Here is a 243,793-nt window from a genome sequence, read left to right as displayed (position 1 = left end):
GTAATGTGACTGCTGTGTATTGAGGTATTAAGAATTATATTCTTCTTTAAAACTGTGATTGCTTTTGGTCATGAGTTTGTGCACTATTGTTACCTCTTAATGTTTTAATCTAAAAAAAAAAAAAACACTAATAATCAATGCTGATGCACTGCAGCCAAACAAAGCAGTATTAAAAACTGTATTAACAGTATGTCACACAGTGTAAGACAATTAAGTCGAGCAGTTTTAAAGATAAAGAAACATGCTTCCTACCTCGACATGGTTGAATTTCCATTCCTAACATCTGTGAAACAGGGAAAGTGGATCAGACATCACATGACCATCAACTCCGTTTCCTCCTCCATTCATCTGTGTCAACAAATGCCTTGGTCTGACATGAAAACATGCATTACCAGCTTCATGTGCATCCGGCTTACCGTCCATGGCCACATCTCCGAAGTGATTTCCCTGTTTACCCGGTGCAGAGCTTTAATTATTAACAGTAGAGACATCTGAGCATGTTGTTGCTCTGCAGAGCGGAAGCAGCTTCACTGACCGACTGTCCGTGTGGTGCGTTCAAGGTCCACGGACCACCGGGAGTGAAACCCGCTGCAGGTCCGGCTGGAGCCCCGTCATCTCCCCGGGACTCATACGGGAGGAGTTTCACCCCACAGGAAATTCCTCAGCTGCTCCACATTTTCTCTTTTTGTCTAATAGGCGGAAAAAAAAGAGGCTTTGTGAGGCCACTGGTCATTATCCAGAGCAGAGGGCCTCCGGGCTGTGTGTGCGTGTGTGTGTGTGTGTGTGCGTGTGTGTGTTCAGACCAATTATCCTGCAAATGCTCAATCACATGGCAGTGGACCTCCATCCACTGCACCAGGCCAGCAGAGAGGCAGTGCACTGCTCCAAATGCACGGAGGAGCAGGGCACGGCCTCCACAGGCCTGATGCACAGCATCTGATGGGCACGTGTGGGCGGAGCCAGTCCAGCTCACAGAGACACAGCAGATTCTAAAAGCAGCTCCTATGAGCCAATATTCAAATGGCTGAAAATCAAAGAAAAGCTGGATTTGGGGCAATAAACTTTGAATACAATGATTTTGAGCTGACGTGGGAGTGTTGGAAAGCTTTATAATAATACCTGAGTCAGACGCACAGTCATTCACATTTGGTACAAAAAGCACCATTAATTCTGTCACGGCTGTAAAAGTCAGAGGCTTGAAATGCAGGTTAATTTACAAACGGGCACATGAGAAGTTTGCAGCCATAAGAAATGTGATGAGGCCACAAGGACAATACAGAAAAGCTTCATCATTTTGTAAATATCCTTCGTGTAAATCTATTTTTATTTCCTTTTTTACACAAGAAGCTTTTGTTCAGAGTGCATGCTACTGTTGTGGGGCATTTGGTTTTACTGGGTATCAGCTGGGGATTCTGTGGTGTGACATTATGACCATACAAGGTTCATCTAATGACGGCAAACCTTTCAGATTTGTGCTCCACTGATCTGAGACTCCTGCCGGTCATAAAGATAGCCCAGCTCCTCCACTGAAATGAGAGAGGAGAGAATCCACCACTGACGGAAATATTGAAGCTATCTGGAGCCAAACCAGTAAGAGAGAGAGAATAACGAGGCCCAGCATTCATGTTACAACTAATTATTAATGTTCATGTGAGAATACAAAGACCTGCGATAACAACGTTCAATACAGTGAGACGATGTGTCAAACACAAAGTCCAATATTCACACCACTGCAGTATCAATGCAATAATAATAATAACAATAAAACACTTACAAAACGAGTCAGATCAGATCAGTGAGTTTATATTTTATTCACATATGTTACATTTTGCATTAAATGTCAAAGCCATACGTTCTGGTCAAACTGAGAAAGTTTGAGTCAGCACCTACAGTAATGTACTGTATTCTCTCTTCATTCATACAGGAGAACACACAAAAAGCTTTCACTTACAATTTTACACCCAGTACTCATTGGCTATTTGGTTGCGGTCATTTACAAAGTGGGTACTGCAAAATAATAAACAGGGTGGGGGGAGGGGGGGGGGGGGGAGGGGGGATCTCAGTGAAAGAGAAAAAAGCAGCATGCATGAATTCAAGAAGAGATGTTTTCAAGCGTTGACATGTTTGTTGACATTTTCTCGGTGCAGCATTACGTGGCCCAGCATTTAAAAGAATCTCAGGGATATCAGCTCAGAGCAGTTTATCGCTGCAAAAAAAAAAAAAACTTGCAGGCACGACTGGATAAGATTTTCTGTTCCCCCCCCCCAAAAAAAAAAAATGATGATATTGTGAAAATTAAGACGCTAAGACACTAATAAATAATGATGGCCAAAAGGATGTCATGCACAGTGTGTCAGAGATACTCAAGTCGGATAATCTTGCAATGCTGGAATGCAACTATAAAACACAACTAGATGATGCATGAGTGAGAGTTCGTCATCATGACAAATGTTCTCAACTGCAGTTATGACTTGACGATCAAAAGCATAAAGTGGGGGGGTGGGGTGTGGGGTGGGGTGGGGAGAGAGAAAGATCAATGTTTATTGCTGCCATTTCTTCTCACAAGCAACTTTCAATTCACTGAGTTTCACACGGTGAGAGAATAACTCTGACAGGCGTGATGTAGCATTTCTGCTCTGGCGTGGCACTCCGTTTCTGCCAATGCTGCAGGATTCCTCGCAGCCACGCTTCCTTAAAAACAGGCTGGATTTCAGGATTTTTTTGGTGCAGCGGCGGAACAATGAATCTTACGATAATTAACTGGCAGAATGTAGCTTCAGCTGACGAGCAGTTAGCGTTTGAGTTTCTCCCGCAAGCCAGAAGTGAAATAGTTGAGGGAAGGGGCGGGCGCAGCGTGATGGCCGCATACCTTCTTAAACATCAGTCTCATATTGAGTCAACATTCGCAGTCATCTGCAGGGAAATTCAAAGCACAACCTTAGAAAAAGAAAAAGATCTTCACAAAAGTTAAAATTATTTACTTGAAACAATGAGCAGCAGCATTTTATTTAAATATCTATAACATATCTCAAAACAGCAAAAAAAAAAAAAAAAGAATTCCTGAGGATGGATTGCAACTAGACCCATTAAAAAAAAGAGAGCTTTTGCTCGTTTGCAAAATAACTCTAGTTGTATTGATGGGTGGACTTGTCCTGCCTGTCGCCACGCGTCCGCAGATCATGAGTGCACGTTGCAATAACATCGCCACACTCATCAGGAGCTTTAGAAACTCATGCCAGCACAGCAGAGCACATTTTGATAAATCAAAAGGGATATGCAATAACATCATCATAAATGGTGCAAAACGTAAAAAAACCTTGAAGGGAAATCCAGCACTTTATATATATATGTATATCTATATCTATATAGATATAGATATATATATATATGTTTCAACCCAAATAAATAAGGAAGGCTTTAAAAGCCGGTTGAAATCGAATTTCTCTGTGAAGTTGTGCTTTTTTTCCACTTTGATCCGACCAAATTCTGTTTTGTATTCGTTTGAAAACCACACAACAAATCACTTGAACACACACACACGTGTTAATCTTTAGGCATGACTGTACAACAAACCTCACGTGAACCAAAGCTGTGACAGCAAAACCCCCTCAATGGATGTTTGTGTTTATCACATTTAAGATTTCCCAAATATGTTGACCAAGGCAGACACATAAGCCAGGAAAAAAAAAAAAAAAAAAAGCTTCTTTCTCCTTCTTGATTGGTGGTTTTTCTCAGTAGACTTGGAAAAGCTTAGAGTCCATTATAGTGCGGCCCCCAACGCTTATTGATGTGATCAAAGGTGTGAGAGACCCACTGCTGCTCCAACACTCGATACCTCTCTTCACATAAGAAAAGAGGTTTTCCACGACTGAAGAGAAGCCAGAGGGGAAGCAAAAGTCAGAAAACTTTCTCTACCGCAGGCACAAGTTTTAAAACGTTTGCTACTGCCATATCAAAGTCAAATAATAGCATCGTCTTTCTACATATATTATTCAGAGTTCTAACATTCAGTTCGAAGGAAACAGCGGGAGTTTTCTCCGAATGTACAAATTTAGCAGTAAGAAATGCTGCACGGGAAACGTTACGGCGGTGACAACGCGTTACAAAGTGAATATGCTCTAAAAACAGAAGTGTTTAAAGTTGCGTCACTGGAAGACCATCTGAGCCACGTCCCAGAACCAAGCTCTGATCTTCTGTGGCTCGACGCCGAACTCAAACTCTCATGTCTCTTCATATAATCCCAAACAGGCTCCGTGATGGCGACATCATGACTCGGAGGATTAAAGTAGCACGAAATAAACACTGGCTATATGACTGAAATAATTGTAATCTGATACAGAAAAACTGGAGGTAATAAGGCGAGGTTTTTTTTTAATGTCACATAAAAGAGTAGCAGTTATTTTAGACGTGGCGAAAACCTGAGCGCAGTGAGGTCGGTGTGTGTTTGTTGTACCGTAAATCTCGGTCCTCCTCCCCGTGAGCGTCCAGGTAAACGGAGCCCCAGAGACAGAACCGATGTCCACGGATGATGATGATGACGGAGGCGTTTATCAGTAGAAAGATGCCTGTAGCTGCACCACAGTGTTGGGAGTGCTGCGGAGTGACAGGAAAATAAAAAAAAAATAAAAAGGTTTAACACAGACTCACTTCAGCACCGATGTAGCAGTATTGTGAGTTAGACTGAAGAGTAATAACAATAATAATAAAAGTGAAAATTGATAGGAAGCCCTTACCAAAACACATTCACAGATACCCTGCTGCTTGCAGCAGACGCCTTTGAGGCAGACGAAAGCGCCGCACACCAGACAGAGCGCGGGGTCTTTTGGCACCTTTTTGCAGCCAGTGCAGGCCTTCCTGTGGTAGTACTGGAAGATGATGTTGTAGTTGTCGGGCAGCTGGAGAAGGTGGGGGGCCGCCCACTGAGGATCTTGGACCAGCAAGGTCTGCGCAGAAGAACCAAGACAGAGGCCATGAGAAAAGTGCAAAAAAAAAACAACAACAACAAAAATCACACATACTTTGCAAATACAAAACGAGACAACTGTCCTGCATACCATCGATGAGGCACATCATCATCTATTTTCATATCTATGTGCAATACCCGACTTTCCCCATGCGGGATGAATAAAGACTTATGTTATGATAGATTATTCAGAGCGTTTCCCTGCATTGTTCCTAAACTCAAAACCTCTTCATTGCAAGATAATCAGTCCTCTGTGAATTTGTCGGCGTAAATATTTGACTTGCAGTCACCCAAAGCTGAGTAAATCTTGCAGGTCACTTGACTTTCTAGTTTTTATGGTGTCCTTCGCTGGGATGATAATAAATACTGTCCTGTGTTAAAGATCGCGTCTCCAGAAACCTCAACGGATATCCATATTTTCCACCAAGAGGATCTACAACATCTGAGATTACTGCAGCGATAAATAAGGAAGGCGTAACAACCATGGTCAGTGGTGGGGAGAGAGAGAGAGAGCGAGAGAGAGAGAGAGAGAGAGAGAGACGTTGCAGCTTTGGGCCTCGTCAACCAACCAAGGCTAAAAGTAAAAGGAGAATATCAATCCCACTTTCAATATAAAAAATATCTATAACCACTTCAGTTTGAAATACGTGTTTGCAGTGTTTTGTTGCTGGGAGTCAACTTTTCAATCAAAATTGTGATTTAACTCATACAACTTTTTTATACAACGTCGACATTGACCACGGAGAGCGTACCAGCGACTGCTCGGCGTGCATCTGAGAAAGCCCTGTGACCTCGGCACACCACTGCGTCACCAAGTCGAAGGCGTCAACAGTCCACTCCAGACATGAGGCACTGTGCACGGCGTTGGCGGGCTGAGGGGCGGAGGACAGGAGCCCCAAACACACGGCCAAGGACGAGAACTCCTCTTCCTCCTGGTTGAAAGACAAAAGGGGAAAAACAAAAACGTTGGCGCTGCCACATCTTCCCAGGAGGCGTCGATCTTTGCTCGACCAGATCCCAACGACATTGTGAGCGGCCTTAAATAGCGAGGCGCGGACATTTCTGCTTGCAAGGGCACTTCCAGCTGGGCCGGGATGACATTTATGACAAAACGTACCGGGGAGCCAGTTAGGCTGTCGCCATAAAGGTGGTGCTGCAGAAGGCAGGAGAGGCGAAGGAAGGGCAGGCAGAACTGCTGGAGGCTGAACTCGATGGACTGCGGGGACCACACACTGGAGCTCAGCTGGAAGGGAAAGCGCAGTAACACCTGATCAATAACCAGGCCGGCAGCTCGCGGATAACACAGTGATGTATATCTCCCCTGGAGATTAGGAGAGATATTAGTCCATTGTCTCGCAGGGTAATGGCCAATTTATTGTTCAAGGGAAAATGACACGGAGCAGAGTAAAGAAATAAAGAGGAGCAAGGGGAGTGAGGTCCTGAAGGTTGTTATGCTCCCGAGTGCCGGAGAGTCATTTTAACTTCTCACCATTGTTGTTTCTTCCGCGTTTACGCTGTAGATGCTCTTGTCCTTGGCGAGCTCGCTGATGACGTGATGGAGCAGCGCTTCAAAAGACTTCTCTGGATTGGCGGCGCTCTGTGGGAGAAAATCAAAATGAAAAGCTTTGTGGCAAGAAAACATTTTAAAAGGCCATGGTTTTTATGAAAAACTGGAATGTTACGCAAGTAGTGTTGAACAGTGGTCCGGACCAAAGTTGGGAAATGTTACCACACCTTTACCAGCTACGTCACATCCACTAAAACGTCCTAAAAACAAAAACATGAAGACTCTTTCATGCTGTGGTTGGTAGAAAGCGCTGACCTCCTCAAAGATGCTCACGGAGCTTGGGACAGATTTGAAAACCACGGCACCATATGATTCATGTCATTTTCACACTCAAACCAGTTTGTAACCTCTCATATGTAGAAGTATTCTTTTTTTTCTCCCTCCACAACAGTTTGTCTTTTAATTTGCCGCCTATTTGAACAATTTCACAGAAGGACACTTGTTGTTTCAACATGTGCGACCACCTGGATGAGTTTCAACATTCTGAAGAATTAATGGAATGACCCTTAACTGAGGACAAAACCACGTGAAAAATAAGACTGTCTCGACATGTTGTCATTTCCTCTGTGGTGTGACTTTGTATGTATGTACAAGCATATAATAGAAATCGGAGTGCTTTACCTGAGCGTGCATAGGACCACATGACTACGCAAAATGAGTTAACGGTTATTCTTATATTATGACATCTGACATACAGCAGAAATGGTGTTCAAATATAAAAATCAATTGGATTAGTGAGGTTTTTTGCGGGTTTTTTTTTTTTTAAATCGAGAAAAGGCTGCAAAAATACATCCAGCTGATGGTGGAATAAAACACAGCAGCTTTATCAGGTCAGCTCTCCTTTGTCAGACTTACAAGAGGAAAGTAGAGTACGTTCATTTTATTATTGATTTGAAATGTTTGTGGATGCGAGCGGGGATGATACAAAACCACTCTTCCGTCACTGATGAAAACAGAAGAGTTTTGGCTATTTGTCGTTTGACATTCAGGCCATCCGCTCACTAATACAATCTTAATAGACTGAAGACAGGAAGCCAATTAATCCACCACCATGCTGCTACTTTTCTCAGATAATAAAGATTGATATCGTGGACTTCCCATAAATAAGGCTGGAGGGGCTGAACACAACTCAATAACAAGTCTCGCGCACAATATTTCACTGTGCCGTCAGCTGGTTCCTGGGGACAATCAGACAATCAATCCACTAGATTTCTTTTAAACACCATTTGAACAAGTGACAGGGGGACAGACGATGACGGAAAGTCTGCTTGCCAAACAGTCGCGTCAGTATTTTAAGGTTTGTTAAAGTGGCTTATATCTTCACGCATGTGGATGTATTGTGATGAATCGATTACAGACGAAAGAGATTTACAGTAAATAAAAGCAAACTGCTCACTGAACAGTTAAGGAACAAAAATTATTATTTCAACAAAGGATGAAAGGAAAGAAAGAAAAAAAAAAAAAAAAAAAACATTCAGAGATCTGTTTGACACTTGAAAATATCCGAAAGGTCAAACGATCAAAAGCTCGTCGCCGTGTCAGATTTCAAGCTGCGACACCGTCATTTACCTTCTTGAGTGCTCCTGAAGTGCTCCAGGCCTGCCGCTCCTCGGGGCCGAACCTGGTCGACAGCGCAGCCACAGCTTGAATGAACTGCAGGTTGAACAGCATCTTCACCACGCAGGTAAAGTGCTCTGCGGAGGGACAGAAGGAGACGCCATTATGAATTCAAAAAGATGGGAGCCGAGGGAGGATGGCAGCTATTCTCAGCAGCATTGTATTCGGTTCCGAGGGTCAGCGAGGAGAGCCCGGCTGAGCACTGTGCACAATAATTAGCAGAGCGCTTCAGCTGGGGGGGGAAAAAAAAAAAAAAAAAAACGCAGCCTGAGAGACGTTTAAGTGAGGCTCTGAAAAGAACAACCACAAGTGCAATTTGTTTTCTTTCAGTGCCGAGCAGCTGCTGACAGTCCTGTGTCCTGGTCACTGTGACAAGTGTCACTGCACACAATTACTTGTGAAGGTAAGATTTGAAAAAATGTAATAAATACATAAAAGCAGGCCTTTACATGTAAAAGACATCCTGGGGACAGACAGTACCTCACTCTTTATCTACCACGTTTGAAAACCGACTACTTTTCGTCGATTTGTGTGCAAACGGCTCCTTTTCCAACTCAAAAATAAACATAGGGGGAAAAAATTCATAAACTTAATAATAATTAAACTCTTTTTCTCAATTTGTTTTTCAAATACTTAAAACACTTCTTGTAGAAGGCCTATATATTACCATCAAGTAAAATTACTAAATCATTTTGATTGTGCATTTTGCCTTTTAATCAAGTTGTGTTTTTCACGACCGAGCCACCAGTCCACTTCGTCCCACTTTCATTAAAATGATCTTTCAGCGGTGTCTTTCCGTGTCCCCAACGTTTCTGTAGTGAACCGCTAAGATGGAGGACATGCAGTGACGAGCGGCTCTCCCAGTGTCGCGGCGTCGTGATCCTTCGAGCAGCGGCAGCGGCAGCCGGAGCGCAGATAAGACGCGTGAAAAGCCTCTTCCGAGCACTCAGCATGGACGACAACTGATAATGGGGATGTTATCGTGGAGGGGCTGCTAAAGTGTCACAGCACAGAGCGAGAGCGAGAGCGAGAGAGACTACCTTTACGCAAAGGCTGTGGCATTGTCAGCACGAAGATGATCAGGAGGGATGGGACATCGCGATACAACATAGGGACTTCAGGTCTTTCTTCATCAAAGCCCCTGCGAAAAAGAAGTAAAGCTTTATTATTATTATTATTATGATGGCATGCTAGGGTGCAAGGAAAATACTTGAAACAGAGGGGGGAAAAAATCAATTGAGTCATTGAACCAACTACCGTGAGATGATAATGAACGCCCAATTAACGAGCAACAGTTTTAAGAAATGAAACATCCATTTAACATATCAACAATACAGGTTGCACTGCGTTAATGTACCATGCTGGGTTCATATGATCATCCTCAGCAGGGATTTTTTTACCTAAAGCTCAGTGTTAACCTAGACCAGTGTCTTCTTTTCTTTCTAGCATTTATATATATACATTATGTTTAACCAGTTCATCAAAATAGTAAGTCCCAGTCAAACTGTGTTAATGATTAATGTGAAAACTGTAAGAAACAAATGTGAGGATCCTTCACAATGCTCACAAAGGCTTTTGAGGTTTCATGAGTAAAATCCATTTTAAAATGCTACAGCGATAAATAAAATTGTCTTTAAAAAAATACAAAAATAAAGTGCAAAGATTGTGGTTTTCTGTGTGTATTCTGTTACATTCAAATGAAGCCTTAAGATGTAAAAGCCACTGTGTGACTGAATAACTAAAAGCCATCAGAAGCCAGAGTGACATCACAGATATCTGAAAAGGCTTTCAGAGAAATGAGAGCAAAGGTCCGACTGTCAATATTATCTTAAAATTGCTCAACAAACACAAGGCTTGAAAAGGCCCCTTCTCTGTATAATACTGACTAATGTCCTTAATGCAGTGCTGGTTACACATATTCACATTGTGCACCGTCTCCATTTAAATGTCTTTTGTTCTGTTGACAATTTAGCTCGCGAGGTCCCAATCTCCACTCTCCGACTGAAAGGCCTCGGAGGGTTTGAACAGGAGGAATTGCACTTAAAGAATAATACCTTCCATTACCACACCACTCACCAGTTAATTTCTCCCTGCATTAAGTCTCTCCGCGAATGCACATCGAGACTTTTCCCTGGATTCCTTCTTTTTTTTTTCCCTTTCGAGACATTAAAACGAGGACTGATTTGCAGAAACGCAGAAACATTGGTCTCCGTCCTATTTAACCGGACCAGATCAGGTTGACTGCCTGAGGGTGTTAATGACAGTGCCGCCCTCCTGAAACCCTGACAAAGTATTTTTAAACCGCAAATAGGCCCTCTGAGAATACCGCCTGGCCGTGAGCACTTTAACAGTAACAAGTGCAAAAAGCTGTCCGAGAACGCTAATAGAGAGGAAAGGCTGTTAAATGTAGTAAATACTTGGAACACGGATTTATACCTCAAACCCAATATTCACACACTGTTGATGTACAAAAACAGCATTTCCTTTTGTAATGCAGTTAAAGGTGACAGAAGCAAAAGACAGGAGGTGAAGGTGGAAAACACTTTGTTGCGTTTCTGTTAAGTGGCGGCTTGTGTCACGGAGCTGCGTTGGACAGCTGGGAGCCGAGACGCCGTGCTGCTGCGGTGCGGCTCTTCTCAGCACAGCGAGTCTGACAGGGCTGTTTTGCTCTCTGCGGAGTGCCCAGTAATTTGCCAGATGCAGCAATTATTGGTATCTATGGAAACCACGAATGTTCCCTTTTCTGTTTTTAGCTCCTCTTTGTGTGGACGGGGAGCTGTGGGGGGGGAGGGGGGTGGCGTTAAGAGAGAGGACAAAGTGGCACTTTGATTGTATGTTTGTGTGTGTGTGGGGGGGGGGGGGGGGTCAGACATGGTATAGAGCGCAATGTATGAGAGATGCATGCAGAGATTTCTGGATGTACTGCTGATGGAGGTGCTATAAGAAGGAACGTCACTCACTCTGCCTCTTTGTTTTGTGTAACCTGAGTCAACTTGGTCCAGGGGTTGTAGGCTGAATCGATGCTGTAGAGACGCATGTGCATGGCCAACACGTGGAACAGCTGATCTGTACGGGGTACAAAAGGGGGGGGGGTAAAAAAATGTCATCGTTATGCTACAACAAGCTCCGACAGGAACAAAACAGGCAAGTGTTTATCTCGGTTTCTATTGTAGATCAAACGATGAAAGCACTTGACTGCAGGCTAACGCTCGGCTCAGATAAAACCGGGCCGGGCCAGATGGATTCATGGTCGTGCTTCATAGCCCTGAGCAACTCTTTGGTTGGGCCACACCTGTTCACTGTGAAACTAATGGAACATGAAAAGAGACTCCCTCTGCGACACACAGATTTACACGCACACGCACGCACGCACGCACGCACGCACGCACGCACGCACGCGCACACACACACACACACACACACACACACACACACACACACACACACACACACACACACACACACACACACACACACACACACACACACACACACTCTCACTCTCACACACACACACACACACACCTTATATTGTAGTACACACTCCAGCCTCAATTGTCTTTGTCTTTGTCACACCCCTTTTCAAATACTGTGATTTATGGCATTACAGGATCGCACAAAAGAGAAGAACAAATTCTTCTCATTTTGAGATTTTTTTAAGATAAGAGACCAAACTGGAGAAGCATCCGTATCAAAAGACACAAATTTACTCACTTTATTCATTATTTCATTATTCATTATAAGGGTAAAAAAAAAAAAAAAATTGGACACAAATATCAGAAGCATATGAACCATGTTTGAAAACTGAACCATCATCAAGTTTCTCACAACTTTCCCATTGGAAAATATTAATCCTATTAAAATATTATCACTGCAATTTGAACGGCAAGTCAACGCCATACTTGGAGCAACACTGCCCTCCGCAGGTAAAATCGAACACAGCATAAGGAGAAGCTGGGTGTCTTTCAGTCTTCAGTTGCATCCCATTTGTCTTGAGTAACGCCTGCTTCCTTCCTTCTCTCACTACCACTCACCTCACATCAGGAATTAACGTGGGAGTAGAAGACAAAAAAAAAAAAAGGGGGAGGGAGCTCAATTCAAGTCCAGAGTTTATTTAGCATACGTCATGATCTTTTTGTATGTGATGAACAAAACAACCAAGCAGTTCTTCCTCCGAGACACTGATGTTGTGTCCGGTGGCATGTTCCTAAACGATCGCTATTGATCTGCTTGAATTCGGCAACAGTGATGTCTGTTCCTCTGTGCTCTACGCTGCGGAAACCACATTAGAAAAGACTAGAGGGCAGAGATGTAGAGGAAGCAGTTCCAGAGTAATGGGCAGTGGTCCTGTGCCAGGGAGGAACAAAAGTCCTCAGTGATGAGATGAGTAAACACTGTGGCGCTCAACCAGCTAATGGATCCACTCAGGATTTCTTGTCGGAACTGTGAAATCCTGCACAACAAATCTTTATCCAGGGTTTTTTTTTTCGGGGGGGGGGGGGGGGGGGGGGGGTTGTGATTAAAGACCGATAACAGTGAAGTCGTATGTCTCTGTGCGTCATGGCAACAAGCACATTCTCAAGATACTGAAATCAAAGTATTGGACTCTAAAAAAACAATAACAACAACACATTTAAGACCGTTAAACGGGTTACTGTAAGCTTAAGATGACAGATCTGATGAATAAAGTCAATTTCTGAACATTTATACCAACGCCATAAAGTTAGAGTGCCTTGAGGGCTGTATACCAAACATCAAGCACCGGGCCGGTCACCATTGAGTGAGAGTGTGTGACTTTGTGAGTGAATGAGTGAAACTGCTGGCTCAAGTAAAGTGCGATGAGAATAATGAATAATAATAAAGTGATTTAAAAAAAGTGCTAATCGTCACATAAAAAAAAAATACAGTAACATCTGTCAACACTTGCTCCAAACAAGAGTTTCCCTTTAAAGTGCATGCACAGCAGCCGCCAGAGTTTATTTAAGTGTAAATATTTGAATTAATCTCGGGGACTAAGGACCAGTGCCATTTGACGGCAGGACTCTCTGGAATTGATTTAGGTCATTGTAAGAGAATTGAGTGGAGCGTGCCTCTGAGGTCAATCGTATCCTCATCAGCTGAACAGACGAAGAGCCCACTGGGAAACAGGCTCAGAAAACCCCACGGGCTCTCGCAGTAAGCGGACGTCGGCCGTTCTCCTTTAAATCCATTTCCCTAAGAAGAATGAGCACTAATGTAGTGCAACTGAGTAAATTTGGCTGTCAGCATGGCTACGCGGTTAATGTAGCTCAAAAATGGCAAAGCTCCAGTGTGAAATGTCTTTTCAGGCACTCAAGGATGACAGCCCATTTCACCGCCGCTGCCGCACCTTTGACAGAACAATTAGACACGAAATGGTAAGTACCCCGTACAACAAATACAACTCCTTCCCATTTTCTATCGCTTCATCCGCATGTTTTTATACCAATTAAACATTTCCACAAACCATGTGTTCAGTGGGTGACAATTGATGTTGGATTCCAGCTTTTCCTGTGAGATTCAGTCAAGATCACAGCGTTCGTCCTGCCCTACATGCATGCCCTTGTCTGCTTTGACACAATCAACTAAAACAGCATTTGACCCAGTTGTCTGCTTCATTTACCCTGACGGCTCCCAAAGGGCTCACCTGGGACTGCAACTACCCTTCCCTGCCACTGCTAATCGACCCTCAGTGTGTGTGTGTGTGTGTGTGTGTCTGTGTTGTGTTGCAACATGAATAGGTCTGATCATATGTCAGAACATTTAATGTCAAATGGATGATGGGAAATGATAAATGGCCACTTTCACCAAGTTACAAGCTAAACAACAAAATGGTAAATGTGTTTTTATTGGGTTTTTTTGTTAACATCCATTCATATTTCTGGAATTGCCTAAGTTCGGTCTGGGTCATTGCAGCAGGGCCATCTTGGCCAACACTTGGCAACAGAAAGAGTAACTGTTAACATCACTGTCCAACACAGACAGACCCACAGTCACTCACTGCTGTTATATTGAGGAAATGTTTGTTACAATGACCATAAAATATCCCTCTAAAAATAAGCTGCCTTCGTGAGTTAACAGAAAATGTTTAAAAACGAGGTAAAGGAGTCACTACTCACTCAGACATGAGCGTTTGGCAGCTGCGCTGGCTCCTCCGGAGCACAGGTTTCCTCCCCGATGCACAAGTTCCAACTCCAGGTTGGTTCTGTGGCGGCAAAAACACGAGGATGAGGGAACTGATGGAACACTCGCATTATCAGTGCACAGAAATCACAAACCCAATATAACCTTTTAAAACATCAGCAAACTTGAAATGCTGCCATTGAAATCTTTGTCCTTTCAAACTTAAAGGAAGATATTTTCTTGTGTTATAGAGCAGGTTTGTTTTGCATATATGCCAAGATCAGTATTGTGACGTGAAAGAAGGTGCCGAATGTGAATAAACATGGAGGAAACTGGTGGAGTGTTTTTGGTTTTGATCACTTGTTGACAAGAGCATTTCATTCCGTTGTCGCCGATTTGGTGGAAATTTTGAATTTCTACTCCAAGTGGTCAACACTGGGGAGGTGACTAAGCATACAATGTTGATTTAACCAGGAAGTTAAAAAAATTAAACCATCAATGCATGGATGCATGGTAAATGCATTGATGTGCACCAAATCAAAAGATGTTTGCTCTCCCTGCTAGGAACCAAAGAACAAATCACATGTTATTAGTAGACAGGACGCATGTTACACCTGTACATTAATACACAACAGAAACAGATGATCAGCTGCCATGTGGAACAGGTGGTCAAACACTTAGTAGCATGTCATCATTCAACAAAATTAATGTGCTGTTGAATACAATAAACGTTTTAACTTGTGATTATTTTTTGCATTTATCTGAAAATATAGTCTCACAGCCACATGCATATGATGGCTCATCGTCATTGTTCAACCGCTGCTACTTTTGCAAATGTGAAAAAAAACAACTATCGACTGATTGTGATGTTCTGTAAAACAAGAGTGTAGCTCTGTGAGAAAATGTACAAGTAGCGGTATAAATGGCTGAGTCTCCTCATATTCGGCCACTGGTGCTGTAGTCGGCTCCTTTCACCAATTTGATTGGGAAAATGAAAGTAACTGCCTCGTCAAGCCTTCTGCCATTTGATGTGCCTGTTTTGTGGCAGCAATTCCATATCAAATAAATGACAGAGCTTTCCAGGACTGATTTTTCACAAGCTGGACCATTAGCATAAAAGCTGCTCCGACCACAGTTTATGCATAATCCCTCATGTGTATTTCTCATGCATCTCCCGACACATTGCACTCCTGAATTTTAATTTCACAATTCCCAAACAAAAGATAAATAAAATAAACCACAACCTTTAACAAAGCAGATAGATGGTGACAACAGATAGGAATTACTAAAAGAAGACTGATCTGGGCCTGTTTTCACTCTACCACCGACCATTTCTTCCTACGGGCGAGGAAGGAGGGGGTAAATCCTTGGGTTTCCTGGGAGAAAAAGCAATTTCACATAGATAATGCAGCCACGGTGAAGCTCCATCTGGCTTCGCTGATAAGAGCACCCCTGTGACAGAGGAATTTTCCACTCCTCAGGCAATTTGCGCTGTTCATTGAACTTCAGGGAGCCCACAGGCACCCAGACGTACTCAAGGGATTGTTCTGTTCAGGGCGGAGAGAGCTGAGGGAACCACGGCATTGGGTGGGCAAAAGGTCTGGATGGTTACGCTTCAAGAAGGGCAGAGCTTCCGCAATGGGAGTGGTGTGGCGTGTGAGACCTCAAGGTGAACTGGGTGTTCAAAATCAAACTAAAGCACTAAAGTTGTATTGTATTTCACCCAGATATAATCCACAACTATGTAATACATAAAGAAATGCATTAAATGTGCAAATGGGCAATCAGCAGAAAGGTAACTGTGCCCACTCCAAACCCCTCAGATTAATTCACAGACAGTGTTGAGCCACGATCGGAACAACAGTTTGACTGCAGTTTAAATTGACAAAGCTGCTACACCCATTGTAAAAATGCAGCATTCTGCACCACGTGCAGGACTGATACAGCAGTTTAATGAAAAGGTATGAAGACAATAAATCAAACACACCTTCACAGGCCTCTGAGCACCTGGAGGAAAATGCAAAGTAATCCATATGTTTGATAAAGGGGTTGTAAGAACTCTGGTATTGTATTTCAGTTCCACTTCGAGGACGCGTTTGGGAATGAACGGCTAACAAAATAAGACTTCTACTGAAGAGTGGAACTGGCCGTCTCTTCACATGGACAATTATTGTTTTTCAAGTTGAGCGGCTGGCATTAGAAGACAAATGGAACATGAACACATCACAGGCATTAGTTCCACTCGTCTCCACAAGTCAGTAAGTGATGTGTTCTGGAGTGTAGAAATACGTGGTATGCTTAAAAACAAAAAGAGGCACACAACAGAGACGTCTATAAATCAGCATTCTCGAACATGTATGGAGATGCATAACAGCTTATAATGAAGTATTGTAAAGAGAACCGGCAACAAAGAAGCAAAGGAATCTATTAGTTTATGAAACTTGGTGTTTAGTGTAATTATTTCGTGCTGATTTTGTTATAAAGTGCATTCAAAGAAAAATATTCAGTTTTTTCTTGCCGCACAGTTGCAAGAAATACACTAGGTGAGCATGATATAATATATAGGAATGGTTTCCCATGTACTTTATTTTATCATTCATTCATTCATTTCAAGCTTGAATGTTAAAACTCAAAACTTCTTTCTCTGTCAATAAGCTGTTCAAAAGAGTGCTGGTGCAACCGGTTTCCAAAGAGAAATCCAACAAATGTGGGAGTGGAGATGGACTTTGTACAGGTGGTCTCAGGGAGGAGGATACGGTCCATCAGGAATAATGTTTCTCACCACTCCATGATGTCCTGGTCAACCGCAGCTTCAGCAACAGACTCAGCCCTGGTCATCAGACTCTACACGTCTTCTTTGCAAACCGCTTTTCTTTTTTTTTTATTTCTTTTTTTTATTTTATAGAAAAAACAGAAAAACCCAACATATCCACATGAGCAAGCAGGTGTATTTGCGACTGTGGAAAGGAAACCGATTTTCTAACCATAAAGCCCTTCTAAATCTATACATTGTATTAATTCAATATTTATTCTTTATTTTGTCATTCTCATTAGTGTGCTCATATGACTGGAATGGTGGCCCATTGTTGGACTGATTGTTATACAGGACGAGAAGTACAATTGTTTTCCACATTCAACCAGCAACCTGCAGATCTTGGCCTCATTTGAGGAGTGCAGGGGAAGCGTGAACATGTTTACTCGGTACGAGGAGCAGGATCAGCTGGCTGGTCTACCTTCCAGGGTTGGTAGAGTGCCAGACCGTCATCAGCCACTGGGTGAAGGATGACCCGGATCCGCCGTCAAAATATTATATCGACGTCACAGCTTGTGTACCAGAGGGAACGAATGGAGCCCGTCACATGTAATCTGAACCCAAGTTGGCTGCCAGTTTTGAAATGTGTCAAAGGCAGAAGTCGTTTGAAACACGGGGTCAGTTTCAGTGTGGAAATGTCATGAGTTGACCAATGAGTTGACAAGCGCGCTAACATTTGGAGACAGTAAACAAAGCTTCCTCAGTCACCCTGCTTCCAGAGTTCAGATATTTTCAATATATTCGATGAATTACATTTGTGTTCTGCTCATTTCCCTCTCAAAAAGAAGCTGTGCTGAATTGAACAGTAGTGTGTTGTCGGGATGCACGATATGGGAAATGTGCCGATGTCTCACATGTTGATATTTTCAAAACAAAACACGGCAGGTACCAATATAATCCACATATGCTTCTGATGCAGTACTTCATACTGACATTACTAAATCTCAATTCAATTATTATGCTTTTGTCAACCCGGCAATAGGGCCGCTGGTTTGTAGCAGCTGCTCGACCAAATTAAGAAAATTAATGAAACTTACTTGTAAACCACACTTTTTTGAAGAAAAAACTGTAAATTCTTACTTTAATATGGTCAGAACATTTTTACAACCCATAACATGATTTTGTTCTTACCTTGCTACTGAATACATGAAGAGGAAATCATTGTCAGGAGAACCGGGGTTCTTGCCATAGTCCATGTATTTCTTCTGAGTGGTGTTCTTGATGTCTTTGATCACCAACTCCATCTCTTTACTCAGGTTGGACTCCGTCTTTGAGCATAAGAAAGCAGAACTAGTCAAAGCTGTCACGACAATAAGCAGTGCAAAACATAGGATCAATCATACGCAACTTCATTACATCAAACAATACGGTAAATCCAATAACAGCCACCAGCAGTAATGACTTGACAGCGGCTCTGAAGTATCGTTGTTAAAACGTACAAGACCCTTTTATGACAAATGATTGTTTTTCCAATGAAAACTTACGGGGAAAAGTCCAAGCTTCTCCTGAAGATCTTCCACCTCCTTCACGAGGACACACGTCTTCTTATTGGTGGGGCTGAACCAGGCACCGGCCTCTGTGCCGCGCCCCGGGCGACAGGGGAGGACACTATTGGCAAACTGTCGACACAGCGGGCAGGTAAATTCTCCCTTGTCAACGGAGAAACCCTGGAGCACCTGGTCATTCTGGAAAAAACAAAAAGTGAAACTTGACCTTCCCGAATGAGTATATTTAGAGTTAATACACATGATTAAAATATTTCCCAAAGCCTTTAACCTTTAGCTTGTTTTGGCTCAGAAACCTCTAAAGATTAAAGAGCTGGTGCAACCATTAATATGCACTTATAGTTTTGTGCAGATACAGTCTCGTCAGACAGAGATGTTACCAAAGTCTTACTGAAGCGGTCTTTAAATATAAAACCATTGTTTTAACCATTATAAAAAAATATATACATAGAGTAAAGAAGCAAGATACATTTCATATTTGAGTATGTTTAAATAGAATTGATGTTTTTTTGTGCACTTGAACTGTAAATGATTGATCAAATCATTTACAGTTCAAGTAAATTATTGTCAAAACCGTCATTACGTGTCACCAATCAACCCATTCATCGTTTCATAGGATCAGGCTTTCAAGCTCACCCTCAGAGACTCCATGTATGACTTGTGGCAATCGATATGCAAAGTGTGTCCACAGGTCTGGACGTAGACGCCCCCGTCCCAACCTATTGACACAGACTGCAGACAGGAACTCTGCAGGTTTCACAAGAGAAAAATCACACCCATTAGAATATGCAAATGCGTGTTGAGGCAGTCAACCTCCACAGGGGTTTTGTAATTCACATCGAAAAAGTCCATTTATTTTCGAGCACCGTGGAAAAACAACAAAACCACATCAAACAAATGAGCTCATATCCATGTCAGGTTGTCTAATCACTGGAGATGTGTGTGAGGTTAGGCAATTTGCAAAGGTGGTACTAACAAGGAATAAAGAACCGAGGATTAAAGAAACGGCATACTCTATGCAAGGTTTACGTTGCTGTACAGCTCTCAGAGATGTAGACACCTTGCAGACTCGCACGCTTTTAGCCTTTTTCTACTAATGTGTGAAGTTGGCAGTGTTTTCTGTGGGTCACGTACATCTTTGAAGAACCGCTGCATGAGCGTGAGCCTGACATCGTGGGCCACGCCACATGTGTCTGCGGAGTAAATGTGCTCCTCGTCAGTCGTTGGCAGATTCTTAGGATCTTTGCCTTTGCAGCGGTGCCCGAGCACTGAAAGACAAACACATTGGTGGAGGAAAATGACTTGATGCAAGTATAAGTAAAATTACCATTACAGTAAGAAGTTACTTAAAAAATAAGTCAAATACTGTGGCGGCAGCCAAAATTCAAAATCAAGGTTTCAATTAGTTATAATTATTATTCTCGTAATTGTTCAGACTTAGAAAACTAAAGCAAACATAATTCTATACGTCATCCATGTCAAAACATTGTGTATCAACGCTGCTGTGTCAAGATCTGGATTTCTTTCATCATTACTTAACAAGACTTCAGCCCTTTAAAGTTTTGCAAAAGCATTCAATAAAACAGAATGGTTAAACTGGAGGTTGTGCTTCGTCACTTGGGATGCTGCTGTTGGACCAACTTTTGTTCAGTGGTGGTGACATTTTACAACACTTCTTCTCTTACAGCCCATTTTATAATCACCATCATCACTTACTTGTAATCAAACATGGCGTTCATTCGAGCTATTGATTTATTTGATTCTCACTTCTAATCTGGAGTGGAAATGGAATTTATCTTTCCCAACATTGCAAGTGAGCAGAGATCACCATGAATGATAAATGAGCCAATTAAACAACGGCAGCTGCGCTTACTAAAAAAGAAAAGACATCCATTGTGTTTAAAAAGATGAGATTGTCGAGTCGGGAAAGACGCAACACACCTGAGGACGCCTGGAGGAGGACCACCAGGCCCGTGGGTCGGTCTTCGGTGGAGGGTCCGCTCTGGCCGCAGATCACGCAGTCATACAGAACCTCGGACTCCATCACTTCAGATGCTCCCAGATCCATGGCCGCCTCCGTCTCAGGGGATTCTGACAGAAACAAAATCGAAAAATAGATTACAGCATATTCTAGAATATTATTCGATGGTGCCAATAGAAAAAAGCTATTAAGATAAAGACTCAATTTTGAAACTAAAGCTGGGCATGTACTGCACAAGACCTCGTATCAGCAGTAAGTTTTTACTTTTGGACAACTTGGCTTAACCTGACTTAACTATAGGTCTGCCTGAAATGGCATGGCACTAGAAATTAATTACCTATGCGGAATTAGTTTTAAATGTTAAGAACTGTGTTCAATTTGAGCCGTACAACACTGAGTGGAAATGTCAAGCTGTGTTAGAAATTGATTTATTACTTTCCAGAACATGTTCTCAAGAGAGTTCACCGTGTTCCTGGGGAAATGAAAGCTGTGTGCATTAGATCTCAACACTCCAGCTTTAGCCTCAGGCCATCCGAGTGCACAGTGACCAGTGTATGCACACGCACGCACGCACGCACGCACGCACGCACGCACGCACGCACGCACGCACGCACGCACGCACGCACGCACACACACACACACACACACACACACACACACACACACACACACACACACACACACACACACACACACACACACACACACACACACACACACACACACACACACACACACACACACACACACACACACACACACACAAAGAAAGGACAACAAACACAGCAACAAGCAGGACAATAATGTGACCCCCGCTGAAAATATCCCATGAACACAAATATGGAGAATGGTAACTCAGCAGCTTACACTACTGCACTTCAGTTATAAAGAACATTTCCGCTGCTTCACATTCGCCAATGAGACCAAACGACAATGGCAACGGTTGCCATGCAGGGCACTCGACCTCCATTTGGAGCAATTTGGGGTTCAGTGTCTTGCACAAAGAGCCTGTGACACATTTGGAATGGCAAGATGGGACATGAAAACCCACCTCCCAACCTCTCACTGAAAGATCAACCTGCTCTAACTGAATAAGCATGTAGGAAAACACACGTCAGGCTTAAAGTAAAATCTTAAGCACTAATGTCCTGTTGTAGTACTTCCAATTCCATTCACAGTGGTGAGGTGAAAGCTATGAATACCTCAATAACCCACAATGTAGTTGATGAATATACACCAAGCTTCAAGTCAGGCAATCTAATTGACTGCTCAAACGGAAGTGTACAGAACAGTCGGAACGCTGCGGCCAGAATGGTTCTCCTGAACACAGCGGCCATTATTCATTCACTAACCATGCTGTGTCAGGGTGGGCCATGGGAGTCCGACCTACTATTAGTGCTCTGATCCTACGTGCCCTCGCAGCCAGCAGCTGCCACACTCCCACAGGATCAGCCCGCTTTCAATTCCACTTAAAAGGCATACAGAGACCTTGTGCGTGGACTCGGCCCACAGTCACCTTGCCCCGGTTCAGGGAAAATAAACCAACGGTGATAGGTTTAGTCAGAAGTATTTTCAAGGGCAAGTGAGGCAACATGTCCTTCAGACAAAATGTGTGAATGTTTTTGTTTTTTTTTGCCATTTAAAGGTCTGGGACACCTACAAGATTGTGAAAAACATCTTTTTTTGTGGAGTAAGCCATTTTAGAGCCATTAGATTACAGTTCATGTAACAGCAGTTAGTGTGGTTCTGTTGACAGACCATCGATTGCATTGTCTTCCGAATGAAAACCAATCAACTCTTACAGAAGTCAATATCCAACACGTTCCTTTGCTCAGTATTGTTGCACCATAGCACAAAGTAGTACTAATAACTGCCTTCTTGTGTCCAACACAAGAAGGCAAAGCACCAATTGTTGGTGACTGCAATAATGTGTTCAAGCTCAATGAAGTCAATGAAAATGTGGCAGCAGGGTTACGATGACAGTGTGTTGTGGCTTCCTTACCAACATCCATGGCCGTTTCCATGAAGCTCTTCTGCCTGGAGGCAAATTCAGCGAGCAGTTTCTGTTGTCTCTCTCTCGCCCTCTGACGCCTGAAAGAAAGTGAAATTGAATCCGTATGAAACCACCGGCTCAACAAGCCCCATTTGTTCTCGACTCAGAATTAAATCATAACCAGTGTGGAGATGACAAAACATATAAAAACAAAAAACTAAGCATAGATTTGTCTCTTTGAAGGTGAACTACTCTACATCAAGATCAGTACCTGAAACTAATTTCGCTATGTATCAGGATATACAGTCACTGAAGCGTGTCTGATTTCAACAAGGCTATATGGCAAGGAGTTGAAAAAGAAAAAAGTCTTAAGCTAATGTGGGGTTTCGCCCAACTGCAGACACAAAGTATGAGACCTGACTGTAAATTAAGTGTCTAATAAGAGAACATAAACAAATGCCGACAGGACCGTCACAGCTCAATGATTTCCACTGATGGGTTCTCAGGCGCCAACAACCAGCCTGAAGATCAGGCTTCTCGCTGCAACTGACCGCTTTGCTATCTGCTGGTTGCCCTGGAAACGGCTCCAGTTCATGTGGATGGGTACAGTTCTACTTTTAATTGTGTCTGTGGGGTGAAGCCAAGCCCCAAAGCAAACCATTATCAAATAGTTATGGCCCGTTCCATCATCATTACAGGGAGGAAATTGGAGACATGGACTGCTGGGTGAATGCGAGGTAAAAAGCCAAAGATTACAAAGTGCGATTTTTTTTTTTTTATTTAATAATCAGAAGACATGTGTAGTGTTATTTAAAAATTTATGAAATTCTTGTCTATTAAATAATTAAAGTTGACTAAAAAAAACATCTGATATCTTCAAAAGCTGAATGAAAGAACTAAAGTCAGTTCACATAAAGGTTGCAAAGACCTCCCGGCTCACTATATTGCAGAGATGCTGGTCGTACACTGTTCATTGTCCAATTATATAATGCCAAACAGTTGTTTGAAGTGATTATGGTAACAGTGAAAAGAATTGATGAGCCCCTCATTTGGAGAAAAACCTGATTATATACACACACATAGGACATCGCTCTGATGTCATAGTCGTCTGATTTCTCATTTCTTGCACTTATACACACATTCTTCTATATCCCAATATCATTTGAATCCAACGACATGAATGCACAACTCCTGTATAGACATGCAGTATATAATTACCTCTCTTCTTTATCCATGGTTTTCTTGTCAGTGGGACTATTCTTCTTTGGCGGCACTGGAGGACACACCTTCCCACAAATGTCCTGGATGCTACGCTTGATCTGGCAGCTGCGCGTCGCCGCCTTGGTTAGGATGCGCTCTATGGCCGTGATGCCATCTCCATGCGCGTGGCGGCTCGTGTCCATGTCCTCAAGCCAGGAGGCGGACAAAGAGTTCTGCTTGGACGACAACTTCTGGTGCAGCTTGATGAGAAGGGACAGCATGCTCTCCCGGACTTCCAGGATCTCGGTCACCAGCTGCGGAGGCGTCCCCGGCGGAACCCAGCGGGTTGAGGAGCTCTTAGGCCTGACAACCTGGGCGGCCTCGCTGCTGCTGCGGTTGATTATCTCCTGAAACTTCCTCCTGCGCTCTGCAACCAGGCTGAAGACTTGAGCTTCACGTAGGTTCTGGAAAGGCATTAAACATAAACGATTATTATAATATTAAATATGTGCTTATACATTTTATGAGAAACACAAAAAATAATACACACAGTTGTCATATATGGGTGATGAAGTGCCACAGTTTGGACATTTTCTTTATATTCATGTATTCATTTACGCAACCGAAACACATAGATGACATAAATAGTATTGCACCCATAAAAATGTTTTATAGTACTTGGTACATATCATGCTTACACTAAATCTATAGAAATAAAAGAGAAACACAGTAGTGACAAGCTCTTCTTCAAATTTACACCGATGTACTTTGGCAGATAAGCATTTAAATATGAGCCGTGCTTCATGAAATGGCATCACAAATAGCCTGGTGGACTTTGACAGACTGTCGAAATCTGTTATTACCATATTCAGACAGGAACAATACTCATTAAAGTCAAATCAAATGTCCATTATAAAATTTCAGCTGACACTTCACCACAGCCTGCATGTAGAGCTTCCAGAACAACCACATTACTGGGAGAATTTCAAATTATCACAATGTAAAGCACGCGAGCCATCTGAAGGATTGCTATGACCCGACCTGACAAAAAAGGACATGAGCTGCACTGTTAAATAAACATACATCATATAGCCCAGTCAAGGCGACATCAATCATACTGACGTGCGGTTAAAAAGCGTTTACCCCAAACCTGCATTACACACGTAATTAGTTTCAGCAGTCGAGAGAGAAAAACTGCTGAGGCATAGCAGTACACACACACACACACACACACACACACACACACACACACACACACACACACACACACACACACACACACACACACACACACACACACACACACACACACACACACACACACACACACACACACACACACACACACACACACACACAGCATCCCACACCAAGGCAGACCTCCTCTGAGAAGCATAAAACAAATGCGTGCAAAGAAATACTCTCATAAGGGAGATAAAACGGAGACAAATGCAGCTTCTACTCTCATCAAAACCATTAGCTTTCTTCACAGAAACAGGTGCAGACAGCTACCTCTCTCCAATTCCCTGAAAGACGCCTGGAGTTCTGTGGAACGAGTACAGCAAAATGAACAAAAGCAACGATAACAGATAAGATGAGAATAAAAGTACCACACCAAGAATGCACGCTCTTAAAAACGTGAGGGGGAGAAAAAAAACAAAACTGTGTGTCTGAAGAGTTCACCTTGAGTTTGAGATCAATATCAGTCCCTGACAGCAGACTCGCATACAGTCCCGTTTAAGAAGGTAATTATAAATAGAATCCTCCTTTTAAAAAGAAAACTATTTGATTGAGCTTGTATATAAATAGACATCGTGAAAGTGATGGTTTGGGGAACTCGCTTCCAGCTTTGAGTATGAAATCATTGGACAAGGTGCTGGTGATTTGGTAATCATATGGGTGTGATCTCAATATCAGACGCCTGTTGGAAATAACGCCAATTATTTTGGCTCTACTTGTATAAGTGCAAATCGAATGAACATGGATCCACTACAGTCCACCAGTCCTGATATTCACCCTAATTTGGAGGAATTCTCCTTCAGCTCCTGCACTGAATTCAGAGTTTCACTATGGGTGAAAACTCAACTCAACTCAACTTTATTTATAAAGCGCTTTAAGCAGCCGTAGCTGAGACAAAGTGCTGTACATTGAAACAAAAATATAAGAGGCAAAATAAAAACATTAAAACAATAAAAACAATAAGAAAGCTAAGCAATAAAAACAATCAGATGGTAAAACAATAAACAAAACATAAAAAGTTAAAACAATAAAAAACGAAGGCACTAAAACCAGAGCAGAGTCTCACGCTGAGGTAAAAGCCAAAGAATAAAAATGGGTTTTAAGACGAGTTTTAAAAAATGTAAAAACAAATTCACTATCCCTGGCCATCACTATAAGAGTGAGGCAATTCATTCATTACAATGTCAGAAAAGCTGCCATCTCTTTCATCTCAGTCCTCTTGTTCACTGAAAGTGTTTCGGAAAAGCTTTGTGATTTTATCTTCAGGGGAACATCTCAGGAACGTTTCCTACAATCTACCAAGTCAGTGAGAAAAGTTTATTTATGAATACAGATGGAGATACACCGCTTGGTTTATTATTTCAATTCCAATTTTAAAGTAAAAGCATATTTGATTCTTTTGCACGGTCAAATACAAGTCAGCAGCCAGTTAGTGAAGCTAAGCAATCTGGAATCATGTTTGTGGCAAACAGAAATGGGCTTAATATGCCAGGGATGCTCTGTAGTTAATGTGTAGTGTTTTGTTTGATGTTTAAGCAGATACCTAACCCAGTCTAGCTGTTTAATTTAAGCCATTTGAAAGGAGGTGCCTGTGACATCTAAGTCTCAAAGCTCTACAATTTACCCACACCAACTCAAGACTTCACCCGCACTGCACAGAATCTGAACCCCCCCCACCAAAAATCCGTTGAAACTGGCTGTTTCTAACAGTATTGCAATCGAAGCCCAGTCTTTGGCAGAGCTGCCTTTTTTACCTGGCCATAAGAAGAAGCTTCGGTGCTGGTGCTGGGAGGGGCCTCTCTCTTCACCTCAGGAGCAGTCTCGGGAACACGCACCCTCACGAAATTGATGACATGGTGCAGATTGGAGAGGAGATTGGTGCCTGGAAACCAGCTGTCGTGACAGTGCTCTTCGATACAAGGCTCCTGGAAGCACAGCAATCAGTGAGACACAACTCGACACCCAAGAGTCTGCAGCGAGAGCAAACGGCTTGCAGCAGACGGCCCACCTCATCCTCTTTGGTGTCTTGCACCTGATTGTCCAGTCCCAGCTCAATGAGGTAGAGCACCATGCAGAGCACATGTTCAGACATGTTCTGGTGATCCATCCAAATCTAGGAAAAAAAAAAAGAATCAGATCACCAGCTTCAAATGAGAAACAGACTCGATAAACATAACAGTCTATACAACGTGTAGCACAATTACTTTAAAGTCACAACACTTGGGTGTAACATAATTATACTTGGTCTTATTGAAAATACTATTGCAGGGTTACCCATGAGTTAGTGAATCCATTTTTTTTTAAACCATATCTTACTACATCTCCACAATAAGGTGATTTTTACTTTTGTTCAGCCTTGTATTTGATCGACATTTTAATGCATCAATACCAGATAAAACTTGAGTTAAAACTCCATGCACACTTATTTAAAATGCTGAACACTGAGCCCCAGGTGTGAACTAGAATGTAAGGACAATGTTATACTGCGTCGCCTGAGGGAAAGTTGAAAAGCTCACCTTATATAGTAGCGTGAATATCACAATGTGCAGTGTCTTGCAGTGCAACAGCCTGATTAGACCTTTGTAACAAGGGTGCAGTTGAGTCCTCTCCTTGTAAGGCGGCCATGGGTTGCCAGTGTGAATGCCAAACTGTTTCAGACTGGGGAAAAAAAAAAAACACCAATCACAAAGTGAGGGGAAAAGAAAGACTGCAAATCCATTCCCAGTAACATAACTTTCACACCTCTTCTGCAGGGGCTAATTTATACAAAACAAACAGGTTGATCTTCAACAAAAAGAGAGAAGCCGAGGAAAGTAACAGTTTGTTAAAGTGACACCTAAAATCGCTCGGTGTAAATCAATGTAGAAAAGATGCGAGTCTATGGAACAGAACAGCCGATGGGCAGCACTCCATTAGTGATGATGGAATCATTATTATATGAAGCAGACGGAACATGACAGGCAATCCATCATATTCAATCTGTAGGAATGAGCAACATGGGGCTGTATCACACAGTGAAGATGGCAGCTTCAATATGTCTGAAGGTGAAAAAAACGCCTCCGTTTCAAATCCTCGCTGAGAAAAAAAGGGGCACGTTGTACGTGAAAGAAGCACAAATAACTACAGCAGTGAACATAAATTACAGAGACATCGGAGAGGACGTAAAATCCCATTACAAAAAACGCTATCTGCCCAACTGCCATTTCGAGCACAAAAGCACTTGGTGAGGATCCATTTTGGTATAATTAGCATCTTCACGCGTTCCAAAGAACCTGAGAGAAAATTAACCTGAAGGTATGTCCTTCACCCCCACTGACATGTTTGTCCTGCGACGTGTCTGTAGCACAATCAAACAAGAAAGATTTCCTCAATTCTATTACAATTTAGCCTGAAATATTGATTTTTCTGGACAGCTATCTAATTGGAACTAACTCTAGTACCGGTAGCAGTCGGCACACCTAACCTTTCTTATCATGTTTCTTGATGAGCTGGTGAAAAGAGGTCACACCATGAAAAAGGAGGCGGCGAGGTTTTTTTCCTTGGTTAGATACTCAGTTAACATGAAAACAACCAACATACAGCGAAGCTGAGAACAACAACAACAGACTATGGCAGCAATGTATGCTGAATTAAGCCAATTTTTGTGTGAAGAAAAATAAATAAATAATTGAGGCAACAGTGTTAACTTACAATGCCGAGTATCTGTCCATTGCCGACTGGACATCACGTCGATAGACTGTTCTAAGAACAACCATGATCGGGTCAAACTCCTTTTCCCACACTTCAGCTGAACGAAGAAAAAAAAAGAAAAAAAAAAAGAAAGAAAGATGCATTACAACTTCTGGTACAAAGTGACATTGATTCATTTACTCCCGTTTTTTGCATCCTCCACAAAAGTGTGGTAAGTCTGCCCCCAAGTGGATTGTTTGAGATGTTAAAGTCCAACAGTCCAGACGGAGAATCACACTCATCATTTTAAGAGGAATCTCATCAGGAGCCGCTTTTGGTGGGAAAATACAATTGAAAGTGCCTGGCCTGAAACAATGTGTGAGATTTTATGCACAATTAACCATTTTCAAGATACTTCTAAAAATGTCATAGAGCAGCTATTTAATTTGTTCTGAGCTATATTGATGGTGTCGCCACCGTTTGTTCAAGTTGGTCTGAGTTTTATGTCAGACACCGTAAAAGACCCAACCTGACAAGTTGGAGGGTTCAGAGCTTTGCCTGTAGTCTTACATTTGTGGTTTGTCATATACTACATAAAAAGCAAAAAAAAAAAACATCCCAGAAATGACACAAGCAAAGATTTGAAGGGGTCATAAGTCTATGCAAAGATCAGGAAGTAAAAATACAACTCTTCTCAAAACCTGTCTGATACTGTCTGGTGTGAAGAGATGGGAGGCAATCAATTGTCACCTCTGATTTTTTTAATTTGAGGAATACAAATTTGAACTACTTGAGAATCAAAACTACGAGTTGGAAACCCATGAAAATCCACATTGATGAAGCCTTAGGCAGCATTCGTAGTGATCCACTGGTGGATTCCTCGAAAAATGATAAAAAAAGGCAACATTCATAAGAGTCACCAATCTCGCTTCAGAGTTTCAACCGCTTGGTTCTGTAGGTTTTATAGGAAAAGCTACAACTAACTATTGGATGATGGAGGCCAGAAGAGGTTCAATAAATTCGAATTGATTAGAATTATAAATTGCAGGTCCAAATACTGAACCACTATCTTGTTAAAATCCTCTAAGTGAATGACTCTTTTCCCCTTCTGGCACAGTCAACCTACCTTTAGGTGTGTACATGCCCTGCTGCATGGAGCCTCCGGGCTCAAACACTGGTGCCTTAAAGTCAGCCACGGCCGAGAGCATATCCTCAAAACTACAGCTTCCTGGAACTATGCCACTCTTTGGGTTGGGATTCTCGGGAATCTAAAGAAAATATACTGTTAAGGGAAGAAAACAGGTCATGGATAACTGAATGCCACCCCCCCTGTAATGCGTTTCTTTTATTTAGCGAAGGATACCAGGTCAAGCAGGGAACTGTGTGTACGGTCATTCATACACAGCTGAGAGACCATCTCGGCCCGGAGGATCTCGTCGTCTGTCATCCCTGCCAGCGAGAGAGAGATGGGAGCAATGAGAAGTTGTTACTATAATGGTGGAACAGAAAAGAAGATCTACATTTAAAGCAGTTCGATGTCACTGTATGTGTCACAGTAACAAGCAGTAGGAAGACCCTCGGTCGTACATCTTCTTTGTTTTTAATGTACACAACATGTACAACATCAGGTCCTCATTCATTCTGATTTATTTCAAGCATTGTTCAAATGCTATTTTCAGTTAATGTTAGTTTCTGTTGATCGCAGCACATCAAAGGAAGACCTGGAAATCTAAAAAGCTGCTCTTTGCTGCAATGCAAAAAGAGGACATGTAATATATTTTAATCAGGGAAAAACCCCACCAAGAAACTTTCAGTATCAGAAAGAAACTTTAGCTACAATTGAACCCATTTTTCCCAGGTATTACAACCTTTAAATTTTAGCCATAGGTGGCAAACTGTGATTCAGGAGACAGTTCAGCTTGTAACTAAAATGGAGGTTCCCAGCTTAGATGCTGACTGTAATGAGCAGCTCGCTATGAGGCTTTCCTGCTAATTTTGGCAGGTACAAAAACAAAATGCTCAATGACAGGAGGAGGTGAAAAGAGTAAAGCAAAGCTGTCATTAATACTGAATTTTTCTCTTCTTGCAGAGTATGTATAGGCCCTTAAATATGAATGTATTTGAGCAGGAACATGTTGAAAACATGCAGGACTAAACCAATACAGTACCAGGATTTAACAACTCTGTCCTTGACTGTCTCAACAAATAACATCTCGAGAATATTTGCTAATCAGACGATACCTTTCCTAGTTCCAGCTATGTTGGAGCAGGACGACAATCAAAACATGAGGACGAGGACGTGATGTCGGACCGCTTACCCAAATGAATGCGAAGGCTTGTCAGTATGACCAGAAAGGTCAGCGCTCCCTCCAGCATTGGTCTCTCCTGCTCAGAATCTAACACGGCATTCTGATGCTGAGACGCCATGGTCAACAGGTCCACCACTTTGAACCTGTGTTGGAAAGGGTCGTGGATCAAACGTTTCCCCACGGAAAAATGTCTCTGCAATAGAAATCCACTTTATATTGCACCTTTATTATAACGGAGCATACCTCTCAAAAACACTTGAGATAAAGTAGTCTGGATCCAGCCTCGATGCACAAACCTGTAATAATAAATAGAATTAAAATTTTAATTTGAATAAAACAAAAAATTTTAACTATAATATTTTGAAAGACATGTCTGATTTCCCTACCTGCAGCAGGTAGATGTCTGGATCAATCATGGAGTTGCAGAAGTGCGACTGCACATAGGTCATGGCCTGTCCTTTAATTTGGAGACCATTTCTGACCCACATGTTGCTGTGGATCTCTGACAGGCATGCCTGCATGTATCAACAACAACAAAAACATCCACTGCTTAATGTCCAGATCATTTAAGAAGATAGGATAAAAAAAAATATATATACAACTAAGTCCGCGTTACCTGGATTTGGAGTGGGTGCACCATGATCTTCATCAGCATCTCTTGGTCGGGGAGAAGGCTGTCCAGATCTAGACCTTGACATTTCACAGCCTAGTAATTTAAAAAAAACACATAATCATCATGTAAAAAAACTCCACATACAAACCAGATGTATAGATTACAGTCAGATGGGAGCCACTGACATACCTTACTCAGGAACATGGCATAGTATCGGTGGAGTGGCAGATGAAACGTCACTTGATTTGGAGCAGGCTATGAGAGAAGTAGAGCAAGCGGGTAAAACCATGTAAAGAAGGATTTACTGTAAATAGAAGAGTGTGCCTTTGTATTCTACCATACCTCGTCAATGAAGCAGATAGTATCAAACCACATCTGCAACGTCTTCAAACAGTAGCGAACCACAGTTTTGGTGTATTCCTGGGTTTCCTGTTCAGACAGTCGCCGTATGAAAACATGCATTGAGTCAAAAAGGGTTTGCAGGAGCTTTGAATAAGAGCAGTTCAAGTGTGGAGACGAGACTCACTTTGACTTTGCAGTGTGTCAACAGACCCCACATTGGTTGAGCACAGGCTTCAAGTTCAGCTGCGAAGGCTGCATAGTATGTCTGAGACTCAAATTCCACGTGTTCGTTCAGCTCTCGCTTATTCAGGTTCATACCTAAGACGGCGGGAAAGTCAAACAGTCAGCACACGCGACCAATTCCTAATGCTCCCTGAGAGGCATTTTAAAAATTACAATTAAACTTGGAATAAAGATGTGAAATGTTCAGCCCATTCACTCTTTGCATGCACATGTGGAAATAGATACATATGCAAACATCGGCACAAGTTCCTGTGCTGCAAACATTCATTAAACCTGTGGGGTTTACAGCAAGAGCAGTGTGATACACGTGTATACAATGTTTTAGTGACACTCTGCTCAAAGCGTCAGCCAGACGACACTCAAGCCCACTAAACAAGGGTGAGTGTTTATTTTTAGGGTTGTGGTGGAGTTGAGCACGGCGAATGAGCAGCACCAACCACAAACCTTATTCAGCGACAAAGAGTTAAACGGCAATGGTGTTATTTACAGTAAAGGGCAGGTAAAGTTTACCGCTGACTGAGAATAACAGTATGCATATATTGGTTTTAAAAATCTGCTCTAACCGAAATGCACTTGACTGCCTGCGTTTTTATCTGACCTTTTAAATGAGAAGTAAAGGAGCAATTATAACTGCAGTTGTATGGAGTCATAAGGCAGCGTGGAAGTGAGCTTTTAACAAGGACATAATTAATATGGGAAGTTATTGCTTGAACCCACAGTGCAGCTGAGCAACCTTTTTGAACAAAAGAAGCATTTTCCCTCCATAGTGCCTATCAAAACCATACTTAACCATATTTAACCATTATATAAATTTATGTTGCGTTAACTTCATTTTAAGGTCTTGCTATATATACCAAAAATGCGAGTTCTGCCTGAATTTAGAAACTCCCCAAACTTTAATAAAAATTAAAAAAAAAATGCTAAAAATAATTATTTGTATTAATTTTTCTCCTTCAACATTATTTCTTCATCTCCAAAAAAAACTCTTTCATATCAAACCCCTTTTTTGGGGGATTTATCCATAAGGATCACTGACCTCTTGCAGTGGCAGCTGAAATATTTGAGTTATCCATATAGCTAATGATTGTCTCGATATTTAGATATTTAAGTCTCACAATTTTCAGCATTAAAGTCAATTTAAAGAATGTTCTTGTTTGCGACAGAATCACAAATTAATAATTCTCTAAAAAGAAATGTTTTGCCACCAGGTCGTCAAAGAGTTGCTGGTTGCTTCGATGATGCCAAACAATAACAGCACATCTTTGTTGTGAGAATTTGTCTCAATTCGATCAAACGATTACATAAACTAAGAACGAGAACAGTGAAAATACAGTAGATCAATGTGCCTGCTCAGCTATTTGCAAATCCACAATAAATGCATTTAAAACGTTGTAAAACTGAAGCTTGGGCTTTAAATCTTCTAAATGTGGCGTTTAAAAATAGCAACAAAAAAAAAAATGTCATTACCTTGGAAAAATGACACAAAGCTCATCCACAGCATCAACAATGATTTGTCTTCCAGGAATCTTTTGGCGACACTTTGGTGTGAGAGGATGTTGATAAAATCACTAACTAGGGGCCAGTACGTGTTGTTCTTCAATAGTGCTTCACTGCAGTTCACCACCACATGGCGACTGTTCTCTTCATCTAAAAGAAGGAAACAATGAAGGGAAGAAATTCAGAAAATAAACAATAGCAGGGCTGTTTTCTTTTAAAGAGAAAAAAAAAAGACTTCAAGAGAAAACATGTTCATAAGCAGTGCGAGTACAAGTTGCACAATTAACCACATGTGTGGTAGTACAGAAGTGAAAAATGATGTTTGCAGTAAGGACTTTACTCAAAAATAAAAATGTTTATATGAATTTGTTTTTTTGTTTTTTTGTCTCAATACAAATTGTAGATTTCAGTGCTTGATGCGTCACCGTCCTCTCGCCAGAATATGACGACATCCCGGAGTGACGGGCTCTTTGAGTAATTGCATGTTTTTGGGCATTTGGTCCCGAAGGCAGAGACGCTCAGTTTTTTTTTTCTTCTTCCTGAACTTTGCTTTATTCTTCTCTAACGAGATCAGTGTCAAGCGAGGTGAAGCGTGTCGTCCAGGCAACTCACCCTGAAGTTCACTTTTAATAAGGCAACTCTCCATCATGTAGAGGAGGACGGTGACCATGACTTCCAGCAGGCCGCACTCCTCGGTGACGTGTCGGGCCAGCTCCTCGTTGCTGAACAGCTGTACGCTGATGTGTACAATGCGGTTGGACATGGTGTCCGACTCGTGGCTTTTCATCAGTGTTTTCATGATGAAGGCATAATGCTGGACAAATGTTTTTGTGAATGTGATCTGTCAGAGACAAAGAGAAAGGAGCATAGTTTTTTTTTTTATATGGACTCTAAAGGGGTGTCAAGAGGATAGACGAACAAAAAAGTTTTACAACAGCAGAAAAAAAAAAAACATGCATTTAAGCGAAGAGAAAATACCTTGTAATCTTGATCTGGCAGCATGTTTAAAAGGAAGGTGACCATCTTCTGAGGAAACTCGTATTTTATTGTCCAAAACAGCAACTCTTCAAGGAAGTATTTGTGTTTCAGTGATTCAATAATGCGCGGGTCTGAGGACAGAATAACAAGCGGTAAGCAGGAAGTCAAGACTTTGTTCATTTTGCTTTTCTTTATACATTCACCTCTGGTACTGCTGCTCAGCTTGACCCTCTTCCTCTGACCAACAGACTGGCCTCCATCTTGATCCTCCTGCAAAACACAAAATATCAAAAATTCTTACAAGTGCAAAAGACATTTTATGGTACCCGCAGATTAATTAGACTATATACATTTGATTAGAGCAACCAAATCGTGATCATAAACTGAGCTTGAAGATATCGGGGAAGGGCATTTAGCATCATTACATATCAATGAGTCAACAGACAAATGTAATCAGTTTTTGATAAAAAAAAAAATTTCATTTAAAAACTGATTAGTCGTTTTTACATAAAAACTGAAATCTAATGTAATCAGATTATCCAAGTGTTAAAATGGGAAATACCTCCTTATTAGACTCATCTGGGCTCCCTGGTCCAGTAGTTCCTAAAAGAATACAAATGTTAAACCACAATAATCCATCAGTTAAATCAACCAAACGTACAGTAAGAGGCTGGAATAGAAGGGAAAATTGTTGCCGCAGTGATTGACTTAAATAGGCTGCAAGTGTCCGTTAGTTTAGCAATACTTTTTTTTTTGTTAATCTTAATCACATAATAATTTATGAATAACATGGGGCATAAAATAAGCATTTTATGTAGAGGTTTAGAGGTTAAAAAAAAAATTTTTTATTTCTTTTTAAATCAGAAAACTTTAATGCTTTAAAACATTAAGTATGGCTGCTTCAAAATGTTGCACTTTCAGGCATTAAACACTTATAAAAAAGGAGAAACTAACAATAGCTTATTTCTGGCACATGCAGACACAAGAAGAAAATCTGCACATATTTCTTAAAAGATATATTTCAAAATGATCCAAGAATTAAAAAAGAAAAACGATTTTTTTTTAAGTTAAGCGAACTGAGGTAGTAATATTCTTACCCAACAGGGCCATTGCTCCTGCACCTCCTTCAGCCCCGACAGGGACGTCCGCTGTGGCACCTTGAGCTTTCTCCTCCACAGAGACCAAAAACGAGTTCTTGAGCGCCGACAAATACTTGTCATAGTTCTTTTTTGCATACAAATTATCTTCTTGGCCTGGAATAGTGAAGCGAAACAGAAGCCTCATCAACAAAATGGAACATTTCTTTTTTTTTTTTTTTTTTAACAAAGTGCTAAAACATGTGAACGTTTAGGTCTTGTGAGTTGTAACTGTGCTGCTGACACAGACCTAAAAATCACCATTATATAATTTTCTTAAAGAATGGGGATTGGCAGCACCAAAGAAATACAAAAGTAAAGGCCACATCTTGATAGTTACCCATGCTCAAGTCAGTGAATGTTTGCTGGTTGGTCAAGATCTTCGTCAGTACGGTCCTCATCGCTCCGCCCATTTTCGTAAGTTCCTCCAGGAAGGAGATGTGAGGCTCCAGCTGTTGGAGAACTTTCTGCAGGTCTCTCTCAGTTGAGGTGTCTGGGAAAGTGAGATAAGAGATAAAAACCATGAGGGGGCCCCATACATTATTTACATAATTTCAGATGTAAACATTTTATATAACGTCTATCTGGCTTGCAAAACATGAGTGGATGCTGGAAAATTCCAGTGGCTCCAGTGGTATAGAAGATGAATGGATGGATTTGAATGGTGGGGCACAAGTACATTATGTTCTATACATTCCCCCCCTTTACCTGGTTCAACATATCCATCTCGAAGATATTGTATGATGAACAGGATGAAGCGAGGAAGAACCATCTCGGACATCAAGAGAAGGTCTCGAGGTATTGACGGGACATTTTCTCCCGTTCTCAACCGATGCCGTCGGCAAAATCTGTTGAGGAGGAGAAAAAAGGGTGTTAGCTCATAAAGATGTCAAAAAGAGAATGGCTGCTACTTCAATAAACTAAACATGTGATACTAATGGGTTTTATAGGGGGGCGTTTTTATAGTTTCAGTCTTTAATTGCCATTTTTTTCCTTGGTTCTTTAAATAGCACATTACTAAATAGGCCTAATATTTGGTAAGGCTGAGGTTAATGATGGTTGGATCCAGAAAAAAATATTCTGTGATTTGTCTCCCTTTCTTTGAATACATGTTATGAAGTCATAAAGCACTCAAACTATTATGCAACTTGCTTATTGCTTAAGACTTTGCTTGACTATGGTGTCATCAAAACAAATCAGTTTTAGGCAACGATACATCTTGATATTGTAATAATTAGTAATCGAATACGAGAAGTTTAACAGCATATTTGACACTATCATGTTTACACCGTTTTACTCTTCGAAATGCAAGTTTGTTACAATAAATTGATACACAATACAACTAAATGAAGGGTGTTTATTATCATGTCCACGTGTATATGACACGGATCCAATGTAAACAAGGACAGAGACGTGACGTTGAGACAAATACAACGCACAGGCTGTCAGTTAATTTAATTTAATTACTATAATGTCAACCTTTAATCAATCCGCATATTTTATATCTACGGATGTTTGCTCGCCGATGTGAGCCTCGACAGAGTTTCAAAGTCAACGTGTTTCCTATTAACGCACGACGGGAGCGAAGTGACACTCCAAAGTGTTGCCCTGCCCGGTGCTAACGCTGCCCGTGACGGGCCCGGTACCCCGGGTCTGCCGGTGTCTTCGATCCAGGCCTCTGGTTTCACCAGCGACGCTTGTCAGCGCGATCACCCCCCCAGCCCCCTCCCTCTCCGTCAGTTAGCTTTAGCTTTAGCCAGCTTAGCTCGGACTCACCCGCTCTCTCGCATGACATTACTGTCTCCACAGTCGCAGGCCCCGCCGGCCTGGCTCCGGAACATGTTGAAGTCATGGCCCGTGTGGTCCCCGTTGTTGAAGCACTCCGCGCACAGCGACATGCACGGGGAGATGCCACAGGTCCGGCATCGGTACGCCACGAAATTGGCCGTCCAGACCAAGCCGCACAGGGTGGCGTTGTCATAGGACCGGACCGTCTTGCAGAACTCCTCGAAACCCTCGCCTCCTGCAATCAGACATTTGCACCAGTCGAGAGCCTCGGTGTCCCCCGCCGGTTTCTCGGGATCGAGCACCGCGTCGAGCAGCTCCTGGAGCTGCCGCAGTCCGGAGCTATTGTCAGTCCGGTTCAAGTCCGCCTTCAAGTGAGCGGCAGTGGCTTTCTTGTCCCGGCGCAGCAGCGACGCCGCCATCATGCTCTCTGGCTTGTCGTCCACAAATTTATTTTTGTTGTCTTGTTTCCATGTTCTCGGATTTTCTCGCGATACGGATCGTTACGTCGGCGTCGCTGGCCCCGCACGCTCAATTAACTTTCGCTCCCTGCGCAGTGACTATTGACCAACCAAGAGAAAATCCACTTGTCAGTGTTGCGTGCGATAAATAAAGAGGCTGGTTGTTCGAAGCCGCTTCCGCTCAGCACAGTCATCCGAGTCCTGTGTTGTTTTACGTTTCTACGGCAACTGACGGCCTGTGTGGGGACTGTCCCGGTCCAGTATGATCCAGTCCGGTCTTTCCTCCAGACTCCAGAGATCTGCCAAAACACTCGCTATCAGCTCAAAACATAGACGGGAGATAACGTCTGGTATAAATTATGCAGAAACCTCATATGTAACACGCTCAAAATGATTCAGACACACCACGTCACCATCACGTGGCAAATTCATAGTTTCACTTTAAGTTTGTTTACCCAATTGTCACATGGTTTTGGTGTCTACAACTTTTAAAACCAAAAAAAGGGGTCGTTTTCGTAATATTCCACTACGGGGGGCTGGAGAGCAACATGTGGCTCCAGAGCTGCAGGTTGCAGACCCCTGGCAGAGCTAATTCACTTAATTGTATTACATACTTTATCTTGTGTTGCACATAACCTCTGTGTCATGCATTTATTGAAATGATTGAGGGACTGTGAGAAATTGCACGCCCAACCCAATAGTCGTGCAATGTTTTGATATTGTTCAGTATTTCAAGCATTGTTCACTTTGCAACTCAGTGGTTCTGTTTGTATGTCTGGTTAATTTGTAATTCATAATATATAACCATATATTTTACCTCTCTTCTTTTTATTCTGTATTCTTCTATTAGTGCTTATATTATCTCAATTATCTGACTATTTCATTGCATTTAAAGTGCTTCAGATGAGGATTGATATCATCATATACATGGCACAAGAAACAGCAAACAGAAAAATAACATTTGCTTTTAACATTGTTTTCTTTAAGATAAGGCTCTGCTCTGTCAATCTGATTATTAGCTTAAATTGTTTGTTTGTTTGTTTGTTTTTTCATTTTACTTATTGTAGTCTGATTGTTGTTTTTTCGATATGTTTATAATATCGATTGAATGGATGGATGGATGATGATGACGATGATGATGATGATGATGATGATGATGATGATGATGATGATGATGATGATGATGATGATGATGATAAACTGCACAGTTGTTTTCCCTTTTATCATCTCACCTTTTTTCTGACGTGTTTCACCAAATCACATTGTTCTTTATTTAGAGCTAGTTATTTTTTCTTTATTTTGTTTATTCTATACTGCGACACAAATAAATATGTTATGACGTTATCATTAATTTTTAAAAAGCGAATTTGGTTGGTGGTTGGGGGGGGGGGGGTAAGAAAAACAAAGGTTCCGGTTGGCCCGCGTCGGAGTGTTTTGGTTGAAGCACACTGCCGTGCGGAAGTCGCCTACACACACGTTTGGATGTGGATCACCACTTCAAAACACAACTCAAACTGTTAATTACAACTTATTGGGGTTGTAGCAGAGGTTGGAAACATCCGAGCCGCAAGGAATGAAACTGAAAGAGCTGGAAAGCTGCCTTCAGCAGGTGGACACTTTCGAGGAGCCTAAAGTGCTGCTGGAGCAGTATCCGACCAGTCCTCACATCGCCGCCTGCATGCTGTACACCATCCACAGCTCGTTTGGTGACATTGAGGGGAAACTGGTGGCAGACCTGGGATGTGGCTGCGGAGTCCTCAGCATCGGTGCTGCGATGCTTGATGCGGGGTGAGAGCTCCGAACTCCTCCGCCACCCTGTTTCCACATTAGGATCGTGGATCTTCTCTCGGCGTCACCGTCTCTCTTCCTCTCCCCGCAGCTTGTGTGTCGGCTTTGACGTCGACGAAGACGCGCTGGACATATTTCGACGAAATGCAGAGGAGTTTGAGCTCACGAACGTGGATCTGCTCCAGTGTGACCTGTGTTGTCTGGAGGCTGATGCCTTTGCTCAAAAGTTTGACACCGTTATAATGAATCCGCCGTTTGGGACCAAACACAAAGGTGAGAGTTGATTCATCTTGCTCTTCCGATATGCCCGATCTGACAATATATTCGGTCATGGATCAATCTCAGGGAACCTATCAATCGATTCCCCCACAGACAATTTAATAAACTTGTTAAAAAAAAAAAAACCCAACCCAGACATGCTTAGAGATTGGGATGTCTATTTACTCCACAGTATGGAGGAAGGATTTGATGGAAGAAGCCATAATCCAGCTGCACCTCGAGTAAACCCTAAAACCAATCCAGATGAACTTCAGTTTCATTTCATGCATCTTTTTTTTTGCCTCCACAACAATGAGATGGAATTCTTAATAGTGCTTTAAAATGTTAAAACATCAAACATGGAGTCTGGGACATTTGACTCTGCATGACCTGTGTGGTATAAGCATGTGAACTGCAGTTATCTTCAAAACAGTCCTTTTTTTACCAGGAGCAGATTTTAAAAGAAAACATCCAGCGTGGTTGCTTTTGATCTAACCGTCAATACTTAATGATGGCTGTATTGGACATTTCAGACAAATTAGTTATTACAGTTGCTTGTGAGTAAACTGCACAACTAGATCAGTAGACTACAAGTGTCTTTGTGGCCTCATTCGTCCAACATTTATTGTATTCTCACTCTTTTCTATTTAAGGTATCGACATGAAATTCCTTCGAGCTGCTTTAACCATGGCCAGGACGGCTGTATACTCACTTCATAAAACGTCAACACGGGAGGTAAATAGTGAGAAACTGGCCGTCTGTCTGCAGGAGAATAACGTTATGAAAATTGTTATTGTCCAAGTCCTAATTATTAATCAATTTGCATTTTTTTCAATAACACTTGACTGACGTTTTACATTGTGAAGTATTTTGAGGTGTATCCTTAAATTAAAAAGTGCCATTCGTGGGTCACTGAGTTTCCCTGACCAAGGCCCTTAAATCCCAGATTGCTCAGTTTGTGTGAAGAAGCATAAAGACTTGCACCAAGTTAAACATGTAGATCACATGATCCACTGTGGTAATACCAGAGGGGAGCAACCAGTAAGCTTTATTAATACTTAAATGTAGGAATCAGCTCAATTGAGATTTACCAAAATGTCAGCCTCGTGACTGCCAATGAATTTTTTATTTAACTATAATGGCAGTATTTCAAATTCATGTCTGGCTGAAATGTGATTTTAATTACTGCATTCCATAACGTGTGGTGTGATTTATGGAACCCAGCCAGATCAAATCTCATAATTTGGCATCAGCCATTTTAGGTTCCTGGAAACCTTTATTTATTGACGTATTTGGACACCTGACATGTCTTTGCTCATCCGATTACAGCACATTCAAAAGAAAGCCAACGAGTGGGGAGTAAAGATGGAAGTTATTGCAGGTATGAAAGCTACAGTTCATCTTTTTTGTAGTGAAAAATGTTTCAATGCTGACAACACACTTTCTTCACAGAGCTACGGTATGACTTGCCAGCATCTTACAAGTTCCACAAAAAGAAATCGGTAAGTTCGCAGAACATGTTATTGAGCTGTAAATAACTGAACATTCATTTCTATAAAGGTTTTATTTGCGATTCATAAATGCAAACTTAACAATACGACCACGTAAAATTTGTCCAATGCAGGAACTCCGCAAAACAATGGCACACAAAAACTGAATCCAATTATTCAGATGAAATAAAATCAGTCTGGAAGCACGCATTTGTTGAACATGATTAAAATGAAAATACCATCTTGAGCGAAATATGCAACACATAATGAGGCACAACATAAGGGACTTCAAAGGCTGAAAACTGACACCCTGCTTTGCTAATATTTTTATAGGTCGACATCGAGGTGGACTTCCTGCGATTCTCCAAAGCCTGAAGTTGAATTGTTCACTGGAATGGATTAATAAATGTAAATAATGTTATAAATGTTTTCACCAAAAGAAACATCCTGGCTGCAATCTCATGACTAAGAACCGTTTTCAGTTTTGGGAACTTTTGCTGCAGGTCCATCAGCATCTTCTCGTTCCCTCTTTGGAGCTGCAGGTGCTGGGGTTAAAAAAATAAATTTAAAAAAAATCAATTCAGTGTCAATGACATGCTGGTTTAACACATCACGGATGGATTAAAAAGAAAAACATTTATACAAGTGGTCTGAACTCACCATCTTCGTCGTCACTGTCAAACTTAGTCTTCTTTCCATGATACGGATTTCTGCCTTGATCTCTGCCTCCTCTTCCTCTTCGGCCTCCCCGTCCTCGGCCAAATCCTCGTCCTCGTCCACCTTGATGTCAGAAAATACACATCAGTACGAGATCACAAACTGATCATATGAAAACTTAATTCTGAAATCAAATCCTGTATGCTGGTTGCTGCTAAATGAGGTTTGTTCAGAAAATGAGGTGACTTCACAGGAACCTGAGAAAGTTCATACTTCCAGGCAACACGTCACAAAACTTGACTAGGACCTTAATTTTTCACACATTTTATAAAACCGATGCCCGATAACACTTGATATTTTCCCATCTTAAATGTGACTGAGCTATGAAGGCTTTCCAACCCAAAAGTCACTCGCAGAGAAGATGACGTAAATTCCCTCGGGGAATAATAAAGGTTTTCTATTGTAACTCAAATGCTGCATTTGAAATGACAAAACTTAAAATAATTAAAAACTGATGAGACTGAAAAGACATAATATATAAAACCAAAAGAAGTTTTGAGGAAAAAACACTGAAGTAAATGTTGTTACCTCTGCCTTTGGACCTGCTGCAGGACTCCTGCTGGGCTTCGATGATCTTCTTCATCATTTCTTTCTCCTCCTCTCCTTCAAGCAGCTCCCATGTCACACTGTTGTCCTTCACTTTCAGGTCTTCTTTGTCCTTTTTGGCCTTCTCAAAGGCTTCCTTTGCATTTCCATCAAATAGAAGCGTGCCCTTGAAGGTAAGAAAACAACCACAAGTTCAGTAAAATGCCACCATTTTAGCCTCTCATTCCCATATTTATTTATTTACCTCTTTGGCTCCTCTTGTGAAGTCGACCCACTTGATCTTTCCGTGTCCAGAGAACAACGCGTGAAAATCTTCTCTGGAAACATCGCGGAGATCTCCAGAAAACTTCAACAGACAACCGGTCTTCTCGTTGAGCAGCAGGCCCTGCAACGCAAGTCAACGATCATGAACGAAGTCTTTTTCATCGAGCACTTTTTTTGAAAAGGTGTTGTAATCTTCAGTGATCTTACCATTTCTTTGTCCTCTGCATCTTTCTGTTGTTGTTCCTTGTTGCTAAATAACAGGGTATTTTTGATAAGGGGAAAATGTCAATGTGGAAATAATTTCATGACGACAATTCTGCTGATTTTTGTACTCACTGTTTGGCTTTGGCTTTTGTTTCCGCTTTCATGTTTTTTCTCTCCTCTGCTTTCTTGGCATGATAGTCCTCCCTAGGAAAATGAAAAACAAAAAGTACAGTGACATTCATCATGATGAGACCGCCTGAAAAATATTCAAATGTTGATTTTCTGGCTGAAAAGTTCAATGCTCTTTGAACACCTCAAGTGCGGGTTGCCATGGCAACCAACTATATTTGCATTTTGCAAACCATGAATTACCATTTGTGGCACATCTCAAAATCCTTGTCACAGACTTGATTCGTCACAGAAAATGGCACAACAGACGTTCCAGCATGAAACACCTGTGCCCCTTTGCACTTCAAGAGAAACGCTAATTTTAAATAGTTGGCCTTGTCATTAATTTGCCCAGGCATCGACGGACTGACCTGGACATCACGAGCATCTCGTTGTCTTTGAACGATTTAATATCAGAGCATTGAAGGAATTCCTTGGCAGACTCTTCCGTCTCAAAACAGATGAACACCGATCCCTGTAAAGACAAAAACATTTCAATCACGACCTCTCAAACATATGAAGTAATGATTTGAGGTTTATTTACCTTGAATTGCCTTTCCAGATTTCTCCTCATCTGTATGTTTTCAATGGATCCTTTTCCACTCAGCCACTCCTGAATCTCATCGAGGGTTGTGTTTAGAGGAAAACCTTTCTGAAAGCCACAAAACATGCAATCAGATTTATAATAGAACTTGGGTGTTTTAGAAAATAGAAAAGCCTGATTGTGTAGTCTCAAAATGACAAAACATTGTAAGAAAACAAGATCCATATTTTTCTGAATGCTGCAATGCAGTCAAAGAACTCCATCATACTCTTGTTTTAGGTGAAATTAATAACCTACAATTATCAGCAGAACGAGACAAAAAACTATTGGCATTTAAGAAAATTGTAATGTGTAGGGTTAGAAAAAAGTTTAGAGTAACAGCAACAGCTTTAAACAGCTGAATTACCTTCAAGAACTGCATTTCAAGTACATTAATTTCTACTTTGCTGCATTTATCACTTGAGCATTCAGTATTGTAAACTCACCATGTAGACAGACTTATGTTTCAGGCCATCTTTGTATTCCTCATTGAATTCAGGAAGGGGTTTGCTTGGAGACCTCCTGATTTTAGTCTTGTCTTCATTCAATTCCAACAGGCCCGTCTTTGATTTCTGTAGAGCTTCGACGACGACGCTGACGTCTGTGGTCAAAGACTTCAATCTGAGAAGAGAAAAAAGTGCTTTAATGAATATTCAGAGAACACCTGGTGGGGGATGGGCTGTGCCCCTTAATTAGGAGACTGGATGATTCTGATTAGCAAGCAAAAATGCAGACTCACTTAACCTCACATCTATAGTTCCTAAATTACTCACAATAACACTGTCGGGTAGTTAATACCAAAGTAAAAAAGGAAATAAGTGGAGGGGCGGATGTAAATTTTTGATAATATGAATCATATTTGGCAATGAAGTTGTATTCTTGAATTTGAATTATGGAGAAAATAACCCCCTGGTCACTTTCTGAATAAACATTCTCATAGAAATGATCATTTACAGGTGTGTAATTTGGTTCTGATGCTGAAACTGACATCTTGGAAGTTACTGTATCCCGTGTGAGGCCGCGCCGACTGGTCGTGATCACAAGTTACAACCCTCAATTATAAAGAAGCATACACAAGTATACAAAGCAAATTGAAGAGAGACTGTGGACAGGAATCGAGCCAATTGAGTTCCAGAAATTTAGGGAGCCGAGGCAGTACAATGTTAATGTTGAAGCTCCTTTTAATCCTCCTCAATGTCATGCACATTTTGGACGTCTCCTGGCTTCAGCGTTGATGTCATCATAAAGCTTGAAAAAAAAAAAAAAAAAAGCTCACTAACGAGCCCCTGATAGCATTCAGGTGTGTTGCAACTGGGAGAGACTTAAAACATGCTGGATCGAGGCCCTCGAGGACCGCAATTGTGGACCCCTGATATAGGCCCACTCAGTATCTGGTGCATAGAACAAATGTGTCTCACAACTTTAGCAGTTAACGTACTTTGAGTTAAACAACTGAAGAACATTTTGAATCCAATAATGCAAATCACTCAGTTCAACATGTTGATCTTATACAAAGGACACATTAGGTCTTAAGCAGAAAAAAACCAAAAAACAAACCTGTTGAACTTCAGCATGGTCTCCAAAGGTACCCAGCCATCTTCCAGTTGCAGCTGTTCTTTGAGAAACTTATCCCTTGGAAGATTGTGATCCCCAAAGTAGTACTAGGTGGGAATAAAACAAAATGCTTTATTTTGTTGGATTATTTAAACTGGATTTAACTTATCAACGCCGGAAAGTGCTTTAATCTGCAGTACCTCAATTTGTCGGGCCACTTTCTGCTCAACTGGAGACATTTCTCCTTTATTTTCTGCCATGATTGTTCCGTCTGGCAAACTGTAACACACATATAGATAGATGATACACTGATGTAAATGACGAGAACTATATTTAATTCATGGAATAAAGTCAGAACTACCATTTAAAAACTGAAGTTGAATTTATTTAAACCAGCTCGACAAAAGGCAATTTAAACAATTCCATGTTGCATTTTCAACAGAACCATGAACCCGTAACATTTGTCCATTCATTATCTGATAATACAACAAAATGAAGACCTAATTCTTATTCATTTTTACGTCTGAGCTCCATAACAGCATCTCTCGTTTCAGATTCAACACGCAGCTTTGTACTGCGCGTCATGTTTTAGCAGCCAGAAAGCATATGTACGAATCCACCAATGTCATACTTCACCAGAAAGTAGTTGCGCTGGATATATTCGCTCGGGGGAAATCATACAAGAGGAAAAACAAAACTGACAGGAAAAGTATTGCAGCCGACATTTCTGCCATTGCAGCAGTTAGCTTCTTGGCTAATCCCGCTAGCTTAGCTTAATTGCAGGCACGTTGCTTGACCATACTTCTTGAACCCAAACGACTTACAATACCAGGTCGTGTTGATTAATGCACACCGCAGTCAATGTAGTTACTAGTTAGCTCCGAGTAATTTCGGGAGAAAGTTTAATTTGTCATTTATACTCGGGGTAACTCAACAATCGGCTGCACGCCGTTCAAGCCGGCAGGCGTCTCCTCAGTTCGTCTGAAAACGGCATAAAAGAAGTTGCAGGTAACGCGGCCACTAATAGGAAACAAAATACATTTTCAGTGACATTCGAACTCATACTTACGGTATTTAGAGACACAGTCTGAAACACTTTGAACCGCCGGGAGAGCTGAACTCTTCACTTGTCCGTTCACACGTTGTAGAGCTGCGTGCTACGGAGCGCAGCGAGGACCAAAAGACACAGCCAGCGGCCGCACACACCGTGTGTGATGACGCATAATTAGGCGACAAGGGGGCGCTGTGGCGCGTGTTGTGTTTTGGTTAATTACAATTGAATCGATTTTTTTTCAAATATTGTGGTTCAAGAATTCATGCGTGATTATAAGTTTGTCAGTTTACATTAGTTAGCAAATGAATTAAAGAAAAGTCAAACAAAGACAATTGTTCAATCTTTAGTCAGGTGAACTTGTCTATACCTATATAGCAATGAACTCTTCCTCATCTTTACATCTACAAGACTCAATCTATATGAAGATATGACAGCCCCAATCTATATGGTATACTTTAAATATCGTCTCATTTTTATATGCTTTCTCACTTTTACTGAGTTTACATTATGCAATATGCTGTTTATTTTGCTGTTTGTAATTGCTGCTTTTGCAGTTTTATAAGGACAACACTACCTTTACAACCAGAAGGCCTGCCACTGTTCATAGTCTGCTGCTATTGCCTACCCAACTGTTTATTTCTTGTGGGGGTTTTTTCCTCTTACTCTTTTTTAATGTGTGGCTCTTTGCCCACCCATTTGCCCTTTGTGGAATAAATAATTGTTTTTTTCTGATTCTGATTTATACCCAATCAGGGAGTTTAGTGTAGTCACATTAATTATATTCTTATCAGCAGTTTTGTTATTTAGTCAGGTTAAAATTAAAATCAGACAAAAATAAATTCACTATTGTTATTTTTGAATTTGGTTTGTCGATTATTTTTTTGTATTATTTTATGCAAAGTTCAACTCCATTTTTTCCTATGCTCTCCAAGTAAAATTTGGAATAAAAATGTTTTATGTTGGTTTCATGTTCAAGCATATGCATGGTACTTTATGGACCCAAAATGTATTTTGGGGGATCGATATATTTTCCAATTATCTTTCACTGAATTTTCATCTTTCATGTAAAACACCTCCAGATATTTGTAAGTTTTACAAAAAGAGCTGTTTTATTTTCATGACAATTACCAAGAATCCAATTACCATCAATACCATATACCTACTATAGATATAACATCTCCAAAAATCATCAGTTTAAGATCAATGAATGTCATCATGTGAGTAAGACTTAATGTTTAGAAGTGATAAATAAATTCAGCCATCACACCAAAAGTATAGTAATTAATTTTTATTAAGTTTCATCATAGCTCTTCTGATAAAAGTGTTATATTAGTTATATGGATTCAAATTATATTAAATTACATTCATTCCATTTCTTTCAAATATTCACTTTCAATCTAACGCAAAAAGTTAACAAACCTTCTACTCAAAAGCCCCCTGAGTTCTAAATGAAATACTGAGTTGTCACCATGTTTACAGTTTGGAAAATAGCTGCATGAAGGAATGGCTCCAGCTTGACATCTTGGTTGACAGCACACAAAACATGGCACAAAATAACTGTAAAGAAGTGTTCAAGACTACAAGTCATCAAACACCGCGAACGCAAACGCATCCATGTGACCTGGTCGGGCTGGGAAGAGTGCCGACAATCTGCCACGAGTCCAACTCGGGGTCATATTTCTCAATGCTATCCAGATACGTCCCTTTTGAGTAGGAGTATCCCCCGGTCACATAAATGCAACCGTTTATTACCACGGCTCCACACTCCATCCTCCTCTCCTTCATCACTGATATTGGTCTCCATTCGTCTCTCTCGGTGTCGTAGCAGTCTGTGATGGTCGTCTGGCCACCCACCAAGTACAGCTTGTTGTTCAGAGAAACTGAGGCCAGGCCGTACTCTAAAAACACATAGATGAGAAACAAGATTGAAGAATACTCATACTTCTGATTCAGTAGTTTATTTTATATATTTTTTAATTGATCTCACCTGGATGGGGACTTGTTGCAATGATACTCCACTCGTTGACATCTGCTCGGTACACCTGGATTTTTTCATAAGTGCATGTTCCTCTGTACCCGTAGTGTCCGCCAGTCACAAAGATCTCGTCTCTCAATACACAAGCAGTGGCATTTCCCACACCTTTGATGGAAACAGGGGTTAAAATTACCACCACAACAGTCATGTCTTTACATCTAAAAGTTGAAGAGGAAAGCAGGCGATTACATATTTTTATCAATGTTGTGAAAAGAAAATGAAAATGTCCCTTAATAAAGCTGATGTGTCCAATTTATTGGGGAGGTTGTACCTCCAGGAAGTGGAGTGCAGCAAAAAAAGTTAACTTTTAGGGCAATTAATGTCATGCACTCATTCTCAATTAGATATTACACTGCTTTGCTTTTCCAGGGAATGTTTGTTAAAAAGCAGTCTATATACAGTGCTATTATGTGTTGTAAAGTTCAAGAGATTTTGTTTATAAAACAGTTGAATAATGCAGCTTTAAATCATGAAACGTGATGCTGGATTTAAGGATCTAAGGAGGAAAAAAAACACTTTTATTTTAGGTCTCTTGCACAATAGTCCAGTCATGTCCAAGTGATTCTGTGTTTTAAGATGTACAAACTGAGATTTCAAGTTATTAATTGTTTGCAAGGAGTTCCAGGACTTCTTGTGTTGAATGTGACCAAGGAACTGTATGTCTGATGACTGCAAGCTCAGAGATTTAACAACAATTAATTAATTAATTAATTAATCAATCATTAAATACAATAATGAGTGTAATGTTTGCTTGTTTTCAGTTCAAAGCACCCATCTACATTAGTTGTATCATTACATTACAAGTGTCAATAATTCCTTGCCAGAAAATGAAATGTGATTAAATGAGTGTACATTATATTAGTGTTTGTTCTCAATGATACAAATGAATGTAGATTAAATAAAACTGTTACAGTCTGAACAACCATTCAAAGTCTGAACCAAATGGGAGGCATGAAATGCAGCGTGAAAGCCCAAAAAGTCAGTTCATTCTTACAGTTTCCCCCTTTCATTTATCTTTGAGATCAAATATTTCAGCATACCTTGGATCATTTTGGCAACTGGGAACCATTTCTTTTTCAGTGGATCATAATATTCAGTTTCTTGCTCCGGGGCTCCTCCTCTGTAGCCTCCGATGGCATAAATACAGCCATGCAAAGCCACTGAACAATGGTAGTACCTGGCTGTAATCATGGGGCAGCCCTCCATCCAGTCATCGTAGTCACAGTTATAAATCCAAACCGTGTCCAGGGCTTCAACAGTGTTTGTCTTGTAACCTCCTGTCACATAGATATTTGCTCCAAGTAAACTGACGCTGTAGCTCTCTCTGGCATTGTCCGGCATATCTTTTCCTTGTAACCACGTACTGCTGAGTGGATCCCAGATGTGAACTTCACAAAGAGGGTGCCAGTAGTATCCTCCGATGATATACATGTTGGAAGACATTTTCCCACTTGCAGGGCTCATTTTGCCACTCGACCCTAAAGACTGAATGATAATAGACTTCAGCTTCTCGTGATTGTTCAGCAAGTATTTTCTCTGTCCCTCGAATGAAGCCTTGAAGTAAATCACATCCAGTTCCAGGTGGATGGAGTGCATCATGTCTGAAACAAGGTGAACACGGTCGGTCAAATCATGGCTCACCCATCTGGCCACAGCATCGATCAGCTCGTCGTCTTTCTGCTCAGTGAGGCTCTGAGCAGCCAGGACCGATCTCATCTTTTCCTGCTCCAACTCTAAGAACTCTTCCTGCCGGACGAGCTCCGTGAACCTGCTCAGCATCACTCTGCGGGCCTCTTTCTCCAGCTCAGGGCACAGGTGCAGCTGGGCAAAAGCATGCATCCCCAGACAGTTGTCCACATCCAGGAAGCGAATCAGGAACTCTTCGCAGGCCCGCTTCACGGCGAGGAACTGCAGGAGACTCGCAGCCTCCAGCAGACTCTGCACGTTGCTCTTGGTCATGCACACCTGGCCAGCGTACACATATTCCACCAGGGTACCGAGGATGTCGCAGTCTATCCCAGTCAGCTTGATGATGCTGTCTGACCTCTCCCTCATGTCCGTGGTGAACATGACTTTGAAATAGGAGCTGCAGGCTGACAGCAGCGCCTTGTGACAGTGAAACTCCTGCCCGGAATCACCACACTGCAGAGTAACGTCTGTAAACAGACCGCTGATGTAGAAATGCCTGAGAGCATCCAGGAGCCTTTCTGGATGGTCCCCATCACAGAAGTCATATGTGTAGATTCCTGCTTGCTTATGTGACATCCTATCTGGGGGAATAAAAGAGAAGGAGAGAAGAAGAAAAGCACATGTCACAGTGAGAAATAGGTCTAACACCACACTGACAGATAACAGCAAACCCATTGCTTCAAATTCTCATTTATAATTAAATGCAGCATTTTGGGGTCAATGCATCTGCAGCCATGTTTAACCCTATAAACAACCAAAACCAAAGATGTCAAAGCCTCACCTCTTAGTGTGTTTCCATGAATGAATCCCACACTGGCACGGTGCTTGTCTTCAGGCGCTCCTGTCCTTCTCAACAAAACGAGCCTCAATATAGCTCGGTGAGGACGGTCGCAGCCAGCTCGAGCCTATTTTGGTATTTATGTGCAGCAGCCATCCCCCCTCCTCTCCAGCACTGCGTTCTCCTGCAGCAGGTCCTTGACAAAACCAAGCAACCATAGAGAGGAATCACCCAACACCGCTATTTTCTCCCGGAGCCTAAATATAACCTCCATCCGACAGTCCCGTGACGCGCACATGGACTGCGCATTAGCGCACTTAACCGGCAAAGAGACACCGACAGAATACAAACCTGACACAAATGGGCTTTCAGTATAGACGAGGCGGTGGTCCATTCATGCTTTCCCCCCTCTCCATTCTCGTTGTTGCCATGGTGTCTTGAACCCTGTGTGGCCAAGGCTTTACCTAATCCTCACAAAGATTAACAACACAGTGCGCCGTACTCCTGCACATGATCATCTCAGATATGTGGGACTGCAGGCAGGAGACTTTTACTTTCAGCTGTTTCCTGCTCACACTTGTCTAGGATTTATTTTAAACTCAGTAGTTTTACTTAAAAAAACCAAAAAAAAAACAATCTAGGTGAAGAATAAACTAAATAAAATACCCGCATTCCTGTAAATTAGCTGCACTTGTAGATTAACATTTTTAATAAATCGTTTTACATTTTGATTTATTTTGATCATTAATCAGGTTGTGAAATATGCATATTTGGACTGGAAGAATTTAACATAATTCTTACTACATAACCACATTTGTTTACCGAACAAATCCCTGTATTGTAATTTTGATATACTAATTTACTTTTTGGATGGATGAATCCAAAACAAATACACAACCGCTATGGATAGCGGCGTAACATATTTATATACGTGAAGAAATGAACATGGATGCTAAAATGTTTTGACTGTGGTAAAAAGTAACAAGTGGAGGTAAAGTTATTCATCTTATAGTGCGTATCTGATTTTGATGTTAATAAAGAAAAATTAAGTACAAAACCATACTTGAAACATGTGTGATACAATGGCATCCTTTTTAGAAATACTCAAGCCCATATGGTCAGAATAAAACCATCTACCTAGCACATATTTAATCCATTAGCTTTGGATCTAAACTTCATATTAGAACTAGATCTTGACATTTATCAAACCTGCTACACAGCGAGACACAAACCGTGGTGTCAGTTTGAAGTTGATTGCATTAGTTATAATAATTAATTAGTTTTACTCCATAAAAAATAAAGCAAGCAGCAATTGGATATCAAAGTAATCCATCAAAGTTCATCAAAATAAATAGCTATTCCAGGGTGGGTATAGTCTCAACATAAAGGAGGTGAAGCAAAGATTAAACAAGAAACTGGACACCACATTGCACGTACATTTTATTAATGTTTAGTAGTTCATGAAGCTGAAAAAAAAGCCTAAACAGTGGAATGTTATCAAAATGTCTATTTTAAATGGTCCAGAGAGGTTAATCTTCTGCACGAGTTGTTAGTTGTAAACACAAAAAGCAACAACAGAGCAATTTGCTTTAGACATTCTAGAAAATTGTGGGGGGAATTTCAGATACTGAATGTTGCTCCTTCAAATGCTGAGCTGGGCTGCATCGTTAACCAGAGGCTTCAGAGTGCTGAGATCCTTCAGGAGAGAGGACAGCCCCACACAGTACCACAGGTCCCCAGTGCGGTTTTCAGGGCCACTGAATGACTCTATCTGCACCCCCTGTGCGCCCAGCAGTCCTACACAAGAGACAGAAGATAGGCGAGGAATAAAGAAAGACAATTACCACAATTAAATACCCAATACAATTCAGCTTCTATATACATCATCATGTTCTGTGCTGCTCACCTCCACTGGGAGGCAGTAGAGACGTTTCTGAGATTTGCAACCAAATGAAAAATGCACTACAATGAATGACTATGGCGTTAGTTTGAATATTGGTGCTGCCTGCTGCTAAATATATGCACGTGTGGAATTCATACGAACAAATACTCAAGGCTTTGAATTATTCCACTTGATAAGATCATATTATTTGGTGTAATGGGTGGGCAGGGACCCACACCTCAAAGTTCGATATTTTATGTTGCAGGCGTTCATACCGTTCGTTGGTTTCTTCAACCACCGACAAACAAACATTTTGAGCTTTCTGTAAATGATGAAATAAAAGTGTGATTGAAACTAAGCCTTGCTCATTCCCTTACCGGCCAGCGAGGTCAGGAGCTGAGGGTCGGCTGAAGCCTTGAAGAACAGCAGATTTCCAGAAAGTGAGATGGGCTGCCTGAACCTGCCGTCATTCAGCTGCAGCAGGACGGGCATGCCGCCCCGAACGGAACCGACGGCGCTATAGCTCCCGCTACTGGCCGTGATCTCCACTTTACACAAGCCTTCAGCGGCACCATCAGATGCACAGTGGGAGTTGTTTACCTGAAGAGGCAGTCCACATGAATGAAAAGGTTTGATTTCCAAGACACGCAGTCTTTGATTGCGTCTTTACGGCGTGGCCGTCGTACCGTGATTCCACTCTCCTTGGCGAGACTCAGGACATTGATGAGGTTCGGGCAACATCCAGATTGTTGATTGACGAGGCCGATAAGTACAGCGGACATCATGTAGCCAGTAGAGGACTTCATTGAATCTCCTGGTTTGAAGTGGATGGTAACATAATGTTAAGTGACACTATTCTTATGTCCCACTTACCTGCTGGAAGTGGGAGATAAGACTATGTGGGTAAATCAGTCACTGTACCTTTAGTATTTAGTTCAACGTGGCTTGGCGGTGTGTTAGAGGGAAGGCATGACTTCAGCACAGCTCCAACTGCTTCTCCAAGTTTAATCAGTTGCTGGGATTCCTGCGAGAAGGTGTTGGCCAAAACCTGCGCGTTTACCTACATGAGCAATAGACAAAAACATCAGAGAGCAAAGATGAGCAGTCACACCTCCAATCATTTTAATAGTACTCAAGCTCAGTTTCTATTCAGTAGATCCTCGGAGGGTTGCAATTCTGCAGATGTGAAAAAATTAGAAGTCATGACGACTCAGCAACATCTCCAAAGTCCACTGCTTTTTCAAGCTTGGTACTTTTGCCTAAATGGACAAGCCGTGAGACGTCCCATCAAACACGACTGAAAACTTAGTGCTGAATTTCTACTGTCAAGGGGTTCAGGCAAGGAGACACACATTTTTTTTCCTAAGATAAATACAATCACTGTTTAGGTTGGAGCCATCAGACTTAAAATATCTCTGGGATGTTGTGTGTGACTTTTGTTTAAGTGTAAAATCAATTCGTCCTACAAAAATATTTGGTGACATTATGACAAACTGTACATGGATCCAGGATCTGCCTGTTTATGTGGCCTCAATAATCTGACTACATTAACTCAAGTAGAGAGAAAATCAACTTGTGAATATTTTGTTTTATCAACTGTAGACTCTTTTAAACTTACGCCACTTCATTCATAACTCTCAGAATCATTTTTTCCATGGCCACAGGCGAAGTCTCCTGATTCGCTATTTTGTTTTCGTTACATTATCCCATTGAGGATAGAAAATATTTTGACCAAAATACATTTTCCAAAATGCCATCCTTCAGTATAATTTCTTTTTTTTCTCCCCTCGACAAAAAGCCATTGAACGAGACTTACTGCTCCAACCAGGTTCCTGCCTTTCACCAGTTCCACGATCTGCTGGGCGATGTCCATCCCACAGCGAGCCTGAGCCTCCTTTGTACTGGCTCCCAGGTGAGGGCAGCTGATGACGCTGGGATGGTCTATCAGCGAGCGTTCCTTAGGAGGCTCCTGTGTCCAAGAACACGAAGGAAGAAGTGATCAACAGCGTTTCTTCCATTTAATACTGAAGAACAATTAAAGGCAAAAATCGAGAATGTAAAACAAAACTGATGCAGACAGCGAAGCAGTGTGGAGTTTTTAAATTGGTGATTTGTACCTCAACAAAGACATCAAGTCCGGCTCCTCCACACTGTCCAGACTGCAGCGCTCGGAGGAGAGCAGCCTCATCAATGATGCCTCCTCTGGCACAGTTCACCACCTTCACCCCTTTCTTGCATTTCCCAAAGGTTTCGTCATTCAGCAGACCTTTGCACACAAAACAGACGCGTGTGGATTCGACACGGGCATTTTTGAAAAAAAAAATAGCAAACTCTCGGAACGTGTCCTCATTTTCAGTACAAAAGAAAAGTGGAATTCTTCTGAACACACTTGAATACTAGAGATACTATCGGAAGGTAAGCGGCTCGGCGGGGTGAACCAGAGTGATTCTCACCAACAGTCGAGGGCATCAGGGGAGTGTGGACGGTGATATAGTCACACTGAGGCCAAAGCTCCTCCAGAGACATCTGCAGGACACCCCAGCCAGCAGTCACCTCAGGTGGAGTGATTGGATCATAGCCAATAGTCTGGAAAGATTATTTAAAAAAAAGAAAGAAAAAGAAAAGAAGAAGTATATCTGGTCCTTTCTTTTATGTAACTATTACAATACTCTTCTCGCCTGACAACTGTGAGCACAGGCAGATCACGTAATCTCACCTTCATACCAAATGACTGCATTCTCGAGGCGACCTCCTTCCCAATCCTTCCAAGTCCAACTATTCCGAGCACCTTGCCATACAGCTCTGCACCCATGAACTGTAAAATAAAAAAAAAAAAAAAAAAATCACAGTAGTGACCCCGAAAGCTCCATCAGCAACAGCACAGATTCAAGTGTCACATCTGATTACCGGCAACGGAGACAACAATGGAATCAACCACGCAACAATAATTGCTCTATCGCACAGCGGAGCACATACACGCTGGATCCCTGCCTACCTTCTTACGATCCCATTTCCCCTGTTTCATCGACATGGCAGCTTGGGGTACATGCCTAAAAAAAAATAAAAAATTAAATAAATCACTATGTAAATGGGTTTTACTGAAACTGAACACACTTTAAAATCTCCGAAAATATATATATTTTTTAACAGATAAGAAAACATGACTCCTCTTGCCTTGAGAGGCTCATCAGCATGGCACAGGTCAACTCAGCAGCACTGATGGTGTTTCCACTCGGAGTGCTTAAAAAGTAAGATTTAATGGTCAGTATGTTACGTCAGACCTGAGCAGCGATATAAACCTGTGTGCAAACTGGAGACTTGCTTCATGACAATAATGCTCTTCCTGGTCGCAGCCTCAACGTCCACATTGTCCACGCCGGTCCCAGCTCTCCCGATGAGCTTAAGATTATCAGCAGCATTGATGACAGCAGCCGTTACCTTGGTTGCAGATCTCACCACGAGGCCATCGTAGTTCTAAGATGAGAAAAGTGAAGGAAAAACAAAACAAAAAAAACACAAAGGATTATTATCGAGTAGTCATGGAAACATGGATTAACTTTGATCCCTATCTAATAGAATATATGAGCAACATACTACTTTTAGATCCTTTATATCCAAGGCAGGTTTGCATGTTTCCTTTTAATTGTTGTCAAGATTTATACAGTTGAGTAACTTAAATCTTACTCACTGCTTCTTTGACAAGTCTTAGATTAAATTATCTCATCTGTTGCAAACATTTTTTTTTAATGAGTTGCTCCTACCAAACTCAGAATGAGTTAATTTTATTCATAAAATGCCAAAACATCTGACTTTAAACCTCTGGTATATTAGTTTAGTTCCAGTGTGAAAACAATGGGGGGTTTTGCGTTTTGCTCATAGTATCTTGTTTTATTCATATTACCCAAACCTTTTTAGATTCATGACTATACTGTTCCAATTTAGATAATCCAGTACAGATGTTTGCAAATTAAAAGATCAATAGATCACAAGCTGCCTTAGTCTTTAAATCAACTTTTAGAATATCCCTTCACCATAAAAACCGAGAATCAATGCTGCCCTGTGATAATTGACTGGGGTTCTTGTTTTGCGTCACCAAAGCTTAAACTCACAAATTAAACTGAATAAACAGAATTAAAAGAAATACATTTATCTGAATGGTATACAGTGTATAAGCATGTTTCTGCCTTTAAAAAAAAAGTCTTGAATTTTGAGCCAAGAAAAGCAAAAAATGGTCAAATGGAGTTTCCTTCCGTTTTGTAGCAAGAGGTTTCAGGCTCACTCTTCTCTGTGTTTTGTGACTCCTCCCCAAGTTTAAGTCTTGGTGCCGATCCTGTTCTTACCCCCAAAATATATTTGGCTAAACATGTACATTTGGAGTGAACGTGTTCAAGTATTGAATACAAAATGTGCACGCGGGTGCTGCTCGCGCTCGCAGCCTGCAGCATGTGGCAGTGATGGAAACCGGGGTAAAGTCTGGGATGAGTTGCATCAGCTTTCTAATGGGCGGTGCGAAGCACACACCGAGCTGCCTGCCTGGCTGACTGACTGCACACCTGAACGTGAGAACACCGAAAGATAACCGTGCAAACAGCTCGGATTTAGACCGCCTGGGAGAAAAGCGGATGGGCTCTGCCTGGCATATCCGAGTGCAAGCTGCACTGCTTTATGCGATGCGGCGCGTGAACTTTGTGTGCAATCGTCGCGTGCTGCGCAGAACAATCAACTGGGTAGTTATGCAACACAAATTAAGGACTTCAAGTCTTTACCTTAATGTCGGCGATCAATTCAGCCTCGGTCATATTTTGCTTTTCCGTGACTCGGATGCCATTTTCCTCCAGAATGGCTCTGCAGCGAGGGTCGACACTTTCACTGATGAGCACAGTTCGGATGGAGATCGAGGCCATTTTGGTGCTTCTTTTTTTTTTTTATTCTGTCCGCGTTGCTCTCGGTGCTTTGCCGCCGGGCCACCGGGTAGTTGTGTGGGTGGTGTGATGGCCGGGTGAAGTGATGGTTGCTTTTTTTTATTACCTCTGCTGGGTTTGAATGGTTGTCTGTGACATAAGACTACGCCCCCCCCCTCCCCAACCCGACATGAGCCCGCCTCTCCCGCATCTCCTACCCTGACGTGTCCGATCAAACCTCGGATCGTTACATACCAGGAAAAAAAAAAGACAAACTGGCAAAAACGAGCACCGGTTGCAGGGATCGCTCGTGCGTTCCGTTCCATCCAGCTCGTGCAAATCGGTGTTCACGAGTGCACAACTTTCTATTCATCTGTGTGATTGAATGCATGAAGGTTGTCAAAGTTCAAGTTCTGAAAACAAACGTCTTAACTTATTTTGAGGAAAATATCTATTAGAAATAAACAATTATACTCAAACTTGTGTTTTTTTTTCCATCGCTGCCATAAATTGCCTTTTATGATAACAAGCGGAAGCTACATGCACTGCTTTAGTTCTCCAATGTGGAATAACTAAAGTTTTTTTTATCAAGTTGTTAAATAAATGTTTGATTAAATCAGGTCACACACACACTCTACAAATAAGCTCCACCTGGCGTCATCTGGCTCTGCTTCAGTACCTCATGAAGTTGTATTAAGCATTATAGAAGATGCATAATGGATGATGGAAGGACTCCTGATTGCTCTTTTTGTATTGAAGAAACTCCTTTAAAATCAAGATTTCTTTTATTATATGAAGGGATTTGCTGTGTTGATCATGGAAATGTCATCTGATGTTATCTGTGTATAAAATGTCCTTTATCTGCATTTATCTCTGCAGTTAATGTTGGACATCAATATTATCAGTTAAATACACAGTGTGTCTATATATATATATATATATATATATATATATATATACATAGTCACACGTTATGAACTGTTTTACCAGGTCATGTCAGGCAAGTCTTAATCTAACAGACATGGTTCACCATCACATGAGGCAGCACGAGGGTTCCATCATATGTGCTGACTCTAATTTAAACCCATTTGCCAAAGCTGTGGTAAATGTGTTTATATATATATATATATATATATATATATATATAAATAAATGTCTCCAGTTATGTACCAGAAGCACAAATGTACTAAAGAAATTTGAGAAAAAATGGAAAAAAGGGCTCTTGATTGTCCACAATTCTCTTTAGTCAGTCATGGTGTCTTGTCACACTCGCAATCATTCAGTAATTCTGCTCTAACAATTTCCAAATGGGATAAACTAATATGTGTGCAATTGTTATTTTCTGTAGGATTTTAAAGCATTATTCTACAAAGCTTACAGCTCGTCATCGAGGGTTGTTCCCAATAAATGTCACTTTCACTTTGCAATTTCCCCACACAGTGTTTGTGTTTTCATGACTATTGCAGTACTTACATAATATAAAATGAAGAAACTGATGAAAATCAAAATGCATCTTTTATTTCAATCAACACCCCAGCAGAGGTCGGACGACTCAAAACAGGATTCACACAGTTTTTGTTGTATTAAACATGACAGAGTTCGCATTTAAAAAAAAAAAGAAAAGTTAAACAAGATTACAGTAAAGGATTGCAGATATGAAAAAAAAAAAAAACTAAAAACATTGACAATCAAGAATAAATGGTAAAATGAAAAATGGACTTTACTTATCGCTTTGACTGTTTGAGCAGTCTCAGAGCGCTTTACATCGTGAGTTACATTCACAAACACTTTCACACACCAACCGGTTGAGCGACGGACCGCTCCACTAACCAAGCCTCCCCAGGAAATATGCAATAAGCAACGTTGCATGCATGTTGACCGTTTCTCTCTGGATTGGCCAAATAACTCAGGAGTAAAATCTTTACAAACAAACACAACAGAGGCATCAGTTAAACCAAAATAACACTAAAGGGGAACAAAAAAATTAAAAATCCAGAACAAAAATCACAAATTGACAGAAAATAGTTGTTGAGGGAATCATACTGGACAAAAATGTCATATTCTACTTTCAGCTTCAGTTCAGCTGCTTGAAAAGTCAGAGCAGTTGAATTGATGACTGATATTTCTCGCCTCATTCTAACCCAACACTCCCGTGAGGCTCCCAGGAACGGTTCAGAATTTACCTTTTAAAGTTAATCATGTTTACTTTGTGTGTTTCTGCAGCGGGTGAGGACTGACCACATCACTTCACAGCAGGTTCAGTCACTGTCGGAGCTGGAGCTGGAGCTGGATCGATTCCTCCTGCTGTCGTTTTTATCTTTGCCTTTCACGTTGTTTGATCGGGACCGGGCCCGGTTCCGTCTGTCTTTGGATCTTGAAGTGCTCCTGCCTCTCCGTTTGGAGTTCGGGCTCCTCTGACTCTTCCTCTTGTCTCGATCGCTGTCAGAGCTGCTGCTGCTGCTGCTGCTGCGTCTCCGGTCTCTGTCTCTCCGGTGAGACGACCGGTCCCTGCTGCTCTTGCTCCTGGAGCGCCTGCCTCGGTGAGAGTCCCTCGTCTTACTCCTGTCTGGACTTCTGGATCGACGGTCTTTGTCCCTGGACGTCCCTCTCCTCTTGGTCTCTCTGCTTCGGTCCCGACTCCTGCGATCCCGGCCTCGCTCTCTGTCCTTGTCTCGTTTCTCGTCTTTATCCTTTGATGCGCCAGATCCACCTTTGTCCTTGCTTCTGCTGCTCGATCTGCGAGCGTCCGTCGTCGTTCTTTCCTTGCTTTTTGATTTCCTCCTCGTACTTTCACCATTCCGTCCTTTCGAGTCGTCTTTATGTTTTTTATCAGACTCGGCCTTACTTTTGGGCTTTTGATCAGTTTCTGGCTCTTTTTCCTTCTTATCCTTCTGTAAATGTTTGTCTTTGCTCTTTGAGCGCCCTCTTTTCTCATCACCTTTATGCTTATGGGCCTTTTCCCTGCTTTTCGACCTCCTGCTCTTCTCCCGACTTTTGCTGCGGCTACGAGACTTCTCCCCCCGTTTCTTTGCCTTCTGTTTGCTCTGCTTCTCGTCCTTTTCGTCGCCGTCTTCTTTGCTTTTAGATCTATGAGAACGTCTCTTGTCCTTTTTGCCCTCAGCCGAGTGCCCGCGGCTTGAATTGGAAATCTTTCTCTCTCTTTTAGCTTTAGTTGCTTCATCTTTATTATCGACCATATCACCCCTGCGAATAAAAAACAAAAAAGGCCAGTTGAACTAAACTTGTAACTATTCGTTATTCTGATTGTAAACTTCAAATGAAACCTGCCTGAATTTGGAAGGGGGGGGGGGGGGGGAGCACTCATATTTGACATTTTACATACGATTTTGACTGCAAAGCACACTGAAAATATCCACACACCAGTTTATTTCAGGGGCTTCTATTAACATCGGTCATTTTACTAAATATTTACAGCGTTGAGGCAGTTTTCTTTACCTGTCGCCCTTAATCCAGCGCTCTCCTGTGACTGCCCGCATCCTCTGACGCTGCATCTCCAGACGCCAGTGAGGAGGAGTTTCACTGCGACGAAATCGATCCCTGGACCTCGAACGAGACGGAGTACGATACCTCTGCATGAAAAAACAAAAACACAACGACTCTCATTCACCAACACAAACACAGTGAAGTCAAAGCTAGTTAATAATGACAAGAGGAGCACACGCACCCGAGGACCTCTGCCCTTTATCTTCCTGCCTGATCGAGTCATCACCAGTCTCCTGTTATTCGAAGAATTAAAAGATTGGCCAGAACTGCAAAGACAAAAAAAAAAAAAAAAAAAAAAAAAACAGAAATCCATTAAGTTTACCAGGTGGAAGCACTACGAGATCATGTTTGTCAAATATTTAGTGTCAAACCTGTCCCTGTCATTTCTCGGAACCCGGTCGAGCTCCTCATTGGACCTCTGGACGGCCTGAGGACTTCTCCTCATGAGGAAGCGATTCTCGGGAATGGGTGGGATTTCTTCGGGGCGTACGGTGGATGTAACCACTTCTTCTTGTTCTTTCTCTCCAGCGCTTTCGGGTTCTGACCTGTGAAAACACACAGTTTAGTCGCAAGGTACGAGTGTCCCTTTTCAAATCCTTTAGTAAAGATAAGCTGCTCACTTTTTCTTTTCTTTCTTCTTCTGTTTCTTTTTTAGCTTCTTGGCCTTCTTTTTCTTCTTCTTTGACTCTTTTTCAGACTCGGACGATGATTCTGAGGAGCTGTCGGAGTCACTGGAGCTGCTACTCGAACTGGACGAGACTCCCTCTTTCTTCTTTTCTTTCTTTGCTGTAAAAACGTAATGACCGTTTTTCAGAATTAAGCTGAATTTTGAAACTTGTTCTGAAAACGACGAGTTTGATCCGACAAAATCTGACCTTTTGATTTTGGGACAAGCTCTCCGCAGTTCAGAACTTTCACCTCGGCGTACGGCTTGCTGTTAGGATCGGTCTTCTGGTTCTCCATGGTTTGAACGACCTCCTGGCCGGCGATCACGTGGCCAAACACCACGTGGACACTGTCAGAGTAGAGTTAGGATTTAGCTGTTGATATAAAGTAAATGTTGTGCAATAAATATGAACCGTTATCTGAAATGCAGCAGCTCTTACCCATCCAGATGTGGAGACGGTTTCGTTGTTCTGAAGCACATCACAAGCCATACAAAGAGAAAATACATCATCAACTGTGAGGCTTAAAAAAAAAAATAAGGCCACTTCAAAAAACTGAAATGCGGGACAACAAACTGCGCTTACATGAAGAACTGTGACCCGTTGGTGTCTTTGCCCCTGTTGGCCATAGACAGCAGATAGTCCTTGTTGTGTTTGACCGCGAAGCTTTCATCTGAAGGAAATAAACAAGATTGTACCGCCATCCTGAAGCTGCGTCACTTTGGATGAGGACAGACGGCGACTTCTTTACCTTCAAAAAAGCCTCCATAGATGGATTCGCCTCCTCTTCCGTTACCTGTGACGTCGAAGCAAATGTTGGAAGCCGTTTCCCACAGCAGACTGACGGGTCACACTTTGCCGACTCACCTTCACTGAAGTCTCCTCCCTGAATCATGAAATCTTTCACAATCCGATGAAACAGGCATCCTTTATAGTGTAGAGGTTTCATGGTGCCTTTACCGACGCCTTTCTCGCCTGCATGGGAAAAACCAAACAAAACAGGACTTTTTACTATAAAGCCATGTCGCAGACTGTGACGTCTGTCAGCTGGAGAAGCGTCACTCACCTGTGCAGAGGCATCGGAAGTTTTCACAAGTCTTGGGACAAATGTCCGCAAACAACTCCACCACGACTCTGCCGACTGTGAGGAAACACCAGCGTCACACCGATTCACTTCTGTTTGTATTAAGCTCAAAATAACTGCACATTCAAGGGTTGTTCTGTTTAGTTGCGCTGGTTTACAGAATCTATAACATTTTATTGCACATCTCTGACTAACATATTATGAACGTAATATTTATGAGGGAAAGCAAAGCCAAAACTTCAACTGATCAATTGATGCAGACATGCGAATATAACCTTTTTTTAATTTTTTTGTAATTTGTGGGCGAGGATAAAACTAGACGTCTAAGGCTTTGGAATTTCTGACATTTCTCAGAAAAACTGCTGATCGATTCACGTAGAAAATCGGAAAAAGATAATTTCAGAATAACAGTTACAGTTCAATCGAGAACAGAATAAAAACACTCTTAATTTGGTAGTAATGACACATTCCCATACTAAAAAGGCTTATCATGAAGGAACAGGATGTTAAATTTACCAAGAACATTACTGATGCCAATATCCAGGAAGCAGCGTGGGCGTGGAGCCTTGATCCCCATAATGTACTAAAACACCTGTGGATGGCAAAAAATTAAAAAAATAAAATACAAGACATGGGTGAGCAATAACAACTACAAAAGGTTAGTTCATATTAACCAAACAATAATAATAATGGCTGAAACAAGTAGCAAGGGGGTTAATAAAGTTTGGTCAGTAAATTTAAAAGCATTTTGGATCACAGTAGTGAAACAGTAGTTTTTTTTAATGTCGACTAAAGTCAGGGTTTGAGGCCTATAACAGCCAATATAAACAAAAGGTAGAATACACCTTGAATAGGCAACCAATCGAAAGCATCATTAGTCATAAACTACGGGCTTTATAGCTCATATTAAGGTGTTGGGCATTTTTAGAATATTGGACTCGTATCAATTGAAAATAGTGAAAAGTACTCGCTTGCAAGGTAAAAAAAAAAAGATAATCAAAGGTATATTCATTAAAATTAGACATCACGACCCACGATTTCTATGAGTCCATGTTGTCGATGTGCTCCTCATAAAATATAAATAAAATGGAGGGCGTCTAAATCCAAGCGACATGAATACATTACAATTGGCGTTAGATTACCTTTGCGTTACTCTCCTCTTATCGTGGCTGTCTATGAACTGAGTGGCATGGTGAAAAATATAATGGAGTCATCTGACGGCGAGTGTTTATATTTAGGTAATGCGGTATTGAAAAAAAGATGCAAATGTACATTTCGAGTTAGAAGTTTGCCGGTGCAAGTGCCCATGTAAAGTCGCTCTTATATGATCACATAAATCGGGAAAATGTGTTTAATATCAACACAATGAACGCAGTTTTAATTCCATTCGCGGCTGTGCAGCGTGCGAGCTAACCTTAGCCCGCTAGCATCGCGTTTAAAGGTTCCTCCGACCTGTTGAGCCGAGAGTTGATATAAGTCGCGTGCTTGATCACACCGGGTGCTCCGATTCACACTCTCAATCGTCGTGGTTTTTCCACGATTATATCACGCAGACACAAGCGTTTCGCGAGTGCCTCTTCGGGCCCACCGTTAGCATTAGCACATTGCGCTAGCTAACGGAGAGCCTTTACCTCCAAAAACACAGCCCGCTTTCAACACGGGCACAAGCGCGGGTGTCGCTGAGATGGCTATAAAGTGAAAACACGTCACCTGCCGAAGCAAAGTTATCAGTCCATGCAGCGGGCAGCTCTCCCAAACCAGAAAAATTAAGTTTCATTCAGCGAAGCGCTGAGTGTTTTCTGAAGATGGCGCGGCGGGGACGTCAATGAAAAGAGGGCTGCTTGCGCCCTCAGACTTACCTGCAAGGCTCAACGCTGATAACAGGAGGCCCAGGATTCCATGTGGCTGATGCTTAAACCTCGATAGGAAAACTGCCTGTACATGGCAACTTTATCAAAATCAAGTGCACATGATTGTGGACATTTTCTCAATAATATATTCAGTCCAATAATTCGCGAACATTCTTGCATGTTTGGGAAGTCAACATACAATGAGAAATTGATCCCATTAGGCAGCTTTTTTGGAGCTAGAAATGTATAGTGGAATTTATAATTGTCTGTTCAGCATTTATCAACAAGTTGACAGACAGTCATGCCAAGTTTGGCTATCCTGTCACTGGGCATCCTCAGTCTAAGGTCATGACTCAGCCACAGTGCCAGCCTGCAAATCTTCATTTCAATAAGACGAATTCACATTGTACTTCTTCTTATACAGTTCCTCATTTGCGTTCTTGTTGGGCCAGAAAATACTGCTGATCTCTGGAGTAGCTGTGACGAAATTTGGCCCATCTCTCGCTCGCTCTCTCGAGCTATCTATGTAAACTGGTGCCTGAAAGACAAGACTCGGGGCGACTTTTAACCTTCAACACATTACGTCAGTGGCTACGGAAGTAAACCTTCATAGTAGCATGCCTGCTAGGTAATGTTGACTTTGAGTCACTTTTCTTTGCCTGTTTTCAATTTGTGTTGATTCCATAGCGAACGAATCTGTATATTGTACAAATATCTATCATGTGGTGCCGGGGCCAGCGGGGGCACGAGGCTGTGTGTCGGTGTGTGTGTATCCACGTGAACAACGTGTTATCTGGAGGAAGTCACCTCTCAGTCTGCATGGAGGGATAGAGGGGGGTGTTTCTCTGTCTCCCTTTAGTGACAACATGTCAAACTTAGCAGGGCTGATTTCTGTACAGATGCTTCAGTTGAAGCACATTATAACTTGGTGTGACATGAGTCATTGTCAAACTGTTGTTGTGGTTCTATAAAGTGTTTTTTTTTTTTAATCTTCTGCCCACACAGCTCTATGGAGGAAGTTTGAACATCGCTCCAGTGGTTGGCTCTCCTTGAGGTGACATTGAGGTTGAAGGGAGGATGCTGTCACCATGAAGCCCTCAGTGCTCTTCTGACCAGGTGGAGATGTTTCGACTCAGAGGCGTGACTCAGTGCCTCCGCAGGCTCCTCCACGGAGGACCGGTGAACAGAGACCAGGTCCTGGAGCAGCTGCGGGTCTGCTCCGCTGAGGACCAAGTGTTCGACGTGGTGGGGAAGAACAAGGCCAAGCTCACAGTGGACCATGTGAGCTGTGCCGTGGGGCTGCTGTGGCAGTTTCAGAAGGAGAAACCTCAGTTGCTGAGGACGGTGGAGCTCACCAATTGCCACCCCGAGTTCCTGACCCTCCGGGTCCTGGCCGAGAACAAAATTGGTCTCATGGACGATCTTGTGTTGGTCGACATGCTGTACGCTTTCCTCAGGTTGGTAAATAAACACAATTAGTTCTCTGACAATACATTTAAAGAAAGGTAAACATCTTGCAATCGTCCCTCTTGTAGGCTGAAAGTGGAGGATCACGACTCTCTTGTTCAGCAGTTGGTTTCAGAAGCGTGGTTACGCTTAGAACGGTAAGGTTCCACTCTCAAATCAATCATTGTGTGGTATGATATGCTCGGTCAATGCATGCTGTTAACTCAGTATAACCAACAGTCCTGAAGGATCAAGGAGATCTCCAGGGACATCAAGCTCCTCTGAGTCTTACTAAACTCTTGAAGCTCTCGCTACCACTTCACTAGACGAGTTGCTACGTAATTCTGAAAGTCTTTTAAAATATGCATTGATGCATCTACAGTGCTATTTATGGATTTTTGATACATTTCAAAAGCCTGCCTCAGAAAAACTTTGAAAAAAAAGTATTATTTGATTGATAAATCTGAGTGTGAAAGAGGAGAAAAGTAAAAATGTCATTGCTCATTGTAAGAACCAAGTTTTGAAAGGCGTGTTATTTATTGCAGATTGCCAATGACGTCTCTCTCCAAGTTTGCTGTTTGTTTAAGTGATCAACACCTGCAACAGAGTCCGCTAATGGGCAAGATCACCAGCATCTTGGATCAGAGGTTATCGTCCATTGATGACGCCAGGTTTGTCACAGGATGAATCTATTCGGCCTCTCTGTGAAAGCATGCACTCCACACCGTGCGTTTACTTCCTCTGGGATTGTTTTCGCAGGGTCTTAACTGCTCTGATGACCAGCGTGTCGTCCTTGGTGTCTCCCCGGCTGCGAGACGCTCTCATCGGCAGAGCCGATCACATCCTGCTCACCATGGGTTCCTCGAACTACAACAGCCCGCGCAGAATGTTGCAGTTTCTGCGCAGCATCAAGCACATCCACAGACCTCTGCTGGAGAAGTGCAACGCCGTCTTCCTGTGCAACATCTACAGGATGGATGCCGAGAATATCGGCATCATCCTGGGGCTGTATCAGGCCCTGCAGTTTAATAACTGTGACTTCAGACTGGCCGCCAAGCACAGGTTGACTGACCTCATCCACTCGTGCACGGAGCCTTATTCTTTCACTAAACTGTTTGTGTCTCTGGCCCCCATGGCCAGTCCGGAGGTCAGACAAAGGTTTGTGTGATCAGTGGCGAAGTGAGGCAGAACTGTAAGTCCCATCAGTATTCCTAAAGTCCCAATGGTCAACTGTGGTTTTGATCATTTCAGTTTGGAGAACACTGCCCTGCTCCTGGTGGATGAACTCAACGCACAGCAGGCTTTGGCCATAGCAGAGACTCTGGAGGAGATTCAGAGCAGGAACCTTAGCTTACTGAATAAGTAAGTTCAATTCGTTCCCCACATAGCGTATAAGGCAGTGTGACACATTGAGATGGATGGACAAGCAGAAATAAAGACGCGCAGGAAAAGAAAAAGAAGGATTTTTGTGTAAAAAAGATATCACTGAAATCAGTTTTCAACATTTCTCATTTGTTGGAGATCAAGAAACCATTTACATTATTTATTTCTTCATATAAAATAGATTTAAAAAATAGAAACGTTATTGTCTGTTCTTTAGTAAAAACAGAAATTGTAAAAACTATTATGATGAATTCTTCATTCAATTAAAAAAAATCAATATATATAAAAAATTCTCCATGAAAAACAAATCTCAACATTGATTTTTGACTTTTTTCTCAAAGTGTAGGGGGATTTTTTATTTATTAGTTTTATTAGCTTTTTTTAAAATTAGTTTTTTGTTTTATTTAACTTTTTTTTTTTTTTTTTTAATATTATTTAGTTTTGACCAGTGTATGAAGGTGAAGCTCTGTTTAATTGTTTTGGGAAGTTGTTGAATTTTCTAGCAATCATAAACACGTTCGTCATGAGGAGTGTAGAATATAGGTGTTACACAATCCACTGATTTAATCGTCTGTCAACTATCTGATAATAAGTAATTGCACTCTTTTCAGAATTGCTTCTGTGATCCAAAGAAACCTTCATGTCTACAAGTCAATGGACGTGTCCCGAATCACTCAAGCCCTTTTGATGTCGCAGTATCAAAACCCCGAACTCTTCAAGAAGCTCAGAGAAATTTTGATCAAGTAAGTTTTCATGAAAATAGTTCAGTTTAGCCAAGAAACGCGTGACTGGCGGTGCTTTGTCCTGTCAGGTTTCTGCAGAACAGCTTCCTCCCCTATGAGGTGACCATGCTGACCCGCGTGCTGTCCTTGCTGCCGAACCCGCGGCTCGACGACGCCGTGGTCTCGCGGATCGACGCGGTGGTGTCCCAGTGCAACCTGAGCGAGCTCAGCACCATCGCCTTCGCCGTTGCCAAATGGGTGCGGAACGACACGTCGTACCGCCACAGCACTCCCAGCAAGTACGTCCGCTTGCTGCAGACGCTGACCCGCTGCGGCCAAGAGAGGCTGCGGACGGCCGACCAGCTGGACGTGGTGATAGAAGAGCTCAAATACATCTCAGGCGAGTGGTTCGAGGAAATGCTGCTGGAGGAGACGATGGCGACGCTGCAGAGGATGGCAGAGCAGCTGAACTGGACCAATGTCTCCGAGCTGGCCTTCTTCCTAACCAGGATAAATTACCTGTGTCCTCCCCTGATGGACCATATCGCCATTCTGGCCATCGAGCAAACGGACAAGGTGCTTGGAGAGACATCATAGAAGGTTGTCATATCTGAAACGCCTCAATCTTTATCGACTGTTCCTCATGTTTCACGTTTTAGATTCACTACTCGGGAACATATGCCACCTTGTTGCCCTTCTCTGTCCTGAACTATGATCCTGTGCGGGCAGACGAGCTGTACGACGCCTGTATAAAACACTTCACACCTCATATCAGTGAGTAAATAGTCATATAACAACTACCTACTTTTTAATATAAATCTAAATTCACGTTTTGTCTATGTTTAGGCTCCTTTGATCCACATCTGCTTGTCCTGCTGGCATACTCCTTGGCTGTAGCCGACCGTTTTCCTGAAGAACTTTCCAGAGAAATATTCAGCATCGACTTCCTAGGAAAGCTGGATTCCCAACTAGAAAGTAAAACTTTGTTTTTAGTTTTAGACGGATACTAAAAATAATTGCACTTTATGAATACTTAAGCAGTACAAGCACTAACAATGAAAGGATACCTGTCTTTTTTTTTTTTTTTTTTTGATGTAACTGTCCAGTATATATTTTTTTGCAGCTCTCCCTGAGGCCCTCAACATGCGAACACGACTGCGCCTCATGCAGCTCAACCGAGCCGTGTGTCTGGAGTGTCCCGAGTTCCAGGTCCCGTGGTTTCATGAGCGCTACTGCCAACAATTACAGATGAGAGGTGACACGATCTGATTTCTCAGCTTTGGCGCTTTAATATAGTTTGGATGGAAAATAATGAATTGTGATTAAATTTGTAGTTTTCTGATTGTTTTTTTGTTGTTGTTCTGTTTTTTTTTTTTTTGTAGGGAATGGCCAGGTCAGTCCTATGCAACAGCAAATCCACAAAATGCTCGGTGAAGTGCTTGGTGGCATCAATTGTGTTCAAGCAGCAGTTGTGACGCCGTATTTTTACACCATAGGTAAGTCATATGGGACCATTTTGATTATATTCTGGAAAAAAAAACATTTGATCAAAAGTAGCTTTTAAAGTTACAATCCAATATATTTTCCTTTGTAACTCCTGGACTTAATTAGGGTGTCACATGTTGGCTGTTTTTTTTTTTCATCTTTAAGGCTTTTACTGTCTTTTCAGACTTTGAGTGCAAACTGGACAGACACTTGCAGCCGCTTTCCTACAGCGAGCCCAAAACGCTGCAGATGTTGGCCAGAGGTAAAGTTGGCTGGGACGTGAGCTCTCCTGAAAGCGTCCGGGACGAGCTGCCGCCCGGCGCTCAGCGGTAATGTGCCCAAACGTGGTTCAGTGATCAAGTCTGGGAAGGTTATCCAAGTGTAAATATTTTGTCAAAGTAGTTTCAGGAGCGTCAGATCTGTGGACATTGGTTTTCATGTCATCTGAAATGACGTTCATGCAGGTTTATATGAGTTATTTGCAACTGAAAAAAAAAAAAGAAATCCAATCATGTGTCTACAAAACATGAGAATTTTAAAAGTCTGCTTCAACACAAACATGAGATGTTAACCAACCGGTTGTACTTTCACAATGGTTCGTAGGAGACATTGTGATAATAATACAGACGCATTGTGAAGGTGATTCGTTTTCCCACCATGTAGTGACACTTTGCTTTGTTTTTCCCCCACAGTGTTGCTGTAGATTTTCTTGATTCAAAGTCCTTCTGCAAAAATTCTCATCACATGAAAGGTGAAGTGCTGATGAGGAAGAGACACCTGGAAATCTTAGGATACCGTGTAGTTCAGGTGAGACAATATTATCCTGCATGACGGAGAATGTGTGTTTTTTATTTTTGTGATTGATCGCATATTGACCAGTTACAGCCTGTTTTCTTTCTAGATCCCTCACTTTGAATGGAACTCCATGGAGCTTTCAACACACGATGCCTGGAAGGATTATCTGAAGAAGAAAATATTAGGATAGAAGACTATATAATATATCTGCTCCATTCAACACTCAACAACGTTACTTGGGTTTTAAGTGCTTCAGCAATGCGACTGAACAGAACTGGATAAAATGTGAAGTGCTTCTTATTTCAACAGATCCTCGGTTGTCGGCATGAATCTACCTCGGCCATATGAAGTGCGATTGTGTATTTGTGCTTTTTAATAAATGACATTTATAAGTAAAATATTCATCTGCTCCATAAATACGATCATCAATACCATATTGTCAGTTCTGATGGTTTTCCAGGTAATGTTGCAGTGAAGTTTGTATATTTGATTCACCAAAAGTGGATTTTCTTTTTCAGATTTTAAGTTTGCTGATGTGTTTTGTAATTATTTCTCATGTGGGATAGATTGACAGCACACTCTGCAACCATGAACTGGATAAAAAGTTATAGAAGATAGAAGAATGGATGGTCTTCACACGAAAGCTTTGCTCCCCACGAGCATGTTGGAATATATTTGTCAATTGTCTGCTGTCCCACAGAGATGTTCCTCTCCTCTTCACAAATTTTCTGAACTCTTTCAAATACAACCAGCACAGACACAACAAATAGACGCAAGTCGTATTTTATTATTACAAATCTCAGTAAGCATAGCAGGCTTTTTCCAACTGTGATGCTATTAAAAATCCGAAGCAGCCTTGTAACTTAAAGCAAGGAGGACGAAATAATTATTAAAAGTGTGAAACAATTTACTGAAACTAAAACATTTACACAGAATCTAGAGAGGATCTTTAAAATGATAAATGCATGTACAAATGATCTCCCCTTCAGCTCGTCGCAGTTACAATCTGGGCATTTTGGCTGCATTCAGACGCATGGAGACACAGGATGCTCCGGCTGCATAACGCATCTCTCTGATCATGCCAGTCCACTGTTTCTTGTCCTCTTCATACCTGGTGGGAACAAAACCAAGTAAAATATATATTGCGCAATGACAGGCACCTCAGTATATACGCTATGCACACTAAAATGAACAATGGAAACGTACTGCCAGATGTCGATGACTTCGTTAGGTGCACACTCCTTGTTTTCATTTTCCACCATGGTGAAGCCCCCGACAGCGTACAGCTGCCCTCCACAGCTCACCAGGTTGACTGAACTCCTCTCCTGAGGGAACTCTGTAAATGGCGACCACCTGGAACGAAAGGTGCCCTGCTATATCAGTCATCCTGTTGTGCTCTTATAGAAAATAATAGAATTTTGTATTTATAAGATGCATTTTAAAAGCACTGAGCTGATAAAGGCTAAGTAGGCCAACAAGGTGACAATCGCATTGAAAATATGGAGGAAAAAGCTTAATCTGCATATTTGTCACAAACTGATTTCAACAATGACTGCCTGGAATTTGTCATTTAGTGTGAAGCTGCATGAAATTGAGACATGCTGTCAGTTTACAAGCTAACTTCCAAAAATCTGGAAAAAAAAAAAATTGTTTGGTACTATAGGTGATGGTAGGGGAAAGGTCATTTTCACCACGTTTGGATCACATATAAAGTGCAATTATTGTATACAACATGTATGCGGATTTAATAAAAGTATTTAGAGTTAGTTCTTCAAATTATTTGCTGTAATTGTCATATATCCGAAAGACATGCTGAGTCATGATTTGTCCCCCTTGTAGTGCAGATAAAATCGTTATGGCCCACACATTGACACAGGTTGTTCATTCCTGTCTTCTAATATTAAATGTTGTAGTTGAAAACTAACATACTTGTTGGTTCCAAAGTCATAGGCTTCAGATGCAGCTGTCAGGCCGTCCTCGTTGACTCCCCCTGCAACAATGATCTTCCCTTTGTGAACCACTGCCCCAAACATCGACCTGGGGGTCTTCATGGGCGGCAACTCCTTCCACTCTGACCGCTTGTGGTTGTAGGCAAACATCTTACTGGTTGATTTGCTGAAATGATTCACAGGGAGGGTTAATGCGATGTGAAATTCTCATTTTCACTGACTATTAAAATCTTATTACATTGCAGTCTTACTTCTCATCTGTTTTCCCCCCAATGCAGTAGATGAGCCCATTCTCGGAGACCACGCAATGGCCGTGGAGTTTCAGGGGCAGCTTTTTGGCGTCCGTCCACTTCATTTTCCTGCATGGCCACATAGCATAGATTAGTTTACAGCAGCCCTCCTCTCAGTGACGAACGCTCTTTGAATGAAATGGGAATTAAACTTACTCTGTGTCATAGCACATGACCGTGTCATGAGACTCGTTGGACTGTAAATCTTTTCCTGCTACAGCAAACAGAAGATTTTCAAATTCTCCCATTGCAAAGAGACACCTGGGGGAGGGCATCGGTGGCAGAGCCATCCACTCGGCAGCCAGACTGTCCAACTGAAACCACATTTTGGTAAACATTTTGAGAAAAAAAAGCGGCGGGGGTTAAACTTCATGGCTGTAACACAAGAGATACTTTTCTACCTGGTAGAAGTAACACTGCAGTGGGGCCTCCTTGTCCTCTTCATCCACGAACAGTCCTCCCAACACATACAGGTTGTTTTTCCTGGATGTCATGCTCACGTGGTTTTTGGGGATTTGCTCGCACATGGCAGCAAGAAAGCATTCGTTCTCCTGGCCATCGTAGGCCACGGCGGCGTTGTCAGTAATCATCAGAATCATGTCTTTGGTGAACATGCCGAACCTGCGGGTGTCGTTCAGGTACCCCGGCAGCGTGGCTTCTTCTCCCTCACCATCTCCTCCCTTTTTCTTCTCGGGAAGCTTCCCTGCAAAGGCTTCTTTGATGACTTTGATTTTTTTGAGAACCTCAGGATCAGCTTTAACGAGGTCATCTTTCTCCACTTTATCCTTGAAGTACTTCTCCGAAAGCAGGCGGAAGCGGACGCAGTCAAAGGCCTCTGGCAGGGATTTCACACGCTTGTCTTTGTCTTTTTTGATCCATTTCATTAGGGTCTCAAACACAACCTGTTCTTTTTCTACATTCAAAGCATCGGCTCCAATGATGGCGAAGAGTTCATGCGGAGCAAGATCCAGGAACTCCGCATCATCGGCCACGGTCTCAAAGCGATCTGCGATGTAATCTCGTGCCGTCACTGCCAACCTGGCACAGTTCAACATCAGCCCCAGCTTGTAGATGGCCACGCAGTTCTTCCTGGAGACCATCTTCTGGAGATAATTCACACAAACTGTGAACACGGAGGGAATCTGGAAACGATTGGCAATGGTCAAAATATTCTGCACATTGTTCTCGTTGATGTCAATCTCTGCCGAGTACATGTAGTTCACTATCACATCCATGACGTCGGGATCGAGGTCCTCCAGAACGACCTCCTTTCTGTCTGCTTCTTTGCCCTCTTCTGAGAAGAAGAGCTCCCGGAAATAAGGACTACACGCCGCCATGATGAGCCGGTGGCAGGGGATGCTTCTGTCCCCCACCTTTAGGATGCAGTCTATTAACTTGTTCTCATTCAGGAGCTCCTTGAGTCCATCCTGCAGCAATGTGCTCTGGAACAGACGGAGATCTTCCCTCAAGCCTTGAGGATCCATTGTTCGAAGGCAGGAAGTGAAGCGAGGCAGTGAATGAGAGGCTGTCCGAGCCGCTGAAGACAGGACTATAGGGAGCCAGGTCTGAGGCCACTTCAATATAACTGTGCCCCTCTAAATATAGCCAGCGACCCCAGCCGTGAAGAATTCAGGTTGGCCAAACTGAGGCCTCACACAGCTGTCATAGACTAACTGTGGAGCCTTGTCACCCTAGTGATTAGTACCAACATTGTTATACAGCCACACAGTAATAACACCCCCAGCTTAACATTTGCACTCGTCTCCTCTTCGAGCAACAAGTATTACACACTATCTGAAAGAAAAACAGCAATTACAAACTTTAAACTACAAAACAATGAAAACAATGGCGAGACTTATTGTTCCAGGAAATACTGGATGTATTTATACATTTGATAGACTGGCATTTACTACAGTTGTGGGTATTTTAAGAACATTTACACTCAATGACTGAGTCACAGTTCAATCTAACAGTGATGACCACCGCTGCTCAGTTTGTGATCCAGAGAGAGAGAGAGAGAGAGCGAGAGATAGAGAGAGAGAGACAGACACATGGGGGAGTTTCCTAACATGCAGACAGGGTCATTGAACAGCTGCTGCCGCAGGAGGTGACAGTTTGTCCTCTTTAAGGTTTTGTAAAATACCTGTGGGCCTTATACTGTCACTGTGTTCTTTCCACGTACAGCACAGATGAGTTTGGACTGAGGCGCCAGTCAAACCCACATGATGATCCATCAAGACAAGTATAAAAACTCATGTTTAAATATGTTTATTTTAATTTGAACAAAAACAGTTTCATTCATTTTCTATTCACTATATAAAAGTTTCCATACACAATAGATGCTATGCATCTTATTCAGTGTTTTCTTCTATAAAGAAACCTGTTATACATGAATAACTATACAACTTTTGACCTGACTTACCAATAAATAAATAAATATTCTAGTTTGTTTATAAAAACAACATGTACGTGTATATTTTAGACCTGGAGTACGGATCTCATTGTGCTTCAACCCATCACTTCCCACAGCCCTTGAAGTGTGAAGCCGTCCTTCAGTTTTTCTACAGCCAGGCCGAGCTCTTCAGAGAAAACTGGCTCGCGGTCTTGTTGCTTTGGAATAACAAGAAATCAAATAGATTTCCATATATCTTCAAGCACAGTACATCATGCATAACAGTTTACTTTAAAATCTATATCTTTTATGTGAAACTTTACCTTATTTCCATCAGCAAAGTAGGCCTGTATGCAAAGACAAAGAATCATGTTGACTTTACCAGAACATTCTCACGGTGGTAACTCCATATTCTTGTTTGATGAGTGCCACTTTATCTGAACATGAGTACTAAGCAACAGACGTGCGTTTGTGTCATTATCATTAGCGAAAGGCTATTCTGAGAGTCCGAAAAAGAAACCTTCAGCTCTGTAAAGGTGGCCAGTGGGAGCACTCACGGTGAAGGCGTCGGTCTGCTCATCGGGCTCAATTTCCACATCATCGGGGAGCTGCTCCACCGTGAGCTCCTCCAACGGCTGGGGCTGAAAACATTGTTGCAACAAACAGCGCTATGACAACACCCTCGGCGACAAGTGGTGGGAAAATCCAGTTACATTAAAGTAATCTAAGATATTCATGGGCATTCCAAACAGTTCATGTTTCAAAACTAAACATGTGTTGTATTTATTTTCATAGCTGGCTTGCGTCAATGTCCAGGATGCTCTTGGACTCTCATACTATAACCTACCTTCTCTTCCATCTCATAATCCACTCCGAAGATTGGGTTGGCCGAGTACACCTTATGCAAGGAGTTGATTTCTTTGAGTGCATCCTGAAGTTTATCTACCGGGTCTATTTTAAACCCAAGCACATATCCGCCGCTCTGAAACAACAAAGACAGTGTTTGGATGTGAATCGTTAGCACCGCAGCCAGAAGCAGGGATCTGTGATCACGTATTGAAGATGGAAGAAAGTGCTGCAGAGTTACCTGGCGGGAACTTTCAATCACCAAGGCCAAGCCAAACTTTGAGTCTCGTATTCTAATAGACCACTATGGAAGAGAAACAACAGAATTATATGCACATTGTGCAACGTTCAAATCTAGATTTGACATAATCTTACAAAAAAAAGAAAAGAAAAAAAGCTTTTTAATGCCTAATCTATATGGAGACCTTGTAAGAAAAATACCATACACGTACCATATTCATACACAACTGTATAAAATTAGGTTGTACTACCAAATAATAAACATAAACAAGAAAATGAAAATGAAAAAACTCCTAATTCAATGGATATTAAGTATAACAAAGCACCTAAAAAAATTATCTGTGGGTTTTGTAAATGTCAAACTGAGGCAAGCAGTTTCAGCAATTAAAAACCATAAGTCAAATATCTGTTCTGGTTGAGTGAATGATGTAGATCATTAGTGCTACAGTCAGTATTTAGATTATACTTACAATCTGGAGGTAAGGAATGCTGACGTTGAAACTCTCATTCATATTAGCATGCCACACAATTCGCACATTGGTGATAAAGAAGGTTCCGAGGTTACCCTTAAAGAAAGAGTCAAGAAAAATAAATTCAGTCAAACATACCGCAAATAATCTCCATTGATTGAGATGATAACATTTAGCACAGGAAATAAAACATGCAAACTCTACACAAAGACACATTTCAACAGTGATATGATTACCTGATCACTGGATAAATTCCAGACTCCATTAATTTTATCATAGACTTGCTCCTGAGGCAAGAGTCTGAGCTGCTTATTTTGAATCAGAGCAGCACGCAATTTCAGGTCCCGGTACATTTTTGAAGTCTCATAAGCTCTGTAACAAGACATATCAATTCAGGAGCACGTATACGTATGTATTTCAAGTACAACATAGTGAAAGAATAGCTGATTTACCTGTGCACAGCAATGACAGATGTGAAGAGCCTTGGACTTCCAGGAACAACGTTTGTAAAAATGAACTCAAATCGTGTGTTGTTAGACTTTGTCAAGATGTACAGGGCCTCAGTTTGACCTCTTAGTTTCTAACAAAGAGAAATGCTCTTTAAAATGAGTACATTAAATAGTTTATCACATCAGTTGCACATTTATAGACATAGCCATATACCTAGAATTAAAATTACACATGCAACAGGTGTCAGGAGAAATAAAAACACTACGAAAGAAATGCTTTGGAAAAGGAAAATGATAGAAACAAAACGTCTGAGAAGTATAACAAATATTCACTGACTGAGTTGGCCGCCCTTGTGGTGATGTTGATGATGGTGTTGTACCCCACAGCTGAAAAAAAGAATAGAAAGCCTTGACATACAATAACACTTGGAGAGCAATCTACCTCTGGTGCTCCAAAGACCCTCAGTCATGCAGCACAATTTATCACTCGACACCATCAATGTGAATAGCAACAACTTAAAAGCATCCTTCTGGTAAATTGCAGCAGAGTTGGTGACAGCTGAGGGGTTGTGATAGTTGTGTTTGTCATGCACATGCAAGAAATCTGTGACCGGATTGTAATGTTTTCTGCTCTCCAGAGCTCACATGAGGCATCATTGTTCTATACTGAGGCTAAAAAGAAGCCAATGATGATCTCAGTGGAATAACTTTGCTGTGTACATGCTTGATGTTTTCATCTGGTTCATTATCAAATAAAGTCACACCTTCACGGGAGAAGGTAAGATTATAGCTGCTGCTGGAGAAAAGTTTACTCACACAAATTGACTCTTGGCAGAGCCAAAGAATGCCAGATGATCCTCAGATTGGTTACCAGGAGTCGTCCTGCGAGGAAAGTGAACAATAATATGGGTAATAAACCAGACACCGATAATCTCGACAGGGCAAACAAGTCTTGTAATAAAAGCACCTCGATCTCCATTGTTTCCTTTCGTGTCCTCGATTGAGTCCAGACAATCAATCATCACCTCTCCTGGACGAACCTTCATCTGCCTATAGGGAATTCAGGCATTTACTAAGTTTACACAACGATACACGTTTTATAAAACTACCGAACACAAGTTAAGAATATCGATGCTTAAATGTAGCCACAGGTGAGCCAGCCATCTATTAGATGAGCTAATTAGCTGAGCTCGGCTACACCAGCTCGGTATCGTACACCGTGGTGAAATATCTTCAATTTAATCGCTAACTTACTGTGCAGTTATGTCGAATCTAACGTCTCTGTCTTCCCAGAGCGCATCTAAAACAGACGCCATGCTCACAGACCGCAGACTATACCGGTTCCGTTCGTTGACTGTATTTGTTCATAAGCGTACGAGCTACATGCTACATTAGCTAATCTGAGAGAGAGACGTTCAGCGTCATAATCACCAAGGCAACACACGGCAAGCCGGAGGGACAAAACTCTTACGGGGACGTCCTTGATAACCAATTGTTCAATAAATTAAATAACATTTTCAATTGATTTTCTTAAATGCAGTTTTAGCATTCATTCATTCATTTTCATAAAAACATGTACATAAACTAATAATGTTTTTCAGTCAGTGGCTGCTTATGTTATAAGTTTTAAAGTTGTGTGACTTCTTAAGGACCGCTTTAAAACTACACCAAATAGCTTGAGCTTTTATCTGACCTTTTAGATATTTTTTGATATTCAACTAGTTGTACACAGGTGCATGCTGGATAATTACATTTTCTTTAATATCCAGCATTTAGCCCGGACATAAAAATGATGAGGAAGGCTTTCATGTAAAAGTGTTATACTGGTTATTTAGCAATACATAGAAAAGAGACAACATTTAAAATACACATTTTTATTTAACAAGAATTGTGCAGATATACACATGCTGCTGACGATCAGTAGATTCAAATTTCGCAGTAGCACCATGAGATAAATGACCTTTTATCACAGCTGCCAGTTATAATATGAAACAATACATTATAATAACAGAAATAAAACACACAATATCCTTGAGGCACGCTTGTCGTCTTAACATGTGGCAATCGACATCTCAGTTCTGTGGTTGTGCAAGAAGAACTACATATAAAGCACCTAGTTTAAGAGCTATACATTCAGATCTACTGCTATTCAAATGTTCATGAATTGTGACTTAAAATCAGCATAGCCAAACATTGAATGGAGCTTCAAACACAACATAATGTCTCTGAGATAATAAAGTCAGTTATTGCAGGAGTGAAGGGGTCAGTCAAATGAGTTGATTAGCAACAAGTGAACAGTCTATGACATAAAAATGTTTATGTGCAGACAGATATGTGAGAGAAGAACCTGGTTTCTTGCACACAAATGACATGATGCATCACATTAAACTAACAACCCAGGAGATTGTAGAACATCCAACTACAGCTTCCAATGGATTCTTCTGTTTTCATCCAGCTGTGAGGGGGGGAAATGTATAACATTTAGAAAAGACAAGTAAAAAGAAAATTAATTATTTGTTGCTGAAAATAATATATATATATATATAAAAAAAACCTGTTTTGAAGAGAACACAAGTCTTCTTGCAGTCATCTTCAGCTTCGAAGCGGTTCTCATTTCCACCACAGCCTCCGTACCAAAACTGTGCACAGGCGTTGGCCTGCTTGTCGTAGTACCAGCGGATGCTATAGTCTCTGCAGGTACCTTGGTTTAAGTTGAGATTACAGCGGGGATCAAGTGCAGGGGTCTCTGAAAAGGAAACAGTGTGAGAAATGATGTTTTTCAAAGAATATCAACATTTTCTTCTGCACTAACCAATTAATTCCATACATTTTTGAACATGGAAGGCAGAAAAATAAATCAAAGAATAACAACTTCGCTATTTTGTCTGACTTCCTCTCTTGTTCTGTGAACATTATTTAAAACAATATGTTGCAGGTTAGATTAAATACATAGATTTCATAATGATTTTATTTGAAAATTCATATTGAAATGTACAGTATTTTGTCATCAAAGGTAAATCAATTGATTACATTTATTCTTTGACTGCTTTTCCATCATTGTGACGTATAACATGGGAGACAGGTGTACTTAGCAGGAGTGTAGTACTCACCTTTTGGCAGGACTTGACTCACCGCGGACTGTAACTGATTAGAGGGTGAGGATGAGGATGAGTCCCGAGTTGACAACAATGTGATAGACGTTGAAGATGATGAAGATGAAGAGGCTGCCTTGTTGGAGATCGAGCTTTCTCTCGCAGGTGATAACAGTGTTGTCTTATTGACAGACACAGTGCTACTAGTCCGCACACGGGCCCTTATATCTAAATCTTCACCATCGTCATCTTCCACCACCTGCAGTGACACAAACAAGACAAAACATTTCAGTGTCGTGATGAATTCCAGCTCAGGACTAAAGGCACTTCAACCAGTGCATAGAGGATTCCTCTGCGCAGACCTGAACAGGGAGGGGGTCGGCACTGATAGGCAGAGTGAAAGTGTCTCCACGCCCTCGGCTACTGGTGCGTCTCTGGTTTTGGGTGTCCTCTTCATCACTGTAACCGTTCCCGTTATTTCCATGTGGAAAACCATTATATCCAAAGCCGTTATATCCATTAGCATGCTCTCCAAATCGGTTGTTTCCATTCAGACTGAGTCCATTGTTACCATTCCAGTTGCCATTGGTAATGCGATTGTAAATAAGGGCACCATTTTCATCTTCACAGAACTGGTTGACCAATTGCGATTCCAATGCTGAGGAGGGAAATGTAGGAGTCTGTTAAATTTAAACACACAATTGAAAGGCTGGGATAAAAAAAAAAAAAACACAGGGCTGTAATTATTACCTGGTAGCGTGTTGAAGTCATCGATAAGGTACATGTGTTCGCTGTCTGGGTCAGAGGCAATCAGATTGAGCTCCTGCAAGAACTCGGCCTGAGTCGGATCCGAGGAATTGACGATCCCCAGAGCGTACATCTCAATGTTCGCAGCATGAGCCTCTCGCACAGCAATGTCAAGTTTGACCGGCTCTCGTTTGTCTGTTTGTCCATCGGTGATGACGATGGCTACTTTTCTGACTCCTGGACGTGCGCTGAAGAAAGCGTCCTGGGTCGCCTTTCTAATGGCAGTGCCAGTGTATGTGCCTTCACCCATATACAGCATTTTCCTGATTGCTTGCTTGACGTCCTGTTTGTTCACATAACGAGCCAAGTTGAACTCGAGATGGACGTCCAGACTATAGAGGACCAGACCAATTCTGGTGGCATTGCGTCCGACAGTGGTTCCGTCCACCAGCCTTGTGACAAAGTCTTTGACTATTTCAAAGTTCTCAGGGCCGACGCTCTCTGAACTGTCGATGACAAACACTAGTTCCATTGGGCTTTCCTTGCACTTGACGCCACATCCTGAAAATGACAAAGTGCAGTTGAGACTTGACTGCTGTTCAGTTCTCTCATTTATTCAGTGACATTTTAATGCGACATGCTAATTTTCATTCGGCAACACTCGTTCTCCTAATCACATTCCAAACATAAAGGCCTTTGTACACTATTGGGAGCAACTTGATATTGAGTAGTCAATATTCTTCAATATTTACTTTGACACATGGAAAAGGTGAGATGAGCATTGATTGGGATTGGAAGTCCTGCTCTACCAATTGAGTACAAGCTGCATCTTTAGCTTCTTTTATCTCACTGTTTTAGTGTTGTTTTGGTTCAGAGTGTATGTTTGCAATTTTACAGCTTCCTCTCACACTTACTTCTATTATTGCACTTTATTTTAAAGCTATGTGCCATGAAAAAGCTTCCATCTTTAGACACCAGGGGCCCAATTTACTAAGGTTCTATATAAAGTGTGCTAGGTTGCATGGTCATGCAATTATATTGTGGTTTGTGTGCATTTTGGGGGCGGTCAAGAGGCTGCTGGAAACAACATTGTTACTGAGTACAAATGCTTGTGTTTAAATACAGTGAGTGATTGTATGGAGACCTCATCCGGACCAAAAGGGGATGGAAAGGAAGGCCAGCTGAGGAAAGGCGTCTCACCACACTAACAGCAGCATCTCTGTTGGAGGCTGACCTGAATTGGGCCTCTTTTCAAATGCATTAAAAGCAGATGCAGACAGTTTTTCAGTTGTGAATCACATTGCACATTGTAAAGAAATATATTGGCATAAACTCGTCCCAGGAGTTTCTGTGATCCGGAAGAGATGGCAGAATTTCCATATTCATAAATGAATAATAATAATAATAATTGAGCTTGTTGAACTTACCACAGATTTCTTTGATCAGCCTTATCACGTCTTCTCTCTGAAAAATGTAGATAATAGCAAATCAAATGAAACTTCATGTATTTTGAATGTTTAAACGTATGTTGATGAATTTAACTCACTGTGAGGCCCGGATCTCCTTTTGCTCCCAGCCTGCCCTGGGATTACAGATATGAGGAAAACAATATCACTGTTTCAGTCTTGTGAATTTAAATACAATAGGTCATAGAGTTACGATGCCTCTCCAATACGGTTCTTGTGTTGTACACAAATTTCTTCAGCACTTATTGTTTGTTTTACCGATTCACCAGGGACTCCGTGATCTCCCATGTCTCCCTTTATGCCTTTCATTCCCCTCTCACCCTGTAATCCACGATCACCCTGTAGTGATGAAGGAATAATGACCCATTCAGAGCATAAATTAGATATTCAATAAATGTTCGAAAGCTACATTTAAATCAATCACCTTAACACCAGGAAATCCATCACCTTGAGGGCCCCTCGGACCAGTAATGCCTTGCGGTCCTGGCTCACCCTGAAATAAAATGTTATTTTTAATGAATCACACAGAAGAGTTCCAAACAGACTATCAAAGAGCCATAAATGCCCCCCCCCCCCCCCCCCCCACACACACACACACACACACACACTCATTAAGACTGTTGTGCAACATATCAAGTGCCAGTTGAGTATAGAACATCTGCTTTCCTTTTACTGCATTTAGAGTATGCTGGAATGAATTTACCTTTGGACCTTGAATGCCTTCTCCTTGAGGTCCAGTGGGGCCAGGGGGTCCTGGTCGTCCAACGTTACCCTTAACACGTGAAGGAAGTAGCAGTCATGGTTGGGTAACATGTAGTACACAAGAGACAATGGTACAAGCGGTGCAGCCGTTAACCTCTTACTTTACATTTGTTATATTACTCGCTGTGACACAGGACACTATTTGGAATATAATTTCTAAACAGATCAAACAGTAATATACAGTGGGGAGTCTTTCTTACTGTAAGACCCTGTACTCCCTCTCCTGGTGGCCCTGGCAAACCTGGCAATCCCCTAAAGCCAACGTCTCCCTTGAACAAACATGACATTGTTAAATGAGCATTCACACTTCATGACAGGTCACATATGACAATAAGTTGACACTGACCTTAGGACCAGGAATTCCTACTCCTTCAGGACCCGATTCGCCTGGCAACCCTGGCAAGCCAGGGGGACCCTGGGAAAAACACAAAGATATTTTATATCACAGGAAACTTGCACAGAACTTTCAGTTGGAATGTTTTATTTGAATATTCAGGGAGTGATACAAACCACAGGGCCAGGGCTGCCTTCGCCTTTCGGTCCAACGGGACCCGATAATCCCTGATGGCCACGTTCGCCCTGGTAGAATATAATTCAATGGTGATGAGCAGCTAAACAGAGCTGTCATGATGACAGGTATTAATCATGGAATCTCATGAACAGGTTTGGAAAATAAAAAGTGACATTTACCTTTGGACCAGGTAGTCCATGCCCGGTTTCTCCAATATGTCCCGGAGGACCAGCGGAACCAACATCACCCTGAACACAGGACAGTCGAGGTCAAGTGATGACAAGTGGAAACGGATACTTGACAAATCACATCAAACTCTAATTGATAGTTTTCTTTCAAGCTGCCTGCCACAATGTTGACTTGCCTTGGGACCTGATATTGACCTTCCCGGCAGCCCTGGCATGCCCAGTTGGCCCGGTATCCCACGTTCTCCCTGGAAGGTAAAAGTTGTCAAGAATATCAAGATGAAATTATTTAGGATTTAATTTGGCTCAGTTCAAATGTTGCATAAATGAGGCTCATAAGGAGCTTATAAAGCTTCATTAAAATCCCACTGTGATAGAAAACATATGGCTTTCTCTGCTGTGGGAGTACTTACTTTTGGCCCAGAGGGTCCTGGAATCCCAGGAGGCCCATGTAAACCCCGAATGCCCCTCGGACCTTGATCACCCTAGGAGCAAGAACCCAGAGAGGTCATTTGAATAGTGGAGATTTGCTGTGATTTTATTGTATTGTGACGATACTGTCCTCTACACAAGTAATTGAACTGTACCTTCTCGCCTTGAGAACCAATCCCTTGCGCTCCCTCAAGACCTCTTAAACCGGGTAAACCTGGTTCCCCCTGAGAGTGAAAACAGTATATGAAAACCTTGCCTTTAAGATTACTGTTCAAGGGGCCACACGGCGGTGGAGTGGCGACTATTCTTGCATCGAAAAGTTGTACAGAGTGTACATGAGTAGGTTTTCTCAGTGTATTTCAGTGGAAGGATTGAGAGTTGGCCATTCCTGGCTTTTTTATTTATGTTACCTTTTGTCCTGGTGCTCCATCTTCACCTGGAAGACCAGGCAGGCCACCCAGTCCTGCTGCTCCAGGTTCACCCTGAAGCAACAGGGTGATGTCAAGTACACTGGCACTTCCCATATACCGAAGTAAGTGGGGAAGTTGGCACATTGTGAACGAGACATAAAATGTGTTACCTTTGAGCCAGGTTCCCCTTCTCCTCTCTCTCCTGGACCACCCTGCTCTCCTGGTAAACCTTGGTCTCCCTGAGGTAAACAAGCAGCATGAATATAAGAAACGACACAACATTTCACTCTGGAAAACGACTTTATTCTAGTCTGGCTTATAATAAACATTTTTATCTAGTCTGAGTGAACCATTTTGTCACCCAACTATGAATTTAAACAAACCTTTGGTCCAGGTAATCCCTCTCCTGGAATTCCTCTCGCTCCCGGTGGACCTCTTGGGCCTTCCACTCCCTGCACAACAATAATAATGCAGCACTATTGATGCACTCTGTGCTAATGTTGTATGTGGTGTTGGGATGCATCTCAGGGAAATGTGTTCTTTTATGGATCATTTAAAGGGAGATAATGAACTGACCTTCTCCCCCTGTAAGCCCACTCCTGCTAAGCCAGTTGGCCCGGTGGGCCCTGGAGGTCCAAATCCACCCTGGAGGCCAAGCACAGTGATCATTTCAATGGATGACCATCACCATTGTGAGGTATCCAATGTAAAAATAACAAACATTTTAATTATCAACCAAAATGTTATTTTTTATTGTCCTGAAGTGAAAACATGCAGTTAAAACCACGATAGATCTGAATATACACTGCTTTTTATGGACATTTTTAGAAACACCAACAATATATGTCTTTATTGAACTATAGAGTCATCTGCTGGATCTTAATATGAAGGAATTTTGTAGGCTGAATGTTTTGATTATACCAACAGTAGTGAAAGACCATTAAAAGACTATATAGTGATTGCTTCTTTCTGGCTTACGTTGCTACCTTTTCACCAACAGTCTACAATACATAGTAGTGCACATTAGCTTTTCAAGTAATCATGGTATAAGCACAGAATATACAAGACAACCCTGTGAAGAAAACTATGTTTTGATTTAATTAGTACAGACTTATTGTAACATATGCTCTTTTATAGACCTGTGTCTGGCCCAGTCAGTATAGTAGTAGTATATTTCACACTTACACACTTGAAGTACATTAGTCAAAAGGTTACATTTGTGTACAACTACAGACATGCAGTACTGAAATGAAGAGCTTCTCATGTTGTAATAAAATGCACAAGATTTGCTGCATTGCAATTAGTAAAAAATTAGATGCTTAAAGTGGGACACTGGATTATGGGATAGGCATAAATAGTATAGTGTTGTGAGTCACGAGGTGCAAATTGACGGGTTTTTTTTATGGTATAAAGGCTGTATTGTGTCGTTGATGACAGATCTGTCCACAGCTATATTTTATGTGTAGGCTATAGGTACCAACAATTATAGTGCAACCTCATTACCGCCTTCAGCTTCCCCATCGTAACCAGGTGTTTCATTTATTACAGTCCCATCTCCTCCTTCCTCACTCAGTTATTAAAACATTGTTGCATACTCTATGTATCGCCTCAAGGAGTTTTGGCTTTCCTTATGGATGTCATTATTGGGTTTAATCTTTACCTGCTGTAGCAACTTCTCTCTGTTAAAATAGCCTCCAACCTACCTTTTCTCCTTTGAGGCCTACACCCTGCTGTCCCCGTGGCCCCCTCGGTCCTGGGAGCCCCCGATCCCCCTGTGAAAAATAACCCGGTCATATTTGTCAGTTACGTCACAGCCACTCGAGAATTGGTCCGCAGCCAAGTCTGCATTGTTCTCCGTAAAGAAAATACCGAATTAGATCATGTTGGCTCCTGTTGCTGTTAATGCAAAAATGATCCAACGCAGAAGGAATGGGACTTTTTTTTTGTCTTCATGACATTTCTTGAATGCATGTTTTTTTTTTTTTACCGTTTCTACAAGAAGGGAGGTGATCTGATCACTACAGACATGTTTATAGCTCTTGAGATTTGATTTAGCAGGACAAATCAGTGTAATTGCCAGGAAGTTATGCACTTCTGCGAGAAATGCTTAACTGCTTGAGGAGATGTCTTGGATTTATTTTCCAAGAGCGACATTCGATGAACAGAAGTGCACTTAGACAGCTCAACATCATAAAGAGACTCCTCTTATTGCCAAATCCAGCCACATATTTGATCTTGAACTGCCATAGTGAGCCTATGATTCTTTTAACACGTTCCCTCTACTTGTGTATTATATGATAATCTTCACTTCTTGTGGTCATAATGATGATGTCTCTGTAGCTACATACAGTAAAAGAGATTATCATAGAGCTTCATGATCATAAAGCCGAGATTAATGTTCTAAAAGATGTGGTAAACAGATTCACTCCCAGTTCTCCTGATCGAAAGGCTGTGTATGGAGCAGCAAGTTCCAGCATGGTGGGAAGTACATTTTCTAGCATTAACAACCGACAAAGCTGTGACACTTCATTGAACATTTGAGATGTAACTCAGTGAGGTGGAACGGATGCCAATCCTGGCAGATGTACGTTGGATATGAACTTGAGAATGAACCAGGTCCTTACTGAAACAGGTACAGCCAATATCAGTCAGCTGCACACTTTAATGTACACCTTAATGTATTCCTCATACCTTTGGAATACAATCACCAAATTATGTGTGAGCAGCTTTTCCACTTTTTTGTTTCTTTATAGTAAAAGATGTATAAAGAATGAAGTTGGTGTGCTGTTAGTATTTTGTTTTCTGTGCTGCTATAAAAATAAGGTCTGGCATCAACACCAATGCCCAAACTATGAGCCACTGAGAGCCATGTGCAATCAGCATGAAAATAACACAAATGAAAACACACGGAAGACTATCTGATCAATAAGAAATGTCACATACCCTCAAGGCAAAAACGCTTCAATAGAGATTTAAAAAACTTATTTATAGTTATTTAGTTGTTGATTAATATTTGAGGCATTGGTGTTATGGTTATCTGTTTGTTTATGGTATAATGGCACATTTGAATATAGTTCCAAGCTGTAAACATATGGGCTTCGGGCGGCTGATTGTTTACCTTATGGGCACGTGAGCAAAGGTCTTACAAGAAGATCTGCTTTGCTTGCCTATTTAATTTTGCAAGTGATCAGCTATATCAGGCAACTTTTATCAATCTACTTGAAAAATTCTGTAAATTCAGGAAAACCTGCAAAATGAATCTAATCAGTAAATAATCTTTTATCAAGGATGATAAAGAGAAACTTTGTTTTTCTTCTGCAGTCAATAAACTAATCTTGTTTCAACACATATTTAAATAAATAAATACCTTTGGCCCAGGAAATCCTTCGCCATGGGGTCCTTTTTCTCCCTGAACACCTAGCGGTCCTTGAGCTCCCTGTAACCAAACGAAGGAACATACGACACATCAGTCAAATGGTGTCAAATCAAAAGACAAAGTGCTTGGACTTCCTCAAGATATCATATCTTCCACTGGCACAGAGATGGGCGTCACAGTCAAAGACATTTCACAGACTTTTTTTTTTTTTTTTGCTCATTAACTTACAGGCGGTCCAGTTTCACCCAGTCCTGGAGGACCAGGAGGACCTGGCCGGCCCTGGAATCCAATATCACCCTGCAAAGTAGACAATAGTTTGGTATCGAAACAGAACCCTACGGTAAACATGAATCTAATACCTTATTCAAGGTCACTCACTTTGGGCCCTGGAAGTCCAGTACCAGTTTCTCCTTGAATTCCCGGAGGACCAGACAGGCCTCGTTCCCCCTATGATCACAAATACACCAACAATTAAAACCTGGACCATGGGCATGATGATGTCACTGGTGTCTCTTTGCTCAGGATGTAGTACCTTGTTCTTCTCCCATTGTGAACTGGGATACACAACAACGTCTCTTAGTTCGTTAAAAGCATTACATTATAGATAGACAAACTATATTTTATGTTTGTTTATTTTTTAGTCTTCTAGAACTTTTAGAGTGACATGCAGTCACAGCAGCTCATATGCGAGATCTACAAAATATTAATAGTTGATGCTCACAACAGAAATCTTTTGGAAACAATGCATGACCATTATTTGGGAATTCTTTGGGACGAATTAAACACCGTTTTAAAACATTAGTGTCCACAGTGGACCTAAAAGCTTGAGAACAGGATATTAGAGGTATGGCTGCCAGATATCAGATAACAAGTTACAGAGCAGGACCACCTAATGCAATATGGGTATAGTTCATAAATTTACATTTTACCTTACATATTTCTGTTTTAGTGTAAAAAAAATTAAACCATCTAACATTTGTTAGTTATCGTACTATATCATGATGTGAGTATTATTTTGCCTATTGCAGTGAGGTGGTGCACCTTATAGGAATGATTTAAAAGTACAAGTTTAGGGGTTGAGACGGACAAGAACAGCTAAGAGTTTAGCAAAACAGAAACATCTGTGTTGACTACAGTTAAAAGTGCTGGAGGGAAGCTCAATGACTAAAAATATCAGGGCTGGCACTTTGTGGGGTTTATAGCGACAGACGAAGGAGGAGCTGCTGCTGAAGAAATTATTATCTTGGTTGCTTGGAAGGTGGAGAAGATGTGACTGACACTGCAGAACAAATTGACAGTAATTATGGAGAAAGTACAAGGAAATGGAAATAATAACAACATCTGCAAGATATTTGGTAATGTCTCTCCTTAGTGGTTATAAGTAGAAAGACTTGTTGCGTAGAAGCTTGTTTTTTTTGGTTTTTTTTAAGCTAACAAACTGTAATCCATAGGGACCACCATGACTCTTGTTTATTTGCAGCCTACAGGTTCAAACATGGCAAAACATTGCTCATAATTAGTTTCACGTATTCCTTGCTGTAGAAGCTGACAATGCTGTAGGCAATTCCTAATCTGTATTTCGAAACAGGATACGCACCATCAGGAGACCCTCTAGTTAGTATGTTTTTGCTGATGGTTCACCCTCTAAGCGAATGAAAAACAGTAATAATGGTAACGACATGGGGCTCATTGCCAAATTGCTACACAGGAGACTACTGCCACACAATCATGCCTCTGTGCTCTGTGCTGTCGGGTTAATACTCTGGTGCGAAAGCTCCAACCTCTTGCTTCTACTGATCATAAAAGGAAATGTAAAGGTCACAGCAACTGTGCATAAAGATGTTGTCAAAGGGGGCCTGACCTGCTTTCCCTGAGGGCCCTCTGGTCCAACATCTCCATGCGGTCCCGGTAAACCCTGAGCCAGAACAACATACATCTGTTATTATATTCAATCACATTATCAAATGAATTATCCATTAAGCATTCGGTATACTTCATTGATTCCCTTGGAAGTAGGAAAAGAAATTAGACGTTTATTCATGTCTATTCTAAAAAGGGGAGTCCTCACTGATTTAAAGCTTTCAGTGAGCAAAGTTATCAATGCACAACATCATTCCAACTCTGTCGCTCCAACTATCAGTCTTCCTGATTATTGTTTAACTCCACAAACCTGCAGACCTCTTGTTCCTCTTGCTCCCAGTGTCCCCTCGGGGCCCTGAAGTACATCGCCCAGAGAGGAGGAAAACCCCAAAATGAGATTCAGTGGACATGCTAAAAATCATCAGACTGAAAATGTAGTATTCTGAATTTGTCTCATGAGCAGTGGATGTACCCTGTCTCCTTTGATTCCGGGAGTGCCACACTCACCCCTCTCACCCTGTGCAGATAGTACAATGCTTGAAATGTGTTAAACAAACTCAAATGTTACATTTGTCATCGTAAATTTTGCATACCTTCTCTCCTTTGTAACCTGGTTTTCCCTGTGAGTAAAGGTAATTGAGAAGTTATCCAATTCCCAATTTGGACAAAAAGTTTTTTCAAGTCAATGAGTTTTAGTGACGTTTACCTCAGCACCCTCCCGTCCGGGTACTCCACTTAATCCTCCTTCCCCCTGATATGAAAAGAATACGCAGATGAATCAATCAAATATTGCTGTTCACCTGAAGAGTACATTTCTTATAAAATACTTTTGACCATAAAGATAAAAAAAAAAAACGGTTAAGAAAAACTAAAGGTATTCATGAAAGGGGTTAAGTGAATTAAATGAATGAGGATCTGTAAGATGTAAGAACTGTAGAATATAAATATCTCACAGAAGCAACCAAACTCAATCATCATAAAATAATAACATTTTCCTCAGCAAATAATTCTGAATTCTGGAAAACAAATATACTGTGACAGCAGTGTATGAGATTTAGTGGCATCTACTGGTCGTGTTGCAGACTGCAAATAAATCAATTGCCACTTAATTGGTGGCAAGAACCTTTAACGAATCACTGATGAGTATGAGCCATCAGTTGGTATGACATGTTTTTATACTGTCACATCTATAGGCTTATATTGTGTTTATTTTAATAAGAAGCAAGAAAGAAAAAGGTTCAAATGGAACCATTCAGTATTTCAGAGGAAATTAGTGAAGAGCAAGAAGATTGATTATTTGGAAAAAGCACAAAAAAAAGCACAAAAAACAAAGTAATCGCACATGATGAAAGCCTGAAGTTTGCGTTGCAGATATCGGAATACAAACTTTTTAATCTAAATAAGTTACTATGACTTCAAATGTCAGGTTATTCTTATACAGTTTTATACAAATAACTCTCTTGAATATAATGTTGGCTTATAGAACCCAAAGGATGCAGATGGTGGCTCTTCCTCTTCTAGAACCCAATAATTTTTGTCCTGATAGTATTTTCTTTCATATTCAAATGATGATCTACTTGAAAACCATAATGTACATTTTCAATGATGACATAAATCACACATTTATTATATCTTTATAATAATAAATTCCAAAGAAGTTGTTGAGTTCCTCATTAGCTTGTGTACTATGAGTTTTCAGACCTGTTTTTTTTCTTTTTTCTTTTTTTTAAATACTTACCAATTTACAGACCCTAAATCAGTATGTTCAGGAAAAGCCTGACAATGTTTACCTAAAAGAATTCAGGTGGTAAATGGCAGATGAAGAAGCCCGCCAGCCAAGAAAGTCAAATAGCCCATATGTCCACGCACCTTTTGCCCTTTAAGGCCTGGAGCGCCATCATCACCGGGGCGACCTTTTTTACCCTGAAGAATGAAACCAAATGCGTGTTAAGGTTCGGTTAGTTTAGACATTTGAAATTTTACACTCGTGTTGTTATGCACTCAAGTAATTTAAACAAAAAAGACGATTATCCAAAATTAGGGTCTTTGCATGGTGAAATATGCTTGCCCTGGACAGAGATAGTAGGTAAAAGACAGCAAGTGAAGAGGTCAGTGGCCTGATGTTTAACAGGGGCTATATGACAGTTGAAACTATGAGACATGAGGTATCTTGTCCTCATGGCCAGGAGTCATTGTTGTGCGCTGCACCTGGACAGCATGTGTCAATTGCCATTCACTAGAAATCACTAGTTGGCGGCCATTAAACTAATGAGAGCAATTATGCGAGGCTCTTAGGCCGAGTGTAAGAATTCGAAGAATCTCTCTGAGGAGAAAGCACCTGGTCCCACAGCTGTGTGTCTGCAACAAGACTGTCTGCCACCAAAACCTCACCTGAGCCATCTGTCATCTGAGGAGGAGTGGGGAGCAAACAGACGTTTATATCTGAGTCTGAATTTGTCTGAACGTGTCCAGTTGTGACTTAATCCCGGCATCATGCAGGAAATATCAGGTGTTGCGGTTGGTCTATCTCCGGAGGTGTCGCTGACCGCACCAGTTGGGGTTGTGGGTGAGATTTATGACGGCTAAAGGTCCAGTTTTATAGGGAGTGAAGCTTGAAATGTGGTGCCTCTGGTTTCCAGGGGGGACATCTTATGTTGCATGAGAAATGCACAATAACTGGTCGAGACAAGACACACAGTCTCACCAAATATATTTCTCTGGGAATGGCAGACGACAGTCTTTCCTCTCCTCCTGTTGCCATAGATTTGGTTTGAGAATTTGTGTCAAGACCACCTATCCACCTAAGCTGCTGGTGCAAATGCCCGTAGGCTGTACTGAGAAAGCAAGCAATTATCCTGTCTGAACGAAAGCTTCACAATTACCATTCCTAAACTATCGGCACCCCGTTAAATTTCCCCGCAGTTGATGTTAGGAACCCTTCCTTCTGACGGACAACAGTGACAGTTCAAAGGAAACTGATATTTTTTTTAAAAGTTTGAGGCTGAAGACTCACCGCAGGGCCGCTGGATCCCCTCTCGCCCTTCTCACAAGCACATCTCTGAGCCAGCGGGCACTTCAAAAAAGAGACACGTTTGCTTAATTGCCGAAAAAGTAGCTGCAGACGGTCCAAGTTGGTAACATCACTAAACAATGCATTATTACGATTGAATTGTCTGCATCAGAATGGGTATACTTACTCCTTCATCGGCTAAGCCAGTCTACAAAAAAAGGAAAAGATGACAAATATTGAAGGACCCTTAAATCAAAGAACCACACTGCAGACATAGACCAAGCTTTTCTCTACCGAGCAACAGATACGTGTAATAGATTGCACTTGCGCTTAAAATGTTGAAAGGTGACATGAATATATGGATGAGCACTGATCCCCACGAAGAAAACCCAACAGTACCTTCTCAAAGGAATGCATTGAGAGATTGGTGGACAAGAAACACAAAGAAATAACGAAAACCCTCAGATTTGCTTTGACGACCTGAATATGTCAAACCGCTTTTAAAAAGCAGAGAAAAGCTCCAGATCAGATCTGTCATTGACATTCCTTTATTTGTTTCCCCAGAGCACTGTCATCATTCCACCTCTCTTACCAAACCTGAACAAGCCTGTTCATGCATCCCAAGTGATGACGACTGAAGGCAAATGTATCCCTTCTCTTCTCAGTGTTGTCTGCTGAAAGACGAAGCGTTATACTCACTATTTCAGTGACGATTTTTTCAACGAGGTCTTCGTCCTGTAAATTATGGAGGAAACGGGAGGCCGGGGAGCTGGCGAGTAAACGGAGCTGTGCTACGTTGGCCGGCTCATTGGCTGTCCGGGTGATTCCCAGAGTGAAGAATTTGATCCCCTGGTGCTTGGCGTCGGCGACGGCAGTGAAAATGTCAGGGTTCCTCGGGTGGGAAATACCATCTGTAAGGAGCACCGCCACTCGGATGCTGCCAGGGCTGGATTCCTCCAGGTAGATCCTGGTCATGTTGGTGATGGCGTAGGTGGTGTAAGTGCCGTGGCCAATGTAGACGATGGGGGCGATCCGGGTCCTGAAGTCCTCTGAGCCGCTCCAGTCCCTGAAGGTCTGCTCTGTGATGACATGACTGCTGTACTGCAGCAGAGCCACCCTCAGACTCAAGCTGCGGCCGGTCTGCAGCCGTAAGCCTTGGAGTCTGTCCACCATATTCATAGCAAATTGCTTCTCCTGCTCATGATTGTCTTTTGCACTCTCAGAACTGTCCAAAAGGAAGGAAAGCTCCAGGCCGCAGTTCTCCTCCACTATAGCTGTGAGGATGGAAAACAAGACGCTCTAAACATTTTAGTCTTTGCAAGAGTCAATTAATTAAAGGGTCAGATTTTTGTACAAATGTATGACAAAACAAGTTGACAAATAGACAAACTGCTAATGAAGAATACAATCAACAAACTAAACAATGAACAAATACAAATAGTATTTATATAGTTGTCTGGCATAATTTAATAGACATGAAATCCATCATATAATTGCTCTTATTCTATTTCATTTTGCTCTTACTTACCTTGTCTTTCTTGAATATTTGCAGCCAGAGGTTTGGCCCTGGATTTCTTGCTATATCTTCTTTCATTATACAAATCTTGAGTCCAGACACTGGGCAATGCCGTGGCCAGCAGCACAGTCAAGAAGATGGACATCCTTCTTCTTGCCTGCTGAAAAAAAAAAGAAAAAGAAAAAGAAGAAAGCACAAAAGCTATTTCCATTTTATAAAATATAGTGAAAAATCCAAACTGTTAAACAACAAGCATTTTGCTTTCCAGTCACTCACTTCTGTAAATCCTTCAAAGTATTTGTGTCTTTTCCTCCCTGCAGTCTGAATGGTAAGTTGAAAGAAGATGATAGGACCAGCAGATACCCAGCATCCAAGGTGGGCTGAAGTCAGCTCATTGATTGATGGTCAGTCATTGCGGGAGAAGAGTGAGAGACCCTGAGAAGAAGCACACGCCTCCTTTATAAAGGAGGCACCAACAGACCTAATCCAATGGAGCCATGCCAACACTCCTGCTCTTCCCTCGGGGCAGGGGACGGCTGCTGGGATATGTTTGCTGGAGTAAAACATTCTTGTATGGCTTTGCTGTGAGGGATAATCACATTACTACAAGAAGAATTCATGGCAGATGAACACATTTACAAGGGGGAAATTCATTTCTAAATACCGCAGGAATATTGATATCATGTTAAGTCAATGATTGATGAGTGGATCATGCATTTCCCACACTTTGTCACACAAAAACACGAAAATCTTGTTCGATGTATTTATGCTTATAATTATTAATGAGTGTCTAACTATTAATTAGTTTATGATGCTTTTTGTTAACTTGGGGTTTTGACTAATATGTAATAATACAGTTTGTTTGACTTCAATGAATTGATATGAGGGGAATTGTTCACACATGCAAAGATCTCACAGTTCGCAGGTTCGAAAGTTTAATGACAATGGCCTTGTCACCTTTGCCTCTCCTCTGGACTCTTGAATGACCATAACGGCCCTGCCTGAGGAAAGAAAAATGATAAAAGATCTTGCAAGACGCTGCTGCCCGACTTTTAACAGGGACTAAGAAACGAGAGCACATCACCCCAGTTTTAGCCTCACTCCACTGGCTTCTTCTTTTTGTTTTAATTGTTTTATTATTACTTTTAACTGTGAACACATAGGTCAACCCTGGCTGTTGTGTTAAATGTGCTATGACAAATAAAGTTGGATTGGATTGTAATTTAATTCTTGAATACCAAAAAATGTCAACTCAAGTAGAGAAGCTAAAAATGCAATATCACATTCATTGGTGATGATTCCATTTTTTCCAACCAGAATCCTCAAAAAAAATTAAATCACACACCACAATATATTCAACAAAGGAAGATTGCAGTGCAGCATGTAGATAAAGACTATTGAGAGTAGTATAAAGATCATTAAATGCTTTTTAGTTCACACGATATTTGCATGTTTCTTTGACACTCTAAATCCAGATGTTAATTGCTGACTTGTTGATTTATTTCTTTTTAATTATCATGGAATTAGGTTTGAAACCACTGCACTGGAGACATGCAATGTATTCTTTGGAAAATAAATTGCTGGGAGCTGCAGGTGGTACTCCCCCCCCCAGACCCTGAAAAGTAACCATTTCACCACTTTCTAGCAGAGGTGAACTTTCAGCACTCTTCTCCTGTTGTGGATTAAAGGTGACTTGGCTGAGGGTGACGCCTCCTGCGTTTGACATGAAGAGGCTTTGTATTGCAAAGCTCCAGGCAAGAAGTAAATGGACGGAGACTTCGGTGACACGAAAGAATGCTGCCCTTGAATGATGGTGTGGAAAAAGAAACACCCTGCATCTTTGCTCTGTGATGAATGACAATCATTCGTCAAGCTGTGAAAATGACTGTACAGTTGTATTTACAGCTTTAATTTATGTTTCCCGTTGTCGCTGTGCCAACTAGTGATTATTATAGCAGACGGTTTACAAGGAAACTACATTTTAAACTAAATCACACAACAATGAAGACACCAACACCAAACAATTTAGATTCACAGAATATATAAAGTATTAGGAGAAAGTACAAGAAAAGTGTGGTTTTGATATTAAAAAAATGCTTCACTGTACACTTTCTGAAGATAAGTAAATCTGATGGTTTAAAAACAGTTTGAAAATCGAAATTGCGACCCTGGAATGAAAACAAGTGGCACAGAAGACAAATGGAAGATGGAAAAGTGGAAGAGGTTTAATAATAAGGCACGGACATATTATACTATACATTTAATTCTCTTTGCACTTGGGGGACTTTCTGGATTATGGAGCTGATCAACAACGTGACGAAGGCTCATGGCGGTCACTCGTGGAGGAAACGACTTGTACCACGAAATGATCGAGCCATTGACCTGAAGGATACCACTTCTAAGGTGACAGACTTAAAAAAAAAAACCAAGTGCAACATAAGGTTTATTTGAGCAAAATTGACCAGTAGTAACCGATGATGAACCAATTTGTGACTCCTATCGTCAGATGAACGAGCCTCCAGGTGCGCCCAGGTTGCTCTTACTGGTCTGACTGGTACAATGCAGGAGAGAATTACAACCACTAAAAAGGGCTCAATCACCTCTGTGCAGGTGAGAAGATAAGAAATCCACTTCCCCGCCCCCACTTTAGGACTATAAATCATTGCAGGATGTCCTTGAGACGGACAAATTGTCTGAAGAAGACAAGTTGACTGTAGCCCGAGCTCGCAAGATCCAACATTTCCTGTCCCATCGAGGAGGTCGTCCAGAAGGCTGAGAAACTCGTAGAGGAACATTCTTGAAAGATTCTTGAAAACCTCCACTTGTACAGTAAAATTTCTATTTGTCATGCTAAGTACGTGTGCTGTCATTCCAATTGGACATTATATTGTGATATATATATAGTGATATATATATATATTTTTTTTTTTTTATTTTTTTTTTTATTTTTTTTTTTTACAGAGTTTGTCATAACTTGTTTTTGTTGCAGTGTTGGCCTCATCACTGGTTGGGAAACATCTGCACTTGCAACGTTAATAAGTGGAGGTTAGAGCCTCAGATGGCGGAGTTTCTTATTCAGCTCCTTTTCCTGTGTGAGAAGAAGGCTGCTGTGCTCCTTGAAGGCATCAAAATCCTGTCGAAATATTACAGAAGGGAACATTTTAAACTTGTTTACACCACAATAGCTGAATTATCTATTTTTTGATGACGGCATTTAACAGACCTTGTTGAGATCTTCAATCTTTTTCATCGACTCATCGAGTGCAGATTGCAGAGAATTAAGTTTGGCATCTTTGTTGACTGCAAGTGCTTCTTTTTGAAACCTGAACAAAGTCAGAGATGAGCATTCACTTTACCCTGTACCTCTAACGGTGCATTATAAACCGTCCATACAGAATATACCTATCCTCTGCCTCCGCCCGAGCCTTCTTCTCTTCTTTCCATTTCATCACCAGCCGCTGGATTTCCTCTTGTTTCTCCTGCGTTCAAGACACTTTTGTGTGTAAATGAAGTGATTGTTGCATTCTCTGCTAATAGAACAAATGGGCTTTCGGTCACCTGTATGACTTTGCCTCTTTCCAGAGAAAGATGCAGCAGTTTGTCCTTCTCTTTGGTGAGGCTTGTTAAGCTTTCCCTCATGCTGATTTCCGCCGCTTCATGCTGTTCTTTAATCTCTTGCAGCTTCGTCCTCAAGTCTGACCGTGGAAGGAAAGACTGCAATTTACAGCTGCGTTTTGTCGCCACGTGGAGAAGGATGACACTTTATCTACTCACCTCTGCAGATCTCCACGGCCTTTGTGTGCTGCTGATGAGCATCACGCAGCTGATCAAGTAAAGAAGCTACTTCTGTTTCATGTTGAGCTGCTTGTTCCAGGCGTTGTGACTCACATTCAGCCATTTTGTTGCTGAAACAACATATTTACAGTAATTGCAATTGGTTAACAACAACACAAAATTCTCATCAGTTACTATTCATTAGCAAATAATATACACTTGTAGTTTTTATATAGCATTTGTTTACCAATGTTTGTAAAAAAACCCAAAACAAAACAGCGTAAGAAATATTTATATATTTATGCCGAACACAGGTACCAATTCTATACTTCAGAAAGCGAGCAAAGAAAATGCCTCCCAGTCTATTTTGTTACATAACCATGACTAGCAGGGTTAGAAAATGTACCAGTGTTTGATTTCTTTGTCGGAGTACTCCTCTGTCAGCAGTTTGATGTCCTGCGAGAGTTTCTGAATAAACACTTCTTTATCTTGGAGGGTTTGAGGGAAAACTGACTCATTTTCTAACTTCAGCTGCTTATTTTCCAGCTTTAACTGTTGATTCTCTTTTTTGTGTTCCTTCATGAAAGCGATGATTTCTTGATTATGGGCAGCTAAATCTGTGAATCTTCTCTCGAACGTCTCCGCTTTCTTCCTCTGGATGTCCAGTTCTCCTTGGCACTGCGTCGTTCGGGCCTCGAGTTCGGTGTTGATCGTCTGCAGGGCTTGACATCGCTGGAGCGACTCGTCTGATCTCTGTTTCAGTATGCGGACCAAACCCGACTGTTCGTCTATTCTGGAGCGCAGCATCCTTCTCTCTGTCATGTCATCGGCAGCCACGAGCTCATCTGGTGGCTTCTGAATACTGTCCATATGCTAGGAACAGAATAAGAATAATAAAAAAAACTCATAGCATTAATTCAAGCACATGGCTTTAGAACTCCCCACACTAAATGGCCATTCATCTATAAATCTTTTTGTAAAACTGTAAAGTCTTAAATTAAGGTGCCGGAGATATTGTACGGCTCCAGCCACATATTTAACGTCTGTCATTGATTTTTATATATCGATTTTTATATATCGATTTAAATAAATCAATGACAGAATTACTGATATCATGTCATTCATCAACTGTTAAAGTGATAAACAAAACGAGCAAACTCACACATCATCTAAGTAGTTCGATATTGGAAATTACTTTTAATGAAGCAATCTGACATGTAATTTACTGTTGCTATGGAGTTTTGGATATCTTATCAGAGTGGCTATTATCAGTGGATTAGACTTTACATAATAGATATTGAGGAGGCAGTGTACAGGCTTAGGTCTGCTCTTTAAAGTCAGGAGATTTTAAAATGAGGACAGAAAACAACCTGAAAAGACACAAAACTACTAGAATACTTACTGTACATAACAAATTGGCACAGACTTTTAATCTAACTTCAAACCTTTTCTAATAATCCTTTTTAAATTTGTAAATATGCGTATGTTGTAAGGTATATTTGAAGCGCTTGAGGCAGTTAAATAGTAAAAGTGAGAGTCGTTAGAGCAGAGATTGTTTTTGTTGTGCACATACCTCCACACTTCTGTCTCCCATCTTCATAAATGTCTCTGTATTCGTCTGAGGAGTCGCCATTTCCCCAAGAAGACTATAGTTGTTTCTTCCTTTAACGATCGTTTCCGCTTGTCATTGTATTTATCTTGAGGTTTTTAGTTGCGACGTTGCTATTGGCAACCCAGTTTTTCCCCCCCCAGCGCGTGCTCAGGTCAAATCCCTGCAGACGAAGAGGTACCGATTATGGAGGTATTATTGGTGAAAAAGGTTTCAGCACGTGTAAAAGTCGAATTTGTAGTCGTATGCCATGCATTTGTAGTTGTGTTCTGGCCAGTGGGAGGCTTAAGATTTCCTGGACAACGACACACTTTGTTAAATGTAAATAACAAAGCCGTGATTTGTAAATTATTTTCAATGTAAATAAAGTACAAATACACGCTATTTTATGTTTTATAATTCACTTGAATGAGTTTTGTAAATATACACTTGCTCAGAATTTATTTAGTTTTGCCCGGAACACATTCCAAAACTTTTGGGACACGGACATGTATAACATTGTTATGGATCATATTTTCTCAGGAGGTGTTTGTGAACCGAGAACACTAATTTATTTAAAGAAATTGGCAACTTTCAAAAGACAATGATTTAACTTTGTAAATATTTTTTGTCTGCCAAATGCTAACTTCTCACTTTTTTCATACGGTATAAAGCCGTTAACGGTATTCATTTTCCTACAATGTGATCATTTAAAATTGTTCTCCAATCCGCCGGGTGCTTCACGTTTATGTTTTAATCTTCAAGCTAAATAAAAACATAAACGCACGTAAAAACAACAAAAAAAGATCGCATGACTTCCGGTATCGAGAGAGAAATGGCGGCGCTCCTTGTAAGGCACTCAACCACTGTAGTTGAAGTACGCGTCCGCAAGATGGCGGTGCTGAGCTTCATAACAGCCCAAACGGAAGCGGAGGAAACGAACAATATAAAACGTTGTTGCGAGACGAAAAGAAGTTAAATTTGTGTTTAAAAAAGAAAAGAAAAAAAAAAAAAAAGAATATTCAACATAATATCCTTTAGAGTGTAACACACCATGGAAACAATACCCTCTATTTGAAACTTGTATTTTTGTTGCAGACACAAATACAAAATGCAGCATGTCTGACAGGTCTGCAACTTTCAACCAAACTCACTTTAAAATTGCCTTTGATGCCAATGCTACGCTGGAGGCAGTAATCTTTCAAACTTTTATCACCCTGTCACAAATATCGAGACTCAGTCTGGTGCTTCTGTGTTGTATTATGCTTATTGTATTTTATATATTTATTTGCACTGAATACATATATAATACAGAATCACACGAAATAAAATCTAGCTGTGCAGGAGAGGAAAGAAGAATACATAAAGTATATATGAAATCCCACCTGTTGATAAACATTACCCGGATGAAGTTAATGATCAAATAGGATCAAGGAACAAGGAGAGAAAACAAACAAAGTTGTTGATAATGAGTCACCTTAACGGTATTGGTGACTGTTTTTTTTTGTAAACGTCTTTGTTTACTTTCTGAGGCTAAACCACACAACACAGGGCAGGGAGATTATTAACGAACGAAATTTGCTGAAACGTTGACGCGGGTACAACAATCAGGGTTAAAATGAAAGTGGTTTTTTTTGGTCCCTCATTGGGTGTGTGAATGAATGAATCTCCGACGCTCCAATACTCTGCGTTGCTGAGGCCTTAACATACGTTTCCTCGTATTGTAAACTCTTCATTTACCTTATCTAACCCCCCCCCCCCCCCCCCCCCCCCCCCAACATCAAGCCCCTTCTAAATCCCGGGAGTGGAGCAAAGCGGCCCGCTGAGAGCGAGAAACCACTGGCACCCGGGACAAGTCGGACCTGCATGGCATTATGCAGATTCCAGGGCCAGGGAGGGATTTATCCGGAGGGCCGAGGCTGGGTTGGGGGAGCGGCTGTCCCGGCCCTTTTGTGCACGCCCCTTTTCATCAACTAGCGGGCCAAGAAAGACAGAGGAAAGCAACAGCATCCCAGCCCCAGTCCTTACAGCTCCTCCATCTGCACAGCGGAGCTGGACGGACCAGCCAGAATGTGGAGAGCACTGCTACTTAAACTCCTCCTCGTCTTCATATGCTGTGTTAGATGGTGCCACTCTGAAGGTCGGTACTTTGGTTTTCTTTTCTTTCTTTGGACTTTTAAAACCTCTTTTTTGTTGTTGTTGTTGTTTTCATTTATTTACTTCCTCCCAGGCTGATTGATAAGTTTGAGGTGCTGCAGAGTTGTTGCCACCAAGTGTGTGCACTTGTTGCTCTTTAGAATAAAACAGCCAGACTGAAGTGTTGCTCAATTAAAGGCAAAAAAAGAAAAGAAAAGAAAAGAAAAAAACACCCAATGAGTAACAGTTCATGTGAAAGGGGGATAAATCACCTGAGATATTAGAAATAAGATTGACTTTTCATTTAAAAGCCGTCGCTCCAAATGATGTCGTAGAATTTAAGTAAATGTAGAGCAGAGTATTTCAGCACATAGTATTACTTTAAAGGTTGAGTACAAAGCCTTCCTCAGACAGATTGGAAGTTCTCTTGAGGAACTTTTGCCTGAGCTTTACTGTTGCTAGGTAACAGAAAAGAGCATGTGACTTACAGACAATCTGTGAGCACTGAGAGCTACTGGTACAAATCTCATTGAGGGGAGCAGATTTCCACGCTGCAAACTGCCAATGCAGACCTGATTGTAGCTCATGGTGGGGGGAGACTTTCTAATGTTCTAATGTCGACGAGGGACAAACAAAATTACACAGATGCAGCTATTTATTCGTGACAGTCTCACGCCTGTCTGTTGTGTTTGTAGCCCAGCTAGAGCCTACTTCTCAATTTGTAATCTGCTTTCTTTTTGCTCAACCCTTAGTATGTAAGCTCCTTAGTGTGAATCAAGCAACTAATTACTCTGCAGCTGCTGCAGAATGGAATCATTTCAACCTAAGGAGCTGTTTCGAGTTAAGAAACAATTGTACGAGAGTATAGCTACAGCTTTCATCAAGTTTTTTTTTCTTTTCTTTTTTTAAAATGTTCATCTTGATATATCCTTTATTTATTTCCTTGCTGGGTTGCAGAGTGTATGGACCGTCCATGTCCAATAGACAATATAACTGTGTTGATACTGAGACTGCAGCATTAAAAAAAACAAAAAAAAACAAATCACATGGCATTTCCCTTGAATCTGCAGTAAAACAACTTGTAGAAGAAATATTGCTGATGAGAGATGAAGCGGACAAACTGGGGAATCTCAGCAGGGTGTCAGCATGTTTACACAGATCATTAACTTGCGATCAGTGGACGGTGATGCAGTCTTCAATAATGTTCCTTTAATCTGAACGTTGTTATCATACCATACAAGTATCAAGGGCTTCTCAAGGGCTTTCTGATAGTGTTTATGAGTCAGAGTGTCATTAAAAGATAATGGTTTAGTAGCTCTGGTCCACCCTGGGGAGTCAGTATACCTTTACTAATCTATTCTTGATCCCTCACTAAAATCCTTTAGTTTGATATGTGTTTCTTCCATGACCTTCTGGAACACATTACCCAGAACATGAGATCAACACTGCTGCCGAATGCTTACTCAGGCTTTAATAGCTGATGAAACATTCTGCTACGGTGCTGCTTCGTTAACCATCCACTGCCTTTTTGCTGTTGTGGACATTCTTTATCTTTGTCAATTGAGTTGTTTTCTGGTTTTTCCTGTTAATCATTTTCTCATAAAAAAAAAAAACCCGTGTGAACTTTAATGGGTTTTTAGAAAGTTTTCATTTGATAATAATATAAGGGAGAATTGATGTGCTCTGCAACCAGATAAAACAATAAAACGACAAAATGTACCTGTTCACGCTTGTATTTTGTCAAGCATCAACAATCTTTTCAGCTCCCAGCTTGCTTGGACAGATCTTCTTACTACAGACCTATGAAATATTTTTGATGGACATATTAGTTACTTTCCGAGGTCAGCTGAGGTAAATGTTATCTTTGTGTTTGCCGGCGTGTCAAACCCTGCATATGCCAGCATCTTGCCCGTGAGCAGCCTTTGTGCAACAGTAACAGCATGAGAAACAAAGTTGACACAAATCAACAGCAAGTTGTTCTGCAGCTCCCCCAGTCTGAGATAAAGACTCCGAGGGTGGACTTTAAGGGACAGCCAAGTGAGATGTGGATAAATGTACAAAACTGAGTTATTCAGCATCTGTTACTGTGCTGTGACAACTAAATTTATGATTCTTTTCACTCATTCTTCTCAGAAATCCTGAGTATTTTACAATTCCAAGTAAACCAAAGCTCCAGTCTACTCTCTATTTATGCCTTCTTTTTGGTCCTCTGCCACTGCCAATGCCCCCTGGGTTTTTTTTTTTTTTTTTTTTAGCTGTTTTGGAGTGGAGCATTGAGAGCCAAAGTCACTTGTTTGGCAATTGACTGCATTCTGCAGCATTGATTTCCATATGAAATGGGCAGCAGCACTTCGCTGTGGCAGGATGGACGTGTTCAGCGTTTCATGCTGCCAGCAGCCGTGTTCTCAACTTTTCTACGCACGCACACACACACACACACACACACACACACACACACACACACACACACACACACACACACACACACACACACACACACACACACACACACACACACACACACACACACACACACACACACACACACACACACACACACTGAGCGTAGCAAGCAGTGCCAAACAAGACAGTTTTGACGAAGGCTTGAAAACATCTTTTCAGCTCTCCACATGACAAGACAGAGATGTTTCACTGGTATTGGGCAGGTGTTTTTGTTAATGGGGGTTTGGGTGGGAGTGGGGGTGGGGGTGAGAGGGCATGTGTCTTTATTTTCTTTAACATTAACTCAGTCTTTGTCTCCTGCTTTCTGCCGTGCATCTACAAAGGGACTTTTTTAGGGTGACACTTCCAGTTATGAGTTTGCATCCCTGCTGGCACCTTTTTGCCCCATTGTGCTGTCCCAGTGGGGTTTAAGGCATTTCAGGGACTTTATTCTAATGAGAATTCCTCTACTGCTTGTCTTTGTTGGGCATTGGTTGGGCATCCTTATTTTCATCCACGGATTGAGTGGTGCTCTCTCCTGCTGTGGGTTTAAGTTGCTAATTAGAAAAGACAAGACTCGGAGTAAAGGGGGGAAAAAAAACTGTAAACTACACAAAGACTCGGCTAAAACACAAATAAAAACAGTCATTGTCAGACTCAGACCCTAATTGCTGATTTGCACCATTCACATTTGTTCTTACCTCCTCGAGTGTTGATTGACACCACAGTCAGTTTGCAACTTTGTGAGGCTGAAGGCAGAAATTTGAGGATTAAGGAAGAAGTTACTTAGACGTTCCTTTTAGGATGTAAAAAGAACCTGCACACAAGATAGCGCTGCTGAAAGGTTCAGCGTCAGTGTACTGTATCTGTCACCTTTCCCAGAAGTAATGCAGTCAGGAAACACTGGCTGCATTTGAAAGCCTGGAGCAGATTGGTTTCTCTTTGGTACACATGGTTTTAAGTTATCAACCTTGGTCTGCATGCAAAGAAGCTATACCCATCTCAGTAACTCCAATGCCTGTTTTGATCATTTAATTTGATTGGGTCATTTAAACTTATTTTTATTTATTATCAAGCTATAGGGAGACATTTGCTTTGTTTATAAACCTCATCCCCCAAAATGGATTACAGTTTTGTCATTACTGATTGTGCATTAGTTGCAAGGGGAATTTTTCTGTTTGCTCTACAAAGCACATTTCTGAGGCGTTTGTTTTGATTTTGTGATCACTGTCTTCGAAGAACTGCCTTCTTTAAACAGATTGTGAGTAATTTTGTCAAAATCTGGAAACTAAGCAGGAAAAAAGGTATTCATCCTGGAAAGAAGCTCAATGTTGGCTGTGAAGCAGTTTGGTGGTTTTTCCATTTGATTTATCAGAGCTAAAGATTGCTGAATGGGGCTAATACAAAGGGTTTTTTAATGCACAGCCAATGATCCCCCAATGGTTGTCTAAGTGATCCATCTTGAAAAGACTAGGTCTTAATCAGATTTAATCAATCTTAAAGCCACCTTGCTTGCTTATATAACCGATTACCTTAAAGAAATGTTTTTTTATTCTTGGACTCACATATCTTGGACTCACATATCTGCTAGATATTTCCAAATAATGAGTTATCCCAATACCCTCCAACACTTTGCTCTTAGAAGATGAACAATTTTGAAAATGCTTGATAAGACGGGACAAAAACAGACCACCAACCCCAAGCATGCACCATCAGTCACCACCTCGCACTTCTTCTTGTGAAGGATCTCGGTTGAAATGGTTGCGGTACCACCCAGTACCACTATTTATTCCAATTACAGTTCAGACTGGACAGAAGCCGCGTGCACCATTCATCACGCTGTCAAGGAGGCCATCAGAATTGCACATTCCTATTACAACAGGTCTGACGGAGTGCTTGTGCCTCTGAACTATGCTGCTTGAATCAATCTCTCCTGGTAAACGTCAGAGAAGGTAGAACGGTGGTACCTTATCTCTACAGATGCCACTCAGTGAGAACATCAAAAGGAGGCCTCGGATGAGTGCAGGGAAGGTTTCGCAATTCTCGGGGGGGGGGACTGGTGGGTGGGTGTGTGGGTGGGTGGTGGGGTGGCTGGCACGTTTGTCTCCAAAGCATGTCAATCCTGTTAGCAACACGCTACATCAGTAGAAGGTTGCTCTGCCTTTTTAAATGTTTTGGTATGTCTATGTATGTGTTTGTGTATGTTGCAGTGTATGGGTTTAAGAATTTACTCAATTTTGTCCATTTGTAGATTAGACTACATTGGTTTTAAGCATGTTCTTATCACAATAAATTATAATAATGATATTACCAATAAAAAAGTATAAGCTTTGATGTATTTTAATAGAGGTCCTAATAGCCTGTTACTAAGTCATTCCTGACTTCTGTGAAACTGTGCTTGTATAGGATGTGTGTTGGGGCAGTTTCGCTGTGGAACAGGTCGATGTATCCCAGGTGACTGGCACTGTGACGGGACGTCAGACTGTGTGGACGACTCTGACGAATTCGACTGTCGTGAGTCTCATACTTCACTCAGTATATCACCTCAGTCAAATCTGAGAAAAGAGAAAAATATGTTGTTTTTTTTAGTTGGAATTTCTTTGACATTCTCTGTGTGAAATGTGAGTTGTTTTATTAAAAAAAAGAAAAGAAAAGAAAAAACCTTTCCAATACAATTAATCCACCAGAGTAAAACATATATTAAACAAAAAACAAAACACAAAACTGATAGTACTTTCCTACCAGTGGTTGCAGTCAGCTGGTTAATGAAATTCTTTGTGTGTGTTCCCACAGCTCAGGTAACATGTGATAACAGTCACTTCCAGTGTCTTAGTGATGGCGAGTGTATCCCAGATATATGGGTGTGTGACGAGGAGGAGGACTGTGAGGATGGCTCAGATGAGAGGCAACACTGTCGTAAGTATTACTGAAGCTGTTGAACTTTTGAAGCGTATTAACTTTTCAGTGAAGCTGACGTGTTTCAAAGAATATATAGCAAGTAATTATATCACGTAACCATGTCCAAATATTTGACAACGATTGTCCGCATTTGACCACCTGAAAATAACAGAGGGCCAACAGACCCTGATTTTGCCAGACAACAAAGCCTGTGGTCGGTCCACATGTTTTATAATTCGCATAAATGCTGATCCTTCTATTTACCAACATAAGTTTAGAATCAGGTTTACAAGTTAAATGTATTTATTTTGTTTGTGCTGAAAAATATTACATTTTTGGACAGAGGATGCTGGTTAAATAAAACCCCTGGGCCAGACTTCAGACATGCCTGACGTAGCACAATCTATTTGGCATTACATGAATTATTGCTGTTTTTAGCCTGTGTGTGGGTTTGAACAATGAGACCGTCTGTCCACCTGAGGAAGTTAAGGAATTTGGTGACTGCTGCATACCTAGATTGACCAGAAGAGGAAATTAGAACTTCATACAACAGGTATGTAAATAAAAGCTTTCTGTGTTGCTAAATCCAGTCTTCAATCTGTTTTCAGCTGGAAGGACATGCACCAGTGGTCAGTTCAGCTGCAGTAACGGCGCGTGCATCCCAGGAGAATACCGATGCGACCGTCTGGCAGACTGCTCAGATGGTTCCGATGAGAGAAACTGCCGTAAGTCTTCACCAGGGTGGTTCTGCCCCCCCCCCCCCCCCCTTTTTTTTTTTCATCTGAGGCTCCTGTGGCATTTTAATCAATTTGTTAAGATTAAGAGGCTCGTTGACTGACAGAATGGCCCACAATATGCTTCTTGTTGTCAGAGGTTGATTGCAGATTCTTTGGTGGATTAGTCAAGCTGAAGTTCAGCTGCTATGCCATTATTGTGCCGACATGGTAGACTCACAGCACTGCACACTGTGGTAATCTCACAATTGCATAAAGAATGCTGTGGCAACTGCTGCTGTTGTGGTGGTGCCGGTAAATGTTAGTCTCTTATCCTCTTCATTCATGGAGCTTTTCACCTCTGAAAAGCTGAAAGGAGCACAGTTGTCAGTCTGCATTTAACACATAATGCTACCCTGATGATGGTTTAATCTCGCAGATTATCCCGAGTGTACACAGCTAAGGTGTGCTAATGGGGCCTGCTACAACAGAACACAACGATGTGACCAGATACTCGACTGTCGCGACGGCTCTGATGAGGCAAACTGCAGTAAGAAGCCTAAGTTTCATTTAATGACAAATGCTTTGGATAATAGATGATTTGATCATAAGGCAGGTGAAAGTATAATCTCATCACCAAATAAATGTCTTTCTTTTCCATTTCTGTTCTCTTTTCTTCAGCACAGCACTGCAATGCAGGCTTGTTTTCATGTCACAATGGAGCGTGTGTTCCTCAGCGCTACGTCTGTGATCACGACGATGACTGTGGAGACCGAAGTGATGAGCTAAACTGCAGTATGTAGCGTCTCTCGTTCTCTCATTCTCTTTCTCTCTCTTTTTTAACAGAACTATGTCCACTGTCAGTCTAGTTACAGTAAGATTACACAAACCCTATCTCTCCTTTACTTGCAGCATATCCCACATGTAGAGGAAACTACTTCACTTGCCCCAGTGGCCGCTGTATTCACCAAGTCTGGCTTTGTGACGGAGAAGATGATTGTGAGGACAATGCAGATGAAAAAGGCTGCGGTGTGTATAAAAACTTTCCCATATGCCCAATTGATAATTTGTATTGTATTCAAACCAGAACCTATGAGTCTTTAGCTGATTAAATAGCACTAAAATGAGTAACAACTGGGGCTGTGCAGCCCTGATTCTTCTTGAATCTCCATGGTTGGTTAGTTCTAGAGAGATGCCATGCCTGTGCTCCTTTAAGTGTGTTATTCAAATGCTTCTTTGTATCGCAAGATTGTGCAGCCCCCCCAAAGGGCTTTAGAATTCTCCCACATGGCTGTAAAGAGTGTGTGTTTTTAGAGGATGGGCTCCAGAAGCTCACTGAGCCCCCGTGTGACCCCCTCAAAGCTCCACTAGCCGGCATTAATTTAAAGTAACAGTCATTTCTCTCATAATGTCCAAAACATTATGTGTTTTTTTTTCTTTTCTATCTGTGGGCCTGACGAGACACCAAATTTGTTCTGTTTGCAGATAATGTGCCGCGGGAGTGTTACCCAGGGGAGTGGCCCTGTCCATCCTCTGGCCTTTGTATCCCAATAGAAAGGCTTTGTGATGGGACAGCTCACTGTCCCGAAGGGGAGGACGAAACAAACACCACTGCTGGGCGCAACTGCAGTCAGTACTGGCAGAACTACAGCCGTTCCCATTCATTTACACAGTTAAAGCTATCATTTGCTAGTAGTTAAGATGTCGAGGGGTGTTGGTCACTGGTCTGCCTTCTGTGTTGCACAGGTATCTGGAGATGTGCTTCTCTGAGCTGTGAGCATCATTGTCATGCTTCCCCCAATGGGGGGGCCTGTTCTTGTCCATCTGGATACATTGTCAACAGCAATAACAGTCGCTCGTGTATCGGTACGTGCCTTTTATTTACATATGTGCTCAGCTCATAAAAACATGGACAGGAGTCATGCTCGCGGATGAGTGTTTTCATTTAGTTATTTCTTATTTTAAACATAATAGCACAACAGAAAGGCTGCTTGCTAACATCTCTAAGACTCGGTCAGAGATAGTAAAAGTACAAAGAAACAGCTGTGCCCACATAAGCCTTCCCCAAATAAGAGCTTATCTTTTGCCATGTTACCATTTGCATCCAGAAGCTGATCCTGACATGAGCCGAAACAGATCAAATTCTTACCAGTACACATTTAAATCTGCCGTTTGTGTGTCTCTATATACGTGTACATAACAATCCGTGTTTAAGCTTAATCTGCTGTCACTCTGTGTTTTACCATCTTGAAGATTTCGATGACTGCTCCATGTGGGGTGTGTGCGACCAGCTGTGTGAGGACCGGATAGGCTCCCACCGGTGCAGCTGCCGGGAGGGCTACACCTTAGAGCAGCATAGATACTGTCGAGCTGACGCCACCAGTGAGTGTCACTTTCTCTCCCTTCCAATGGATTGTCTTAAATGTAACATCGTCACATTTTCACTGTGTATCATCCCTTCAAAAGAGGCCCATTAGCATAGACCCCCTTTCCTTTTTGGCAACCACTGCGCAGAGTGTCTGCAGTTCTTTCTGGTGCATTGTTGCGTGCTAAATGTTGTTTTAGCTAGTCTCTTGCCTTTGTGGAACTTAGAAAGAGTGTTGACTGAGAGGCTGACCTCTCTGCATTTGGCTTCAGCAAGAAAAGTGTGTAATGATAGTGACTTGAAAGTACCTTCATGAGCCTGAGCCAGGGCACCGAGTGTGTCCTACATTCTGTACCTTTCCATTGCTATTTCAGATGAGAAATCATACTACAGAGGACATTTTTAGTTTCAACATACACCAGGCTTTGATAATAACCTGTAGTCATGCTCTCTTTCTTAACTTGTATTTTTTTCCCCCCTTTTTGCAGCTGGAGTTCCTTCCTTAATATTTTCTAATGGCAGAGATCTGCTAATAGGTGACATCCATGGCAACAATCTGCGCACTTTGGTTAATTCACAGAACAGAGGAATCGCTGTGGGAGTGGACTTCCACTATAATCTCCAAATGATTTTCTGGACAGATACAATCCAGAATAAGGTATTTATTTATTTTTTTACCAAGTTTCCCCTGATATTCACTTTCTTTGAATGTGGTCTTGTTGTTAGTAAGACGGCATTACCTCTTTATAACAGTCTGTTTTGTCAGGACTACATTTATGAGGAACTGACCAGTTTGTTCTTTGTGTTGGTGTTTTAACCAGACTGGGGTGAGCCTGATTGAAATTCTTTCCGCTATCCTTTAAAATATCAGCTATGTTGATACCATAATAATGGGATCGCTGTTGGCCCCATTGTGGCGTGGTCATAATGAAGGGGAAGTAGATATGTAATGGAATCCAAATAGCCTAATCTTGAAACCTGTCTGATAGGTTGGTATGATGTTCACATACCAGGGTGCAATTTTTGTAACTCAATCTCATTCAAACTTATCATGCTGTATTTGTTTTCAGTGGCACTGTTCATTTGTATGCATTCTTTCGCCGGCTAAATAGTCGTTGTTCAGCTTCTGTCTGGGCTTCCTGCTGGTTTAAACTACAGCCACTTGGCTGAGCGACAAGGACACATCTCTGACTGGGTGTCTGTGTATTAGCCACCTCCATGGCAGCATGTCAGATTAAAAGTGGAGGGAGTACAAACAGGGCATGTGAATGCAACCGGAAAGGTTAAACTACCAGGCTATTTCCACATCTTCAGTTTCTCTTTAAACAGGTCAGTTGAAAATCCTGCTTTTTAGACGTCAGGATCTTGTTTCAAAAGAATCAGTGCTGCTAAGAGCAGTGTCCCCCAACCAGCTGCATGGTGCCAAGGCTTGCAGCCTGAGAAACTGGTGCCATCGTAGTATCAGGAGGTTTAGAAATGCTCCTTAGAAAAGCTTCGTTGAAGAATGCAATCACCAAACCTCATATTATTCTTTGCCATTTCCTGCTGTGTTTAAAACAATCATGAACAGTAATGTCTGTGGCAGCTACTGAAAGCAATAACCTTCTGTTAAATCGGCTCCTTTTTAAAGGCAAAACCAAAATGTTGATGTCAAGTCTGATTGCTAATTTATGCCAATAAAAGATCTTTTAAAAGTAGCTTCGGTTTTTAGTTGTGGGAAAACAGTCCTGAGTCCATCTGTTAGGCTTCAGCAGTCAGTAGGTAGTAGCATACCTTGACTATATTCCAAACACACTAATCAATAACATGTTGAGTCTAGATATAAACATGTAAGTGTTGCATTCAGATACGCGTGAAAAATTGTGTGCATGACTTTGTTTTCCATTGACTTCAGGGAAAAACAACTTCTTGAGGGCGAATTTTCCTGACAACAATGGCATCTTTTGTATACAGGTGTTTTCTGTGGATATGGATGGTTCCAACATGCAGGTGGTTTTAAATGTATCAGTTGACTACCCCGAGAATTTGGCGGTGGATTGGGTGAACAATAAACTGTATGTAGTGGAGGCCAGCGTCAACAGGATTGACATGGTGGACTTTGATGGAAGTAACCGGGTCACACTCATCACCGAAAACCTGGGAAACCCTAGAGGACTGGCAGTGGACCCCACCGTCGGGTAAGCACATCTCCCAGGTTTCCACCCATTCATCTACCCACCCGCTCCCAATCTCCACATTCAGTATCTGTCGTGCTCCGTTGGCGTGGAATAATGGGGGGTGGGGGGGTGAGATTAGCAGATTGCCCTGGGTGGATTAGTGAAGAGCAATGTAAGTGATGACCCTCATTGTAATCCAATAGTATAGTTCAAGGGGGGGAGGAGAGCCAGGTGGCTACAGAGAAATTGCTTATCTTAAATTAATGTACAGCTCTTAGGTGGAATGCACTGCCACCCACATGGAGAAATAATGTCTTGCTTTAGATGCTGGACTTAATTAAAAAAAAAGACAGCCTCAAATCTTTTCTTTTTTTTTTTCCAGAGGGTTCAGGTTTGAGTACGCTTTTCTTTTCTGTGTACCCAACTGTATAGCAATACTGATTATAGCAGCCCTATGTTTTCATCAAAAGATGTGATATTAAAAAAAAAATCCCCTCCTTTCACAGGTATATGTTCTTCTCAGATTGGGAGGCACTTAATGGGCAGCCAGGCCTGGAGAGAGCCTTCATGGATGGTACCAACCGTTATGGGATCATTGGGAGTAAACTGGGCTGGCCTGCTGGTATCACACTGGACATTGAAGCCAAGCGCGTCTATTGGGTTGACAGCCGCTATGACTACATTGAAACTGCAACATATGACGGTCTCCATAGGTAAGTATTTGATGTTTGAGTCTTCTAAATAAGATCAGCAATTTAGCTAAAATTATAAAAGCTGTTTTCCCAAAATAATGTGGAAAAACATAAAAGCGCTAAGAATGTCCTTTTTCTGAAAGAAAAACAGTGGTCCATGGAGGGGCTGTGATCCCGCACCCATTCGGCATCAGTCTCTTCGAGCACAACGTCTACTTTACGGACTGGACCAAGATGGCCGTGATGAAAGCCAACAAGTTCACTGACGCCAGTCCTCAGGTGGTTTACAGCACGTCCCAGACTCCACATGGAGTGGCAGTGATTCATCAACTGAAACAGCCACAAGGTACGCCTATCAGACAGCCAAAAGTCCTGCTGCAGTTGACAAGGTCTTATTCTTCCCGTTACAGTTCAGTGTGCTGTATATTTCACCTCACTTTACGTACGGATTAATGTTTCAAAAGGATCATTTCGAACAAGCTTTCCCTTTACTGGAATAGGTTTTTTCTTGGTTTGTTTTCAGTGCCAAACCCTTGTAGTGTAGACCGAGGTGGATGTGAGCAGATATGTGTGCTGAGTCACAGGAGCGACAATGTAGGACTGGGTTACCGCTGCAAATGCCGCATGGGCTACGACCTGCATGCTGATGGGAAGCGGTGTTTGGGTAAGAAGATATTTTCCTGTTTAACTTGTGCAAATCCGTACGTTTCCCGGTTTGAAATGTAAAGTTATCCATGACACCCTAAAGATGTATTTTTTAATTTTTTAATTTATTTATTTATTGCAACAGCTTAGTTTCTTTCATGTGAGTGTTTTTTTTTTTTGTTTGTTTAAACTAATCTCCTGACTTGTTACCTACAGCTGTGAGGCAGTTTCTGCTGTTCTCCAGCCAACTGGCTGTGAGAGGAATCCCCTTTAACCTCTCCTCCCAAGAGGACATCATCCTGCCTGTGACTGGATCCCCCTCCTACTTTGTCGGAGTGGATTTTAGTGCTGAGGATGATGCTATCTTCTTCTCTGACACCGTCAAAGATATTATCTACAAACAGAAAGTGGATGGCACAGGTGAGCATCTTGTCTATTGCTTCAATTAGGAGGTCTGGCTCTTTCCAAACTCCCTCTTACATTCAGAGCCGGATAAGTTTAAAGTATGACAATGAAAGAAATGGTGTGTAGTCTAACACAAAACTTTAATTATGGTTTCAGTGCTTTCTGTGTTTGATTCCCTGAGCAGAGATCTCTACCATGTGATTCAGTCAGGCTTATGTGGGGAGTTAGGGGAGTGCCTGATAGGGCCGACTGGTACTACGGGGGAGGGAGTGGACAGAAGTATGAGCAGTGTAAAAGAAACCATACAATCAACATCCATATTAGACAAAAGATGTGGAAATTAATCACATTATTCAGACATATTTGATCAAGAGTTATTGCAGTGATAGTTATTTTATAAGCTACCGGTACATGGAACTTGATTTTTGTGATCATCCACAAGCAGCCACGCTGCACACACACAAAAAAAGAGGAAACACCACAGCTCTGATCAGTCATGTTGTTTTTGGATTTGTTCTAGTTTTTTCTGCATGGTCCACAAGAGGAAAATGCAAGCTGACAGCCTATTTATTTTAATGTGTTCCTCTTTCATGTCGGTGGTAAATGGTGCTCTGACTGCTTTGATCTGCACAGGCAGGGAGGTGCTGGCTGCCAATAGAGTGGACGGAGTGGAGGACCTGGCTTACGACTGGATTTCAAAAAACCTCTACTGGACCGACCCCAGATACAGGAGTATATCTGTGATGAAGCTGGCTGATAAGTCCAGAAGGGCTATCATACGTAATCTCAACAACCCAAGGGCCATTGTGGTGCATCCTCTCATTGGGTAAATCAGCATAGCACCGGAAAATTATTATTATTAAATATTGGATTGTTATTTTTGCTGCTTCAAGAAAGAATTCTATTACCTATTTGTGCAATCAATCTATGGAGGTTGTTTGCAGTCAGGTACAACATATAGATCTGCTTGTATCAAATGAATAAGGATCAGATCAATTATCTGCACAATGAATATTCATATATGCTCTCCCATTTGTAAAGTGTTAATTTAGATCGTGCACCTGATAATTGGAATATCTATTTCGAGCTAGCTGTTGTTTCTAGTCGTTTCAAAGTCATAAGGCCTCTGTGTCCAACCGCTGAGATTAGCTCAGTGTGAAGGGAAGTATTGTAGTGAACACTAAGAATGTGGTGTGAACAAAGGAAAGCTCCATATTGCGGAAGTACACAAATCAAATCTGGATGAATGCATTACACAGAAGGATCTTTAATAGACTCACAATTTTGAAAATAATTATGACATTGAGTGTTGCTGTATTTAGTTTTTTGTTTTTTTTTGCCATAACAGGTATATATTTTGGACTGACTGGTACCGGCCAGCAAAGATTATGAGGGCTTGGGGTGACGGGTCACATGCCCTGTCGATTGTAAATACAACTCTTGGCTGGCCAAATGGACTGGCAATCGACTGGAGGTGAGCCAGGTGTCCGATCGGTCTTTAGACCAAAATACTGTTTATTTGTTTCGATGAGAGGTAGAATAATTTATTTTATATAAATGATTGACAGTTGAACAGTTATTTCATTTCATCAATTGCTTGATTTCATGTTTTTGGTACATTTTACGTTAAAGTTCTAACATTTCGCTATCCACAGCGCGATGCGTCTGTACTGGGTGGATGCCTTCTTTGACAAAATTGAACACAGCAATTTTGACGGACGAAACCGGCTTTCTTTGGGCCGCATAACTCAGATCTCGCATCCTTTTGGTCTCACTATTTTTGAAGGTAAAGCCTCATATCAGCAATATTTCTTTATCCCATAAATGTAGTACTTGATTATAAACTAGACTGAAATGGAGTTTGTTCCTGTGGATTTGAGCTTACTGTTTTACGTTTTAGTGGGGGCGCTAAAAGATAAATGAAATGAGATTGTGCTCTGTTGCTTCTGTCACATGAAGGCTATGCCTATTTCACTGACTGGCGCCTGGGCGGGATTGTGCGCGTGCGCAAGACTGATGGTGGGGAGATGGTCATTATCAGGAGAGGAATCAGCCACATCATGCATGTCAAGTCTTTCAACTCCAACTCCCAGATTGGTCGGTGGCTTCATTCTCCTCTTTTTCTCTTAACTATTAGTGCATAGCTGCATCTCGCACTTGTCAAGTCAGATGACGGGTAATTACCCTCCTTTCCTGCGTCTCAGGTTCCAATCTCTGCAACAGGGAGACTAATCCTAATGGAGACTGCAGCCACTTCTGCTTCCCAGCCCCAGACTCACAGAGGGTGTGTGGCTGCCCATATGGCATGAAGCTGTCACCGAACCACCAGACGTGTGTGGAGGATCCGTCCAGTGAACCCCCCACACTGCAGTGTGGCGCCAACTCCTTCTCCTGTGGCAACGGCAAATGTGTCCCAAACAGCTACAGATGCGATGGTGTTGACGACTGCCATGACAACAGTGACGAATTGAACTGTGGAATTAACAGTAATGTTTTCTCTTTTTTATTTTTTGTAAATCCAGCCAATTAAATTTCGCTCCCATGCCCCTGGATTTAAATCCATTTGTGTTAATGTGACAAATAATCAATAGGATATTTGTTTTTGTGTTTCTTGTTTTTTTTTTTTTAGATACCACTTGTTCCCCCTCTGCATTCACCTGTGCCAATCAACACTGCATCCCTGCCAGATGGCGCTGCGATGGGCACAATGATTGTTTTGATGGCAGCGATGAGAACAACTGCCCCACGCAGGTGCCTGGCACATGTCCCGCCAATCAGTTTTCTTGCGCCAACCACCGCTGCATCCCACACACCTGGCGCTGCGACACAGATAATGACTGCGGGGACAGTTCAGATGAAGCCGACTGCTGTGAGTGTCTTTACTGAAGTCATTAATTGAAAACTCACAATAATTATAAGAAATTATAAGAACAAGATTCTCGCAGTTATGATAGTGTCAGGGTGTTTTTTTGTTGTTGTTTTTTTTAAAGCAGAAAAAGGTCAGATTTTGTTATGAATTTACAACTGAAATTTTTATTATGATCACTTTTTTAAGACTACTGATTATTCCTTTTCAGTCAGTTTAATGCATTGGTTTAAAAGGAAATTAAGAATGCAACATGCATGACTTTTTTTAGATATTAAAATTGTGATTTAACACAAGTCAGTCTTTATGAATCTTTTATATATATATATCTCGAAATTTACATTGTCTGAAAGAAGACTCAAAGATTGGCTCACTGGTTTGTTTTTGTTGACAGATCTGGGAAGCACTTGTCACCCAGGACAGTTTCAGTGTCCAGACCACCGCTGCATTGACCCTAACTATGTTTGTGATGGAGACAGGGACTGTGTTGATGGTGCTGATGAGCAGGGGTGCAGTGAGTACTTTTCTCGTAATTCATAATATCCAAATCAAGCCCAATATTTGGTCTATTTTGTAATATATTGCACACATTTACAACTGAGTGTAACTGGAAAAAAAAAAATGTACCTTTACTTGACTATTTAAGATTTACATAAGTCGTTTGCCAGATCACAATACTTGGGATACATTAATATATATATATATATATATATATATATATATATATATATATATATATATATATATATATATATATATATATATGTAGCCACACTTATAGCCACACTTATTATTGTAATTTAGCAGCCAAACATCGTGCAAACACTGTTGAGGTCAATTGAATGTTCTGTAAACTTCAACAAGCATCTGCTAAGCTTCTTAGTTTATTGATCTCATTACTTGTGTTGCACAACCACTGACCTAAGGAAACACACGCCACTGCGGAAATATGGAATATAAGCATTAACATATGCAACTGGATGTTTTCAGTCTACAACTGCACTGTGAATGAGTTCAAGTGCTCCAGTGGTCACCAGTGTATCAACTCCTACTACCGGTGCGATGGCGTCTTTGACTGCAGCGATCGCTCAGATGAGCGCAGCTGTCGTAAGTATTAATATGGTCTCGTTGCTGAAATGCTACGCTACTGCAGCATCCCTTTACATTATGTATTTATAAGCCGTTTCTACTTAATTCGGTTGATCTTTGGAATAGTGCTGATACTAATATCACATTCCAGCCACCAGGCCACCGGGGATGTGCCACCACGAGACAGAGTTTCAGTGCCAGTCTGACGGGAGCTGCGTCCCGTCGACATGGGAGTGTGACGGACATCCCGACTGCGAGGACGGCAGCGACGAACACCACGCCTGTCCGCCTCGCACTTGCCCCTCCTCTCTTTTCCGCTGCGACAATGGCAACTGTGTTTTACAAAGTTGGATTTGCGACGGCGACAATGACTGCAGGGACATGAGTGACGAGAGGGATTGTCCCACGCCGCCTTTCCGATGTCCAAGTTGGCAGTGGCAGTGCCCCGGCCACAGTGTCTGCATCAATCTCACCATAGTGTGCGACAACACTCCCGACTGCCCTAACGGTGCTGATGAGTCTCCACTCTGCAGTAAGTCTGATTTCTCTCTGTCCGGAGAAACATTTTTTCCTGTCAGAACTTTTCAGCTTAATCTGGCCTCCTCAAATTCTGTCACATTTTCACATCACACCATAAACACGATCATCACCTCAAATGATTTACTTTAATTTCACAATTTTGTCATTCTTGCAACCTATAGCCTCAATAAAGAGGGGGGGGGGGGGGGGGGGCTTCATTTCACAGAAATTTTATGTTTGGATTTTCTTTGGATTTTCATGTTAAAATCAAGTGCATGTGCGTGATTTGTCCTTTATTAACCTGAGAATTATCTGTGATTTTCCCTTCTTGCCTTTTTGACAACTTTCAGACGAACCTTTGCCAGGTAGGAACACATTCTCAATCACTGGTAGTAATACTGCTGTAAGCTTTGATTTTATTTAAACAGATGTAATGCCTCGATTAAAATTTTGAATAGTCATAGTAGTTAAACAATCAGTTATAAAAAACAAGCATAGAAAATCGTTGTGCCTCAGTGTAGCAGTTCCAAGGTTGCCTAATAAAAGTAGTTGATTGGTTGTCTATTATCATTTGATTGCAGTGTTTATAAAAAAGAGTCTATATTCAGTTATTGTGCTGATGTGCAATTTTACTGTTTTCCACTCAGATCAGGAGAGCTGCTCCGACAACAATGCTGGCTGCACCCACGGCTGTATCCAAGGCCCTTTTGGGGCCCAGTGCACATGCCCTGTGGGATATCAGCTGAGCAATGACTCCAAAACCTGTGAAGATATGGACGAGTGTAATCCACCGGGACTATGCAGCCAGCACTGCTTCAATGAACGAGGCTCTTTCCGCTGCCACTGCCAGGAAGGGTACACTCTTGAGGCAGACCAGCGCACCTGTAAGGCCTCAGGTGAGGAAAAATGAGGGACAAACCTCTTGTGCGTGGAATAAATTACTCCTGTGGGGGTGTTCAGTTACAACTCATAATTCTATAATGGAGCAAAATGATTTTATTATCAGCTGTTCAACGGCGAATTGAGTTTCACCGTAACTCAGCTATGAAATGCATAGCATTTTTTTCCACTCTGCTGGCTCTTTGGAAGGGGACACGATAAGCGGGTACATGGCCCCCACGCTACAAAACTGACACACTGTCTTTCTTCTCCCTTGTCTTTCTTTGCTGCTCTGATTTCGTAAGATAAGACAAATAACATATATGTCATTCACTGGCCATCACTGGTGTAATTAGGACATAATCACTAACAAAGGGCTGTTTATGGGGAGTGTGCCTGACATGAGCTCCTCTCCTGCACAGATAACCCACTGAAAGGCTGGGCAATACAATAGGACATTATCTGGACAAAAGTGCATTCCCAGATGATTGCCATTGGAGTAGGGTCTATTTAACAGCCTCGTTGTGCAGTCTCGGTCAACATGCAGAAGCTGATAAGTGCTCCAATTTGCATGAGAATGGTCATGGAAGTTAGATGACTGAGATTTAATTTGTGTTTACAGATTCTCGTCAGGCATTCCTGCTCGTGGCCAGTCGAAATCAGATTGTGCAAGATGACATAACCACTCAGCCCAATGTTGTCCGGTCACTCGTTAGAGACGGACGCAACATTGTGGCTGTAGATTTCGACTCCGCCACTGACAGGGTATACTGGTCTGATACGAGCCAGGATCGAATCTGGAGCTCGCACAAGAACGGCAGTGACAGGGCAGTGGTGAGTTTGATTTGTCCCATTTTGTCACTGCAGACATTTTACATTTATGTTTTCAAAGTTTGTTCTGAGTAATGTCATTTTTCATGTTGTTACTTACCTAACAACTGTTTTTATGAACAGATATTTGACAGTGGAGTGACTGTGACAGAGAGTCTTGCTGTGGACTGGGTAGGCAGGAACTTGTACTGGACTGATTATGTCCTGGAGACTATTGAAGTGTCAAAACTGGACGGCACCCATCGGACTGTATTAATTAGTGAAAATGTCACCAACCCTCGAGGCCTGGTGCTGGACCCACGAGACAGGTGAGAACCATTTTTGTATTTTGTGTGTGGGTCTTTAATTCAATGTATTTTCTGAATATTGATTTGACACACAGTACATGTTAAAATGTAATTTGTCTCACAGTGCTCACCTGATGTTCTGGACTGACTGGGGGAGGAACCCCCGCATTGAGAGGGCCAGCATGGATGGGAAACTGAGGACTATTATCATTAGCAGCAAACTATACTGGCCCAATGGTCTAACCATTGATTATCCGAACAATCTGTTGTACTTTGCTGATGCTTACTTGGATTTCATTGACTACTGCGACTATAATGGCAATAACAGGAAGCAAGTGTTGGCCAGTGATCTGGTGAGTGTATGAGTTGGAAGTCGTTATGCTACTGATACAATCTCCTTCACAATTTCAAGAGTAGATATATTATTTACCTAAAGGGGAACAGTGCACAATTGTTTTCTTTACAAATAACATGTGTAAGACTTTTTTTTTTTCTTTTGCTATTTTCTGTGGAAAGGTACTGCAACATCCCCACGCAATTACCATTTTTGAGGATTTTGTCTATTGGACCGACAGATACATCAACCGTGTGATGCGAGCACATAAGTGGCATGGGGAGAACCAGACAGTGATGCTGTTCAACCTCCCTCAGCCCATGGGTCTGGTGGCAGTACACCCAGCCAGGCAGCCAGCAGGTATGTTTATTATTATGAGCATGATAAAAAAAAAAATGAGAGGATATGTATCAGACTTTGATGTACTTGAATGTTTCGCTGCTGATTCTTTGGTGGTGTGCATGTCTGCCTGTATGTGCATGCGTGCTTTGGCAATTTGTAGGTGAAAATCACTGCTTGAGGAGTCCATGTTCTCATATCTGCCTGCTTTCTGCTGTGGGACCAAGGTACTACTCATGCGCCTGCCCCTCAGGCTGGACACTGGCAGCAGATCAAATCACCTGTACCAGAGGTATGACTCCTGCCAAAAAAAGGATAACACTCACCACTGAGGTTGATGAAAAAGGAAGTCAGGTCAGATGCAGATGATAAGTCGATGTACTCATTGGGTATTATTCTGAGCTGTGTTTATTTCTTTGAAATACTGTGACTGTAGAAGTTACAGTTCAAGCATGCAGGAAGGGATATCTCAATGCTGCTGTAGGAAGAAACCTTTAAAAACACTAACTTTGTGGTTTTGTTCGAGGTACTTGACAACGGCCTTCCATTTAGATTCTCTTGTAAACTACTATCCCAGTTATAAATATTGCAAATCATAAAACCGAAACTTTCAAGGTCTGAAGAAAGACAAGGGACCTTTAATTCAAAGTCCGAGAAGTCTGGCTTAGGTCACCAGCTTAACTCATCTCAGGTTTCAGCCTATTCAAACCAAGCAGAACCCAGTCTCCCCCGAGGCCAACGATTATCCAAGAATGAAAATGCCCTACAACCCTTCATTGATTCTAATCTCTGATGACAAAGCAAATCAGTTTGTGGAACCAGCTTTCATCAGTCAATCCCCTTTATAGATAAAGGCCCTTTAGCTCATTACTCTAATTTCTACCACATAAAATACATGAAAAGAAACTGTTTGATTACCATAGGCTAATTTCACATCCAGAATCTAGGATTTGTCTTTTGGTAAATTTTAAACATAGTTTAAGTTTCTTGCTGTGATGTCTGGGGGGATCAATAGTAATCCTTCTCCTTATCTTATAGTTGAAGACCCTTTCTTGGTGATTGTGAGAGATAGCATCATCTACGGCATTTCCTTAAATCCTGATGACAAAAGCAATGATGCTATGGTTCCTGTTGCTGGCCTTCAAAATGGCTATGACGTTGACTTTGACGACAGCGAACATACCATCTACTGGGTGGAGCATCCAGTAAGTGAAAGCAAAGTGATTCTACACCTTTTCCACACATGTACCTGTTTAACTTATAACCCTTCTGAATTCAGAAGGGAAATTGAGATAACACACGGGAATACCTTTTTTGTCCCACACAGGGTGAGATCCACAAAGTGAATTCGGATGGCACTAACAGGACCGAGTTTGCCCCTGCAGCCATTCTTGGTTCCCCAGTTGGCCTGGCTTTAGACTGGATCACAGAGAACCTGTACTACACCAACCCCGCCACACAATCTATTGAGGTGAGACAAACAGCAACATATCCAACAAGTGCAGTGTTTGTGCAATCAAAGGCAGCGTCAACAACACAACGACACGCGGCAGTAATTCCACCTGTTTTGTATTCGGCCAGGTTTTAAAGTTAAGAGGGGAGGTACAGTACCGGAAAACTCTAATCACGAATAACGGCTCGCCAACTGGCGCTGGCAGCCCTGTTGGCATTGCAGTGGACCCAGCACGTGGGTAAGTCCCATTTAAGACAGGCCTGGCACGGTTACTCAACCTTGCAGCTACTGAGCTCTAACAGCCTCCTCGTCGCCATCTGCTCTGCCTCGAGAGAGAGCTTGACCAGTGTTACTGAATACCACACGCCACTCTCATATCCCAGCAATGTACAGTCCAGAAAACAAAGACAAGTCTTAAGTTTCACCTCACTGTACTTGGACGAAAACAATGCTGCTCAGACATTAATGTTGTACTTACAGTGGGCTGATATTTGATGTCTAGTATATGACTTGATAATTTGTGAATTGGAAACTTTCTCTGTCTTGCTAAATCCAAACATTTGTTGTAATCCCAGAGAGAGTGTCGTTATTACTGTTGGCAAGAGGTTATTCTGTCATTATTAGAAATCAGCAGATTTCATATCTGTTATTGGGCTACAACCTGTCAGACTATGTTGGTGACTAAGCTAATGTATGAAACTCAAACTGAAACTGGCCTGCAACCTGACTTATTCTTCAGCAAACTGTACTGGACAGACCAGGGAACAGAGAGTGGCATCTCTGCCAAGGTGGCTTCTGCAGATATGGATGGCATGAACCCCGTGATCCTGTTCACCAACAACCTCGACCACATTGAATTCCTCACCGTGGACATCCAGGAGAACAAGCTGTATTGGGCTGTTACAAGCACTGGCATGGTGGGCCCTTCGTTATGTTCGGTCTCTTATTGTCTGAGAACTACAGCAAGCTTTTCACTTTGATTTCTTGAAATACTAAAAGTACAAAATTATATTTGATTTTCCCTTGTGACTAATGTGCAACAGATTGAGCGTGGTGATCCAGATGGGAGTAATCGTATCACCATAGTGACGGGCCTGTCCCATCCCTGGGGAGTGGCTGTCTATCAGAACTACCTCTATTTCACTGACCGTGACTTTGAAGTAATAGAGCGTGTGGACAAATCCACAGGAGCCAACAGAGTTGTGCTGCGGGACAACGTGTCTGGCCTCAGAGTTCTTAAAGTTCATTTCAGAGAGAGTGAGTAGAACAAGCGCACGCGGTTGACTCCAGGTGCACAGTTCACATTCACTGTCTTCTGGGTCTTGTTTTTGTCTCACTCTTATTTTCCCTGCAAATGCAGCGTCTGCCGGCACATCCAATGGTTGCACCAACAACGCAGGAAGGTGTGAACACCTTTGTCTGCCTCGGCCGCAGGGTCTGTTTACCTGTGCGTGTGCCACAGGTTTTACACTTAATGCAGACAACAAGACCTGTGCGCCCTACCAGTCCTATGCGGTCATCTCCACTCTATCTGCTATCAAAGGCTTCAGTCTTGAAGGATCAGATCACTCTGAAGCAATGGTGCCTGTGGCTGGTAGAGGTCAGTGATTCAAATGCATTACTTACTTAGCGGGTTGTTATATTTTATGTGTAACAGTAAGACAGGAACCTCATCCTCTCACAACCCAGATGAATGACTGAGTAGACAGATATCAGCTGCTTAGGATTTGATCCTTGTGGTCCCCTTAGTGACCGGGTTATCCTCTTGCAGGCCGTAATGCTTTACACATCGATGTGCACATGGCTTCTGGCTTCATCTACTGGTGTGACTTCAGCAGCACTGTGGCAATACAGAACGGGGTCAGACGGATCAAGCCAGATGGCTCAGGATTACGTGGCATTGTAACATCTGGAATAGGACGGAATGGGATTCGAGGCATTGCTGTAGATTGGGCTGCAGGTATGTTATTGTCTTAATTCATGCAAAAGATTTATTTGCCACATAGGTTACACAGTAGTGATTTCAGGGTGTTTGATAGACTTCTATTTAGTTTTCCAGTCTTTAATCTTAGTATTACTATAATTCTATGTAGAATTCTATATGTATATACGAACCTTAATTCCTGTTTTTCACTCTCAGCGATTTGTTAATTTGAAACTGATTATGTCCACAATCATATTATGTTATTGTACCAGCAAATTTATTACCAGATTATATTAATATTTTATTTGTCAACACTTTGTATTAATGAGTGTACATATATATTTTATATATATATAAAATTAACTTTTTTTCATTTTTTTTTCTTTCCCTAAAAATAGCCTTATGAAGTTAGCTTGAACCATTCAAAGTTCAGATGTATTCTTTACAAAGTGTTTCTGAGAGAGCAGGAAGATTGAGCCTACACAGGTGACTAAAACTATGACAAACAGAAAGTTTGCTTCTCATTCAGCCATAATTATAAAACTTCAAATAAGAAGAATGACTGACAATCTGTTCAATGCAGGTCACACTATTTTGCTGTCCACCTGTGTAATTGATTACAACACAGTCAGATTCCTTGCTGGTTTACCTTAGCATGTCAAGTACTGCATGAATATTAAAACATTGCTTGACGTGACTCTTAATGCAGACCTCATTGGATTTTTTTCCTCAGGGAATTTGTATTTCACCAATGCCTTCCTAACTGAGACCTATGTTGAGGTACTGCGGCTGAACACAACTTTCCGCAGGGTGCTGCTGAAGACCCAGGTGGACATGCCACGGCACATTATAGTGGACCCCAGAAACAGATACTTGTTTTGGGCTGATTATGGTCAGAACCCCAAAATTGAGCGGGCACTTTTGGACGGAACCAACCGCACAGTGTTGGTGTCTTCAGGGATTATCACCCCGCGAGGCCTCGCTCTGGACTGGCACACTGGCTACGTCTACTGGGTCGATGACTCGTTGGATATGATTGCACGAGTGAACCCCCAAGGAGGAGAGACGGAGATTATCAGATATGGCAGCCGCTACCCAACGCCATATGGGATCACAGTGTTTCAGAGCAGTATAATATGGGTGGACAGGAACCTTAAGAAGGTGTTGCAAGCCAGCAAAGAGCCTGGCAGTACAGAGCCTCCTGCTGTCATCAGAGACAACGTCAATATGCTGCGGGACGTCACTATCTTTGACCAACGCACCCAGCCCACCAGTGCCCAGGAGCTGAAAGACAACCCTTGCTTGGAGGCAAATGGAGGCTGTGCCCACTTCTGCTTCGCCCTCCCAGATTCTGGCTCAGGCCCACATAATAAAAAATGCAGTTGTGCTTTTGGAAATCTTGCAGTGGATAATGAGAGCTGTGTGGTGTCAAGGGATGATTTCCTTATCTATACTACTGAGAGCACAGTGCGCAGTTTGCGGCTTGATCCCGATGACCACGCGGTTCCATTCCCCGTCGTCAATGTGCCTCGTACCTCGGTGGCCCTGGACTTTGACATCGCAGACAGGAGGATTTACTTCACGCAGAGCTCAGGGGCAGGAGCGAGCAAGATCAGCTACATCAGTTTGTCAGCTCCCTCCTCTGCGCCTGTTGAAGTAGCATCAGGTATGTTTAAAACTGTCTCTCCTAATAAATAGTGATTATACTGATGTTGTTGCTTTACCTGGCATGATTTTCTCGGAGTATCCTCAGTATTCCCTTATAATCCAAAGACACGTTAGATTAATCAGCTCAATAATGCTCTGGTGACCTTTCTTCCGTCCAGACTCCTCCCATATTAGTCTGCCGGTATAGGAAATTAATCAATAGATGGAGTGATTTTGTGGTTTTTATTTTGATAGATCTCGGGGCTCCTGATGGCATCGCTTTTGACTGGATAAACAGAAGAATTTACTACAGTGATTATGTCAACCAGAGTATCAGCTCCATGTCTGTAGACGGAACTCAAAGAACTTTTATTGCCCATGTGTCCAGGCCAAGAGCCATCATGCTGGATCCCTGCAGGGGGTGAGACTTACACAACAATTAATTTAGGTTCATGCAAAGAAATATATATTTCTTTCACACACATATATATATATATATATTTTTTTTTTTTTAATAAACCTGTCTTTGTTCTACAGATACATGTATTGGACAGATTGGGGAACTCATGCAAAGATTGAGCGAGGCACTTTAGGTGGAAACTTCAGAACAGAGATTGTGAACAGCAGTCTCGTGTGGCCAAACGGCCTGACCCTGGACTATGAAGAGGAGAGGCTTTATTGGGCAGATGCCAGCTTGTAAGATAAAAAAAAATTAAAACACTACTAAAAATCTCTTTTAATTACATCTATTTTTTTTTTTTAAAGGCATTCTGATTATCTTCAATTTTCTCTGCCATCAGACAAAAGATTGAACGGTCCTCTCTCTCGGGATCCAACCGTGAGGTCATTGTCAGCACAGCCATTTACCCGTTCGCTATGACCATGTTTGGTCAGTTCATTTATTGGACGGATTGGAACACACGCAGCATCTATCGAGCCAACAAACATGACGGCTCTGACATGAGAGTCATGACTCAAAACCTTCCATCCCGACCAATGGACATCCATGTCTTGGCCAGCAGGAAGCAGCAGCAGTGTGACAGTCCCTGCCAGCAGTTTAATGGCGGCTGCAGCCACATCTGTTCTCCAGGTACAAAAATCTATCCTATTGTCCTATCAGCATGTAGATATTTTGTGATTCAAAGAAATTAGTTAAACTTCTTGCATTATTCTTTTTCCTTGTTAGGGCCAAATGGGGCAGAGTGTCAGTGTCCATCAGAGGGTCGCTGGTACCTGGCAGACAACAAGCACTGTATCCCTGATAATGGAACTCGCTGCCAGCCGGGCCAATTCACCTGCATGAACGGCCGCTGCATTCGATCCCAGTGGAAATGTGACAATGACAACGACTGTGGAGATGGCAGCGATGAGTTGGAGAGAGTTTGTGGTAGGCTGTTATTAAGGAGGCTTGAATTTTTATTTGCGTCTTAATGTCCTGTCTTACCAAAATGTTCCCTGTCAAAGTGATCCTCATTGATCTTTCATTCATCTTACCTGAATGAATGAGACATCTTTTCGCTTGTTTCTGCAGGGCTCTATCCTTCACTATTACTAACACACAATGTTTTCTGCTTTGCATGAACAAATTTCTTTTATAGGACATAAACCAATCTTCAGCTATGCTGGTGTGTATTCTTTCCCTTTGTGATTCAATTCATGGCAGTCTCCTCTCTAACCAATCACTCAAATCAACCCTAACACGTGAATCAATGTGCTTGTCTTTGCATGCAGTACCACAGTTGCTGTCATCCTTTATTGCCTTGTCAGGTAAAACAAAATAGCATCCACTGCTTTAGTAATCACACACGCTCTTCTCTTCATTTGAATGCATTTCGTCTCAATCTCTGAAATCTTCTTCTATCAATTGGCAGCCTTCCACACCTGTGAGCCCACAGTGTTTACTTGTGGTAATGGACGATGTGTGCCCTACCACTACCGCTGTGACCACTACGACGACTGCGGAGACAACAGTGATGAAGTGGGCTGTCTCTTCAGACCTTGTGACCCCAACACAGAGTTCACCTGCAACAACGGACGCTGTATTGCCAAAGAGTATGTTTGCAACGGCATCAACAACTGCTACGACAACGGCACCTCTGACGAACAGAACTGCCGTGAGTATCACCATGAGGGGAAATGAAAGAAAGACACTTATTCGTCACAGTGGTGATGACTTGTAGTAAAAGCGCTTTGATTTTTGATGACTTTAGCGGAGAGGACCTGCCAGCCAGAACACACCAAGTGTCAGTCGACCAACATTTGTATCCCACGTTCATACTTGTGCGATGGTGACAACGACTGCGGGGACATGAGTGATGAGAGTCCAACACACTGTGGTGAGTATACCTTTTTAAGTCTCTAATTGTACAGCTTCAGTTCAAGTCTGTAGAGGCATTTTGCACCATCAGCTTTAGTGTGTTCTTTCAAATAAAAACTTATTTAGTTAGTAATTATTGTCACTGTGGGGGGGATCAAATATTTTTTTCATATCTTCATATGAAGAAATGTAAGCAATGCATGTAAGTAAGTTCCTTGCATCAGTTGTGGCTACATACCTCGGTGTTTGATGTTATGTGTTTCAGTCAGCAAAGCATTTGTAACAAAACTACATTAAGTATATTTCAAATAAGGGATCCTAAATCTGCTCAATGAATAGAACCAGAGGATCCAACTGATTCCATTTCTTTCTCCTGCTTCTACGTAGCTGCATCCACATGTTCACAGACTGAGTTCCGATGCTCCAGTGGTCGCTGCATCCCTTCCCACTGGTACTGTGATGGCGGGGCTGACTGCACTGATGGCTCTGATGAACCCCTCTCCTGCAGTGAGTGCAACCCCCCCCCCCCCCCCCCCCCCCCAAAAAAAAGACTTCTGAGTTTTGTGCGTCCGCCCCCACCCCGTTATCAGCTGCACTGTCATTGTGGGTCAGTGTCTGTCTGCCAGCCTTGCATCTGTGTGAGAGAGTTCTGTGAGTGATGTAGCGGAGAGTGTGAGTCAGTGGTGTATTTCTTTGTTGACGATGTGGTCAGTCAGGCCTCCTATTGTGTGCCACATTCCTCTGCGGTGACGCCCCTCAATGTCCTCCGACAAATAGCACCTCCCCCTCCCTTTGTCCACCAGGGGTTACAGAGCCTCACTTTGGCTTTTGTTTAAATAACTCACCATGCATGGGAATGTGGAGTTGCCATGACTATTTTAAAAGCATTGGTACTGTTGTATTGTGGCGTCCTTATTAAGTGAAAAGCAGTGGGGGGAGGAACCGGAGGTAATTGGCAATTACAGCAATACATAACATTGTTATGACATCAATTACCGCCATTGGGCATAAACGTGTACAGTGTCCAGTCGCTGTGCTGTTTTGTACTGTTGTATTATCTCCACTTTGTACAGTCTTGTTTGGTCTGGTTTGTCTCTGTAGCCACATTGATCAGAACCTGCAACCCGGATCAGTTTCGCTGTGACGACGGCAGGTGCATTGCTTCATCCTGGATCTGTGACGGCGACAATGATTGTGGTGACATGAGTGATGAAGACCAAAGACACAACTGTGGTATGCATTGATCTTTTACCCTTTTTCTCGTTACCATTGGACATTTCTGTTTGTCTCTTCGCAACATCATCCTGCTTCCCCTTGCCTCTTCCTCCCCCACTCCACCCCCACTTGAAGACACGTTCTCGCTCCCCTTTACTCCTGAGCTTTGCCCCCTCCTGCTCTCCTTGTTTTGTTGTTATTCAGGGTGCCAACTGATTTAGGCACACCACCAATGAGAAGTATTTTAAGAGACTTTTTGCTGCCTGTCTTCAGCGTCTTAGTCTCTTGTAGAAGGTCTCAGGTCCAAGAAGCTGACATTCCTAATTTCTCCTGCCTCACTCGTTACTTTCTGCAGGTCTCTTTACTCTGGTTTCCTGGCTCAGGGTGGATCAAGATTCTTATATTTTACCAATGTGAGCTTCAAAAATTAGAAGCCTGAAGCAAAAGAGTGCAGCACTGCCTGAGCCTCTGTAGGAGGCTCACTTCAAACAATGCGAATCAACCACATTAGACAGATAAAGAATTCGTAGTCACGGCTGCATGTTTTGAAATACAGTTTGGAATGTTTGGAATCCACAAAATATGTAGGTTGACTTTGGGTCATCACCGTTGAAAAATCCATGTGTTTGTATTTTTTTTTTTTTATTTCAGCCAATCGCACATGTTCCAGTGCAGAGTTCACGTGCGTGAACAACCAGCCGCCCCAGCGGAAGTGTATTCCTCGTGACTGGGTGTGTGACGGGGACGCAGACTGTGGCGACGCTCTGGACGAACGGCAAAATTGCACACGCAGATCTTGTGGTGTCAATGAGTTCACTTGCAGTAATGGCCTATGCATACGCAGTTCCTACAGGTTAGAGAAATACAGCCTCTGTCTTCAGGAATGTGTGCAAGTGAGTCTGTTCTGGAATCTTTTGTCAATTTCTGGCGTTCTTCCAAAATCAGATGTGACCGACGTAACGACTGCGGAGACAGCAGCGATGAGCAGGGCTGCGTCTACCAGCCTTGTCCGCAACATCAGTTCACCTGCGGGAACGGCCGCTGTGTGTCCCATGATTTTGTGTGCGATGGTGACAATGACTGTGGGGATGAGTCTGATGAACTGGAGCACATGTGTCACACTCCGGCACCCACATGCCCTCCGGGTGAGTTCAGATGTGACAATGGACACTGCATTCCCCAGAGGGAGGTGTGCGATAGGAATGACGACTGCTCTGACAGCAGCGATGAGAAAGGATGTGGTGAGTAACAAACTTCTGACAGTACTTCAGATTTATGTAGGCAGTGTGTTCTTCTAAAATGTTTTCAGGGTTATGTTTGCTTTCTCTTGAGTATCCAGCATGTAATGCAATCAGTGGCAAAGTCAACTTCCACTCTCACCCCACATGTGCAACAAGCAGCAGTCTGATACAAAGTGTATCACATTTAAAGACATCATTGCCAATTGTAGTTACAATCTTAAATTGTAGGCATTAGATACCACAGCATCTATTCACAGCCTGTAATTGTCTCACCGTTTACATCTTGGGTTTTGTATTAGAGCTTATTTTAAAGATTGTCTTTGTTTTCATTACATATGTGATGTCTTATTTTACATAAAGGATCGCTTTTGAACAATGCATGCTTTAATGATGTGATCAGTGGATTCTTTAGTTTAATCAAATTTAATCTTTTTTGCGGCTGTCAATTTTAAAAAGAGAACAACCCAGAGTTTTATTGAAGGTCTTAAAGTAGATTATGATGACATTTATTGATAGTAAAATAGCAGAAGTTACTGAATGCAGTGAAAAAGTTACATTGAAATTTGGTTTATTGATGAGATATTTATTGATTTCACCTTGACTACTTTTTATTTAAACACAAATGCTGACAAGACCAAAAATCAAATAACTTTTTTTTTTTGTTTGAATTTTTTACGAGTTTATATAAGTAAAAACAAAAAATCACCTCTCCTTCTGTCTGATTTTGCTCTGTGTTTACAGGTATTAATGAATGTACTGACCCATCCATTCACCACTGTGATCACAACTGCACCGACACACCTACGAGCTTCATCTGCACCTGTCGGCCCGGCTACCGCCTCATGTCTGACAGCAAATCATGCGATGATGTCAACGAATGTACGGAGACACCCAGCGTGTGCAGTCAGGTCTGTGAAAACACTTTGGGCTCCTACATGTGCAAGTGTGCTCCAGGATTCCTCCGGGAGCCAGATGGTCGCAGCTGCCGTCAGAACAGCAACATCTCGCCCTACCTCATCTTCAGCAACCGCTATTACCTGAGGAACCTGTCAACGGACGGACAGGCGTACTCACTCATTCTGCAGGGTCTCACCAGTGTGGTGGCTCTGGACTTTGATCGCGTCGACAAGCGTCTCTATTGGGTCGATGTGAGTCGCCGGGTGATTGAGAGGATGTCCTTTAACGGCAGTAACAGGGAGGTGGTAGTCAATGGAGTCCTGCATGGGGAGGGCCTGGCAGTGGACTGGATAGCCAGGAAACTCTACTGGGTGGACAGCTTCTCGGATTGTCTCAAAGTTTCTGAACTTGATGGGCGCTTTGTCAAGAAGCTGGCTGAACACTGCGTGGATGCCAACAACACATACTGCTTCGAAAACCCCAGAGGAATTGTGTTGCATCCCAAATATGGGTGAGGAATTTTGTCCCACAAAAAAGTCTGATTAATATATTATCAATGTCACTCACATTGGATTTCTATTATTTATCACCTGTGTCTTATTGCAATCAGTTGTAACAGTGTACATATATACTGTATATATTATAAAGGGCATTTCAGGGCAGTATTTAGTTGTTTTTTAATTTTGTCCTAATTCTAATGTGATCATTTTAATACAATTCATTCAAATTCATTATTCAATTTCACCAGTTTCTAAAATATATAAAATTTGAATAAAAAAATGTTGCTCCCTTTTAGATTTGTTTACTGGACTGACTGGGGAGACAAAGCCTTTATAGGTCGTGTTGGGATGGATGGAACCAACAAAACCGCCGTCATCACCACAAAGATCGAGTGGCCAAATGGTATCACCATTGACTACACCAACGACAAGTTGTATTGGTCCGATGCTCACCTTAATTATATTGAGTAAGTACACCTGGAAGTGTCCCCACCAGTTAAACGACAATAGAATATTTGTAGATTTGTAATTGTTTCTCATCTGTTTCTTCTGTCAGATATTCTGATTTGGATGGTCAACACAGACACACAGTGTTTGATGGGAACTTGCCCCACCCGTTTGCGCTCACTATTTTTGGGGACAGCGTGTATTGGACAGACTGGAACACTCGTACTGTGGAGAAAGGCAACAAATATGACGGATCTGATCATCAAACCCTGGTTAACACCACGCACAGACCATTTGACATCCACGTGTGCCATCCTTACAGACAGCCTATCAGTGAGTAAACAATGCCTGGCCTGTATTTGACCCGCTGTGGTCAGCTGATGTCGTTTGACCTCCGGTGGCACTTCCTCCGACAGTAAACAACCCCTGTGCGGTGAACAATGGAGGCTGCTCTCACCTGTGCTTGATCCGTCACGGTGGGCGAGAGCACACCTGTGAATGCCCCGACCATTTCCTGACCGTTCAGATAGGAGGTGTGACCCGATGCCTTCCCATGTGCACCAGCACCCAGTACAGATGTGCTAACAACGAACGGTTCGTCAAGATTTTTCTTTGCATTGTGATTTATTTAGTTGATGTGCAGAAATTGAATCATCTGTATGCGATGTATGAAGAGATATGTCACCGCTTGCGGGACTACTGCTTGTCATCCCATACCAGATAGTTTTGGTACGTGGTCATGATGCAGTAGTAGTATTTCTGAGTTGTCCTTTTCCTATTTCCATTATGTTTACATTTAGTTTGCAGTGAAATTGATGAGATGAGATGAGATGAGATTTGGACATTTATTTGTTGTATTTTTCCAGTGATTTTTCAGTGCCTCTTTTAAAAACAAACAGAAACAAATGGTACAATCTAGGTTGTCTGTCAATCTGTGCAGCAGTCAGGGAACATTGGGATTTGCTCCAGCACACTGTGATCTTAAATCAGATAAGCAGAATTTAAGATGAATGGATGGGTTGATGGATGATATTTTTCTAACCAGTTGGAGTTGTGAAAAAAGGGTGCCTTTATTTCAGTCCTGGAGGGCCACTGACTAATCACTGACACATCAGTCTGTTGTTTACAAGCCTGTTGATGATCAAGGACTGAAATCCACTTAATGAATGATGATGTAGTAGATTTGAATTGAAGATGTGTGAAGTATTTGTTTAACTCATTCAGACTATAGTATTACAAACATATATGTATTACATGATGTAAAACTTGCCCTCCTTCTGCTTTCATAGTTGTATTCCTATCTGGTGGAAATGTGATGGTCAGAGCGACTGCAGAGACGGATCAGATGAGCCTTCTACCTGTCCGGCTCGACACTGCCGGCTCGGCCAGTTTCAGTGCAATGATGGAAACTGTACCAGTCCGCATTTCCTCTGTAACAGCAACCAGGACTGTCATGATGGCTCTGATGAAGACGCTGTGCTCTGTGGTGCGTTTAATTCTTCATTTAGTAGTCTTTGGATCTCCCTATAGGACGTTTGGCTAATTCAAATCTCATTGTGCTTGTTTTCTTTGTAGCTACACACCAGTGCGAAGCCCACCAGTGGCAGTGTGCCAATAAGAGATGCATCCCTGAGTCCTGGCAATGTGACAGTGAGGATGACTGTGGTGATCAGTCAGATGAAGACCCCGCCCACTGCTCCTCTAGGACCTGCCGGCCCGGACAGTTCAAATGCCGCAATGGACGGTGTATACCGCAAAGTTGGAAATGTGATGTTGATGACGACTGCGGCGACAACTCTGATGAACCTTTGGAGGAATGCAGTAAGTGGTAGCCATTTTTTTTTTGTTTGTTTGTTTTTGGTGCTTATTTATACTGACTCAATCAAATACATCAAGATGATTGTGAGCACAGTAGGATACTTCAGGACAATCCTGTTCTCTAACCCACAGTGGGGCCAGAATATCGATGTGACAACCACACAGAATTCAGCTGCAAGGCAAACTATCGCTGTGTGCCTTTGTGGTCGGTTTGCAATGGCCACAATGATTGCAGAGACAACAGCGATGAACAGGGCTGTGGTGAGTCTTTGTCATCCATTTTTTCTGACTTAAATCTTGATCCTGTCTCACAGTGGCAGCAATTTGAATGTTGTTCTATTGATAGTGTTTTCATGCTGTCGGATCTCTTGTCAAGGCATTTGAATGTGGCCTTTTTCTACTCCTGGAAAATGTCTAAATCACAGGATGGAAACACCACATGAAGTGAGTGAAGGGCTATTAGCCAAGGCCTCAGCCTCCTGTGGAACGTTGCCCAGTGTGGTAGTGGGAGATGCTGATGGAGAGCGCCTAACCGCGTTCCCTCCCCCAACGTTTACCTCTCCCTGAGAACGCTTCAGATTTATGAGCTGCCCATTGGAATGAGTCTACATATATGTGTGTATGTGTGTGTGTGTGTGTGTGTGTGTGTGTGTGTGTGTGTGTGTGTGTGTGTGTGTGTGTGTGTGTGTGTGTGTGTGTGTTGTTGCTCTGTCCTTGCGTGGGGGCAGGGTTCACACAAATCTCTTTGTACTTTCTGCGATCCAAACACACTTGCTGCGGCCCTCCCGTCTCTTATCGGAGGCCCTCACTCCATTAGTGCCATGCCTGTGAAGGAGGGAAGATCTGTGCTAATCTTCCTGTAAGAATGCAGCAGATGGGCCAGGTGGAGGTCTCGGAGGGCAGGACTAACTAACACCGCGCTATCTTTGACCCCCAGCACTGTGTGGTAGAGACGGCTCAGACCAGCTCTGCTTCACTCCTCTCCCCTCTGTGCTTCTCATCTCCTGCAGCCTTATCCTCTGCAGACATATACTGGCATGGAAAGAGGTCACCCATCGGTCTTTGGCATGCGTCTGTCCTCCTTCAATGTCTTTTTTCCAGTTTAATTAAAAAAACAAGATGTTTTTTTTATTTTTTTATTGTTATTTTAAAATTACTTTTTCAATATTACTTGAATGCAATGAAATCCCCCATCATATCACACAGTTACTGATGAATTCAGTCACAGGATAACCTCATCTTGTGTCATTCCTGGATGATAGTTGTATAAAACATTACATAGTGAAAACAATTTCAATAGCAACAACAGTTAGAGCTGAATGCAGAAATTGTACTGCCAGGTGTTTTAGTGGTGCTAACATTTATAACCTTCTTTTATAACTGCATATTTAACATAAAAGAAACCCATTAGAAATCTCACCAAACTGTCATGGTAAAATTTCCTAGAATGATCTACAAAACATGTACATGGGGTGTATTGTTCAATAATAGTTGAAAAAACAAAAGAAACTTACATTAAACCAAACTATCTTCCTTTTGCTTCAAAAAGAAATGTCCCAATTGACATTTAGAAACATTTGTTGTATAATTTAAAATATAATTTGGTTGTGTAGTCGAGGTGTGTAGACAAGGTGGTGTAGTCGTGAGCACTGTCACTTCACAGTCTTGGGAACTGTTCTTTGATTTTGATTTGATGGGTCTGAATATGAGTGTCTGTGATCGTCTTCAGCCTGTGACGGACTGGTGACCGGTCTAATATCTACCTTACCTTGGCTCCAGTGACCCCGCTACCTTAAGTTGGACTGGGTTGGCATATTTGTGGATGCAGTGCCGAGGTGATGTCGTGGCCAAGGATTCAAGTTTTGAGAACCCAGGCTCACTTTTGGGCATTTCTGTGTGGAGTTTATAGGTTTTGCATTTGCTGATTTCAGCCACGTTCCAAAAACTTGTTTGATCGTATGATTTGTGACTCAGTACATGTGTGAGTGTGATTTTTGTATCTATGTTTGCCTTGTGATAGTCAGGCAACCTGTCCAGAGTGAAACCCTGCTCATCGGTCGATGTTCACTGATAGACTTATTAAAAGAAGCATGAATGGCTCGCTAAAATTGTCAGAGTAGGGGTGTTTCCACACATGCAACATTGCTATTAAGTTTGCCTTTAAAATTGTCCAATGATCAGTCTGGTGTTCTTGTAAATATATATATATATTAAAAAAAAGTTTTTCAGGCCTATTAAGTGAACTCTTTAAAATGCTTTAATTTACGCATAATGATTGAACATGTCTGATCTTTTGCTCCCAGATGAGCTGACGTGTGATCCTAATGGAGATTTCCGCTGTGACAACCACCGCTGCATCCCACTGCGATGGAGATGTGACGGAGACGATGACTGTGGGGACAACTCAGACGAGCGCAGCTGCAGTAAGCGATGTTCACGGTTTCACATTAAACACACATTATCCATTCCACTGTTTTCAGGAGCACCGCTTTGACACTCTCTTAAGTGTCTCCTTGAATAGATTTACTGTGGGATTTTAATGTAGCCGCACCATTGTGAATTCTCCAGATGAGAAAGCAGTGTTGACGGCAAAGAATAGTCATGCTATAATTTTATCAGACAGCTGGGGAGGTTTTGTAAGAGGCTCAACACTTTTGCCGACAGCGGAGTGGTGAGAGAGGTAGTGTTATCAGCTGCGAGAGAAACAGGCTGTCCTCGGTTTGTCGGGAAAAGGGAGTAAAGGAGTCTGTCACCCCTTGAACTGGAGAATTTAAACATGTCTGAGAACATGCCAGTTAATAAGGATAATGCAGCTTCTCAAAGCAGAAATGTTGATGTTAATTCATTGTGATACATCTTCACCTGTTGCTATGCTGCTGATGACAGTGAACTTTGTTTCCTCTAAACTCATGAGCTTGTTGTCGGGCAACGGTTGCAGACTTTGTCTGCATGTATTTATTTATTGGTTTGTATGTATGTATTTTACCAACTTTTCACAAAAACTATTCACAAGAATTGTATGAAATCTTCAGGGATGATTTGTCATCATCCAAGGACCAGTCCATTCGATTTTGGGATGTTAACAGCTAACTCTTTCCAAATAAATCCCAAAAATACTAACTCCACCCCCCTTCTCTAGTCTCAGCCAATCACATGCCAACTTGCTCTAACAGTGCGTTCCAGTAACCAACAGAACATCATTTAACCTTAACATTACGTTGGTGAAGGTATGCGCTCTACCGAGTGCCTGTTCTAGTTTTTAATGGGTTTATACAGAAGAAAATGTTGCAGATGAGACTATATGTTATTATTACAAGTTTTAAGATTTTCTCCGAGTAGATCAGATGAAGAAAAAAGACATTTCTGAGCTTTTGGCAACCTTTTGATTATCAGTAGCCTTCCTAGTTACAGAAAAATGAAGTTTTGCATTTGCTTTGTTTGAATTCTGTCTCCCTGCCTCCTCTCAGCGCCACGCGCATGCACGGAGAGCGAGTTTCGTTGTGATAATCTGCGCTGCATTCCCGACCGTTGGGTCTGTGACCATGACAACGACTGTGAGGACAACTCGGATGAAAGGGACTGTGGTAAGTGGAGGCTCTTTGTTTTGGCTCGGGATCTGGCTGTTTGTGGGTAACGGAGGGCTGCATTAAACAAAAGAGCAATAAAATGTCTAGTTTTGAAGCATAGACAGACGGGACCACCAACAGACGTTTATTCAAGAGGACTATATTCAGTCTGCTGCTGATAGACGAATGCTGTTGTAGAGACTCAAGTTTCACTGGATATTTTATATGATTGAGTTATTATTTATTATAAACAGAATAAAACATAAATTCACCATACAGCAATGCAGGAAAAAATTTGGAGATTTGTCTTCTTATTAATCTACTTTTTGATAAGTTTTGGTGATTGTCATAATGATGAAACCAGGTCAAGTAATGCTGTGTCAGATAAAATAAAGTTTTTTTACATTTCATGGTGGTTTGATTGTTGCAGAATTGCGGACGTGCCATCCTGGATACTTCCAGTGTGGCAGTGGACACTGCATTGCTGAGCGTTTCAAATGCGATGGCAATGCGGATTGCCTGGACTACACAGATGAAACGTTGTGTCGTGAGTGTCTCTTTTCATATGGCTTTCTTTGGCTCTCTACGGTAACATGACGTTTGTGTTTTTATTTTTGTCTAGGAGTTTATAGCTTGTGAGTGGACTTAACTTCGATTCATAGACATACATTGTTTAATTGAATGTTTTTTACTTTCAGCAACCCGTTTTCCCAACGGCACGTACTGCCCCCCCTTTCTGTTTGAATGTAAGAACCATGTTTGCGTTCAGCCTCAGTGGAAATGTGATGGAGACAATGACTGTGGAGACGGCTCAGACGAGGAGCTTCACCTCTGCTGTAAGAAGCAGCAAAAACACACGCTGTGTTCAGACAACTTGAACCACACTTTGTTAAATGTGTTTTTGTGGTGTGACGTAACTGGGGTTTGATTTGTGAGTTGCTGATTCTGTTAATCTCCAGTGGACATCCAGTGTGAAGCTCCTTTCCGTTTCCGCTGCGACAACAACCGCTGCATCTACAGCCATGAGCTTTGTAACTCTGTGGACGACTGTGGTGATGGCTCAGATGAGCGACAGGAAAACTGTAAGAAGGATTTATGTGACGGAAGCTACTCAACTCATATTAAGAATCTGCTGTAGTTGTTATTTATCTATTTAGATTCAAAGATTAACGGTTCTTTTTTCACATGAGCTATGTCCACGCTTTTCTTGAGCTTATCTGTTTCTTTACACACAGGTCAAAACCCCACACATGGACCTTGTACAGATGATGAGTACAAATGTGGTAATGGACAGTGCATCCCGCTGCAGTACGCCTGTGATGATTACGATGACTGTGGCGATCAGTCAGATGAGCTTGGCTGCCGTAAGTAACGTGAATTATTTGCATATTAGAAACACAGTCAATAATCAATGAAAGAAGTATTTTTTAAATAAACCAGGTTTTAGGTTCAAGCACCTATCTTGTCATATGTATGCATGGACGTGTTCATGAGCAAAACTAAGATTCTGAATTTGTCCCCAGGGGGTTGAACATGTATGCAAAACCTAGATTATCCAAGCAAAACAATCTCACCTTAATTGGTTTCTAATATTGTTCCAGAAAACAGTAAATACAGCTTGGAAACTTAGGTTCAGTGTTATTTAAGTTGTAAAAACATATCACATTTATTCACACTTTTAGGAGATTGTTGAATTATCATGTTTTGTACATTTATTCCATTCCATCATAGCAATATTGATATATTTCAGTTCGTAATTAAAAATTTTTTTTTAACAATCCATGTATTTCAGACCATGGCAGTGGGCACAGCTGTAGTGCCAATGTATGTGAACACAACTGTGTCGACCTAACAGAGGGAGGCTTCCTCTGCTCCTGCAGACCTGGTTACAAGCCTAAAGAAACAGAAAGACACACATGTGAAGGTAAAGAAAAACATCCTGATTGCAGTCTGACACCCAAGTGTTCTTGGTGTTCATTCAATTCACATCGCTTCTCCCCATTTCTTATTCTTCTGAGGACAGATGTGAATGAGTGCGAGGTCTATGGGACGTGTCCTCAGGATTGTAAGAACACGAAGGGAAGCTATGAGTGTTTCTGCGCTGAGGGTTTTGTCTCTTTTGGTGAGCCGCATGGGACTGAGTGTGCTGCTCAAGGTAAGAGGCTGGCACTCACTCCACCAGAGACAATCCTTCACCAAAGGTTCCTTTTTCTCTAACTTACACTCAAAACCTCCCATTTCTGTATAGGAAACCCACCAGTGCTACTTTTGCCAGACAATGTACGGATCCGACGTTTCAACCTGTCCTCTGAGCAGTATTCCGACTACGTGGACAACAGCGAGCATATTCAAGCCTTGGACTACCTGTGGGACCCAGAGGGCGAAGGCCTCAGTAAGACGGCCACTTCATCCTCCCAACGTTGCCTGCCTCAGTCAATATGAGATCAACAATACATTTGGAGTTGGGTAATGTTCTCCATGGTTTTCTTTTAGGTATTGTTTACTGGACAGTTTTGGGCCGGGGGTCAGAGTTTGGCGCCATCAAGCGTGCCTATATGACCACATTCAACGATTATGGCAACAACCCGGTAAAAGAAGTGGACCTGAATGTACGCTACATCGCCAATCCTGATGGTATTGCCGTGGATTGGGTTGGCAGGTAACTTAGCTGGGTGAAAGCTTTACTTCTGTAATGCAGTGTTCTCTCTCAGTTCGGTCCACATTTCCTTTGTGGTTTTACTATTACAGGCACATTTACTGGACAGATTCAGGAACCAATAGAATCGAAGTGGCAAAACTGGATGGACGATACAGAAAGTGGTTGATTCACACTGACCTCGACCAGCCTGCGGCTATTGTAGTGAATCCATCACTGGGGTATGAGGACTTCATTTGAAAAGAGACACATTGGTTGCAACATTGCTTCAGATACATTGTGTGCAACCGTCTCCACTCAGGACAATACTTTATCTGTGATTGTTTCTGCTGCAGGATGATGTACTGGACGGACTGGGGCCGGAAACCCAGAATAGAATCAGCATGGATGGACGGTCAGCACAGAGAGGTGCTGGTCAAAGAGGAAGACCTGGGCTGGCCTACTGGTCTAACTGTGGACTATCTGAATGGAAACAGGGTCTACTGGTGTGACTCCAAAGAAAACATCATTGAGTCCATGAAGCCGGACGGCACAGACAGGAAGATTGTCATATCAGGAGGTGAACACATTCAAATTAGTTAGCTCGTCTGCTGATGTACGAGCAGATAGGATAAGATATTTATAGGCAGGCACAAGCCCATTTCACAGAGGCATTCTACAACAGTGTCTGAAAAAAAAAAAACTCTCTATGCAGCATTTAGCTATGCTCAGACAAACTTTAGCCTCTCTGTGTGTGATTTCTGCCACAGAGGTGTGTAAGAATGGCAAGATGTAGCTCATAATTGTAAATCTGTGTCTGCATGGTTTTGTGCAGCCCTTAATACAAGTTAACTTGTTTACACTCTTTCACCAATGTTACTTTTTCAAATCACACTCAGATGCACAATAGGGCAGGAAATTGTTGCCTCAGCTTCTATTTGTGTCATTCATAGAAATGGGATCTACTTAAAAAGAAAATCTAAATTACTTTCAAGACTAAACTGAGTGCGCTGGTTGTAATATTTTAACTCTGTTCCAGACATTGGACACCCATACAGCCTGGATATCTTTGAAGGGCATGTCTACTGGACATCGAAAGAGAAGGGCGAGGTGTGGAGGACAAACAAGTTTGGGCAAGGACACAAAGTCAAAGTTCTCACCATCAATCCCTGGCTGACCCAAGTCCGTATTTACCAGGAGCACCGGCACAACCAGTCAGGTCAGAACTCTGGAGCCTCCATAAAGCTGTGTAATATTTAGTGACATCTAGTGGTAATGTGGAAACTGCAACCACTTGGAATGCTTCTTATGTTTTAAAGATACTTCAAGTGGTGGCTGTGACATTTGTAAAATATACGGAAAGGATTTACAAACACATATATGTGTTTTTCTTCACAATCTGCCAGGTAGAGGCTCCTCTGCACATCTATGGATGTATTATTCCAAGTTGATAAAAAAAAACTCGATGAATATTTGTTTCTTGTGAAAAAGGTCAGTGGTGCCTTAGAGGTTAGAGCAGTGAAGAGGTTGGGGTTTGAATTTGTAAAATATTACACATTAAATTGGGCCTTTGGAAGCTTTGAATTAACATTATGCCTGGTATTTTGTTTGGGTCATTTGGTGCTGGAGCAGGTCGAATGAAGAACAAATACAGAGAAACAGAGACATATTGATTTTTAACAATTGTAGGCAGTTTACAGTTACAAATTAGCTTTAAATGCTTGTTTTTGGACTATGGCATGAAACCACCAGAATACAGGGGGAAAACAATGCACAGAGAGAATAGGCAATTTCTCAGGACCAACCCAGACCTGAACAGTTGACCTTATTGCTATTGGGTGAGAGTGCCTGTCCCTACACCTCTGTGTAGTACTTGTGTTTGCGGTATGTTCAGCTGGAACTGAACCGTGCTGATCTGATTACGAGTCATTATCTGTGCCAGATATCTGCATCTTAACACAACAACATGAACTAAATAAACCTTTTGTTCCTTCTCAGTGCCCAACCCTTGTAAGAATGTATGCAGTCATCTGTGTCTTCTACGGCCGGGCGGATACACCTGTGCCTGCCCGCAAGGCTCCTCTCTGGTCCAGTTTGACTCTAATGAATGCGATGCAGGTGAACAGGAACAACAGTGTGCACTGCTCACACCCTTGTGTTTCTTGTCATGTGGTCTCCCATTTTGCCTTTCATGAATCCGTTCCCTCATGTGTACCTGGCTGTTCCTGTGTGGTTTTGTGAGAAGGTGGTGTTCAATTGTTTTATTGTTGCTGATTCTGTGTGTGCCTGGCTTTTGCTCCTGCAGCCATTGAGGCTCCGGTTGCAATGCCTCTTGCATGTAGATGCATGAATGGTGGAACCTGCTACACTGATGAAGGGGGTCTGCCAAAATGCAAGTGAGTGTAGCTTCAGGCACCATTCGTAGCCATTAAATATTCTTTATCACTCTGTGTGTACTGTCTGATATGTTAGGTATTCACGCCTTTCAAATACACTTGTATGAGTTCAAGTTTTCCTTAAATTACAGAGTTGTTTTTCTTGTCCTTTATCACAACTGTGCAGATGTCCATATGGATATGTGGGGAGCTACTGTGAGATGGGGAAGTCCAGAGGAGCGCCAGCAGGAACAGGTATATTGATTCGATAATTTTCATTGCTATTTCCTCATACTCTACATGCATACTCATAGTGACTCCCACAACCTGTGGGAGTCCTTCATAGCTATAGTGCCTGGCAAATTGGAACTGTCTTATACTTTACACCCATGAGCTTCTGGTATTTCCTCAGCAGAAGGAGGCCATGCTTCTCATTTATCTACTTAAAGATTGCTCCAGCCAAGAAAATGAATGGCGAAACTGTCTGATTCAGCGGATATGGAAGGGTGGAAACCTTGTGATTCTTTAATAAATAACTTGTAACCGGTAAAAGTTTAACTGTGGTAAATATGTTTGTTTGGTAAATGTCATCACCAGTAATGGACTGGATCAGCAAAATAGAAAGAAGAGGTGTTAATGATCTGTGCTTCACTGGAAATGTCCCACGACCTCAGAGTTGATCACTGTTTGTGTAGCTGTGGCTGTTCTGCTGGCTGTTATCATCATCCTCATCACGGGAGCATTGGCAGTCGGGGTTTTCCTCAACTACAAACGAACAGGATCTTTCATCCCCTCCATGCCCAAACTACCCAGGTAACTGGTACTTCCATGCAGAGTGTGACTGACGCTCAAACCTGAATCTTCAGATTAAACCTTATAGCATGTTGTTTTTGTGCAGCCTCAGCAGCCTGGGGAAATCTGCTGACACGGGGAACGGGGTGACGTTTCGCTCTGGCGATAATGTTGACCTTGGACCGTCACACATCGGAGTGTCTTTCATTGACACGGCCATGCAGATGGTGAGTTCGAGTTAATCATCTTCCCGCGTCATTTTAAGTGTGATGTCAGCGATTTTGTCTGACTCTTCTGCAAACAAGCTTCCATCATAATGATTTCCAACACCATGTGACATCCTTGTGAAACTTGATTGATGTTAAAAGTAATCTCACTTATATAATTTCACCACAGGATGATAACTTCGCCATGGAAGCTGGTAGACAGCCAATTACCTTTGAAAACCCGCTCTATGCCACTGCGCCAGTGTCGGGTGATCCTGCTGTCATTCATGCCACGCAGGTACCCATGAATGAATGAATGAATGAATGAATGCTTTAGCACGGTGGCTCCTAAACCTTTGACCTGGAGACCCCCCTGATAACCAGATTGAAAGGTTGAGGACCCCCCCCCCCCCCCCCCAAGGAGTCATCCTCCAACATTTTCTCAACTTATGAAAAAGTAGGATGAAATAACTGCAGACTAAGCTCCTTTTAAAGACAGGATTAAATATTATAATAAGGTTTAATAAGACAATAATGATGATTTAAATTTTAATGTTTGAATTAATAATGTTAATAATAGACATAGTGCAGACAAACACATATCATGAGAGACAATAGCCCAAAAGTACCGCAAAAGAAATAGTTAAGTTTTTTGTTGCCGAACATTTGCAGTATATATTTACAGTTGTGAATGAACCTTCTGAGAAGTTCTTGAAAATGTTTGTGACCCTTCAAACTGACACTTTTGGCTGAGGCTACACTTTTGATTCATGTGACAGTTTAAAGGTTCGTTGTTTTAACCAGGTAACGGTGAATGTGAGTGGCGAGCAGTTGGAGAACAACTTTGTGAACCCGGTGTACCGTGGAGATCCCAGCGGAGGCATCGTCAACACATCTTCTGCTGACACCAAGCCTGTTCAGGTGGATGTCTCAACATTAGTTGACAGTGCATAACACAAAGCAGTTTCATGTCAATGCAGCGCCAACTGTGTTTGTTTGCAGGAGTCAAAGTGGAGCTTATTCAAGCGGAAACTAAAGCCGAGCGCCACCTTTGAAAACCCTTCATACTCAGAGGTACATTTGGAAAAAGCAGCCACAAAAAAAGAAAGTTAAGGCGTCCTTTTAAAAACAGACAAACAAACAAACATCTAAACTCTTTTGATAGATGAAGGATGAGAAGCCGGCAGGAAGCAGTGAGGACTCCTCTGCGCCTGAGCCCTCTCCGTTCGCTCCCGCTGCCAAACCTCAGAAGCGGGATCGTCCCAGCACCTTCTCGCCCACAGAGGACAGCTTCAAAGACACGGCCAACCTTGTTAAAGAGGACAGCGACGTATAACGTCCCCTCTCGCATAGATGGGAATGGAAAAAAAGAAACACACTTTGCACAGAATTTATTTTTTTATGCAGCCTGTGTACAAAACTCAAAATTGTTTTAGGACATTTCTATAGAGTGAAGAAAGAAGTCCTCTGTGATGATGCCTTCTGACATTTCTTATGCCAATTCTTGTGTTGTTGTTTTTTTTTTTTCTTTACTCTGATGTACAATATGTATATCTTTGCACTGAAGCTGCTGATAGAAATGTTAATAAATATGTTGTATATTTGTAAATTTGAACAGTAAAATTTTGTCAGAAATATTTCTGAAATAGATCCTTAACAGTTCTGCATAAACACAATATAACACAATATAAAAGATGAGCTGCAGTCTGAATGTACAGTACTCATATGATCAAAAGCTTTCACAGACATATATGAGGTAATGATGTATGGTTTTTTTTTGTGCCACTGAACATAACTGAAGATGTATTTACTTCATCTTTAAAGTTTATATACCTCATTTCAGGGCTGACAAATAAAAGCAGGATGGGAGAGATCTGATTTTAACTCATGGTATTTCGTTTTCAGTCACATGTGATCCAACACAATCAAATGCACAAGCTATAAAATGTGTGCAGAGCATACTTATTGTACTTAATGAAACTCATTTGACTTTGAATTATCGTGATCTTTGGGTTTAGATATTGGTACAAATAGCCAAAATCATTTGAACAGTACTTGAACATGGTGTGTTGCATGGACGAACCGTCTGTCATTTCCGAGAGCAAATCACAGCCTGAGAATGCAGATCAAGACATTTTATAAACAAAGTGAATAAATTAATCCGATTGATTTATTATGTATCATAATGAGGACAAACTGTATCTGTGATTATTCAGAGCAAGCCCATATAGAATAAATTGCCACTGCAGAGACCTGAATGAATACATTTCCTATTTTGTAAAAGACTCTTGTTTGATTTTTTTTTAAATTCTTAATTAAGAGATAAACACCTTGTATACCTTGACCTCTTGTATACTCTCGTGACTGTGAGAGAGAACAATAAAGATATGTCTTCTCTCCTTCCTGCTGGTTTTAGGTGAGCTGCACCTTGACGCACAGCGGCTGAAGTGTTGATCTTTTAAGAGGCTTTAAACTCTTGAAAGAGGCAGGTCAACAGATTCCCCATGTCAGCTGTGACAATATACATCCATGATCACATTTTCTCTGATTTAGGTTTACAGGGAAGTGGAGTGCATAGCCCAGGTGACATTGGACAAAAAAACAAAAAAATAAAGAATGGTCTTTGAGAAGTCGCAGTCAGGGAGAACATGCAAAAGGAAATCAAACCAGAAATCAAATTGGGATTATTCTTGCTTTGGGGTGAAAGTGTGATCTCTGTCACCGCTTTTCAACTTCAAATTCACTTACAGTTGGTACATATAAGACTGTCTCCACTCTTTGTTTTGGAACAATTTAAAGCAAGGCTTGCCTGATGTAGATGTGTGCTGCTGTAGTAAGGAGCAGCTCAGATGTGCTTAAACATCACTTTTCTTTCTACATTCCAGTCGGACATACCCCTCACTGCTTACGGAGACGTACATCCTGACAGTCAAAGCCAGATTTCTAAGCACATCCATGAATATGTCTGTAGTTGATGAAACTTTAAGGATGAGAGAGAGAGAGACAGATAGACAGACATATTCACATTTACACTTACATGCAATGTATGATCACCAACCACAGACTCTGGAAATAACACAGAAGGGCCCCCGGACTCAACCTCACTATTGGGCTTCAGTGCTCACCAACACTCCTCATGCAGCTTTCTTTACTTTTACACTCGGAGATTTGCACTACAACTGGTTTTATAATTTTGATTTGTCTTGATTGTGCATCAAATATATTTAGCTATTAAAAAGAGTGTGTATAAATACAATTATTAATAGTAGTTTTAACCAAATTCTATTGTCAATATTTTCTCTCAAAAATATGTGAAATCAGAATGAATGCAAGGAAAGGGCATCATCCTGACCATGACAGGTCCTGCTCGTCATTGGGTTTATGATGTTAAAAAGTTTAGAACCATTGTAACTAAAGAAATTAGCCTGCAAAGATAAACAAAACAACAGCCTAAAGCATATCAATTGTTGCTTTCATTCTTGTGTCATTCCTAAATAAAGATAATCTGTAGTATTTTCATTCAGTAACTTACTGTTTTGTTTTAAATATTTATATATATATATTTTTTTTACATGTTTTTATATGTGAAAAGGTCATTATTTATGAAAAGAGCCTTTTCCACAATGTCACACATACAACTAGGGATTCTGACTTGTGCTTAAAATATGTGAATACTGTGAAAAAACCAAAGAAAGCTTGGAGCTCTTTCAAATCAAAGCACCACAATAACATTTGATTTATATTAGTGGTAAAACTGTATTTGATCCTGCATGGCTGCTCTCAATGACTAAAAAAAAGTTTTAAATTAATATCTTTATCAGTTTTTAATCTGAATTTATGTCAGACGGGTCAGAGCTGCATTCTCGGTTGTTAAAATGCAGCCGATGAGGTATTTTCTTCTTCCTCATATTTGAACAAATGGACTGCGTTAATCATTTGAGGAGGAGGATGATGGGTGGATGATGGGATGGCCCAGGCTGCCTTTATCTATCCCAGTGCTTCACTCTGGCTGGCACCCTATCAGTGTGCACCCCCTGCTGTCTACCCAGCTCACCTCGCTCTCCGACCTCTCCGCTGGCAGACTCCACCGCCCTCCACATGCTCGCACCGCCTGTAACATCCTGCACGAAGGTCTGCGGTCTGGGGGAGGTTGATGCTTCCAGATCTGCTTCAACCTTCCTCAGTCAGACACCTGGCATGGAAACCTTCTGGATCGCGCTAAGATTTAACTCTTTCTGGAGCAAGTGACTGTATTTTCACATTTCATCCAAGTCAATTATGATATTAATGGTAGTAAAACAACACATGATGCGATAGCTGTGCTGTGTGAGATTTGCGTAATTAATGAAATCTATCAAAACCTATGCCATGTCATATTTCTACTACAGAAATACTGTTCTGCTTTGGTAAAGTAAATCTGACAAAGTGTCTAGAACCTTTAACCTGAAGCCAAAGAAAATTTCAATTATTACTACAGCCCTCACTTAATATTACTGAAACATCATCAATGTATAACAACTTTTATGTTGAAATGTCCATTTCCAAGTGGGTTAAAATAGTGCAGGAGTGTCAGGATGAACTAAAAAAACAAAAATTAAAAACAGACGTGAAAGAAAGCACTTTATATTTCACTAATTAAGGTTTATTTTGGGGAGGGATGATTCTGTTTTTCCTGGTAACAGGGGGTCTGGATTTCCCTGTCCCTTATTGATTTTTGACTAAGATGATCAATATTCTCCAATATCTTTCCACCCTAAAACAGTTGGCCCACACATGCATGTCTTCCATGTATACAAAATAAATAGTATGTAAGGCTCTATCGAACTGGTAATGTATGAAACAAGTTTCAGTACTTTATCAAAAACAGTCAAATCCTAATAGAAACATTAATTTTGGTGTGCTTTGAGCTCACTGTGAAAACAAATTTGGTGCATAATCTTGAATAACCTTCCAGAGCTCCAAGTCTTTTTGTTTGCCCTCCAGGGCCCTCTAGTGGATTAATCTGGTCTACACAGGCATTGCAGGAAGGAGACTTTCACCTAAAAAGCACGTTTTTGTCAGTTTCCTTCTTTCCAGAACCTTTGTGACAGCAGAACTCCTGCCTCCTTTACTGACACAGCAACCATCTCTTTTCACTACAGCCACACTCATCCTCTTCTCTTCCTGCCTGGTAGCTTCTTTCTCCAACATCCGGACCCAACAAACACAAACTCTTGATCAAAATTTAAAGAGCTTAACATTTATTAAGTTCAATGATAAGTAAGGCAAACATGCTACTGGGCAGTGGCAGCGATTGTAGTGGAAAGACGTCAGAGGGCAATCCTTGAATCGGCTCGAAATGCTTCTGCTCCAGTCGACGTGACAGAACCTACAGCTCAGCTATTTTCAGTTTGGGTGTAAGTTTCAGGAAAAGTGGGTCCGCGATCCAGGTTGGCATGTAGGACATCGGCAGCCAGAACAACTTGGCATCCCAGCCGGGGGAGTAGCGGGTTCGCGGGTGAACGGCAGTGATGGCGTGCTCCATACAGCCGACAACCTTCATGAGGTCGGAGTCCGAGAGCTGCTGGAAACGGCCAACCACACCTTTGATCACTGAAAGAGGATCACATCAGACATTAGGTTTCTCTACAGACACGTCGCTGAACTTTTTTTGGGGGGGAGGGGGGGGTATTTTAATTGGTTTTGATTTTGAAAACATAGCAAAGTAGTAAACAAACATGTTATAGCTTAACATAAGATTGAAAATTAAAATTAAAATTCTCAAAAGAATCTGAACGCAAAGGAAAAGTTGATTTTTCTCTTAAGAGCATTAAAATTGTGATGGTTTGAAAACACATTAGCTTTCTAATCAATAAAGATTCCAACCCATTCTTGTTTTATTCTTTGTCACTGTAGCTTAAAATAACCATTTAGAATTTTGCGCTCTACAAGGTCAGTGGTATCAGTCCATCTGGAGGACCAGCTTTAGTCGTATGTTTGACACCCCTGATTTGAACACAAGTGAGTAAATGATCATTTTATTTAGTCTGACTGTATTTAATTTACAGTTTTCAATCATGGGATACGTCACGCGGACGCTTTAATTTGTGTGGCTTTATTCATCTGAAAATTTGTAGTGGGGGGGGGGGGGGAGAAGTAAAATAAATGTAGTGACTCACGGTTGTCGAAGTATTTTTGTCCGTACGCATCCTTCACTTCTTGAGGTATTTTGCCCCAGATCATCTTTATGTTAGTCGTCATCATGAGCTGATCAGTCACGTTGGTTTTGAAGAACCCGGGCTCAATGCAAACGACTTTGACTCCAAAGGGTACCATGTTTAGGCTGAAAGGCAAAATGAGTTGCTAAGTTGTAAAGAAGACATGGCACGAGTTCACAGGTGTGTGTAAAGCAACAGGTCCTCTCACCGCAGGCCGTCGGTGAAGGATTCCACTCCATACTTGGACACACAGTACGGGCCGCTGAATGGGCTGACTCGCCCAAACACGCTTGAGACATTTACTACTCTGCCTCTGGCCTTCTTGATGAGCGAGAGGACACTTATTGTTACGTCAATCACACCGATTAGATTGACGGCTAGCATTGGCTTGTAATCCTCGACGGTGAGCCAGTCAGTGGGAGCGGAAGGCGTGGAGATCCCGGCATTGTTCACAACAGCCCACAGACCTGAAGCAAGGGAAGAGCAGAGTAAAAAAAAAAACCTGCTTCAAAGTCATTGATTGTAGGATTAGGAAATCATTTATTCGTCTGTTAACAGTATATCTCAAAAACTCAAATCTCAAAACTTGGTACATGTGTGCATTTTGATCAAATGAAGGACCCAGTAAATGTTGGTGGCGATCCAGATCATAATAATTGTTACAATAGACAATTTTCATTTCGCAATATATTGTCTTATCTTGTGTTGTTTCAAATTATGAAATAAAATCATGATCGCCAAACTAAATTAATGAATAGAGGCAATTGATCTGGATGTGGATACGTGTTATTTCCCTGTGTCAGAGGTCAGAAATCCCTGATTGCTGCTCTTGTTTTTCTTCTTTTGCCTGCTGCCTTCGGGGATCGTCTGCCTCCTCCACTCTTTATCAGCCATATTCATGTCCTCCTTCACTACACCCTCCTCTTCCCGCCTCGCAGCTCCGTCTCAAACATCTCGAGTTCCTTAAATATCCCTTGAAGGATATTACATGAGCAACACTTTGATCACGGTTTATGTGTCTGCTGATATTTGATACTGAAAAGCTGACAGTTCATTCTCACGGGACGAACTCCCGTGAGAATGAACTTTCACCCCCCCCCCAAAACTCAGCCTTTTTTCTGTTAGACTGTACCAGCCCTCAACTCATACAGCATTGTATTGGTATCTTTAAGAAGGAGCAGGTGTGAGAATTTAATGGAAGCCACTCACCCTTCTGTCCCACAACAGTCTTGATGTGAGCTGCTGCCTTGCTCACACTTTGAGAGTCAGAAACGTCCACGTGAACGGTAACCAGCCGCTCAGAGGTCACCTTCTTCAGCTCGTCCTCGCCCTTGTCAGTGTAACAGCCTGCAATCACGTTGAAGCCAAGTTGGTCCAGATGTCTTGCCAGAAGGTTTCCGAACCCGGTGTCACAACCTGTGATGTACACGTATTTCTCTTCCTTGTTGGAAACTCTTTTGCGTTCCCTGTACCAGCGGTAGACAAACCAGACCGGTGACAGAATGAGCAAATATAGGAACATTTTTCTGTGGGCAAAAAAGAACAAAGCACATTATTACAAAGTTCATGTAGTTTGGTGGGTGTTTTTCTCTCTTGATACAATAGTGCAAAAGTTTGAAACATTAGCGTGTAAACAGGAACTACGACAAGTCAGACACAAACTACACTTAGCCTTCATGTTTAAAGGTTGATCATTTTATTAAAAACAATTGTAGTGAGTATAATTAAGACATGAGATTTTCTGGTATTACCAGGCCTCATTTGGAGACTATTTTTACATACTTGTTCTGTATGTCTGTTCATTTTTGCAGTCTATAAAAAAAGTGTGTCAGTTTGTTTCCACTCAGAATAAAAAGAGAATATAAAAGAGAATTTTTCGCAGGTTGCCATAGTAACCAGTAGTGTTTACGTTCCACTGAAGGTAGCGTACGATGCCCAAATCTTTCAGGGTTTCAGTCTGACACCGATTATCACACACACGGATAACAGGACCCCCCCCAAAAAAGGTTTTCTATCTACACATGCTTCAGCTTTTTTTAAGTTTGAATGCTACCTAAAGTTTTCTTCTCCTTGATAAGATTCCCAGACTAACTCTGGCTTAGTTTTCACAGGACCCGTCGATCACACAGACTAAAAGTTGTTCTGACAGTTTAGTTTCCTCAGGTTCACATTTAAAAAAAAACACACACCCACTCGTCGGTTGTCTCCTTGGTACCGACATTCCTGACATGCTTCGAGTTGGTGGCTTTCAGTGAGATGTGGGCGTAGTATGAGTCAGGTACGAGGTTTTATCTTTGTGTACAGGCATAGATTTATTGACTTTTATCATTTACACCTCAAGGGAATGTACAAAAACACAGCAATACGTCGATTGATATGTTTGTACCACATGCTGTGCCTTGCAATGGGGAATACAAAACTTAGGATGTCAAATCCAAATCGATTTAAATACCTTGTTTCATTCTGCGATGGCTCGGTCAACCCAGAAAAAAAATAAAACATTTTCAGAAAAGAAACAAAAACGCTTACGTGTTTTTAGTTTTTGTAGTCAGTGCCCGAAAATACAGGAGCAGAGATCCGTGAAATGCCCGGAGAAACGCCTTTAAAGTTTTCTCTTTCCTCCAGCCGATTCTAACTTCCGGGGGCGTCACCTGCTCGGCACCTGCATAAGGAGACGCCCCAGACAGTGCTGGAGAGTAGTGATGAGAAACCCGACTCCTCGAACGGACTCACGGGTTTTTGAGTCGTTCATCCAAGTGAATCGGTCATTTGAGTCATTTGAGTCATTTGATTCAGTTGCGCATGCGCACTATTTTCACCCGCTCCAGGACCTGGAGGCTCAGCTGAACTGCGACATGAACCAGGGGGAGAATCATGTATTCATAGTAAAATGATGAAACACTTCTGAGGAAAATAAACAATAAGTACACATTAGTTTTTAGTGATCCTGGTCTCCTTATTCTAGATTATGTATGTTGTTTTTGAGGTTTAGTTGAATCAGAAAATAAATTAGATAAATGATTAAACTGAATAAATACCTGGCATCCAGAATGGCAGATATACAGTATATATTAATGTATACATATGTTTTTATAGTTTTTTTTCTTCCAACATTCTGATTTTCTTTTTTTACTAGTATCTAATAAATAATCTAATAATAAATAATGTTATGTTCATAGGGCAGAACTAATTATAGGGGACAATATTAAATGTAACACAATACACGCTACAGTGGTATTTTAACATTGTTTATTGTGTATTTATCCATGTATTATTCATGTATTTATCTCTACAAGCTTTGTGAAACAAACAATGTATTTTTTTTTCTCCGCCGTCACTCGGAGATTTTCAGGTGAGGGAGGGGGGGAGGGCTCACCGCTCACCACTCATGAGGTGAACGATACAGCGGAAGTGCTACTGACCGATTCAGTGAACGACTCTTTCGAGTTTCGAGGGGAGTCGGTCATGTGAGCTGAACGATTGAAGGGAGGTGAGTCGGTCATGTGAGCTGAACGATTGGAGCGAGCTGACTCGGTCATGTGAGCTGAACGATTGAGGGGAGGTGAGTCGGTCATTCGTGCTGAACTACACCGACAAGCTGACTCGAGTGTGCTGAAAGCCTCATGTGAATGTCAGGAGCCGGAAGCTGCTGTGCTTAGCGGCCCAGCTACAAGGAGGCTGTAGCAAAAATGACTCAGTGAACGAGTTAATGAACGTGAAAACTCGTGAGTCATCGTTCAGTAAAGTGACTCGCGGGTTTTGAACGATTCGTTCAAATTTGATCATCACTACTGGAGAGCGATGCAGCGTCGCCTCCATATTGGATGGGGCATCTCGCTCACGGATAGCACCAGTCAGCCGGACATAACCTAGAACGAGCAACATTGTCCGTATTTTGTTTACAAGGATCAGAAGGAAAGCTGAAGAGAGCCGACTTTCTCAGCTTTTCTCTGAAAGTGAACCTGAGTCTGATGATGTGAGTATTTGATATGTCGCATAAAATATTAAAATCTCTCCCTTACTATCTGCAACTCTTTTTAGACATACTCACACGTACGATTTTTACATGTTTTATACACACGTTTAATATTAGTGCCAACATGTTGTGCGTGTGTGTGCACCCATGCATGTGCCTGAAAAAAATTCAAAACATGAAATATACTCAGCCCACAAAAACCAAAATATGAAGATGTGTTATTGGTGTTTACATGTGTATGAGACAGAGCTGGAGCAATCCCCAAATGGTTAATCAATTTAAATAGATTTAAATTGATTGATCATTTGGAGTTTGCTCTAGCTCTTGCTGCTAGTGTACATAGATCAAATGTAAATATACAGATTGTATTGCACAGGATGCTCAGCATCACCGGCTGATGCTGAGCATTCCACCGTGGACTTGGCTGCAACAGTTCCACGGATTTGTTCTAATATGACTGAAATACCTACTGAGGCTCCAAAGTCAAACATCTCTTACAGTGTTTCTTAACATTGGCAGCAGACCTAATGCACAGACTTCCTCCCAGACCTGGTCCGATGTGTGTAACGGAGGGGAATTCAGTAAGAAAGCAAGTGAGAGGCCTCCTGCTCTCACTCCTCCAACTGAAATTTCTCTGCAGACCACCTATGATCCCCTGGCTTTGAATGAAACCTCTGATAACACGGCTCAGTCAGAGCTCAGAGAGGCTAATCGCATAACAGGAAGACAAGACAAACACATTTGCCGAATTAGTCCCAAAATGATGACTTAGTTAAGGGGGAGGTGAAGCCTAAGAAATGCAACAAGTGCCTTCTCATGACAAGACCAGTGGGACACTCTCTTGATTGGGGACTCCATCACCAGGTGAGTCAGAATGGAAAAGACTAAAAACTTAAGTGTTATCCATTGTTTTGTCATTGTTCTTTGTTTGACATACTGCACAGCAAAACTGCTTCTGTGATCCTGAAAAAAAATATTTTTCTCTACTAATGGAGAAAGTAAACGACTCTAAATGTTTTGGGTTTTTTTTTGTTTTTTTTCCATTTCTGGCCCCATTCTCACCTTGGGAAAAGGAATTGTCTCAATGCCTCAATATCTGCCCCCTCTGGTCATCTTCAACATCACCCAGGGAATGAGAGCGATGTCTCTGCTAGTCCAGCCCTGATTGCTGTCAGTAAGGAGATTTTATTGCTAAGAGAAGCAAGATGCTACACGTGGTGATGAATAACAATCATAATGTAAAAGTTGCAATACGGCAATGTCCAATAAAGTAATTATATTTGTGCTTTTTCAGTGTTTATCAACAATTCCAGTTGTCTATTTTACTTTTAAGAGAGTGGAGTGTGTGTGTGTATGTGTGTGTGTGTGTGTGTGTGTGTGTGTGTGTGTGTGTGTGTGTGTGTGTGTGTGTGTGTGTGTGTGTGTGTGTGTGTGTGTGTGTGTGTGTGTGTGTGTGTGTGTGTGCAAAATAATCCAGTACTCTAGTCATTGTGTTTTATTGTTTATTGTAAAAGTGGCTGTACAACCATATAAGGACACTGAGCCCTATGCAAGGTAAACATTTTCAGCATATAATGTTTAGTCCCACAAGTTTCAATAGAATAACATGCAACAAACGATTAGATTATTTATCAAATATATGTTTTGAACTGTTTTTTGTTTATCTACCCATATCATCCATGCCTTCCGGCAGCATTATCTTGTGTTGTGAATGCTATCTGATTGTAAAGAAGGAGCAAACTTTGACACTGTTCAGTCTTGATCGAGAGGTTATTAACCCTAAATGTCTTCACTTTAATTATGTCCGCCAAGGACGTAATTATATTATTTGTTTGTACGTCTCATAGCAATCTTAAAACTACCGCACAGATTTTGTCTACATTTTCACCACAGATAGATATCAGGTCATGGAAGATTCCATTACATTTTGGAGGATTTCATTTAGTAGGCTTCTAAGGATTATGTCAAAACTACATGAACCTTAGGTAGATGTCACGAATCTCTGATTCTTCTTGTTACATCTATTGTGATTTAATTTCTATGTTCTGAGTGAGTGGCATACTGTGGCCTATTAATATTATCTTACTAATATTATTAGCATATCCATTGAAGTTAGAATGTACTTCAATGAAGGCTTTGAAAGATTGCAGGGATGAAAAGTGATGAATAGGGGTCCAGGGGCTGGGGGGCGAATTATATTGACCTTACTGTTGTTGTAAGCCTGATGGAAAAACATATGGGACAAGTTAAATCTACATGTTTATGTTTTGTCATTAATAAAAACGTGATCAAGTCAAAGCTAGAAGTTATTCTGAGGACAGGTGTGACTCAATTATTACATGATGTTAATTGTGGTACAAGTGTACCGAGATAACTCCTGATGCTAATCAATAGCCTTAAGGTCTTTACCCCCATTTTACAATGCTTTGTGATAAGAACTAAATACTTATTTTTCTTATTCTATTAATTTTCTTTTAAGTACACACGACATGTATCACAACAAAATTGTGCTTTGTGGTTTGGTATTTTAAAGACAAAGTTCTATCACTAAAAGTAGAATTCAGAAAACAATTTCTATCTTTAACAGGCAGATTATTGGGAAATATTTGTTGAGACAGCCCTTATCAGTCCAGTGGTGATACGGATAATGAAAACATGGACACGTGAAGTAGACTTAGGAATTACTCTTGTGTGTGTCAGTATTTTGGTGGGAGTCCTGAGGAACACAAGGATTAGAGTGTAAGCTCCAGGTATTGTGCATTTTTGCTTATTTCTGCCACAATCTGCTGTCAAATTTGTACAGGACTCATCAGCATTTGTGCATTATCTTCTGTAATAGCTTATCAGCGTTGGAAAAAAAAACGACCCTTGTGTAACTAAAGCTCTGTTCAGATCACAGTTAAATGAACAAGCTGAATTGAACATCAAGTAATGCTGTCCTGCACTTTCTATTGAAAGGAACTGTCAAAATGCTAATGACCAAATCTACAATGACCAAATATTTGTTCCTATTCAAACCAGAAACATTAAGTAGAAGACACACATGTCAGTCAGAGCAGTAAACATGGAGAATCCGGCTCAAACAGCAGCAAAAACTCCTGATGCAGATGAAGGTGCGTTATTTCTTTTCAATACGAGAATAGCTTTTGATTTTTGAGAATTTAATTGATCATTTACGGAAGCCTCTAAATATAATTTCACTTGCTCTTTTTCCACAGGAGATAAATTAAGGTATGCTTACTGCACATCACACCACAATGTGTTACAAGCTAAATGTGATTTCAGTTTAAATGTTTAAATCTTTATTGTCATTTCCATGTTTTACAGAGGTGAGAACAAGAATAAAAATGGACTGAGTGTTGGGTACTTTCAGCTGGTAAGTACTTTGGCTTTCATTAAAGGAATGATTCATTCTACTGGCTATCATTTACATAGCTTTTGAAACAGACTTTTCAAATTATCACCAGAAAAACAAAAAAATTTGACCTTAGCTACATTTTTGTTTTCAGTATCGATTTGCAACCTGGAAAGACACCGTTATGATGGCACTTGGGACTCTGTGTGCAATATTACATGGTTCAGCCTACCCTCTTTCACTCTTGGTGTACAGCATGCTAACCAACACATTTATTGCTTATGAACTTGAAATACAAGTCCTAAAAGACCCAAGCAAAGAGTGCAACAACAACACTGTCTATTGGATTAACGGCTCAGTATATGAACCAGATGAAAACCAGACTGTTCACTGTGGGTAAGCCATATCTCTGTCGATGATATAATTTTTGTCCACTGTGACTGTTTTGTTTCTTAAAAATATGTCCTTTCATTTCTCACCAGGGTGGATATTGAAACAAATATGACAATGTTTGCATATTTCTATGTTGGATTTGGGATAATTGTTTTCATTCTTGGATACTTTCAGGTGAGTCTGCATACTTTGTGTTACACAGCCTTATTCTTTTTATGACCAGCGTGGCCAAAGTACCCACAGTCTCTCCTTGAGGGAAGGTACACAAAGTAAAGTTTGAATGTTTTGAACCACAATGATGGGGTGGGATATTTAATATACCGTACATTTACTACATATAATATTTTGAACAGAAGGTAAGTATTTGGAATTTTCTTACTCCACTTAATAAGATTTTAAGTATTTCTTTTCCATAATACATTGATATTCATGTTTGTAATAACTTCTTGCTTTTACACTTTACATGTGAACACAAACATCTGTAGTTAACTGTTTCACTAGGTCTGTTAGCCTCGCAGGTTATCGCCCAAAACCCAGTTTCTGATTAAAAACTATGATACAAGTTGACTTATGATCTGTGCCATTACTAAGTGATTAAAAAGCACAGTAACAATAGTTTAATGTGGCATAACAGAACCCGCTTTTGACCACCCTTTATAAAGTGGCACTGAGCATCTCTATCATTTTGCGACAGATTTTTCCCTTTGTATGAAAAAATATCATTCTCAGTACCGGCAGGCCCGGTACAGCTACCACATAGACTTATGGCAATTATGGCAGTTATAATTATTTATTGTATGTCCCTTATCTTAATGCAAATACATTTGATAAACTTTTAGTTTTTTTTTTTTAATATGTTTTAAACATCAATTCATTATTTCAGAGGAAGGTCAAGTTATTTGCTTCAGCTCTGTTTAAAATGACTATCACTCAACCATCACATGTGAAACAGCTGGCTTTTTTTTTTTTTTTAACCAGCGAGTGTGATTGGTAGCCGGACAGCCTGAGGCCCGCCAGTTACACTCATTGGAATAATTGATGTTCGCTTCCTGTCTGCCTGTCCCTACTGTTGCACAAGGTCCTCCTCAGTACATATCAAAACAAATAATAAACCAGTTTTGAGAAAAAAATATTTACAAACATTTGTGCTCAAATATAGAGAGTTATGGGAGAAGTCTACCAAACACCTGAACGATATCAAAGAGGTAACCAACGTTTGTATGATCATGATCATCGCTGACAATGTTACTAATCCTCAAATATTGCAATACAATGTGAATCCACTTTGTAGATTGCCTTCTGGGTGTCAGCGGCTACAGGACAAACTCAGAGAATCAGAAAGGCATACTTCCGGAAAGTAATGCAAATGGAGATTGGATGGTTTGACTGCTGTTCTGTGGGTGAACTCAACACCCGGATAGTTGAGTAAGTTACACTGTTTGTGGATATTGCTTGGTGTTGGTGCTGCAAAACATTGTACACATTTAAGTTTCGTTTATTCTTTTCAGTGATATCACCAAGATCAACAACGCCATTGCTGATAAGGCGTCTATATTCATTGAAAAGATGTCTACATTTGTTTTCGGCTTCATGGTTGGATTCCTTGCTGGGTGGAAGCTGACTTTGGTGGTAATAGCAGTAAGCCCCCTGATTGGTTTAGCTGCTGGACTCATGGCTATGGTAAGAGTTGACGAAAACTTCACTTGTTCCTGCCGCCAGGCAGTCCACATTAATCCAGTTGCTAAAATGGTGTATGGTGTTGTAGTTGTTTGTGATCTTGTCTTACAACATAATATCACTGATCTGAGTCTTGTTACAGGGTCTCTTTGTTTAGTTTGTATGATCTCCTCACGTGTGCTTGCTTGGGTTTCTCCATTTTCTTCTCTGAGTAAATAAAACCTATAACCTGGGTATGGTATTTGTCTCCCTGTGTACACTACCTGCACCCGTGTTTAACTGTGGTGTGACCCTGTCTTGGATAAGCAGTACAGAAGATTAGCATGTGGATGTCCATGAATGGCAGAGTCTCAAACACCAGTGTGGGAGCTATTCGGATCACTCGTTTTGGCTTTGCTAGAAAAAATTTGGCGAAAAAAAAAGTAGTGGGGATTGATTTTAATGTGACATTTTATTCTATTGCCACACACAGTTGTTTAAAAATATATTAATGTCAGTATTGAGTGCATGCATGATTTTTCTGTTAAAAAAACAACAAACAAAAAACAATGAAACATCTGCCAACCACTATAGTCGTGTTTGAATTTGATTCTGAAACACAAGTATTGTCTTTTTTCAGTTTTAGTTCTCCTGCTAAGCCAGTAAAAAAATAAAAAAAAATAATAATTATTTGTGAGTTTGTTGTCCAGAGTTATGGACATTTTTCTCTTTTGTTCCTGAAGTCAGTGAGTCGACTGACAGGACAGACAATGAGCGCCTACGGTAAGGCCGGAGCTGTGGCTGACGAGGTCCTGTCATCCATCAGAACTGTAGCAGCTTTTGGTGGGGAGAATAAAGAAGCTGAGAGGTATTACACAAAACCATGATTCAAATTGTCCCCCCCTCCCCCGACACACACACACCTTTTTTTGTTTGTTTGTTTGAAAAGTCAATCAAATGTGATCTTTGGACAGGTATGACAAAAACCTGTTGATTGCTCAGACCTTGGGCGTGAAAAAGGGCTCCGTTATCGGAGTGTTTCAGGGATGCTTGTGGTGCATCATTTTCCTTGTCTATGCTTTGGCATTTTGGTATGGATCCACACTTGTTCTTGACACCAAAGAGTTGACTCCTGGTGGGCTCATGCAGGTAGGTGTGTGTCATACAAATCTGTAGATGCCCATGAACGACAGTGGCATTTCTTCACCTTGTGACTACTGTACCTTCTTTTAGGTATTTTTTGGCGTGCTCGTAGCAGCTATGCAACTTGGCCAGGCCTTGTCACTCCTGGAGGTCTTTGCTTCTGGTCGTGCTGCTGCACAGATGGTCTTTGAAACAATTGACCGGGTAAAATTGGAATAATAAAACATTTAAACAAGTTTTTAAATAAAAAAATGGAATTTTACAAGTTTGAAAACAGATCTTAAATGTTGAGTTAGTATTTTTCTTGCTATGTTTACAGGAACCAGAAATTAATTGTTTCTCAGAAGAGGGCCACATGTTGGATAAGGTAAAAGGAGACATTGAGTTCCATAATGTCACTTTTTCCTACCCATCTCGGCCTGACGTGAAGGTAAACCTCTTTTCTTGACCTCTGTTTTGTTTGTTGTTCAGTTTTGACAAGTAATCTCAAAAAATGTGAACTACTTCTTTAGATTTTAAATGGTTTAAGCACTGAGATCAAAGGAGGAGAAACCACTGCTTTTGTTGGACCAAGTGGCTCAGGAAAGAGTACTGCAGTCCAACTCATTCAAAGGTTTTATGACCCAAAGGAAGGAATGGTAACAATCTGAGCAGTCATCACCTGACACATTCATGAAAATATCAGAGCTGGTGCAGTAGGTCTTCAAATGTCATCTCATTCTCAGGTGACTTTAGATGGCCACGACATCCGTACATTGAACCTCCAGTGGCTTCGATCTGTCATTGGTATTGTGGAGCAGGAACCTGTATTATTTGCCACAACTATTGCCGAGAACATCCAGTTTGGTCGAAGCGGAGTGACCATGGAAGAAGTTATTCAGGCATCAAAAGAGGCTAATGCGTATAATTTCATCATGGCTTTACCACAGGTATTTTAACACACTGATTGATTATGCAGTAGCAGATTTATGGTCATGAGTAACTTGATGTTATTCGTATTCATTTTCTTTTTTTTTTTTTTTTACATGCAATTGTAAAATGTTTTTGTTTTTTTGTTACTGTTATCCAGCAATTTGATACACTGGTGGGTGAAGGTGGAGGACAGATGAGTGGAGGACAGAAGCAAAGGATTGCTATCGCGCGAGCTCTTATCAGGAACCCCAAGGTCTTGCTGTTGGATATGGCCACATCTGCTTTAGACAATGAGAGTGAAGCTGTGGTCCAGGAAGCATTAGATTCTGTGAGCCATGCTGTATTTTACTTGCCTTTTAACTCATTTTGACTTTTATACTGCATAATTTTGTGGATAACACCCAAATTGTTATAATATCTGCAGGCTCGTGTCGGCAGAACAACAATTTCTATTGCCCACCGTCTTTCCACCATTAGAAATGCAGATATACTTATTGGATTTGAGCATGGACAGGCTGTGGAGAGAGGAACGCACAGTGAGCTACTGGACAAGAAAGGTGTCTACTTCAGTCTGGTCACCCTGCAGGACCAAGGCCTGTCTCAAACAACCAATGGTAAGACTTGTAGCGAACAGAAATCAGAAAACGTTTTTGTCATTGCAAGAAAACAGCAAAACTGTCAGTTGCAGTCAGATGCCTTGGAGAAGCAGATGTTTGATCTCCTCCCTGTAGTGAGCTTCCCTGTCGCTGACGAGCCCGACTATTGTGGCAAACTTCACTGTAGTGTTAGAGGAGTGGATGGCGGTGCGGTCCTTCGTGAAGGGGGTTAATGACACCTGTTTTGCTGATAAGCAAACTAGTAAAAATGATTTGAGGCAGGTGGGGACAGCAGCCTGTCACAGCGAGGGGTTGAAGATGTCGGTGAACACTCCTGTTAGCTGATCAGCACATGACTGCGGTGTGTGGCTCCAACACCCCATCAGGTCCTGCAGCTTTGGAGGTCTTGATATGCTTCAGAGCAGATCTCACCTGGTGTTGCTGCAGGATGAGTATTGGTTCCTCACTGGGAGGGCTGGTTAGAGGATCTGCTCTGGTGTTGAAGTACACAGGGATGCAAATACTATCCATGGTTATGATCAATTCATTTGTTGAGTTATAAGTAAAAAAAAACAAAAAACAATTGTGACATAGATGACAGTAAAGCAGTTATGTAATGGGTTGGTGTATGAACCAACTATGTTGCTGCGTGAACCACTGAAACGCGTTACTGGCATCACGGCAATTGAACATCTGTTGTGTTTTCCTTGAAGTGTAATGGAAAGTTCAACACTTGTAATGAAGTTGTTTTTATTGGATAACTTTTCTTCTAGATGTCATTACTAAAAATGTTGTGGGAGACTTTGATGCAAAAAGAAGACGTTCTAGCCGCAGAAGCTCCAGATCCAGTAAACGGTACAGTAGATAAAGTGTATTGAAATGTTTTTAGTTGAGATTCGTCATGGCAAATGTTTAACATTACTGATATCACAGCAGCAGGAACTCCGGGGGCCGTTTGTCCAGCAGTTTTGCCCTGGACACACCGTTCGGCCTTGCTAAGTACCAAGAGTTCACACCAGAAAACGTAAAGGATTTATTGTATGAATTTCTGTCTGATATGAGACGGTTATCTATCCTAACTCACATCTTTTTTACAGAACAATGAGGATGATGAAGATGACGACACAGAACCAGCTGTATTTACACGTATCCTTGGATACAACAGGCCAGAGTGGCCCTACCTTTTACTGGGCTCTCTGGGAGCTGCTATCAATGGCTTGTCCGCCCCCATTTATGCCATCCTGTTCAGCCAGATTGTTGGGGTAAGGTCCAACTCACATCTATGTGCACATTTTGTCTTACATAGACAGTTACTTTATTTAAAGACAAGCAATTTTTAACCCCCCCCCCCCCCCCACCCCCATTTCCCCCCCCAGACTTTTAGCATTGTGGACATGGATGCACAAATTAGGCAGATAAATTCAACATGTGCTCTGTTTTGCATTGTGGCTGTGATTAGTTTCTTTTCGCAGTTTTTACAGGTTTGTACAACAATCTTTATCATCTCAGAACAGAGAAGTACAGAATAAGCTTTTTTGTTCAATAATTTTTGGGGGGGGGATTTTTTTGAAATTTTTTTTGTTCCAGGGATATGCTTTTGCTAAATCTGGAGAGCTGCTCACACGACGTCTGAGGAAAGTGGCCTTTCAGGCCATGTTGAGACAGGAGATTGGGTGGTTTGATGACCCTAAAAACAGTCCTGGAGCTCTCACCACCAGACTGGCCACAGATGCATCTATGGTCCAACAGGTTCAGCTGCAATTTCAAGACCTTTTTTCTTAACATTTCACACAGGAGCTTAATATTGATGTAAAAAATGTTTTGATTTTGTTTTCTGTGTGTGGCTGAATCAATTTCTACAGGCATCAGGTTCTCAGATTGGGAATATTTTTAACTCTTTGACAAGCGTAGGAGCCTCAATCATCATTGCCTTCTACTTCAGTTGGAAGTTGGCATTTGTTGTCACGGTGTTCTTGCCATTCATTGTGCTCTCAGCGATTGTCCAAAGCAAAATGTTGTCCGGTTTTGCAAAGAAAGATGATGAAGCCATGGAAGCAGCAGGTCAGGTAATTGCCGGGCCAATAATGTTTTATAAATGCCTATGCTTGTGGAAGTAAGATTGATCTCTTCCCTGCAGATATCCAGTGAGGCTCTGACCAACATCAGGACCATTGCAGGCTTGGCCAAAGAGAAGTTATTTGTTCAGTCATACGAGGAGAAACTTGAGCTGCCGTATAAATCTGACAAGAAGAAAGCCAAAATATATGGGCTCTGTTTTGGTTTTGCCAAATGTGTTTCCTACATGGCAAATGCTGCTTCTTTTAGATATGGAGGCTACCTGGTCAGCACTGAAGGCTTACATTACATGATGGTTTTTAGGTCGGTAAGGGTTGTGCTCTATGATGGCAATTTTCAAATTTTATGACCTGATGACCAGGTATAAGTGTGTTCATTCACTTTCTCTCCAGGGTACTTGCAGCTATTACTATTGGCGGGAATTCAATAGGCCAAGCTTTCTCCTTCACTCCAGATTACATTAAAGCCAAGATTGCTGCTGCTCATTTTTTCAAGTTGTTAGACAGACCTCCCCAAATCAGCAGTAGCCACGAAGATGGAAAAACATGGGTTCGTGAATGTCATCAGAATTGTACATTTCATACACGATTTTTCATATTGTTGTTGATATATTCACAAGATTACTGTACATCTTCAGGAAAACTTCCAAGGGAAAATAGAGTTCCGTGACTGCAAGTTTACCTATCCTACACGACCTGATGTTCAGGTTTTAAAAGGCTTGCTGGTGTCTGTGAAGCCTGGTCAGACTTTGGCATTTGTTGGAAGCAGTGGATGTGGAAAAAGCACCAGTGTTCAGCTGCTTCAGCGGTTCTACGATCCCGATGAAGGAGACGTGGTGTGTTTTGATTGGATTTGGACATTTTCTCAAATCGGTGAATTAACTCAAATGACCTCAAACCATTAATTGTGTTCTAAGTGTATCATCCTTTATTTTTCAGTTGATCGATGGCCATCTGTCTAATATGGTCAGTGTGCCCTTCTTAAGATCTCAGATCGGCATCGTGTCCCAGGAGCCAGTTTTGTTTGATTGCAGCATTGCAGAGAATATACAATATGGAGATAACGCACGCAGTGTCAGCATGATGGAGGTTGTAGAAGCTGCAAAGAAAGCTCATCTCCATGACTTTGTGATGACACTACCAAATGTGAGTTAAATTGTATTTTATTTTTTTAAACCTTACAATTACAATAATCACCGTCAAAATACTTGTTCCAATTCACAATTCTCACACAATTGCAAATTTTACAGCAATCCAGTGCCATTTGTATCCTGGTGTACTCGTAGCGATTACTGTAATAATGTGTGTGTGTGTGTGTGCGTGTGCGTGTGCGTGTGACAAAAAATGTGACATTTGCTTTATCCACCTCTCCCACATATTATAGGCATATGAGACCCAGGTGGGTGCTCAGGGTTCACAGCTGTCAAGAGGACAAAAACAACGCATTGCCATTGCTCGAGCCATTGTCAGGAACCCCAAGATTCTGCTGTTAGACGAGGCTACATCTGCCCTGGACACAGAGAGTGAAAAGGTAGTTTGTGGGATTCATTTTCAACACATATAGTCACTAATTATAAGATCGTTTATGTGATCATTTTTTAAAACGTACATGACCCATTTGTAGAAATCACTCAGATCTCTGTTTGCCTGCAGACTGTCCAGTCTGCCCTGGATGAGGCGAGGAAAGGGCGAACCTGCATCATCATTGCTCACCGGTTGTCAACCATACAGGCTGCTGACATCATCGCTATGATGTCTGAAGGAACTGTTATTGAGCAAGGCACTCATGAAAGTCTCATGGCCCAGAGAGGCGCCTATTACAAGCTGGTCACAACAGGCGCTCCTATCAGCTAATCCCAGTTGCCGGTGTGTAGGAGCCATTTCATGTTTCATATGGTTTTATTGTTTATTTCTAATTATATGTACCCTCGTGTTGACTGGCCATCTGTGTTTAGATTTCATGTTTGCCCACAAGGTGGAGCTCGGGCAAGGTGGAGGTTATAAAACCACCGCATAATCAATGCCAGGTGTGCCTGACAGGGTAGCAGACACAGTTTTTGAATCATTCCAGGGAGACGTGAGAGTGAGTGGCACTAGGAGGAAAGATGACTTGTGGATTGTAGGAACTCAGTATTGGGCTGCGTGATTGATGACAGGCAATTGATGACACCTTAAATAGGTTAAGGTGCCGCTGCACAGTGTTTCTTCCACGTTCTCGCAAAACGCACAGCTGATAATGATCGTGCACTAAATATATTTGTGTGTGTGTGCGTGTGTGCGTGTGTGTGTATCTTGGCTGGATGTTCTGATGCAAGTGATCTTTATTTAATCCGACACTCAGGAATGCGAAGTCTGTATATTTTGTATTAATGTTTAAAAATACAAAGTAATCGTGACATTTCCAAGCAAATTCACTAACGGATCAGTCCTTTTTTGGTGTAATAATGAAAAAACTCTACTTTGTTTAAAACAACAACAAAACAGCTCAGTTATTACTGCAACATTTTATTTTTAATCAAATGCAATTCAACAGAATTTCTGGTTTGGGAGGTTCAACTTACAATAAATGATGTCCTTTATTCAAATTGGCTCTTAGGTTTTTCTGTGTCCATAGTGACAAAACTGACACAGAAAATGACAGAGATCTACTAATGACAAAAAAAAAAAATGTGTACACTCAAAAACACATACAAAAAAATATAGTATTTTTTCTTTTTTTGTTTCTGTAATTTTATTGTTTTGGTAACAGCACTGGACTTCTCACACTGAAGTGGGTTCACACTCAGGCTTCAGATCAGGGCAAGGTTACATAAAATCATGGTAATCATCACTTAAGTGAGGGGAAAAAAAGAAATGACAGCTGAAATGATTTACTGGATGTTAAATTGATGCTATTCTTTTTCATTTCTGATAAAATTCAACATTTTGTAAAAAAAAAAAACGTCATTGTTGTCGTGGATGCTTGGTTGAAGTGTAGAGAGCCACCATTGTTCTCATCTTGATTGACAAGACAGATTAAGCATCCAGAAATACTCCAGATGTTTTATTCTAGCTTGAGTTCGCAGGAAACAGATGCACTTAGAACGGTTACATCACTGGAGGCCGGGCTTCATGTGTCCAAGGATGCTAAGCAACTGAAGACACTGGCAAAGAGGTGGAATTGGGTTATGCTGGGGGAGTTTAACTAATCTACCTAATGTGGTTACATCAGAGTCATTATTCTGGCTCATTACAGTTTCGTTGATCCATATCAGAATTGGTTTCTGGAGAAATCTGTAATATATGAAAGCAGGAGTATTCTTCAAATAGTTACCAAATATGCTTAAAAGAGAAAAAAAACATTTTATTTGTAGCCACATGAAAAGTAATGGTGAATTTAAAAATCCTAAAATTCTGTATTTTTCCATTTTTGATAAGAAAAGACTAATTCTTTGTTTTTTTTTCATCCATTTACTGGTTTTCAAAAAGGCTCTTCTGCTGTGCATCTTGTTTTGTCTCAAATTGTACCCCTGAATAACTCCTGATGTTGAAATGATTGAGTAAAAAAAAGACAGAAAAAAGCATTCCAAGCGTTTCATGTACACCAGTTGTAAGCAACACAGAAATTGCAACAACTGGTTAAGACTATATAGCATTTTAACTTCCAACATGTTTATAATTTAAACCTAGTAAGACAACCTTTTACAAGATGTATTGCTGATTATGTGCTTTATATAACTGTTAAGTTAGTCTGAAAACAGCCTGAGAGGCTGCGTATATGTTTCCAGTCAAATGTAATATACTTTAATGTAAATTAAATGTTTCAGGAACAATGTGACAAGATCTAAGAGAGCTTTCTTTCCTCATCTCTGATCAACAAATGAACACAGAAAGGTATAATAGCCACCACACTCAGGGGTATTGAAGCACTTTTACAAAATGACAGCATGTAAAACAGAACCTCCGAGTGAGTTGTCATTTTGATGAAGTCATACAGCTGCAGAAATGTAAGCGTTGCAGTCACACACATGAGCTTAAATACAGTTTTGTTGCCATTCTTTCCTTTACAGCTCTGCACAAACATGTCAGAGTTTACAGCCAGGCCCAGTCCAAACAAGGCTCCCAGGTTTCTCACCAGGCCAGCAAAAGGGGTGGTGTCGAGGTGTATCCAGGCTGGATTAGCACACCACTGTTTGGCTTTACAGACTGACCAAAGAGGATCAATGTCAAGCAGTTTGAGGAGCAGATAAAAACAAACGGCCAAAGAAAACAGAAAAGCAGTCATGTGGAGATACACTTTCAGACTTGCATTGTTGACTGAGGGGAGATGATCGAACAGCTCAGCGATCAGCATGCCTAAACAGCGCAGAACAAAGCGGTCATTAACGATGATATAAAACACAAAAACAAATTGGTGAAGGCAGATTGTAACATACCAATGAATAGACCCAGGATAACCTGATGTGGGAAATGTGTTGCAATATAAACTCTGGAGATGCAAACACTTGTCTGGATGACCCAGAAACACATCCACAAGCAAAACCTCAGAAGATGAAACCTGGAGGGAAATAAACATTTTGACATCACCAGCAGTGAAAACACTACTCACTCTGTATCTGCTCATGTAAAAAAAACAAAAAACAACCCACCTTTGAAAGCACATATTTGATGAAATATTGGAGGATTGAGCAAAGTTTAGTGCAGAAGTGACCATCACATACCATATGCACGACGAGCCCATCGCATGACCAGATGGGCTGCCTGTGTAAAGAAAAAAAAATGTGTTTTATATTTTGGTAACAGAAATATTATTCTTGTCATTAGGTGACAGGGTATAGTGCACCTTCTTACCTGGTCCTGTTTCGCAGGTTATGTGAAATTGGTCCAAGTGTGGTGTTGTATCATTGTGGTAGAATTGAGTTTCATGCACCCACCAGTATGGTCGCTCTCCAAAAAGACTCCTGTAAAAAAAAAAAAAATCTAAACTGTAACTCCACAAACACAAAAATGCTGAATTCTTAGGATTAGAGTGAGCTTACCATTTAAAAATGAGATTGAACCAGTCTCCAATAACAGCCACCCATATCATCTTGGTGCCCACGTCATGACTGAGATGAAACCAGAGGGGAAAATACACTGAGAAAATATTACGAGGGTCACTCACTGTCGACATCAAGTTAAGGACGTCATGGTATTCCTTGTAGTTGTTCTGCAGGTGCTGTATAGCCAGCACACCAAAGCTGTGGACAAAATCCATGTAGTTCCTTTCCTGTATGCAGGGCTGCAACAGCTTTTTCTTCGGCACCAGTCAAAGCCCCATGCAGCCCTTCTGGACATCAGGCTGGTTTATATATCTTAACCTGTCATCATCAGTCATTCAACGGAAACATGCAACAACTGCAGGCTCTTCAGTTTGACCCTATGAGGAGTTATAAACTGTGTGTGTGCAGGTCATGAGGGCTCAGCATTTTAAGATGTTATAAAACACTTTACACCCTGACTGCATAACCACCATTAGATGATTCGCAGATCTTTGCTTTTACAATTGTTAAATATTAGCCATTGAATACACAAAAGGAGACGGTGTCCCCTGTCACCCCCCCAAATCCTTTCAGCCTCATTAATATTTGCATCATTAGTGAACATAGCAACAAAAAGGTCTCCCTTTAATGCCACAACTGAAAACAACAGCCCATCTGGCTTCCACGGGCTAGTTATGCAATGCATCTAAAATCATTATATTGTTTGCTTATATTGAGCAGTATTAGTATTACAACAACACATCATAAGAAGGGTAAAACTAACCTGTCTCACGACGTTCTAATCCCAATTCACGTTACCTATTACATAAAATTAAAAGTGGTGAGACTGGACGCTGCCAAGATGTCAAGCAGACCCATGTGAACTTCCATAAACTGACCACTAGATGGCACAAAGTTGCAATAACAGCCACTTTAGTTCCTTTATGAGGGCATCATATTATCTTCATTCAACGATCCTAATATTGCACAAAAATAATTAAGAGGGTGCAATAGTGAAAAAGATTATATTCTGTGGATTTTTGAGTTTTATTTCCTCCAAAGCATGATCATGGGAGTATATTTGAAATGGACGTAACAACTAAAAGAAATTGTCCATACAAACTGCCCTCTCAACAACAACACAGCTTCTGCACGTTAACCATGCGATGACTGTAAACATTAATTAAAATGTAAAAGTAACATAAATCCGCATTCATTCGACAAAGAGTCCATTATTTCTGCACCCCCATGTCAGACTGCACATGATTCGATTTGACAAGATTTAAGGATTTCCAAATAAATGTCATTACTGGTCAAATACAGTCACAAAAAAAAAAATAGCACATTTATCAAAGCGGAAGAAAAACAGTGGGACAACACGTGTTCTTCCGGTGCGTCATTTCCGGCCGGCGGACCGCGGATTTTCTTTGAAAATAACGACTCAGTTTCAGGGACCTTGTTGTATTGTTTTTCTTTGAATCTCCTCCGACCTGAAACGGGTGAGTATAACACGCTGATATGATAAACATTCTGAACATAACGTTGACTAATAACGTGTTTATCTTGCTACGAAACATAACTATCTGGCGGTTAAATAACCGCGAATCTTAATCTCTTGTTTACATTCAACTTCCACTATTTTAACGTTGTATGTTAACTTTTTTTAGTTTACTAACAGTAACACTGTTAAAGTATGGCAGGAAACATTCTCTTATTTGCCATTCACTATTGACTATTTATTTATTATTTACTCTTACTATTTACTGTTATGCAGGAGTGTCAGCATTGTGCTGTCTCAATATGGCCATTGTGCCTAGTGGCAGTAGAATGGTCTGCGGCCTCAATATATCTCAGATATACTTGTAGAATGTGAAACATCCAGCCCCCTGAGATCCTCAGGAAGAGGTTTGCTGAGTGTTCCCAGAGTCAGAAGCACACCAGGTGAAGCAGATTTACACTCTTGACCTGTGGAACAAACGTTCTCAACACCTCACACATTCACTTCTTTTAAACCGGGACTTAAAATACTATTAATAAACAAGTTACTTTATTTATTTTATGACTTTTGTGTGCTGTTCTTAATTACCTTATGTGTTGCCTTTTGTCTGAATGGTGCTATATAAGAAAACATGCCTTGCTTTACGATCATGGGTGAACAGGATGGGTTTTAGACATGTTAAAATGCTTGAACAAGTGTCTTAAAGTACTATACGCATCATGCACAGTAATTTGGGTTTATGATGCCCAAGTCCGATCGAAGCAATACAATAATTTCAGGCCTCAGATATTGATTATACCATTAGAGTTATTTTTTTTATCCTTCTGAAATATGTTCTTCCATCCATGTCCCAACAGTGACGAGTGTCCTTTCTGTTTACTCACAGGCTGGTATATTCTCATCATGATGTCCGTTACTGACCCAAACATGAGTGACCGGTTTGCCAGTGCAATGGAGGAAATTCACAACAAGCAGCTAAAAACATTTGCAGACATTGCTGACATGACTGCTGAGTTGTCCCTGTCTCACAAACAGTTTGTGAACTCGGCTATCGGTAAGTGTCAGACAGTCTGTGCTCATAGTTTTCACTTGTGAAAGTCGTGATGCAAACATGGATATTTATGGTTATTTCTTGCTCTTCGTTACAGATACATGTTTAAAGAAAAGCCGGGATGATGAGATGATGTTTGAAACAATACAGTCATCCAGAAAAGGTGAGTTTCTACTGCAGGCCAAAAAGGAAGATTATGTCACATTTACTCTTTGTGTAACTTTTTAATTTGCGTCTATATTCATGTTTCAGCATTTTGTAGTAAAACAAAGTGTTAAGCTTTATTTTGGTAGGAAAAGATTCACTGTTTGTTCTCTCAGACCTGGAACAGAAAAAAGTGTCTCTGAAAGAGAAACAGCGTGTGGTGTCTGAGGGGGTGTCTGAGATTCAAGAAAAGGAGATGCAAAAAGACAACATTATCCAGAAGATTCAGAAACTTAAAGAGGAGCAGACCAAGAGACAAGAATGTAAGACATTGTATCTAACTGGAATGATGCGTGCATCTTAAAGGCTCATTTGTTTCCACAACGTTTGCAAGAATTAACACAAGCATTGCTTTTTTTCCCCCCCCTGTATTTCTTTTCAGTAATTATGACTCAAAATAAAGCAAACAAAAACAGGCTGAAGAATCTCCAGAAAGCAAGATATGTCTTCCAAGATCATTTAGCCCTTGAGATACGAACTATTCTTGGAAAAACAGAGGTGACCAAAGGTATGGAAGACTTTTATTGTCACAGTTTTCTCGAATCACGTTTATCACTGTTGAACACAAATAATGTGAATATTTTGTAAGTTGCGAATTCGTGCTGTTTGTTGGGTTGTTAAATTTTGGTACATGTACACCATTGCCTGAAATGAAATTGGATTGGATGAATTAAATGTCAGAAGCAATTTATCTCCCATTAGGTGATTACCAAGCAATTTATACAAATATAGAATTTGTCACAAAACAGAGGATTACAGCACTTAATCTGAACAAAACAATCCATAGGTCTGCTGGATCTTGTGTAGACTTTGCATGTTAAAACTAACATAGTCCGGCATAATTATTTTGTCTGGCAGATTATTGAAATAGAGTTTCTGCCCTGGATTATTGTGTTGCCATCATGGATTAAAGTATTGACACAGACTCTTAAATATAAATGGACATACTCCAAACAGGACTGAATTAACTGAAGTGAACGGAAATAAAAAAATTTCACTGATTCAGTTAAAATCTCAATTTGTTTGTTTTCTTTTAGGTGAGAAGTTACAGTTTGTTTTTCGAAACATCAACCTGGCCGACCAGGACAGCGCCTACGTGGTCACAATGGGAATGAAAGAGAATGGACAATACCAAAGTAAGTCAACTGTGTGTGTGACGTGTCCTTGATTGGTAAAATGATCCATTATGCAATATTCTAAACTATAAATGCTGTAATGTGAGTTTTTAGTTAGAAAGTTTTACACTTTCTAACAAATTTAATTTGATTCATTATTTAACAAAATGTTATTAAGCGCACTTAAAAGGGTTGAGTCCTTATTTCGGACATGGAAGCCTGAGTTATTTGAAGATTCATATCGCCTTTGGACATACGTTTTGTTTCTTCCTGTACACCACGATTAATATCAGCAACCGGTTTGGTAATGATTCCTTCAACTCTTAAATCTGTGCAGTTGTGTCCAGCGACCCTCCGCTCGAGTGTTTGCCAGCCTTGGAAAGCCGACTGCAGAAGACCAACAATTTGGCGGCATTCCTGGCAAACGTCAGGAGGGAGTTTATCTCTCAGGCACGCTGCTGAGGTTGGAAGGAAAGAGGAGACCCTGCTGCATTGCGCTCCAGAGAAAGCAAAGAGGTTTACATCGAGAAGTATGACAGGTCTGTTAACTGTCAGATTTCATGTCCAGACTTTCCCAAGCGGTTAAATTGTAAATATATGTAAGAAGTAATAGCAAGTGTCCTGTGTTCAACTTGTTAGAAATTACTGCCGATGTGTCTTCTTTTCAAACCGAGCTCTGTGGTTAACTTCAAAGTTACAAAATAATTAACCAATGATTCCTCTGTACACCTGTAAACCATTTTAATTTTTTTTTTTTAATGATTGCATTTAGACCCCCAAGAATGAATTCACGTGAATTTAATAAACTCTGCGTTTATTAAGGATCTCAGTGGTTATTTATTTCTGTACACAGTGTGGCATAAATAACAAAAACAACAAATGATTTGTGTATAAAAGCTCAGCAACAATATCAATCCTAAAACGCAAACTGGTTTATATTACTCATTTTGATCTGACTGAAACTGCTCCGTGTGTCAACAGACTCGTGTTTTCAGTTTTGTGTGATTCCTGGTGCTGCGGGATTTGAGAATCTTGGATTCGGGGCGACTTGTTTGCTGTTCATCAGGCATCAGATGATTCAACGGCGCCAAAACATGGCAGCTCTTCAACATAGGTTGTTGGGAAATGGCCACAGTGTCCGTTAAGAGCGCCGTACCACCAGCCGTTTTCTTCTTTGGAATAGATGTCGAGGAGATCTCCTGTCACAGGAATCGTTACACCAGTTAGCGTCGCAAGCTTTAGTGATTTAGGTTTTTGCGGTTTCATCACTTGCCTTCTTTCAAAGTCAGTTCATCGTGGTGTTGAGGTGTGAAGCTGTACAGAGCCTTGCATGTTCCTACAATGTTCCTCTCGGCTGTTTGACCTGCTGAAAGTGAAAATATATATATATATATATTATGTCTTTGAATTTGAGACACTTTGAGTTGATGCTTCTGTGGATGAATCACCTTGTCCTCTGCCGTCATCTGTGTGACTTGTGGCCGCGTTGACGGCGCCGCCACACTCGGCAGCTTCAGTCGTGGAAGTGACCTGGTCAGCGGCGCTGCCTGGACGCTCCACCGGCGGCTGGTTTCCAAATGGACACGGTCCTTTGTATATGATGGACGCCCTCAGCGACTGTCGCGATCTGAGTGGCGTCTTCCTGAGTTTGACTGGGCGAGTCAGCTGGACGACACTATGCTCACAATCCTTGCGGGGGGGGAAATACACATTTATTTTTTTTGTTTGTTTTACTGCGTAGACGGACAACAAATACAATACAAGCAAATATGGGAACCTTGTGTGTCATTATTGTGCCGTCACGGACCAGACTTTGTGTCTCCATCAGTTGCAGCATTCTCAAACGCTCCGTGCCAAAACATCTTGAAAGCAATTAACTAGCCTTACCTTATCTTTCCATCTGGAAATGCTGCCTCTGAACCGGTGAAAAGACCTGGGCTTCCCTTCTAACTCGGACAGCGTCACAGACAGCTTGCAGTGCGTCGCCTCGAGTAGATCCAGCTTTAGGGCGCTCTGCCAGTGATCAATGATTACACGTGAACTTTAAACTTGAGAGAACATTAAAACGGGTATAGAGTTCTTTATAAAACCTCACTTTTTTTTCCTTTCTCTTTTTTTTTTTTTTTTTTTACCTCATCCAGCTGTTGTTCAGTTTCCTCCAGGTTTTTTTGGTTTGAAAAAGAAGGATTTTCAGAGTAGATTTTCACCAGTTTCTCTATCCCTGCAACAAAACCAAGAAATTAAAATAGCTTCAGCCACAACACAAATGAGCTCTCTATGTTCTTGTTCATTTATTTATCCATTTTTATTTTTTTTTAGACTTGCCTTCACGGTCTTTCTTTGTTTTTGTGACGCTGTCCTCCAAACGCTGGAGCTTCAGCTTGATGGCCTCTCTTCTTCTGTCTTTGCCCATAAGTGATTTGTTGTCTTCCTCCTGAACATGGATGTCAGAAACGTACAAAAAGAAACCAACCCAACACGTCAGTGAGTGTCTTGGTTCAAAAAACCGATTCACATTCTTTTTGTGGTTTTGGCTTTGACTGGGTCTTGAGTGACACAGAGTGAATACTCAACATATATATTTGATAAAAATCAGGAAAAACACCAACTGACTTCAGTTGCTGCTGATAGATACTGCCTTATGTCAAATGTACAATTTAATAATGTGTTAAAGTTGAGTAAAGAATTCCTGTCAGGTTTTACAAAATTCTAACTGTGGATGCTCTGAGCCAAACAGGCGCCTCCAGCTGAGACTCCTCAGTCTGAACAAATAAGTCACTCAATGAGTGTTTGGCCTCCGGTAAAAGCCTTTCCTCAAACTGTCAAACAGAAGATTCTGCCCCCCCCCAAAAAAACTTACAAAATAGTCTGCCATCAAGAACTCAGCTTTGTTATCTCCAGCTGTGATGCCGTTCACCTCAACTATGGTTTGTATGTCTTTATCCATGTCCACCCTCTGGACTGCTTGTTCAATCTGTCTTTGGCCCTGGAAGAAGCAGACGCACGTCTGAAATAGTCGTATCCTACAGGACGAAATAGAACAAACACTTCGGGATGGGGGGGTTAAGAAGACTTACGTGTTTGAGGGTCTGCCCAAAGCCAGACATGTGGAGGTTGTACCTATTCATACTGTTGAACAGAACTTCAATTCGCTGTTTCTCCATCTCCTGTATGACCTGAAGAACACAGAGTGATGATGGTTTCTACAGTCCACTCAATCCCTCCTCAGCGGATATTTACATCCTGCTGGGTGACTAATATTCACCTGAGGTAATACCTGGATAAAACCACTACAGAAAATAAAGTAATAATGTCCACAATCATCGTTTTTAACATTTGGGAGAATAAGATCTTGAGCCATGTGACGCCCAGGGTCTCCAAATACCAAAGGCTCTGTCTCACAACAAGAGTCTCTTTTGTTTGAATACTTTCCAATGTTTTATTCATATAATGCAGTATAATTTACCAAGGATCAGAATCCATAAAGTGCAGTGTGGAATATAGATTCTAACTCTGAATATGACCTTTGTAACTGTTATAATAATGGTTTTACATTAAGAATTATTTCGATGTTACAATCTGTCTCCATTAGACTCAACACTGAACGTTTTTAGTAAAATGACTGTTCACTGATTTCTTTTATGTCATGATTTGTTAAGGAGAGCTGCCACACTCAGTCATACCCTCTGGAATAAAACTGTAACACTGCCAGTCCAACATAATTCACTGTAAGTTACTGTGAATATATATTTTTATGTCATCTTATTAAAAATAGGAAACTCAGTTCATGAAATGATGCAGTCTACATAATGGTGCGAGTGCAGTGTTTTGTTGGCGAACTGGCTGAGTCATTGAAAGGTTTTCTCTGGCTAAACATTTACTGGTTGAACTGTTGTTCTTGCAAATGAGACGCCCTTGAGGAAGTCCGCGAGCCCTGCTCGCGCAAACACACCTGACTTGATCTGGATGAAAACAGCAGCTTAAATGTCCAAAAGGAACTCGGAAGGGTCTTTGTTTTTCCTCACCTGGTAGCAGTGTTTCAACGTGTTTTCCCACTTGAGCCTAATCTGATGACCCTCCAAGTTGATATTGAAGTACTCCTCATCCACCCGGGTCTGCAGCTCTGCTGACTTTGTCAGCCTGTTAAGCATCTGCAGTCCAAACAGGAAAGGACTAATCTTTAGCAACAACGATGAGAGCTTTTAACACACAGGTATTCTCTCCTGGACTGTTAAAAAGTAAATGATGATGGAAAATATATTTTGTAACGTTTCAAAATACCTTTTGTTTTTCTTTCTCAGTGCACATCTGTTTGTTGTTTTCAACAAAGTTGAACAAAGCCTCATGTTCTCTGGTTAGTCCCACTAGTTTCTTTTTGATCTGTAATGGAGCAACACGTGGTTATAGAATTATAGAAATATGCTATTGCAGTGAGAGAATTTTTCATGTTGGTTTCTCCTCACATAGACAGTCTGCGATAGCTACACCTAAGAGTTCAACCATTCTTTTCTTTTCACACCACTGTAGTCTTACGTCAACATGTTGCTTCACACGTGGCGCACACTTCCACTGCACTGTGCAGAAAGCTAAGATATAAAACTGTGCTGCTCTCATTATGACGAATGCTGCGTTATAAGCTATAAGTTTGCAACCACACAAACTTTTTATCAAAGTAAAAGCAGCTGTCTCATCGCTGATTCTTATCTGTTTGTGTTTATACTGTTTATTTCCCTTTTGCAAGATTCATTACCTTGAGTTGTTCGTTCCAGTTTGCAGTAACAAGTTTTCCGGTTCTTTCAACAGCGCTGTCAAGCTTTCAAAATGCATCAAAAGTTAAGAGACACATAATAATATGTCTGGGTACTGAAGCAGATATACAGGGAGGGAGAACAGATTACATACAGGTCTCTTCCTTTTGGTGTGCTCGTCGAGGACTTGTCGTAGTTCCAGTATTGCTTCTTGCTGAAATGCATTTCCTAATGACCTGAAATGACAACATTTGCCACATTCAACTCTGAATCTCCACAGCCATTATTTGATCTGGGTATAGCCTCGGCTGGGAGGTGAAGCCAGGTGGAAAACTACCTGTGGGCGTCCGCTCTTGAGTACATCTCATCTGACACATGACACCAGGCACTGTAGGTGGAACTGAGTGGAGAGCCAGCACGAAAAGGTTAGAGCTGTGGGCTCATTAGGCCGACACCTGCTTGTGTTTTGATCACATCTAGCTCGCCGGGTCCATGTTATCTCCCATGACACCATTGTTTCTGTGCGCCACATGGCTGTTTGTTCCCAAGAACAGATCATGTTTCATACAAAACAGACAAAAGTCGGGGCCCATTAAAAATTCAGCCCTGTGTCCCCTTACTTGTTTGACATTCCCTTCGAGGCCCTGATGAGTTTGCCAGCAAGTTTTTGGAGGCCTTTGGCATACGTGAGCTCCAGCTCGGCCCTAAAACGGCACAGGGTTGTCGCAGGCATCAAAACACAACTCCTGCAGCCACAACGTTTGTCACTCTAACAGAACTGAACTCACCTCTGCTGAAACACGGTCATAAGCTCTTTGCAGAAGTACTCCCCATTTTTGGAAAACTTTTTCACATTTTGATAAAGCTGGTGATACTGAAAGACAGTGACATTGTGCCATGGCGCGATAAGCACACGAACCAAGTGGGAAAAAAAATACAAAGCTTGTTGAGAGTCCGTGTTGAAGTCAAGTCCAATAATCTTATACTTTACGGCATGAATGTATAAAGTAGATACTCACAGAGCAGCTGCTGACAGGGTCCTTCATCTTGAGACGGCGGTCGTTTGTTGACTTTGAACCGAGAACTTTGACCATTCTCCTCCCAAACTCATTCATGCGGAAGTGGCCCGTGCTTTTGCCAGTGCGCCACACGAAGGAAAATTCCAGTGAGAGGAGGGGAAAGAAAAGCGTACAGGTGTAAACTCAAGCAAAAGGGCAAGTCAGGTTGTACAAGTGGGAAGAGTTGCATGGAAAATGTAAACAAATAAAACTTGCATTGTAAGCATTTAGCATTTTTCACTCAGAAACATGGTAAGATTAGAGGTACTTTTAGGCATACTGAAAGAGTTTAGAACGAATGAGTGACACTCGGCTTTTGTGGTTTTATAATCTGCTTTTAACTCATGAGTGTTTTGTGGAAGATCAACGGGAATTTATGAGGAACAGTTTACAATCAGGTCATGTGTTTTTGACAATAATGCAATTAAAATGTTCAAATTTAACATATAACTGTTAAAATGTTTTTTTTTTTTTTGCTTGTTCACAAGTGAATGAGGTGGAAACAGTGCAAAACTTAACCAAAGCTGTTAATACATACACATTTGTAGCTGGTGTTTCTGAACATGTATGTGGTGTTGGTCAATTGCAAATACTGTGTGTCTTGTGGTCCTTGATAGGTGTAGTGAATGTTAGCTTTGAGATGCACTGTAACCTTTCTTAATAGCGTTTTCTTTCGAGATATGCACAAATGATAAATTTAACCAGATAATTATCTGTTTTCCATAGGAAGGAAAATCCTGACCGTGTCCCTCACCTATTACGATATCCACCTATTCATGACCCTAACATTAATTAAGTATAGAGAAGATGGTCAAATGGAGCAAATAAGTAAATACATAAATCATCCACCAATTTAAATATTGAAACCCTGAATGGAGGATTTAATGGTGTGTTTGTTGATGGTGATTAAAGATTGTCCAGCATGAAACTCATGAGACAAAATACTCAAATGTAAAGATGCCTAATCTCACACCAGCTAGTGCTGTGAATGTTGGATGTCTTAATATGTTTAATACAAAAAGAGGATTAAGTGGAATGGCTATATGCTGTGCGACACCAGCAGGAGTGTGTATAAAAAAAAAAAAGCCCCATAGATAAGCAAATGGTACGAAGCTCATTTATTTACTAAGTATTTGTGCTTTGGTATTAAAAACAACAAAATAATATATGCTGTGGTTCTAAACTCATGGGATCAATCTCCTGCAAAATGTACATCTATGAGTTAGCTGTTGTTTGTGTATATTGCCTTTAACCATCACATCCAGTGATTTTGTTCGTTTTCTAATTTGGATTTGTCTCCATTACATTTACATTCGATGTTAAAAATCGATTAGATTCTGAAAAAAACTGAACATCAGTTTTTAATCGTGTAGTTTTTCCTTTTTAAAAAGCATAATTAGTACAACAGCTCCCTGTGAGTTAACATTAATGCATACTGGCCATATTACAGCAAATAACTGATGCAGAATTATTTTGAATGTGTTGATTTACCATCATGCGCAAAGGCATTTATTCAGTGTAAATAATAATTACACTGCAATAACGTTTTGCAGTTGTGCCACCACAAGTGTCAAAATAGCACTTGGGAGATGACAGTATGTCAGTAATGTGTTGGTGATGACACTGCAGAGCTTTGGGAGCCTGCACATATGCCTCTCATTAACCTCTTTTCACACCAGACATGTTATGGAGCCACTGGGTGAATGGCTGCTCTCGGGTTTTTAGGCAGCCCCTCTGTGCTCGTGATGCATATTATTCAAGACGCCCACACATCCTTGCAATCTTCTTCTGTTTTTATTGAGTAATTCAAACAACTCATGTCTGCCTCATAAGAGGACAAATGGCCTTTTAAAATGCTTCAGAAGGGAATACAGCATCGAGCCATATCTGATGCACACACGTAATACTGGTATTGACATCTCATATACAGTTTGAGTGGCGAATGTTTGTATCCTAAAATGTGAGAAAACTCCACATTACTATCCATTTGTGAGTGAAAACAAACGCAATCTGTGGCAAATCTTTGGGGGTGTAGCCTTTAAATTAAACCCGGGTCTTCAGCATTTCTATAATACTTGCTATCGTGATGTGTGATGTGGGAAAAAAAAAAAAAAAAGGTTGTTCAAGACCATTGCATCTTAACTTCTGACATCCAACAGAGGTTTGACCACAACCCAAAAACATACTTAGAAAAAAATAAATAACACAGAAAGAGACAAACGCAGGAGAAAACGCACCCCCAGTATACCAGACCACTGTATGTTAAAGTAGCATGCTTACGCCATAAAGTGGAATGCTGTCATTCATTAAACGGAGAGTGGGTTTTACCGACGGGAGTGCTTTGATATTTCATCGGGTGCAGTTTGATGCAAATATATAGACGGAGAGAATAAAATGCGCAAGGAAATCATCAAAGAATCATTAACAAAACTGCATTCACGTAAATCGATCAGCAACTTCCAGACTGGCGATGTTTGTGTCTCTACTACACGCACACACGCACGCACGCACACATACACACACACACACACGCACGCAGATGGATGGTGTCTTCAGCATGGCTTCATGGTTGTGATATGATGTCAGTCAGTGTTCGTCTGGGTATTGGGCCCCCGTCAGGTAGCCGTTGGTCCCGTGATTTTTGTTGGTCCCGTTGGTGGCGCTGCTGTGATGTTTCTGATTGGGCGACGGACTGTCGTCCTCATCGGAGCTGGACTCGATGTCGCTGCGATCATCTTTTGACACCTGCAGAAATTGGAGGCATCGTTCAGAGAGATTAAATTCTCCTCATTAAAATTTTTTATCTGTGCCATTATCTGTGGCAGCCATGCTTGGCGGTGTTACAAATGGGCCTTTGCACTTCAAAGAGGCTGTGTTTTGCCAATCAATAAGCAGCAAATTCTCCGTGGGAGCCTAAAATCTATTTCCAATTCGAAAATATGAAGAAAAAAAAATCCCCACATGATCATTAATGTTGTTTTTTCTGATTGATTGCCTGTTTAGCCAGGAACCATCTAGAATTTCTCAGAGTCTGAGCTTATTTGATCTATCTCACCTAATTAAAAACACACATCAATGTTTAATTTACAGTGAAAGCAAACACATGATAGCAGTTTTGGCATATGGCCAGTGTTTTGTTTCTGATCAACTAAACTAATTTATTATTTAACATTTCAAATATAGATCACTGAAATATAATTTAGGAGAAGTCACGATTATTAAGAAAAATATTAAAAAGAAAACCCTACAAAATAATTGCTGGCAGGCACATGACCTTTGCAGCTGAGGTTGATTGGAATCAGTGTTTGAACCTGAGATATTTTCATATGGGTTTGTGAAAACTGCTCATAGCTACTAAAAAGTTGAAGCACCGCAGGTTGCAGACTCCTGAGCTGAGTAGTGGGGGAGTTTTAAGAAGCACACTATGGACGAGGCTAGATAAATGAACTCCTTAAAGCCACTTAAACATCAGTGCTGAAAATGCATTACATGGCCTCATTGATGATACTAAATGGAAATGAATGGCACGGCTGATGGAGCTGTAAACTCTCAACCTTCTCAAGCTACTTACATGCAATGGATTCCACTTCCCCACCTTGATGGTTGGAGAGAAGCACCAAATATAGGAAGAGAAAAGCCAAAATCAGCAATTGAAAACACGACAGTATTTATAGAGGTACCTGCAGCAACCTATTGTGCAACCACAGGCTGAAGGACCTGAGAGAAGAGCTGAATATTGTGACTCACTTTCCCTTTGGAGATGGCTCTGCATGCTGTCTTCACTATGAGGTAGGACCAGAAGGAGTGGAGAAGCTGCAGCATGATCAGAAGCAGGTTGAAAACCCACCAGGATGGGTAGGGTCCCACGATCTCCCAACTCTCAAACAACGTGGTGTTTAAAATCCTTCCATAGAAACAAAAGGGAGAATGAGGTGATCAACTCGATGTATTTTATTCGGGATTTAAAACACATTTTTTCTAAGAGCTTCCATGTTGTAATACATGAGGTGAAAAAAGGTCGTTTGCATTTCATGAAACACAAATAGACGTGTGTATCTGAAACAGTGATTTGTGGTAATAAAATATACTTAATACTGCAAATGAGATTAAAAAAAAGCACCCGGTTTCAACTGACACATGAATAAAATTTCAAGGATCTGTGGTAAATTTATCTCTGCGCCAATTCTTGCAAATGGCTGTCCGTGAATCATCCTCCAGATACCGAAGCCATGGCAACAGCTTTACTGGAATAACAACTTTACAGACGGTGTGGTGGAGGCTGAGTAAAGTGTAGTGGTGGATCATCATATTGGAAACAAAAGGAGGGAGATGGTTTAAAAAAAAAATACAAAAAAATAAAGCTCTTTAAAAAGAGTTGAGACTGAACCGAACACCTTTTTAATGCTCAAAATAGCATTTTTGTTCTAATCAAGTCTTTATGATACCTGGAAGCAGAGCAGATATGTGCAGCTGCCTGATCTGTGGACTCAATGATGTCTCATGTTGGTTGTGAAAGGTGTGATAATGATGCTGATGACTACACAAAGGCTGCCGAACACGCCTTCAAAGACTGAACTGATGCAGGCAAATGTCAAAATGTCCCTCTATAATGAAGTCATATCAATGTGAGATGGAGGGATGAATATTAACAAGGCTGTGATTCGGTCATAGGCAGAAGGCCATTCAGGATGTGACAGACTGCAGTGTGGCATTGCTTTTATACAACAGCTGCACAAACATCTTTCATTAGTTGACACGAGACACATAAAAAAGAACATGATTTAATTCTTTAATATTGCGTTTAGTCTCCTCACACACAAGTAAAATGGTCAAACTGCAATGTTATAGTTGCGACAAAAAGAAATAATTTGTGTTATCCAAGCGTGAGGAGTAATTTACGTCTTCAATGACGACTAAAAAACATCTGAGGCATGAACTGGGAAAGGTTTGACTTCCTTGTGGTAAAAATATATCTGCCAACCTTGGGAAGTGGGAAATTTCAAGGAGCTTAGGGACATTTGTGTAACTGCACGAGAAACAGTAGTATTTTTAATGATACACTCTGTAATGAAGAATGGTGATAGCAGTTAGTTAAAATGCGGCAGGATAAATTCAGCATACGCAGTTTGATAACGACAACAAAATAACCATATTTCCTTAATTGTAGAAGCCACATCTATGACAATATTGACTAATTCTGTACATGTGAAGTGTAAATGGGTGTAGATGATATCATGATATGAAATGGGCTGAGTTTCATTCTTATTGGTATCATGTGTACATTCCCAAATGATAGGACTGTTTGAAAGTACAAACAATTCAGAACTTACTGGGAGTCTTATGTCCAATCAGAGTCTATTGTCAGAACTATCTGCTGTATAATAAATACTGGGTCAAGCAGCTCACAACTGGAATGGTTACTACTCAAAACAAACAAGCAAGATTTCTGCCTCCAGCAGGGCTGCTGTCAGTCCAGAAAAGAGACAAACGGGCTCATCACTGCATAATTCAGACACGGGCAACTGAAGCTTGCAACTTCATGCAACCCTCTACTTTGCATCTTGTGAGAAAATTAATAGCCATAATTACTTGACCATAATTCGGCCCACTGATAGTGAAGATGACATTTTTCGGATTCTCAAAAGAATGAAAGCTGCTGACATAACTAAACCAAGAGGGGCATGAAATGAAGTCTGGAAGAAGCAAAACATATTCGCGGCACATTTCTGCACAGTTCCTGTACTACCTATTTGTTTTCAACTGCAACATAAACTACGTTCATCATTTATGTTGTGATGAAGCTTTATACTTAGAATCATGGTAAGGTCATTGAAGAATGAGGCAGTGGAGCCTGTAGGTACGAGCAAACATATTAAGAATTGCGTATGTGGTGAGTTCATTTAGTAACGGCAGACCTCCGTCTGGTGGGACGCTCCCAGTTTGAGTGGGATCTTTCCCACTTCCCAAACACTCGATACACCATATCTTCAAGTATCTAAACCTGCCACAGCTCTCTTGTAGACAAATGTGGATGGCTTACCCTGAAATTGTTAATAAATTCAGATTCAATAAAAAATTCTAAACACTTGTTTAAATGGTTACATAGATTCTGGACCTTTTCATTTAAAGATTTCAATCAAGGCACATTTTCCCCAGTGATACAACAATAACCATAATGAACTGCTTTGCTGAGTTCTTTGGCTTTCTTGGCGGGATTAAAGTAGTTGTATCCATAGTAACTATTACTTAGCAACAAAATTCATAGAGATGTGTCTGAACTACAAACCTGCAAAAAAAAAAAAAAAATATCGCTGCAGCCTCCATGGCTCTGACTGACATGTACTCTCAGAGATGAACTGCTCCAAAGAAATCTGCAGAGTAACTAAAGCATCTGCTGCAGTTTTCTACCTTCCCTGACTGCTGCGGAGCAGCGTACTGCATGCAAATGCAACAAGCTGCCACTACTGCAGTGAAGTCAGCCATCACAGAGATGTTAACTACAATACGCAGGAAGGTGAGAAGCACTTACCACACTGGGTAAACTCCCAGCCTGGAACTTATGAAGAGGATTGCAAACATTGCAAACAGAAGATTGCACAGTATCTGACACTTCGCATAGTTGGCCATCTTGGCAGCCTGTTGTACAAAAAAAACCAAACAATAAGAAAATACAACACAAATATTTCAATTTCTAACAAGAGAGGATAAACTAAATGATCGTCAGACACACACATTTAGTTTTTCTTCATCTGCACATAATTTAATCACTGCCTTAGTGTAAATGATCTCTAAAATCAATATGCCTTACATTTGAACACATCCAGTCCCTAATTTCACAGCCAATCAAATTGCAGTTGGCACTTAAATGAAACATCCATATATTTTCTTTTTTTAATTTCTGATGAAATGTGCTTCAGGACTGGGCTGCACAGTGGTGTGGTCGTTGTCACTCTCACCTCACAATTGGATTTCGGGCCAGAGCCTTTTTTTTTCTTCCTTTTTTTTCTCGAGTTTCCATGCTCTCTCTAAGCATGCACGAGTTTTCTCTTTGACATATTCAATAAAGATAGCCATGAAAGCATGCCAACACGTGTCTATCTAAATACACTGTAATGAATTCTCAATGCGACCCTCACCTCTATCAGCACGTCCGCTGCGTCGTGGAGACACATGACCAGTGTTCCCACTCGTGCCATGTTGTTCACGTAGGAGAATATGATGAGGGAGATTGTTGCCACATGGTGCAGAAACATGATCAAGAAATCCTGGGGACACAGTTACCAAGGAAACCTCACACAAAGGTACAGCAACTTCATTTAAAACGGCCACATGACAGTTGGAGTCACTGCATGTGGCACATACTGCGATACCAAACATATCGCAACTTATACAGAGGAGAACTGTAGATGCACCCTCAGTGTCCAGCAGTGTCATTAACACAGCGCTGTTTACACGAGGTGCTGTTTTCACGAGGTGCTGTTTTCACTTCTGAATCAACTGTACCATTGGTATCGTGAATCACTTTGGCAGTGGAGGTGCAGGAACAATCTTGTCCTAAATAGAATGATTTCAAGAGTTGTTTTCCAAATGTTAATTGAGCAGAAATCAATGTCCCTCCCCTAGAAATCCAACTGCAGGACCAGCAATATTATTAAAATTGATCAATGAGAGTCTCGGCGTCCTGATTGGTTTATGGAGTGCTTTGAATGGAGCTCCAGGTGGTTTCGGACATGGCACATGGTCAAGCATTCCTCGAGCAAGTCTTAAGTGACTGAAATGCCTCAAGATGGCAGCCCAAAGCATCCAGAACCAATCACCAAAATGAGTGAATGAGAGAGGGGGGGGGGGCGGCGAAAAGGAAGAGTAATGACACAAGATGGAGAATGAAAGCGAGGTGAGAGTGTGCAGGGGGAACATACTGGAACTGGCAGGGGATGCAGAGGACCTCCTCAGTGTTGTGCTGTGCATGAAAAAACTGAAAGAAGAAACAAAAACAGACAACATGCCAACAGTCAACAAAGAGATGACAGAGTGAAGGCATACACAGCGTGGCATCATGGCGTCTGCCGTGGGTGCAGTGAGTGGAGTGTGTTGTGGACAGAGCACAGCTGGGGATGGACTGGAGACAGGAGTATGATCATGGCCCGGAGAGCATGCAAACTGGCAATGTAATGAATCAAAAGCGGAGCCACTTTCTTTAAAAACAAACAGGAAGATGAAGTGAGATGAAGAGAATAGATTTGTATGAACTAAAGCTGAATTTCGGTTCCCACAAACGTCGACCGAGTCAAGAGTGTTATAATCATGCTAACATGCAGCCACTGTGCGTTGACCGATATTGTCTTTTATTCTGAGTACAGTGTTAACGGGACCTGCGAGATACAACTAACTGGTTAACACTTAAAAGAATGAAGGCAGACGACGTGTGGTGAATCCCTTTGATTGCGTTTGTCGAGTCACATGATGGTGTTTCAAACAGACTGTTCTCGACGGGGTTTTCACGTTGACACTGAGCCTGTGTGTGGATTGTTCAAGGCACTGTGGCTTCCTCCTTCAACCCTAAAATATTTTGTTTGTGTGATTCGTGATTCTGAATGATCTGTGACGTGAATGTGTGTTTGTGGGTAATTATCTGGTTGTTTTGCCCTGTGACAGACTTGAGTTCCCCCAGTGCGTCGTCTAGGACAGACTGCATCTCCCTGCAAACACTGCTCAGGAAGACGAGAGTACCAATGATGAATGGATGTTGGACGTGTTGATCAATTCCTCACCATTAAGCCTGAATGAAATTAGGCCTTTTATCAACCCCCCAATAGCTTTTTGTTTTTGACATCAAACATGATGGCTTGTTATTGCAGGAAATCACAGGTGTGTAATACAACCATAAAGCAACTACTGCTCCCCTTTGTGTGAGCTGGCATTGTGCTTGTTGGCTCGGTGTCCACTGCTAATAAAATTAGTTTCATCGACGCTATCCCTACTGTGACAAGTCAAAACGTTCAATGTGAACTGGCTCCTTTATCCGACTGCTGTTCCCACACAGATAAAGGTCTGTCTGACACGACTGTTTTATTAGGACATCATAAAACGTCGTTGTGCGAAGACAAACGCATGTTCTGCGACATGTCAGTAAGTTGCATCATTTGACGCTCACCCGCCGAATCAAACAAAAACCAGCAAAAGCACATCTACAGTTTCAATGTAAAGTCAATCGTTTCTGTTTTCAAAATCTTCTGGTCTCTCACGTCTAATCAAACAACACTTTACGACGGATATTACAATCAAACAAACCAAAACATTCGAGACCTTTGACCGCAGTTATTAAAGAAACAGTGACAATGACAGTGATGCATGTTCTGCGATAACATAGTGATAATGTGGCATTATTTCATCGCTGTACAGCTTTAACATGAATAAATTAATTGTTCATGTAAAAGGCAACCTGTGTTGTATATTTTGGTGCCACCAGCAGTTATTCTTACCTTCCTCTTGATGTCTGTAAACTGAGAAAAGAGTAACGACAGGTAGAAAGACAGCTCCAGTACGTAGTAGTAATGGATGTCCACTGTCAGTGGCTGTGTGAATACACAAAGCAGAAGGGTTAAGATAAATATTTGACATGGGATGCACTTGAAAATGATTTATCATGAGTATTAAGGATGGTTAAGCTCCGCTGTTTTAGGAGCACAGAGTAAACTTTTACCTGATAAGGGTAGTTGTACCAGCACTCTTTAGTGTTCCATAACCACGGAGTCTGAAGAAAAGAAAAACACTGCTTTAGGCGATACTTTTGAACTTCAAATGATCAGCAATGAACTACGGCTGGGACTTGGTTTGCTGGTGAAACTCAGAAGATGCTACATTAAAGTGAAGATTCAGCAATAAACAGCAGCAGGAGAACCACAAAAACCGGAGACAGTCATCCGTACATTAAATATTGAGCACTGACGTTAGGATGACAGGACGAATGGTAACTGTGATACTAAAAAAGTGTTCAGCAAACACTGACCCATCACTGTGACTCAGTTTACGTCTTTTGCACTCTTCTCCAAACCTGTGCTCTATTAATAAACCCCACCGAGGCCTGAACCCGCAGCAGTGACTGCCTGGGACTGAACTATTTCCACAAAGTGCTTTGTCATGCAACTTGTGTCTCTGAGATATTTTTCCTACTCCATCTCGACTACGGCTGTGATTGTGGTAATTTATGGATTGCCATGAATATATGTATGAAATATATGAAACCGTCTCGGCCCGCATATTTCTGTAATATTTAGTCAATTGGCTCATTTCTATGAATTTATGAACTCTCACAAGTGTAGCTCATTTGTGCCACTCTCCAGTAACCTCGGTGACTGCTAGGATTTCATATTTCTTAAAACAGGAGATGAGTTTCAACTGGGATTGCTGGAAAACTGTGATCTTTATGATCCCCTGAGCTGCATAAAGCAGCACAGAGTTTCACAGAGGTATAATCGCATACATCTCAATATACGTTAAAGAGCTTGTCCCAAAAGGAACTTAAACTAACACTACCACTGCTGTTAGTTTTTAAAATAAATTAAAACACAAGTGACAGCTTAAAAAAAGCATTTTCACATTACATATTTTTCAAATGCAATACAGCAGTCAATGAAATATTTTTCATAAATGGTGGAATTATTACATTTATTATTCTAATATTAATCACATTCATAAAATAGTCTATTGGGTAACTATGATCATCTTAAAGGTGATCATTTTATTGATTAGAAGTTATTTTGATATTAAGCCACTGACTAAATAGCTGAATGATTGAAAGGCCACAACATTATAATAGTAACATTACTATTACATAAAGCCATCACAAATTATAATGTCCGGCATATTTCTGCTGCTTCTATTACAATAGTCTTTCAATACAAATATTCTGTATTGTAGATGAGTTACTTGCACTGGATTTCATTCACATGTTTATCGAGCCTTGACCCTGATACAGATCGTTTTACCAGCTACAACAGGAGATTAACGCAAACCTACCTTTTTAAGGAATCGCACCCCATAGGTAAATATGTATAGGTAGAAGGTAAATCTCCACCTGAAAACAAATGCAAAATATCATTAATGAAGATTGGACTTTCTCACACTTGTTCAGACAAAGTACTTCTCAACCAGAGTTCCTGGGAGGAATAGCTGAGGGTTTCCCTGACTGGTGGACTAAATCAGCAGGAATATACAAATGTGAAAGTCAGTAGCCTTCAGCTGTGCACTCATTAAAATCTTCCGTATCCAGCCAGCATGCAGCAAGGTTTTAACACATTGTGTCTGTCATGTATGAAGACGGGTGAGGTTATTTTTCTTTCCCAACTCTGCAGTGGAGGGTGAATCACTGAAAATAGGACATCACTGACTTGACAGCAGTGCAGCTCAAAGGGAAAGGCTCTCCCAACCCCTTTCGCTCTGGGCTTTATGTAACCCTGCACATCATTTACAGTAACCGCAGCTTCACATTGGTCAGAGTGATCATGGGATTGCTCTCTGGGAACAAACAGTTTCAGCTGACATGTCTACAGTCACAAACTCGCCAAGCAGTGAGATAGGCATGCATATTAGAAGCTGAATAAGGCAGATTTCTATTTTTGTATTCGTTTCAGTGACAACACAATGAGAGCCTCAACTTTAATAATTAAATAAATCTTTTGAAATGACACTGTAACCTTACAGCAGTTACCAAACACCAAAATTCATGTTGTGTCATTCCATCAACCTTCTTGCCATATTTTGGCGACCACTGCTCTGCCTCTTGGGGCCACATACACATACAATGTAACAAATTAAACCAGAAACTTCACTAACTTGAAACAGAGTCCTTAAAAAATGTACTTTCAAAGTGTTAACGAGGCTGTATCTGTTTCCAGGTGAAGTACAGAGCAAATATTTAGACTAACTAAAACAACTCTTTTAACTGTATTCACCTAAGAGCAATGTCTCAAGTGGCTCATTTAACATGAGAAAAAAAAACAACCAAACAAATACCAACTGATGACTATGACAGAAACTGCGTCCCGAGTCACATGAGACAAGTTTTTGCATACTTTAACAGTTGTGCAGTGAGGTTCTTCCAGCTGACCTTGAATAAAACTCACTTTGACAGCCACGGCCCAGAAACTCAGCATGACATGAAAAAACTCCAAACGAAGGCAAACCCACACCAGCGCCTGGTACACGCAGATCCTTGTGTCCTTGTTGTTTTCTAGATATTCAAGTATAACTGTTTTCGAGGTAGCAGATAAATTATTAACATGTTAACAGGTTGCTCATGGAAGCTTTTGTGCTTGATCAAGAGTATTGTAAAACCATATTAGATGGATGAGTCTACCTGCCTTGTACACAGTTGAAGACTGTTGCATGGCAACTGCTTCATCAAGCCAACATGAGTCTTTTTCAAGTGCTGCTGAATTGCTGCTATATATGTACAATTACAATGACTCATAACTGCTCCCCTTGAATAGATTATTTTCTGAAGTCGGGCACAGATGGGCTTTTGTCATAATGAGTTACGCATTTTCAGGCACACACCATAGTGATTGCAAGTGGAGGAAACAAAACTGGCACATATCTTTTAATGTAATTATTCAACACCTGCATTTTATTTGCAATAATTTACCGGCCAATATCATGATTCATTAATTGCGTCTGAACAAGAGCAGTAGTTAGCAGAATTAGGTTTGTGTTCATGTTATGATGAATTTGTCCTGTAAACAACTTTCGGAACAGGAATTCAAATGTTGCATCAATCGTAAGCTTCTCTGTGTGTTACGCAAAAATCATCATTTAATAACGGCTTTATCACGCATCAATAAACCGTTCTTGGCTTGGGATCAACCTGGGGATTTTAAGATTGGACCGGGATGTGGATATTGTGTATTTTGGCCTGTAATCACTGTGAAACTGAGTGCATCTGTTTAGACGGTCCACCGCTTGAGGGAAGAGACAATTGTTGTTAAGACAACTTTGGTTTAAAAAAAAAAAAAAAAAAAAAAAATCTAAAACATGGTAATGAGGGAGGCTTTATTCTAACTGTGGCTCCGAAGCTTGCGGTAAAATAATCAAAAGCAACCCATGCTGGCTCATTTAATGTAATTTTGTCACTTCTCCAGGTGAGCAGACTGAGCACCAGCTGGTTGCGACTGCTTGCATTCATGTGGCTCAACATAGCAATTATCCATGAAGCTTTGGTTTGATCAAAATTCACCTGCGAGGAAGCCTCCACGTGCTTAAATCACCAGAAGCTTCTGAGTTGAATACAAAATATCCTTGCTATTCTTTGTGTATTTAATTACTTTGGTATAATTCACAGGGATAATTTCAAGGGTTGTCAACAGCCAGTTAATTTGATGCGTTGCCCACTAATGTTTGTGAGCAATCTGAAAGAGAAATGTGTGTGACTGTCTTCTCTGAAGACAACGTGTAAAAGAAAGGGTTCATCTCCCAGCTGTCCTTCAACCACAGACATGCTTCTTGCATGTCAGCTCTCCATCTGCTTCTCAGTAAATGTGCTGGTTAAAATGTATGAGCACGCACGCACACACGGAGGCGGGCCAAACTATAGTGACTGCACATCGCAAAAGAAGCTTAGAATTTAAAGAAAACATGTTAAAATTTCCCAAAAATACCTATTTGACTTATTCAGAGGACACTGGTGTCATTGATTAGCAATCTTAGTTCACAGTGACAAAAGCCCAAGTGAAATTACCTGTTTGCAATCACATTGTTGTACAATAAAAACATCTCCATATTAATAATTAGTTAACAGTTCTTTCGTGACTCAACGCATTTCTAATATGGGAAAATGTTGTGACAATAAAACTAAAGAGATAGCTAAAGTGACATAAAACTGTACCACACTGCTTTTATTTCTTTAAAAAGGTGTGGATTGGACATCTCTCGGTGAAATCAGAGAGGCTGGGGGGAAAGTGAGGAGTGAGTCTGGTGAAGGCATTGCAGTGCTGCTACTTCAGCCTGTCCCGAGAAGAACTGTGGACACAAAAGGCTCCAGATAACATCATCTGTTACTTAGTCTGTGAAGGGATTTTTGCATTTGTTTTTCCCATCTCAGTTTTTTGTAGGAATCAATCAAGTCCTAGAATGTCGCTTGCTAAAAAAAACCCCCAAAAAGCAATACATTAACTAAATTGAACTTAAACTTGTGGATCTGGGAATAAGAGGATCAGAAACAATAGCTGGGAAACAAACTCCATGCAGAGTCTTCATTATATCCAGACTGAGTGTGTCTGTTTGTGCTCTCTGTTCGCATAATGAAGAGAAAAGACAACAGATCGGCCGTGCTGACATTGCAGAGAAAAGAGTCCTATCAGTCTGCGACAGCTGAGCACGAGCACCTAATTAGAGCAACAATCGCTGCTGGAAGGGCTGCGGCTGGCGCCGTGTGCAGGAGCGCACTGTCGGCAGCTCAGAAGGACAACCTGGCTGAACCCCTGCAAAGACGAACGCTGTCTGCTGCCAATTATGCTGAATGCAGATAACGGCTTTCGGCGCAGTTGTCGCTTTAACTGATCGGCGACATGCATATTCCTAGAGGAACTAAACTCCAGCACCCTTCTTTTGTTGAGAGAAAGCGTGTTTGTTATTTCCGGCTCGGAGGGTGTGATGGGAGTCCGGTGGCCTCGGCAGCCAGCAGTGCTCTCCTGAGTGAGCAGCAGCCTCGGGCCGATCAGTAGATGTGAGGCTCCCTCTGTCTCAAACTGCCACATTTGCTCTACTGGTGTCAGACATGACTCCGCTCTGACAGCAACGCTCTCTCGCTGGCCTTTAACGTCACACTGCTAAGTAACTACAATCTCCCTGATGGCAAATGCTTTACTGCAGATTAGCCAGTTCTCTATTACAGGGTTTGTTGCCTCGCGCTGGGACACATTTTGCTTTTATCCCGCGGCAGTACCAGCATTTATGTCGCAATCTTTATTAGCCATAAGATGCTGTAATGGTTGACAAAACCTGAAAGGGGCATTCATCAGTTGGTAAAGGACCATGGCGACATGTTGAGCTTCTGTTTCCTTCACAATTTGATCAAACAATCTCCAAATTAATTAAGTAGCTAGTTTTATTCCTATTCTATTATCAATTTCAGCCCCACACTATCCTCCTCCATTGCTGACTCAGGCGCTTTTGTGAAAATGTCCTTTCTGGCTGCCACAGAATTTACCCTCTCTTCTACACGGCATGAAGAGGAACTTGTGGAAACATGAAACTTGCTCACATAAAGCCATCAGTTCTCCCTACTTTTACTGCTGTCACAGGTGTGTGATTGTTGGGTGCAAATACAACGCACTCTATTTAAATCTCACACCACAATGAGACAACCGGTACGCAAGTCAACAATGAACAGGTGTTGGTGCCACAACGACAAATACATGTCTGTGTGGGCGAAGTTACCCAAACACGAATGGTGTTTCCAGATTGTACACTGGCTTGAAGCTCAGATGGGAATGTGTTGTCCAGTTAGCTGTAGTTTCTCTTACATGCTTTCACAGAATCTGGCGAGAGTGCTGGGCTTCTCCTGATTACGACGTTGCCTGAACCAACGCTGGATGGTCCGAACATCCCAGTCCAGCTGCTTGGACAGGCCTTCCAGCCTCTTCTCATCAGGGTGCTGGCAGGAGAAAACAAACAAACCAACCATTTCTTAGATATAATTTGAATAGTAGAACATAGTAATTTTTACTTGAAAAATGTGTTATCCTCTAAAGAGAAGAAACACATGCGCCACCTTGGTAATAGCAGTGAAAACCTTTTCCAGGATGGCGTTGGGTTGTGCTTTTTGTGGACCGTTGGCTTGGATCTTTAGGCCCATGGCACATGGTCTTGCAATAAACCTGTAACAGACAATTAGACACCTTTAAAACATTATAGAGCACAGAATTGTTTTTTTTATTTATTTATATATATATATATAATCTTTGAATGAGACACAAGGTGAAGTGAAGCGCAGATGTCCACCCATCCGTTATTCGTAGGTGCTGGACAATATTACCCCACACCTGTTTGTTCCCAAGAATTCATTTCCAAGTCTCAACAAGTAGTTTTGTTTAAAGACACAGATGTGTAGTGTCCATGTTGAAGAAGAAAAAAAAGGTCCACACAATGGCACAAGTTATCAGTGACCTTTCAAGTAAATAATATTATACAGAATAAGACCCTGCAGGTATATCATTAATTATGCACTAGTAGGTCAAACATGGAGGTTCCTGTCTTATTAAGTTAACATATTGAACAGGGCTGAAATGTTTAGTGGAGAACCAGAAGGCCTTAGGCCACATGTGTCAAACAGTGTAAACGTGTAAAATTAATATTTCAGTGTACTTTGCACCAGGAGTCATTGCTATGAATGGCACGGTGTTCAAATTGTATATTTGTTGTACATTTAAACTTCCATGCTTCCGTAAAAAAACAAACAAACAAAAAACCACGAAAAAGAACTAAATGCAAACTTAGTTTCACTAAAACAAACAAAAAAAAACCATTTCCATAAACATTTACATGATTTAAAGTTGTTATACAGTAATGTTACTCATCCTTTCAGATAATAATTTGGCTGTGTGGCTCCTGGACAAGAATTAGTTTGACACCCCTGGCTAAGACACTTCCTCCTAAAGAGAACGTGGCCTTAAATGTATAATACATGTAAGTATTTGGACTCTTTTCCCTCACTCAGTGGTGATGATTGAACAATGGCAGTGAGCGACATTGGCGATGCAAACTGCACTTCAACACAACAGGAACAGCTCGGATAAAACTATGAGGTGAGCTCAGGCAGCCACAGATCTCTTTATTCGGAGGACGGACGAACTGTGTGGGCCAGGTACTGGCTGCACCGTGTGACGTCTGGGTGCTCGCTGACAGACGCGTCAAACGCAGACATGGCTTAACGGCCTGCAGGAAGAGGAGTGATGCACCCCGGTGATTTGCGAGCTAACCGGATGAGATGCCATTGTTTAGGGAGCAGACGAGACGAGCAGGCACCGCGGGAGTGTGCTGCATCATTCACCGGGGCGCCCCATCGCCGATCGCGAACACCCACCGCGAGCCACCTGGAGGACGGCGGGCGCGCGCAGAGACCCACCTTTCGAAAATCAGCCGGATCATAAAGATGCAGAACGCTAAAGGACACGCCAGATACAAATCCTCGGCTTGCGGGAAGGTTGCTTCATCTGTGTTTTTTAAGTCAGCCCAGGTTACGTTGTGAGGGAGCCAGAACCGCTCATTCCAAAACCACGCCAGAATACCGGCCATGTCCCTGCGGCACAGTCTGCGTCCCTGGTCGTATGAGAATTGGATGACCCGCTTGCGTGTCTCGGAGGTCTCTCACAGGCGATCCGGCCGTGCAGACTGGGCTGATGATGAGATATCCGTCCGTCCGTTTCCCCTCAGCTATCCCGGTGTAGGGAAGTAGACTCAATCAGCTCCTCCACAATGATTGGTGCGCTGAAATGTCATGCAATACGGCCAGTGCGCGTTATAGGAGCCTTACTACTGCATTACCGAGACAGGCCACTATCTGCATCAACCATTACAAAAAAAGAAAGAAAAAAAAAACATCAGACAGCCCACTACACTACAATGAATGACTCTTTGTGTCATTTACTGACTGTTTCACACGTCTGACGCTCTCATATCGTGTTGGAAGGAATGTTGTACATACTGTTGTGGACGATTAGTGACAGACTCACAGCGATTATCGATTATTTAGATATAATCACAGTAAAATAGAGAAATGATCAATCATAACGCTTCCATGTTGAGACAGTGCTTGGTAAATTGTGCCACCTACTGACGGATCTGATGTAGTACTCAACTAATGTCCTATAAATAACTTTATATATATATATATATATATATATATATATATATATATATATATATATATATATATATATATATATATATATATATATATATAAGTAAAATGTAAAAAATGTAAAAAAAAATAAACAAAACATTGAATGAGAAGGTATGAAGGTGTGTCCAAACTTTTGTCAGGTAATATTTTGGATGAGTATTTTTGCGCTTACAAAGGGGATGTGTTGTTATCTCAACAACAACAATAATAAGAATAAGAATAAGAATACGAATAAGAATAAGAATAAGAAGTAGAACCAGATGGTTGCCGTTTTGGTGTGTTGCAATGTTATTAAAAAATACAATGTTGAAAATAAGACACATAGATTAAATGACAAAATATATACTGTATTTTAAATATAACAGAAGACTTACTAAATACATACTTGTTAAAATATACTCCCCCCAAAACAAAACCGAAATTAACCCCTTTTGAATATTTTGAACTAAACAAATAAGGAACCAGAAGCTTTTGAAAAGCTCTGGGGGTTATTAAAGTATATTCTATTCTAGGACAGATACATTCATGGCTACAGCAAAACTGGCTGCAGTAAGAGTCATATATCTATTAATAGTAATTGTTTGTGAAATGTGCAGATGGACAACAAAAAAAAAAGATTATATGGAGGGAAAAGCATAAACACCCTAAAATCATGTCTATAACTGAGATGTCGTACTGCCCCCTGCTGGACAACAAATGTTAACACCATGTGCCGTTTGACTGCATGTGACACATACGTGTCAAACCGACAAACTAACACAAAGCAGCTCCGACAACCAACGAATGCACTCAGTTTTTACATATTCAAAGTGTTACGCATTAATAAACATATATCTGATGTAGGATCTGCCTGTATGTGTTTATAGTCATTTTATATAAGGTCTTCCTGGATGGAGTTGGAAAAAATAAAAAAAAGTGTCGCCTGTCACTGTATCTCACCCCTCGTGTGCGAGGCGCGCGCGCGAGCGTGTGTGTGCGGTCCGTTATTTTCCGGGTTGAGCTGCTGCTGAGCAGTCCTCCTGCTGCAGCTGCCAGCTGACACTCGCACCGAGGAGGTGAGGTCAGTTCGGTCTCGCTCCCTCTCTCCCTCTCTCCCTCTCTCCCTCGCTCTTCTCTCTTCCTCTCTGTTCCGTCAGTCCGGGAGAGAGGCCCGCTAACTAGCCGCATCATCATCACCACCACCACCATCATCATCATCACTCCCATCATCATCATCATCATCATCATGGCGGATCAAGGCGACTCCACGGCTCTGGTTCTCCACCCGCAACCGGCGCAGACGGCCAGCTGGCCGATCACCCGCGAGTCGTACGAGCTGCAGGAAGTGATCGGTGAGTACCGGGGAGGCGGCGGGCTCCGGGCCGGAGGCTGACAGGGCGCCCCGCGGCTGCTGATCAGCTGGGAGAGACGGCCCGGGGCCTACCGGCGTTTTTCACATGCAGCAGCCTCCCGCAACGCTTCCCAATGCGGATGTTCAACAGACTCCAGAGGATGTCCAGCTGCGGAGACCCTGTGGAAATGTCACTCTCGTTAAGTTCTGCGTTGTCTTTTTCTCCCACGGATCCGCTGCAAAGTGTCATGGCTCAGGTCCAGTTTATTAGCTGAAATCACAGATGGCTGTGTAAAAAACTCCCATGTGCTGTTAAGATGTGGAGGCAGGGGCAATGAGCTTTTATTGAACATTTCATAAGAGTGCCCCAGCTGTCAGCAGTATCAACTATCAGAATAATGTCAGCAGTACTGCAGTGACAGCTGACGACTGAAAAGTATTGGATTGCTCCTGCTCTACACAGAAATATAAACTACAATTGAAATGTGTTAAATAACATAAACGATTTCCATGGCTGGTGTTAAATAGCTCTAGTGGTGACATGGTGCACATGTTGACAGAGAGAGAAAAAGTATAGTCGAATCAAAGGTTTGACTGTACTTTTCAACTGAAGGTACCCATTGGTAAAACTACTTTTTTTTTCCAGCCACATTTCAGTGTTTTGTTGGTACCAGGACCTCAAATCAATTTACCCCTATAAAATATAAACATGTGTGTTAATTAAGCAATAATTAAAAGTAATCCGATTGGCAGGTCAGCTGTTGCAAATTGTGTTGATGCATGAGTTAAATTACTTTCAAAATACAAATACTAAAAAAATACTAGTTATTTACAGTGTCGTATTTTGTAATTTAGACCCACCCATGGTACTACTACTAATAACTACTAAGAGTTTGATGTGAAATGTGAAATCAGTATAAATATTGGATTGCAACAACCCTATGGGGGGAGTAACTAACTATTACTTTATATATTCATTCTGTATTTTAATTTATTAATTAGTAAATTGTGGTATGTTTGTTTGACTATGAACACAAAAACAAATTGAAGTCACTCTCATTGAAGAAAAGTAGGGAGTTGTTAATGTGGAAACTCTGAAAGTAGCATTTCATTCTTGACAAACTACTTAAAGGATTAAGGGTTTGATACTAATACCATATTGATGAAGTGTTTCAGTTCAAACTCCCCCAGCAGTTTTAAATGAACAAAGACATGCTCCCTCTTCTCCCTGTCAATCATACCTCGCATATAAAATTGCACACATTCACATTATTTTATTCTAATATATCACTTTAAGCTTGGTCATAACGACTGCTGGTATCCTAGAGTCACTTGCATTTAAACGACAACAAAGTTCCGAATTCAAAGTTAATGGCGAGATGTATTTTGGACATGCTTATTGTTGAACTATGCTAAGAAAAATCCTGACACTATCTAAAACAGCTGCTGTAATTTCCTTTTGTACTGCGAGGTGTAAAAGGAAGTTGTGAATATTTTTGGCAGATTTCGGGTGTTGTGCAGACGAGCTGAAAGGTCATGTCAGTAGTGATAAGAACCAGCAGCACAGCTGTGTGCTGCTGACTGTGATGACTTACTGAGACCACCCCGCTCTGTACTCATAATCAGGTGGCGAGCAGTCGGATATCACGCGTATTCTACTTTGCCTTATCTGCTGCTCACACTTTGCAGGCAGTGTGTTGTTGTGTCACAGTGTCTCGGTGTGAACAACCCCCCCCCCCCCCCCCCCCCCACACACACACACCCCTTCCAGCGTGGCCTGATTTGTAATGAACCAAGTTAGCAGCTCGTCATGTTAGAAAAACCCCCAAACTTCCCTCTTCATATAAAGTTGACTCATCTTGTTTACTCGGTGTGACGTTTCAGAGAGACACATGTGAAAGACGATCACTCTCATCGCAACACACACACACACATACACACACACACACACACACACACACAAACACAGAGAGCAGGACAGACAGAAGGAATCCGCACAGTGAATTCAGGAGTCATCCAACTGTGTGCGATGCGAGTCCCTCTTGGTCCCCCACCTCTTATTTTTTCATTGCTCTGTTGTGGCTGTGATTCCAGGCAGCGGGGCCACAGCTGTGGTGCAGGCCGCCTTGTGCACCCCGAGACAGGAGCGCGTGGCCATAAAGAGAATCAACCTGGAAAAATGCCAGACCAGCATGGATGAGCTATTGGTGAGTCCAATAAATAGGGGTTATTTTTCTCAGCCCAATGTTTGGGTCCCATCCTCTCACGCTGTGTTGCCACTGTCCCCGCGATCCACCATGTGATTGTCTCCTTGTGTCTGACAACTCAGTATCTAATAATGCGGTACAGATTGTAATAATGGGCAATTTTGCTGTGAGGTGTATGAATCCACCACTTTTTTTTTTTTTGCTGGTTTCTTGCAGATTGATACAAAAAAAAAAAAGAAAAAAGAAGTTGAAGTTGAGATGAAAAGTAAAATTTCCCGTCATTTGTGTCAACCAACAGAAAGAAATTCAAGCCATGAGCCAGTGCAACCATCCCAATGTTGTGACCTACTACACCTCCTTTGTTGTGAAAGATGAACTGTGGTTAGTCATGAAGCTTCTGAGTGGAGGTAAGCGTCACCTGGTCAGACGTTTTGTTCATATAGTAAGGACGAGCCAACTTACTCAGGTCTTGACCGCCGTCTATCTTTACGTGTGATTCATCTCTCCATACTGGGTTGAGTTTTTGGGGAGTGGAGGTTATCGGGCTGCAGGCTGAGTCAGTCCATCACACTGCAAACACACTGAAAGACATGCACAATCACCCTTAATGTATCCACGGATAACAATCAACTAAGAAAGCATTTTTTTTTTTTTTTTTTGTAGGAAGCCAAAATATACTAGCAAATTCATGCATATACAGAAAAAAACCAACATGCAAACTCCACAGGGAGATGCACCTGCCACATTTCCACCCAGATTTTATTGCCATGACGCAACAGGGCTAATGACTTTATCACCCCTTATTTTATAAAGCCTGTGACAACTTTCCTCTCTCTTATCTTCATGGCTCCTGTTTGTGAGGTAATAGTATGTAATGTCTATGTGGGTCATAAAACAATGTTGTGCTGATTCATTTCTCATTGCCTTGTGAATTTTTATTTTTTTTTTCTCGTTTGTGTCATTTCAGGCTCAATGCTGGATATTATTAAGCACACAAATAAAGAAGAAGAGAAAAGTCGAGCAGCTTTAGATGAACCTATTATTTCCACGATATTAAAAGAAGTTCTTGAGGGACTGGACTATCTGCACAGAAATGGACAGATCCACAGGTAGTGTCTCTCTCACTGAAAGTTAATCATTTAATCATTACGTAAAGAATTCAGAAAACATTTGAGGAAAAAAAAAAATACAGATGGAAGACAATACAACATTGTTAGTTTGTTGGATAAAACTGTTGGAACTTGCCGAAAGAAGGGCTGCAGCTCAGTGGCTGTATCTGTACAGTTTCCTGGATTTCAAGGTCACAGAGTCCGGTTCAATCTTGATTCAGCCCTCAGGGTAGAGTCCTTGATGGCGAGGGTCAGCTGGACTCTACGAAGAATCGATGGGAGAATCAATGCTGCTCCACATGACTCTCGTTTGACAGCGTTTTGTTGTCCTCAGGGATGTGAAAGCTGGGAACATACTACTGGGAGAAGATGGATCTGTACAGATCGCAGGTTTGTTGAACTTATTTGTGCAGTTGTGTTGTGACAAACACTTCCAATTACAGATACATGCTTGCCTAAAAGGTGGAATTGAATCCCAGTTTTTAAAAAAAAACTTTTTTTCAGTTAATAAAGAATAAATTCATATGTGTACATTGTGGGTACATTGTACATGGTCTTAGATGAAGCTTCATATAGTGGTTATTGAATCAGCCTGCTCTTTTTCTGACTTCAATAAAGCAGGTTAATGAGCCACTCTCCTTCATTAGTTTGGGTTAATTGCTGCCTGTTGCATCAGGCTCAGTGTCCTGATGATGTGCACTGTGGCTCACACGCACACATTCTCCTCATGTCACTGAATCTGGGAAGAGAGGTCAAAATGCCTGTTATTGATGCGTGGAAGTGTTCATGTGCTGTTTCAAGATGGTTATGGCCCAGTGAAGGTCATTTAATTGCACCATTTAACCCATTAAAACCTTAATGGACATGTATGTGTTTCAGCCTTTAGAGCCGGATGCAGTCTGAATGCTTTTAGATGAAGCTATTGTTTTAAAGACCTGTGATCTATACAATGAGCTGGGGGGAAAAAAGAAAAAAAACATTTAAAAGAGGGTCAATTGACATCATAGCCAGCTTTGAAGGCAGACAAATGTTACAAAAAGTAAAAGAAACCTTGGTGCATGGAGGTTAAACCACTTAATTTTGTTTTGACAGCCAGGAAGGCTTTTTTGCTACATTGAGACAGACAGCCGAGATGTGGGTCTTTTGTAATTGCCTGAATGGAGTATGTAATTGTTGATACTGTGTTTTATTAAGGATAATTGCCAGTGAAAGTAGCTTGCGGTTTGCTGACACTTCCAGTTGTTCAAGTCTTTGGCACCGTGTTTCCTTCTATTCACCCAGTCACAAATTGCCAAGCTGCAGTTCGGAGGCTGACCTGATCACTGTCACAGTTTGTTAGGCCACTTAAACATAGCAAAGGAAAGAGTAACACTTCATTAGTGAGAGGTCATTCAGGAGAAAAGAGACTAACAGCTTTTATTGAAGTGATACAAAATGAACGTTCTGATCAATATCACAGAGCAGTGACCTGGATTAAGGTAGAAAACAGAACCAAAGTGACATGGAGGAGGAGGAACAAATTATAGTGCAGGTGGAAATATAATCTGAAAAAAAAAGAAAGAAATGATGTCAGAATTGAAGATATATTGAGTAAAAACAAAATGATGATAGAGCAACTCAAGATATTTAAATAACTTAGTGTGCTGGCAATGCAATTTCAAATAATGAACATATTATTCTTTTTTTTCTCCATCGTATTCTGATTAAACTCTTAAATGTTCTCAACCCAAATGTTAACTTTTCACCCTCCTTCCATTTTCTAACAGATTTTGGAGTGAGCTCATTTCTCGCCACTGGGGGTGACATGACCAGAAACAAAGTTCGAAAGACCTTTGTGGGCACGCCCTGCTGGATGGCGCCAGAAGTGATGGAGCAGGTGAGTCTTTTTCTGTCGAACCACTGCAGAACTCCTCATGATTTGGGAATTGTGTTGACCTGAGCTCTTTCTGTGGCCTGATGCCGAGTCACGTCTTCATCTAAATCCAAATTGTAAATCTACGTCTGCAGGTTCGAGGCTATGATTTCAAAGCAGATATTTGGAGTTTTGGGATCACGGCCATAGAATTGGCGACGGGGTCTGCGCCGTACCACCGCTACCCTCCCATGAAAGTGAGTCGCAAGTAGCTGCTTTTATTCAAAAAATGTGGGCGATCTTGTTCTTTCTTTAGTGGCCTTGATAAGATCAAAACTGTTGCTATAAAAATGCGGCTCCTTCGAAACTGACTTGATTCGTTGACATTCCACGATTGTCAACGGGACCAGTTTGTAGCGAAATGTTTTACCTGTAGACATGAAACAAGATGCTGAAAAAGGGAACCCGTCTAGTGGGAAACAAAAGGACGCTGGCCTTCACTTCAATTCCTTTCATTTCCTCCTTTGAGTTTCTTCTCATTCACTTGCTTGTTTGCGTTTTGCTGCGTGGGCTGTGCTGACCGTTCTCTCCTGTCCTTTCAGGTTTTAATGCTCACCCTACAGAACGATCCACCCACTCTCGAGACGGGCATCGAGGACAAGGAATTGCTGAAAAAATACGGCAAATCATTTCGAAAGCTAATAACTATGTGCCTTCAGAAGGATCCTGCCAAAAGGTTAGCCGCCTTCCACATATCTACTGCTGATGTAGAGAATATGATCGGATTCTGATGCATTTCTTTGTTTTGGTGTTTTCTCACTACTCTTTGCTTTTCTTTCCTTTTTTGAATGTTCAGGCCGACAGCCGCAGAGCTTTTGAAGTGCAAATTCTTCCAAAAGGCCAAGGTATTGTTTTATTTTTGTTTTTTTTCTCCATCTGAAATATTTGGTTCGCCCCCTTTGTTTGCGTTTGTTGTTTGATGTAATGCTTCTGGCCTCGTTCCGCCTCCAGCTCTAAGTGTTCAGTACGTTTTGTTAGTTCACGGTTTTTGTACATCAAACAACCCTGAGCATAAAAAGTCCACAAAGATGCAGGCAGACAACCTGGAGCAGTGGTTACTGACCTGGGGTCTAGGACCCCCCCCCCCCCCCTTTTGGGTGCATCAGAGGTCACAGGTGGGCTCGAGGCTTTAATTGAGGCGCTCCGAGGGGAAAAAGTTGCAAATCACTGATTTAGTAGATAATTTATTGGTCCTACATCTTTCCTACCTCCCGGATATTTTACTATCTGATATAATTAGAATGATCTCAACTTTTTTTTAGAGACAAAAACAACTATGAAAAGTTTGTGAGCGTATGAAAATTATACCCAGAAGCCGATTAGTGTAATTATACCCGCTATTGCGCCGCCACTCATCCACTCATCAATTAAAAAAAACCACAAGCGCAACTTGAAGTTTTTGTGGCTCATTCTTACATGCTGCTTTTGTTTCATTCTGTTTATTAATTCTATCATGATTTGTGTCTCATTTGCCCTTCAGAACAAAGAATATCTGGTTGAAAAGCTTTTGTGTCGCGCACCAAAGATTTCCCAGCGAGCGAAGAAGGTATGTTTACAGAAACATTCCCTGTAAAATAACTCGGTTATTGACTAAACATGACACAAATTATGGCGGAGAGCGGGGACCGACTGAAGTGTCGCTCCCTCCGCCAGGGTGTTGCATTTACAGTCAACACAAGCTATGGATTCTGACTTTCTTCAGCACCTCAAACACTTTATGGCCCCCTTATGTAAAAATATGGGCCACTGCGACATTAGAGTCAAGCGGTACATCGGCTACTCAAGCTTGCGTCAGTGGCTCCTGAGTGCAGCTCTCTCTCTCTCTCTCTCTCTCTCTCTCTCTCTGTGTGTGTCACATGAAAGGAAAGCACGATTAAATGAAGTGTTAACATGAAGTCGGCGAGAGAGAGGACATTACTGTTGGGGCGTGCTTGCTTTTGTCACCCGCTGGTCCCAGTTTAACTTGAGGAAGTGCAGTTTTTCAGGCACAGCGGACGGCCCGGACAGAAGTGGGAGCAGAGGGGGGCGGTCGCCAGAAGGCAGAGTAGCCGAGTAGAGTGGTGGAAATTCACTGACATGGTTAGGGTTAAATGGAGGACATAGTAAACAACCCTGCCATCGCTCTGTATGACGTTCTAATTACGCACAAGCAGAGCCGGGTGTCAATAGAGGGGGAGAAAACTATGGGGGGGTGGCACGATGTTGTTGAGGTTTGTTGCAGTGGGATGTGGGAAGTGCAGGCAGGTAACAGTCATAACAAAGAGCAAAAGGATACTTACAGCGAAAAGAGATATGAAGAAGTCCGATTGTTGAGTTCTGTGAGTCCAGTACGTCACTGCTGCCAGATTCTGACTCAGTCTGCACCTACAGGGATCGCAAATGATACCAGATTAGATCTTAAATGAGTAACTGTATTCAGGTCTTGCATAGCGTGCTGATAAGAGCAAATGGAATCAAATTATATCACTTTTCAAATGACTTTTTACGGAGGAGAGTCCAAACACTGTGGAGGACATTTAGCCAAAATGAAGACCATAATTAGTGACTACTTACTGTAATGAAAACACTTTTTTTATGTGTGGAGTTCTGTTCGAGGAGTAATATGCCATGTGCAGCAAAATGTAGTCGGGAGTAATGTTTGATTCTCCCAATAGCTTCATATGAGAAACTGTGTGAGCTGCAGATCTGGTGTCCTTGTTGTTTTGTGCTGATTTGACCTACCGACGCATCTGCATTATGAACTCAGCAACCTCCCCCAAAGCTTGCAGAGACAAGCAATACTGCAGAAACGCTGTCGTCCCAGGATGTTATGACCTCTTTATACCCAGCCGACAGTGGCCTCGCTCTCTCAATACTTGTGTAATTACTTCCAAACCCTGGAGTGCACCTTCTCACTATAAACAACTGCATTAACTTTCTTGACCTGTGCGATGTGCAGTATTTTTCCCCTCAGCCCTGTTGCACCTTTTTCCTCTGTATTCTTCTTCTGTTGTTTTGTCCAGTCCTGGTATTTTGTAGTCATGGTAAACACATGCGACTCTGCTACCCTGGAAACGAGCTCTGAAGGAAGATTGGGAGTGTAAAAGCCACACAGCTAGACAGCTTTAAAAAAACGAGTTTTAAAAGGGATCTGGCTTCTCCTTTGACATTCCCCAGTGAATGAAAAGGAGATGGTAGATTCTGTCACCAATAAAGTAATTTTATATGAATGCTTTATGTGATGAATGGAAGGAGGAAGCCTGAATTAAACTGAGTAATGAGGAATAAAGGAAATTGCTTTGGAGTTCGAACAAACAGGGATTTGTTCTGGCTTGAGCCTTTTTTTCTTTCTCAAATATCAATAACCTGCAGGTCTGGAGCCACATGTGGCTCTTTAGCACTTCTGTAGTGGCTCCATGAAGAGTTTAGAAAGTTATTCATGAACATTTTATCTTATTTTCAGATTATTTACACACCAGTCTCTTAATCCTTGGCTAAACAGGCTTTAAGTAAAAAATGTAACTAAAAATAACTCAAATGGGAAAAAGCTTAAACCATCATAAACGGGGAGAACCCCCCCTCCCACAAAAAATTACAAGAAATACAAAAAAAGAGAGAAAAATCTAACAACTTTAAAGAAAGCCAAAATTGTGTAAAAAAAAAAAAATATTTTTTTTTTAAAATGAGGGTGAAACCACTAAAATCACAATTGAAAACTGCTGAAAATGCAATGAAATGAATTTTTGAAAGCAAATCTTTGTACGCATATCAAAACTATACATAAAACCTTTTAAGCCATGTCAGTCTCAGTTTAAAGGTGAACCAGAAAGTTGCAGAGCGCCGGTATGAAGTCAAGGTTGAACCGCCAGCAGAGGGCATCATGACACTCCAGATAAAGCACACTTGAGGAGAAAATTGCAGGCTTTATGTTTAAAGATTAGACGTAAGTGACTTACAACCAGTGTGGTTTTGAATTATTGATTTTCCATATAATAAGAAGTGGCAAATTAGAAAAAGGGTTTTTTATTGAAGTGCTAATGAATGGTCTGGTGCACAAATGGTGAGCCGGAATTGCAATACTGATTGAGTTCTGCTTGGTTGCCTTCTGAAGCCTCATATCAAAAAGAGGGCAGTGGAGCAGAATATGCTGCAGGTTCAGACTGTGAATAAAAGCAACACTCTCCCATGCTGTTCTTATAAGGTTCCACTCATGTATATTTCCCTACATGTGAGTCTGAGAGGTGTTTTTTTTTTTTTTTTTTTTAACGTGAGTGAATGTCAGTCAGGCAGTCATGTGTGGCTGCTGAGTGCATTGATCTGTGTCTGTTTTGCTCAAGGACTCTGAGCAGAAGTGGGGGAGCCTTGATTCAATGTCAGGTTCGGAAAATAAACCTGACACCAGCAGAAGGGTAGTGCTTCTTTAACTTTCACTTGGTCTCGAGCTGGCGGATTGATGTGACCCTGTCACTAGTGGCTTAAAGTTGTGTGTGTGTGTGTGTGTGTGTGTGCGTGCGCTCTCTTCTGTAACACTGGCACTCCCATATCTTATCTCACAATGCTAGATTAGGCGCGTGTTGCTTCACTTACAAGCTTTTCCTGAGGAACGACAACAAATAACAGACTTTACCAAACCTTCTGCTCTACTTATGGTATCTGTTTTGCTCTAATGGAGACGTTTGCGGTTTTATTACCACTTGCTTTTTAGCCTTGTTTATGTGTTCTCAAATTCTTTGGGTTTTTACTTTTGTACACTGTACTGAACCCAGATATTGTTATGATGAGCGACCTATATTACCATTATTGTCGCCTGAAAAATGTTGAGTTGTTATTTTAAGTAGATAATTGTTTTTGTTTTTTTTCTTTTCTTCAACCAGGCAATATTTAAAAAGTCTCCATTAATTGAATGTGAAATTATAGATGCTTGCTTATAAGTGTATATTAGTACAGTACAGTTTAGCATAAAGTACATTACTGGAAGATTTAAATTCAATGTATGAGAATAAACTGGAATTATGGGTAAAGTACATGTGCAAATGATGAAACTGGGATTGATTTTCTCAACATGTAAGATGTCGGATGTGTGTTGTAACGATTCAGGTGAGGAGAGTCCCGGGCTCCAGTGGCCACTTGCACAAAACAGAAGACGGAGACTGGGAGTGGAGCGATGACGAACTGGACGAGGGCAGCGAGGAGGGCAAGGCAGCTGTGACTCAGGGCAGGGTAGGTGAGACTCCACGGGAGTGTCAGCAGAGTGTTCTTTCATATACGCTGACTATTCTCATAATTTTTTTTTTTTTTTTTTAAACTCAGATATTCATTTACACGGTCTCTCTGTCTGCACAGAAATTCCAAAAAAGTGTTGCATGTCATGTTTAACCCAGAGATCAAACTGTTATACAACTTTCCCCTCTGTCTTTGACTCACTGTGCCTCCCCTCCCTCTCTGATTGGTTGGGATTTTTTTTATTTATTTTTTTTTTTTTGGGATAGCAGATGGCTTATCTCGGAGAGTCTGTCATGAGGTCGCTGTAATGAGCTGGAAGGATTTGAGTTAGGAGAAAGTAGACAACCATGATCAAAGAGCTCTTTGATAATGACACCTAGCTTTAATGCTGGATGCAATAAATATTACTCTCCCAATAGTAATGATTTAGATAAGTTATGCTGATAGTACTCGTCTACAAGGATGCAGTGTTAGTTATTAATCTGAAGCTTGTTTTTAAATGTTTTTTTTTTTTCAAAATGAAGAAATTATAAGGTATGTGTGACATGACATGTGGATGGAGCACAAGAGAATTGTACATCCAGTGTATGAAAATGGAAAAAAAAAGCAACGAAATGGCGTATTACAAGAAGATGTGATAGTATACATCCCGTGTGTACGAACCTGAAAAATGTGTGTTTGATTTTTCCTCCAGTCACGAAGGGTCAAAGATGAGGCCAAAGATGTAAGTTAGCCAAAACTCTCATATACATATCTTAACATGAAATTCAAGAAATTGGTAGAGATGCTATTATGGAGACATAGTAAACCTCCCAACTCAGGCTGATGTTTTTTGAAGAATCATGAACTCTTTAATGAATGCTTGTCTCAATGTACACATTTCCATGCAATTTCTTCAAAACATACAAGACCTTGTTTTAAAGCTGTGACAAAAATCAACAAATAGCTCCTCATTGGTTGTTTTCAAATTATTTCCCTGTGTTTTCTTTGTGAGACGAGCGCTGATTTGATATTTACCAAAGGATGTAATAGCATTTGCACAATTATACCTCTCATTTTGTTCCTCCTAGAATGAGGAGAATGCCAACAATGTTCCTATTGAAGGCTTGTCTATTCAGCATCCCCAGGTGAGGGATTCGGCAGCAGCACTAATTTGTCATGATTCAATGACCTTGATGCCACACTGATTGTGTGTTTGTGTACATCTCTGTCTGTGCACATGTTTCTGGGTGTGTCTGTGTGTGTCTGTGTGTGTGTGCGTGAGTGTGCTCGCCTGTGCGTGTGTGCGTGTGTGTGTGTCTGCACATGTGAGAATGTCGGTCTCCAGGAGAGATGCTCTCAGCAGTAATAACTCAGAGTAAATGGCTGCCTGCCTGACAGTGCCAGCTCAGTGACTGGGTGTATCTCATCTGAAGACTCACTGCCATTGTAACCCATTTTCTAAAGCTATTGTCATTTTTGAAAATGAGCCAAAACAGTCTGAGGTGTCGTCTTGTGTCCCAGTCAGGAATTAACTCTGACAGCCACTCAGCAATCATTGCTTCCATTCTTCGCCACATAAAGAAGCCATCTGTAATATGGTATTGATAACAGTCATAGTCCCTTCCACAATACAGGTGTATTGTTCCTTGTCTTTTCCTCTCACAACTTTCCCTGCAGCCGCAGTAGTTGACATTTGTCAGTACAAAACGCACAACACTGCCTGTCTGAGCGTGCTTTCATTGTTGCACATGCGTCTGGTTTAGTCTGACTAAATGGTTTTTTTTTTTAACAGCGCCTAAAACTTTGCTTGATGTGAGAATAATTTTGCCTGTTTGATATTAGGAAACAAGGTGAAGCTCTTCCTCAGATGATATTTTGTCATGCAGGTTGAACCATTCGAGGATGCGCCCTGCATTCCCGGTGCTGTCAACATGGTACTACGGCTAAGGTGAGTGTGTTCATGCCTTTTCTCCTTTCAGACAAGAATATTGGCACGAGAAGAGTTAATTACATGTTCATTACGTACGACAAGGAGATTTACAGTTGCATTGTCCGCTCAGTCACTGACTCCCTCTCCATGCTCCACAGACAGTTTGCACTTGGAGCATGACTCTTTGCCGCTTTACCAAGTGTTTGGCGATTCGTGATTCAGCGCGAGAATGAACTAAATTTAGTTGCATGTATGATAAGGGACTTTTTTTTTTTTTTCCTGGAAGACAAAAAAAAAAAAAAACAGACAGAAAATAACAGTGAGGAGATGCAGGAACAGAAAGCCAATTGTGCATTTTTATGGACAGAAAGCTCCCCGATGAGCTGGTTGCTGAGCATACTTTTGCTTGAACAGACATCTGAAGGTCCCCCTCTAGGCATCATGCACAGCAGAGAAAACCATTTCACTCTGTGCAATTACTGACAAAACAGTGGTCTGGCTGTAACAGGTGGCGTCTGACTGTTTACTGGTGGCGAGCCATTTTCCTAAGCTGGTGATGAAAACAAATACACTGTGCTCTCGTGGGCCTCCGCTCTTTCTCATCTTCATTTTAACAGTTCATTTGCAACTTATGTGATGAATTATCTGCGGATATGATCTAGGAATTGACAGGCTAAGCTTTTGTCGCGGCTCATATTAAATGTAAAAAAATCCCGAGCAGGGTTGTCATAATGTGTCACTGCGGAGTCACGCATCGGAGCAATTAATTCCCACATAGAAACGTATTCACTGCATTTAGTATCACTGTGACATTTGGCTGTCAGGTTGTTCGGGTTTGTCAGGCGTGTGATAGATGTCCTTTTAGATCTAAGTCCCAAAGCTGAATGTTTTATTTATTAATTCATAAATTATTTTTTTTTAATCTTGAAAAGGTACGTGTTTGGAAAGCAATTTTCTTGTGCGACATGCTCATCTACTAATTATAATTTATAAAGGAGAAAAAAAAACACACACTTTACAGAACATCTTATATTTGACACTTGGAAAGTAAAGGATACCCCTTGTACTGACAAATAATATTGAGCCACTCTTGAAACGTTTCTCTCAACAAAAAGAAAGGTAGCTGCTTCTACAACTTTAAATGAATGGCTTCTCAGGCATTTGATTTGGCATTAGTGCAGTCTGCTTTCAAAATTCACATCTGAATGAAAATGTATTTGGCTTTTGCTTTTTGCAGAGGAGATTTTATCTGGTGTGCCTCAAAGTGAATCAGCACAGGAGGTTTAATAAGATGAGAGACTGCGTTCATATTTCGGGCTTTTCCTTGGCTGCACTCCTGTGTTCTGGGGGCAGAAACAGGAGATATTTATGGATTTCATAAATTGTATGATGCAGCTAATGAAGGGAAAAAAAAGTGTTTTTAGTAGGCCGATCAAATCAAAGCTTTTTCAGTTAATAACCATGCAGATGACATTTATGGCAGTTTTTACTTGTGTTTTTAAAGATTTAAATGGTTTCTTTTTTTTTTTCTGTCGAACTGGCATATTTAATGTGAACATAACTGAGGTTTTACTGAAGAGAAAACTCACAGTAACCGGTAATGAGGGTGGCCCATCATCCACTGAAGTCGTAAGTTTTGTTTATCCAACATCAGTCCGCTCGCCGGGCGTCAAACAACTGCTTTGAAGGCGGCTGAATGAGCTGTGCTTTTGTGTGTTATTGTTGTCAATCACTTTTATCGTTATTCTAAATCCAGATCACATTGTGAGCTGTACATTCTTCTTAATTGTCAATTAAAAACTGGAATTGTTATGAAACTAATTTATTGTTTAAAAAAAAAAAGCCCAAGATGTTTGTAACTTCAAGATGTAAATGGGGTGAAAGTATGAAAGCAACTGAGAGACAAAGTAAACAGCTAATTGGTCTCCTCTCCACTGAGAAGAGAGTTAGAGCTGATTAACATGAGTTTATGATAATATGATCTCCACAGCAGCAGGGAGGGGAACAACAGCAGCAGCACAAGTATGATTGGATTATTTTCAACATTTTGTTTGAAACTTGCACATCGTGTTTTTTCTTTATTCTTTTTTTTTTTTTTTTCCAAAGGCATCCAGAACTCTTGAAAGTAGCGATGTCAGCGGTTTAAGGAGGAGACGCTCGCCTGCAAATGGTGCCACGCTGTTGGCGCAATGTCACTGGAGCTTAAGTAGCCAAAATAGGACAGATGCAAATTGATTTCGCTGAGCTGTTTAGTCAAGAGGTGACATTTCCTTGTGTTTCTAAAGCCTCTTGTTCATGAAGCATAGCTGGAAGTCAAAAAATGTCAGCTTAGCTTTCTGGAATATTTTCTTTAATTTGGGAGAAAGATGGTGTGTGTGTATGAGTGAGTTTGAGCGTTAGAAAAATAGGATGCTACTTTCATCCCGCTCTGTATGTGGAAGAATTCAAGACACGTTTACTTGGATCTGTTTGTCTTCGCTTGTTCTTTTATTACTGCATGACAGTTTTCCCAAAGTGTCCTTCCTGTATGCCACTTTTCTTTTACTATTCAGCCACATTTCAAGGCCTAAATTAAATGAAGTGAGACAATTCTCATTCATTGCTTTTCATGGTAACTCATTCGTCATCATGTGATTACATTAATGAAACAACTGAGCTGCACAAGCTACTGTGGTGAGTTTTCTTTATACCAGCCTGACAGGCATATCTAAATTGCCAGTTGGAAAATCAGGGAAAGCACTTAGTGCTATATTTGATTTGTATGAAAGGTGCTGTATAAATAAAGACTGGAGATGGACTGATTGAAAAAAAAAAAGAATCTCAAAATGAATACTCTGGTGCTGTATTTCTCCTCTGCGCAGAGAACATGTTACAATCTGCTCACGGATTCCATCTTTTCTCTGTGGGCGGTAACTGCAATGATTTTTTTAAAGAGCATGTGAACAGCCAGGGGTGGTGAACACTCTCCCATCCCTAGTTTCAGTCCAGCTTGGTCTTGTGAGCTCAGTTTGCATGTTCTCCCTCTTCCTCTGTGGGCTTTTCTCCAGCTACTTTTCTTTCCTCCCACAGTGTTCCACAGTATTAACATTAGATTAACCAATTAAGAGAACTGCCTGCGGTGGAGTGATGAACTGTTCAGGTCGAACTCTGATTTTGCCCATAGTCAGCTGGGATCGGCCCTGGCGACCTCTGACCTCGACATGGATCAAGACGGATGTAATGAGCTTGTTAGTTCTGGTGTGATTAAAACGATCCCTGGGGTGATCGCAGCCGTCGACATTGTCATTTCAATCCTAAGAATTGGATGAAGCAGGACAGATGTAGTTCTATGGAAGTTTCATTTGTGTAAATGCAGCATGGACCATGGCTGTGACAGACCGTAAAGGTGTCTGGTTTGCACATTGGAGACCTTCCTGCCACTGAGTTGACTCCATCATATGTTTTCTGGGCTGTTGGTGAGATGTCAGATAGTGGTAGAAAGAGAAAATAAATAAACATGGAGAGTTTTTGCATTTAGTCCAGCACACAGCGTTCTTGTGACGTTTATGTTTCAGAGTTTTTGTCACAACAGCCATGCTGCAGAGTTTTGTTTACTTTTTTTTTTTTTTTTTTTTTTTTTTACAACTTTTGAAATGTCAGTGTGAATGCAAAGCAAAGCAAAACAGAGTGCAAACTTTTCTCTTTTCCCCCCCCCCTCAAACCTGAGTTAGACTAGAACAACGCACCACAAGCGAGAACACTGGTAAAGTCTGTAGTCACAGTGTGAAGCAGTTGTTTTTTCCAGGCATCAAAAAACATTGGAGACAGAACTCCTCATTTTATTTCTGCTTTCTTGACATCGTAAAAGTGCTCGTACCAGAGCTTTGGGTTGCCCTTATGTAAAGACTGGGCTTTTAAGGGTTATTTAGTAAATAAAACAGTGAAACATTCAACAAGTGTATTACATATTTGTTTCTGGGATTGCCCTTGATGCCATTAAACAATTAAACAAAGTTTAGCCTGCTTTATTATTTTGCCTTTCAGCTATAATGTGAACTTTGATACTTTTCTCTCTCCCCATCTAACATCAGTGCTTATATTCAATTAAAACGTAGATAAAACAGTATAACAAACTTGTGCAGCTTTTACACTGCAGGGTGTTTGTTGGCTTTGGCATCATAGTGTGCAACATATTCAGCATTTCCTCCTCAAAACTACTCCAGTAACCTCTGACAAACACTGGGAAACATTTTAATGAACTGCTCTGTTGAAGCCTCCCCAACCAGACAGGCTCTGTTGTATTTATTATGTTTATCTATCTTAAGTCAGTCTGCTCTCTCTCTCTCTTTTGGAAGAAAGTCAGTCCTTCTACATTATTGCTACGCTTTACTTAGATACATCTCTCTCTTTTTTTTTTTAGAAAACTGTCTCTTATACCCAGAATTGCCCTGTGAGGTTATAGTATAATCTCATATATGCAAGCGGTGCTTTAGGGCAAAGTCCTGATTTCACTTTTGAACTGCGGGATCATTAAACCTTTAGAGGGTTCGTTCAAAAGGTCTGCTATATATGGCTAATCCCACATGGTCCCGGTGTATTCTGACAAAATGCTTTCTGAACCGTCTCTGGGCTTTCTACAGAGGAGACAGATTTGTGGCAGATTTTTTTTTTTTTGGGCAGGGTTATGATCCATCTGACATGCGTGTTGCCTCATCAGCCTTGGCAGCGTGCACCGCCTGCCTCCACTGCTGCGAAAGGAGGTGGTTTTTTTAGTTGTTGTTTTTCACATCCATCTGCTCCACTTTTTTGATTTTGCTGCTACTAAATGCATTTCTAAAATAAAAAAAATAACAAATAGTAAGGTAAATCCTGATTTTCACTTTCATTTCTTTTGACTTGCTGCTAACAAACTTGTTACAAATATGTCTTTGGTTCTGTACGTGTTGAGATATAACGCAGTGTATCTCATTTAATATGAAGGCTGAGTGACGACCATGTCATTTATGTTCCTTGAATATAAACCAAATGAACCTTCTCCTCCCACCAGGTGTCTCTTTTTTTGGGTGGGGGGGGGGGGGGGGGGGGGAGTCAATCTGGCATAGTCAGATCCAGAAAACATCTTTTCCACCCAAACGCATGTGAAAGACAGATTCCCAATGCCTGCGATGCAAATGAAGTCAAGTGAATGTTGCAAAGACGCTGACAGGAAGGCTGCGTCTCATAGTGAAGCGAAACTAGCAGGACGTACGCACACGTCTCTGTTCGCATTTTGCTGCAGTTTTCAATTGAGGTTCTACTCCACAGGAAGTTTTACCCAAACATTTTTGATAGTTCCTCTTTTTACACAGTGTGTTTCAGTAGATGCAGCAGCAGAAGTGGTTCGACTGCTGATACTTTCGTTCAAATCTGAATGTGGGGAAAAACTACACACACATACACGTCCACGTACCATTTCCCCTCTCGTGCTTTGCCTTTCACGGTATATTCTACCATAGTGCCACCTTCCAATGCCTCTGAGAATTACCACCCTCGTGCTGTGTTTCTCCTCAGCCTCACAGAGTATTTTTATGTGTACACTGTTTGGTTTTACGGCTCACAAATTCGCTCCTACATTTTACTCTCATAGCTCTCTCGCATTGTTTGGAGTTTAACAAAAAGTCTAAAAATCTGTTGTTTTTATATATTGGCTCCACAATGACTTAATTGTTGGAGACGAAAAGACTGTTTTCATTTTCTGAGTGAAGTCAAACCTTTAAGTAATTATTTAATAAGTAATGAGGAAGTCAACAAAACTGTAAAATATTCATTGAAAATTACATTGAATTATTGCACATGATTACATACTGTACATAGTAATCATCCAGTAAGATAATTGGCACTGCAGTATGCATGAAAAGAGTGTATAGCCTTTTGTGGCTGGTTTGAATATGTCCTCCAATGGTGCATTCACGGAGTTGAACATTTCAACTCTTCTTATATGACAACGTGATATATGACGTCGAGTCATGAGACATGCGAGACAACACATGATGAACCTTGGTAATGATATTTATACACTTCACTTCCGAACAATTTTGGCAACTTGTGTTTTAATAGCTGCCAAACTAAGACAGGCGAATCCTTTAAATTCCTACAATTTCTCTTGTGACGACAGAAACTCCAGACATAAAGAGACGCCCAATTTGTAACTCTGGCCTGTTTTCTCAAGAAAATTTGGCCAGAGATATTTAAAATTTATAAAATTTGTTAAGTTATTCGATATTATTGTTACACTCAGATGTTTGAACTTCCCGCTTTCATGAACGCACCATGAGCAGCCTCAATCTCGAAATATTGTTTGAGACAGCAGGTCTGATGTGGTTAAATGAAGCACACATTGTGTCTTAACTCATGGCACTGCTGTCAGTGCAGATATGCAATCCTGAAAGGGAAAAGAGCACCTGAAAAACAAAGCTGTAAAACCTTTGAGAGATTGAATGACAGGGTTTCTGATCTATTTTGGGAACGCTGCAAGACACCTGATAGACAGACACAATGACAGTCTCCTAAGAAGCAGTGAATCCAAAATAACCACATGACAACACATTTGTGACTCTGGGGAGGCCTGTTCCAGTGGTGCAGAGTCGAGTCCAAAAAGGAACAGGTCCTGTTGACTTTATGTTGTAGTGATGGAACGTCTGCGGTCGGTATGGTGTGAAGTGATGCTGCGGACTGGGCTGGAGAAGTCATGCTTTTTGGCTCACAGCCGGTAGTGACCGGTCGTCTTCGGAGATAAAGTGTTCTTCATCTCGTTGATTGGTGTTGTAGACATCTGGTTGTGTTGTTGGCTCACACTCCTGCAGCCTTCAAATTCACCGCCGGTTGTGTGTCGAAAGACTGCACATTGGAAGAATTTCTCCTCCACCTCATCGTCACATCTCGTAGTTAACGGCAGTCATTTTCATCTCCTCAGACATGAACACTCGTCTGTTTTCTGCAGCTCAATCATGTCCCTGCTCCGTAGTCACACCCACTCGTGTCTTTATTTTCCAGGAACTCCAAAAAAGAGCTGAATGACATCCGGTTTGAATTCACTCCTGGGCGAGGTAAGAGCCTAAATCACTGGGAAACATGCTTCCCTTCATTCATGATGGCATCTACACACTGTGAGAACGGCTGTTTGTGTACCTTTGTGTGTGTGTGTGTGTGTGTGTGTGTGTGTGTGTGTGTGTGTGTGTGTGTGTGTGTGTGTGTGTGTGTGTGTGTGTGTGTGTGTGTGTGTGTGTGTGTGTGTGTGTGTGTATGTGTGTGTGTGTGTGTGTAATGGGTAATGGCACCCTGCTCTGGAAAGCATCTAATTCAACACATAACACAATTACCTGCTGAGTGGAACGTTATTATTTTTCATGTTCTTCTCTCACAAGACACCGCTGATGGCGTTTCCCAGGAACTATTCTCCGCCGGTCTAGTCAGTGGGCACGATGTCGTTGTTGGTAATGGTTTCCCCTCTTTATTTTGGAAAATTGTGCTGAAATAGAAAAAGTAATTTACGATTTACCATTACCGTTAAAACATGAAGCCTTGGCTCTAAAAGCTATTATAAGAGATGGATTCATGTCATTTAGGAAGCTGGAAATGACAAAGAATAAGGGCTGATAATGAACTTAGACTTGTTCCTGCATTGTCATCAAGCAGGAGTGTTAAACATATGACCCGTGGCCCATAACCGGCCAGCCAGTCGGTCCAGTTTGGCCCGTGGGAATATTGTTTCCAATTTGTTCATTAGAGATCACACTTTAATTTGGTCATATCGTCAATAAAAGATCTAAGTTGAGAGATCAACCAGAATAAACTATAGCTCCCTTAGAAATCAGAGTCTTATGTCATGTTTTTTCAGAGTAACGCATTGTAGTTTTTTCCCTCCCCCACCTTTTCTTCTCCAGTTGCTGCTAACCTTCAAAAGATTGTAGACGACCCCACTACCTACAAAGTATTGACCTTCAAGCTGGTGAGTTTCTCTGTGATTGATGCTTGACGACAGCTGGCCGGGGCTCGTCATGCCAGACAGCGTCCAGCCGTAAACGGCTTGTTGATGGAAGGTTTGGCGAGGAATGCGAGCGCTAGAGATATTAAGAATGCCAGAATGAAATAGCTTCAGCATGAATCAGCTTCACTCACTAAAGATTTTTCAGACTCTGGCACAAAGAAATTATTTCTTACAGAAGTGAGGCGGACACAAGGAACCACAGAGACGTACAAATATGAAATACCAATGTGTTTTCACTATAAATGCCAATGTGACAAAGCTAAACATTTGGCAGGTTATATACGACTCGGTGTGCCGATATTATACTTTGTAACACTTAATAGAGACACTTAATATTTGTGTAGCACTTTTCTTATGCAAGGCAATTTAAAAATGTACATAAATACTGTCCATGTACTCCAGCAAAGCAAATGATCTAAAACATATGAAATATGATAACATATAATTATTTAACACAAATAGAGTCATTTCCTTTCAGTTGTTTGTGATCCATGTTTGATATTTGTCCAATTAGAAGCTGTTGGCCTGAGTCACCTCCTTTAATCAAATCAAGTTCAGGACGGATTTCTGTGACGACAAATGGCTGAAATCGCCGTACGTTAGGAAAATACAGCATGCACAACACAGTTTGGTTTGGTTTCTATTTGAATATGTATGATCTCCAGGGATGTTTGTTTGTTTGTTTGTTTGTTTTTGTTTTTGTCATTGTGGAGAGGAATAACAGGATTTGGACTTGTCTAAAAGTGCAATAGGTCAAACACAATTTCAACCCCAAGATACAATTTCCACAGCAGCAATGTTTCCTTTCTGCTGGTTTGACGCAAAGATTCAATCTGCTAAATCGTAATTGAAACCGCTGGTTACAGTTTGTTTATTTGTGCTGTGCAGAGTTCAGCTGCGGGTCGCTCAGTCTGAACACGCTGACGATCATATTGGCGAAACAGACCTCTGCTTATTCAGCTTTGACTGCCTGGATTAGATGAGACCAGGGCTGACTGGATGCTACATGTGTCCTTTTCCAGAGTCTCTCTGGAGCTTTGCGACCTATTAGAACATGGTAATAAGGGATTTCATGAGAATATGTAAGTGATATGTCATTGACCTTTGTGTCGTTGTGAAAAAAAACAACATCTGTGCTTTGAGACACGCGGAGTGACCTTTCTGCCATGTTTGCCTTGTCAGCAGCGAGAATGTGTTGCAGGTGAACAAACCTCTAGAGAGCGACGGCTGAGCCGGACACGCCATGTAGATATATGGACACGCTTTTGTTTTCCATATGGTGACTGTGCTCCACTGCAGGCTGCGTAAAGTCCTCACTCCAGCTCAACTCGGCCTTTCTAAAATGAAGAGTTACGAGGGTGGTGCCACAAAACCCGGGGAGTGAGAATAATTACCCTCGCGAGGGGAACAATTCATAACACTTTATGCAGAGAATTTATGGCGTGGGTGGCACTCTAGCACTTTTATGACTGAACTGAACAAGAGCTCACTACAAACTGTAAGCTCAGGAAAACCGACTTCTAATAAAAGTATCTGCATGTTGATTGGACGACTGCACAGCTTTCAGACCCCCCCCCCCCCCCCCCACCCGCACCCCCACCCCCTCCGGGAAGCAGAAGAGACTCACAGATGAGCCAGCAGTTAGGTCGCCCATTCACGCTCAACATTTTGTGAAGAAAATCTGAATGAAATGGGGGGGAAAAAATAAATTTTCATTGAAACAAATCTGCACTTCGGCATGAGAGCAGCTTGTAAACTCAGGTGAACTGAGGTGCCGGGAGAAGCATCGGCGCCGCGCCTCGCAGCTTGGTTTGGTTTACAACCGTGTCTTAATCATTTTATTCTCAAATCGATAGGCCGAAGGGATTTGATCGTATCCAGCCACTAGAGCATCTGTGAGGTCAGCCACTGATGTTGGGCGATAAGGCCTGGCTTGTATTCAAGGCTACAATTAATCACAAAAAGTGCTGCATGGGGGGTAATGTCAGGCCGCCGTGGAGGCCGGCACCGCCCGGGAAACTTCTCTCAGCTGACCTTGAGGAGACTGTTGTGCAACAGCAAGATGATCCAAACTGAGAGCGCAATGTGGCTTTAAGTTTTCATCTGAGCTGGAAGGAACCTGAACCATAAATAAAAGCGTCAGACTGAAAGTACTGTAAATAATAGAGCTGGGCGTGATGCCGTAGACATACTATGAGCCAGTAAATGTGACCTACTTTATTCCATCTACGAAAGCATTGAAGAAATAAACTTACCAACATTGGATTTTTAATTTCATCATAATTCAATCTCGTGCTTCCGTAATCTGATGTATCGCTGCAGCCATGGCGATGATACTCGCCTCACTGATGAGGCATTGGCCGGAGCATAACCAACTTTACATTATTCCTCTTTAACGCAATCATGAAAACTATAATCTATATTTAATACAAATCAGTCGATTGCAGGACTGGGCCGAGATCTATCGCCCTGTTCCATACTTCACCACAGCTTCTCTTAGCTTTCAGAGGGATTTTCACTCTCCTCTTTTGTTTTATTACCCAAAAATAAAACACTGCTGAAATCAAACAAAGTTAAAGATTCACTGTTTAGAAATATTGGTCCAACACTTGCCAGGAAAGCAAGAAACAACTAATGAATACTATTGTTCTTCCAAGTTCGGTTTGTAAATTAGTTTGACTATCATTCTTTAGTGACAGTTTTGTTTCCAGACAGTTTAATGTTTTAATTATTTTGAACCAGAGCCAAAGCAGTTAGATTTTTCTTTTTCCTTTGTCCTTTAGAAATCCAAAGCTCTATTTAAATGGTGTAAAGTGCACAGCCTGAAGTCCAAGCATTAGTGTATTTGGGCTTTTTAAATTCCACTTTTGGTACATTACCGATAGCGAACAAAGTATTATCAATATTCATGCGTGTGTTGGACATAACATCAGCTGAATCAATTATGACCACATTTGTCATTTTCATAAAGAAATAATGCGATTTAAGTGCACTTATGCGTTGCACATGTTAGTGCAGATGTGCTAAGCAGTGGTCAAAGCTGGCAGCTGGAGGTCCAGCGTTACGGTGCAACAGACACAGTGTTTGTATGATAGCATGTCTTTTACCTGTTTAAGATATCTGTTGTCAGATCTGAATTGTGTCTGTATGTCGTTCATGAGTGATGTCCTGTACATCTGTGTGTGTTGTCATGCTCTGGAGATGCATATAAGAGGTTGTGCTGCTGATAATTGGTCAAATCAAGAGGAAGAAAACTCCTAAAAACAGCTGGAAAAAGCAAAAGCAAAAGCTCATATTTCAATTTTGTGTAAGAAAGCGGAGTCTTTGCTCGTTCTCAACCTCGTATTCATGTGCACCTTTTACTGTTACTCCTAAAACATGACGTTTTTACTTTACGTTTCACTTTACTTGGATTACATTTAATGTGTGCACAGATGTGTCTACCTTTGTAAGTTGGTCTGAACAAGCAAAGACTTTTTATATATTCGTCAGCTTTCGTCCAGTTGAGTGACCTTTGACCCCCCTCCTGCGCAGGCCTCCGGCTGTGATGAGACGGAGATCCCGGACGAGGTGAAGTTAATCGGCTTTGCCCAGCTCAGCGTTAGCTGATGGTCTCTTCATTCCCGCAGCAGGTGAGACGGGGGAGTCAGTTCAGGGCAGACAGACTGAGGATCACACCTCCACTTCCTACAATATCGTACCCCTCCCCTCCACCACCCCCACCCAGAAACTCACTCCCTGCTCCTCCCTCTCACCTTCTCCTGAGGCGGAGTTCTACCACCACCCTGACCTGCACCTTTTTTTAGCTCCAAACCGACCCCCCCCTCACCCCCCAATGCTCACTGCCCCCGCCCCCCCCCTCCTTAACTTTAATGACATTCCATCGCCCAGCGCACAGACCAGGATCCAGAGACCGTCCTGGAGCCTAAAAGATGTACTCAGGTGGCGACAGAGGGTGATTAAGATGTAGCTGCGATTGTTTTATTTATTTATTCCTTCTAATCATTTTTATTATAATTTTTTATTTTTTTTTTAAAGTCACATTACCTCTGTGTTTAGCAAAGCTCTCATTATTTATTGGAATGAGAAGGTATATATATATATGTATATATATATATATATATATATATATATTTTTTTTTTTTTTTTTTTTTTTCTCTCACACTGTTTTGTTGCCACAATGAAAACAAATTTGCTTTGACTCACTTTCACTCACATCCCCACTCATTTGTGAAGTTTCCCTGAGGTCCGTGTCACAATGTAAGATTTAGTTCACTTATAGGGGAAAAGCACATTTTCATAATAATACAATGAATGTCTAAAATGAGAATGAATCGTATTTCCGTGTCAAGACCTGTTTCACACCAACAATAGAACCATTTGCTTGCGTGTGCAGAAGAAACGAGACCTGGATGCTACTGTGTATAATTTGCTGCTCTCGACAGTGTTACTGCTTCAAAATGCTAGAGGTGCCTTGTTCATTTTTCTGTGCCTAAGAAAGTAATCAAAGAGTGAGACCACACAAAGCGCACAGCCTGCTGATTACCATTTCACCGATGTATTACTCCAGCAAAGCCACAATTCAAGTGAAGTAAGACGACTTAACGAGGCTGGCTGGAATTGCACTTTTGGGCTGAGCGTATGACCCCCAACCCCCCCCCCCGCCCCCCCTCTCTCCTTTCCCCCCCGACAAGCGAATGCTTAGCCCACCGAGACATGTTAATGTATGTGCATTACATAACAGAGCCCTGCAGTCGTGTTACCTGTGCTGGTTGATGCGTCGTCTGACGCCAGTTTTAATTTTCCAGCTGTCTTGCTGCACTACAAAAACGTTATGTTCCCAAATATGTAGTAGCTACTTAAAATATGTACTGTATGACGATGCATCTGAGGATGAAACCAAACGGCAACTACTGAAAGGGTGACGAGCCATTTGTTTTACGCCCCCCCCCCCCCTAAAAATAAAGTCCAGTAGCTCAATATTATTTTAAGTAAATGAGGTGGTAAATGTCAACTTCTTCTAAATTCTTTATTTTATGAAGTAATTTATTTTGTTTTCTATGTACAGTATGTGTACCGTTTCAGCATATTATTCCCATTTCCTCTCTGTATTCAGCTGATGTCAAATTTCTGAAGAGGAGCAAAAATAATAAAATACTATTATTTAAAAAAAAATGTGTATCATTTCATTTTTGTTGTAAAGTATACAGTTGTAAATAGATTTATTTATAATACTTCTTTTCTCACTACTCACATAAACGGTAAGTTGACTCTGAAAACCTTTGCCTTCCTGTCTTTAGAAGTATATGTGGGAGATGCTGTGTCCATCTGGTTGCAACCGCTTCTGTAGATTATAAGTCTTATATAGTAGATCATGGACTTGTTGAGATTCTTCAGTTGATTATACATTATGTATTTAAATTCATTAGTGCTTTGCACAAAATATTGCATTTTTGTGTGTGCAGTGTAATCTCCACATGTGAAGTTCTGTTACACTCACGGGGGGGGCAAACGTAGTTATGAGTCTTCTGTTTTATAGTTCACATTCGAATTGAAAAGAACATATTAAAACTGAATTCTTTCATTTTCTTTTGTCTAGTATGACTAAAAAAAGTGCGCTAATATTTCATCGGTGTATTTTAATATGCTGTGTAGAGGAGGCATTATTTTTATCTTTTAATTACAAAGATTCCTTGGGTATTTTATAAGATACAGATAAAAAGAAGCTGAATAACCACAGAGGAACCTCCCTGCATTTGTGTCATTGGTTCTAGAGAGGTGTTATTTTTATAACTAACTTAACTTTCTAAAGGTGGCATACTTTGAACATATGAAAATTAGAAGGCATTTGAGTAAACTTTGATTATCAGTTAAGCATTGTGTCGACGGACCAAGAGTAACACTACACTACAAAGAATACAATATTGGGGTTTTTTATAAAATCTCCAACGATTGTGCTCCTCATCAGGCTGGTAACGTGGAGAATGTTTCTCCTGAAAGAAACACAGCAAGTATTGAAGAAATCCATCTGTAATAGAGGTACAGCTTCATGTGGGAGCATGTCTCAAATGACCAATGTCACAATGCAATGCATTATGGGAATGATCCACTAAACCCTGTTATATTTTTGGTCCATATAAACTCTGATAACCTTTCATCTCTCAAAAAATTAATCAGCGAAAACTTACCGTGTGAAAGATACATATAAGACACAAAAAGCAACAAGTAAAAGCAATAGTATAATTTTAATTATTCAAGTATTTGTTTTTTAATATAAAAAACATACAATATATAACAACAACCCCTTGTAGGATAGATGCTTTCGCAGTAAATGTCACATTAGCTTGTAATACTACAAAATGTCTGGGGGGGGGAAAAAAAAGAAAATTTGGCCACAAAAGCCACATTTTTCTGAGAACCAAAGATTTTTCAGTGTTTCCATAATCACCGATATGCCAGATACAGTGTGACAATACATCCAGTCTGTAATGGTCTTGGCTACGATTAAACTGCACAAACATTATGCGGTATTTCTCTTGATATGTGGAGGAGTTGATAAGCTGAAATAGCTCCTGATGTACAGCATACATAACCAGGAGTGGCAGCTGCAGTAATGAGAAGCTGGTAGCTGAGACGCATAATTACCTCAAGTATGAAAATGTCAAAGAGGGAAAACAACAAAATGTATCTGGAAAAAAAAAACAAAACAAAACAAAAAACTATGAACGGGCTTTTTCTCAGAGAGAGGAGAGACAGTGAAATGAAGACAACGGGTAAACAAACACATGAGGCAAATTCATAATAAAAGAGCGTCTGGTGAAGGTAATGCTGCGGTTTGGTTCTAACAAAAGCTACCATCTATTCTGCTCATTTCTCTGTCGCCTTCTGTGGACAATTTTCAATTTGTATCACAGCACATTATCTTCTGAAGCTGCTGTTGGGAGACTGATATGTGCAGAATCGGATTTTCAGCTACGTCTACACTTTATTAAGAGGATGGTAAAAGGAGAGAACAGCATGACTTTATTCCAACAAAGCGGCGGGTTTGCTTTCAAATTAGAGTGACGGTTGTTTCCTCATTGCTTTTCGCCACAGTTTCATTTCTATGCATATAAGAGGACGTAAGATAGTAATTTAATACTGTTCCCGGTGAACCAGATCTCTACACATTCTCCCCGTCTTGGCGTGCACGCCTCCTGCAGGAGGATCGGAGCGCTGAGTCAGCAACTTTGCAGCGCAGAGATTCAGTGTCTTGCTCAAGGACACTTCAGCAGAGCAAAAGGTCAGTCAGGTGAACATGAGTGAGTGATTTCAGCCAAGGCTTTCTGAATGATGCAGCTTCTTCTCAACACACAAAAAAATAGCTTAACACTTTACTGAATGCTTCTAAATAAGAGGTGATTGAAATTGGGCCTGTAATACATGGACAAAAATTACTTTCAATAGTAACACCACATTTAATTATGCATGAGAACACGTGCTTTACAAGCCTCATGCGCTCGTCAACAATCATGGGGTGTGATCAGCAGAAACAGACGTCGACGGATGTTCATGAAACCACCTGTCATGAAATAGCTTGTAGCAGCCCTCGCAGTTTTATTATTATTTTTTTTTTATTACATTATTCAGTGTGTTAACGCTTAAAAAGAAGCACACAAAAAATAGGCAAAACAAACACAAAAATAAACATTGATGTTGTTGTTGGGTGGTCCTCCTGTCTTTTAACATCTCAGGTGCTTCTTGCTCGACATGTCATTCCAAATGCGGTGCATCTCCTCTGGGGAGATCTGGTGGACGGTGATAACCCTCCTGTATCTGCAGAGGCTGTAGGCCATCTTCCAGTGATTAAAACCACTGTTCTGATAAGGGTGGATGCCCAACTTACGCAAACACAGTCCCACGTACACATCCTCCAAGTGCAAGAGTCTTGTGTGTAATGAAGTCTTATAGATAAGATCGGCGACGTCGGCCGAGAAGATGTAGCCGGTGCCCGAGCAGAACGGCGGGTATTTGCTGTCGGGGTACAAGTCTCTGGGCATGTACCACTTGCTGCGCATGTCTCTGATGGGACCACCGTTGATCACGTAGCCGGTGAAATACCTCCTCCTCGGCTTGGTGGTTGGTTTCAGGAGCTTGAAGATCAGATTGTCCATGTTGACAAAGATGTCGCTGTCCGTCTTCATGACGTACTGCGCTTTGGGGCAGAAGGTGGCCACCCAGCGCATGCCCATCATGGTCTTCAGGGTGAGGTTGTGGTAGGAGTCGATAAAGTCTTCCACCACGATGTCGTGAAAGATCTGGCTCTCCTGCTCCACCATCTGGTTCAGCACGGCGTCGGTGTTCCTGCCCAGGAGGAAGATGGTGAGGACGCGGATGTCGGTGAAGGTGCTCTCGTCGCCCCACGTCTCCCGGATGGCCTGCCGCGCGTCAAACTCCTTGTGCGTGGTGCTGATGAGGATGACCAGGAAGGGCGCCTCGCCTTCGCACTTCTTGGGCTCGTTGATGACGAATTCGAAGGCATGTGGGTTGAGGGGGCGGGTGCGGATGTTGGTGAAGGTGATGTTCTTCGGAGGTTTGACAGTCTTACGTATAGGCAGCGACATGTGGCCGACGTACGTGGACGTTGGGCGAGAGATGCTCAAGTACCAGAGCGCGCTGGCCCAGCAGACCACTGTCAACAGGTATAAGCATGATGTTTTTGAAGGCATTATGCTGCATTTAGGTGTATTTTGACGAGTTGGATCTTATAAGGCTTTCTTTCCATTAGGAATGCTTCACCCAGTGAGGCAGCATTAAGCTGCTCCGGCGTGCAGTTTGACATTAATTGTCAGTAATGGATGACTCTGGAAAGAAGGAACGCTGTTTGCGTTTGAATGCAAAGCACTTTAAAACTGTACAGATGTCCAGCTGCTTCTGGAGGTCCTGCTGCTGCTCCATTTACATCTAAAAGACAAAGAGAGATAAAACAAATTAGTAAGTACATATTTGAATATATATATATATATATATATATATATAAAAAATTTTTTTTTATGTAGACACTTAATTATGGCATTTGTTTTCTCTGTCCAAATGGAAACTTTGTTTAGGATCAACTGCAGCAAAGAGTCGAATAAACAAGGAGAGATTAATGTTGTTAACCCACTTTATTCAAACAACAGATTTATTCAAGCACCAAGCACCCTGCAACCAAAATCTTACTGGTAGAAACAGTTTTTTTCTTCACTGTTGAAATGTTCACTGTCACTAGAAAGACACGGTGGAGTTTGATTTTCACATATTTATGATGGTTTTATGTAAATTATAAATACCTGATAATCTTCAGATTATGTGTACTAATGAGAAAAAACGTATTTCTGTTGGAATCAACTGAAATAAACACAGAATTTCATACTGTTTCATACTGTTATATTACACTAAAAGAATCAAAAGGGAATATAAAATGGCAGAAACTACTGTGAGTATTATGAGACTAGAAACTGCTAGATAAATGAGGCTGTAAGAGGTGATTAACCTTATGGGCTACAATTGTCTGGACATATAGATGTTAATTATGCATCACACGCAAGATTCCCAATGAGTGGAAACATCTGCCTGAATGAAATGGGGGAAAAAAAAGATCTGAACTCAATACACTTGTGCATTTCATCTATCAGTTCCATCTTTGTGTTTTACTTTGTGAAGCATAAATGAGAAATTTAAAAAAAGCATCAGTCACAACATATAGTTCTGATGTTATTGCTGTAATACTGGATTAAATCCCCCGGCATGCAAATGAGGTTATAGATCGTGTGAGATGTAACAACAGTCTCTACGCTCAATACATAATCCCAGGGCACGGGTTGATATTTCACAGGAGCAGACAAATGCCCTTTTCAACTCAAAACCCAAAGTAAAAATATGCTTCATCGGCACTCTTGTTCTGCGGCTCAAAGGAGCTGCGTGGCTGGCAGCTTTCTGCACGATAGCGTGATACGGGGAACACTGTGCCATGATAAGCCTCTCCCCTGGGATGCTTTTTATTCCTCCTGTTTTGTTCTATGTTGCATTGCTATACCATCTGTCTGCTACAGCTGTCTCCCTCTTGTCTGTGCTTTCTCCAGCGAGGACAATGAAGCGTCATTCAGCTGTGAGTTAGTGGCTGAGCGCCTATGGTGTGTGTTAACATGTAGATGATGTCTCCGCGCTTTTGAAGCTCTCCGCGACTTCGCCTTTCATTCGGGAGAAGATCAGACAATGCGCTCCGCAGCAGCGAGGCCGTGATGCTATAAAGCTCCGTATAGGTTGTATCTTCAAAGCTTTAGCTCTGCGGAAACTGGCCAGAGCAGACAAATGTAGCTATAATGACAGGATTTGAATTCCATTTTAACAATAGACTGCAATTACCTGCAGTCTATACGCTCGTACAGAAAAAGCCAGTCAGACTGAATGGCGGACCATTAACATTAAAGAATACACAACATACTTTGAAACCCATACTTTTTTTTCTCTCTCTCTCTGCAGAAAGTAAAAGTAATCTGTCAGTTTAATTAGATCTGGTTTCATCCTGCTGGTAAAACATACATCATCTCTTTCACTGTGATTCCTCCTATACTGTTTACCTGAGCTTGTTAAGGGAGTACATTTCAGAGTGTCAGATTATCACTCTCAGTCTGTCTTACAAATGTTCTTATTGTCCCCAGTTTATTCTGTACGGAGCCCCCTTCCCTGGAGTCTCGCTGCAAAACCGAATATATCAGAGTTCTCCTCCTCTTGTGAAATTACTGTTAGATCTCACCGGATTTCCAAAGCAAAGAATTGTTCGCTTTGACAACAGTTTACTCGGATGCGGGGAAGTACACAGAGACGTCAATATTTTCTAATACCAGGAATGAGGAGGGGTCAGGTGGCGAGAGGACGGCATCACAGGGGCATGACAAGCAGCGGCTGTTTGCTCTTGAGTTAATAACACGGCCACAACAAAAAACACACAAATAAAGCACACACTGTCGGAATATGTACACATGCTCAAATACACAAACTCCAGAGCCAACTGACAGCGGGGCTGACACTGAGTCCCACATTGACAATCTGAAATCTCACTTCTCCGACTGAGGCAAAATTATTTATGAGACGCGACTGAGGTTTATGTGACAGTTGGCTGCCACTCTGTAAAACACAACCTCCCGTGGCTCCTCAGAACAAACATTTCTAAGCCGCTGTGGGTCTCAGGCGCACCGCCACATTAAATAGACTCCTTAATTTGTCCCCGAGTCTGACTGAAGCAGGGAAAAAAAAAAAAAAGAAGCATCGTAACGCTCGGGACCGTCTATCATTAATTAGCTTGTAATGAACTGAGGATGCCGTGTGCGTAAACAAAACTAAACAGAGAAATGTTCGTAATGTCTGCGGACAGCAGTGACTCGTGTGCAAGCAGGCTGAGGCTCGACCGGCTTCAAGAAATGTCTATGAGAGAAATCCTGTCATGTCCTGTCGATCATCATTCCAGGTAACTAATGAACAAGTCGCTAACATGAGACACAATAATGGCTGTGCATCACTTTAAAGGCAACAGACACGAATGTGTCTCTTTGAGGCTCAAACAAGTGGCAGTAGAGAACAAGGGACAGTTGGAGGCAACTGCTTCTGTGTGTGTGTGTGTGTGTGTGTGTGTGTGTGTGTGTGTGTGTGTGTGTGTGTGTGTGTGTGTGTGTGTGTGTGTGTGTGTGTGTGTGTGTGTGTGTGTGTGGGGCAGACACACGTCGGGCCTGGTGATGTCCACGGCACAATGTGTGCAACAGTCTAATCTTACCAATCTTAATAAGAGCGGGGGTAATTATATGCTTTCTGCTCTGCTGCCGCTTCACTGAGCAGCTGTTTCTAAAGAAGTGTTTGACTTTAAACAGGTAAAAGTGCCTGCGTGAAGCTCAGCAGAGAGGCTGTTATTCACAATGTTTTTCAATGAGGATGACAATAAAATTGAGTGTGTTTTCAAATGTTTTTGTGTGAGCGGCATGGCAAATAAAAACAAAACAAAACAAAAGAAAGAGTGGATTGTAAAAGTAACTGCACCTCTCCACTTGAATTATATGGGGCGTTGTGTGAGAGGACCACTTTGCCTCAATGGTGAATTTTCAGGACATACAGTGCCCCGTGCCTGTGTTTCATTTTCTTTAGCCAAGCCAGCAGCATTGCTCCAGCGGTTTGTTTACCTTTTTAAGTTTTTGGTGTGAGTGAGGACCTGAATGTGTTTACACAGTCACACAATGTGAACTTGTAAAAAATACTACCGACTTTAAAAGTCAATGTCATAGAAACATATTGTATGTGTGTGGCTGTCAGAACAATATTTCTTTGTTTTGTTTACCACACACCTATTGTTCTCACCAGAAGCTGAATCCCACCAACTCAGGTCGGATCTTCTCCTGCATCTATTCAGCACTTTGCTGACGATTTGTGGTTCTCCTATACATGCATTTTAAATATCATTCTTTTTAGGGCAATGGTGGCCTCGGGGTTAGAGAAGCAGACTTGGAATCACAATACACAGGTAACAATATAGTAACAATAGAAAATCCATTATGGTCCAGACCCTGGTTGTGTCTGTGTGTGTAGGCGAAGAAGTCGCTGCTCTGACTGGTGTTGGAATCACAGCAGACACTCTAGAGGGTCTACAAGCCTGTCAGACCTTCACAGAGCCATTCCTCCAATCACTCCCCATATTACTGGGTGTCACACTGAGTGTCCATCATAAAATGCTCCACTTGGTGAGACCAGAGTGGGACGGTGATTGGCAGAGCCAATGGTAAATTCTAAAAGTGCTCGGAATGGAGGGGAACAGGTGTACAACTGAACACTGAGCCTTCAGGACATGAAACACAATGCAGAAACACAATGGGGAGCGGAATAAAAACAGGGAATAATTATACTAAACTACAAACAGAGACCCAATTTGTCATGATTTATAATATAGCGAGAAGTAAACATGTATGGGGAACAGGGCACAAAGACAGCCATTCATCAACACATGACATTTCTTTCTCCAAGCGTCAGGGTTGACTCTTTGGTGGACTCGTTTCTAAAAAGGGTTATTACGCACTCCTCTGCATACAAAAAAATAAAAAGTGTTTTGATTCATGGCCTCGTGACTGCGTATAGACAGGACTCCAAAGTGTTTTTCCAATAACAGTATCTCAGAGCTAATAGATTGCCAGATTGAATTAACTGGTTTATACAAAGCTGGACTATCGAGGAGGACCAAGGCCAAAAATATAAATGGATTACTTTGGCTTTCATTTGAAAGCTCTTTGATTATAGCTTGTTTCACCTTTAAAAACACATCACACTAATGCCACAACTTCAGATGACGACTACAGTATTATTGTGCATGATTTGCATCATTTTAATCCAGATCACGTCACATTTACAGCTTCATATTCACTGTTCAACAGTATGTGGACGACATTGTTCAGGTTGGGTTTTGTGTATTTGTTCGCATTAAGAAACAGCTGAATAGTTCTTATGTCAGGGCCGCCTGACTGAACCACAGAGTGTGACAAATGTGAAATGATCCTGAGCAACATTATGTTTCCTGAAAGCCGCATTTGTTTTGCTTGTCGCGGAGGTATCCTTGACCTTGGGGGGGAATCGATGAAAAGAGAACCATGCGCTCAATTCCAAACTTATGATTTCAACAACGTTCTTTTAATTCACCTACAATTCATGTCATTTTGTTGGTGCTCCATTAGTCTATACAGCATAAATGCAGCAAAAGCCAACCGTATAAGCTGATGAGTTTTTACTAGATTCCTTCAACATGACTGGGCTTGAAGCTTTTTTTTTTTTTTAATCATCCTGTGCACATAAATCCCTATCTCTATTAAAAAAGGAAAAGTCCAAGTAGAGGAATCTGTTGTTTCTAGTGGCACAGATGGTTTTAACACATAATTTGAGAATACACTTCTTCGCCGCGACGTCATCCAGTGCCACCTGCTAGCTCCATCCCCATTAATATGGGTAACAGGCTACTGCACGTTAATCACAGATGCTCAGAAAACCCGCATATTCTGACAGACTTCACACCCTCCCTGCCGGCATCGTCACAAGCTTTTGCTCTGTGCACAGCCAGCTCAGTCATGATGGGCATTTCGCTTATTCCATCCCTGGGAGGTCTTTTTTTTCTGCCAAGAGTTTTCAACGTTATAAATAGCCACATTCTCTTATCATAACTGCAATGGGGTTAAAGCCAGGTGATTGTGTTAGAGTAAATCAAACTTGTCCCTCAGGATTTTCTTTTCCCCCACCACATGAAGCTGTCTAGTAATTGTGGTGGCCTGGCTGTGATTTATAGGAACAATCTCTCTCTTGTGGGACCTTCAATTCATTTAAATCGCCTGTTCTTATGTTGAAACACAAGGTGTTTTTGTTGTGTGAAAAAGTATTTTAGTTGGGCTGTGAGAGATTAGCTGGAGCTCCCATGACCTTAACCTGGATAAAGCAGTCGAAAGATTGATGGTTTCACTTGTGGACACTTTGATTTATTAGCAGTTTTATACTCATCGTGGCCACTTTAAGTGACTCTAAACTTATTATTTACTGCTCAGGGTTATGTCGTTTCACACATTTTATTGACATCAATAACACTTTATATTTTCATTTTCTTAAATTTGCTTTGGGGGAGTTTCAGACATCATCAAGGTCACACCCTTAAGATGACTTTCTTCTGGTTTTAATTTTTGAAATGTTGAACTACTTGAGTTCAGCTCGGCTGTGTTAACACAAAGCATTTATCTTAAAGGGCCCCGTTTTAGCTCCTCTTCACATTTTGAAACACTGATTCATTTTTACTCTCAGTGAAAACACTTGGAGTGTAAACTTCGACTATAAAAAGACCAAGTACCCAATATATGTACAGAAGACTGATTTGGAAACAAATACACATGGAATTAAATCCACTGACAAAAACAAGAAAAGTTCCAGTTTAACACTTCCACCAGAGGAAAGGAGTGTGTTCTCTATGTACCCACACAAAGTCATTCTCTTATTTTCCCAAGCATCCATTCAACAAATTGACCTCACCATAAAGTTCATTAAAAAACATTAAACTTCACAATCAACCCATCACTCTGCCCACATACAGAGGCTTTCCCATTAACAGTGAATCACTTTCCACAATCTGGACAAGTTAGAGGCTGACTCTCTGTAGATGCGGCCACTAAATTGAAACCTTCATCATGTCCTTCAGACATTTTACCCTCAAGCTTTCTGCAAGAGGTTGTTAACACTGTTGGACATATTAAAGTTACCATCAAAAATTACACTCTGTCCAAAGACTGTCTGGCCTCCATCTGCAAAAAGGCAAAAAGATGGATGTGACCTTTCTGATTTCAAATGCATTAAACTTACTTCTAAATTATAGCTAGATAACAAAGAAAATATTAAAGTCATGTTTAACAGTCACAGTGTTCAATTAATTCATAAAAACGTATTTGGTTGAGTACGGTTTGCTTTTTCAGAACTGTAGAAAACCTCAGCCAAGCTCTATTCATGACAAAGAAGTTGAGATTGTTGATGCTTTCAAATATCTAGAGGCTGTGTTCAACTTGTCCATATTTTCTTTTATCAGAAGTATGTTAACCCCTATCTGTTTGTTTTGGAGTCTCTGTGCTCTGAGATAATTGGGGTCCGGCAAAGAGACTCACGTTTTTTCCCCCTGTAGAAAAGGCTTGTGAATTTAAAGCCCTCAGCCCACCAATAATTTGTTTTGTTTTTTGTGTGCCAACAATGAGGACAACCAGTCTTGTTAAGTCCTTCGTTCCTTCAGCCTGAGGCTGCTGAGTCTTGGGAGGTCTGCAGGGGACAGATGAAGTAGCTTGCTCCTGCATGGTCTTGTAACATGAGCATGTTGTATGCACTTTGATTGAGCCTCTATTCACTGACTGAACACGCGTGTTGGTGATACGTTATTGTTGTTTTATTTCAGTCTTGGCCGAGCTGGGTCGACTACCGAACTGACTGTCCCTGTTTGGGACTGATAAAGTCATCTGAGTCTATTATTTACACAGACGAGATACTTAAAGAAAAAATTCATGCAGATGCATTTTCTTGTCAAAGTATTACGTTCAAACATAAAACACACGGTTACTGATGTGCAGATGACACTGTGGTACTTATCCAACACTTACAGCAGGCAATATGCTGCCTTCTGGGGTCACCTCAGCAGATCACTCGATCTGCATGTTTGATTTGGCAAATGTTCCACACCAGATGCCCTTCCCAATATAAATTGAGCTGTTGGGGGTCTGGAGCCTTGCTCAGAGACCACAGTAATGAGATGAAGGCGGGGGGATTCAAACCAGCTAACTGGAAGCTGGCTTTGCTCACCTCTCGGCCACCTGTATCAAGTTCCATTAGGAATCTGGAAACATGACTGTGAGTCATGCTTCTCCCAGTCAAGGAGCATTTCCGAAATTAACTGCTTCCTCCTTCTACATTGATCTTAAAAAGATCATAGATACATTCAGCTTTAAACAGTTTTAAACACAGTTGCTATAAATACTCCAAAAATATTTTAAAAGACTGGTACACAGGTGTATTAGCTCACAATTAATGACATTTTTATGTCACTCATTAAAACCCACCTTCTTTATTGTGTTACTTTGCTGTTTTTCTTATACTTGGATTTTATACAATTATTAATTGCTCTGCTATATTTTCACTCGGTACTTTGAATGGTCTGCATGTGTTTTATCTAAATGCTCATATGGAAATCCCTTTTTATTAATTTTATGTGCTTTGTCAATAAAGTGATTGATTGATCAACATAAATATTATGTTGTGTCATATTTGAAAGCAGCGACAGTTTCACAAGTCTTTATATCATTCCTTATGACTTATTTGTGGATTAGTAATATATTATTTTGACAGGCATTACATTTTTTTCAGAGCAGCCTTTGTCGACTTTTTCAAGTTGCTATAGTAACACTTGTTCAATATGACATGAATACATTTATTCAATACACAGCAAGTGATATAAAGTGAAAATGTGAAACTGAATACAATGAAATGAATCATCTCGTCATTATGAGGTCTTTTTTCAAAAGTCTGTGTCTACGAATTCAGAGTGAAGAATCAGAAAATCACCTAACTGACCTGACCCTGTTTGTCCTCTCTGCTGCAGAAAAAGACTTGTGATTAAACATCTGCTGTGAAATAAAACTGCTCCTGCAAAGATGTTATTGTCAAACCAAGACAGACTTTGGTGACTATGACATTTCCCAATGAAATAATAATAACCTGCAATGAATTCTTTGATTTTCCCATTGTACGATGGCATTACCTATTAATAAAGATGTCTATTCACATTTTAACTTCCTTTTTTATTTATGAAATGCCAAATTGGGCCATTGTGTTACATGCTGTATCAGTCTTCTTAAAAACGACAGTGAGAAAATAGCACGATCCATATGACACTCAGATAACAGAACTGGGAAACATGGTTCAGCTCTGCTGTCGGTGTCTCGCTGCAGAAGGAGTGGTGCGAGATTACTATAAAAATCAGACACCTTACTTTCGTCAGACTCTTGTCATAAATCCTAAATCATATTTTGCTATTATGATAACTCAGAGGTGGGGATGGGAATGGGGGGTAAATCTATACAGGCAATTAAACGAGGGAAGCTACACTAGGTTGAATGAAAATGTTTGATTTATGAGAACATAAACTGTATTCACTGCTAATACCAAGAGGAGAGCTGAGATCTCCTTGAAGAAGATTAATCTGAGTTATTGGATGCTGATTATGTCTGTCTGATCAGACGCAGCTTGTTTCTTGATGAACTTGTGAGGCTGATTACAGCAACAACAACAATTTATGTGTATCATGCATAAGCGTTTTGACATTTATGATTACACATAAGATGAAAAGTTTAAAGAGTATTGCAAAACCGGGACACATCTTCTTGGTGGTGGAAGTTGCAGTATGACAAAGACAGTTTACTAAACATTATGTCAGGCTTCCCATTCATTTAATGATGTAATGACTTACTTACAGTAATGTTTAAAAAAAACAAACATTACTGTAAAATTATCATGTTAATTCATTTCAGAAAAATAATGCATGGAGTGCAAGTTTGCAGTGAAAGATGTAACGTTTCTTGGTGGACCAGAGAAAGTTCCTTTCAGTTCCACGCATATTGATCATATCGGAGCACCAGCAACCTCAGACAACAAACCCCCGTGAAGAAAGGGGATGAGATCAGTAGCAAGCTAGTGCATGTGATGCACGAAACAGATAAGGTTGGGTTTTTCTGCCCGAAGGGATCAACGGTTTCTGTTCAAAAAGCTGTGGGATGGAAGCGAGTGAACATGACCGGTGAAAAGGTGTATGATAGTATAATGAAGGCTGCAATGACGCCTCATTTAAAATGCATTTGTAAAAGGCTGGCGTGTAATGTAAGAATATCATTCGTTGAAGATGTGGTTGCAATGTATTCTCATCCCTGTGGTATACTGTTGGAGCTATACTGTTTTGTAAAAGGAATGCCTTCCTAATTCCAGTGCATTAATTGGTCATTTGCATGACATCCTCCTCAGGCTTCTTCACTCCTGTGGGACTCATCTGTACCTAATAACAAACCAGAACATGAAGCTTTCAAAAGAATCCACCTTCAGACACTTTAACTGTAGCAGAGACTGTAAATAAATCATTAGCTGCGTCTGAAAAAATAACATTAACATCATGCGAGGTTTCAATGTGAGATGAGTGGCAGAGATGTGGTCAGTGTGCGGGAGGTTAAGACAGTGACAGACGGGATACGGACAGTGAACAAGTTAAAGACCCAAGCTCAGCCTGTAACCCCTGAGACTGCTTGAACTTTCCTGCCATCATGTGTTACAGTGAAATATTAGCTACAAAGCAGGGTGTGTTGGGTATTTTTCAAGCAGATCTGCAGACAAACAGGAAGCTGACACCCTACTGGGATGATGCCAGCATTCTTCCTCCCTGAACAGATGCCGCCCATCGCTCACTATTCTTAGTCTCCCAGCAGCAAGTGCACGGACCGCACAGAATAAAAATGATCACCTTGATATCTAAAGGACACAAGGATTTCAAGAAGACCACTTGTCACTTTTTATACGTCAACCATCTCTTCTATTTCTGCTGTGCCACTAAAAGTACGCTTTCCTAAGCTTACTTCATGCATTCAGCGCATATTTGACACTATTACATTATTCTAGATAAGACTCTGATACACACAGCTGGCTTGATGGACATTTACCACTACAGCACACTGATACTGCGAAAATGTCAAGAAATACAATAAATGCCATGCCAAAGTTCTCCTCATTACATAGAAAACGTTGGCACTGTGACAAAAAGCTAATGAGTAAAACTCATTTTTTCAGTTTGAAGATCAGGAAAGTGGATATGAGAATTTATTATACTTTACAGATCCAATGGAAACAGTAATGATACACTGTCAGATTTGAAGTGCTGCGGGAATTTGTACATCCCAGAGATCTGCAGCCAATCACAGTCAGATCAATTACTTTGTCAAACAGTAGCTGTCGCGACATGGACGACTTATCTGATTCAATTAAAATTACAACATGGAAAGACGCCTATGTGATTAGATTGACCCGAACCAATTGGAGGCGGTGGTGTAACGTTGTTTCTGATCTGATTGGAGTGCATTGTTCCCCAATGTTGGAGCGTTGTGTGCCTGTCTGGTACCATGTGATGCTTCACGCACACTGTGGCAAAAAGAAACCGGCACTGCCACACCATGCAAACAACAATGACAAAACACTCTGTGCTAGAATGTTTCAGTGGTCCTCCAATTCCTACATAAATGTTAAGAGAAACACAGCAAGCTGGATTAGTCCAGTTTACAAATCAATACTGTCGCGTGTACCTGCGAACTGAATGTTGGATTGTAATGCGCAAGTCACAAATAGTCAAAGTGCAAAGCACTTTGGGATTAATCCGTTCACCTAAACTGATATTCTTGTAAGCCAACATCAGTCAGATCAATTTATTCAATGCTCATGTGAACGGGACAATCTGTTCACCCACTGGAAAAAATTCAATCGAATACAAAATAGTGACCATGAGAAGGCATCTTGCATGTAACTACGACTATACATTGATTAAGTCTTCATTGTCGGACCTGTATTCCGCAGCAAGTGAATGAATGATTGAATTTGCTCTCAAGGTTGATGTATTAGAAAGAGCGTGTTTAACAAATGGTCAATTGTACCATTGTGATTAGCAGCAACCACAAATCATCTGGAGCAGCATTTAACAGTCCCAACCATTAATAAATAAAATACAGTTAATACAGTTTCCTTGGGGCGACTGTGGCTCAGTTGGTTTTCAATAACAAGGTTTGATAACACATATTTTCCCTTTTCCACATGCTGAAGTGTCCGAGACACTGAACCACTCAATTGTCACAAATCGCTGACAGAACGCATAGGCATACTCGTAAACAAGCAGTAAATGGTTTATTTTGAAACAAAGCAAAAGTACCCAAAAACTGTAATCTAAGCGACAGGTATAAAAGAGAAGCAAAGAGTCCAAAACACAAAAAAACCCCAACGAGAACAAATAGAGAATTGCGGGAACTAAGACGACCAGGCACTGAAACATGAGGAAAGAGAGTTTCTATACACTGGGGAGGGGCAGACGCAGGTGAGTCACATTAGCAAGGAGTCAAGTGTGTAGTGACGTGAAGAGGAGAGGAGGCAAGTGACTATCAAAATAAAACGTTAAGTGTGGAAACAGAATGGAAAGAAACATAAAGGGTAAGTGTCAGGAGAATTGAGTCTTTCTTAAAACAATCCATCCTTTAAGAAGGCGCTTGTCTGACTTCATAGATAGACAAACCCCCGGACAATCATGCAAAGGTTGTATTATGACATTGTCTCTTGCAAGAATAATGTAATAAAATTGCTTTAGGATTTTTAAATTGCTCTTAGTCTGATTCCTGTGTATTCTGTCTACATATGTTTTTTTTTTTTACTAGGAAACTCTCCAGACAGTAAGACGCACAAATTAACATGACCTTGCATCATTGAATGGATTGAGGGCCTTGCATGGAAGCTGCCAGCTTTATGCTGTGACTGGGTGAGTGTGACTAACATTGTAAAGCGCATTGGGTACTATGGAATCAATGGAAAGTGGTTATATTAGTGAAATTAATTTGCCATTTACCAGAGGATTGGAGTACAAACATGATAGTAAATGTTAAGTTGCATTATGTGGAGGTTTAGTTAAATGTGTGAGTACCTCATCCATCCATCCATCCATCCATCCGTCCATCCATCAAAAACCAATGTTGATCCTCATCTGTGACAGTTTGTGTTTGTGTTCCCCCAGATGCAATAAAATGTTCATTTTTGGGGTTGATCAGAGAGAAAACACAAACACAGTGAGTTCCTCGTGGAGCAGATTTCTGTCAACCTTTTTTTCACAACTTCCTCTGCACCGCTGACATTTGCATACATTAGTGTTGATTCTCACATTCTCCTCTCTCATCGCTCTGCCTCGAATGGTTTGGTACCTGCAGCTTTTCATAATAAATAATGATGTTGTTTAAAATAATAAAACATAATAAATGTTGGAGGCTTTTCTCTCAGAAATGACTGAAGAACCACATTTTTCACACAAGATAAGGAATTTCTGTATGCTGTCCGACATCAGACTCCCTGAATTAACCTGCACAACAGCAGTAGAAGAAACCTGTTACTGAACCTAAAACCATTTGAAGAACCAAGGAACAGCAATCACACTCTCTGCAAAATACAAGAAGCAGTTTCGAATGAAGTTGCAGTTGATTTACTGCAGTCGGACAATTTGTGATGTTCTTGAAGAAATTGCTAAGTTTTCATCTCTTGATGAAAGCGATTTGAAGAAGTCAACAAATAATCTTATTGAACAAGAAAGATCAACATCATTACAACAGAAGTCTTCCACAAATACAATAATAGTGCCAGTGTTTCATTTTAACCACTGGACTGACTGCTCTCCTGTTTATTTTGCTGCCATGCTTCAGATGACATGATGCAAAGAACTCTCATTGCTGAGGCCAAGCTACTAACTTAAACAGGACATGACGTTTCACACAACGGCAATCAGACTGCAAAACTCTGATCCCGTTTCAAATCAAGTAACTGTCTCACATACAGGGGGAAAAAAAACAACAGATTGCAAATGTAACATGATCTGCATTTTAGTTGTAGTTTTGAATTAATACCACACATGCGGTCACACTATTTTTTTTAATTGAACTTGGTCATTAAATATTCACTGTCCAGTTAGAACAAGAAGGTGAACTCTGGACTGCATGATGTGCTGAAGTGACTTTTTGACAAAATAACATTGTGTTAGATGCAGCCTAACATCATGATGCTCCCTCCACCATACTTCATAATAGGAATGCTGTCGTCATGTCGATCTACTCTATCTCTTTGTGCCATATGCTCAGAAGCTTGTGAACTTCTGAATTACTGTACTGTACAGCACCGTAAATGTTTAATGGCGAAGTTCAATAAGACAGAAAACACTCGAATTGTCTGACACAAAATGATGTTTTTCTATACTCAGATACCGATCAAAACATACACTGTAACTGTGTCATTCAGAAATACTGGAAGTTTCATATCAGCGATAAACCTCCCGCAGTAGCTGTCGGACTGGTGCGCTTACACATGCAAATATTCCTATCTTTACATCTTTTATCAAGATCATAGGCTCCGCAGTGTTCTTGACTTAATTCATCTGCATCAGCCCCACTGAGTGCAGGGAAATCTATACATTTATTTATTGGACTGATCTGTCTCTGTATCAGTTCTCTCAGTGTGAAAATCATTCAGGCTTTACCTTCAAACGGTGCTGCATCATGTTCCAGGACAAGGCTGTCAGGCGAGGAACAAACAAATAAACAAAGAAGTCTCTTATAAATGGAATCAACAGTTCAAACAGCCCCAAGCACCTGACTATTCATCACACCACATACATTTACTTGCAAGGCTCAGTTTAAAAATAATATATGAATATACTGTGTGTGAGGCTGACAAAAACCTCCAGGTTTTAAACAAGCCTCTCACTTACAACTTAACTTATTCATATTGACTTCTGTCACAGGTCTAGTGAAGATTGGAAACAGCTTCTAGGAATTATGTGCATAATGACAGAGTGACACATTGCTGGTTTTGGCTCAGTTACACACAATAAGAGCAGCTTTACTTTCCAAACCAACAGCACACACTAAACAGAGAGCTGAAGTCTTATATATATATATATATATTTTTTTTTTTTTTTAAATGGGTTGTATTCTATCCCAAACATGAATGAGACCCCATGAAGATTTAAATATGCTCTCCATGTTTTAAATAACGAAACTAATGACATACTTGAGGATTTTCAGAGCTCCCAGCGAGAAGTCCTCATCCGAAAAAATATCTTACACAAAATGCTAACCACAAATGTGAGAGTCTGCTCTCCAATGCCATGCAGAGAAAAACCTTGACTGATGTGTTCAGTGTTACAGAGAGTACCTTGAATTTCTGGCATGTGCACACAGCCGGGGGGGGGGGGGACGAATCCAGATCCAGGCATCGACTCCGGCACAAATAATGATGCTCAGATAAGCCCTGATAAATCCTCATTAACAGCAAAAATATTCACTTAAAAATCTTCACTGCTGGGGGAAAAAAAAGGCCGACATATTCGACATGGTGCACTTTAAGTAAATTGGATTTAGTTGTCCAATTTTCTGACTTTAGGCGAATGTGCTATCTCACCACAGTGTACTGGGCCACCAATGACACCAGCAGGACCAGTCAGTCTCACACTGTCAGTCATGCAGCTGGAAAAAGTCTCGTCCTGAAGTGCATCTGACATACTGGTGCACAACAAAGACACTGGACAATACGAAGAACTGCTGGGGAACGGCTTTGTTTGTGTAACTTGGTGATTGAATGGTGCTCCACAGTATGTTTATGTATTACTCACTCAGTGTTTGTTCTGACTCTACTGGTGAAGTTTCCCTTCACCTCCCTGCCAGTCGGCACACCTGGTGGGCTGGTGGCTGCTGGCAACGGTGGGGATGTGTCTGCGACACGTAAAATCTCACTATTTCATCTGTCGTCTGAATCCGGGCTTTCAGCCAGCGCCCCCTAAAAAATATATCAAAATTGTATGAATGCTTAAGTAATTAATAAAGGTCTGTGATATATGTAGTGGCATTGAACATCATGAAATGATGAATGTTTAAAATTGCACAACTTATCATAATAGTCATTTTCTTTTTAAAATAAAACTATTTACATCAGGTGGATTGAAAGCTGTTGCCATGGAAAACGAG

At 41.3% G+C, this 243,793-nt stretch overlaps 20 protein-coding genes across 23 annotated transcripts; 6 read left to right on the top strand and 14 right to left on the bottom strand.

The window, feature by feature from the left end:
• Positions 1 to 550: 550 nt before the first annotated feature.
• On the bottom strand, positions 551 to 38,098 carry ubr3 (ubiquitin protein ligase E3 component n-recognin 3). 2 transcript variants are annotated; one of them, XM_080497873.1, is made up of 39 exons: positions 37,582 to 38,098; positions 36,514 to 36,653; positions 36,146 to 36,298; positions 35,767 to 35,922; positions 35,232 to 35,272; positions 34,873 to 34,939; positions 34,670 to 34,800; positions 34,304 to 34,532; positions 33,662 to 33,841; positions 32,136 to 32,269; positions 31,952 to 32,038; positions 31,799 to 31,864; positions 31,613 to 31,702; positions 31,383 to 31,511; positions 31,240 to 31,292; positions 31,006 to 31,139; positions 30,051 to 30,136; positions 29,814 to 29,955; positions 28,709 to 28,805; positions 27,535 to 27,676; positions 27,027 to 27,131; positions 26,773 to 26,943; positions 23,798 to 24,243; positions 22,589 to 22,677; positions 20,547 to 20,696; positions 19,740 to 19,873; positions 19,242 to 19,352; positions 18,585 to 18,785; positions 18,232 to 18,368; positions 14,285 to 14,370; positions 11,108 to 11,213; positions 9,188 to 9,288; positions 8,100 to 8,224; positions 6,453 to 6,560; positions 6,081 to 6,206; positions 5,716 to 5,895; positions 4,734 to 4,943; positions 4,454 to 4,593; positions 551 to 689 (listed from the first exon to the last, which is right to left on the bottom strand). In XM_080497873.1, the coding sequence occupies exons 1-39, from the start codon at positions 38,013 to 38,015 to the stop codon at positions 662 to 664; spliced, it is 5,445 nt and encodes a 1,814-aa protein (XP_080353999.1). In that variant the 5' UTR covers positions 38,016 to 38,098; the 3' UTR covers positions 551 to 661. The 2 variants fall into 2 exon arrangements, with proteins under 2 accessions (XP_080353999.1, XP_080353998.1); XM_080497872.1 differs by lacking the exon at positions 551 to 689 and adding an exon at positions 1,827 to 3,868.
• Positions 38,099 to 39,532: 1,434 nt separating this feature from the next.
• On the top strand, positions 39,533 to 42,007 carry mettl5 (methyltransferase 5, N6-adenosine). The gene is made up of 6 exons (XM_080497678.1): positions 39,533 to 39,839; positions 39,931 to 40,112; positions 40,750 to 40,832; positions 41,427 to 41,478; positions 41,550 to 41,599; positions 41,921 to 42,007. The coding sequence occupies exons 1-6, from the start codon at positions 39,625 to 39,627 to the stop codon at positions 41,960 to 41,962; spliced, it is 624 nt and encodes a 207-aa protein (XP_080353804.1). The 5' UTR covers positions 39,533 to 39,624; the 3' UTR covers positions 41,963 to 42,007.
• On the bottom strand, positions 41,648 to 46,789 carry ssb (small RNA binding exonuclease protection factor La). Its single transcript, XM_080497676.1, has 12 exons — positions 46,693 to 46,789; positions 45,824 to 45,902; positions 45,627 to 45,730; positions 44,516 to 44,690; positions 44,031 to 44,138; positions 43,858 to 43,961; positions 43,451 to 43,522; positions 43,322 to 43,364; positions 43,095 to 43,235; positions 42,833 to 43,016; positions 42,248 to 42,367; positions 41,648 to 42,132 (listed from the first exon to the last, which is right to left on the bottom strand). Exons 2-12 carry the CDS (start codon positions 45,881 to 45,883, stop codon positions 42,053 to 42,055), a joined length of 1,191 nt encoding a protein of 396 aa, XP_080353802.1. The 5' UTR covers positions 45,884 to 45,902; positions 46,693 to 46,789; the 3' UTR covers positions 41,648 to 42,052.
• A 1,201-nt stretch (positions 46,790 to 47,990) lies between these two features.
• klhl23 (kelch-like family member 23) lies at positions 47,991 to 51,242 on the bottom strand. Its single transcript, XM_080498006.1, has 4 exons — positions 51,183 to 51,242; positions 49,753 to 50,982; positions 48,665 to 48,817; positions 47,991 to 48,575 (listed from the first exon to the last, which is right to left on the bottom strand). The coding sequence occupies exons 2-4, from the start codon at positions 50,975 to 50,977 to the stop codon at positions 48,265 to 48,267; spliced, it is 1,689 nt and encodes a 562-aa protein (XP_080354132.1). The 5' UTR covers positions 50,978 to 50,982; positions 51,183 to 51,242; the 3' UTR covers positions 47,991 to 48,264.
• Positions 51,243 to 52,614: 1,372 nt separating this feature from the next.
• phgdh (phosphoglycerate dehydrogenase) lies at positions 52,615 to 58,077 on the bottom strand. Its single transcript, XM_080498477.1, has 12 exons — positions 57,828 to 58,077; positions 56,384 to 56,535; positions 56,236 to 56,301; positions 56,057 to 56,111; positions 55,778 to 55,876; positions 55,515 to 55,647; positions 55,179 to 55,327; positions 54,878 to 55,030; positions 53,983 to 54,121; positions 53,748 to 53,875; positions 53,439 to 53,661; positions 52,615 to 52,976 (listed from the first exon to the last, which is right to left on the bottom strand). The coding sequence occupies exons 1-12, from the start codon at positions 57,963 to 57,965 to the stop codon at positions 52,822 to 52,824; spliced, it is 1,590 nt and encodes a 529-aa protein (XP_080354603.1). The 5' UTR covers positions 57,966 to 58,077; the 3' UTR covers positions 52,615 to 52,821.
• A 1,388-nt stretch (positions 58,078 to 59,465) lies between these two features.
• Positions 59,466 to 65,033, bottom strand: ppig (peptidylprolyl isomerase G (cyclophilin G)). Its single transcript, XM_080498509.1, has 13 exons — positions 64,926 to 65,033; positions 63,732 to 63,807; positions 63,198 to 63,272; positions 62,999 to 63,106; positions 62,883 to 62,927; positions 62,717 to 62,804; positions 62,573 to 62,602; positions 62,342 to 62,481; positions 62,087 to 62,252; positions 61,838 to 62,011; positions 61,648 to 61,732; positions 61,419 to 61,552; positions 59,466 to 61,166 (listed from the first exon to the last, which is right to left on the bottom strand). Exons 2-13 carry the CDS (start codon positions 63,790 to 63,792, stop codon positions 60,221 to 60,223), a joined length of 2,052 nt encoding a protein of 683 aa, XP_080354635.1. The 5' UTR covers positions 63,793 to 63,807; positions 64,926 to 65,033; the 3' UTR covers positions 59,466 to 60,220.
• Positions 65,034 to 66,187: 1,154 nt separating this feature from the next.
• Positions 66,188 to 71,185, top strand: fastkd1 (FAST kinase domains 1; the record flags this gene model as incomplete). Its single annotated transcript, XM_080497588.1, has 14 exons — positions 66,188 to 66,522; positions 66,601 to 66,669; positions 67,057 to 67,182; positions 67,271 to 67,669; positions 67,763 to 67,873; positions 68,506 to 68,637; positions 68,706 to 69,192; positions 69,276 to 69,390; positions 69,463 to 69,591; positions 69,740 to 69,871; positions 69,999 to 70,112; positions 70,286 to 70,430; positions 70,794 to 70,908; positions 71,003 to 71,185. 14 exons carry the CDS (start codon positions 66,188 to 66,190, stop codon positions 71,084 to 71,086), a joined length of 2,493 nt encoding a protein of 830 aa, XP_080353714.1. The 3' UTR covers positions 71,087 to 71,185.
• Positions 71,186 to 71,663: 478 nt separating this feature from the next.
• Positions 71,664 to 74,694, bottom strand: klhl41a (kelch-like family member 41a). Its single transcript, XM_080497674.1, has 6 exons — positions 73,537 to 74,694; positions 73,292 to 73,449; positions 73,097 to 73,204; positions 72,826 to 73,011; positions 72,103 to 72,249; positions 71,664 to 72,007 (listed from the first exon to the last, which is right to left on the bottom strand). Exons 1-6 carry the CDS (start codon positions 74,617 to 74,619, stop codon positions 71,896 to 71,898), a joined length of 1,794 nt encoding a protein of 597 aa, XP_080353800.1. The 5' UTR covers positions 74,620 to 74,694; the 3' UTR covers positions 71,664 to 71,895.
• Positions 74,695 to 75,498: 804 nt separating this feature from the next.
• bbs5 (Bardet-Biedl syndrome 5) lies at positions 75,499 to 78,919 on the bottom strand. The gene is made up of 12 exons (XM_080497738.1): positions 78,787 to 78,919; positions 78,500 to 78,582; positions 78,349 to 78,414; positions 77,870 to 77,919; positions 77,536 to 77,663; positions 77,320 to 77,455; positions 77,084 to 77,179; positions 76,615 to 76,677; positions 76,375 to 76,509; positions 76,085 to 76,168; positions 75,851 to 75,874; positions 75,499 to 75,745 (listed from the first exon to the last, which is right to left on the bottom strand). The coding sequence occupies exons 1-12, from the start codon at positions 78,846 to 78,848 to the stop codon at positions 75,644 to 75,646; spliced, it is 1,029 nt and encodes a 342-aa protein (XP_080353864.1). The 5' UTR covers positions 78,849 to 78,919; the 3' UTR covers positions 75,499 to 75,643.
• A 1,060-nt stretch (positions 78,920 to 79,979) lies between these two features.
• On the bottom strand, positions 79,980 to 95,044 carry col28a2a (collagen, type XXVIII, alpha 2a; the record flags this gene model as incomplete). Its single annotated transcript, XM_080498190.1, has 35 exons — positions 79,980 to 79,987; positions 80,087 to 80,278; positions 80,643 to 80,883; positions 80,987 to 81,282; positions 81,375 to 81,932; positions 82,799 to 82,835; positions 82,918 to 82,953; positions 83,096 to 83,176; positions 83,262 to 83,330; positions 83,541 to 83,609; positions 83,800 to 83,868; positions 83,946 to 84,014; positions 84,110 to 84,178; positions 84,290 to 84,358; positions 84,475 to 84,543; positions 84,709 to 84,780; positions 84,883 to 84,951; positions 85,138 to 85,209; positions 85,308 to 85,376; positions 85,521 to 85,589; positions 85,714 to 85,782; positions 86,841 to 86,909; positions 88,505 to 88,573; positions 88,742 to 88,810; positions 88,892 to 88,960; positions 90,375 to 90,428; positions 90,684 to 90,728; positions 90,846 to 90,890; positions 90,967 to 90,993; positions 91,080 to 91,124; positions 92,243 to 92,296; positions 93,387 to 93,446; positions 93,571 to 93,591; positions 94,083 to 94,657; positions 94,912 to 95,044. The coding sequence occupies 35 exons, from the start codon at positions 95,042 to 95,044 to the stop codon at positions 79,980 to 79,982; spliced, it is 3,687 nt and encodes a 1,228-aa protein (XP_080354316.1).
• Positions 95,045 to 97,945: 2,901 nt separating this feature from the next.
• On the bottom strand, positions 97,946 to 100,306 carry LOC308131461 (coiled-coil domain-containing protein 89; the record flags this gene model as incomplete). Its single annotated transcript, XM_080498189.1, has 7 exons — positions 97,946 to 98,032; positions 98,123 to 98,222; positions 98,302 to 98,378; positions 98,458 to 98,594; positions 98,674 to 98,804; positions 99,080 to 99,546; positions 100,247 to 100,306. The coding sequence occupies 7 exons, from the start codon at positions 100,304 to 100,306 to the stop codon at positions 97,946 to 97,948; spliced, it is 1,059 nt and encodes a 352-aa protein (XP_080354315.1).
• Positions 100,307 to 102,331: 2,025 nt separating this feature from the next.
• lrp2a (low density lipoprotein receptor-related protein 2a) lies at positions 102,332 to 146,226 on the top strand (the record flags this gene model as incomplete). The annotated part of the gene is made up of 81 exons (XM_080497718.1): positions 102,332 to 102,401; positions 107,246 to 107,353; positions 107,633 to 107,755; positions 108,346 to 108,462; positions 108,890 to 109,000; positions 109,132 to 109,245; positions 109,363 to 109,479; positions 109,936 to 110,079; positions 110,197 to 110,316; positions 110,704 to 110,832; positions 111,304 to 111,473; positions 112,769 to 112,992; positions 113,478 to 113,684; positions 113,807 to 114,009; positions 114,187 to 114,327; positions 114,525 to 114,728; positions 115,347 to 115,539; positions 116,062 to 116,187; positions 116,369 to 116,499; positions 116,673 to 116,810; positions 116,918 to 117,199; positions 117,343 to 117,582; positions 117,974 to 118,093; positions 118,570 to 118,686; positions 118,820 to 119,200; positions 119,538 to 119,552; positions 119,835 to 120,083; positions 120,689 to 120,900; positions 121,021 to 121,205; positions 121,309 to 121,537; positions 121,701 to 121,878; positions 122,021 to 122,149; positions 122,896 to 123,062; positions 123,185 to 123,328; positions 123,439 to 123,548; positions 124,050 to 124,227; positions 124,354 to 124,567; positions 124,671 to 124,910; positions 125,082 to 125,270; positions 125,968 to 126,900; positions 127,137 to 127,302; positions 127,419 to 127,577; positions 127,682 to 127,971; positions 128,068 to 128,268; positions 128,480 to 128,506; positions 128,613 to 128,648; positions 128,753 to 128,995; positions 129,092 to 129,217; positions 129,586 to 129,705; positions 130,300 to 130,431; positions 131,065 to 131,266; positions 131,359 to 131,654; positions 132,396 to 133,062; positions 133,348 to 133,518; positions 133,608 to 133,831; positions 133,915 to 134,092; positions 134,788 to 134,984; positions 135,074 to 135,319; positions 135,449 to 135,577; positions 137,620 to 137,739; positions 138,784 to 138,900; positions 139,313 to 139,429; positions 139,581 to 139,718; positions 139,842 to 139,964; positions 140,118 to 140,246; positions 140,675 to 140,806; positions 140,906 to 141,037; positions 141,131 to 141,274; positions 141,376 to 141,541; positions 141,631 to 141,759; positions 141,874 to 142,097; positions 142,557 to 142,736; positions 143,516 to 143,635; positions 143,823 to 143,913; positions 144,080 to 144,147; positions 144,588 to 144,705; positions 144,791 to 144,911; positions 145,081 to 145,188; positions 145,695 to 145,811; positions 145,893 to 145,964; positions 146,056 to 146,226. 81 exons carry the CDS (start codon positions 102,332 to 102,334, stop codon positions 146,224 to 146,226), a joined length of 14,049 nt encoding a protein of 4,682 aa, XP_080353844.1.
• Positions 146,227 to 150,175: 3,949 nt separating this feature from the next.
• LOC308131628 (retinol dehydrogenase 16-like) lies at positions 150,176 to 153,716 on the bottom strand. 2 transcript variants are annotated; one of them, XM_080498418.1, is made up of 5 exons: positions 153,617 to 153,716; positions 152,297 to 152,613; positions 151,296 to 151,554; positions 151,049 to 151,212; positions 150,176 to 150,482 (listed from the first exon to the last, which is right to left on the bottom strand). In XM_080498418.1, the coding sequence occupies exons 2-5, from the start codon at positions 152,607 to 152,609 to the stop codon at positions 150,259 to 150,261; spliced, it is 960 nt and encodes a 319-aa protein (XP_080354544.1). In that variant the 5' UTR covers positions 152,610 to 152,613; positions 153,617 to 153,716; the 3' UTR covers positions 150,176 to 150,258. The 2 variants fall into 2 exon arrangements, with proteins under 2 accessions (XP_080354544.1, XP_080354543.1); XM_080498417.1 differs by having other exon boundaries at positions 153,540 to 153,667.
• A 4,411-nt stretch (positions 153,717 to 158,127) lies between these two features.
• Positions 158,128 to 167,047, top strand: abcb11a (ATP-binding cassette, sub-family B (MDR/TAP), member 11a; the record flags this gene model as incomplete). Its single annotated transcript, XM_080498188.1, has 27 exons — positions 158,128 to 158,176; positions 158,282 to 158,294; positions 158,391 to 158,439; positions 158,573 to 158,814; positions 158,901 to 158,985; positions 160,103 to 160,236; positions 160,320 to 160,491; positions 161,211 to 161,335; positions 161,442 to 161,616; positions 161,701 to 161,814; positions 161,930 to 162,040; positions 162,123 to 162,248; positions 162,336 to 162,539; positions 162,680 to 162,850; positions 162,947 to 163,136; positions 163,892 to 163,973; positions 164,055 to 164,142; positions 164,216 to 164,380; positions 164,495 to 164,599; positions 164,706 to 164,867; positions 164,981 to 165,184; positions 165,256 to 165,497; positions 165,587 to 165,743; positions 165,832 to 166,029; positions 166,133 to 166,339; positions 166,578 to 166,724; positions 166,847 to 167,047. The coding sequence occupies 27 exons, from the start codon at positions 158,128 to 158,130 to the stop codon at positions 167,045 to 167,047; spliced, it is 3,918 nt and encodes a 1,305-aa protein (XP_080354314.1).
• Positions 167,048 to 169,016: 1,969 nt separating this feature from the next.
• On the bottom strand, positions 169,017 to 170,429 carry LOC308131459 (glucose-6-phosphatase 2-like; the record flags this gene model as incomplete). The annotated part of the gene is made up of 5 exons (XM_080498187.1): positions 169,017 to 169,528; positions 169,609 to 169,730; positions 169,822 to 169,933; positions 170,024 to 170,133; positions 170,212 to 170,429. The coding sequence occupies 5 exons, from the start codon at positions 170,427 to 170,429 to the stop codon at positions 169,017 to 169,019; spliced, it is 1,074 nt and encodes a 357-aa protein (XP_080354313.1).
• A 2,165-nt stretch (positions 170,430 to 172,594) lies between these two features.
• On the top strand, positions 172,595 to 174,728 carry spc25 (SPC25 component of NDC80 kinetochore complex; the record flags this gene model as incomplete). Its single annotated transcript, XM_080498351.1, has 6 exons — positions 172,595 to 172,745; positions 172,840 to 172,905; positions 173,063 to 173,209; positions 173,329 to 173,454; positions 173,984 to 174,082; positions 174,399 to 174,728. The coding sequence occupies 6 exons, from the start codon at positions 172,595 to 172,597 to the stop codon at positions 174,521 to 174,523; spliced, it is 714 nt and encodes a 237-aa protein (XP_080354477.1). The 3' UTR covers positions 174,524 to 174,728.
• A 395-nt stretch (positions 174,729 to 175,123) lies between these two features.
• On the bottom strand, positions 175,124 to 179,903 carry nostrin (nitric oxide synthase trafficking; the record flags this gene model as incomplete). The annotated part of the gene is made up of 16 exons (XM_080498765.1): positions 175,124 to 175,260; positions 175,335 to 175,424; positions 175,510 to 175,750; positions 175,949 to 176,074; positions 176,194 to 176,282; positions 176,393 to 176,495; positions 176,922 to 177,047; positions 177,139 to 177,237; positions 178,087 to 178,212; positions 178,343 to 178,441; positions 178,812 to 178,874; positions 178,964 to 179,045; positions 179,147 to 179,209; positions 179,430 to 179,513; positions 179,598 to 179,683; positions 179,829 to 179,903. The coding sequence occupies 16 exons, from the start codon at positions 179,901 to 179,903 to the stop codon at positions 175,124 to 175,126; spliced, it is 1,689 nt and encodes a 562-aa protein (XP_080354891.1).
• A 1,833-nt stretch (positions 179,904 to 181,736) lies between these two features.
• On the bottom strand, positions 181,737 to 197,159 carry cers6 (ceramide synthase 6; the record flags this gene model as incomplete). 2 transcript variants are annotated; one of them, XM_080498753.1, is made up of 11 exons in its annotated part: positions 181,737 to 182,612; positions 183,439 to 183,462; positions 183,615 to 183,771; positions 186,397 to 186,503; positions 187,004 to 187,132; positions 189,350 to 189,442; positions 189,571 to 189,621; positions 190,887 to 190,944; positions 195,389 to 195,519; positions 195,637 to 195,742; positions 196,990 to 197,159. In XM_080498753.1, 11 exons carry the CDS (start codon positions 197,157 to 197,159, stop codon positions 182,454 to 182,456), a joined length of 1,185 nt encoding a protein of 394 aa, XP_080354879.1. In that variant the 3' UTR covers positions 181,737 to 182,453. The 2 variants fall into 2 exon arrangements, with proteins under 2 accessions (XP_080354879.1, XP_080354880.1); XM_080498754.1 differs by lacking the exon at positions 183,439 to 183,462.
• A 1,772-nt stretch (positions 197,160 to 198,931) lies between these two features.
• Positions 198,932 to 223,258, top strand: stk39 (serine threonine kinase 39). The gene is made up of 19 exons (XM_080497669.1): positions 198,932 to 199,101; positions 201,195 to 201,303; positions 201,602 to 201,710; positions 202,271 to 202,412; positions 202,747 to 202,802; positions 204,179 to 204,288; positions 204,420 to 204,521; positions 204,867 to 205,000; positions 205,121 to 205,169; positions 205,805 to 205,870; positions 208,641 to 208,712; positions 209,401 to 209,523; positions 210,221 to 210,250; positions 210,597 to 210,653; positions 211,395 to 211,456; positions 218,450 to 218,502; positions 218,821 to 218,889; positions 219,340 to 219,404; positions 222,978 to 223,258. The coding sequence occupies exons 1-19, from the start codon at positions 198,992 to 198,994 to the stop codon at positions 223,050 to 223,052; spliced, it is 1,593 nt and encodes a 530-aa protein (XP_080353795.1). The 5' UTR covers positions 198,932 to 198,991; the 3' UTR covers positions 223,053 to 223,258.
• Positions 223,259 to 227,164: 3,906 nt separating this feature from the next.
• Positions 227,165 to 228,160, bottom strand: b3galt1b (UDP-Gal:betaGlcNAc beta 1,3-galactosyltransferase, polypeptide 1b; the record flags this gene model as incomplete). The annotated part of the gene is made up of 1 exon (XM_080498369.1): positions 227,165 to 228,160. Exon 1 carries the CDS (start codon positions 228,149 to 228,151, stop codon positions 227,165 to 227,167), a length of 987 nt encoding a protein of 328 aa, XP_080354495.1. The 5' UTR covers positions 228,152 to 228,160.
• Positions 228,161 to 243,793: the final 15,633 nt, after the last annotated feature.

This window comes from Blennius ocellaris (genome assembly GCF_963422515.1).
Source record: "Blennius ocellaris genome assembly, chromosome: 6".
NCBI classification, from domain to species: Eukaryota; Metazoa; Chordata; class Actinopteri; order Blenniiformes; family Blenniidae; genus Blennius; species Blennius ocellaris.
The sequence above is the reverse complement of the archived record's forward strand: the minus strand, read 5'-3'. Positions and strand labels throughout refer to the sequence as shown.

Bases quoted from the DNA above. Each gene is read 5' to 3' on its own strand.
- mettl5 (XM_080497678.1), top strand. From the start codon at position 39,625: ATGAAACTGAAAGAGCTGGAAAGCTGCCTTCAGCAGGTGGACACTTTC. The intron at 39,840-39,930 runs GTGAGAGCTCCG...CTCTCCCCGCAG, and splicing joins GCTGCGATGCTTGATGCGGG to CTTGTGTGTCGGCTTTGACG. The intron at 40,833-41,426 runs GTAAATAGTGAG...ATCCGATTACAG, and splicing joins ATAAAACGTCAACACGGGAG to CACATTCAAAAGAAAGCCAA.
- ssb (XM_080497676.1), bottom strand. From the start codon at position 45,883: ATGGCAGAAAATAAAGGAGAAATGTCTCCAGTTGAGCAGAAAGTGGCC. The intron at 45,731-45,823 runs GTACTGCAGATT...ATTCCCACCTAG, and splicing joins AAGTGGCCCGACAAATTGAG to TACTACTTTGGGGATCACAA. The intron at 43,236-43,321 runs GTAAGATCACTG...CTTGCGTTGCAG, and splicing joins ATGCAGAGGACAAAGAAATG to GGCCTGCTGCTCAACGAGAA.
- stk39 (XM_080497669.1), top strand. From the start codon at position 198,992: ATGGCGGATCAAGGCGACTCCACGGCTCTGGTTCTCCACCCGCAACCG. The intron at 201,711-202,270 runs GTAAGCGTCACC...GTGTCATTTCAG, and splicing joins CATGAAGCTTCTGAGTGGAG to GCTCAATGCTGGATATTATT. The intron at 202,803-204,178 runs GTTTGTTGAACT...ATTTTCTAACAG, and splicing joins TGGATCTGTACAGATCGCAG to ATTTTGGAGTGAGCTCATTT.
- klhl41a (XM_080497674.1), bottom strand. From the start codon at position 74,619: ATGGATCCTCAAGGCTTGAGGGAAGATCTCCGTCTGTTCCAGAGCACA. The intron at 73,205-73,291 runs GTAAGTTTAATT...GTGGCCATGCAG, and splicing joins GTCATGTGCTATGACACAGA to GAAAATGAAGTGGACGGACG. The intron at 72,250-72,825 runs GTATGTTAGTTT...CTTTCGTTCCAG, and splicing joins TATGACTTTGGAACCAACAA to GTGGTCGCCATTTACAGAGT.
- ubr3 (XM_080497872.1), bottom strand. From the start codon at position 38,015: ATGATGGCGGCGTCGCTGCTGCGCCGGGACAAGAAAGCCACTGCCGCT. The intron at 36,654-37,581 runs GTGAGTCCGAGC...CCTCCTCAACAG, and splicing joins AATGTCATGCGAGAGAGCGG to ATTTTGCCGACGGCATCGGT. The intron at 8,225-9,187 runs GTAGTCTCTCTC...GTCCCTCCGCAG, and splicing joins GCCACAGCCTTTGCGTAAAG to AGCACTTTACCTGCGTGGTG.
- phgdh (XM_080498477.1), bottom strand. From the start codon at position 57,965: ATGGCCTCGATCTCCATCCGAACTGTGCTCATCAGTGAAAGTGTCGAC. The intron at 56,302-56,383 runs GCAAGTCTCCAG...TTACTTTTTAAG, and splicing joins AAGAGCATTATTGTCATGAA to CACTCCGAGTGGAAACACCA. The intron at 55,877-56,056 runs GTAGGCAGGGAT...TTTATTTTACAG, and splicing joins GGAAATGGGATCGTAAGAAG to TTCATGGGTGCAGAGCTGTA.
- bbs5 (XM_080497738.1), bottom strand. From the start codon at position 78,848: ATGGCGTCTGTTTTAGATGCGCTCTGGGAAGACAGAGACGTTAGATTC. The intron at 78,583-78,786 runs GTAAGTTAGCGA...AATTCCCTATAG, and splicing joins AGATTCGACATAACTGCACA to GCAGATGAAGGTTCGTCCAG. The intron at 77,180-77,319 runs GTAATCATATCA...TCTTTCTTTAAG, and splicing joins GGAATTTATCCAGTGATCAG to GGTAACCTCGGAACCTTCTT.
- ppig (XM_080498509.1), bottom strand. From the start codon at position 63,792: ATGGGGATCAAGGCTCCACGCCCACGCTGCTTCCTGGATATTGGCATC. The intron at 62,805-62,882 runs GTAAAGAAGTCG...TATTTCCTTCAG, and splicing joins CTATGGAGGCTTTTTTGAAG to ATGAAAGCTTCGCGGTCAAA. The intron at 62,012-62,086 runs GTGAGCAGCTTA...GTGTTTTCACAG, and splicing joins AAGAAGAAAGAAAAGAAAAA to GTCAGAACCCGAAAGCGCTG.
- LOC308131628 (XM_080498417.1), bottom strand. From the start codon at position 153,589: ATGTTTTATTTTTTTTCTGGGTTGACCGAGCCATCGCAGAATGAAACA. The intron at 152,614-153,539 runs GTATTTAAATCG...TTTTGCCCACAG, and splicing joins CCATCGCAGAATGAAACAAG to AAAAATGTTCCTATATTTGC. The intron at 151,213-151,295 runs GTGAGAGGACCT...TTTGCCTTTCAG, and splicing joins TCCTTCACCGACGGCCTGCG to CCTAAACATGGTACCCTTTG.
- klhl23 (XM_080498006.1), bottom strand. From the start codon at position 50,977: ATGTCACATAAGCAAGCAGGAATCTACACATATGACTTCTGTGATGGG. The intron at 48,818-49,752 runs GTATGCTGAAAT...TTTCCATCAAAG, and splicing joins AGTTGCCAAAATGATCCAAG to GTGTGGGAAATGCCACTGCT. The intron at 48,576-48,664 runs GTGAGATCAATT...ATGTGTTTTTAG, and splicing joins TGCAACAAGTCCCCATCCAG to AGTACGGCCTGGCCTCAGTT.